Source organism: Prionailurus viverrinus, chromosome A1 (assembly GCF_022837055.1).
Source record: "Prionailurus viverrinus isolate Anna chromosome A1, UM_Priviv_1.0, whole genome shotgun sequence".
NCBI classification, from domain to species: Eukaryota; Metazoa; Chordata; class Mammalia; order Carnivora; family Felidae; genus Prionailurus; species Prionailurus viverrinus.
The window spans coordinates 2,276,457-2,564,814 of record NC_062561.1 but is presented as its reverse complement, the minus strand read 5'-3'; the positions used below and the strand labels follow the sequence as shown (position 1 = coordinate 2,564,814).

The following is a 288,358-nucleotide window of genomic DNA, read 5'->3' as shown; positions in this document are numbered from 1 at the left end:
GAATATTAATTATCAGGGGAGGGAGAGGAAGGGGATTTGTGTAACAGATACAGACTTTCAGTTCTGCAAGATGAAGTCCTGAGATCTGTCTGTTTCACAATAACAAAGTGAATATACTTAACACTGTCAACTGTATGCTCAAAAATAGCTAAGATGGTACATTTTCTATGAGGCAGAATGAGAGGCAGAATGAGAATAGTGCTATATGAGAAAGATCCTACCAGCCACTGCTGTTTTTGAAGATGGAAGGGGGCCGCAAGCCAAGGAATGCAGGCGGTTTAAAAGCTGGACAAGGTTAGGAAACATAGCACCCCCTAGGGTCTCCAGATGGAATTAGTGCTGCTGATACCTTGACCTCAGCCCAATGAGACTGGTTTTGGATTTCTAACACCCAGGGGTATATAATAAATTTGTGTTTTAAGCCCCTGGGAGTAGGGGGAGGAAATTAGGGTGTATTCTGAACTGAATGAAATAAAGACACAACTTATAAAAACATGGGAGGCAAATTTATACATCTAAATACGTAGCTTAGAATAGAAGAAGGTTTTGAAACCAAGGACTTCAATCTGCATTTTAAAAGATAAAAAAAGAAGAGCAAATTAGACCCAACATAGGAAGAAAAAGAAATTAAAAAGATAAGAGCAGACATCAATGAAATGAAAAACAGAAAACCATCATCGATGATCACAAGCTGGTTTTCAAGAACAACCAAATCAATAAACCATTAACCAGAGTGACCAGGAACAAAAAGGAGAAGACACAAATCACCAGTATCAGGACTGAAGGATATAACATCACTACAGATCGAGCAGATACTAAAATGATGTTAAGACAACGTTACAAACAACAGTATGCCCATAAATTCAACAACTTAAATTATATGGAGAAATTCCTTGAAAGACACAATGTGCCAAAGCTCACAAGAAGAAATGGGTAACCCTAATAGCCCAAGATCTATTTTTATCTCTTATACCTATTTCTTAATTTAAAATTTTAATTGTAAATTTTAAAAACCAATAACTAAGATACAAAGCCCAAGAAAAAAGATAATATTAGTATTCTTGAGATGTGAGGGGGTGATTTCAGCTGTAAACAGTAGGTACCCCAGTTGAGAAGAATTTATGAAGTGATATAAATGGATATAAATTATGGAGTGACATATGGACAGTATTATGGCAAACATTGTAAGAGACATAAAAAACAAAGAAACAAACAAACAAAAAAATAAGACCCACATGCTGTCCCCAAGGAACTCATAGATGAGCTAGGAAGACCTAATTAATGTACAAGATACCATCAGAGAGCAATTAGAGGTTAAACACTGGGTATAGGAATTCTGAAAAGAGAATGTGGTGAGCTAAAGTATCCAGAGAGGGCTTCCTTGAGGAGGTATATTTGACCTTGGCCTTAACAGGTAAATACTCTAGAAGATCCATAGGAACAAGAACAAAGAGAAGTAGTCTTTAAAATATGAAGCTTCAGAGAGTATGGAGGCCACCCAAATGAGACTCTCAGATCCCTGTGGACAGCATAATCGACCAAGAGCCCTAACTACAAAATCCACGACTGCGTTCACAACAAAGTCACACTTTCCATGGGCTGCTCCCATCCAATGACTGAGTTAGCAGGGATATTAAAGCAGGCTTGCTCCTGTGAGACATGGGACTCTTCTGATAGGCCAGTTCAGTTGACAGAATCCCAGATAGGCTCGCCAATCCCCCTCAGAACTGCACATCAGACTAAGATTGTTCCACTCAGCCTACCTTCTTTCCCTCTCTCCTTGACCTGAGAATCAGATCCCATTTCTATCCTAGACCCCTCCCATCCCTCACAAGTATTGTTCCTAACAAATTCTTGTAAAACTAATCTTAGCCTCTGCTTCTCAGAGGCCCCAGACAGACCAACACCAAAGGAAAACGCCAAATGAAAAAAAAAAAAAAATGCAGTCCCTGCATTCAAGAGACTTAACATAAAGAATATAAAAATGTATGTAAATAAATATGAATGGCTACAAGATAGATGCTAGAAGTGATTAGAAAAAAAAAATGTTTTAGGACACACAGAGAAGGAAATGATTAACTTTAACCAGTAAGATCAGTGAGGGTTTACCAAATAGATGATATTTGAAATGAATCTTGAAGACAGATATAGTTTTAGCATATGGAAACAACAGAGGGGAGAGTCTAGGCCAATGAAAGGGCATGACACTAAGGTACAGAGGGGCACCTGGGTGGTTCAGTTGGTTAAGCGTCCGACTTCGGCTCAGGTCATGATCTCATGGTCCGTGGGTTCGAGCCCCGTGTTGGGCTCTGTGCTGACAGCTCAGAGCCTGGACCCTGCTTCAGATTCTGTGTCTCCCTCTCTCTCTGCCCCTCCCCTATTCACACTCTGTCTCTCGCTGTCTCAAAAGTAAATAAACATTTATAAATAAATAAATAAATAAATAAATAAATAAATAAAGTACAGAGTATATGTTGGCAAAGTTAAGTGATTGCATAACGATCTCATAAGGAAGGTTTTTACACAGGGATATATATTTCAGTTTGCCTTCAGAAAATAACTATGATCCAATGTAAAGGATAGATTAGAGAAGAGAGAAAGGTCAAAAAATAAAGTAAGAAATTAATATAGTAATCATGAAGAATAGTTAAGGAAGCCCAAAGTCAAGAATAGATGGGAAGGACCGTGTGTGAGAATATCTTGGAAGCAGAATCCAAAACTTCTTAATTAATGGAATATGAGACATGAGAATCAAGGAATAACCATATTAACTAACTCTAAAGACACTAGCCTGGGTGCTTGAAGAAGCACTAGCAACAAAAGAGAAAGAACAGATTTGGGGTAGAGGAGAACACCAGTTCGGTTTTAGAAATACTGAGTCTATCCAGCTAGACAGAATTCAAAAGCTGTTGGAGGTACTGGACTAATTATGTGGGGAAATGCCAGTTAAAGATTTGTATTTGGAATTCTTCACACAGAGCTGATGACTGAATCTCCGACAATGTGTGCAAAGGCCCTAAAATGAAGTGTATGGCCATCACATAGAAAGGACCTTACGAACGTCTGCCTTCAGTGTGAAGGAAGGGCCCCAGAAATGAGGCAGAAATCATCAGAGGTAGGAGGCGGGGCTGGGTCTCATGACTCAGAAGAGGGAGTAGAATCAAGGATCTGAGCCTTTTTACCATTCCTCCATCCACAGAAGCCCTCTCTGACACCCCCAAGGTGGAATGGGAGCCTGGCTCCCTGAGGCTTCTGTTACAGAGTCCTACATGCCTTCACTGTGGCACTTACAATATTATTATAATTGCACATGTAGGTATCTACCCATTAGACTGTGAGCTCCTAGGCACTACAGATCCAAGACTTAAATAATACACAGAAGGATTTCAATAAATATTTGTTGAATGAGTGAATGCATGCATTCAACAAATATTCAGCATGTACTGCTCTGTGTGCTAGATACTTCACAGGTCCCAAAGATACGTTGGTGAGGAAGACAGACAAGGACCTCACTCTTACAAAGCTTATTTTCTAGTGATGAGGGTAGCATTGGGGGACAGACAAGCCGCATTCAAACAAATGACAAAGAAAATGTCGTATTATCCTTCTATAAATACTAGAAAAGAAAGAGATCCAGTTGGCTATTGAGAGTGCTGGGGTGAAGTCTGGGTGCTGATTTAGGTTGCATGGTCAAAGGAGGGCTCACTGAGGAAGTGGTGTTTGAGCCAGGGTCTGAATGAGAAGAAGAAAGCCATGCAGAGTCTGGGAGCAGTTCCCAAGCAAGTAGAAAAGTGTGTATTTCCTAAAGAGAAGATGTCAAAGGAACAGAACAAAGGCCAGTGTGAGTGCAGCTTGTGAGCAAAGGCACGCATGGAAAGAGATAAGGTCAGGGAAGTAAGCAAGAACCAGATGGTGCGATACCAACATCATCTTGCAAGGCCTGGGGAAAAAGGAATTTGGATTTTCTCGTAAGTGCCCTGGGAAGCTCCTGTATGATTTTAAGCAGTAGAGTGACCTGATCTTAATTTATGTATTTGAAATATCATGTTGGTTGATGGATAGAAAACTGGATGGATGGATGGATGGATGGATGGATGTTGAGGAAATCTGAGAAGAAAGCACTGTGTGAAATAAGTTTTAGGAGGGATCAGAGAGAAGCATGTTTTCAGTGGAGAGGGAGGAGTCTGTGGAAAGGAAAGGGTCAAAGTTAAAGAGATTATGGCTAAAGCCAGGTGACAGAAGGGACCACAGGGGACACAAGAAAGGGAATGGGAGAGGGGTCGGACGTGGAGGGGAGAGACAGCAAGAAGAGAGGAGAGCTGATGGAGGCCCCTGGGGCAGCCAGCCTCTCTGTGAGAGTGATGGGGATGGAATGGGGCGTAGAGCATGAGCACCGCTGAGTCAGGAAGGGCACCGATGCCCATGAGGGATGGATGAGACCAATTTGAGAAGCACAGAAGTTAGGATGTGGGGGCTGGTTGTGAATGCAGTCATCACGTGAGCTTGTGCGACTTTCTCGACATCGCTCAGAAGCCCACCCACAAGAGCAGAGGAAAAGCAGAAAATTGGCCTCGGGGAGCCAGGAGTGAGGACTCAGCGTACAACTGAGAATGTGTCGCTGCCATTAACTCAAAAAACACCCACTGAGCACCTCTCGTGTGTCAGGCAATGTCTCAGGCATTGGGGTAGGACATGTTCCCTATCCTCGCAGAAGCCATGGTGTCCGAGCTCGGGCTCCTGGAACAACCACCACAGATTGCATGGCTCGAACAAGACATTGTTTCTCACAGTTCTAGAGGATCGGACATCCAAGATCGGGTACCAGCGAGGTCAGGTTCTAGCCAGAGCCCTCTTCCAGGCTTGCAGAAAGTCACATGGCGGGGAAAGAAAGCTCTGGTCTCTCTCGCCTTATAAAGGCACCAGCACGGATGCGATCGTGAGGGCCCATCCTCACGACCTCATCTACACCTAACTGCCTCTTAAAGAAGCTCTTAACAGCGTCACATCCAGGGTTAGGGTTTGCCTCAATCTGCTCGGGCTGCTACGACAAAACACCAAAGGCTGCGCAGCTTTAAACAACTCACGGTTCTGGAAGCTGGAAGTCTGAGACCAGGATGCTGGCACGCTCACGTAAGGGCCCTCTTCCAGGCCGCAGACTTCTTGCTGTGTCCTCACGTGGCAGAGGGATCAATGGAGACCCATGGGAGCCCCTCATGACCTAGGCACCTTGAAAAGGCCCCACCCCCTAAGACCTTGGACATTAGGATTTCAGCCTAGAAATTTGGAAAGGACACCATCAGTCCATAACACACAGATTGGGGCGGCGGGGGGGTGGGGGGGCCAGAAGCAAGCCTGCAACGTCCAGCCAGTGTGACACATGCCACAAGGAGGCTGAACTGGGATTCTTTGGAGGCACCGAGGAGGGGCGCCCTACCCAGCCTTGGAGGTTCAGGAAGCTTTCCCATTGGAAGTGACTTCGGGGAACCCAGGAGGGTAAACCAGCAAGACGGCCAGTGGCGGAGGGAGGATAGACAAGAGTGTTCGAGCTACAGGGTAGATGGCCACATGGTGCAGCTGGGGATACAGGCTGGAGGCATGACTAGGGTTCCAGATGCAAAGAGCCCCATGTCATGGTAGAGCATTTGACCTTGATCCTGAAGAGGACGGTCTGTGGAACGGGGTTAAGCAGAGTCAGGCAACATCGATCTTGGATTGAGAGACCCTTCCGGCTGCGGAGTGGACCGAGGGCGTAGAAGCCCAGAAGGCAAGCTTGAAGTTATGTAAAGATATTTCTGTCTCTCCCAGTTCAAAACAACGCCCCCCCCCCCCCAGCGGGTCAACTCGAGAATGTTAAAGATAAAGAAGGTAATAAAGATAACGCAGGGTGTGAACCTGAATGCCGGCCTCAGAGCCCAGACAGGTGTGCAGATAGCAAGCCTTTATCTGTAACACTGTCTCACTTTCCTTTTACACCTCCTCTTATAAAACCGGTAGCATGGCTTTTTGTCTTTTTATTTATTTATCACTTACAGTGATAAGCATCTTTTTTGTTCTATTAAATAAACTTGCAAAACGCTCTGGAGTCTTGATGCCGAAAGGCTGGTCCGCTTTCTACGACCCCATAAGTCCACATCACCACATCAGCATCATCTGCATTTTTATTAAAAAAAAAACAAATAACAAAAAAGCCTTTCATGAGCCCCACCCGTGGCTCAAAATTGACACCCGTGGCGGGGGCGGGAGGGGGTCGCTCAGGAATCTGTATTTTAACAAGATTCGTAGGTTAGTCTTCTCAGCCTGCCTTGACAAAATGCCACAAACTGGGGGACTTAACACAGCAAAAAGTTACCGACTCACAGTTCGGCAGTCTAGAAACCTGAAATCAATGTGCTGGCAGGGCCATGCTCCCTCCGAAGGACGCTGCCTGGCCTCTCTCCCAGCATCTGGGAAGAAGCTCTTCCAATCTCTGCCTCCGTCTTCCCATGACCTCTTTCCTCCGTGCATCTGGGTCTTCAGAGGGCTTTCCCCCTGGATATCTGTGTCCAAATTTCTTGTAAGGACACCAGTCAGCACTCACACCCACCCTAATCCAGTTCGATCTCATTTTAACTTGATTACATCTGCAAGGACCCCATCTCCAATCAAGTCACATCCATAGGTACCAGAAGTTAGGAGTTAGGGACATAGCTTTCTGGGGAACACAATCCAACCCACAATTGTTCCCAGGTAAGTTTATGGCGCTGGGAATGTGGAGCATCTAGGAACTTGGATGACAGATCCCGTTAAGGCACAAGTCCACCATAGCTACCTAGCACCCTGAAATGCTGGGGTTTGATCTTGGGGGATGGGGAGGGGAGGGAGAGGGAGAGGTGGACAGGAGGTGAAACACAAGGCACTCTCTCTGGAACATACACAAGTGCCATGGGCTCCATATTTCAGATCAACCCACCAGTTCTCCACCCAGTTTACTGTCCCGGAGACAGGGTCAGAAAAAATCCGCAGAACAAATAAAAGACATCTTATTTTTACCTTAGAATTGAAACCAGAAGGAGAAGCCTTTTTCAGCACGTGAGTCACCTAGAATACGGACCTTGGTGTGTAAGTCTGCCTATTTTATAGACTAAAATGGACCCACATTCGTTTGTGTACATGGTGGCACTTTCAGGGAGTGACTGTTTTTGCAAGTTCTGGAGCCAAATCACCTAATTCAACTCCTGGCCCTGCCGCTTACTAAGTGACCATAGGCGAGGTACATGAGCCTCAGTTCCCTCGTCTGTAAAATGGGCACAAAAATAATAACTACCCGATAGGATTAAATGAGATAATACACGGAGAGCTCTTGTCATCTAATCAATGTCTAATACGTGTGACTTATTTTTCCTATAGCATTTCTACCGCGGTTGTTTTTGACAAAAGTGTACCTGACGGAACTTGGCTTTGCAGCTTTGGCTGTTAGCGCTATTCTTCCATGCGACTCTGTAACTGGAAACCTAAAAATTTATGAACCAACGCTTTCCCCTCGTATCAATGAATCAAGTCAAAACGATCTCGAGGCTACGAAGTGTGTTTTGGAAGACACTGCTCTTGACAAACCAAAGCACTAATGTACCTCCTTGAGGACTGCAGACGAACGGCTGAGTTTTAGAGTATGTGTTCATTTCACTCTCAGTAGTCTACTTAAAACTGCCGTTTACTGAAGAGTTGTATTAAATGTCCCACGAAACGGAGTATGATTTACTCACACACGTTAAGATGAAATAACTAACAATGTTGCTTTTGACTCCCTTCTCCCCAAACTCAGTAGAATCCAGTTAGCACATCACCGGGTTAAACAAACAGAAAGTGGCCAACTGTGATCAAGAAACTCGGAGTTAGTGGCAAAGGCTTCGGGTCGGTTTGTTTGTTATCGAAAATCACATGGGTCGGTCTGAGAAAAGTATATAGAATGGAGGTCGAACAGCCGCCCGGCACAGCGTCCACACGGGCTGCTGTGGGTGTTGCTGTTGTGTTGACTCACGGCATCATCAATCATAAAAATCAAAACCGACACATCAGACAAAGGGCCAAGGTCTTCCAGAAGGCTTGTGTCTCGTCCTTTTAACATTGCCATCCACGTCATGGTGCCATGGCCTCTGGTATCGGAACGACAGAGAGGACTTAAATCATGTCTTTTCCCAAGCAAAGGCATCACCTAGGCGGTTTTCTACCCACATTTCAATGACCCACTTTCTGCTGGGGGCCAGATGAGCCGGTTACACAACACCACAGATGTTTATTTCCCTGGTTGATGTTTGCGCAAAATAACGTCCCCGTATTGAAATCAGGTTGCCCATGGAGGCTGATGCATTATGGCCAGAGAAGTAGGCTCGGTGCCAGGGTTAAACCGGGCACACGCTAGCTTCCTGAGCTGTCAGGTGTTTTTCAAGCTCTTTTCTGTCCGTGGCACTGTGCGGGGCGGTATGTGAGGCAAATTAGGTGTGAGTGTTCTCTGTCCTCTAGGGCCCGTAACCCAATGCCGTGTATGCTCATATGTGCAGCACAATTATTCTTTGTGATTTTGTCACACTACGCTACCCGCTGCTTGCTTCGCGTGTCGTGTCTCTGCCCCTCACCTTCCCTCAGCCCAGCGATCCCTCGGGGGAGCTGTGGAGCCTGAATTCTGATTTGCCATAATTAAGGCGAGCATGCAAGAGGTGAATGATCCCTTTAAGTAAATCCACTCTGTTTTGCTTGGGTTTTTAATGTCTATTATTTATTTTTGAGAGAGGGAGAGTGTGAGCGGGGCAGGGGCAGAGAGGAGGGGGGCACACAGGATCCGAAGAGGGCTCCGCGCTGACAGCAGAGAGCCCCACGTGGGGCTCGAACTCACAAACCATGAGATCACGACCTGAGCCGAAGTCAGACGCTCAACCCACCGCACCACCCAGGTGCCCCAGAGCAAATCCACTTTCAAAGCATCTTTTGTGTGTGCCTGCCGCAGGTTGGGCGTTTTGATAAGTCACTGGCATCAGAGTGAACGGGGTACATGGGTCACAAGGAGCTGTCACCATTTCTCCCCGGGGTGCCGAAGCGGGCACGTGTGAGGGAGCGCAGAGGAACTCAGGGCAGGGGAGGCCCCAGAGGATGAGTTTAGGCAAAGAGATAAAGGGGAACTGAGACCAGGGGGCCAGGCAGCAGCCGGCCGAGCGAACGAGGAGGCCGGGGCAGCCGGGGCAAGACAAGCAGGGCAGGTGCGCAGAAGCCCAGGGCAGGCGGTGGGCCCGGAGCTCAGGATGTGTGGGAGAGGAAACCAGAGGCACGTTCCTGGGCCAGATCCCAGCGGGGCCCAGAGGCCTCGCAAAGAAATGAGGCCTCCTCCCTGAAGACAGCGGACAGTTTCCTCCAGGCGAGGGGCAGATTCTCCTTCTAGAAAGTGCCCCAGAGGATAAAGGGCGGATCCGAGGAGTGCAAGAACGGAGGCGGGAAGACCCCAGAGAGAGATGGTGGCCTGATCTGAGGAGGCCTCAGGGGGCCCGACTGAGAGGCGGCAGGGTGGAGGGACAGGCCTGAAGGCTCCAGATAGTTGGATGAGTCTCGGAGAGCAGTCGGACGTGGGGTGAACAGTGTGGTAAGCACTGGGGGGGGGGGGGGGGGGGTGGATATTACTAGACAGCAGTTAAGTACGAGACGACCACATCCACGTCGCTCTTTTCCTCTTCTAAGAGGCTTCTGGCCGTGGTGTGGGGGGGGGGGAGGAGGGCCTTAAAAATTCCAGCGTCCGGCTCCCAATGCCTTCCACGTGGTGCACAAGGAAAAGCTGCTCCCGGTGCACAGCTGCGGCTGCCCTCTCGGCACCTGGCCCCGTTTGTCAACCTGCCCCAGACTGGCTCCGCGCAGAAGGTCAGCGCCAAGAGCCACCCTCCACCTCTGCTCGCTTCTGGCCGCCCCGCGGCCCGGCGGCCTCCTCTGGGGCCGCGTCACAGGACCTGAGCTTCGGGGCGTCTGAGGACGGGCCCTCTGCCCGTCTGGCCCGTGCCCACCCGTCGTGCACTGGAACAGCTTCTGCGACCGGCGCCGGGACCCCGGACCCGCTGAAACGGTGACTTCGAGCCCAGAGGCTCGCGGGGTCCCTGCGGCCGGCTGAACCGTGTGGCGTGAGCTGTTCGTGCAGTGGGAGTTGGGCCCGGAGGGCCAGGTCCGTTCCCTCAAGTAACGTCTACTAAGCACCTACTGCGTGGGACACACCGAGGGGCATCAGAGCATCGGAGGCGTGGTGGAGGAGGCCACCCCAAAGGAGCGTGGGAAACGAGGCAGAGAGAGGCAACGACCAGGCAGGGACGCACCAGCCCGGCCCAGACATTGGTCACAGACACCAGGCGCACTCTTCATCGCTGACACGCAGTTTTCAGCGGCCGGGTGTTCGGGAGCTTTCTACGCCAGTTGTTAGGCCGGGAGAGGACGTACGCCACAGAAGTTGGCCAGTCCTACAAATCCGGCCTCTCCCATCCCACACCTCACCCATCTCCTTGAAGCCCTACAATCCCCGCCCCCTTCCCCCCTCCCCGGGTTCTGGGATCCGTCGGACAGCGTGTAGGACAGCAGGCCACGTCACTGGGGAGCCTGGCAAACTTTGTGTGGAACCTCGGGTTAGCTTTGGGGCTTGATGCTATGAGCAGCAGAGGACTGGGATGTGGGGGGGCCCTGGCTTCCCGCCCCCCCCAACGCTCAGCCGTAGAAGTAGGGGGGTTCAGTTCTGTGGCTGCAGATGGCGAAGGAAGCGTGGCTGCGTGGGGTCAGGTTGGTCTGTCACAGTCTGAGAGGAAACTGAGGCGGGGTGGGCAGCGGGGGCCAAGCCAATGTCTCCAACACCTTCTACTGCGAGGACTTATGACTCCATGCCTCCACCTCCCCGTCTGCAAAATGGGGACACTGCCATCTGCTCAACAATGGTTGGGACTAAGGGATATAAGGTGTGGAGCACTATCACGGCCGGGCACAGAGTAAGCCCCTTGCAGCAGAAGCTGACCTGGCTGCTGGACGTTCCCGATATCCTCACGAGAGGAGCGGGAGATGGTCCCGGTGGACTCATCTGAGTCTCCCCTTTCCTTCCTCTTGTTTTTACTTTTATCCCGTGACTAGACTGGACTTCCAAAACTCCCTGGCCGAGAGCTCCCTAAGGATCTCAATCATCAAAATCTTCTGGAAACCCCTTAAAACCCGGATCCAGACTCGCCGAAGAGTATGTTGGCCAATCCAGGAACGTGCTTGTTCCGAAAGCTCCCCGGGGATCCCACTGGTGACCTAGGCTGGGAGCCTCCCGCCCCCCACGTCGGGGCTCCGGAGGCCAGGCACCGTGACCACTCAAGGTGGCCAGTGTCTGAAGACAGGGACGATCCTTTTATTTAGAGGTGGTTTTAAATCTGGGAATCAGACCTTGCAATAAACAAGTGTGTGCCTTCTGACAAAGTAATGCAAACCAATAACAGCCTCCAATAATGCTATTTTTAAAAGGCTTTAAATAACTTTTTCAATGCAAAACAACCCACTCAGGCAGACTTAATTCGTTTTATGGGCCAGCTGAACCGCTAGGGCTCTGAGAGCCTCGCCGCATCGCCAATCAGAGCTATTTAGTCTGTCCCCACTTGGGTGACCGGTGCTGCGGGGTTCAACCAATAGGTTCCACATGGTCCCCACCAAAAGGACGTGATCTGTGTAGCCCCCTCTCCCTGGCTTTGGGACAGCGGCTGGCACGGTCTAACAGAACTCCCTGTGTTCTTAACTGCACTGTTTCATGCACCAGAAAGTTCTTCTTCTGAGCCTCTGCCTCCTGGCGAAGCTGGAGATAAATTCGGCCGATGCGTTGTCCCTGATAAGTTCACGTTACAGGCTCCGCAAGGGTGACCTCAAATGCACACTGCGATTACCAGCAGTTCAGCCAACGCCGTGAGCTTCATAGCCCACTCGCTGCCTTTTAATTAAAATTCCAAGTTGGTGTTTTTGTTTGCAAAGGAAGGATGGAGCCCATGAAGGTCACTCAGTCCAGGCGCTGCTGGGAGGAACGCCTGGCTGCACATTTCCCCTTCAGCAGTTCCTGGGAGGGCAGCGTGCTGCAGCAGGAAGGATTTCTAACAACTTCCAGAATGTTTTCCAGATATAAATAGCCTCTACGGCATGATATATTCTAGCAGGAAAGACGGGAACAAAAGTAGGTTATTGACTGGCAGATGCCTGCCTTCCAGCGGGCACTGGATCATCAGCACTGGGCTCCTCCCAGCTATATTTAGCATCCGCATTAATGTACTGCTGAACAATGCCCTTTAGAAAAGCCACATAAATCAGAGGAGGGAAGATTGCTAAAATTTATGAAGCAATCACCGTGAGCAACCCCTGGGCACAATCGCCGTGATAAATACCTTGTTAAGCCCCCTGCCCATCCCCACCTTATGTTTCTTGTTAGCACGAGGGGTCCCTGACGGAGCGCTGCCCCTTCCCAAAGGAGAAGCCATCTGCATTTCGGAGCCATACAGCAGCCTGTGCCCAACCCAACCTGACAAAACCACTCTCACAATTACAACGACGGGAGGGCCCTGGAAGCGAGCAGGCTCCCCCGGATTTTCCAGGGTGATCTCAATTTTGCGTCGGCACTCTGTTCTTTTGAACAGCAAACATCGTTCACTACAGAAGCAAATAGGTTTTCACGGTGGCTCCCTGGCAAAACGTTCCACGGAAGAAATGGCACAGTTCGGAGGACCATCCTTTGTTGGACTGTGCTCCCTGGTTCAGGGCCCAGAAATCAGGATCCATCCTTGGTTTGAACTCCCCTATTTTGAAAATGGAAGCGAAGAGTCATCTCCCCAAAAGAGGTCCAGCCAGGCCACAGGAGAAGCGACTCTTGGGTCTGACACGAGGCAGGCTCACCAGGACCCCGCGTTGCCTCAGAAGGAGAACCGACTGATAATTATGCTGGTTGGTTCTGGCCACTGATAGGACAGCCGACTCCGTAGCAGGCACGCAGGGACGTGGGTGAGGGTGAATCGGATACCAGCTCAGTCGCCTCCTGAGTGGTCTTGGGCAGAATCCCCCAGCCCCTCAGGCTGTCTGTTCCTCCTGTGTAAAACGGAGACACTAAGAATACAAACCAAAAGGCGTTTTCTCGAAAATAAAACGAGCGAGTGCAGATCAAGGCATTTATCACGGCCACCGGCGCAGAGTAAGTGCTAAAGAAATACTAGGTCTTATTCTGCCAGTCGTCGATCCCCCCGAAGGGAAAAGAGAGTGATAGAAATAGGGAGATTTTGCAAACGTGGACTCCTGAGCTCTGCCTTCATCACCTCAAAGCCAGCGGACGTAGGGTAGGTGGGAGAGGACAGAGTTATCTACCACTTTGCCACTGAGAATACTGCTCATCCACTCAAATACGAACTAAGTACCCACCGTGCGCTACATATTGTATGAGGAGGGTCATGCCTTTGCCTTCGTCTTCCCTCTCACAAGACAGGATTGGGTATTCTGACCTATGCTGCGAGATTATAATGAAATAAATCCAGTCCACTCATGGATTGGTCGCATTCACACAGATCGTTTTTATTTTTCATGGCGGTAATGTGGGTAGTATTCATGGCGCGTAATTTTCGGAAATAACTGAGATGTTAGTGTAACTGGGACAAAGCAAAGACCTTTTGTGTATTAAATAAGAAGAGACTCAAAACGAGTGATTTTTCACCTCAAAACTTTAATGTTTTTTTTTTTTTTTAACCATTTCGGCACACCCTTAGAGCAAGATGTCGCTGTTGAACCGAAGAGCGCTACCAAGTTATGAGGAAGGTCCTTTGCTGAACGTAGCCATGAGTGAAGGTGGGTAATATGCTAAGATCTAGGTAAAAGAGGATGAAAGGGTGCCTCGGCTCCCCCCTCAAGACAATGGAATTGGCTGGCGCGTGAAAAGAACAGGGATGACAGAGCCCACATTCAAATCCCAACTCTCCAGCTCTGTCACTGTGTGAGTCACTTGAAGCAGATCACCCAACCTCTGTAAGCTTTAGTTTCCCCATCCGTACAAATGCACATAATGAGACCTAAGTCCAGGGTTCTCGTGGGGATTAAATGAGGGAACGTATTGAAAGAACCCGGCATTTTAGAGATGTGGAATACAAGAAGCATCTTCCTCCCTCCCTGGAGAACAGGCCACTCCCCTCCTGTCTCGTCCCCACCTGGGGCTCTCACCAGGTGAGTGAGAAGTTTAGACCAAGGCCAATCACGGGTGTGCCCTCCTCTCCTCCATACACCACCATCTTTCTAGTGATGAACTCAGATTAAGAGGAACGTCAAAGCAGTGTCTCACTTTGGCTTCTGCCCTCACCACTCTCCTGAAACTCTGCAAGACCTTTGAATCTCCAAAGCCAGTGGCCTTTGGCTGAGATTCATTTTCCTCCCTTTTTCTGGTAACACTTGACACTGGCTGATTTCCATCTCTAAATCCTTTACTCTCTGGTTTCTATGATATGATACTGCTCTGGGTTTCCTCCTGCCTACGCAATACTTTCCCTCCTGTCTACATTACAGGCTCCACTCGTCTTCTGATTTGCAAATGCGGGATGCCCCAAAGTTTCTAGAGCTCTCCTCTTTCCAGTCTCTCCACCCTCCCCTATATCGGTCTCATTCGTTTCAATGGCTTCAACTTTCTCTTCCTAAAATCATGGCTCCTGGGCCTGCTTCTGTGGCTCTGACATGTTTTCTAAGCCCTACATAGGAGTTGAATACCCAAATACCTACAGAAGCCAGGCAGGAAATATAAATAATATATATACCAGGCTGGTGTGTAAATATAAATATAAATATAAATATAAATATAAATACAAATATACCCAGACTCGAGGGAATGGTGGAGACTGGTGCAAAGCAGAAAGCACATTCTTCACTCTCAACTCAAGCCAATTGTTGTCTTGCAAGAATGAGGGCCCAGTGATTCCAAATCTTAAGATTTTTCCAAAAGAAGTCAAAAATGCAGATTTTTTAATAAGCTGTTAATTAATGACTAATTCAGCTGTTTTTTTATATAAACTTATTTATTTATTTATTTATTTTGAGAGAGAGAGAGAGCACAAATGGGAGGAGCAGAGAAAGAGGGCGACAGAGTTTTCTAAGTGGCCTCGATGCTGACAGCTGAGAGCCCAATGCGGGGCTCAAACTCGTGAGCCAGGAGATCATGATCTGAACTGAAGTCAAACACGTAACTGACTAAGCCACCCAGGTGCCCCTCAGCTGTTTTTAAGTCATGCAGCTTACCCAGCGCGGGACAAACAAACTCCTTCTGAAAGCCAAGTGTGGCTCATGAGCAACCGATTTGCCATTGTATTCTAGACCCACAAGTTTAACTATTCACTTTAAACTTCATTTGGAAGCCTTGCTGGAACCTCAACTTTAACGTATTCAAAAGTCACCACAATCTTCCCTAACGCAGCCCCTCTTACTGGTCTACAGTTCAAATATTACCAGTTCCATTCTCCCAAGGACCCAGGTTTTGAAACCTCTGCATCACCTTCAACTTTTTCTTTGCTTTCCTCTCAACTGACCAGCTTGGCTGTATTACCTTTGCAAACAGTCTTGAACCTACATCCCCATTATAGTCCCATCATCACCATCAGTTCTTCACCAAAATATTGCAGTAGACAGTGTCCCCATCTCTGTCTCTCCCCATCTTAATCCGTCTAATCACTACTGGCAGATTGACTTTCCTAAAAGACACCTTTTCACGTAACTCCCCTCTTCAAAAGCTTCATGGCTTCCTAACACCTCTGAACTTTAGTATATCCTTCTCCACCTGACACTCAAGATCCCCCATAATCTAGGACAGATACGGCCAGTTGTCCTTGAATATCCATTCTCTCCTCCTTCCACGGCAAAAGAACCCCCAATGTGTTGCTGGAGATGTAGACACCTAAAATAAAGAGTGTATTTCACAGGACCCCTTGCGGCTAGGTGAGACCATGTGACTAAGTTCTCGCCAATGGAATGCATGTGAAGTTCTATGCAGTAGTTTCTGGGAGCCTCTCTAAGAGATAGGACGCCTATGCCTTTACCACCTGCTCCTTGGTCCCTTTCTTCACCCTGATGTCTACAATATGATGCTGCAGTCTTGGACCACCAACAAAAGGCCCACACAGTGGAGTAAGAAGAGAGACAGAACCAGGGCACCATACCAGCCCTGGGGACCGTTGGACTTCACAGATTTATATCCTGTTGAGCCATTGTTACCGTTGACTTTCTGCCACCCTCAGCCAAGCTTAATCCTCACTATTACGGATCTCACCTAACATGCCCCTTCTCGCTCCCCTGACCACAGCCTATCCACCGTTCAAGCCAAGCTATACGCATCAGCCCTCCTATCCTACCCCTCTGCTTTTTTCCGCACTATACCTGATTGCTTTTCTCTTACTGAAAGTCTATCCCCGTCTCAAGACCCATCTCACGTCCCAACTTTCACTTCCATCAAGTCATTCTTCGTCCCCCAAGAGCACATGACTTCTCTCTCTAAATCCTGTCAGCAGTGAACTTACTCCTCTCACATTATACTTGTTGCAACACACACACACACACACACTGCTTGCCCTGTGCAGACGAAACAGAGTGAGTCCCCGATACCACGTGTTTAGGTGAACTGAGGAAAGTCACCCACGGGAGAGCAACAAACAGCCGAGGGGTGTGCACAGAGGGCGTCTCCTCACATGTCTCAAGGTGACAGGGGACAGAGAGGTCTTGTGGGCAGGCTCTGTGTGCGGATGACCTGGTGTTCGGTGCACCAGCTGGAAACACCATCTCCACATCACTTCTTAGAGCCACATGGCTCCAAATCTCAGGACCAAGTGATTGCACACTTTCCCTGGCTCTCCCCCTGCCTTGCTTCTTCCCTACCGTCCCCTGGTCAAGGACGGCCCTGAGTTAAACGCCTGACGAATGGGCCGTTTGACTTCTTTATCGTTGATCAGAAGCACATTTGAAAACTTCTGCCTCGGACATCGTCTCGACCGCACCTCAATTCCACAAACGCTTCTAGATTTGTTCTTTTGGAACCTGCCTCTGAACGACAGTAAGAATAGCCCGGCTTGGCAGAGGGTCCGGGTTCGGATTACATGACATATGGCCCTGTTGGATGCCAGCCACGCTGTCAGATCACCCGGGGGGCTGGTCTCGGTGCCTGGGAGCCGCTTACCTGAGAACCCCCATCACCCCTCTCAGCACATACCTCTGGCAAAAGATGACATTTGAATGTAAACAGCAAAGACGAGAGTTGGGAAAGGAGACAGAAATATCGGCTCCCTCCAGGCCCCGGGCTACCCTAGACTGAGCCTGCCAGGGAGTCGGATGCTCGCTTCCGACCGAACCCGCCCTTGCTGCTCTCGGGGTGACATCTGTTCTCTCAGGAACGGCTCAGCTCTTCAGCAGGCCGCGCGGGAGGTTTGCGCCGCCTCCGACAGGAGAGGCCCCTTGCCCCGGCCTCTGTCCTCCCAAATGCCCGGCTTAGGCTTCCAAAGCACAATTCAGAGCCGAGGGGGACCGCGGGCGGGAAGAAAGGAGACAGTCGTCCACGTTGCGGGCCTGACGTGAGGCATCCCCAGCAGGGAAGAAGGAACAGGGCACGGGGAGGGGAGAATGGTGAGGAGCTGGTGTCCCTCAGTTAAAAACAAGCGTCCCCGTCAGGTACCGAAGGCCGGCCCGTCCATGGCTCTCTCACCCCTCAAAGCGAACCTCTGATCCTGGCTATCGATTCTACTGTCACTGCAGACACGCGGCATTTTTCCAGGCACTTTCAAAGGGATTCATGCAGACCTAGACCTTGGCTTGGACCTTGGGTTTGTTGTTTCTTCACCGGCCGGCCGCTTTTATTGTTTTTGCCGTTTTTCTTTTTGTGGGCTACTTGAAACTTACTCTTTATTTTCGTTAACTTATTTCATCTTCTGCTTGTTTCTTTTTCTAGGGGCAACGAGAAGTGTTCGAGCCTCCGGTGCCATGGGATGGTGCCCCCGAGATGTCTCAGCTCTGCAGTCAGCAGACGTGTTCGGTCAAGAGCCACACAGTAAGTGTGCCTAGATTCGGCAGGCCACGTCGTCTGTGTCAAAACTACTTTCTGTAGCTGTTGTAGCATAAAAGCAAGCTGCCCGAGACGGTACAGAAACAAACAGGCATGCTCGTTTGCCAGTGACACTTTGTTTGCAAAAAAAAAAAAAAAAACAGTCGGCAAGCAGATTTGACCTGTGGGCCATCGTTTGCCGATGCCTGCGCTAAATCCAGAGCTGATCCAGATGTGGAGACCCCAAGAAAAGAGCCAAGCGAGGAAACTAATCTCATCAGCCTTTCCACCAGGCACCCATCCCTATTCCCAACCTGCTAAGAGTTACACAACCTCTTTGCTCACATCTGAGTCTCTTAGGAACCCCACTTATGGTCCTCAAGAATCACCCAGAACTCTGCTAGTCAGACCACAGACAACGTTTTCATTCTCATCCGTTAGCACCGACCCTGCACGTGCCCTGGTTTTCATCTCCACCCAGTGCCAGGCCATGGGTTTTATTTCTGGACAAAGTGCTAGTGGGAGCGTAAAGGGACACGGCAACAAAAATTTACCCGCGGTGTCACAAACGAATTCACAAAGGCAACATAGGGACTGGGGCTCTGCCAGGCCAAGAAGGAAAAAACGTACATCCCAGGTAGAGGAAAGAAATCAGTAAATAGAAAACCCGTACAGTAAGATTTTGATTTTAGAAAGATGGTTTCAATATGGCGGAGTAGAAGAGGGTGGGACCAGAGCAAGGAGACAAAACGACGAGCTGTTACAAGAGCCCAGGCAAATTAGGACCAAGATCCCAACGAAGGGACATTTCTTTCATAGCAGTAGCAGCACATTAAGTAACGGTGGATCTTACAGTCAACAGCGTGTGTTGGAAACACAGTAGAAAATCAAATCACAGTCGAGCCGGTGCTGTGGACTGAATCAGTGCGTTTTCCCAAAGTTCCTACGTTGAAATCTTAACCCCCAGGGTGGCGATGGTATTAGGAGACAGGGTCTTTGGGCAGTTATCAGATCACCAGGGTGGAGCCCGCATGATGGGATCAGTGCCCTTACAGGAAGAGACGCTTCCTCTCTGGCCTCTCTATGTGAGGATCCAATATGAAGTCAAGAGGTCAGCAGTCCACAAACCAGGGAGGGGACACTTACCAGAGACCAATCTGCCAGCACCTCGATCTTGGACTTTCCAGCCTCCAAAAATGTGAGAAATGAGTGTTTGTTGCTTAAGTCACCCAGTCTAGGATATTTTGTTGTAGCACCCAAACTAACATAGCTGGCAAGTCATCAGATATGAACAGTTTCTGTCGTAATATTGAAAGAATGGAGTGATCAACGGAACAGGGGCAGTGGGAGAGGGGATGGGCATTGGTTAGGGTTAAGAATAGATTAACCATAGGGTTAGAGAACACTTAGGTTAGGATTAAAATTAACAGCTTGGCGTAGAATCGAGGCTATCACTGGTTCACTTCCCATTTGAAAACATGATTCGAAAGAATCTTGTAATCTCTCTTACTTCACCAATTCTAAGTCGCGCTGTTTTTCGCATTTTACGTATCTAGTTTTACACATTTATTTCTCGCACCACTGCACGTAGGAGCTCTCCAAATATTCATGTGTTTCCTCATTTAGTTGCAGGACATTTCTTTCATAGCAATAGCAGTACATTAAGTAGCGGTGTTCAAACACAATAGAAAATCAAATTATTCGTGTTAGTTCAGAGGGAGCAGAACCATCACTGGCGTGCATTGTTTGCTAATCGTATTTTTAAATCTTACATCTTCAGCTTTTAGAGACCGTGAAGTACTTTCTCGAAGAAAAGCTAATCAAGCTCACTTACGTATTCAGCGCACTGTGTTTTCTGGAGGGGCCACAGAGGGTTGGGTAGCCAACGTGGTGGTGTTCAGGCAGCGTGTGAGAACACATGCCAATTAAACAATCACCATTGAGGTGGCTTCTGCAAGAAGTGAACATGGCATTCTTAAAAAAGGAAGGTGAGGGGCGCCTGGGTGGCGCAGTCGGTTGAGCGTCCGACTTCAGCCAGGTCACGATCTCGCGGTCCATGAGTTCGAGCCCCGCGTCAGGCTCTGGGCTGATGGCTCAGAGCCTGGAGCCTGTTTCCGATTCTGTGTCTCCCTCTCTCTCTGCCCCTCCCCCGTTCATGCTCTGTCTCTCTCTGTCCCAAAAATAAATAAACGTTGAAAAAAAAAAAAAAAAGGAAGGTGAGAAACCAGAAAACATTACAGCAAGAGGTATGGAAGTTAAATGCAGGCATTTAGCAAACAGGTGAATTCAGTAAACAAAACAGCTATTTTTAAAACAGCTTGTGACTCATTACCAACCTACTCTATGATTTGAGTTCATTCAAATAGGTCTTTTGTTGTGGTTCAAACCGGACTGTGTGAGTTATGTAATAAACAGAGTGTCATGTGAACATGTTAATTGCCTGACTCTGCAAGAGGGCTAGAAATTTTAAAAGGTGCCTAAGCATAAGAAAGAAAACCTCTCTGAACAGGAATTCTGTTCTGTTTCCTGGCCACACATCTAGATGAATGGAACCACCTCCTGATGGGAGTCCCTGACCCTGATCCTGTCTGTTCCAAACTGCTTCATATCTGTGCCACTCGGGTTCTTCTGAAGTACCATATTCACATCTCTGTTGTACTCCAGAACCCCTAATGGCTCCCTAGTGCCTCTCGACTATTGTCCAAACGTGTGTGCCTGACTTGTAAGGCCCCTGATGGAGTCTAAATTCCCGCCCCCGGTTCCCACCGTTCCTCTCCTCGTGTCCTCTAACAAAAGCTGACTTCAGTCCACCCTCAAGGTCTTTTCTAAGATGATTTTCTCCCAAACTGGAATGCCCCTTCCGAAACTCCTACCCATCAAATTCCACTCCTTCATGGGGGCTTCCCCCGCTGCAGTCAACAGCCCTGCCATTCCCAGAGCTCCCCTGTGACAGAAACCTGCGATCCCAATCCTGGTGACACAGCCACCCCAGGGGGCTCTGCAGAGGCGGCCATTTTCTGTGTGACTAAGATCCATCGGCCAAAGCCGGCTGGATCAGGATGGGCTCCCAATCTCATCTGGACAGTCGACAGGCGTGCCGGTGGGCAGATGAGTTAGCCAGGTGCAAAAGCTCTGCGGCATTAAGGGTGGTGAGGTACAGGCAGACCAGTGAGATCCCCTCTCCTGGAAATGTGAACAGAAGATCGAGAGAGAGGGAGAGAGCTTAGAGGCCCAGGAGCGAAAACATCAAGTGGTCAAGTTACGTTAACAGTAGAGCCTTAGCGAGGGAGCCAGAGTACCTGCTGCTGCCAGGCCACAAGATTTTGCTCTGTTACAGGAGCAGCCTTGGACCCAGTACAGCCTCCCAAGTTTGCTTTCAACGGGGCTGGTCTAACTCAGTGTCTATTTTCCCCAAGAACACTGTCTGTAGACCTTATCCTGGATTCTTGTGAGGTCCAAACCACTGCCTGAGATTTCTGTTGCCCCCATGTATCCATACAGAATTTAAGGGGACCTGAATAAGTATTAAATCCAAAAACAAAAGGAGCTAACGCACACAGTGACCTTTCCCAGTCCCTGTGCCCCCACACATCGGCAGCATTTCCAACCTGAAGCATGTCATTTGGTACTCACTACGGAAGGTCTCTCAAGGTCACTAACTTTGCACATGCATTAATTTTGCTTCCCAACAGATCATACATTTCCTCAGGGCAGGCCTCGTGGCTCACGTTTCCTTTTTCTCTCTCTTGTCCCGTATGACCTTGAAAAAGTAATTTAATCTCCCCAAGAATCAGTATTCTCAGATGACAGTGGTACCTACTCTCAAGGTTAATTGTGAAGAATCAATGGAAGCATGTCTATAAAGTGTTTGGCACAGTGCCTGGCACACGCTGAGTGTCCTCTCAAGGGCTCCTGGAGGAAGTGATGGCAGCGGGGGTGTAACGCTGGTGATGGTCAGATAGTGGTATTGGTGGTAGTCGTAGCGGTGGTGATGGTGGTGGTGGCAGTGGTAGTAGTGACAGTGATGGTGGTGGTGACGGGGGTAGCAGTACCGGTGATGGGATGGTGGTGGTTGCGTGAGGTCATGAGAGTAGTCATAGATGGTGATGATGGTGGTGGTGATGATGGTGGTGGTGATGATGGTGGTGGTGGTCATGATGGTGGTGGTGGTGGTGATGGTGGTGGTGGTGATGGTGGTGGTGGTGGTGGCGGTGATGGTGGTGGAGATGATGGTGGTGGTGGTGGTGATGGTGTTGATGGTGGTGATGGTGGTGGTGGTGATGGTGGTGATGGAGGTGATGGTGGTGATGATGGTCGTGGTGGTGGTCGTGATGGTGGTGGTGATGGTGGTGATGGTGCTGGTAGTGGTTCTATTGCTGGTGATGTTGGTGATGGTGCTGGTAGTGGTTCTGGTGGTGGTTCTGGTAGTGGTGGTGATGGTGGTGATGGTGGTGGTGGTGGTGGTGATGGTAGAGGTGATGGTGGTGATGGTGGTGGTGATGTTGGTGATGGTGCTGGTAGTGGTTCTATTGCTGGTGATGTTGGTGATGGTGCTGGTAGTGGTTCTGGTGGTGGTTCTGGTAGTGGTGGTGATGGTGGTGATGGTGGTGGTGGTGGTGGTGATGGTAGAGGTGATGGTGGTGATGGTGGTGGTGATGGTGGTGATGGTGCTGGTAGTGGTTCTATTGCTGGTGATGGTGGTGATGGTGCTGGTAGTGGTTCTGGTGGTGGTTCTGGTAGTGGTGGTGATGGTGGTGATGGTGATGGTGGTGGTGGTGATGGTAGAGGTGATGGTGGTGATGGTGGTGGTGGTGGTAAAGGTGGTGGTGGCAGTGGTAGTAGGGACAGTGATGGTGGTGGTAGTGATGGTAACAGTGACGGTGGTAGCAGTACCGGTGATGGGATGGTGGTGGTTGCACGAGGTCATGAAAGTAGTCATAGATGGTGGTGATGGTGTTGTTGATGGTGGTAGTGGTGGTGATGGTGGTGATGCTGCTAGTAGTGGTTCTGGTGGTGGTGCTGGTGGTGGTGCTGGTGGTGGTGGTGGTTCTGGTGGTGGTGGTGGTGGTGGTGGTGATGGTGATGTTTGTTGTGGTGGTGGTGGTGATGTTGGTGATGGTGCTGGTAGTGGTTCTGTTGCTGGTGATGTCGGTGATGGTGCTCGTGGTGGTGCTGGTGGTGGTGGTGGTGGTGGTGGTGATGGTGATGATGGTGGTGACGGTGGTGATGACGGTGGTGGACAATACGCATCATACAGTTCTGACCATACGGTAGATAATTTGGGAGTGTTGACTAATATGTGGGTCATCTGGCAAAGCATATACCACATGAATTATAAAGGAGAATATGAGCCAGAGATAAGCAGAAGTGAAAAACAACATTTGTGAAGCACTTGCTTAGATATCAAGGCACTTGCTTAGATCGTGAAGGCTATGTTATCTCCTTTATACCTCACAGCCACTCACGGGCAGGAATTCTAACTTAAAGAGGAGAAAACTTAGGATGAAATGGATTTAATCCCTTGCCCAATTTTATAAAACTACGTGTGACGCTGCTTGGCTCAAGGTCTATGTAAGTCCAGAACCATGCCTTTTCCGCTATACCGTGTACTGCACAAAATAAGCCTTTCGGGAATTAACAGAAAAAGGGAATCCCAGCAATATCTCCCAGTGCAGTAATGGTTCCAAAATACAGATCTCATGTTTTCTCAAAAAAGGCCATACTTACGCACACCACCTATACAATTTGCACCCCAACATCCCCCATCAGGCTCCGTTCTCCATATATATCTGATCAAGGTTTGTGCAAGCATTTGGAGAAATAAAGTTAAATTACTCGATTCCAACTTTGATCTGAAAAGGAGGAGACACAAAAGTGAGGTGCCGAGAAGTGGTGCTGTTGCTGAGAGAGGGCAAGAGACCATTAGGATGTATTTCAAGTGCAGATCTTTCTAGAAATGTCCTCAGATGTTAGCCGATTCCATTCCAGAATGGAAATTTTGAAAGGTCTGCTCTGTCAGGGTCTGTCTTCCAGAGCTTTGCGTGTGATTCCTGTTCTGGGTAACTCCCAAAACTGGCCAGTGGAGTTCTGGTTCTCGTAACTCCCAAAGCTACCTTCTGGCCAGTGGAGTTAGGAAGGAGGCAAGTGATAACATGTAGGTTCTACTGCATCCGGGGACTTAACCATCACTCACTTATGTGAAGTTCTCGGTGGTCCTCTGCTAAGCCACATTTCACCAGGACAAGGACACGAGGCCCAGACGATGCCTGCTGTGATTCCTCGGTGAGTAAACGCTGAAGCTGTGCTCCCTTCCGGCACTCTCTGTCACATGCCTCAGATGCTCCCTGCAGCCCTGTTATCCCCTCTGTCTCTCCTCCCTCCCGCCCCCTGCAGAGGTGCCAATTCCCAAAAGCAAAGGCTTTGTGGTCAAGCTGGCTCGGGCTGACTCCAATTCAAATCCAGCTGTGCCCGCTCTAGCCAGGTGACTTCCTGACACTTACCTAATGTCTCTGAGCCTTAGTTTCCTCAGTCTATTTACAGATGATTCTGAGTCCTGAATAGAATATACAAGTAAGTCTCGCAGAGCACAGCCCCACACTCACACACAGTGAGTGTGTGATTTGCTTCGTGATTTTTCTCCCTCTGATTCTCGGTGTGGACTCCTGACTGAAAGCTACAAACCAGCAAAACCGTCGTAGAAAACCAAAGCCCATTCTCTCCCCTGAGCAACCACTAAGGCTGTGAGAAATTTCTGGCAGGAGACAGTGAAAAAGAAAATTAGATATGAGTTAGTAAAGCTGATACAGCAGCAAAAAGGCTAATGTAGTTTTGGGCTTTGTTCCCAATGGTTTCATCAGCAGAGAACTGAGGTGAGAGTCCCTCTCTAATAGCCTTTCTCAAACCCCACCTGGAAAATTACATTAAATTCCAGGCACTTCAATACCATAAAGACATAGAAAAGCTGAGGGGAGTTCAGAGAAGAGTAATAAAAATGATGGGGAGGTTGGGAGAATTGATTTACTGGGAAAGATTAAAATAACTAACTATGTACAGCACGTCTGGGTGGTGACTGGTGAGGAGCAAAGGAGAAAACATAGCAGCCTATAAATAATGGAAACATGTAAACACCCGCGGGAAGTTATTTCGCATGGTACAAGGAGGCACAATCCCTAAGTAATGAGGGGAAGATGAAGAAAAGGACAATTTATGAAGAATGCTGGAAAAGTTGTGTTGGGTTTTCGAAAGACAGAGAGAGAGGAGGGAGAGAGAAATTAAAGATACCAAGAAGTAATGTTCCGATTCAGCAAAAGGAAATCCCTTTTTTTTTTCTTTTGAGGGTGAGAGAGGGAGAGAGAGAGAGAGGGAGTGTGCAAGCAGGGGAGGGGGAAAGAGAGAGAGAGAGAGAGAGAATCGCAAGCAGCTTCCACTCTCAGCACAGAGCCTGATGCAGGGCTCGATCCCACCAACCGTGAGATCATGACCCGAGCCGACATCAAGAGTCCGATGCCGACTGAGCCCCCCAGGCGCCCCCGCCATTTTTCTCCATACGTTGGCTTCCAGTCGACCCTGGGCACGTACTACCCTGATGGAAACAACACGGATCATTGTCCTCCCTTCCTGTAGCCTGGAAGCTCAGTGAGAGTGGAAATCAGTTTTGCTCACTGGTGACTTCCCAGCCCTGGATGCAGTGCCTGCCTTACGGTCACTGCCCCATGAATATTGGCCGGACGCAAGGCTGAGTGAATGAGCAGACTGCAAAGAAACAGAATAAAATAAAGCATTTATTACCAAAAATGATATGTAGTAATGTAGTCATGGCACCAAAGATCTAGAAGGGTCATTGTTATTGATTGTAGGACACAGAATTTTAGCATTAGAAGAGCCTTTCTATTAAAAGTCTCATAGTTCACTGATTCTCAACTTTTTTTCCCAAGCCAGTTCATGTGTGCACTTCGGGCTTTTTTAATATATACATTCATTTGCTATTTTTTTATTTGCACCTAGAATTTTATGCACCATGTCCAGCCCACTCATACGTTTCCATCCCTTTCCTTCTACTGTAAAAAATGCTTATCAGAATGCAACTCATTGAGAGTGACGTTGTCACAGGGATAACATTGAAGCCACTCTAGTCCATTAAAAACAAAAAAGTGGGGCGCCTGGGTGGCTCAGTCCGTTGATCGTCTGACTTCAGCTCAGGTCATGATCTCACGGTTCGTCAGTTCGAGCCCCGCGACGGGCCCTGGGCTGACAGCTCGGAGCCCGGAGCCTGCTTCGAATTCTGTGTCTCCCTCTCTCTGTACCCCTCCCTAGCTTGCACTATGTCTCTCTCTCTCTTTCTCTCTCTCTCAAAAATAAATAAAACATCATAAAATTAAAAAAATAAAAACAAAAACAAAAAAGTAAATACTTGGCGGACTGTTTGTTAGCAACGCTTCCCTAATTACCCTTGGGGGTACTTCCTCACGGCCCACCTCCCCTAGAGGACTTCAGCCTCCGTGTGGGCAGCTGTGACATAAGTCTGCCCCGTCCCGGGTGCGTGGGAACATTTTCTGAGTTTCTGAATGTTGAATGGCAAGGTTACGCGCTCCACTACTCACACCTTGTTTGTGTGTCGACATATCACAGACCAGCCTGCTGTCCCAGCTCACCACCGTATTTGCAGCTTAGCTGGAGTGACCCAGTTCATGGCACAGCCCAAACCATTGGAATGGTTCCACTGTAGATTTACCGAGCTTATCAGCCTCCATTCTTAGTCTGCTACGGTCTTCAGAAAGGAGGAAACGGAGTCTTGAAGAAGTTAAGTCACTAAGTCGATCGAGCAACGGAGCTCAGACTGCGGCCACGAGGGCCACCTGCAGACCCCACTGTCCACCTGCTCCCCTTCGGCCTCCCGAGGACCCCTCCCCACACTCCAAATTTCTCCGCAGCAGCTCACCGAGTAAAACTACCAAGTACCAGTTGGTGAAGGTTTGCAGGGAATGCGGGGTTTTCTTTGTCAGTTGAACCAACACTCAAAAATTGAAGTTATGAACTTCGGAGGCCAAGTCCAGACAGCCCTTGAAGCGTAAATGGCTTTCTGAAAACGTCAACTTCAAAACCTAAAGTGCCATCTACGGAATCCCAATCCCCCCGGTAACACCTACAATAAAACAGTATAAATACCTTCCAGGGAGAAAGTGAGGAGAGGTAGAAGTGTTTTTCACGTGACTCAATAAACTTGCTAAATGCTTCCCAGTCCCCGGGCATTTTGTAGGTAGTGGGTATATAGAGGCACGCAAGACCCAGGCTTGCCCTGCCAGCCCAGGATGCAAAACCAAACCATGTCAACACAGTATGCTGTGTGGCCAGTGGAGGACAAGGTGCTGTCTTGTGGGCAAAGACGCTAAAAGAAGCGACGCCTGCAGTGAGTCTAAGAGTGTGCCCAGCAGGAGATCGTGGAACAAAGACGCAGAATCAAGAAAGAGCACGGTGCACTTGGGGCATCATGTCAGGGGCTCTGGGGCAGAGGGGAACAGAAAAGCAAATGTCGCCCCTGAGGAAGTGCAGGGAGCCCAGGTGGTGGGAAGCTGGGAAGTTGTAATAGGATCTGTCCTATAGGCCAAGGGGACCACAGATGTTCGGAAAGTGAAGAGAACAGTGCGGTGAAAGGTCCCTGGGCGTGCCCGCCGCGGAACCCAGAAAGTTCAGAACACAGCTCTAAGGTTTGACACTTTAGGTGACGAAGTCGAATCTGATCTGAGCTCGAGGCCGCCAAACCTGACCTGCACTAGTCTGAAGCTATGTATACGCTCTCTCCGCTGAATGTGATACCTGATTCTGAGCAGAAACATTCGTGCTTTGGAAGTGGAGCTGCTACCTCAGGTCCTGCTGGGGGTGTTAAGTAGCATATGGCGTGTATCGTGTATGGCCTTTCTAAAATCTACAGCATTCCAAAAGCCAGCCGGCCCCAGGTGGGCCTGTACCATTCGGCAGCCCCGGGAAGGATGGAGGGGAGGGGCCGTGATTTGAGGCGGGGAGTCCAGATGAGCTACGGGGGTATGTTCAAGCCATGGGGCTGGGGAGGGGGGGCGGAAGTGTGGAGGAAGGATGGAGGAAAAGAAATGATTCTGAAAAACGACTTGGAGGGAAATCAGCAGAATTTGGTGACTGTGAGAAATAGGACGGGGCTGGGGTGGGGACAAGGACTCCGAGTCTCTTGCTGGGTGCGCGTGTGGGTGGTGGTGTCGCCTTAGAGACGGCGTTCACAGGCAGCAGGACAGGATTACGAAGTCGCACAGTAAGGTTACACTTGAGCGTAGTAGTTTGAAGTACCGCGAGGCATCCAGCTGGAGCTGTCCGGAGAGCTGGGCATGTACATAGAAGCTCAGGGGAGCCGTTTGGCAACGCGTGGGGTAGATCAACGTCTGAGAGTGAGCGGCGCCTGGGTGGCTCAGTCGGTTAAGCGTCCAACTCTTGACTTCGGCTCAAGTCATGATCTCACGGTCATGGAATCTAGGCCCGTGTCAGCTCTGTGCTGAGCATGGGGCCTGCTTGGGATCCTCTCTGTCCCTCTCCCTCTGCCCCTCCCCTGCTCACACACACACACACACACACACACACACACACGCTTTCTCTCCCTCAAAAAATAAATAAGAAAATAAAATAAAATAAAACAAAATAAAATAAAATAAAATTTGACAGAGTGATCCCAAGCAGAGACCTTTCCGAGGTACTTTCTGCGTGACAAGCAGAGAAAGGCCGAGAGCATCTAGATGGCCAGGCTCTCCAAAAACTCCCTAAAGAAGGTCTGTTATATACGGTGGAGGCAGGTGCAGGAGAGCAGAGAAAAGGCTCTCGAGTTGCCCTAATCGTCTGTTCCCCCTGCCTTTCTTGTGCTGGCTCGGTCACCTACAAAGCTGCTTGCTCCCATTGGCCCCGTTAGCACCCAAACACCTTTCTTTATAGAGCCTCTCCTCCTCTCCAATGGTGGTCACTGTCCATGTACTGTTTTGTTAATTCCAGAGACAGGTTCTCAGCTGAACCACATGGTAGCAACTCGTACACCATCATACAGCGCGAAAACAGAAACACGTCGTGGGCTTTCTCTTCTGTTGTTACAGAGGTGGAAGAATGTGGGTTTGCCCATCTTCTGAATTGGCACAATAAATAGTTACAGAACTTCCTGAGCTGATTTTCATTAAGTAGAGGTAGATATAACAATACAACAATCATGTATTCTTCCACCACCACACTTTTCCTAGTGCTAGATTCCTTACATACATATTTCTAGTCTTCTCCAGATAATCTCGGAAATAGTTTCCAAAGTCATTTGTAAGACACAGATGTGTCCCCTAGTAATAAACTACTGAATTCCAAAGCAGAGAGAATGCATAACAATGTACCCAGCAAACAGTCACCAACAAGTGGCTGTATTCAAAAGTGCAGTTCTGGAACAGAAAATAAACAAGGGAACTGCCAAGGACTGCAAAGGCATTTTCTGTGAAACAAATTCTACCCATTCAATTAATGTCGAGGGTAGCATAGCCATTTTCTGTTTTTGTCATTGGGATTCATCGCTTCTTTCAAGTAGGCAAAACTGTGTTTCGAAAGACCCAGCATAAAGCTGCTGGAGATGACGAACCTAAGAACCAAGTCTCAGATAAGAAAAAAGGCAAAGGTGAAAAAAAGAGATTTAACAATACAGTATCGATATCTTTCTTTATTTCTCTTTTAACAGCCCGAGTAGGGGGGCTGGATGTTCGACTCCGTAAGAGCATTTGAGGAACTAAGGTTTCTTCCCTGGTCAATCTTCACCCTGGGATAGTGAGCTTGTCCGCCATGGTCAAAGTTGAGTCTCAAGGTCATATACATTTCAACTCATGGGAAGGAGAAAGATGGGAGGGGGAACGTGTGATACTTGAGGCCCAAGTCTATTATTGCCATAAGTCCCTTCTGCCTACATCCATGGCTAGAAATTGATCAGGTGGTCAAACCTAGCTGCAAAGGAGACTGGGAAATTGAGTCTCTAGCTGGGTGGTGATGAACTCAGCTAGCCACTAGTTGGGAGAAGGAAAGAATGAGCCAGAATCTACAGTGGTCCCCACCTATCTGTGCCCCACCCCGCATCAAGCCCAGGGATAAGGTTAGCCCAGTCAGGTACTATCTCAGGATTCCTGAACTACCCATAGGTCAGATCTCTGCATGGAGATGAAGTAAACACATTTAGAAGACTTAACATAAAGGAACCGACATGTGATTGAGATGCATAAAGTGAAAATTAGATCATTGTCTTTTAAGCTTACATTTGTTTCAAATTTAAAGAAGGAGGAGGAGGAGGAGGAGGAGAAGGATTAAAAAGGAGGAGAAAGAGGGGAAGAAGGGGAAGAAGGAGCTAATGCTGGGCCATCGCTTCAACTCTCTAGAATGCGGTGAAGGTAAATGAGGTTGTGCCTTCCCCCTGCTTTGCATTCTAAGAGCCACTGCAGCTTGTGCAAAGAACAGTGCAGACTCCAAGCTTGGACTGCCAAAGCAGAGTCAGGAAGAACACATGGAAATCCATGGTGATTTCAGAAAAATGCTAGGTGGGAGTTTCCAAAAAAATGGAAACCTTAGTGAACAGCACCCCTCTCACGTTGTAATACAATATAAAGGAGAAAAGCTTGGACCAAAGTCAGAAAGCCTAGGTACAAGCACAGATATGGCATGAACTAGCTAGTTTACTACCTATAAAACCGGGAAAATAAGTTCCTTTTATGTTATTGTAAGGATTCAAATGTAAGGTATATAAGGATAGCCAAGATCTACTGGGCACTTACTGTGTGCCAGGCACTACTGAAAATGCTTTACAAACCCTCAAGTCTTTGATCCTGACGAGAACCCCTACACAGGTAGGGATAGAGGGCCAAACAAACTAAGGCGGAAAGAGGAATGCAGTTTTGTCCCAGGCCACGAAATTGGAAAAAATGGTGGAGATGGGATTCAGATCCGGGCAACCTGATTACAAAGTCAGTGCTTTTAAGCACCAGGCTAACTGGCTTGGTGGAGAATAGGTGTTTAATGAATGTGGACAATGACACCAAAGGCAACTTTCATTACTCTTAAAGTGTCTGTCAGTCTCGTCGGTCTCCCATCCCCTGAGAAAACGCAAATAAATATTCTTTACAAACTAGTAATACCCAGATGTGAATCGACGCCAGTATGATTCATATTGGACTGGGTTCAATCTCCTTTTCAAATAATTAATTAAGCAGCACAGTTGGAACGTGCAATGTCTAAGTCCAGTAGATTCCCATTTAGTGTAGACACTACAGTATATACTGCAAGGCACAAATTGGCCCAGTTTCTATTGAGACAAACCATAGCTGATCTGTCTACTGCCCACCGAGTGAAAAGTTCTCATTCTACTTATAGAAAACAAAAATGAGGCTCTGAGTGGATCTCCTCGCCTTGACATGAAAACATGGCTTGTTTTCAAACCATTAATCCATAACCCAAAGGTCCTGGCCTTCATGTCATACATTAAATATAAAATAGTATACCTTAAATAGAAAGTGGAGACGATAATTCAGTCACTGGATTACACATTGTATCAATTCTTTAATCTCTCACAAACTTCACAGCATAGTCTAAATTCTGGCATTTGCCTCAAATGCTCAGCCCCTTCTAGACAGCAGTAGCTAATCGAATGGGTTTATAATTTGTTCATACATTTGTCACGTAGCCCTTAATATAGTTCCTTGAGTGTGCTCAGAACAATTGGGTGTGTTCCCAATTTAGCCTCGTGACAAGCTGTCACGTGTTTCGGAGATAAAAACAGCTAAACAGGAATTTTGAAACTTAACTCCTGTTCTGAACTAAAAATATAGAATTAATCATTACAAAGCATACCCAAAAGGCTACTCTATATGATATTACGTATATGTTTTGATTTTCTTGTTGGGTTTTTTGTTTGTTTCGTTTGCTTCCGCATCTCCTTTGTTGTACTTGTAAATAGAGTCACTCTCTCCTGATAACAGTGTGCTGTCCCCCCATGAAGGTTTCATTTAGAATCGGGGCGGGGGATGCTTTCAGCCATCATGCATCAGGAAATGTTCATCCCCGGAATCATCTGCCCCTCTCTGACCCTTCACTCCAGTCCAAAAAGGTCATAGGACAGATATCGTAAAACACTTTCCCTTCTTCTGATTCCCCCTTTGCCTGCTATTTGGCAAATTTTAGGAGCCCTTCCTTGATGGGAAAACATCAGGCTATATTGTAAGTAAAGGGAGCTGACTTCTATTTGGATTCCTCGATGTGCCAGGATCACACCAGCTTCCGTTATCTCCTTAAACCTGTGTAACAGCTCTGGAAGGTTGATATTGTTTGTAATCATTTCATATTGTTTGTATTTTTATAGATCTGTAGCTGGCATACAATAAACTGTACCAAAGTATATAACTTGATAAGTTTGACATATTTATACACCCAGTAAATCAAGATCACTAGCATAGCCACCATTCCAAAAGTCTCCCCATGTCCCTTTGTAGTTCTTCCTCCCACCCCTGTCTGTCCTACTCATCTCCAGGCAACCACTAATCTCTCTATAACTCTACGTGAGATTGAACTTCTAGAATTTCACCTAAGTGAAATCATCCTGTATCTACTTCTTTTTGTCTAGCTCCTTCCATTCAGCACAACTATTTTGAGATTCCTCAGTGCTGCAGCATATTTCAGTAGCTCATGTGTTTGTATTGTTGGGCAGTATCCCAATGTATAGATGTTCCATAGTTCATTCATCCAGCTGCGGGGTACATTTGGGTATGTTCCAAGTGTTTTGGCTATTATTTTAAAATCTGGGTTTGTCTTTTTATGAACATATGCTTCCATTTCTGTTGAGTACATACATAGGAGTGGGATATCTGGATCACATAGTAAGCATACATTTAACGCTTTAAGAAAGTAACAAAATGTTTTCCAAAGAAGTTGTAAAATTTTATGTTTCTACCAGCTGTGTGTGAGAGTTCCAGTTCCTCCAAATCCACACCGACACTTAGAATGGTCTTTTTTTTTTTTTTTTGTCATTTTAGCCATTCTAATAGGTATGCAATGGTATCTATCACGTTCCGGTTTTATTTTTCATTTTCCCTAATGAGCAATGATGTGGAATCTCTTTACGCGTACTGATTTATCATTCATAAATTTTTTCAATTTGTCTGTTCAAATTATGTCTATTCAAATATTTTGCCTATTTTCTTGAGTTTTGATAGCTACATTCTGGATATAAGTCCCTGGACATATAAGTCCAGTGATAATTTACAAATATGTTCTACCAGATTATGACTTTTCTTTCCATCCTCTTAATGCTATCTTTGAAAGAAATTGTGTCTTTCTGTGTTGTATCTGAAAAATCTTTACCTAATATCACAAATATACATTTCCTTGTTTAATTATAGAAGTTTTATAGTTTTTTGTTTGATGTTTTAGGTCTGTGATCCATTTTGAGTTAACCTCTATGTACAAGATGTGAATTAAATGTTTTGAATATGGATGGCCAATTGTCCCACACCATTTGTCGAAAGCTGTCTTTCTCCACTGAATTCCCTTTGCATCTTTGTCAAAACTTAGCTGCCCATGATGACAAAGGTGTGGGGCAACAGGGACTCTCAGAACTTATTGCTGGGGGGAATGCAAAATAGTATGCCCTTTGGAAGACAGTTTGATAGTTTCTTACAAAATTAAACATACTCTTACCATATGATCCAGCAATTGAGAACCTTGGTATTTTCCCAAAGGAGTTGAAAGCATGACTACACAAAAACCTGCACCCAGCTGTTTATAGCAGTTTTGTTCATAATTGCCAACACTTGGAAGCCACCAAGATGTCCTGCTGTAGGTGAAGGGATAAACTGTGGTACATTCAGGCCAGGAAATATTATTCGGTGCTAAAAAGAAATGAGCCATCCATCCATGGAAAGACATGGAGGGAACCTCAGTGCCTAGTATTGAGTGAAAGCAGCCAATCTGAAAGCACCACATGCTGTATGATTCCAGCTATATGACATTCAGGAAAAGCAAAGCCATGGAGACACTAAAAAGATCAATGGTTTCCAGGGGCTTGAGGGGTGGAGATATAAATAAACAAAGTGCAAACGGTTTAGGGGGTAGTGAAAATACTCCGTATGGTGCCATAACAATAAATACGTGTCCTTATACATTTGTCCAAACCCATTAAATGCACAACACTAAGAGTGAACTGTAATGTAAATTATGGACTTTGATTATGAAGTATCAGTGTAGGTTCATCAACTGTAACAAACGTACAACTCTCATGAGGGGTGCTGGTAATGGGGAAGGCTATGCATATGTGCAGACCAGAGGTATATATGAATTTTAGAATCAATTTCTTAATTTCTAAATTAAAAAAGAGATAGATTTTGATTGGGATGGACTTAAATCAAGATGTCAATATCCAGGGGCACCTGAGTGGCTCTGTCGGTTGAGCGCTCAGCTTTAGCTCAGGTCATGATCTCACGGTTTGTGAGTTTGAGCCCTGCATTGGGCTCTGTGCTGTCAGCTCAGAGCCTGGAGCCTGGTTCAGATTCTGTGTCTCCTTCTCTCTCTGCCCCTCCCCAACTTGTGCTCTGTCTCTCAAAAATAAATAACATGTAAAAAAAATTTTTTTAAAAGGTATCAATATCCAAAAAATTTCCATCTTAACAATACGTAAATATGGTATATCTTTCCATGTATTTAGACCTTTCATCTATCTCAGCCCTGGTTTATAGTTTGCAGTGAATTGATATTGAATATCTTTTGTCATATTTACCCTTAAGTATTTTTATCCTGTTAAATGTTGTTTCCATTTTAATATCTGATTATTCATTAAGGATTTGTAGAAATACAATTGATTTTTTGTATAGTGATATTTCATCCTACAGCCTTGCTCAACTAATGTTTTAAGTCCAGTAGCTTTTTGTGGGTATCATCAAATTTTCTACATAGATGATCATGTCATGTGCCAAACAAAGATAATTTTTCTTCTTACTTTCCAATCTGGATACTTTTATTTCTTTCTCTTGCCTTATTGCTCTGGCTAGAGTCTCTAGCACGATGTTGGATAGAAGTGGCAAGACTGGAAATCCTTCTTTTTCCTGAATTTTGAAGTAAAGCACTCAGTCTTTCATAAGTATGATGTTCAAGTGGTTTCTCTGTAGACCTTTTATCAGATTGAGGAAGTTTCTTTCTATTCCTAATTTGCTGAGGATTTTATCAGGAATTATTTTAATTTTGTCAAATGCTTTTTCTGGGTTTTATCAAGATGATAATGTTTTCTTTTTTAGCCTGGTAAGAAGATGAATTACATTGATTTTTTTTTTCTTTTTGAGAGAGAGAGAGAGAAAGAGAAGGCACAAGTGAGCAAAGGGCAGAGAGAGAGAATCCCAGGAGGGGCAGAGAAGAGACAGGGAGACAGAGAAGCGGGGCTCATCTGAAACAGGCTTGTGTTTTACCCAAAGCAGGGCTCCTGCTCACCCCAACCAGGGCTCAAGCTCACCCAATATGGGACTCAAATTCATGAGCCATAAGATCATGACCTGAGCCAAAGTCAGAAGCTTAAGGACTGACCCACCCAGATGCTCAAAATTGATTGATTTTTTTATTGGTAAATCAACCTTGCATTCCTGGGATAAATCCCACTTGGACACGATATATGATCCTTTTTATATATTGTTGGATTCAATTTGCTAAAATTGAGGTCTAAAAAGATGAGGGATATGGTCTTTCATTTTCTCCTCTTGTAATGTCTTCCTGTGGATTAATTCATAAAATAATTTTTTTAATGTTTATTTATTTCGACAGAGAGAGAGAGAGAGAGAGAGAGAGAGAGAGAGCATGAGTCGGGGAGGGGCAGAGAGAGAGGGAGACACAGAATTCAAAGCAGGCTCCAGGCCCTGAGCTGTCAGCACAGAGCCCAACGCGGGGCTCAAACTCACGAAGTACAAGATCATGACCTGAGTCGAAGTTGGACGCTCAACTGACTGAGCCACCCAGGCGCCCCAATTCATCAAATAAATTTTAAAATAATTCCTTTACTTTAATTTTCTGAGTTTATCTTAAAATTGTATTTCTTTTTCCTTAAGTGTTTGGTAGAATTTACCAGTGATGCCTCTAAGCCCAGAGTTTTGTTTGTGGGAAGGTTTTTAACTACAAAATTAATTATGAATTTAATAATTAATATTAATATATATGCTATATTTGTATAATATTAATACTAAATTATTAGTAGGGCTAATATTAATTATTAGGACTATTATCAATATAAAATTAGGGCCACTCATGTTATCTATTGCTTCTTGAGTCAGCTTTGTTATTTGGTAGTTTACGTTCTTCCAGAAATATGTCCATTTAATCTAACTTGTTTGATTTACTCAACATCAAACATTGGTATCAATTGTTCCTAATATTCTCTTATTTTGTTTTAACATCTGTAGAATCTGTGGCAATGTCACCTCACCCTTTTGATATCTATAAATTTGTGTCTTCTTTTCCTGATCACTTTGGCTAAAAATTTGATTTTAATAATCTTGTCAGAAAAAAAAGCAGCCATGGATTTCATGGATTTTTTCTACTGTTTTCATGTTTTCTATTTCATCATTTTCTGCCCCAATCTCTATTTTTCCTTTCTACTGCTTACGTTAGGTTTATTGACTCTTATTTTTCTAGTTTCTTAAGACGGAGGTTGAGATCATTGATTTAAGAACTTTCTTCTTTTCTACCGTAGGAAGGTGGCACTATGAATTTCCCCCTAAGTATTAACTTAGCAATGTTCCAGTTTTTGATACGTCGTATTTTCATTTGTATTCACTTTAAATCACTTGCATAATTTCAGTTCTAATTTCTTCTTCAAACGGGATTATTTAAAAGTGTGTTATTTAGTTTTCCGTATTTGGGGATCATCCAGAGACATTTCAGCTAGTTGAGTTCTATTATGATCAAAGAACATTTGTATGACTTAAATCCTTTTAAATTTAGTGAGATTAGTTTTTTTTTTTTTCGTTTTTTTAATGTTTATTGTTATTTTTGAGAGAGACAGGGTGAGAGTGCAAGCGGGTGGGGGGGGGGGCAGAGAGAGAGGGAGACCCAGAATTCGAAGCGGGCTCCGGGCTCGGAGCTGTCGGCACAGAGCCTGACACGGGGCTCAAACCCACAAACCGGGAGATCATGACCTGTGCTGGAAGTCAGACGCTCAGCCAGTGGAGCCACCCAGGCTCCCCTTTAGTGAGATTAGTTTCATAAATATTCCTTGTGCACTGAAACAGAATATATACTCTGTTGTGGGGGGTGGGGAGATTGTTCTATAAATGTCAATTAGGTCAAACTGGCTGTTAGTGTTGTCAAAATATTCTATAGTCTTAACGATTTTCTGTCTACTTGTTCTATCAGTTATTGACGAAGGTTATTGAAATCTCAAATTATAATTGCGAATGTGGCCATTTCTCCTTGCTGTCTTTCACATTTCATTTCATGTGTGTTGAAGTTTTGTTTATTAGGTACACAAACATTTTGGATTTTTATGTTCTCTTGGTGAACTGATTCCTTTATTAATATAAGATGACCTTTTTTATCCTTAATATCATTCTTTGCTGTGAAATCAAGCTTGTTTGATGTGAACAGAGCCCTCCTGCTCTGTTTTGTAGAACATTAGCATGGTATATATTTTTCCATCCTTTTACTTTTAATCCATCTATGTCTTTGAAGTTTGTTTCTTATAGGTAGTATATAGCTGAATCTCACTTTTTTAAATCCAGTATATCTCTGTTTGCAGATGTTCACACCATTTGCTTTTAATGTGATTATTAGAGTGGATAGTTTTTTTTTATGATTTTTTTTTAACATTTATTTATTTTTGAGGCAGAGAGAGACATAGCATGAACAGAGGAGGGGCAGAGAGAGAGGGAGACACAGAATCGGAAGCAGGCTCCAGGCTCTGAGCCATCAGCCCAGAGCCGGACGCGGGGCTGGAACCCGCGGACCGCGAGATCGTGACCTGAGCTGAAGTCAGACGCTTAACCGACTGAGCCACCCAGGCGCCCCTAGAGTGGATAGGTTTAAACTTATCATCTTGTTATACCTCTTCTTTGTTATTATTTTAGGAATTAACTTAGAGTTTTATGCCACACATCTTTAACTTATTGTGATATTATATACCATTCCATGTATATATAGTACAAGAACTTTACAGGGGCACCTGGGTAGCTCAGTCAGTTAAGCAGTCGACTCTTGATTTCAGCTCAGGTCATGATCTTGTGGTTCGTGGGTTCAAGCGCCACATCCGGCTCTGCGCTGACAGTGCAGAGCCTGCTTAGGGTTCTCTCTCTCTCCCTCTCTGTCTCTCTCTGACCCTCCCCTGCTTGCTTGCACATGCATGCACACACGCTTGCTCTCTCTCTCAAAAATAAAACAAATAAACATCCAAAGAACCTTACAATAATATACTTCAATTTCTCCCCTTCCCGGTCTGTGCTATTGCTGTCATGCATTTTACTTTTCCATATGTGATAAACCCCACGGTACATTGTTATCATTTCTGTTTAAACAGTCAATTATCTTTTAAAGAGATTTAAATAAGAAAAAAAAAAATATATATATATATATATTTGCCCATGTAGTTATTATTTCTGGCACACTTCATTCCTTTATATAGATCTGTATTTCCATGTGGTATCTTTTTCCTTCTGCCTGAAGGATTTTAAGATTTTAGAATTTTTAACATTAACAATTACTATTTACAATTTAAGGGTTCCTATCATATGGGTCAGCTGATGCTAACTTCTTTTAGCTTCTGTATGACGGAGAAAGTCTTCACTTCACCTTTGTTTTTGAACTATACTGTTGCTGGGTATATAATTTGAGTTTGACAAATTTGTTCTTTCAGTACGTTAAAGATGTTACCCCACTGTCTTACTGCTTACATTGTTTCTGAAAAGACATCTGCGATTATCTTTAACTTTGTTCCTCTGTATGTGATGTGTGGTTTTCTTAACTGGTTGCTTTTAAGATTTTTCTCTTAACACTAGTTGTTAGCAGTTTGGTTGTTGCGTGCCTTTGGTATACTGTTTTTTTGTTTGTTTGTTTTCACATTTCTTATGCTTCAGATTCACCAAGCATCTTGGATCCTTGTGTTTATAGTTTTTATCAAATTTAGAAACCTTCTGGCCATAATTTATTCAAATATTTTTTTGTTTCCTCCTCTCCCTCCTCTCTTTTAAGGACTCCAATTATTTGCATATTAAGCTGCTTAAAGTTGTCCCATAGCTAGTTGATGCTCTATTCAAGATTTTTAATGTCTTTTTTCTCTGTCTTCCATTTTAGATTCTGTTGCTATAGTTTTGAGGGCACACATCCTCTGTTTTGCAATGTCTAATCTGCGATTAATCCCATCCGATGTATTTTTCATCTCACACAATGTACTTTTTTTCTCAAGAAGTTGAGTTTTAATCTTTTCTTGCACCTTCCTTGTCTCAAAGTTTCTTAATACAGAACATAGTTATAATAGCTATTTCAATTTATTTTTCCATTCACTCTAAAATATTTATCAGTTCTACATCAGGTTGAATTGAATGCCTTTTTTTTTTTTTTTTTTTTTTTTTTTTTTTCCTTCTCATTAAGGGCTGCATTTTCCTGCTTCTTTTTCAGGTCTGGTGATTTTAATTGGATGACAAACATGATGTATTTTATCTTGCTGGGGGCCAGATACCTTTTATTCCCATAAATTTGATTGAGCCTTGTTCTGGGATGAAGTTGGCTTAAAATAGCTTGATCCTTTTTGGTGTTTCCTGCAAAATACATTAAGTGGAACTGAAATAGTATTTAGTCTGAGGATAATTATTCTTCACAACCTAGGCAAGACCCTTCTGTGTGCTCTGCCCAACGCTCTCTGAATCTTGAGGTTTTCTAGTCTGGTTGGTAAGGAGAGGCACTGTTCCTTGTAAGCTCCAAGTACTGTTATCTTGCAGCCTTTAAACCGGTCTTTCTCTATTCTCGGGTTATTTCCATATATTCATGTACTAATCAGCTCCTTTCTAGAGGGCAGTAACTAATCAAATGTATTTATAAATCGGTCATACATCTGTCACATGCTCCTTAATATAGTTCCTTGAGTGTGCTCAGAACCACTGGGTGTGGTTCCCAAATAAGATAGCCTCATGACAAGCCATCACATGTTTCTGAGATAAAAACAGTCACCCAGGAATTTTGAAACTTAACTGCTGTTCTAAATTAAAAATATAGACTAATCATTATAAAGCATGCCAAAAAGGTATGCTAAATTACATCGTATTGACTTTACGCAGGTTTTATTTTTCAGAGGCATTTTTTAATTCAAAGTCAAACCAAGAATGAATTCCTTCAGGAACAATTTTAAGCACCCCGTTGAATGAAAACCAAAAGAATATCTCCAAATGGCCTAAGTCCATTATTTAAAGATGGTACTGTACCTCAAACCACTTCTCCAAGAAGTCATAGTTTGTATAAGAGGGAAAACTTAGGACAATTAGTTTATCACACTTTCACAAGGGGTAGGTATTAGCCAAGTGAGTCAATATATAGTCACATTGCATGTGAAAACAAATTTTAACAATTTTGTTTATAGTTTCATAATTCCTGGAATACAATATATATCAATAATTGCTTGCTGAATAAATTGATGAGTTTCAATGAAAACTTCCCTTTGCTTAAATTTTGGTCAGGTTCTAAAATCATCCGTTGGGTATTATATGGACATATTGAAAAATCAGGGGTTTATCTAAGGATAAAACTCAATAGTTGAGCAATTTTTTAAAAGTTTGCTAAAAAATAAAAGCACCAAATGTGACCCATGACTACAAAAACAGTAAGTTGTATTTATCCAAACTACGGTAACAATTTTATTATTTCTATTTTATTTTTAGTATTCCTATAATCTGAGCCTCTGCTACTTGAAAAAAACATAGGACCCAAGTGTCTATAGTAACCAGCTAATGAGAACATAGAGCAACTAATTTGAGATGCAGTTCAGCCATTTCAAGGTACTGATGCATTTGAGAACATATTTAGGACCCCATGGAACACAGAATAGGGCCATGGCTCGTGGATATGAGCTAAATGTGACTAAGCTGTATTTTCAGGCAGGTTAATTCCCCTGCTTCAACAGGAAGCACTGTTAAAATAATACAACTCTTCCACATAATATCTATATGTTGAAAGGAATAAGAATTTTGCATCTAGAACCAAATGAAAGTTCTGAGATGACCATAGTAGCACTCAACCTTCTTGCGTGGAAATACGCCAGCAGGAAGAAACAGGAAGCATATATATAGGTATGTGAGAGTCACCACAAAATTTAAACTTGCTCCTCTGAAGCAGATCGTCAAAAGAAACAGTCCGATTTCTAATTTTTCACCCACTTACCAAAGAGTCACTTATAACTTGACTCTATCTCACTTTAGACATGGGGCGAATGGCAGCATCATGGAAACAGCCTGCCCTGGGGTTTTATCCAACCAGTCACGATGCATCTCCCGAAGGGTGGAGACCCTCTTTCCTTGCCAACGCGGCTTGCTTTGAGTACTGCCCTAATCCAATTAGCCCTCATTTCCTAAGCCAAATTTAAGATCACAAACCTCTTCTGGAAAAATTCCAGAGACCATCCATCACATTCTGTCAGTCCTACTTGTTCTGTAGCATGCACCTAAACAGGTGTCCTCTTTCAATGTGGAATAGGGACAAGGAGACCCAAGACAGTGGGAAGTCCAGGCATCCCTATAACAGAAGAGGAAATCAAAGCAAGCAACAAGGAAACCAGAAGTTGATTGGCCACAGATTTGTAATTCCGTTGAAGACAAACAACGAAAGTTTTATCCCTCTAGCCAAGATGCATAATACCATCTCTCCGGCATTAAAGCTATGGTCATCGGCCCATTTACATTTCAGCGAGGTGAATTCTATGGGAAATAAGGTATTTTTCCAAAGCTTCCTTAGTCCTTTTAGTGTCGTGGAGTTCTGGTACCCTTAAAAGACATCACAAATCTACAATTGACAAACTGTTACAATTCCATTGCCTTTTCCTTTGGATTTTCCTGAAGGGGGAAAAATGAAACAACATCTGTTCTGTTGTTTTTTTCTTCAAAAGAAATCCATTTACTGTCAAGAAGGAGTCATCTATTGAAAGAATCTGTATCATCAAATCTGAGGACACTCTTTTAAAATGCTATCCTCCTTGAAACAATAGGGATTTGAATGAGGCTGCCTCTGGGTTCTTACATAGTAGTATAAATTGACTATCCAGTTGAAGAAAATGAAGTTCATGGAAAATTGCCAGTGTTGTCCGAATTGCCTTAAAATGTGGACATCCCAGTCCTACAGTATTTTTTTTTAATTTTTTAACGTTTATTTATTTTTGAGACAGAGAGAGACAGAGCATGAACGGGGGAGGGGCAGAGAGAGAGGGAGACACGGAATCGGAAACAGGCTCCAGGCTCTGAGCCGTCAGCCCAGAGCCCGACGCGGGGCTCGAACTCACGGACCGCGAGATCGTGACCTGAGCCGAAGTCGGACGCTCAACTGACTGAGCCACCCAGGCGCCCCAGTCCTACAGTATTTTAAACAAGTACTGCATGTCTGTATAATCAGTGCTATGGAGCCTCGCCTGGCAGTTAGGATCTGAATGTTGTCTGGTATTTTCTCTATTATATCCTCAACACTGTTCCATGCACTAGAGCAGTTGCCCAATACGTATTTATTGAAAGAATGAAGTGCATATTTTAAAAGCTGTGTTATGTTTTTACCTCTTTTATCATCTTATATTTTAATGACGTTCACGTTGCGGATTTTGCCCAAGACGTGAGGCAAATGTGAGGTGGGGAAACCATAGTCACTGAAGCGACTAATGTTAACAAAATTGAACAGAGTCGCCTTCCTCTGGATAGAAACCAAGAGTCACCGGCAAAAGAGCATTCTGAGCGTGGCCTGGGTAAGTACAGGCCAACAGGCCCCAACTCAAAACCTGCTTCTGGTCATCTCCATGAACCAGTGATGCATCCACGACCAAGTCTGGCCCATCAGCCCACACTTCTTTCATCCTCAGGCTCAGTCACAGGCGTCCGGGAACCGTGAGCAAAAGACACGACGACCCCAAATGCTCCGAGCACAAGGCCCTTTCCTGACACATTTAGAATGCCAACAACTCCAGCTCTCTTTTCTGCATTTCCTCTCGTCTCTGGCGTGTCACCTCAGGCCTCACGAGCTGGGGCCCTCCTAAGTCCGCACTGGGCATGCTCCGTCCCGCAGCCCCGGTACCCTCCCCACCACGTGCTCCTCCAATACGCAGCATGCCTGTTTGTTTCAGCTGTGGGTGTGCCATCACGAGCCGCGTCCATGTGTCGCGAGGCCAGCTGCACCCACTAACACGAAGGAGGGAGGGGGAGGGACGGAACGAAAAACAGACTCTGGTCGACCGCCAGGAGATGTGCAGAGTAGGGCTTCCTTCTGCAAGAGCGCTTCCAATCCTGATCCCAGCACACCGGGAAAAGCACTCTTTCCATCAGTCGGAAACAGAAATCTCCCAGGGCTGTCGCGCACCCTGTATCACACAGACGCTAGGAGGCCAGAGGCAACAGCCAGGAGGCGCTCACACGATGCCTTGCAACATCCCACAAAATGGCTGGGAAGCAGCCGGCACGACTGCTTTTAAAAGTAAGTTTCTCCAAGGGCCACGCGCACCGTCCGTCCGTCCGTAACGTTTGTGCGAGGATAGCAGGACCAGTTGTTCAAGTCTGAACGTCCTCAGTACGCTTTTGCTTTTAATTCTTTCTTTCCCGGTATCGAATGTTCCTAGGTACACTAACGGCAGTGGGGATCATAACCCAAACCACATATGTCAGTAGAAGATCTTCAGAAGGAAACAGGAAAAAAACCAAAAACGAAAAACCAAAAAAGCAGCCAGTTACAGGCACAACTTGCCCAGGGCTATTGAGATATTGGTACGCCTACGATTTTCTTTTAATTAAAGGTAAGTTTTGGGGCTCCTGGGTGGCTCAGTCAGTGAAGCGTCCAACTTCGGCTCGGGTCATGATCTCACGGTTCATGGGTTCGAGCCCCTCGTCGGGCTCTGCGCTGACAGCTCGGAGCCTGGAGCCCGCTTCGGATTCTGTGTCTCCCTCTCTCTCTCTGCCCCTCCCCCGCTCACACTATGTCTCTCTCTGTCTCTCAGAAAATGAATAAATGTTAAATAGTTTGAATACATTGTTTTGAAAATGTTTTCTAAGCAATAAGATGGAATGTAATTGGTGAATCATGGCAACTCTAAGAATTTTCTTTTACCGTTAACCAGACCAGCAGAGACCTCCCTTTGGTGTTTCACGTGCATCCCTGGTGGCCGTCACAACAATCATCCGACCCGACAGCCAACTGTCTCCCCACCGGGTGCCTATGCTGGCTGGAAGCAAGAGGGAGAACACACATGGAGGATACTCGCTTGTGCTTCCTTTCCAAAGAAAATGATACAAGAGGCTACTTCTCCCGTCCACACGTTCCTCTCCGGTGAAGACAACGTTACACTGGGAAGTCTTCTAGAGGATGGATGGCAACGAACCCCGATGGTGGTGATCATTTCACGATAGACGTGGAAACAAAAACCCACCACGCTGGACCCCTCATACGTCTAGAGTGATGCGTATCCATTTTATCCTAATAAAACTGGAGCGGGGCGGGGGGGATTCTCCTAAAGACCTAAGAGAAAGCAGCCACCAAAGCACCCTGCAAGGAAAAGGTAGAAATCACACCCTCGGCCACCGTTCACGCGTTGGTAACCACACCTGCCGTGGCCGGGGCCACGCCGCGAACCTGAATCCCGGAATTCGGGGTTATACATCGAAGGAGGTAGGCACAGTGGACTCCCACGATCCCTCCCCGTTCCACTTTTAACAGTGTAATAGCAGTTTGCAAATGGGAAACTCTGTGGACACACGGGGCGTCACGTGGAGTTCATAACCCACGCACGCACACACCCGAGAGGGGCTTGGTGGTTGACGCGTCTTTGCAATCCATCTGGCGCGTTCTCCCACCCCCACGATTTCACTGCCCTTTCGTGCGAGTGACCACAAACGGTGGATCTCAATTCAGCACGTCTCAAGGTCAAATGATGCAGCAAACAGAATTTGACCTCGAACAATATGCCTTTGTCCGTTCAGCCATCCGCGAAAATGTGTGCACGCGCTGCGTTTCGCCCGCTGCAAGTTCATAAATCTTTCTCCCAGATTGCTCGCCTCTTCATCTCACGCCTACGGAAAAGAAAAGACATCTGGATGTGTTTGTTCCTCCCCCTCCACCCCCCACGCCCCCATCCCCTCAATACACACGCAACAGCTGGAAGAACAAGGAGAGCATGTTTTTAAAATTCCATCGGTTCGTGTAGGCACATAATCTGAAGCAGCTCCGAAATGGACATCGAGTAAAAAATACCAGTTTTCAAAAGTCTGTAATTATGTATTTACACAAATTACATAATCCTGTATGTATTTACATACAATTACAGATGATCAAGTAAATGACACAAGGTTGTAGTGTTAAGGAGATGAAATAGAAGGAAAACACCGTAAACTAAAGCCATTCGTTTCTCTACAAAACAGGACCTGGCAGGGACAGGTTCCCCAACACTGACCTGGCATGCCCTTCACACTGCCTGGGGACATTCACATGACAGATGGGAGGGTGGTTCAGCCCGCGCCCATTAAGTCTCTGACCAAGGTGCAAGCGTTGCCACCAGTAAGGTCGTGGTTTGGCCATCTGAGCATCTGTTTCTGAAAACTGGAACCACCCACTCCACAGTGGCTCAGAGCAGCCGTCCGATGGGCTTTGGGCCTCTTGCGACAAGAACCGGATGCAAACCCACTTGCTCTGAAGCCCCACAGGACGATGCCCACGCCCAAACCCTGAGCCATCTACTGTCCCAGAACACTTATTTACATAAATTGCGGAAGCCAATGTTTATTTATTTACAGACCATTACAGTTTATTGTATCCATTGCCAAAAGCATGTAACATTTTGTTTTTCTTAAAAAAAAAAAAAAAAAAGAAAAGAAAAGAAAAAGCTACCAAAACAAAGTGACTCCAAAAGTAGACGTTAAAGTAGCATTTTGTAGGAATGCATGGAGAGTTTAGTCTCTTTCCACAAATTGGTTGCTTTCTTTTAGGCCAAATACCTAGCATCTCAGGCTACTTTAAGACCACTTTTGGCTACCTCCTAAAATCAATCTCTTCGGTGCTAAGTATTGTACCTGTGACATCCTACAAACTTGATTCTTCCCTGTGGTCAGATGTTTGTTTAATGTTTTCAGCCAAAAATATTAAATGCCTTTTGGGAAAACTAAAGCCTGAATATGTGCACATTTCAGCAGCAGCCACGGGTTGAGTAATAAATAAGAATATTACATCTTGGAATTAAATGCAGTTTCCGTTTAGAGAGAAAAACAAAACAAGACATGAAGAGGACGTTCTGAGTTTATCATAAATCAACTATTTTACACTGCTTCTGTCCCCTCCCCCCCCCAAAATATTTGTTCATTCCAAATGTTAGACTTGGTTTTTCCTTAATGCACATCAGCAGGAGGGTTTTGCTACACGCTCAAACCTGGACCACAGAAGGGCCACGTGTGCTCGTGGCAACACGTCATGCACTTCTACTGGAAAACAGCTTTCACTCGACAGGGACATACTTTTATTTTCCATAAAGAATGTGCATCGGAGCAAAACAAAGTTGGAATACTCAATTTTAAAATTAGTTACATAAATCCCAACGCATTTTTTAACTGTCACTTTCCATGTCCCAACATAACGCTACAAAGTGTTATATGTGGTATGAGAATTTGTTATAAATTCCTTTTTCTTAAATATTGCTTTAAGAATTTGGCTCTTTTCTCCTTAGTATATAGTAAGAAATAGTCTTCCTTGCCCAAGGGCAAGTTCCAAAATTATTGCTACTAAAGAAATATGTATTCTTACGCTTTTCAGCATAAAATGTTATAAAAGCCTCGTAAAAGATATTCTATATAGTAACCTCCCCTCTAAAAAAATTGAGCGCTTGTGAAGACCATTTTTAAAAACAAAACAGAGTCAACAAGTAAAATATTTTCCCCCTCCTTGTCATTATGGATGAAGATTTTTTAGTTTCGTTTTGCAAGTTTTACTTGAAGGATTCTATTACCATGTATTAGGACGGTTCACACCGAAAGCAATTTTCTATAAAAGATCTTACAGTGACCCCCCTGGTACTCGTATCATTTCATGTTTGATAGCCAAGTGCACGAATAAAATTCTCCAAGGATTATCCTTGTTTAATCTGACTCTTGTCCCTTTAAAAAAAAAAAAAATCTGTTCTGTGTAGGCTTTCTTCCCCCCCACCCCCCACCGTTTTTGAGGATCTGAATCAGTACAATGTTTGATGTTAGACCTGTTGTCCTGGAGATCAACTAAAACAAAAGCAGAGTTATTGTTTAGCTTTGGTATATTCTGCAATAGATTTAAACACGTAGGATATATACCAACCCTTATATCTTCCAACCGTGAAGTTACAATGATGGAATAAGTCACTTAATGAGAGAGGAAATATTACAGACACAGAATAAAAGTTTGAGACCCAGTTTTTCTTTAATCCTCTGGGATAAGCTATGAAACAAGCAGTCTGAAGAGTGAATACTCAGTGTCATGAATGATGTGCATAAGTTTACAATAATACGGGCACAAAAGAGATTGTCGCCTTTAGTACATTAGGGTCATTAGAATTTCTCACATCCATGCACCGTTATTTACTTGCATGAATTTACCACAGGTTCGTAGCGGACTTTGCCATTTAATGCTTACAGAGCCTAAAGCTTCCAAAATGCCTATCTGGCCTGTACATATTTCATTAAAAATAAACTCTATATAATAAATAAATATATAAAATAAATAAAATGTTGCCTTTGGAATTTCTATAAATAAATTTAACTTTTTTTTTGTTTTGTTTTGTATTTGTTTTTTTTGTTTTTTTGTTTTTTGCCTAAGAGGTCTTTGCTTTCGATCCACTGGGATGGCACCAGCGAGCATTAACTGAAAAAGTCTCTGAAGTAAGACTGCACCCTCCACACCTCTGAAAACGCAGCGTGCCCTTGCGAAGGCCACCAGCCCCAATCCTGATGAGTCGAAGTATGGCTGTGCGGATACAGGATGAAGTACAACTGATCAAAAATGTAAAAGCGCGTCTAAATCCCAGCATGCATCAGGCCGTTGTCCTCTCTGCCTCTCTCTTCAATTCCCCCTGCTACTCATCCACGCACACACTCGCACCCCCGCTCAGTCTCCCTCTCCTCCTCGCACAAGAAATCGAGCAAGTGGGCAGCGGCCGGCCTCCGGGAGGACCAGCCTGTAAGTGCAGAACAGAATCAGCATGTTCCCGTCCAAGCCTCCATCGGACATCATGCATGCGGCAAAGTTTGGCAACAGTGGAGCTGGGGTGACCCCCCAGCTAATCGAGAAGAACCCACCGCGTGAAACCTTTATAGTGGTTACTTTTTTTAAGGGCTCAAGTGAAGAAATTGTCTTTGTCAACTTTGGCTTAGAATATCCTTATATAGTTCGGGTACTTTGTCGGGGTCCACTGGTCTGGGTAAAAAATGTGTGAATTTCTGGTGCCGTTTAGTCCTGGTTCCTTCTCTGGGGGTCCCGTCTTTGTTTAACGCAACGTAGTATCGCCTTCCAGTGTCCACGTGTTTATAGAGATTCGAAGAGTAGGTGTTATACCAGTTTTCTTCAAACTGTTCTCTGAATACACACTCTTGGGTTAGTTTTTCCTGTTCAAACAAACACACAAACAACAAATGAGTCTTTTTTGCAAAACAGCTACTTTCTGTATTTGAAGCAAAGTTCAACTGCTACGCGATATAACTCTGAAGAGAAACTACTGACTTTAGCCCATTTTGACCATCGGGACACAGGTAGTTAGAGTAGAACTCTACGTTCTAATTGTTCCTCACGGTGAGTAAAGTGCGAAAGATCGCAAATGTTTTCTCCTTAGATTTTTTCATATGCCAAATGATTTCAATGAGTCTAACAGACAAAGGACAACCAAGGCTGTGAGTTGTTCCCATTTTTATCACAGCAAGTAGGATGCGGACCGTCATGGCGGGGAGAGCCTCAGCTGAAGCCAAAAGTTCACATAACTGCTCCACCTTTACTGTGTTTTATAAAGCACTCGCCGTGTAGACCAACCTTCTCAACAACCGCAGTAGTGCTCGTTTATTACTCTATAAGAGTGCCTCTCAAACTTCAGGCTTACAGAGGAATCACCTGGGATGCTTCTTTAAAATGCAAATTTCCAATCCCCAATCCTTTAAAATTCGGATCCAGAAAGTCTGGAAATAGGCATTTTTAACAGGCCCTCGGGGCAGTTCTGATGCAGTTAATTCCCAGTCCGCCTTTTAAGACAGAAGGCTTGCGGTGAGACTTGAGTCTTCCTGAATACAAAGAAGTGGAAACAAATGTTGAAGCCCTCCCACCTCCTGGAACTCAGAAGACCCTCCCCGCGCACAGCCAGCTTAAAAAGCCACGTTCTCCGGCACACGGCTACCCGAGAAAAAGCTGACACTCCCACGGTCCCGAAGCCGAAAGCTTCCGCATTTTCACAAATGTGCTGTACCCCTCCCTTCACCTGAGATTTAGGAGACTCTAGGCCCCGTTTCACCCCACAACCCGGGGCTCCTGCAGGGTCCTCCACGTGTCTCGTGGGCAGCAGCCGTGACCCGAAACAAGGGACGCGTCACTCCCCCAAACCGTGAGCACACCCCAGGCATACAAGCTGTCCCCTGGAGAAACAAGGCGACAGGATCCGAGAGCCTCTCTGCCCTTGTCACCACCGGACTCGAGTTTTTCAAACCGATACCTTCCTAGATGGTACTTTTACAGAACAAACACAGAGCGATCTTTCAAACTGTCCCCCTTGCTCTTGCCCCCCCCCCCCGCCCCCGGCACCTCACATGAATAAGGAAACAACCCGACCAACCCGTGTCCGTGCAAAGGCTTAACGCAGCACAACCCAGGAAGGCGTCCGACGTCCTTCCATTTCTGACATTCGCATTCAGACCCAGAGGACAGCGAACCAGGCACAACCAAAGTACAGATGTCCTTTTCTGCATGCACACACCTGGGACGCCACTTGGTGCCCTGAGCTCACGGGCAGCAGCCCTGGGCTCCTCTCTGTGGAGGAAGTCAGGAGAGCAAAGGAAGGGACAGACGGAGAGAATGTGACAAGGTGAAGCGGCCAGTGGAAGGCCGGCTTCCCCACTTTTGAATGCACCGAAGGCTTAGAACCCACGGGAAACCACACGGGGCCTGCACTCCAGATAGGCGCTCTTCCGGGCACCGGAAGGGTCTGTGACACAGCGTCACCTCATTGGACATGTTTTTCGCGAAGTCCGACGGGGAAAAGCCAAAAGAAAAAAACGACGCCTCTGTCAAGGTGGGGAGCGATGGGGAAACTTGGGAAGGCTGACGCCGTGTTTATAGGGACAAAGTGAACTGTGGGGAGTGGGAAGTACTCTGTGGCTCCCCCCTGGCTGGGTTACCCCACCGGGGCGCCAGGAGAGGCTCCCTGCCCACAGGCAGCCCTTCGCTTCGGTCCACACGAAAACCAGAGGCACATTCTTCTGAGAAAACCCCAGCAACCCCTACCCTCTCTGTGCTTCTGCGCTGGGGGACAAGGCCGCGTGTGATTTCTTTCATCTCTGGTAAGACTGACGAAATAAAACTAGTGTGTTAAAGACATTACCAGCTATTTTAGGCTTTACTTCCATCCGTATGATAAATATTCTCCACACAGACAAGATTACTACTGGCTAAAAATGTCTGGTTTGGGTTTGCTGTGATTAAGTAGATTTTCTCAACAAATTATGGTGAGCTTTTTTTTTTTTTGGTTTTTTTCTTTTACTTAATAAAATGGACCAGAGTACAAAACCTGCATACTGAACTTCCAACTCTACAAAAAAAAAAGAGAGAAAGAAACCATGAAAACCAAATCCATTTTTTCAATTTATTATTTTTTTTACTATAATTTATCGTCAAATTGGCCCGATGCTCCTCCCAGGTGCCCTCCTCAAAGCCCATCACCCACTTTCCCCTCTCCCCCACCCCCCCTCCACCCTCACTGAAAAATGAATTCAAATTAAGCTTTCTTTTCCTCAGGAAATCCTATCACCTGACAGACATTTTATTCACAAACTAAAACACTTCTTTTTCCTTTTGGAAACATGACTTATGCACTACTCCATGCCTGCTTTATAGACCTATCGAACCTATAATACGATGGCTTTTGTTGGATTAGAAACACACACAGGGGCGCTGGGTGGCTCAGTCGGTTGAGCCTCCGACTTTGGCTCAGGTCATGATGTCATGGTTTGTGGGCTCGAGCCCCACGTCGGGTTCTGTGCCGACAGCTCGGAGCCTGGAGTCTGCTTCGGATTCGGTGTCTCCTCTCTCTCTCTCCCCGTCCCCCGCTCACGCTCTGTCTCTCTCAAAAATCATAAATATTAAAAAAAAAAAATTTTTTTTTAAAGGAACACATACACATCACCTCAGCAGAGTATACGGAGCTTGCATGGTGGTGAACAGAACAGCTGTGGAATCAAAGGCCCACGCAGACCCCAGCTTCGTCCTTCACTAGCTGCGGGACACTTACAACTACTCACTTAACCTCTCCGAGTCTCGCAACTTCATCTGTAAGGAGGGTTAGGAAACAGCATCTGGAGGCAGGGCTATCACAAATCCAGCCCCAGAACACGCCTGGCACAGAGGAGGCGCTCCAGGAACCATGGGGGTTGCTGACATAAAGTCCACATCATCACCTCTCACTCCTGGGATGCAGTCTAGGAAACGGCGAACACAACTTCTCCCATTAACTATGTGGGACAGGGAGGCCCAGATGTGAAACGACTCGCCCCGTGGTCTAGGCCACGGGATCTCCTTATGGTAACGGGGCCACCGCAGGAAGAAGTTTCCAGGAGCCCTGCTGGAGGTGCCGCACTCTGGAGCCCAGTCCCTTCCATGTGTTTTGCTTTTCACTAAGCAGTGTGATTCCTCCAGACCTCCTCCCGCAGGGAGGCTTCGGATGCTGTTTCCAAAGGGCCAGGCCTCAGGGCGGGCCACGCAGGGGAAAGGCCCGAGCTCACAGACGAGGCTCAGAAATTCCATGCGGCAACGTTACTCTAAGACTCGTAGAGGCTTCCTGAGCGTCCTTTCTTCTTTACCTCAACGAAAATATAACTTTTAGAAAACACAATTGGCTCTGCAAGAGGAATGCGTGGAGATGGAAAGAAAACCGAGATTATGAACAAAATTCTACAGTGACAGGGACATCACAATCTAGCAACGGGACACATTTGTTGTCAGTATTTATGAAAAGGTTCTTGCTCTACATGTTTCAAGAGGGTTTTGTAACATATGAAAAAAACAAAAAAAAAATTTTTAATGTTTATTTTTGAGAGAGAGAGAATCAGAGCATGAGCGGGGGGTGGGGGGGAGGGCAGAGAGAGAGAGGGAGACACAGGATCCAAAGCAGGCTCCAGGCTCTGAGCTGTCAGCACAGAGCCCGACGCGGGGCTCCAACTCACGAGCCGTGAGATCACGACCTGAGCTGAAGTTGGACGCTTAACCGACTGAGCCACCCAGCCACCCCTGAAAAAAACGTTTAAAAAACAATAAGAAACTGAACTAGCCTTTTCAGTACTCAGAAAACACTGCTCTATTTCCCCCAGCAGGCTATTATAGCATTGTTTATATACACGTAACTAACTTTCTAGGCAACCCAGGAAATAAAGTAAATTATTCCAGTTAAAACAGTATCATCTATAGCCAGCATTTTTTGTGATGGTTAAGAGTTCAATTGCCCCCTATACGGAAGGGCTGCATGACTTCAGTTAACAAGTTAAATGAGACTGTGCCGACATTACATCGCAAACCGCTGGTACCTTTCAGCTCCCATAATTGTTACACACTTAGTATAATGCCGCTCAGATAAACTGACATACCTTGAAAATTAAAATGATCTTGAAGAATTAAAGGCCTCATTACTTTTTTATACCACGTATGTGCTTTTAAATTTCTTCCTCTTATTTGGGATTACGTTAACATGTGACTTCTGTTTTGGACAGATAAACTAGCAAACTTTACAGAGTTGCTCTCTTTATGCTCACACTTTAGAACTCGGTGACAAAATATTTAGTGAGGTGACTATTCCTATGTATTTGTACTCCACAGTGATTTTTCTAAATTGAAAACAAGCAAATGAGTGCAAATCGGGACAGCACAAATATATTAACCTGTATTCTCGTATATGTGCAAAGGAGAAAAAAAAATTTCTGCCTTCAACTGTACACTTTAGAATTATAGAAGTCAGATGTTTTAAAACTCACATGTTTCCAATGCAGACGGTTTATAGAGTATTCCACTATAAAGTGATCAATTCTTGTTTTATTGTATTTCCATGTTTTAATTTTTTTTTTTTAGATTATTTAACGATAGCTGTTTATGGCATACCTATCTTTGAACTGTTGGATTATATCACTAGGCTTGAGTGGAGAATGCGGATTTAATTCAAAAGTCTACTGAAGCCCATGCTTTGGAACAAAATCTGGTGAATGTTAGCAACTATGGAAACCTCTTTTCATTTTATATCATCAAATTCTAAGCAGTGGGAAAAACTGAAATTAAAACTTCAAAACTTTTACGAATCCTATTAAAACCAAAGAATGAGATAATAATGTGAAAATTACAGCACACCCTGGAGAATGTTCAGGAACGCCATAAGACATAAACTCATAGAGACACCACTTTAAAATATTAGACAATTGGAAAATGTGTCATCCACATGGCTATGATTAGGCCCAATTCGTATCTATACCCATTTAAAAACTGAAATCAGAATTTTTCAAAACTCGCGGCTCAGCTCTTCTCATGGAAAACAAATAGGCTTTGTGCTGCCATTCTAGCCATCCGTATTTCTATATACACGTAAATATATGCGGTGTAGTTTTCCCACCTATCCAGATGGTTGCGTGTATTCAACTCAATGGGTCACTTAAACCGGTTGTGAAAGCTAGCCCGGCACGTTAATCCGAGGTCAGTGACTATACAGAAACTAACCTGAGTGTAGAGTTCCCAAACACTTTACAAGTTAATGATTTCATGTAATCGCTCATTCTTGTATCTCCCGTTTATTACAGTCATGGCATTTAAACCTCCCTCGACCACAATTACTCGCACAGATGTACGCTTCCTCATTAATAATCTAGCAGTAAAGTCTTAATGGGAGTTGTTGCAAGGATCGGGGTGATTAAATACGATGACTAAAGGACCATTAATAAGAAGCCAGGTCTTTTAACTCTTCTCTCCTGGGAGAAGTCCCCAAACAGACAGAAAGCAACAAACACAGAGGAGAATGGGCATGAGGGCCCTATTTCCTATTTTATTAGAAGCTCCAGTTCAGAGCCATATCTCCTTGTGCCCTCGATATGGCTCACCTTAAGCCCTATCTTCCAAAACTCTTTAAGATCCCCACTATTCCAGGTGGGCCTGCTTTCGTGCCCATGACTGGAATTGTGGGAACTGAAATAGCTGTATCTGGTCAATCTAAACAAAATGAGGCAAGCAGGCGGGCAATTTTTCATTCTGTCTCATCAAAACATATAGAAAATTAAGGATTCCCACATTCTCTCCTCTCCTTCCCCACCAGAGACTAAACCAAACCAAACAAACACAAGTGACCTTCCCTCCAGAAGCTGCTACTTGGGGATTTGGGGATTCAAAAGCCGGGTCCCAGTCTGAATCTAGGGGCACACAGATACCTTCTATGCTGTGCGCTCACCAGCCTTCTGGCACCAACGATGCCCGCCAGCAAGGACAGAACCTGCCGTGGACAGGCTAGACAATTTAGGGGCCTTCCTCAGAAGCTGCCTAGAGACACGGACATTTGTTTAGCAAATCATATCAGCTTGTAAACTTGTAATACATTTCCACAGATGTAATCCTAAGGGGAAAGAAGACCTTGCTCAAGGATTTAAATTTGAGAAGTCCAATATTCACTCTAAGAAATGTTATTGCTTGGGCGCCTGGGTGGCTCAGTCGGCTAAGCGTCCCACTTGGGCTCAGGTCATGATCTCGCGGTTTGTGAGTTCAAGCCCCACATCGGGCTCTGTGCTGACAGCTCGGAGCCTGGAGCCTGCCTCACATTCTGTGTCTCTTTTTCTCTCTCTGCCTCTACCTCGCTCATATTCTGTCTCTCTCAAAAACAAATAAACATTTAAAAAAATAAAAAAATAAAAAAAATAAATGTTATTGCCTGTATCCCCGAAGAGACGATGCACATTTAATGCTTCCACAAAGAACCTTACAGGAAAAATTCATGAAACTTGTTTTAGGATCTTGGAACACCAGAGGAAAAAGAAATCACAGGTAACATTTCTTACCATAGATAATTATCTGGTAAGAGGAGTATGTCCTCCAGTGACCACTGAAAAGACACAAAAACCTGCAAAAGCTGAAGCAACCTCGCACGAGGTAGCACTCGAGGCAAGAGCCAAGGGTAGGATGCCCTCGAAGACTTAGACTGACAGACAACGGCAGACACAAGTCCAGCCGAAGAGCTGGGAGGGGAAATGAAGGGAATAAGGGATCCTAAAAGACAAAGACAACTGAATCCAACTGCTGTGTTTCCATGATAACCATCTGATATACTGTCGGGAGTGGAATCGGAAAAGAAAAATGGGCCTCAGGTTTTTTACGCTAGACGAAAACGGGTTACATTAGGAACTTGGCTTGTGGGAAGAAAATCAGAGAAACTGAAAGGTGAACCAACAGAATGACAGTGTAAGCCCAAAGGCTATTTCGGAAGAACTGAAAGGTTCACAGAATTTCCGTACATAAAGGAATGCCAGACTTCCGCAAACACACGCGCACAACCTGGGAGCAGTGGGCGGGTTGATTAACAATCCTGGGCCTCATAAAACGGGGGAACCGGACTAAGATATTCCTGAGGTCTCTTTGGGTCTGAGATTCCGGTGGTTCAGTCTCGGAACATGGAAATGCAGAAAGCAGAGGTATCCACAAGAGCTCTGGAAGGACACGCCGAACAGGAAATGGAAAAAGAAACGGCAGTGGAGGAAAACAGGGAAAGAAACCAAATAAAATGTGCTGCATCAGTCGCCCACTGCAGAGACGGTGGGGGCAGCGGATCAGAAACGCAGACTGAATTAATGCTTCCAGAAGCAGCCAAGGGAATGAGGCTGCTATTTCAAGGAAGAGATGCGGCATGGCGGAAGACCTCACCTCGGCCCCAGGCGCCCCTGCTTTCCTCTCCCCGGGAGATCTTCGGGTGATCCCGTCCTGGAAGGTGTCTTGCCTGCCACTGCCTGGCATCGCGGGGCCCGCCGCTGTCCTCGCCCCCGCGCTGGCCGCAACAGGCATGGCTCATCAACGAATGTCTGCCTGACCAGCAAACCCTACATCATAAGCTCTCCCTCGGAGAACTCACTTGGGAGAAAAACCAAGTCTTGCAAGAAAACAAGAAGTCAGCAATGTCCTAGAGTGCTCACACCCGACGGGAAAGCCAGACGTTCGCATAAGGCAGACAACACGCAACGCTGAAGAGAAATGATACCGGAACTCTTGAATTTCTCACACGCGCCCCCAGGCAACGCTCGTGTGCCCCTACACCCCCACCCCACCCAACGCCCACCGAGGAACGCTGTGTAAAATCGCAAAGTAGATCAAGTTTGCCTGTAGCATCCCCCCTACTTCTTGGGTCTCCAGCTTCTAACTCCAACTGTAGTCCTGCCCAGATTTGTCTGGAAGCAAGCTTTTCCACCCAATACATAAATGGCCCTGCTCTCTTAGAAAGTGACCAGTGTTGCTGTCCCTTCCTCTCTGTAACACACAGATGACGGTGTCTAACTCTCTCAGGGCCCGCTCTCTCTGCCAGACTGTAACAACCCACTTCCATGCTAATCAGGCCTAATACCATCAACTAATAATTCCATTCCATACATATGCTGACACGGATGTTTTTTTAAACAGGGCTTGAATCCTGAAAACACGATTCTGATGGTAGACATTTTGGGGCTGGGACAGCCTGGTGCATTTGCTACTATGTGAACGTTAGAAAAATGAATAAGAGGGGCGCCTGGGTGGCGCAGTCGGTTAAGCGTCCGACTTCAGCCAGGTCACGATCTCGCGGTCCGTGAGTTCGAGCCCCGCGTCGGGCTCTGGGCTGGCAGCTCAGAGCCTGGAGCCTGTTTCTGATTCTGTGTCTCCCTCTCTCTCTGCCCCTCCCCCGTTCATGCTCTGTCTCTCTCTGTCCCAAAAATAAATAAACGTTGAAAAAAAAAATTTTTTTAAAGAAAAAAGAATAAGAATAATACAAAGTAAATGAAACCCCAAAGAAAGAAATTTCTTCAACGACGTGGATAAAACGATTATGAGCTACATATGAAAATAAAGTATCTAAACTTAATCTTGATAAGCACGGTTAACACTTTATTAAAAATTTTTTAATGTTTATTTATTATTGAGAGAGAGAGAGAGAGAGAGACAGAGCACGAGCAGGGGAGGGGCAGAGAGGGAGACACAGAATCTGAAACAGGCTCCAGGCTCTGAGCTGTCCGCACAGAGCCCGACGTGGGGCTCGAACTCACGAACTGTGATCATGACCTGAGCCGAAGTCGGATGCTCAACCAACTGAGCCACCCAGGCTCCCTGAGCATGGTTAACACTTTCAAGTATAATTGAAGGGATGCCACATTTTGATGTGGAGGAAATCTGTATTTTCATAGATTATGTCATAAATCATTCCAGAATCCAAACGTGCAAGAAACACACTTTCTGTGCATCTCCCACCCCGGAAGGAATATGAGAGGCTGCACCAAGGCGGCCTTCCAGAAGCACTGCCACACTCATCCGTGAAGAATGCTAAGGGAGCAAGCCTGTGCTAACGAGCCACAGCGAGCCAAGCAGTGTGCGGGCTGTTTCATAGGCTTCATCTCCTCTAATCCTCACAGCAATGCTGTGATGTGGCTGCCATTAGCCCCGTTTCACAGTTACAGCTCAGCAAGTTTGAGTAGACTGCCCGAGGTCACACAGCCGGGGAGCCACAGAGCTGGGATGCGAAGCCTCGTGTTTCCACTACTCTCTGTCTTACCTCCAAGTTCGAACTGTTCCAAATGCAAGCACAGGCTTAACTATTCCATCAAAACATTGCAAACAGAAGACCAACTTGAAAGATGCAGAAAGAAAAGGAACGCAAGCCAAGAGAAAACCACCCGGAACACAGCAATTCGTATGCAAGGAGGAGGGAGGGATGAGACCTCGAGCTGAGAGTGGACAGCATTTATGTGAGGACACAGAGTGCATCGTGGCCGCTAAACGGGCAAAGATCACGCCATGCTAGAGCAAAGCAATCACACCGTGCACCACGGGGAGAGGGATGTCTTTGGCATGACCTTGGCAAGTCTGTTCTTAGAATACTGCATTGAGCTTTGAGCATTTCATTACAAAGCAAAAGCAAATCACGACGGAGATTTCAATGAATTATCACACACACACACACACACACACACACACACACACACACACACGAATAGGGAAAGAGGAGATCAACTTAGGTCAGGATTTTAAGCATTTATACAGAGGATGAGGGAACACAGCTCGTAGGTCTCTCCCACTTAACGCCATAACCTGTCAATCCTTAGGGGAGCCCTCTGCTCCCCTTAGGGGTGTCAGGAACGCAGACATTTTTCTCGGCTACCTGTTGGGAGGCTGCTGGGGTGTACCAGGTCAACAGACTGAGAAGTGATGTCTGTGCACAAGGACAAGTCAGTCCCGGGCATGAGGGAGGCAGGAGGGACGAGGTGGACGGGCCCCTGCTGGACCTGCTGTCGGGCCAGCGGCTGCCACTTGGCTCCAGGGTGGCCAGCTTTCTTTGTGAGGCCGCCGGGCACCTGCCAGGCCCATGGCTGACGATGATGACAGGAGAAGACCCTCCAAATGCCAGCAGTGTAGCATTGGCAGCAGCTGTGAGAAACGGCAGAAACCGGCCGGACCACACCATGGGTGGGGGGGCGGTCAGGCGCAAAGATAACAGAATTAGCACACATCCACCAGCCACCACGTTTCCAAACCCTGCAGCAAAGCTGCCTTTGCACAAGCCTTCCTCCCCTCAGGACACCTGCCTATTGTCCTCTACGTCCTCCGTGAATAATCCTGACCTCCTCTCCTACCCTAGAACTGAGCTCTCTCCTCTAAGCTCTCCGAGCCCTTTTTGCACATAATTCTGTGATAACGTGTATCAGACCAAATTATGATTCTTGGTTGGTGTATCTGCCCCCCCTCCCCCATGAAGCTGCAAGTTCTCGAGCCAGTTCCAAGTTCACCCACAAGAGAAAGTAGCATTTGCATTTGTATGTACAGTTGGCTCTCATCATTCGTGGCAGCGCTGTTCTCTAAAGCTGCCGTGGACGCTGAAGGGGTGAATACTGAAGCATTGCTCCCAAGAGAAATCCAGGGTCAGGTTCCTGTAAGCCTCCAGTCATAACACTTCTGTCAGACCATCAATATGCGATCTTGGTTTTTTGTGGGTTTCTGTTTAAGTTAATGTTGTAGATTCGTTAACAATAAACTCACAGCACGAGAGTTCAGGCCCGAACAAAACTATCCAACTTATGTGGTTTGCTCCCTAACCTGTCACAGCCGTCTCACATTTAGAAATACCAGACGGGGTCGCCTGGGTGGCTCAGTCGGTTCAGCGTCCGACTTCGGCTCAGGTCATGATCTCACAGTTCGTGGGTTCAAGCCCCACATCGGGCTCTGTGCTGACGGCTCGGAGCCTGGAGCCTGCTTCACGTTCTCTGTCTCTCTCTCTGCCCCTCCCCCGCTCATGCTCTCTCTCTCTCTCTCTCTCTCTCTCTCTCAAAAAAAAACGTTAAAACATTTTAAATACTAGAAATACCACACAGCACTTCAGCACTAGCTTGGGGGGCATTTTAACCCGTAAAATCACCCACAAAAAACACAAAAAGGAAAAACGTGGCGCTCAACAGATGCCCAAAAGGACACCTGTTTTCAGGATGAGCTGACACAAGAAGGCGGAGCGTCACCTGGTGGGCCCCAGCTGGAAACGTGCCCATCGGGCAACTCCCTTTCGCTTCTCCGTGAATGTCTGCAAATGACCACGGAAGAGCCAGCGGGAATGATGTTAGGGTTCCAAGCAAATGCAGGAAGTAGGCGAACCGGCAAATGTACAATCTGCAGGTCACGAGGATCAACCGTGTTCCCGGCAGGTATCAGTGGGAGGCGGCGTCAGTGACGTTTGTTGGCTTTGTGAAAGCAGGCGGGGAAGACTGAGGGTGTGAGCCGGTGAAGGTGTGAGCAGGCGAGGGTGTGAGCGAGTGAGCGAACGAGGGAGTGGGAGCAGGAATGAGCAAGACTGACCCAACAGCCCTTCCTAACTCTGATCAGCTTGTCCAGCATCACTAATTCAAGGAACTGGGGGAGACTGACGCACTTCACTTACTTACTTACTAATTTATTTATTTATTTACTTATTTACTTATTTATTTATTTAATTTTTAACGTTTATTTATTTTTGAGAGACAGAGACAGAGCACCAGTGGGGGAAGAGCAGAGAGAGAAAGAGAGACATACAATCTGAACAGGCTCCAGGCTCTGAGCTGTCAGCACAGAGCCCGATGCGGGGCTCGAACTCACAGACTGTGACATCATGACCTGAGCCGAAGTCGGATGCTTCACCGACTGAGCCACCCAGGCGCCCAAGACTGATGCACTCTAAAGAGAAGCAGGGGGGCTGTGCAATTCAGATCCTGTCCACGACACAGGCTCCAGGCAGGAGCAGTTCAGGTTCTCTGTGACCAACAGTCTATTCTGAACCGAGAGCTGATGGTGGAGGGGTGAGACAGAGCACAGGGTGAGGGAGAGTTCCAGGCAGGTTAGGAGCAGAAGCAGCAGCGGGCGGGTGTGTCGGAGGCAGTCAGTTGGTACCTCTGCTGTCCCTGGTGTTGCCTTCTCTTGGTGGTCCTCACACTCCCCAGTTTACAAATTAACCAGATTTCCCAGGCACAGGGAGGCTCAGGACCTCAAAACCAGAGGTCAGCATTGTCAGTGTGCAAAATAGGTGAGCGAAATATCCATTGCACAGATATGCTGCTCTTTTCCAACGAATATATGAACTGCTCTGTAACAAATTCATTTTAAAATGTTCAGGAATTCGCAGAGGCTTTTGTCATAATGTATTTTTTCAATCCAAAGACACCAGTACAATTCCTATCCTGTGGGGCTCCCTAACACTTTTTATCCAAATGGGAGCCTTCTACACAAGATGGCCAGGAGCCACTCTGATCTGTACATCAGTCCTTCTAATCTTAAATACCTATTTATAATTTGGATGCTTAGGAGCCAGGGCCCATGGGTCTTTGTGAAAGAAAGAAAGAAAGAAAAGAAAGAAAGAAAGAAAGAAAGAAAGAAAGAAAGAGGGAGGGAGGGAGGGAGGAAGGAAGGAAGGAGAGAAGGAGGGAGGGAGGGAGAGAGGGAGGAAGGAAGGAAGGAAGGAAGGAGGGAGGGAGGGAGAGAGAGAGAGAGGGAGGGAGGAAGGAAGGAAGAAAGAAAGGAAGGAGGAAGGAGGGAGGGAGGGAGGAAGGAAGGAAGAAAGAAAGGAAGGAGGAAGGAGGGAGGGAGGGAGGGAGGAAGGAAGGAAGGAAGGAAGAAAGAAAGAAAGAAAGAAAGAAAGAAAGAAAGAAGGAAGGAGGAAGGAAGAAAGGAAGGATGGAAGGAAGGAAGGAAGGAAGAAGGAAAGGAAGGAAGGAAGGAAGGAGGAAGGAAGGAAGGAAGGAAGGAAGGAGGGAGGAAAGGAAGGAAGGAAGGAAGGAAGGAAGGAAGGAGGAAAGGAAGGAAGGGGGAGGGAGGGAGGGAGGGAGGGAGGAAGGAAGGAAGGAAGGAAGGAAGGAGGAAGGAGGGAGGAAGGAAGGAAAGAAGGAAGGAAGGAAGAAGGAAGGAAGGAAGGAAGGAAGAAAGAAAGGAAGGATGGAAGGAAGGAAGGAAGGAAGGAAGGGGGAGGGAGGGAGGGAGGGAGGGAGGGAGGGAGAGGGGAGGAAGGAAGGAAGGAAGGAAGGAAGGAAGGAAGGAGGGAGGGAGGAAAGGAAGGAAGGAAGGAAGGAAGGAAGGAAGGAAGGAAGGAAGAAGGAAGGAAGGAAGAAGGAAGGAAGGAAGGAAGGAAGGAAGGAAGGAAGGAAGGAAGGAAGGGGTGATTTGGGATCCCGCTGACAACACAGTCATACTTTCAACATGTATTAAGTGTCAACCACAAGCAAGACACTGTTTTAAGTGCTGGCAGTTCCACGGGAAACGAAAGTAACCGAGTCCCTGCCTTACCCTTTATGAAAGGACTTCGAAGAACGAGGAGCCAGTGGGGGCTCTACCCCAAGAAACAGCCACTCACTCTCTCAGGCTTTCTTCATCAGACTTTTCTGGCAGGCACTAGGCAGCGGGGCTTCAGAAAAGGGAGCAGTTTAGAGCAGGGAATGGGAGTAAAACCAAGGGCAGGACACAGAGGGGATCTTCTGTGAAGTCTGCACCTGTCATGAGGAGGATTCTACTCTGAGACTCCTGAGCCTGAACAAAGACCATTCCTGAACATGTTGCCTGGTACCCAGAGCCATCCTCCTCCAGAGAAGATGAGAGCAATCTACTAAGCTATTGGGACGCCTGGGTGGCTCAGTTGACTTTGGCTTGGGCCATGATCTCGTGGTTCGTGAGTTCAAGCCCCGCGTCAGGCTCTGGGCTGACAGCTCAGAGCCCAGAACCTGCTTCAGATTCTGTGTCTGCCTCTCTCTCCGCCCCTCCCCTGCTCATTCTCTCTCTCTCTCTCTCTCTCTCTCTCTCTCTCTCTCTCTCAAAAAATAAATGAACATTATAAAATTTTTTTTTAATCTACTGAGCTATTAATGACCAAAACCAAATCCTTTCCAAAACCTGTAACATCTCCAGACCTATGCTCTGTGACTTTGGTCATTACTGACATGGGACGTTTTAAACATGTCTCAGTAGATCAGCAAATCAGTACAGCTACTCCGCTGAACAACAAACGCTAAAGTAAAATTAAATAAATAGAGACACATTTTTAAAATGATCTTCCACTAACTACTGGCCATCAGTATAGATGCTAAAGGAACAAACCAACCACAAAATAAAAACTAGGCTGCTAGAGAGAAAACGAAATTGTTCCAAAATCATACCTGCAGAGGAAATACTAAAATCTTTCTCTTAATACATGGTTAATTCTGGTAAAATTATTTTTTATTCCCAAAAATGGATGGCCGCTCTTATGCATAGGTATCGAACAAAGTTTATTAATTCACCTACGTTCCAATCATAATTGTCTGTCACTCTCCATGTGACCTTGAGTAAACCACTAAGCCACTAAACTCTCACTCTCTCCACCCCTAATACGAGGACAGTGTATGAACTAAATCGAATAATGCAGGATACGATGCTCTTCTGAGGAGCCGCCCTCTTTGTCCTCAGAGAATTACTCCTTGATCCTTTGAAAACTGGCAGCGTGCACACACAGCGAAGGCAAGGCTCTATTACCCAAAACATCTGCTTAAAACCACCTACTTCCAGAGCATACCCGCTATCAGGGAGATTACGAAACAAATGACCCTTTTCATTTCCTTTATGTGAACTACATTCCTTGGAGACCTTCTACAGGACATGCCTGAACATCTACCATCAAAGTAAGCGGAACTGACAAACCACAGGGACAAATCGCGAAGTCTGGCGGGGCCTTGCCGTTTGGTATGGTTTCCCGTTCCATGCGCACGCGAGTGTATTCGGCCTGTTCACAAGTTGCTCACAAGTGCCAATGCAGCATGCCTACTGGAGACAAGAAGGCCTCCATGAAGTTGCCTCTCAGGCCTGCCGCCAACCCTCCTTGTAGGACCTCACACCTCCTGTGCTGTTTTCAAAGCTGGCGTGTGCAGACCCCTGGAGCACCAGGGCCTCATCTGCGGGACTGTGAGTTTTCTGCCAGAACGTCTTCACTTTGTCTTTTCATGTCGTGACGAAGCAAAGGGATCGTGGCGAGGCCATTCGAGACCCTCCGGAGGACCACCTGTAAGCACACGCTGCCACCCAAGGACGTACCTGTGCTAAACAGCACTACCGAGTGATACCCCCACCATCAGGGCCAACAGGAAAAGAAAGGACAGACTGGGCACATCAGCAAAGACCAGATGACATCATGTGGCGTCCCAGTAATTGGAACAGGAAGACTCGGGGGGTGGCGGGGGGGCAGCCGTCTTCCCAAGGTGCGCCAAGGTGTGCAGAGCTCCGAAGAGCACTAGGGCCACACTGACAGTGAAGCACCTCTTAGCCTACGGCAGGTGACATCTTCCATCACATCAACGCAACTGTGCCCACATGGATTTTACCGGTCTTAGAGTTTCGTGTGAACTTTCACATTAATATGCTTTGAATTGGAACTGCCAGAGAAGTATAACAAGTTCACGTTGGTATGTATTCAAACAACATAGTAACAATAATTGAAATCAGTACGGGGTTCTAAGGATCTGAGATACTTTATTTTTTTCCTCTTAAAGAAGCTGATATATTCCTTCCTTTGGGGACAGGTGGATCTACGGGGTCTCTCCTCCTCCACCCCACACCATGGAAACACCTGGATAATTTTTGACTCACGTACCTCTGGCCAGTAGAGACAACTGCTTCGACTAATGTGTTTTTTTCTTAAGTTTATGTGCGTAGGAAACATGGTCAAAAATCCATCACACCTTCTTACTACGTGGATTCATATAAACCAGGTCCCAACGTTGTCTCCGGAAACCTAACAACCAAAATCTTCTAGGAAACACATGTTTCATAAGCATCTCCATCAAGATGATGGTCGGGTTCCGACGCACGGGTCTGAAGGCTGCAAGAGTCCCTCTGCCATCTACAAGGCCTGGGTCTCTCAATAAGGAAACACAGAGCTCTGTAGGTTGTCTCTGTAGGCAACTACACACAAGGTAATGCCATCGACACACAGTGCTCAAGTACAGCAAGGCTCTGCATGTGTGCAGGTCGTGACAGGCTGAGTAGTTGAGTCAACAAACACTGACCATATGCCAACTGCACATAACATGTACTGCTGGGCCCTCAAGAAACAGAAAGATGAGAAAGAGAATCTGACTCCTAGGAACTGAATCTAGAGGAAAAGACCAACAGGAATTAAAGTTCTGGACGGAATAAAGTAAGTGTTACAGAAGGGATACAAACCTGAAATCTGCACATCATCCTTCTGCATCACGTTTACAGATTCTATGCTCTACTTTCCTCTATCATTGCGATTTTAGTGACTGTGCTACCTTTTTTTTTTTAATATTTATTTATTTTTGAGAGAGAGAGAGAGAGCATGAGCAGGGGAGAGAAAGAGAGGGGGCGGGGGGAGACACAGAATCCAAAACAGGCTCCAGACTCTGAGGTGTCAGCACAGAGCCCGATGCGGGGCTCGAACCCACAAATTGTGAGATTATGACCTGAGCCAAAGTCAGACGCTTAACTGACTGAGCCACCCGGACGCCCCTACTGTGCTACCTTTTTTAATGAAATGGTAAAGTTTCTTTCATTAAATGCAAGCTTTTTTTTTTTTAAGATTTTATTTTTAAGTAACTCTGCACCCAACATGGGGCTCAAACTCACAACCCCAAGATCAAGAGTCTTCACATGCTCCTCTGACTGAGCCAGCCAGGCACCCCTAAATGCAAACTTCTTGAAAGAGATTAATTTTTTCCATGGCATTCTTTTTTAAAGAGATACTTATTATAGTCAATTTTTCTTAATGATTAAAGAATCTTGATAATATTCAGATAAGTTAGATTAAGACTCTAAAAGCAACTATCTGAGCCTTACTTCTGGTCTCTTTGATAAGAACAAAAGTGACAAATGTAATACTCTAATACCATAATCCTCTGGCCAAGCAAGTGTGCGTGCACGTGTGTGCGTGCGTGTGCGTGTGTGTGTGTGTGTGTGTGTGTGAGATCTGACACCTTCTCTATGACTCAGGCAGATACCCTAATCTTTACATTTGAAAGCTCATGTGCCCTAACTTGTCTGCTCTTCCTTTTCTGAGACTCCTGTTCATGCCTTAAGATGCAGTTTCAATGTTATCACCCAGTTTCCCTGAGCAGTTATTATGCACTCTTTCGGACCCCCCACCAAGATATTTGTGTGTTTTTCTAATATGGTACATTTCACACGGCACTGAATGATTGTAAGTACCTTTCTCCTCCCAGAGTCTGAGCTCTTTGCTGCGCTGTTATGCATTTAGCATAGAATTAGCTGTACTGCGCATATAAGTGTTCGTAAATGAATGAGCAAACAAAGGGTTGACACATGGGTGAATTAGCCCATGAATGCCAGAGTCAGACCCCAACCCAGAGGCGGAATTATTCAGGTCAGGTTGTCCTTAAATCATATCGTGATACACACTACCAATATCCTTTCTCCTGCTGCCACGTTCTACGAGGATAGCAGAATCCTATGCATTTTTCTAAAGAAATACGACTCTGTTCATCTCTGGCCTTTGAGATACATTCCCAACATAAACTTGAAAACAAAAGAATTACATAGACGAAAAGAGACAAGTTACCCCAAAACGCATTGTAAATTAATTTTTGCTGCATCTACACATCCATGTACTTTTCGTGAGGGGACGTCTGCTATTTCCCCACATCTCCTCTTAGCCTTCTTTCATAGTAACACACAACCTCATTCGGGCAAAAAGTCTTTAAGCTACAATTTGTAGTGTACCCTTGACCCCGTCAACCGCCCCCCCGGCGCGGTGTAAAATCTGCGTGCCGCTGCACTACTGATCGCCAACTGTTGACTAGAAGCCTTACCTGCAACATAAGCAATTAACACACATTTTGGATACTAGATCCTTACAACAAAGTCAGCTAGCGAAAAGACAATGTGAAGAAAATGGTAAGGAGGAGAACGTACATTTACAGTGCTCTATTGTATTTATTAAATAAATAAATAAATAAATAAAACCTGCCTATCAGAGGACCCGCACACTTCAGACGTGTGTTGTTCAAGGGTCAACTGTACTTAACGACAGAGTCATTGCCAGTTTCCCTTCTTTCCTTCTCCCAGGCTCATCCCAATGAAATGGGATGTTTTGGTCACTCCCGATTTCCACTGCCACACCCAGATATGGTAACCACAACCCCGATGGAAAGCGTAATTCCCGGCCACGGAGGAGCCCTGATCTAACTTCCATTCCCGTCTCCTGCCTCAGGTACAGACCAAAGGGAAAACCATCTGGCTTCCCAGGAAGCTTTCTTCCCAGCTCTACACGTAAGGGACGAAAAGACCTCGCGGCACACACACTTTGTGTATGCAGAGAACATCACGCGTCAGGCAGACAAGACCCAAGAGTGAATCCCAACAAATCCAAACCACACGTCCTTGAGATCCAGAGTAGGAAAAGACACTCCAGATAGCCAAGTCAAGCTGTTCGCTTCACACACGAGGAGAGCAAGGGCCCTTGCGGGTGGCGGAGACAGAATGAGAGCCCAAGTCTTCTGACTGCCACTGCCATGCTCTCACCACCTTACCATCTTTTCCCAGCCTCAGCCATATCCGCCTCGGGCGGGACCCACCCGGGACGCCATATCACAGGCCAGCTTAGTGTGGCAGTCGGAAGATGGGGGTTCTCCCTTCCAGCAGGGTCCTAAGTACACCTGACCACAGGGGCAGAGACACAGCGAGGGCCACACCCCTGTGTTTAACGAAGCAGCAAAATAAATCACGGCGCTCAGTTCTTTTCAGCCCGACAAGTGTTTATCGAGCACCTACCCGCCACGTGCAGGTACAGGTCAAGTGGAACCCTGAATGCTGTGCCAAAGAACGCAGGCATTCACCTTCAAAGGTAAGCACCTGATCTACGTGGACAGCGGACATTCACTTGCGAGTTCTGAAGGGCAGTTCTCCCAGGGGCGTGGAGAATGGATTGGAGAGGGGAGAAGCTTGGTGTGCAGAAGCCTCTGGAGACCGCTCTCCAGAAAGGAAATCACAGTATGCAAAAGCGTTCCCTTCCATGCTTTCCCCTGAGCAGTTCCCAAGCCTGCAGGCACTCTGGACACGAGAAACTGGGCATTCCCCAAGCACGGGGCGGTGGGGGGAGAGGAGGCCTTTCCTCGGACCCTCCTCTTCTAGCTGGGGTTCCACGACTGGGGTTGTCGGCCAGCTGTGTGGCTTTGTGGCCACATGGCAGCGGAGGTGGGACGTCTACTCCCAGCCACACACTCGGCGGGCTTCCCAGAAAACATGCCAAGAGGGGGTTCTCCAACTTTCTGCCCCCTGGCCACCGTTTCGGAGAGTCCTGTCACTGATAATGACCGGGCCTACGTTCGGGGTACATTCTAGAGCCCGCATTCTGTCCGCAGCCTGTGTTGCTGACAGGGCCTACAGAGGCAGGCAGCTGGAGGAGGGGAGAGACGAGCAAGAAGCCACCGAAAGAATCCAGACGGGGAGATGAGGCTCGGCTGGTCCACACACACAGAGGCCACTGTGCTGGACATAAAGTTCCACTGCTCTCCTTGTCAACCACGAAACTGCAGGGGCGTGCACGGTGGTCCATGGACAGGGGAACAAACGTGGCCTCTATTTGAGTTTAGTCATTTGTCACAACCTTTACAAATGTTTACCTTAATACGGGTTTTATAAAATATAACAATCTATATGAACTATATTTTATATAGAGAATCCTTAAATAATTTAACATACACTGTTGAGACCCAGACTCGAAAAAAATTGCTTGGGTGGTGATATGTGATCAAAAAAGCCTAGAGACCATGGTGATAAACCTGTCCCTCCACCCACTAGATGTCAGACTGTGCCCTCCACACAAGAAGCGTTTTATTGAGTTCAACTGTGACCGACCTAATTAAATCCACACGATATACCTAAAAGTGGAAAAAAAAAAAAAATTTGAGGGGGTGACAAAGGAGAACATCATTTTATGTTTTAAAAGTTTAAAAGCTTCCTTATACCTTGTATCTTTGCACTTAAAAGTGCTGGCAAAGATAACTTAGGCAGTAAATAACTTGATCTAAACCACGAACGGTGTTTCAAAAGCTCAACCCAATCCTATGCTTAAAAAGAGACTTTAAAATCATCTATTTTCTCAAGGACACACTTCTTTTTAAAAGACTTAAACATCTAGGGGCGCCTGGGTGGCGCAGTCGGTTAAGCGTCCGACTTCAGCCAGGTCACGATCTCGCGGTCAGTGAGTTCGAGCCCCGCATCGGGCTCTGGGCTGATGGCTCAGAGCCTGGAGCCTGTTTCCGATTCTGTGTCTCCCTCTCTCTCTGCCCCTCCCCCGTCCATGCTCTGTCTCTCTCTGTCCCCAAAATAAATAAACGTTGAAAAAAAAATTTTTTTAAAGACTTAAACATCTAGCAAAATCAACCAATCTAGACTCAAATTTCACCAAGGCAGAAAAACCAATGTCACATCATTGAAAATGGTGTGTGCTATATTCAAATGACACAGGACACTTATTGTCATCTGGGGATCTTGCGTCTGAAAGCATTCCAACCCCTGCATGTGTATGTGTGAGTATACACATGTATTTTCTAATACGTGGACAAGAAAGGGGTATATCTAGACAACGTTTCTCTCCATTATGTATAAAGATGCCCTTCATTTCTGCCTCCCGTTCTCAGTTTCTTTTAATTTTCACCTTTTTGTGGATCTAATCAAACTTCTCCTATTGCCGATAACGTGGATTCAATTCTCATTTGGCCACCGATAATGGCAAGGAAAAACTAAAGGCTGGTTTCACTACAAGCGTTTTTTTGGCGAAAATTCAAGTTGGTATATAGTAACTAATAATCTATTATTCATACTCATACATTTAGCAAAAAAAAAAAATGCATTAAGTTCCTACTGTAAAGCATGCACTGTTTTAGAAACTGCTAGTACAAGTAAAGAGATAACAAAGATGTAAAGTCAGTCCCCTTCGCTCAAAGCAGAAGCAAGGACTTTGTCTCACTCACTGACATCCCACAGCGCCTAGAATACTACCTGGCACCTGCTAGGATACGATAAATACTTCTTCAGTGCCTCCTTCCGGGAGCTTACAACCCGGTAGAGATGGGAAGTGAGACCAGAAAAAAAAAAAAAGAAACTTATGATACTTGCAAATAATTATAATATTTTTATATTCTTATTCACGTACAAGAATATCTGGCAATAATTTCCATCCCTCTCTTCCCTCTACATAATGAGAGTCTTATGGAGCTCAGAGAAAGGGTTTATACTCACTGCATGGCTGTCTGTTTCTAGTTTTAATTACACTGCTTTGCAAAGCTTAGGAGAAGATAATTTCAATTCATTTCAAAAATAACTCCCATTCAATACAAGAAGATGGGATTTTTCACACTTGTGAATTTTTTATTTACTTGACAATGAAAATGGTTTGGCATATAAATAAAGCATTTTCTTAGAAACTTGGGTCTGGTGAAGGTCCAGGGCTGATATCTATAAATACAAACAGAATGGTTTTTCTCAAAAAGCAAGAACTTACGCTCTCCTTCCAAAGAGACTCAGCTTCATTTCTAGATACATATCATCTACAGAAAATGCAGTTCCAATCAAATAAAGCATGAAGATCGGCAAAGTCTCTCCCAGTACTTACTGATCCATACAGCTCCCCCTTCTCATTCATCCCGAGGTAGAGTCCACTGTCCACGCCTCGAATGCTGACCAGGCCCACTGCTATACTGATAAATTCCAGAATGCCTAAGAGACAAATGGCAGAAGGCAGAAGACAGGTCAGAGCACAGAGCAATTCCTTAGTCTCAGCATCCCTAAGACTTTTTGAGAGGACACTGAGCCCAACTCCCAACTTGGATAATCTCACACTTATTGATGAAGTGTCTTCTCCTGGGGCGCCTGGGTGGCTCGGTCAGTTAGGCGTCCGACTTCAGCTCAGGTTAGTGGGTTCGAGCCCCGCGTCGGGCTCTGTGCTGATGGCTCAGAGCCTGGAGTCTGCTTCGGATTCTGTGCCCCCTCTCTCTCTCTCCCTCCCCCGCTTGTAATTTCTCTCTCTCTCAAAATAAACATTTTTTTAAAAAAATTTAAGTGTCTTCTCTTAAAACCACTGCCTAAGAAAACTGATTTTTCAACTAAATTCCATCTTATAAAAATGATACAAAAATACTTACTAACATGACACATAACAAAAAAATTTTTTAAAGCTAGTGTTTACAGATACCCTAAGAAGTGATATGACAGATAAATCAAAATACATCTTCAAATTAACCTTAGAAGAGTCTACTTTAAGAGAAAAACAACTTACTTCTTACTTCATAAATACAAAATTAAGTATTTGTGTATGGGCAGGTATTGGAAAATATTCTATTCAGAGACTGATCTTATGTCCCTTAAAATAAGAGTATATGTGCTAACCAAAGACCTGATTGGTTTATATAGAATATTATTCACCTTTTGATTGTATAACTTTATTGAGCTCCACCTGGAAAATTAAAATAGCCTACATACATCCCAAATATTTCTGCTTAAACGAAGTATTGATTTTTGCTGTACTTATCCAAGCCTCAAAGAACTAGTTAAACAATTAAGATAACATAATATTCTGAAGGGAAAATGCTAACATCAAAAATGCTCTTGAATGAAAATGGGTATGAAGGACTATATCCCCAAATCAAACCAACATCATGATCTTTTTTCCCCCATCTTTCCCCGTGCTTACCTCACTAAGAGTAACAACACCTAAGCTGGGCATCAATCCAGAATTTTATGGCCATACAACAGCAACTTTAATTTCTCTAACTATATTGTCGTTTTAAGATGATTACCCAACTGTATATCTGGGACAATGCTAGTATTTCTTGTGCTTAGCCATTCACTCAATTTTGTTATAAAAGGATATCCTCTGTGTAGACCTTGAGTTAACACATACCAAATATTGAATTCTTGTTTTAAAAATATCTTCAAATATTGAAAAATTCACTTACAGTTGAGAGTTTAGCAAAACACTAAGGATAACAGTGTGCTATAGGCAGTCTCCTGTGACTAATAAAAAAGCACTTATGTGGATTTTGAAACAATTAATTTTGCAACTCTCACAAAATAGACTGTGCTGCAAAATCCAAAGAAGACGTGCGCTACATAAATCTCATAAAGCAAAGGGTTCCAAGGTGATACAACAAAGAAGAGAGATTTCTTGTAAAGGGGGATTCTTAATTCTTTTATAAGCACAAAATGTAACCAATATCGTGTGTCTGCATTTTATAGGATACCTATCTGAACATGCAAAACTATTTATTTTCATAAAATGTGAAGCAGTGCATGGAAAAAGATATAAAGAGAAATTACAAATTACACTTCGGATCTGATCATCTGAGACTCTACCTCGGAAGGTGCGTCCAAAGAAGCTGGTGTACGAGGAGCCTTTCCCACCTCACAGAGCAAACGGAAAGGTCAGTAAGGAGATACTTCCACGAGATTCCCTTCGCACGACATGCACTCCCTGATTGACGCAATTCTTTCCTTTCATTGTACTATTCCAATTCTTATGATTAAAAACTCATCTCAGTTATGGCATTTTACTACTATTGGGAGTCAAGTGCATAACCTCTTCTTAGCTACCTGAAAACAACCACAATATAGGTCACAGTGATCCCGAAATGAGTGTAAGGAATTTGCCAGTGTCCGATTTTCATCATAAAATGAAAGACAGGAAGCATTTTGCCCCCCGTTGGGGTCTGATCAATTTACTACGCCCTATCAATGGGGAAGGCTTTAATCCCAAGACTAAAAGACACTCGCATCTTCTCACAGGGTATGTGAGGATCCCTGTGTTTTCCCTAAACATGAGGCAGCTCTGGGAACGAGTCATGAATATTCATCATCGTTGCCCGTCAGGCCCAAAAGCAACAGGGTGGGTGGGTGTGATCTTACAAAACCGTTCCACTAGCTTGCCTGCAGAACATCGAGAACACTCTCGATACCGAAAACGACGACAATCAAGATAGCTTGGACACTGGAGCATTTAGTCAGTGCCAGTGGGGCCTTCCACTCAGTGCTCACAACAACCCTAGGCATTACGTTTTCATCTTCAGCTCACAAATGGGGACACTGAGGCGTTAGGATGTTAAATAATTTGCCCCCCGCAATCGGACACCGAAGCCCGTATGCTTGTTGATGATGCACATCTTACCACTGTTTTTACCTTTTTTTTTTTTTCCATGTATCCGTGATTTCTGTACCATATTGATAGTCATTCCCTTACTGGTGACTAGAAGTCGTTACCTAGATGAGACTCCACCACAGTGGGCATCTCCTGTGTATGTAGACTATTTACCCAAAGTGTTTACGTGCGCAAAGTTCAAGTCTGTTAAAGGCCTTACGGACTGAAGTTATTATATATTCTAGAAATGAAAGTATTAAGATATCTACCTTGTTTCTTTTTCTGGCATCAACAAGATAGCTGTAATTCATTTATACTGACTTATCCAATCAACAAACTATTATTGAGTGACTATCGTAAGCCAAGAACTGTGCCGTGTATTGAATATATAAAGATAAATAAGCCATGGCGTAGGCCTATATCCTCAAAGAGCTTACCATCTAGTGGAAGGAGAGACAAATGAGCAGATAAATACAACAACAATGTGGGAAAGGCAGTGAGAAGAAGACGTTTAGGGTGTGGTCGGTGTCCAACGAAGAGCAGCTCACTCAGGTTTGGGAAGGGAAGTCGGAGGGGGCCTCTGGAAAGAAATAATTCCTGAGACAAGTTTCCGAGGCGGCTCTCGAGGTGAGAAGAAACTACCTATGTAGTTACCCCAGGTGGAAAGGATTTGATCATCTCAAACCACCATCCTTGAAAAACAGAGACCTCAAAAGAAAGGCACGGCTTTTTATGAGGTCATCTCAATGATCCAAGGGCAAGCAGAACACCTGAATCCCTGAGTCACAGCATCCCCCCCCCCCCCACCAGAGCACCAACAGCATAAGGTCAGAAAGACCCGGCAACGGGGCAACAAGATCCCCTCCGCCCACACTGGAATCCTTATCATTTCTGGAACCATCTTGTCCACAGTGAACTCCATAACCTCCACCGAGTCAGCTAATGTCTCTCTGGGCCTGAGACAAGCAAGGGCTTCCAACAATTCTCACTTGAGGGCAGCCCCCACCCCTTTTTTTGCAGGAGCGTGCGGCATAGAGGGGTGCTGGATCAATACAACCCAGGAGAAGGCTTCCGTGTAGAAACCCTTAAATGTTTAATGAGCAACAGGAGAGGGAGGGCAAGAAGGGAAGAGCCAGGAAGAGGAGAAAGAAAATAGGAAGCGAGAGAGGGGGTGGGAACGGTGGGATTGTTGCCGAACATCTAAACGTACGCTCTCACACGTGGGCCACAGGGGGCCGTCCCTTCTCTTAGGCAGGCACAACCAAGGCATCCTCAGCTCAGAAGGGCCCCAGTAATGGGTGGCGGTGGAGTGACATGGGAAGCACAGGGTCAGCGGCTAGTGGCATCTGACTGTTATTCTCTTTCACAGCAGCCAACAGTTCCTTTGAGGATGTGCTCACTGGGCCCAAGGGGGTCTCATGGGGTCTGAGGTCATCTCTGGTCCACAGGAGGCTGGGACAGCTCCCGAGACCACTTTAGGAAAATGACCACACCAGACCTTTGCTCCAGACTTACTAGATATTAGTGGTCAGCCCAGAGCTCTGTTCAAATGGGCCACGAACCCGAAGCTGGCCCGGCTCCCAAAAGCCCCTCTGTATCGGGCCTCATGTCCAAGGCCATAATAAGGCCAGCCATGGCAAGTGGAAGGGCGGGCACATGCTCCACTGTGGCCCGTGTTAAACAACCCTCTGGGCTAAAAGCCCCCAACACTTAACAGAGCTGCATTCTTTAGAGGACAAGAATGTATGCGGACTGTGGAGAGAGGCAAGACAGGAGGCTTTCGAAAATAGATTAGCACCCCTCCCTCCGGAGCTCCCTCCTCACCCAGAGAATCCCACACCCGGGCTGCCAAATCAATCATCTCCAAGCCTGGGACGGAGTAAAGCGGAGTCTGTAGCAATCTGAGCAGATCTCAGAGTTTCCTTAGGAAATGACGAAGTGGGAGTTACAACTCCCAATTTTTTTCAAGAATCTGAACCAATCCGGAAAATAACACCTTAAACAGGCAGTCTTTCTTAGAGCAGCCCCAGGTCGGATGTGCATCTGGAGGGCTGATGAAGTCTGGCCTTTTCGGGCCAACACTCCAGCCCAAAGGGCACAGCAGCAGAGAAGCACGCCATCTTTCCACGAAGTCAGGGGGTCGGTCCACTCGGGCTTCCTTGTGCCAAATCAAATAGCGGAAAAGGACCAGCGCTCACTTTTTTATTATTCTGCATTACCTTTTCCTCAATCGATTTTCTGCTCACTTTTTTTCCCCCGTCTAGCAAGTGCTTTAAAGACAAAAACTATGCATGAAGTGAAACATCCCGCCCCCCCCCCCCAGCCTATTACCCAGAGAGATGCAATACCTTGTGCCAGTTCTCCTGGCTCAGCCTTATCTGCATACCACCCCCCCCCCCCAGGAAAACACAAAGGGCTTTCTCAAGGTCCCACCTAAGTTGTCACTGCCGCAGCTCCCGCTGGGACGACGGTAAGATGCCCCCGCCCCCACGTCCCCTGCACTGCTGCTGTGTCACCGCGAAGCCTGCCAGCAGCTGCAGTCACCTGCGGCTGCATGGGGGGTGGCAAAAATCATTCCTCCGGCCCGTCTCCTGCCGCCAGCTCATTGCACGCAGAAATGCACCTTATATTTTTCATCGAAGTGTCAACCACCCCCACCCCCTACCTACAGCTACTCCTTTCTAAAGAATCGGGACAGAAACCGAGGGTCTTGAGGACTGAGTCCCCTGCAGGGAGCTGGGCCGAGGAGAGGGAGGCAGCGGACCGGGAAGGGAGGAGGCCGGCCAGGGCGGCTGCGGCGGGGAGCGAGCGGGAGCGCCAGGTGTGGCGGGCCGCTGCAGCCCCTCCGCCCCCTCCCCCGGCCGCGCGCTCCCCCGCCCTGCCCGCAGGGTCCTAGCGCCGCGGAGCCCAGCCCTGCTTCCGGGCGGGGCTGGGAAGGCAAGGGTAGGAGGCTCCCGGCACTCGCTCGGCGCTGCAGAGGTTGCTAATATTGGGACCTGCCGCAGCGGTAGCGGCGGGAGACCGCGGCACTGCTGTCACCCCGGGGGCCGCTTCTCCCGGCAAGCGGATGAAAGACTTAAATAACCCTCCTGCCTCACCCTCCTTCCCCACCCCCACTGCGCACAGCCACCCACTCGGCTCCATCCAAACGGGGGTGAGTGGCACAGCGGAGCGCCGGGCGCGCCCTTCCCCCCGCGGCCGGCTCCCGGCCGACCCTCGAGCTCGCAGATCCGAGCCCCTTCTCCCCCCGCCCCCCAACGCGGGCCGGGGCTGACCTCCCCTCCTCTCCTCCTCATCCGCACTGCCCCTACCAACCCGGCCAACAGTGCCAAGCGAGTCTAAGGAGTAGAGATGTCACTTCCTTGGCGACACCTTTCTCCAACCTCCAGGATTGGGGGGTGGGGTGGGGGGGGACGACTTCCAGTTATTTTTTTTCTATGGTCTCTATTCAGCTGCTGTAGCAGCGGTCCTCGTCCGATGACCCCAGAACTCGCTTTTGGGGTTCTCTCCACCCTCGCGGTCCCCACGATTCAACCCTTGCATCCTCACTCTCCCCGGTGGCAGTTACTAGATTTCTAATGACTCACTCGACTGCGTTTAGCAAACGTCCTACCCAAAAGGTGACTGCATTAAAAAAAAAAAAAAAGAAAGAAAGAAAGAAAGAAAAAGAAAAAGGCTATGGGGGGGGGGGACATGGAGGAACCCCAAGTGGAACAGCCCATAATCTGTCCACTCCGGGGCCCAGTCGGGCTGCGCCGGGGTTCTGAGGCGCTCTCGCCAAGGCAGGACTCCGCTAATTCACACAATGAAGCTACCCTCGCTCCGCATTGGTGCCCCGCCGCGCTCCCCCGGGCCCGGAGGCCAGGGCCCAAGCCGGGGCGCCGAGACGCAGGCCCGCGGGCCGCGAGCTCCGCTCCCGGAACGCCGTTAACAATAGCTCACCGCCCCCTCCACCCGCCTCCGCGGCCCTTTGTCCCCCCCCACCCCTTCCCCTGCGGCTCCGGCCGGCAGGGCCGGGGTCCTCGACCCACCTCCCAGGCACCGCTGAGCCATCGATTCTCCGAGACCCGGCTGCGTGCTTCAGATGAGGGAGATGGGTCCGAGACGGCACGGGGGAGGCCAGGGGTACGACCTCCAGCCTGATCTCAGTCCCCGCCACCAGCTCTCCCGCCGCGGTGCGCGCCTCCGGCGGTTCCCACACCGCGAACACCCGCGCTGCCCGGGGCGGCGGCTGTCAGCCTCGCTGGACCCACACTCACACACAAAGAGAAAGCGAAGGCACTAAACTTGGGCCAAAAAAAATCTCATTCCCTAAACACTACCAGAAGCGTGTCGGCCCCTGCCCGTCGCCCCCGGACGCAAGGAGTCCCTGCAGCACCGAACGGCGCACTCCAGCCCGGTAGAAAGGGGGACGGAAACGGAGCGTGTTTAGGACCGCGCGGAGCTGGCCGGGCGGCCGCCGAGAGCGCCGGGGGGCCCGGGCTGCCGACTCGGCACCTGCCGGCCGGGAGCGCGGGAGGACTGGGGCTCCAGCCGCCCCGCGCACCTAGGCCGCCCGCCCACGCCGCCGGCCAACCGCCGGCGCGGTGCAGACGTCCAGCCGGGGGCCGCTGCGGCCGGGCGCACATTCGCTCCCCCACCCACGGTCGCCCACCGTGGCCTGTTGTTCGGGTACCGAGCGCTAGGCACGGTAGCAGCCCTTAAAGTGGCCAGACAGAACAGCACTTTTAGTAAAGTTTAGTCTACGCTTTGCAACAACCAGAGCTGCGTTCACTTCGGGGGGCGGGGGGGGGGAGGGGCAGTTATATTTCAACTGAATAATTGCAAAGCAAAGAGCTACAGCTTTGCCTTTTCCTTTCCTTTTTTTAAGCAGAGAGGGGAGACTGCCAGAAATATTTACACCAGTAGGTTCAGCTTGGGGCTTAGGCTTGGCGGTGAGCAAAAGGAGAAAATATTGGGCCTCGTGGATCTGGGACCATCCCCATCCCAGGCCTGAGTCGTCCTCACCTTCTGGCATCCTCTACAGCCCCACGAATCTAAACAGATAGTTTAGGCTGCGTTCAACATCTGGCATTAAAGCATGAGAAAGAAAAATCACCACAGGACTTTGTTTTTTACGACCTAGTTTAAGTGTTGTCAGGTGGGTTCACTGAGAAGTTAACTCCTTCCAACAGTCTGGTTGCCCAACTGGAGCTTGCTTGCTTTTTAGTGAGTAAGGAAAACACCCGAGAGTCTCCCCATCGGTATTGTGCTCGCTGACACTGTGCCGCTGGGCTCAGGGTGGCCCCGCAGGCACGTGCGTGCAGGCATTAAAGGGAGCAGAGTCACCAGCACCCGGGTCTGCAGCCCTCAGTGCTGAGTCACAAGTACCCTCCTTGGGAAATGAAATCCTCGGAATGTCCTTTAAAATTAGCTCGCAGCTTTTGCACGCGCGCGCGCACACACACACACACACACACACACACACACACACACCAGGGAACCACCCAGGAAAGCCACACAGGGCTGCACACTGTACAAATACAGAGCATAGGTAATAACTTGATAGCTGTAAAGACAAACGCCCCCGGTGAGCGTTCGACCCCTTCCCGAGTCATTTTCCCCCAGCGCTCTGCCTCTGCTGCTCTCGGAGTCTAAAATATGACTTTAGTCCTCCCAGCAGAACAATCAGTCAGCAACCTTCGCCTACGGGGTTTTCAGACCCTCGCGGTGGGAATAAACAATACGCTTAATTTACAATTCAAGCAGTGTACTTATTAGAAGAAAAAGAGGGGGAGCAAAAACTTCATTGGGGCACAAGATAATAACCACTGCCTTCGGCAAAATGCATTTTCAAGTTCTCAGTAGTTAATGATTAAAGCTTTAAACTCGCGGAATCAGTCCATTCAAAAGAAACTTCCTAAACCCGATCTTCCCGTGTATCTGATGCAAAAGAACTAGAGACTTGTGTTATATTTATAAATCATGCCCTCCTTTCAAAAAAAAAAAAGTGGGGGGGCCTTTCAATGTAGAGTTGCATCAGTGCCAGCAGCGGATCTGCAATTCCGGAGGCTTTTTCTTTTTTTTTTTTCTTTTCTTTCTCTTTTTTCTTTTCTTTTTTTTTTTTTTTTTAAGCTGGCAAGACAGAAACAGAGGCAGAGGGAGAGACCCCTTCCTGCATACCCCCGCCCGGCCACCACCTTCTTGGTAGTTATAACCCGAACATGGCATCGCACGGACATTAAAGGGTTAATGGTATACCTACCAAATCGGCTGTGGTCTTTCCTGGTTCCCTGGATAGTACCATTGGGGAAGATTTCTAAGTGAAATCCAGTCCTGCAGTATAGCTGCCTCCGCCTGAGAATCCCCTTTAAATGATCCAGGTCCGTGACTGCGGGTCCCCTGGGAAGCCCCCCTGCTTCGGACTGACCCAGGTGGTCACTTAACAAAACCGGACTGTCCACCGGCAACACGGGCACATTCCCAAATGGTACCGCATCCTGCACACCGAAATAGTTCCCAACTTCACCTAAGGGAGCCATCAGAGGACTCGGCTTTTGGAGCACAGCAATAAACAATAATGACGGTATGAACCCAGAAGATATTAGGCGAGGTATATCCAACTCCCCTCCCTTACTGCAGTTGCGGAGAGAGAAAAAAAAAAAAAGGTTCTTTTCTTCAATCCATTAAATGCATAAATAAAAGTAATCTGCTGTTTCACTGGCACAGGTTCAAGGTCAAACCACTGATAGTCTAAGAAACCACCACTTTATACTCACACACTGACATATTGATAAACATATCTATGTATCTCTATGGATAGATCCCCAGCTCTTAGCAGGCAGGAAGGTCTTCATCCCATCCGACCGTAATAAGGAAAAAAAATCCGTAGTTTCTCCATTTGGTTTGAGATCGGAATGACCATAGCAACTTAAATGCCTAGGCGTTATTATAAGGATTTTTAAGATGCACGGGCTACGTCAGAATTTACGGATCCCGACTCCAGGAAGGCATGCGCTGTTTTTACTCTAACCGACTCTGCAGACATCAGCATGAATCCTTCAAGGGGAAAAAAAAAAATCTCACGTTGGCGGCGGCGACAAAATCTCCCCTCCCGGTCCCCCCTCTAAAAAAAAAAAAAAATTATTGTTATTTAAAAAAACAAAAAGCAGAAAAAACTTTAGGCGTCCAAAGCTAGTATCCAGAATTCTCCAGAGGCTCGGCAGATGTCCATTGGCTTAGAACGGGTGGCGAGCGGCGAGCGAGCGGAGCCGCGACCGGGAGCTCGCGTGCCGCCCTGGCTGCCGCGAACAGGTGTTGCCGCGCCGGCTCGCGGAGCGTTGTAGCCGGGCGGAGCGCTCCTCCTGCGCAGCCCCCGCCGGCGCGCAGAGTGGCGCAGGCAGCGGCATTGGGCTGGGTTTAAGGTAGCGCCGCGGCCTCCCGGGCTCCCCGCGGTCCTAGCGCCCGCCCGCACGGCCCGCGCGGCTCTGCCGCAGGCCCGGCGCAGCGTGCCAGAGCGCGGGACTTCCCGGGAGACGGCCGAGGAGCCCTCGCCGTACAAAGGAGGATGCACCGAGGGAGGCGGGAGGCGGGAGGCGGGAACGCCGCGTCTCCTGCTGAATCGAGGCTGGCAACCTAAAATCTGGCTGGAGACACCGACGGAGGCTCAGACTGCCATCGGGAAACGGGTTTTCGCGTGGACTCTGCAGTGTTGCCTTGCATTATAAAATAAAACTTAGTTGAAAGAGTTGGAGGGAAGTGGGGGGGATTCGGTGAGCTCGAATGGAAAGGGCAGTTTCTCTTTCATTCTTAATGCCAGACACACAGAGGCGCAAACCGTGCTGCAGGTAAGCCGGATGGATGTGGACCCAGCTTCTCTCTCCCCCTGCCTTTTTCCTGTCTCTCGGTCTCTCTCTCCCTCTCCCTACCCCCCCCCCCCCCCCCCCACACACACACAGGCGAGGCAGATGTGCCCACCGTTCTGTTCGGGGCTTTCTGACGGCATCGGTTTCTACACACCCGGCTATGTTTAGGTCCAGCCTGGCAGCCCGGATCCGGGAGACCGCGGTGCAGCCGGCAGCGGGGGCGCCAGAGAACCGCCTCGGCCCCCGAGTTCCACTAGCGCGCGCATCTTCGGAGGGTCGGGGTGGAGGCGAGCGCGCCAGTGGACTCCCTCTTTGCCCCCAGCCACGCTGTTTAGGGCGAGTCGTGCCGCCCTGGCGGTTGCGGCCCGACCGAGGAGTTCCGGGGTCTCCCCCACGGTCGGAAGGCAGCCGCGGAGTCCGGGGAGCGCGCGGGAGGCGCGTGGGGGGCGCCCTGGGGCCCGCAGCCGCTCCTTCCTGCCCTGCCTCGGCTTCCCGCCCGCGGCCAGCGGCCTCCGCGCCCGGCCACGGGCTGGGACAAAGAGAAATCGCCACCCCGGGCCTCGGGGGGCCCCGCCGAGCCAGGCCGGCCCCGGAGCCCGGCGGCGGCGCGCTCGGAGCCCGGGACGGCCGGCGGGCGCCGGGACCCCCCGCGCCGCCCCCCGCCCCCCGCGCGCGCACACCTTCGCCCCGCAGTCCGCCCGCCGGCCCCTTGCCCCGCCGCTCCCCTTTGTTCACATTGTCTCAGAAACGGCCCGGCTCTCGGGTCAAGATGGTGAAAGTTGCCGGGACTTGAGCACGGCTCTAGTCCGCGGGACGTGCGAGTGAGGCGCGGGGTGGAAGCGGAGACTGGACCCCTGCGCCGGGAAAGGGAGGCAGCCTCTTTATGGGGGCGCGGGGTTGGGAGGGGGGGGGGATCCGCCCCAGGAGTCGGCGAGAGGCCGGAGGTGAGGCCCTGGGGCTGGCCCTGCTCGGGACGAGAGGGTTTCGCCGGAAGATGAGAGGGAGTCGTGAATTGGCAGATTTCTCGGGTGCGGGAGGTGCCGGCGACCCGGAGCGACCTTCCGCCGCCCCCGGGGCGGAAGGCGTGCTCCGGCCCGGCCCCGGCGGAGAGGAGTGCGAGGAGCGAGGGGGTCCTCCCTCCTGGCCATTCCCACACCCCTTTGCCGCAGTCCCAGGTCATTGGGTGTCCGCGGGCTGACTCCGTGCGTCGTGCTTACGTGTTTAGGAAGCACCAGAGCCCTGCCCCGCGGCATTGACGGCGGTCACGTCGACGGTGGGCTTTCACGGTAACTGCTCGAGAAGCCGGGGAGGAAGTGTCACTTCTCATAAACCACCCGAGTGGCCGGCATCCAGCACGGAGGCAGCCAGCAGCGCCGGCTCACGCGGGGCCGTCCCTGGGCCGCGCGGGCCCCGTATGCCGGGTGGGTTACTTTGCCAGCAGAAGCCGATGAAGGGAGACAGGCGGGCGGGGGCGGGGGGAGAGGGGGCCAGACGCTCGGTGAGGGAGGCCATGAGCAGCACGTGGACGCTTCCACTGAAGACCGGCCTGGGACAGTTTCCGCCAGCTGTCCCCAACCACATTCTTTCGGTCCGAGTTTAGATGGTGAGCCAATGAGCAAAGACCATTTCCGCTTCCGAATCCTGCAGCCTCGTGACTGTCACTTTAAAAAGGATGCGGCGGTGGGAGCCGGGGCTAAGTGGCTGACGGAGCGCTTCCCCGCCGAGGAGCAGCGTGCTCCCGGCGTCGCTCCGCTACTGCAGCGGACGAACCCACACTTCATCTGCACACCGAACTGGAGCCGCAGGAAGCCTCCGCCCCTTCCTTGCGCCGTCAACGTGCGGGTCAAGGTGCCTTCCCCTCGGTTTGGTCCTGCTTTCCTATCACAGTTAAGGCGATCATCTCTTTCCTTCCGTGGGTCGCGGCCCATTTTCGCCAGAACCCACTCCACCGGCCGTGTCTGGCCGACTTCCTCACGATTCCCCTCCAGCTGCGCCACGGTCATGAGCTCCTGGGTCCACGCCTGTGTGCGTAGGTTTTATAAGTATTTTTCAATTGGGACATAGATGCCAAACTCCAAGAGGAATGAGGCCTTGCTTTCCACACACGTGGTGTAATTGGCTTAATGACACCTGCCTTGGAAGACTGTTGTTAGGAATAAAAGGAAAAATGCATATAAAACAGGCAGCAAACAATACACTTAAGAGCTATCATTAGGCTAGTCCTAATGTCCTTCCCCCCACATTTCTGCCCATGAGATATGCAGCAAATACTATTATTGATTCCCATCGCAGTGCTCTCTCGGGCTGTCTCTTCTCAGAATATTTTAATCCCTCTGGTTTTCTCTTCATCAGTCTCTTCTGCTGATCATTTAGTGCTTAGACCCCGATGGGAATAAATGATGAGGTAAGCGAAGAGAGCCATGAAGAGAAATGAGCACTAAGATAGGGGGCAGCAGATCTGGAAACAGCTTCCCCAACCCTCCCTGCCCCACCGAGATCTGCTCCCCGTGATTGCTGATACGGGGTGAGTTTATGACACATGGATGTAAACAATGGCCTGTAAGGTATAATAAAGTCCCTCCAAATTTCAGGTGACCGCTGGAAAAAGCGCTCTGCCCACCTCTGCTGCTTTCTTCATTAACACATGTCCCCTCCTCTGACTTCCTTGGACCCCCAAACGCACATCACCATGGAATACTTTCATTCCTTTCCTATAATAAAGGTGTAACTGGGCCTCCACCCTCCCATCCCCATTTCCCCCACTCTCCCCACCTCCTCTACAGCCCTTTAGTCAAGGGCTCTGGTTTGGAAATTGTGAGGAGTGTGGAGTGGAGAGGAGTGTTTGGGAAGGTTGAAGTCAGTTCCTATTCTGACCCTGGTGGACTACAGGTAAGCTTCAATGGCAAGAGGACAGAACTACTGGAGCCAACATTTATTGGCTGCTTGCTGTGTTCCACACTACTAAGTGCTTTTGTGTTTTACCTTTTTAACTTTCAAAATCGCCGTATGAGATGGGTACTCTTATCCCGTTTTACACATGAAAAAACGGACTTCTAAAGATTAAGTAACATGCCTATTGCCACAGTGCTAACAAGTGATGGTGCCAAGTATATGACCCTCTAGCATAATAAGCATATACGAGCATATACTATATGCATGCTATACTGTGCATATAATAAGCATATACTAGCATAGCCATATATGCACGTATATACATATATTATAAATTTTTATAAATGGTATGTTTGCATTAAATAAATACAAATATAAAAAAATTTACACAGAAGTAAATTGCTTAGATGTATACAAGAACAACTAGTTAAAAGACATAATGAAGGAATAAAGGCCGTAGTTACAATACGGGGGGAACAAGAAAGATAAATTTCCAGGAATACAGTTAACAAAAATGTGCAAGGTCTGCATGAAGAAACACATTTAAAGCTCTCTAGGGACACAAAAGAAGAACTAAACAAATAGAAAGGCAGGTAGTGTTCTCAGATTGAAAAAACTCAATTTCATAAATACATAATCATTCCTAAATTAATCTAAAAACTTAACATGAACACAAAAACAACCAATATGTTTTTTAGTTAGAAACGCGGATGCTAAAGTTAATATAGAAAATTCATTTTAAATTGACCACAAAAATGTTTGAAATTGACAAGAAAAATAAGAAGGTAACTAGCCATACAATATTTTTAAATATTTTAAAGCTATAACACTCAAAACAGAGAGTAGTGTTGTCATATAGATAAAGCAATGACACCGAATAGAAATCACAGAAATAGACCTGAATACATTGTATAATTTAATACATGATAAGCAATCAGGGGAGGTGGGGAATGAACTATTGAGCAAATGGTTTTGAAACCACTGAATAGACAGCTGGGAAAAAATAAGTAATATCTATTCCTCACACTTTACGTGAGGATAAAACCTAAATGGAGCAAATATTTCAATATTAAAAAATAAAACCATAAAAGAAACAATGGAAGAATTCCTTCATAATCTCAGTAGTGAAGTTCTTACTAATTGTATCACAGAATCCAAATACCTGAAAGGGAATAATGACAAATTCTACCGCAGACAAAACATGGTTTAACTGCATGGAGGGAAAACACAAATTCAGAAGATAAATGACAAAATGGAAAAAATGTCCATCTCATATCAAGATAAAGAACTCATTTCCCTAATATATAAAGAGCTCCTATAAATCAATAAGAAAAATATGACTTCTGTTTTCTAGTCTGACATGTAAAGACGGGGAAGTCATCATTCCCTCCAGCCCCCTCTAGCCCTCACTGTGGGGAAAAGGAAATACCCAGTTCGGGATTCCTAAAAGACTGAGACCTAGTCATAGGACTAGAGAACACTTCCCCTGCCTCTACATCTTTCCACGACATCCAGAGGGCTCCAGCATAATACAGGGATCATTACAGCTACAAGAACGGCAAGACTCAGACCTTATTTAGGAAGCCTCCCAGATAAACCAAGGGAGATGAAAAAGACACCGGAAGAAATTTTAGTCCCTGACCCCACAGCAACTGCAAACAGTAAAAACAGCCTAACTCTTGGCCAGATAAATATAAAATCTCACACAAAAGGCTTGTCTACCTAAGTAATTTTTACCCAATACATCATATCCAGCTTTCCACAAAAAGGTTAAAAGGTTAAAAAAAAAAAAAAAAAAGCACAGTGTACAAAGTAAGAGAAGTTTTGGAATTATCACACCAGGAATTTGAAACAACCATCACTAGGGGCACCTGGTGGTTCAGTCAGTTAAGCATCCGTCTTTGGCTCAAGTCATGATCTTCACAGGTTCGTGGGTTTGAGCCCCACACTGGCCTCTGTGCTGACAGCTCAGAGCCTGGAGCCTGCTTTGGATTCTGTGTCTCCCTCTCCCTCTGCCCCTCCCTCGCTTGTGCTCTGTCTCTCACAAATAAACGTTACAAATTTTTTTGAAAAAAACATCATTAATAGGTTAAGGTCTCTAATGGAAAAAGTGGATAACATGCAAGAACCAATAGGTGATGAAAGCAGAAGGGAAGAATCTACGGGAGGTGCGAGAAACCCGAAACACTGCAACACAAATGAAGAAGGCCTTTGACGGGTTCAGCAGGGCACTGAACACAGTCGAGGAAGGAACCAGTGAGCTCGGAATATATGTCAATAGCAACTCCTCAAATTGAAACGCGGAGATAAAAGAAAGAAAACAATGGAACAGAATATCCAGGAACTGTGGGAAAACGACAAAGGAAGTATCACACATGTAATTGGAATACTAGAAGGAGAAAAAAGAGAGAAACACAGAAGAAATATTTGAAGAGATAACATTTAAGAAATTTCCAAACTTAATGACAGACTCTAAGCCACAGATCTAGGAAGGTCAGAGAACAGTAAGTAGGACAAACCCAAAAAAATGTACAGTGTACCTCATGCTCAACATATATCCATGTCTACAGTGTAGACAAAGACAAAGAGAAAATCTTGAAAAAGACTGGGGGGGGGGGTGGCAGGGAATCCTCCCTATAGAGGAACAAAGAAAAGAATCACATTGGACTTTTCTTCAGAAACCATGCAAGCAAGAGGAGAGTGGAATGACATATTTAAAGTGTTGGGGGGACAAAAGAAAAATACTAACGATAGAATAGTTTACAGAAAATACAAATGGTTCTTAAACATTAGTAAATAGTTTCAATTCCATTTATAATAAAAGAAATGTAAAATAAAACTGCAGATATACCATTTTTGCTATAATTTGACAACTATTTAAAAAATAATATAAAATACTGTGTTTTAAGAGTTTGGGGAATTCAGATGCTCTCATATATCACTGTGGAGATGAAGTTGTCACAGCCTTGAGGAAGGGCACTTTTGATAATATCTACTTATATATCACAACTGCACAGATCCTTTGACTCAACAATCTCTCTTCTGGAAATTTATCTTCAGTATCTATATACACATGTACAAAATCCTGTGTGCACAAGATTCCTCACCGTAGCACTCTTTGTAGTCGCAAAAGACTGGAAACAGTTCATGTGTCCATCAGGAACAGGTTATGGGGCATCTGGGTGTCTCAGTCAGTTGGGTGTCTGATTCTCGGTTTTGGCTCAGGTCATGATCTCAGGGTATGTGAGACTGAGCCCCACATGGGGCTCTGCGCCACTCTCTCCCCGACTCATAAGCATGCGTGCACACTCTCTCTCAAAATAAATAAAGTTTAAAAAATGAATGACTGGTTACATGAATTAAAATAATTCCATAGGGGCGCTTGGGTGGCTCAGTCGGTTGAGCGCCCGACGTCGGCTCAGGTCATGATCTCGCAGTTCGTGAGTTTAAGCCCCGCGTCGGGCTCTGTGCTGACAGCTCTGAGCCTGGAGCCTGTTTCAGATTCTGTGTCTCCCTCTCTTTCTGCCTTCCCCCGCTCATGCTCTGTCTCTGTCTCTGTCTCTGTCAAAAATAAATAAACATCAAAAAAAAATTTTTTTTAAATAATTCCATAAAATAGAATCTCAAGCAGCTTGGTAAAGGAAAAAAAAAATAGGGAAGGTTTTTGTATGCTACCATGGACTAAACTCCAAAGAATACTGTTGAAGAGAAAAATACAGTCCAGAACAGTATATGTGTTATGGCATCATTTATGTCCTAAAGGAAAACCTTTATATTAATACATATAAATACTATCTCTAGAAGTATATATAAGAAACAAAGACAATAGCTTTGCTTGTCTGCTGAAAATCATATACCTAGGGGACAATGAATAGGAGGGAGAATTTTCACTGCATACACTTTCTTACCATCTTGAACCACACGAATGTAGCGTTTCTTTACAAAAACATAAGCACGGCTTAACTTTTTTACGTAATTACATATTCCTCTTTGGAAGGAATGGAAGTACAGCACCTGGTCTTGGGAGGAGCTGCAGAAAATGTGATCAGGGAAGACTTTTCTGCACACGACCCAGGTTCGTGAAATAACACATCTCTGAAAATGTAATAGAGTCAATCTCCAGATGCTGCTCCTTTCCGTCTCTTTCAGGATAATTCTTGTGTGTCCTTAGCAGTGTTCAGCATTTTCCCGGTTCCTTTTACCTTTCTGCCTCTCCTGATTTCTCCTATCATAAAATGTGACCGGCAAAGTCCTAGGACTTTCTTCACTTGTAATTGTCCCAATATTAGATCACATTGCCGGTTCAAAACGTCCCACCTTCCACTCCGAGTTCATTCTCACGGCCTGCAAAGCTGCCCAACTTCCTACCATAACCTCCCTCCTTGTTTGCCTCTCCATTCCCATACCTCTCCACTTTCCTTTTGGTCACTCCAGCATAACTCATTTTAGCTCTTTTTCTTGCCTCTTTCTCTACTTCCCCCCACCCCCACTTTTAGAATATGGATGGGGTATAAGTAACAACAGCAACAATAATAGTTATCACTCAACACACGCCAAGAATTTCACTTGCCCTATTTCATTTAAAACTTCATTATACTACAAATTCGACATTATTAGCTCTGCTTGTTAGGGTTGAAGAAACTAAGGCTTAGAGGGGTTAAGACACTTGACTGAAGTCACACAGCTGAACAGCGAAGAAGCAGGATCCTAACACGGACCTTCCAACGCAAAAGTCTGCGTTCTCCACTCCTAATTCTTTGCAGTTTAAGATTAATTTGTAACCAGATTCCCACTGAGTTATCTGTCTATATTCTCTTCTCTATTTTTTTTTCCTAATTCTGCCTTTGGTTATCATTAATAAGAATGCTAAATTTAACGAAACATCTATCTACTTCGTTTCTTATAGTTTGATGCTTTTTAATTGCCAAGTTTCTAATATTTAATAAGTACCTAAAAACATAAGACATAGGAAGAACAGAAAAAGTATAAAATATAAGTTACATTAAGAAGCATAAAATAATATCAGAGGTGTGACTGACATTTCTGGAAGTCATATATCAAATGAGGTCAAGGATGAGTGAAAAAGAAGAGGCATCTCATTCCAATTATCTACCTACTAACATAAACGTCACACTTTTGTTCAAGAGTTGCTTTTCTGGGGCGCCTGGGTGGCTCAGTCAGTTAAGAAGCTGACTCTTGGTTTCAGCTCAGTTCGTGATCTCACAGTTTCATGAGTTTGAGCCCCAAGTCTGACTCTGTGCTCAGAGCCTGTTTGGGATTCTCTCTCTCTCTCTCTCTCTCTCTCTCTCTCCCTCTCTCTGCTCCTCCCTCACTTGCTGTCTCTCTCAAAATAAATAAACTTAAAAAAAACTGACTTAAAAATAAATAGTTGCTTTTCCACTTACATCAAAATCTCTTTAGAGTGGGAGAAAACATCTCAGAAAATGTTTATTTTTGTACAGCCTATATTAATTTATATCCATGCATGTCTAGATATTATTGATTGTATGGCAGATATTTAGAAATATGTAAGTTCCTGCTGATGCTATATTCCAATAGAGAGCATGTCCCTTTTCTTCTTGGATATGAGTGGCTGATCATGTGAATCCAATCAATAATTGAACTGGGCTGGGGCTGGGTTGCAGTTTTAGTAAGACTCTACAGATCTTTGGTTCACCCAGTTCCTTGAGTATAGCCCTCCCTACTTCTGATGGAGAGCCCAGGGGGTGTCTGTTTCCTCAACTCTAGAAGAGTCAGACATTTTCAAACCAACTTTCCAGGTTCCTCACCCTTACAAAGCTTCAAAATCTGGCAAAAGTCTTTTTTTTTAAATGTTTATTTGGGGGGGGGGGGTGGTGCAGAGAGAGAGGGAAACACCGAATCGGAAACAGGCTCCAGGCTCCGAGCTGTCAACACAGAGCCCGAAGTGGGGCCCTAACTCACGAACCGTGAGATCATGACCTGAGCTGAAGTCCGACGCTTAACCCAGGAATCCCAAAATCTGGCAAACGCCTTAAGGCCAGGAAGAAACAGACGTGTGCTTGAAGCGGGCCTGATCCCCCAGAGGCATCTTGCTTTTTAAGAACATAAGCCTGTGGGAGGTTTCATTTGCCCCTTAGAAACTTTCAGCTTCACTTGCCCGCATCCTACGAACCCTGAGAACTCAGCAAACGTCTTGTGGAGAAAACCAGCTTTGAGGGTGAAGCCCCTCAAGTTTGTAATATTTTCACACTAGGCCCCCAGTTGGTTAGAGCTTTGTTGGTTTCTCTTACCTTTACAAGGACCCTCTGCCCGAGCCACGCCTGATCCTCAACCTGTGCCCAGAATCAATAAATGTCACCAGGGCCAAAAACATCTGTGGGTCTGCAGCTTACCTGCAAACAATTTCTCTCTCTGTGTGATCTTAGTTCATCTACTATTCATTTCTTCCACAACCCAGGGGCACCTTTCCAGATTCATTTTTGTAATTTCTCTAGTTTTTCCTAGTTGTTACAGCAGAGTTACTGGCCAGCCTCAGCTAACTGCACATTATCCACAAGCAGAAGTTTCACATTTTATTTCTGAAGATGACAGGATTATTACGATAAGGATTCTACCTTATATGTCATGATGTTTTGTAGTTTTCGAGGGTGTGACACATCCACTATCCCAACGTTTACCAGGTCCGTGGCATAGGGTAAACTAGGGTACCCGACTCGGCGGAACATCTCTGAAGCCACACCCGTTGGGCACAACCACCCACGGGGAAGGGAAAAGGGTTCTCCTCCGTTCTTCTGAGACCTGGCTTGTCCGCAGTCCCTCTATATGAAGGACATGAAAACAAATGGGAGCTTATTTGCCAGGCTACACAGCATAGTCTCCAACAACGGACTCACGCTTGTTAGTGTCAGCTTACAAGAATGCTTGAATGCACGCAGATTCAGGCTGATTTCAGGTTATTGGTGAATCACCTGAGATCTTCATAAAGGCGGGTTTACAGCATTTATGAAACATTCACCTCAGACAGCATTTTTCCACCGGGTTACTGATTGGAAGAAATGCAAAATCAAAACAAAAAACAAAAAACAAAAAACACACAAACAAATAGAAAACAGAGAGGGGGACAAACCATAAGAGACTCTCAAATACAGAGAACAAACTGAGGGGTTGCTGGAGGGGAGGTGGGTGGGGGGCCGGGCTAAAAGGGTGGTGGGCACTAAGGAGGACACGTGTTGGGATGAGCACTGGGTGTCGTGTGTAAGAGATGAATCACTGGGTTCTCCTCCTGAAGCCAAGACTACACTGTATGTTAACTCACTTGAGTTTAAATAAATTAATTTAAAAAATAATAGTAACATCCCAAAATTTTCTAAGGAGACACACACACACACACACACACAGCAGTAAAACTGTACCCTTTATGAACCTCCCGGCACATTAATTTCATGAATTATGCTGGTATGTAAACTTACCTCTAGAGAACCATGCTGGCTTCTCGATATTACAGAGCTGGGAGGATATGTTTATCCTTACTATCTCTCTAGACAGGTTTCCCAAGCTGACCTTTCGAAGAAGTGGAATGTACACCATCTTTAAGTACCTTCTAGATAGTTTCTGCAATTCGACAAAGCCCCTGTCGCTGTGGCAGAGTAGCTGCTATTAAGCTGAACTGGTCTCTGGCGTGATAGCCGGCAACACTTACGTGGTATTCTCTGAAGGAGATTCAGAAGTCCCTATGGTCAGAAATCCTCTCCCAGCATCAGTGCAATTCTTTTAGAAATCGGAGAGGGGAGGAGAGCAAGTCTTAGTCATAAACTGGTCAAACCCAGAAGAAGCACAGTTAATATCAGCTTGTGTACGAGGCTCAAGAATAGTTACACAGCGTGGGTTCAAAGAAAAGTGAAAACTAGAGCCACGCTCAGCACATGACATCACCACAGACAGTTAATGCTGGGGGGGGAGGGGTGGGCATTATTATTTGCAGTACACGTGAGCTCCTTGAGGGCAAAGGAAGTCAAGTTATGTTTTCGTGCTCTAATGTGATCACATGCGATTTTACTCAGCCATATTTGGGAAATGTTTGTTTATTTTTTTTCATGTAATATATTTAATGTAAGGGAATTGTTTATTCTAATGTGGCACGATTTGCTTCAGGACACAGCAAAACAGCAGAAGTTCCTTAGTATTTCTGAGTATACCCCCAATGGAGAGAATGCTGTATTCGGAGTTACTTCTTCATGTGAAAAAGAGATTCAGCTCCCTGTGGTCATTCTTAATCTCTGAGCATTTCTTTAATCGTAGCTGAATTGTCCCTATTTATGCACTCAGCTATTCATTTTACTTTGCGCCCTTCCAATGGAGTTGGGTGATGATGTGGCACTTTTGTCTGTCCATCTTAAGTATGTATCCGATTACGTGGATTTCGAGTGGGATGGTTACCAGCGCCTAACCCAAAGCCTAAAACCGTGGCTCTCCAGAGTTCACTTTTCCTCGGTAAACATCATTGGGATGTGACCTAAATTTGAAAACAGAAATCGTCACGCCCCTAAAGAAAAAAGGCGCGCTTCACTATGTCAAGTTGCGGGAAGATACTGACACCACACGATACAGTATGGAACGAGCTACTGAGCCTTTGCACGTTCTTTCTCACAGAACAAGATGAACAGGAGTGCTCTCTCAACCCATCAATCCCGTTAGCCACGAAAGAGAAGATGGCGTAAAACAAGCAAAACAAGACTGCGTGGCACAGGAGAAAGAGCGTATTTTTCAGAAGGCCTGCCATCGGGCAGACTGGGCAGGCTCTTCAGGGACTCCCAGGCCAGTTTCCTCATCTGTAGCCCGGGGATGAAAAGACTTGCCGTATGCCTGTTTGCAGGATAAAAAGAGAGCCGTGGAAAAGGTCGCGCATCTGAAAGGGCCCCACAAAGTTACATCTTATTAATGAGCGCTAATCGATTTTGCTTTTTTCAACAGAAAACTAAATAAACAAAGAGAAAATGAGCTTTATGAAGATTAAGTCGTATCAAGAGAGGAAGCTGGGAGAAATTTTAAACACGGCGTGACTGCCTCCGCACAAAAACATTTGCACGGGGTGGGGGTTCAGGAGGAGAGGAGCCTCCAGGAAATGCACCGAAAGCTGACACGAGTCATGTTCTGATTGCGAACGCGAGTGTGTGCGCCTTCCGTTTCCCACATTTTCAACAGTGTGTTTAATGTGATTTATATGAGAATACTTTTTTTTTGAAAGCCAGACGATGCCTTTTTCATAGAAATTACCCACTTCCCAGCAAAGACATTTAAAATGTTGTTTTAGATGCCCCAGAGGTGTTTGTAGCAATTGCTAATATGACGTGCTTCATTCAACTCATCACTTAGTGAGCACCACGTGCCAGACTCCAGAAGGAGACAGAATAAATGAGATAGAGGCCTGTCTTCCTTCTGTCCCTTGATAATAAACGGTGGTTGTTCTTCTGTTGTAAGTCAGCTTGAGCATTAAGGCTTAAGGGGAAACAGAGGAGGGAGCGAGAGAGGGAGGGGGAGGGAGAGATACATATTCCAACAACTGTGAGGGCCGGCAAGGCGAGTTCAAAACCTGTGGGGCAGGCCTGCAAGCCAGAAACTCGGGAGCAAAAGCTGAAGCTGCTGTGGGCAGGCGAAAGGTTTCCCACCCCAGGGAAACCTCAGTTAATGTTGTTAAAGGCTTTCAACTGATTGGCGCAGGCCCAGCCATATTATTCGGGATAATCTTTACTTAGAGTCAGCTGATTATACGTGTTAGCCACGTGTATGAAATACCTCAGAGCAACACCTAGATAAGCGTTTGATTAAACAACTGGGAACGATAGCCTCGCCAACTGGACACATTAAACTGACCCTCAGAGCCTCTCAATATTCTCTCCCACCTCTGCCGATTTAGTTAACGCGACTACTTTCTCAGCTCATTTCAGACGTCACCAAACACAGAACTCTTAGGAAGTAGTGCCCTTGCTCCAACCCTGTCTTCCTTCCAAGGCCTGCTTAACGCAACGCTTGGTCGATTGGGAACTTTACACTTGACATATTCTTATTTCAGGTAGGTGGTTGTTTTAAATTTGGTGACGACCAAGGTAGCGAGGCACTGCAAAAATCGGTGAAAAGCAAAATCCGCTCCCTGTGAACCACAATGTCAAATGTGAGGAGGCCAAAGGTGGAGAAGAGCTATCACTCCCACACTGTAGGCTCCCAAGGTTTTCGACTGTTTTTCTTCATCAAACTTTATTTTTATTAGACGGTCTCTTATTTAAATTTATTTTAGCCTATGGTCCCTCATTTATGCGACTAGCCTTCCTCAGGCCATATGTGTCTACACCAGGGGTTCTCAACTGGGGTGATTTTGCACCCCCCACCCCCACCCAAGGGGCTTTCTGACATTCTCTGGACACATTTTTGGTGGCTACACTTGAGGTTACACGGGAGAGGCCGGGGTGCTACTGAACATTCCACAGTGCACAAGACAGGATCCCACAACGAAGAATGATCCATCCCCAAATGTCAATAGTGCGAAGGTTAAGAAAGCCTGGTCTAGACGATACTGGTATGAGTTCTGCCACAAATTCTGATCAAGTTCCTCAAACACTAGGTCTATGGAGAAAATAAGCTTGTTAAATTCCCTTAATCTTTAGTTTCCGAACTTGGCTGAAATTACTCTTTAAAATCATGTCTGAGTTTTTGGTGATTTTTGGAAGGGTAAAATGAATAAAATATGTTCACTTTTAAAATGGCTGAAAATATTAATGTTCTGAGTCAGTGAAAGTCACTGATTGTAGTTAAACTATTAAAACTTGAGAAGCGGCTGGCTGGCTCAGTCTGTAGAACACAAAACTCTTGATCTCAGGGTCATGGGTTTCAGCCACACGGTGAGTATAGAGATAACTTAAAAATAAAAATCTCTAGGGGCACCTGGGTGGCTCAGTCGGTTGAGCATCCGACTTTGGCTCAGGTCACGATCTTGCAGTTCATGAGTTCGAACCCTGCGTCGGGCTCTGTGCTGACAGCTTAGAGCCTGGAGCCTGCTTCAGATTCTGTGTCCCCTTCTCTCTCTGCCCCTCTCCTGCTCATGCTCTGTTTTTCTCTGTCTCAAAAATAAATAAAACATTAAAAAAAAAATTTTATAAAAAAAATTAAAATCTCTAAACCATTACAGCTTTAAATATAGTAGTATACATGGTTTAGTTTATCATGAAACATAATTTACATTATTTTTTTAAATAACATATTTAAATATTTAATTTAAATATTAAATATTTAAATAACATATTTCAAGTGATTTATTCAATTTTCATTCACTATTTTTTTATTTTTATTTATTTATTTATTTATCTATATAATTTATTGTCAAGTTAGCTAACATACAGTGTATACAGTGTGTTCTTGGTTTCGGGGGTAGATTCCCATGACTCATCGCTTACATACTCATCAGTGCTCATCCCAAGTGCCTTCCTCAATGCTGGTCACCCATTTTCCCCCCCCCCCCCCATCGTCTCCCCATCAACCCTCAATTGTTCTCTGTATTTCAATCTCATGGGTTTGCTTCCCTCTCTGTTTGAAACTATTTTTTTCCCCTTCCCTTTCCCCATGGTCTTCTGTCAAGTTCCTCGTATGAGTGAAAACATATGATACCTGTCTTTCTGACTGACTTATTTCACTCAGCATAATACCCTCCAGTTCCATCCATGTTGTTGCAAATGGCAGGATTTCATTCTTTCTCATTGCCAAGTATTATTTCATTGTATATATAAACCACATCTTCTGTATCCATTCACCAGTTGATGGACATTTGGGCTCTTTCCATATTTGGCTATTGTTGAAAGTGCTGCCATAAACATTGGGGTACATGTGCCCCTATGAATCAGCACTCCTGCATCCCTTGGGTAAATTTCTAGCTGGGTCATAGGGTAGTTCTATTTTGAACTTTTTGAGGACCCTCCACACTGTTTTCCAGAGCGGCTGCACCAGTTCGCATTCCCACCAACAGTGCAGGAGGGTTCCTGTTCCTCCACATCCTTGCCAGCATCTGTAGTCTCCTGAGTTGTTCATTTTAGCTACTCGGACCAGTGTGAGGTCGTATATCAGTGTGGCTTTGATTCGTATTTCCCTGATGAGGAGTGACATTGAGCATCGTTTCATGTGTCTGTTGGCCATCTGGATGTCTTCTTTGGAAAAGTGTCTTTTCATGTCTTCTGCCCACTTCTTCACTGGATTATTTGTTTTTTGGGTGTTGAGTTTGGTAAGTTCTTTATAGATCTTGGATACTAACCCTTTATCCAATATGTCATTTGCAAATAGTTTCTCCCATTCTGTCGGTTGCCTTTTAGTTTTGTTGATTGTTTACTTTGCAGTGCAGAAGTTTTTATCTTGATGAAGTCCCAATAGTTCATTTTTGCTTTTATTTCCCTTGCCTTCGGAGACGTGTTGAGTAAGAAGTTGCTGCAGCTGAGGTCAAAGAGTTTGTTGCCTGCTTTCTCCTCTAGGGTTTTGACGGTTTCCTGTCTCGCATTTAGGTCTTCCATCCATTTTGAGTTTATTTTTGCGTATGGTGTAAGAAAGTGGTCTAGTTTCATTCTTCTGCATGTTGCTGTTCAGTCCTCCCAGCACCATTTGCTGAAGAGACTGTCTTTTTTCCATTGGATACTCTTTGCTGCTTTGTTAAAGATTAGTTGGCCATACATTTCATACATCCAATTCTGGGCTCTGTATTCTATTCCATTGGTCTATATGTCTGTTCTTGTGCCAGTACCATACTGTCTTGAGGATTATAGCTTTGTAGCAGAGGCTGAATTCCAGGATGCTGATGCCTCTACTTTGGTTTTTTTTTTCAACATTACTTTGGCTATTCGGGGTCTTTTGTGGCTCCATATAAATTTTAGGAATAAACCTAATCAAATATGTAAAAGATCTGTATGCTGAAAACTATAGAAAACTTATGAAAGAAATTGCACTTGATCTTAGCCAAAAGGCTGAGAAGCAATTAAAATAAATTGAAGAAGACACAAAGAAATGGAAAAACATTCTATGCTCATGGATTGAAAGAACAAACATTGTTAAAATGGCAAGACTACCCAAAGCAATCTACACATTCAGTGCAATCCCAATCAAAATTGCACCAGCGTTCTTTTCATTTACCGTTTAATTGAACTTGTATTCAAAATCTATTCAAAATCTATTTCATCTCAAAAGTAAAATAAGAGGAAGTTTTTTAAGCCTATAACTGTAGCACCCTCATGCCCCATGAATGTAATTCATAAGTAACACAACATATGTTTTTCTGCTAACAATCCTATATATTTATCACTAAAAAAAAAAAAGAAAGGTTGAAAATACAATGAAAATTGTGTGGTTTTTATCATCCATTGTATTAGTCAGGGTTCTACATATGCATATACATAGAGAGATATTTACTACATAGAATATTATTAGACTTTATATATAAAGATTACATATGTATGAAGATTATTATATAGAGACAGATTACATGAAGAGACTTATTATAAGGAACTGACTTATGTGATTACAGATGCTGGTTAAGTCCGAAACCTGCAGAGCTGACATTGCAGTTCACGTCTAACGGCTGGAAGCTGCCAAGTGCAAGAGGCAGTGCCTAGTTCAAAGGCTGTCTGGCTGAAAGATTCTTTCTTACTCGGAGAAAGTCAGCCTTTTGTTCTACGCAGGCTATACACTGATTGGCTGAGGCCCACCCACGTTTATGGAGGGCAGTCTGCTTCAACTCAGTCTACTGATATAAATGTTAACCTCATCCAAAAACACCCTCACAGAAACACCTAGAATAATGTTTCACCAAATACCCGACATAAATTGACACATAAAATTAATCACTATGGCCATTCAGGAGAAAAAAAAAAAAGACACTTGGAAAAGGGGGAAAAATTATAAATAACTTACAATATCCAAGATATGGAAACAACCCAAGTGTCTTTCCAAAAATAAATGGACAAAGAAGATGTGGTGTGTATATATATATATACACAATGGAATATTACTCCACCATAAAAAAAGAGGAGATATTGCCATTTGCAACAACACAGATGGACGGATGGACCAAGAGAGTGTCATGCTAAGTGAAACAAGGCAGACAGAGAAAGACAAATACTGTATAATTTCACTCGTGTGTAGAATCTAAAAAACAAAACAAATGAATAAACAAAAAGCAGAAATCAGAGAGTAAACTGATGGTTGCCAGAGGGAAGGGGGTACAGGGTTGGGCAAAATGGGTGAAGGAGATTGGCGGGAGATACAAGAACAAAAGGCACAGCATAGGGAACATAGTGATGATATTGTGACAGTGCTGTGTGGTGACAGATGGCAGCTACACGTAAGTGAGCACAGTATACCACACAGAACTGTTGAATCACTATGTTGTACTCCTTAAACTAATGTCACATTGTATGTCAACTACACTCAAAAAAGTTTTTTTAATTAGTAGCAGCTTAACATCAATAATAAGAATTCTAGTTAAATAGAATAATTCAGCCCCATGGTAATAGATAAAACCGTTATTTTTCTAGTGTGGTAGAGACTGTTTAGAGTCACGGAAAAGTTTCATAAATACCATTGGTCAGGCTCGGCCATTATACACATGAATTATTACAGTACCTTGAGATATAACTCGTCCAGGCCTAAAGATTCAAACCTATTTAGTATACTCAAGTACCGACTTATCAGAGCCATACAGTGGAATCACATAATTGGAAGGAAACTTTGTGATTATCCCCAAGTCCCCCCAATAGTGACAAAGAAAAGCAAGACGTTGATTTAGATTTGTCTTGAGTGTTTGACAAAGCCTTGATTTGGGATACTTTAAAATCATAAGCCTATAAATATCAGACTGGGATTCGATGCTGACCACAAACAAATGGGAAACGTGCAAACTTATGTTGGCACAAATCATGTTTCACTACTCCTGTTTTTTGCTGATGTCAAGAGTACATTGGAGAGATTGCCTTGTAGTCTGTAGAGTATGGTTAGTATCAAAGAAACCCCAGGGGTAGGTCTCAGTCCTGGCTATGCCTCAGAATTATGTGTGGAGGAACATAAAAACGTAGCCGCTTGGGACTCATCTTAGACCCTCTGCCACAATTTCCCTCCTCTTCTGGCAACAATGCTAATCTAGAGTTTTATTTTAACTTTTGACTTGCTTTATGTAGACATGTCCAAAGCAAGAGAGCAAAAAAAAAAAAAAAAAGAAAGAAAAAAGTATTAGACATGAAATTATGATTTTTTTTTTTGCCTACAATTTGGGGACCTATGTTCTCAAGGGACAGTGCCCCTTACTCATCACTAAAAGAAATACAAGCCCAACCAAAAGATAGGACTTTCAGTCATGAAAAATAAGACCTTCTTACGAGTCAACGATGGTCTCTTTCCTTCATGAGAATTGTTCCACTTTATTTAGCCAAGAATCAATCACTCAATCAATAGTAAATTAAATAACAACAATTTAATATACATACTTATCTATATATTAATTCTAGGCTACTGCAACAAACCAATTCTCACAAAGGAGAGAAACTCTTCTTTTCCATATATATATATAGAGAGAAAATATATATCTACAATATCTGTATATATAAATATATATCTATAAAAATGTATAGAGAAATATAGAGAAATAACATATATATGTTATTGCATACGTAATACAAGTTTGCTGTAAAACATTCAGACAGTTCAGAAGTACATGGATTTTTAAATCTCTCCCATCCCTTCATAGGCACTCGCTAGTATTTGACGTACATCCTTCCAGAGCTTTCTGTAAGTACCCATACATATGCACATATGTATAGGGGTAGTTCTTTAAATGGGAACAAATTACACATAATGACATGCATACTGCTTTTCAAAAACCAGTACTCTGGGGGGTGGGGGCAGAGCGGGGGTGGTGGGGGGCGCCCTGGGTGCTCGGTCAGTTGAGCATCCAACTTCGGCTCAGGTCATGATCTCACGGTTCACGAGTTCGAGCCCTCTGTCAGGTTCTCTGCTGACAGCTCAGAGTCTGGAGCCTGCTTGGGATTCTGTGTCTCCCTCTCTGCCCCCCTGTCCCCGCTTGCGCTCTGTCTCTGTCTCTCTCTCTCTCAAGAATAACATTAAAAAAAATTAACATTAACATTAAAGAAAAAACACCAGTACTCTACCATTGATATCCTCCTCTGTCAGAACAGGCACGCCTCCCTAGTTCCTTTTCAATGGCCGCTTCACCTTCCATAGCATCGATATACCATAATCCAACAATTTTCTCCTATTGATGGATGTGCGGCTTGTCAACAGGTTTTCACTCACAGTGGCACAGTGAGCATCCTTTAAACCAGACACAGTCCACCCTGAAGCCGGCGCCCCTCCTTGCCCAACTGCAGGGAGTGGTGTCTGAGACACGGAGAGCTGTGCCCCGGGGTTGGGCAGAAAGACCTGCCCCAAGTTTCCTTGAACTTAGTTCTTGGTATTCCGGGCTCCCTGATGAGGCTTTCCTTGTATGTTTATACTAGTTCAATTCTAGCCAATAAACACGCATTGAGCCCCTACCAAGTGCATAGCCCTGTGCTGGACGCTAGGAATTCAATGCCACACGACACACGGTCCCAGCCCTCAAGGGTCTCACCACAGTGCGGTGGTGGGTACCAATCTAGTAGTAGCAAGAAACGGCAAAGGGAGAAGGAAAGTAGGTAGAATGGCCGCACTAGGCCCTGCTCTTACCTGCGCTAAAGCTTTACTAATTATGCCCCCCCCCCCCCGCCCCCGCCCCAGACAAACCTACCTGGTCTCTCAGTCACTACCTAACATTCAACAGATGAAATCACTCCAAGAACGCCTCAAATAGTTCTCCTCCGGGTGATATGTTGACTATATATCTTGGAACCTAAAAACAAAAACAAAAACAACCAAAAAGACCCAAACAACATAGAAATATACATTTCTATGCCACATACAGGGGCATCATGTGCGGTGGGGTGCACATACAAACGTGTCTAGAAGTGGTGAACCAGCCTCCTACATAGATGTTGCCTCAGATGGAGGAAAAATGTTCCCTGTGTGTAAGCCCACCCCTCTACCAACACGTTAGACACAATCCACATTTGTTCTCTAAATGTACAGGTCCATGTATGGTGCACTATTCTGTGTTTATCTCCCTTAGACGAGGTATTGCTTATTGACGTTAAATAAGTTTACAGCCATTTCGAGTTTTTAAAGGTAGAACAAAGAAAGCTGAAAGATAGTTCATGCCCAGCTCTGGGAAGACCACGCGTAATTTATCTCATTGCTTTTCCTTTCTTTGGCATCGCATTCCAGTCCTCATTGCCACTCTTCCACATCTTCGAGTCTAGATTTCTTTCCTGCAGCTGGCATGGCTCCTTCCGTACCACCCTCCTTGGAGATGGCCGCCGTCCCCTCCAAGATAACAATTCTTCCTATACTTGAATCACATCAGAAAGTCTAGTTTCAACTGTGTCTTCCCAAGCTCCATGACCCTGGTTCCCTCACTTGGCTTTCATTTTCCTCACCTTCCAAACTTAGGCGAGATGTTTGGATTTTCACTGCCACTTTCTTCTCAGTAGGACATGCTCTTCAACACCACCCGGTTGTTGAACCCTGCAAAGTCAGGGGTCTTTGTCCTGGTAACCAATGTATCCAAGTCCCAGGAAGAGGGGCTGCGCCATCTTGGGTGGTCCACAGAGATTTGTTGACTGTCCCCGTCTCATCTTTCCACGTTCCCAGGCCGATTATATCCGATACATAGGATGTTACGACATTAACTTTACCTTCATTTCTGCTTTCTAAAACGCAAGGTGATGTTTTTGTGCCAAGCCCCAACTTTGCCATTATTAATAAGGAAGCAGGGTGTCTAGCTTATAGGTCAATGAACATTGACACTTGGGTCAGAAACCAATTTTTGAAAAAAGGCTAATGCTAACATTTTTCTTTTCCTTTGTGAGTGATTATCTTCTGTTCAACTTTTGTCACAGAGCACAGTGATTTCTAGAAGCATGTCTTTGGCTTGGAAAAGCCAGGGTAGATTGACTCTGAGATAAAGTCAAAGCTACCTCCTTCACGTTCCCTTTACCCCAGGTAGGTTTGCTGTCGTCCCCTAGATTATGCAGAAAGGAGGGGAAAATCTGAAAGAGGAGTCTGCACAGCTATGAAGGCTCCATTAGACCTTGGCAGAGGCCCAAAGAGACCACCAAGCTCGCTCATAAATGCACAGTGTCTAATAAAAATGTGATGATGATTATTATTATGCATTTATTGAGCAGCAAAAATGCGCTAAATTTAAAAATGTATGTACTCTGTTATTCATATCTCCTGATGGGTATGTAGAAACTGCTGGCTGTTTGTTTTCCCCAGTAATTAGCACGTTGTTTTCACAGCCCGATGGCTGCCGATGGTCACCATTCTGCCCACATGCTTGAGGTTTCTGTGGCCCAGGGATGACACCTAACCCCCAGCACCTCACACCCGTAAGGCTTTGTTGTGGGCCAAGTTCCAGTCTATGATGGAGTCGATATGGCACAAGCATGTTTAACAAGTCCCTTGGATTTTTTTTTTTTCTATTTCTCCAAAGAAAAACATTTGAGGCTTCAAAGTGAGGAATTTGCTTCTTAACCCAGAGATCACACACAAAAGTGACTTCGAACCTTAAATCTACTTCTCGTTCAGAAATCACTGCAGGAAATCACCAACATCTTAGGCAAACTCCCATTCTAGTTAGAGAATAAAAACAACAACAAATTAGTTCCTGGGGGATTTTCGGACGCTTTCAACAACCATTACTTTGCAAGCACTTTATCCACTCTCAGGCAAAGTGTCTTAAAAATATAGCCAATGTTTAATAAGAGGGAAACCACAACCTGTATTGCAAACCAGAAATAGGTGCCTTGTGAACTGCTTGCTTTCTCTAAATTCTGCAGTGAAAAGAGTAAAATCAGTCGATAGGAAGCTCTTATTTTAAATTAGGTGACGTCTGCAATTTTTCCTTGTGCTCCCTCTTTAAAAAAAAAAAAAAAAAAAAGTTACAAGTCCCTGAAATGACTCAAGCCAAAGCAGAGAACGGATATTACAGGACCTGACTTGACCAGGCACACCTAAGGCCAACTGCTCAAAAGCTTCCTTCCCTGCTTGCACCTGCAATTATTTCCATGCAAATAGTGTTAAGTTAAATTGGCCACTTGTGAGCTGAATTCAGCACTGTCTCCTCATTCTGAGCGGATAAGGGATCATCTTCCAGTGAAATTATATTTTACGAGCAATTTTTGTGTCTGCGTGCTACGGCTGGAACAACACTTAACCCTGAAAATGACAGCAAGAGCTTTTTTTAAAAAACTCCCATACACCAAATGCATTTGCGACTTGCTCTCATCTCCACTCTTCCGTGATGATGAGTCAGCAGCTATAATATGCGAGCAAACTCCAAAAAGCTAAGAAAAATCTGAAGCTTCCCCTTCCCCACCCCCCAAACACAAACAAAAACGTCCAGATCTGGGTCAGTCGATTCTGCTCAGGATAAATTACTCTGACGAAAAAGACCCAGCGTATCTTGAAATCCACGCAGTAAACATACTGCCCTCTTCAATTTTTTCCTTACGTAGGTTTTATATTTAAAGACGTTTGCGGCTCACTCAACACCTATGTCTTTCTGTAGAGGAGACGTGGTGTGTGTGTGTGCGCGTATTAGGCCAAATTTACCAACGTACTAATTGCGCAAAAACGAAGGGATCCAATCATTCCGAGAAAGAGCGCTCATGCCTCAAAGGGGACTGGTTCTTCTCGGGATGGGGGTAGGGTGAGGCCAGAGAGGTGCCCGGGATGGACAGTTTAAGAGGCCCTCATGCTGAGGAGCTGACCCTGCCCGGGAGGGCCCCTAAAAGGCAATGCCTCCTCACTCACTGTCAGAGTCCAGGCCCTTCTGGGGTCAAGTCGGTGCTGCCCTGACGGCACAAGGCCGGTCTTTCCCACAGAGTGAGTAAAGCCACGTGACCTTAAACTACAGTGGCTTTCACGGCCAGGCCTGGAAGCCCCAGTTCTGTCACCGGAGGTGTTAAAACCTGCGACAGTAAACGAGTCCAGTGATTTGAAACGGCACCGACCGGCTCTCGTTCCCGGCTACAGGCATCCACCCGTGTTGACGGATTCTCATCGCGGGAACCCTCTCCTGCCTTCGGTGCCCCCATATTCCCTCCGAGACGTGGCAGGTAACTCTGAAGGCCGCGGCTGGCGGAGGGTCGGCGCCCGTCTGCCGGCCACGGCTCTGAACTTAAGTGGGATGCCGTGGGTAGAAAAGGGGGCTACCTCCCCGGCAGGAGACGGACCCGGGGAGAAGGCGCGCTTGCTCTCTCGCCTGCTGCTGCAATCTTGGTCTTGCAAAGGGGCACAGGTTGGTGTCACGTCGTGTCTATTTCGGCTTTCTCGGGAGACGCGAAAACCCCTTCTAGCCGGCGATGCTGAAGTACCAGTCACCGAATGGACATTGTCACAGGCCTGTTGCTGCTCAATGAGATTAGTCTCTAACTGATGCACACGGGTCTCATTGAAAAGGCTGTTCTGTAATTGTTGCCATTAGCGAGGCCACCATTAGGCAGTTGCCTAAACTTCCTGGAGGGACCCGCTGGCGGCTCTGGCCGCCACGGTTCACTCACGTAGAACAGCAGGAGCCGCACTAATTTCCAGTCCCCGTCCATTAGGGGAGAGCAGCCGCTCATTAGAGGTCCTACCCTCTCAACTCCAATTACCCCGAGATAATGACAAAACAGGGAGCACACTAGAAACTTTCAGCGCTTCCCAATCATTCCTCCCATTCATGCTCTCTGCTGATTACATCCACAGAAATCAAGCCCAGACCCCGAATCTTCTCCCAGGCGGGCATGTCTGCAGCATCGGCCATGTGAACGTTGGGTCACGTTAATTTAAAGGCTGAGAGCTTTCATCTACACTTAAGACTTTGAGAAAACGCTGCACATAATAAAGCAGTGCAGAAAGGGCCGTTTCGCCCTTTCTCCCCACCCTTCTTCACCTTCCGAGGAGAGCAAGTCTCAGAGCCACGTGAAGCAAGTCATCAGTCCCAGAAGGTTTAACATCTCTTATCTTTGCAGAAAGCTGCGTGAACATAAAGCCCAACCTGGACATCCCTTCTCCCCGTGTCATGTTAATTTGGGAGTATAAAGGTGGGGGCAGGCAAGAGAAGAGAGAGAGAGAATTACTTCCCAGGAAAGCAGGAAATCGCACAAATCTGCTTTAAAAACGGCACCGTCACCCATGTGCCAACGTATCGGCCTTCTAGGCAGAGCAGAACCCCTGAGCCACAGGGACCGCCCTTCACATACTTTTATCTAGTGTCACCAAAATTTCACTTCTATTCCCTCGCGCTCTGATACGCTTACTGCATTGTCTGTTTGCAATTTCACACTAAATTCAAAAGCCACAGATTTTTACTTTCAGATTCCTCCACTCACCCTTTTTGGCCACTGAGCGGAGTTTGCGTGTTTGTGTACATGTGTCCTCCTCGCTCGCGGCCCCCTCTGAGATGGCGGCCCCTTTCTGATTCTGGCATGCGATCTGCCAAAGTGTCATGTTACTCACGTCTGAACTTATTAATGGCAACGTCTCCATAGTGCTGTAACTGTCTGAATAAGAAGAAAATGTATCATCCAATTGTTTCGCCGTTTTAAACGGATCAACCACTTGTTTTCCGCGTTACGTAAATATTCTTTCAAATACGCAGAAGCATACTTTGGAGACTAGTGTGTTACTGACAGGCCTTGTTCGTAGGCGCTAATGAAGGAGATGTTTTTACAGATAAGCCAAAGAGCACAGAGCTCATGTAGTGTAAGAATACTGTTAGGAGATGCATTTCCCATGGTTTTCTGATGTCCTAATCTAATATCCCCAAGTCCCAGTGGAAAAAATTACAACCGTTTGGAATGTGGTACAACTGTCAAAATTACATGAAGTCAGTTCTGCAAACAGCAAAACACAAGTCAGTCTTCTGTTTATTCGGTGCCAGTATGAAAATATAAACGGTCGCTTCCAGATGGAAAATGGTAACAAAGAATACAGGCGCCCTCTTCTGGAGAGAGCTAGCCCTTCCACTTCGAAAACCTATTGGCCAAATCAGAGAGGGTCCCGAATCCTAAATACACTTTTAGACACGTTCACCTTCCTCATTCTTGCTCGAGCAAACACTTATTCTACCAGGCAGAAGCATCACCAGCTTGTCATTTTCTGGACAAGCAAAGGCCTTGCCTCCCAAATCCTTCTTGGCGGACTTACCTGGGCGTGCCCTTAGCCCGGTGAGCTCCAGGAGGGTCTGCCTTCTAGGCGCCTCCTCCGTGGGGATTTCAGACAAGGCCTGGGCCGCCCGGCTGACAGCCACTCCCGCGGGTCCCACCCTTTCGGGACATCCTGAAGCCACATCTAGTGAAACTGGTCCCTCCCTTTATCAGACACTACATTAATTCTATCTTCACTGTGTGAGAAAGAACCCCTGATGCAGATAACTCTTATGATCACTGTCGTCAGGGAAATAACGGTGCCATTCTTGCATGCGAGGGCGAGGGCCCTCGCGCAGCATTTCTCGCGACAGATGTGCATTGCTAGCTGCTTGGCAGCCTCTCCCCAGACGGCCGGTGCTCTGAGGATGGAGCCCATCCCCTCCTTTGACTGTGGCACTCTCAGGGCCTTGCACAGTTCCTGGCCCACAGCGTGTGCTTAATAACGAGGGCTTGAATAAATAAATTCCACGTCCGTGTCCAACGGTGGCTGGAATGAAGCCGCAGCCAAGAGAGCCACAGAAGCAGTAGACACACGGTCACAGGAAGCACAAGGAATCGTGGTTGGGACGGTAAGAAGTCCCCCTTCCCAGCCACAGGAGAGCAGAGGTGAAAAGAGAAAAGGCAGGGCAGCTAAACCTCTTTGACTGAAGCGCGGCACACCCACCCAATGCTGCTGTACCCAAACCTGAGTGGGCACCAGACTCATCTGGGGGGCTTCTTACAGGTAGCCGGAGGGCCCCATTCTAGAGTCTCTGACTCAGCAGGTCTAGGTGGGTCCCAAGAAGGTGCGGCTCTAACAGGTTTCCAGATGGTGCTGATGCTTTCGGTCCAAAGCCCACCCTTCAAGAACCACTGATAGAAAGCTGTGTTTCTCACCCCGACTGCACATGAGAACCACCTGGAGATTTTTGAAAACATAGGTTCCCAAGACACCTGAAATCAGAATCCATGTGGGTGGGACCCAAGCAGCAGTAATTTTAAAGCCCACCCCCACACCCCAGCCAGATAGAAGACTTTTCTAGACAGAAAGGCTTTGCCAAAGTCTGGGGCCCAATGCCTGTATAGGCTATCTGTTTCAGTGATGGAAACATATAATACTACATCTCTTTACTGCAAAGCCTTCCCCTACACTGTCTCATCTGAGCTTCAAACAATCCTGGGAGATAAAGAAGGCAAAAGTTTTAACTCAAGTTTAGAGAAAAGAAGGCAAAGTGACAGCTCTTGGACTTCGATCAGATTTTTTTCTAATGTCAACTTTAGAGTCAAATACACCTGGAATAGAGGTATAACAGAAGCCATGGAAGAGCTGAGCAAAGTGGTCTGGAGATTGGCAACAAGTCTGAACTTAAAGGGAAAAGTGAGCTATCACAACCCAGGGTCACTTGGTGGAAGCTGGACCCATGGTGGACCGGGTAGAGCCACGGCAACCGAAGAAATGCCTGGCTTCTCCCTTTCTGCCAGATTCCTCCTGGAGCCGTCTTTTAGCCCGGCCAACGTGGAGGCCGCCTGACATGGGAGCAGTGTGCGAGGTCAGCACAATGGTAAGGATCCGAGTGTAAACAGGCCCACAGCTGGCCACGGGAATGTAACGTGCCCATATAAGCTGGGCAACCATGGTCAAGTTACCTGACCTCCCAGGAGTGCAATGGGCCTCTCTAGAAAATGAAGATTACACATCTGGGTTGAATAACTGCACGAGGTCATGCAGGTAGCCTCTAGCACAAACCAGGCACTGAGTAGGCACCTCCTAAGCATAGTTTCCATCTCTTCGCCCGGTCCTCTGCTATCTAGGCTGCTGGTGTTCCTGTTAGCTGCTCCACAATCCCAACACTACTGGAAACGATGGGTCCACACATGAGCAATGTCTGAGCTGAGCATTTTCCCACAGTGCACTGCGATTAACTGCCTCCATGACTGTAGACCTCTTCGTCACAAGACGGCTATCGCTGTCACGGGTGAGTTAGATCAGTACTAGAGAAAGGTAGCTACCATGAGATACCGCAAAACAGTGTCCAATAGGTGCTGAAGGCAGGGCGCTGGTCAATGTAAGGACCTGCTTACCATACTGCTCGGAGAAGCGATGCCACTACTGATTAGACAGACATGGAGGTATGAGGTGTAGGCTGGCCCCCAAAATAACGTTGCCCCTGCCGCTCGGTTGGCGGCCACAAGCTGTGGAATTGATCTGCCCTCCCTTCCGATGGGATATCCACGAGAGGAAACATTTTCTGAAGATATTTTCATGAACACATAGAGCATTTATTTTTATTTCACGATTTTTAAATGATTTTTAATGTTTATTTATCTTATTTTTCAGAGAGAAAGAGAGAAAAAGCATGTGTGGGGGAGGGGCAGAGAGAGAGGGATAGAGAGATTCTGAAGCAGGGGCTAGAGATAGAGAATCTCCAAAGCAGAAATTTCCGACCAGGGGCTCGAAGTCACAGACCATGAGATCATGACCTGAGCCAAAGTCAGATGCTTAACCAACTGAGCCACCCAGGGGCCCCGAGCACTATTTTTTATCATCAGTCAAAAGCAGCAGATTCATCTTCTGGTCACCTTTCATCTACAGAAACTGGACGCACATTACATAAGAATCAATCAATAAAAAAGAGGTAAGAGAAAAGAAAGAGTTGAAGGCAGGAAATGTAGTTTCATGATTATTTGGTAAGAAGTAAACAAGACGGCCAACATTAAACCTAACATGGCAGGCTTTGGTTTTGCTAGTCATATCTAGAACGCTGAATTATTAAAGCCTAATAGCAAGATGGTGTTTAAAAAGAAAAAAAAAGAAAAAAAAGCAAAATTTTTATCTGGAAGAAAGTACTTATCTAGGAGTCAGTAGACCTAGGTTCTATCACTACATTCAGCACAAAAAAGTCAAGTCTCTGGATTCATTTTATTTCCTTTGTAAAATTAAAGAGTTAATAAATAATTTTAAAAGTTTCTTCCAAATCCAAAATTATATAACTCCTTTATTCGAAAAAGAGATTTCAAATTTCACCTTTCACTTTTAACAACTCTGGTTTTACTTAGCAATATATTGTCTTGTTTTTATCGTGTGTACACAAACCAACTATTATCCCACTGATAGTAGGAGGAGGGTTAGGTTTAAAAGAAGCAATTTGTTAGTAGTGTGGTTCCCTGACTTTCTCTCCGGGAGGGAGCACAGTACCAGAGTTAAGAAGGAAGACTGGAATAGGACTCTCTATGGGCAAATCTCGGAGCCTCCTTCTTCTGTGCAGTCAACGGAGTGACCACCCTCCTTGGGCTGCTGGGAAATTAAATGAGCCCATACATGTTAAGCGTGATGTCAGGGGCCAGGCATGTGGAATCAGTTATGTTGACCATTATCACACCACCCTTAAGTTCTAAGAAGAAACTTGTTCTCTTTGTTAGTATATAAGAAATTTGCAGAATCTCATACCAAAATTTATCATTAAAAAAGAGTATCTTAAAATTATAAGGTCAATTAAATCGCCATTCAAATATTACAGACTATAATGGGCAAATGAGTCTTTTTCCCTTGTTATTACTACAAATATTAGAATAATAATATATTTTTTTCCATTCAGATAGCACTTCTTTCCTAAAGACTTTGGTGTATTTTTCCTAAGTGTTTTCTTTAAATATCTTGACTATAGGAAATAATCCCAGTTAAAACGTAATGTGCTTTAGAGGAAATAATCATTATGATGTAGTTTTACAATCTTAAACTTTATTAGGGAAAATTTATATACCCTTTGTCATCTTCAATATTATTTTTAAAAGCATCACATTTTAAGGTAGATTTTACTATTAATTATTATTATTGTCAATAATAATAATAATTATAACCATTAGCCATTGGCAGCTGCTCAGAGAAGCTAGAGACTCAATAAGCTTCTTTGAGTTTAGCATTTTCATGCAACATATAATTTTAAACTACTGAAAATAGATTTAAACACTAGTAATTCTATATTTGTTTCCTTAATAGTGTTGTGACGTAATAGATTTCCTTCCTATTTAAGTTGTTTCTTCCAGCTGCACACACTGCAATTATTCAAAACTCTGGAATTCACATTAGACTTAGATACAGACATTCTGGTAAATCTTACTCAAGTTTGGAGTCAAATGTATCAATTAAAATCGTTAATCTTGACATGTTTTATTATGCTTCTTAATTCAGCTTATTTCCGAGCCTAGAGACAAAAGTATATATATTTTCACATTATAACAACATCTTAAAAAGAAAACTATCAATAAAAGAAGTAATAAAATTAATAACTCTAATAAGAATTTAAAAGATCTAATTCCACTAGTGTTACACATCCTAAACATTCTAGAATTGATCGTTTCATCTGAGTACGGAGTATCGATACTCACCAGAAAGGAATCCAAAAGTGCTCAACTGTTTCAAAGGATCACGGTGAAATGACAGTAATATGTGCCTTAGAAAGTTTTCCAAAAATCATTCACCTTCCTCAATCCTATTTAACTTACATTTTTTTCAAATACCTTCCTTTATATTTTTATATAGTACTCTGTGCTGCCTCTATCCAAACTCATATCCACCATATTCTATTTCATTACATTTAAAGAATACAAGTATTTGCTTTGGGGTAAATAAAACTAGGCAATTATCTCATTATTTCATTCACCTCATCAAAAGTAGTCAGAGTTTTTAAAAACTCACAGTAGTAGAACTTGTGACATCATCAGACGTCATCGGGCTCTCAGATCTTGGTGCATGTAAGAACGAGCTGGGAGCTTCCCATCCCGCAGAGTTGCAGTCTAGATAGTATGAAAGGCCCTCTCAACGTGCAACAAGTAAATTCTACATAAAAAGCCATTTTTGCCACATTGGTGGGCTCTCGGGAATTAAGCTGTGGCAGTCATTATCAGGGGTTACCAGTATCTGATTCTCCTTTCCTTCTTGGGCCTCTGGAAGATCGTATTTCCCAGGTCCCTTGCGGCTGGAGGAATCACATAACTCCCTCCAAAAATATGAGCTGGATGACAAATGTCGCTTTTGAGTTGACAGAATAAAAGTTTCATATAAAATTCTCTCTGCTCTCTTTTCCGTTTACGTCATGAAAGCAGGGGCCTCACGTTGACACAGTAGAACCATAAGAACAAAGTAACCTGGGCTGCCTGAGGACAGGTGCCCTGGTGATACATGTCCTGTGACCTGCATCAGTCCCTATGTGGGTGAGAGATCAACTTATGCTGTTTCAAAAGACTGAGATTTTGGGAATTATTTAACACAATGTAGCCTAGCCTATTCTAACTGATTCATAACATAAACTTACAAGGAAGAAAAATACACAGTGAGTTATAAACATGGGTAAAGTGCTGTGTTGCATGGCAGTAAATATTACATATCAACCTAGCCATGATGAAGGGAGGGGAGTTGAAATAAAGGCATGAAGATTTGGCCAGAGACTCGACAAAGGTCCAAAGAAACCCCTATCTTCCAAGAAGAAACAAATATCCTCAACTGAGGTCCCCAGGGTTTCCACACATTAACCGACTAAATATGAATTCTCAATCAAAAATCATAAATCAGGGGTGCCTGGGTGGCACAGTCAGTTAAGCGTTCGACTTCAGCTCAGGTCATGATCTCAGGGTTCATGAGTTCGAGCCCCACGTTGGGCTCTGTGCTGACAGCTCAGAGCCTGGAGCCTGCTTCGGATTCTGTGTCTCCCTCTCTCTCTGCCCCTCCCCCACTCATGCTCTGTCTCTCTCACTCTCTAAAATGAAAAAATGTTTAAAAAAAAATTTTTTTTAAAGAAACGAAGGGGTCAACCAGGCAATTAAATAAGAAATTAAAAAATATATGGAAACAAATGAAAATGAAAACAAAACAGTCCAAATGCTTTGGGATGTAGCAAAGGCAGTCCTGAGAGGAAAATACGTTGCAATCCAGGCGTATCTCAAGAAACATGAAAAATCCCAAGTACAAAATGTAACAGCACACCTAAAGGAACTAGAAGCAGAACAGCAAAGACAACCCAAACTCAGCAGAAGAAGAGAAATAATAAAGAACAGAGCAGAAATAAACAATATAGAATCCAAAAAAACAGTAGAACAGATCAATGAAACTAACAGGTGGTTTTTGAAAAAATAAACAAAATTGATAAGCCCCTAGCCAGAATTCTCAAAAAGAAAAGAGAAAGAACCCAAATAATAAAATCATGAATAAAAATGGATTTATCACAACCAGTCTCTCAGAAATACAAGGAATTATCAGAGAATACTATGAAAAATTAGATGCCAACAAACTGGACAACCTGGAAGAAATGGACAAATTCCTAGATACCCACACACCACCAAAACTTAAACCGAACGAAACAGAAAATTTGAACAGACCCATAACTAGTGAAGAAATTGAATCAGTTATCAAAAATCTCCCAACAAATAAGAGTCCTAGGTGAGATGGCTTCCCAGGGGAATTCTACCAGACATTTAAAGCAGAGATAATACCTATCCTTCTCAAGCTGTTCCAAAAAATAGAAAGGGAAGGAAAACTTCCAGACTCATTCTATGAAGTCAGCATTACTTTGGTTCCCAAAGCAGACAGAGACCCCACAAAAAAGGAGAATTACAGGCCAATATCCCTGATGAACGTGGATGCAAAAATTCTCAACAAAACACTAGCAAATCGAATTCAACAGCATATAAAAAGAATTACTCACCATGATCAAGTGGGATGCATTCCTGGGCAGCAGGGCTGGTTCAATATTCGCAAATCAATCAATGTGATACATCACTGTAATAAAAGGATAAGAACCATATGATCCCGTCAATAGATGCAGAAAAAGCATTTGACAAAATACAGCATCTTTCTTAATAAAAATCCTCAAGAAAGACAGGAAAGAAGGAACATACTTAAACATCATAAAAGCCATATATGAAAAGCCCACAGCTAATATCATCCTCAATTGGGAAAAAACTGAGAACTTTCCCCTTGAGATCAGCAACACGACAGGGATGTCCACTCTCACAGCTGTTGTTTAACATAGTGTTGGAAATGCTAGCATCAGCAATCAGACAACAAAATGAAATCAAAGGCATAAAAATTGGCAAAGAAGAAGTCAAACTTTCACTTTTTGCAGATGACATGATACTGTACATGGAAAACCCTAAAGACTCCACCAAAACGCTGTAGAACTGATGCATGAATTAGGCAACGTCGCAGGGTACAAAATCAATGTACAGAAATTGGTTGCATTTCTATACACCAATAATGAAGCAACAGAAAGAGAAATCAAGAAACTGATCCCATTTACAATTGCACCAAGTACCATAAAATACCTAGGAATAAACGTAACCAAAGATGTAAAAGATCTGTATGCTGAAAACGATAGAAAACTTATGAACAAAATTGAAGACACAAAGAAACGGAAAAACATTCTATACTACCCAAAGCAATCTACACATTCAATGCAATCCCAATCAAAATTACACCAGCATTCTTCTTAAAGCTAGAACAAACAATCCTATAATTTGTATGGAACCACAAAAGACCCCGAATAGCCAAAGTAATACTGAGGAAGAAAACCAAAGTGGGAGGCATCACAATCTCAGACTTTAGCCTCTACTACAAAGCTGTAATCATCAGGACAGTGTGGTATTGGCACAAAAACAGACACATAGACCAATGGAATAGAATAGAGAACCCAGAATTGAACCCACAAATGTATGGCCAACTAATCTTTGACAAAGCAGTAAGGAGTATCCAATGGAAAAAAGACAGTCTCTTTAGCAAATGGTGCTGGGAGAACTGGAGAGCGCATGAAGAAGAATGAAACTAGACCACTTTCTTACACCATTCACAAAAACAAACTCAAAATGGATTAAAGACCTAAATGTGGGACAGGAAACCATCAAAACCCTAGAGGAGAAAGCAGGCAACAACCTCTTTGACCTCAGCTGCAGCAACTTCTTACTCAACACGTCTCCGAAGGCAAGGGAAATAAAAGCAAAAATGAACTATGGGGACTCTATCAAGATAAAAACTTCTGTACTGCAAAAGAAACAAGCAACAAAACTAAAAGGCAACCGACGGAATGGGAAAAGATATTTGCAAATGACATATACAGATAAAGGGTTAGTATGCAAAATCCATAAAGAACTTAACAAACTCAATGCCCGAAAAACAAATAATCCAGTGAAGAAATGGGCAGAAGACATGAAAAGACACTTTTCCAAAGAAGACATCCAGATGGCCAACAGGTACATGAAACGATGCTCAACGTCACTCATCATCAGGAAAATACAAATCAAAACCACACTGAGATACCACCTTACGCCGATCAGAGTGGCTAAAATGAACAACTCAGGAGACTACAGATGCTGGCGAGGATGTGGAGAAACGGGAACCCTCCTGCACTGTTGGTGGGAATGTGAACTGGTACAGCCACTCTGGAAAACAGTGTGGAGGGTCCTCAAAAAGTTCAAAATAGAACTACCCTATGACCCAGCAATAGCACTGCTAGGAATTTACCCAAGGGATACAGGAGTGCTGATTCATAGGGGCACATGTACCCCAATGTTTATAGCAGCTCTTTCAACAATAACCAAATTATGGAAAGAGCCTAAATGTCCATCAACTGATGAATGGATAAAGAAGATGTGGTTTATATATACAACAGAATACTACTTGGCAACAAGAAAGAATGAAATCATGCCATTTACAGCAACGTGGATGCAATTGGAAGGTATTATGCTGAGTGAAATAAGTCAGTCAGAGAAAGACAGATATCATATGTTTTCACTCACTGTGGATCTTGAGAAACTTAATAGAAGACCATGGGGGAAGGGACGGGGAGAAAAATAGTTACAAACAGAGAGGGAGGGAGGCAAACCCTAAGAGACTCTTAAATACAGAGAACAAACTAAGGGTGGATGGGGGGTGGGTAAGAGGGGAAAATGGGTGATGGGCATTGAGGAGGGCACTTGAGATGAGCACTGGGTGTTGTATGTAAGTGATGAATCATGGGAATCTATCCCAAAAAACAAGAGCATACTTTATACGCCGTATGTTAGTCAATTCGAGAATGAATTATATTTTTAAAAATAGTAAGTAGGTAAGTAAGTAAGTAAATAAATAAATAAATAAATAATGAACCATGATCAAGTGGGATTTATTTAAGGAATTCAAGAATGGTTCAGTATATGAAAACTATCAATGTGATATGCCACAAAAATAGAATGAAATGGGAGGAACCATCCGATCATTTCAATTGCTATAGAAAAAGGATTTGGCAAAATTCAATGCCCCTTCACGATAAAAACATCAAACAAACTAGGAATAGAAGAAAGCTACCTCAACATAAGTAAGGCCACACATGAAAATTCCATGGGAAACATCACACTCAGTAGTAAAAGTTAGGAAGCTTTTCCTCTAAAATTAGGAACAAGGCGAACATGTCTACTTTCACCACTTCTATTACACAGTACTGGAAATTGTAGCCAGAGCAATTAGGCAAGAAAAAGAAATAAAAGGTGTCCAAATTGGAAAGGAAGGAGTAAAATTATATGTGTTTCCAGGTGATATCATTTTAATGTAAATCCTGATAAATTAAAAAACTGAGTATTTTTAAGTTCCCCTAGTGTAGTCCGTAAGACTACATTCAATCCCATGGCCCTGGGTTCATGATCTGAGCCAAAATCAAGAGTCAGACGCTCAATGGACTGAGCCACCCAGGTGGCCCTCTTTTCTAAAATAAGCATCTATGTAGACCATAAGACAACACTAGAGGAACTTATAAAAGATATATTCATGAGAAGGAAAATGATCTCAGAAAGGGGGACTGAAATGCAGGAAGAAGTGGGCAAATAACTTGCCTAAAATGCAGGAATATCTTCTGAATCAATAGTAATGTTTGATTTGGAAAGATAAGGCTAGAATAAAATGTTGAATAAAAACAAGATAAAAATTGGCACAAAGTGATCAGAGCTAAAGTGTTCCAAGGACCCAAGTTGTCCAAAAGAGGGCTAAAATATTAACTTTAAATGTTGATAAATAAGTATGCATAAGAGTTCGACTATGAAAATTGAAGGTATCATTTCCAACCAGTATTCTTTTTTTTTTAATTATCAGTATTTAAAAGGCAAGAAAGAAGTAAAAAAACATAGGAAAACATAGTCAAATAGCACCAAATAAGATTATTGAAACAAATTTAAATATGTCTATAATGACAAGAAAAGCTGGTGAACTAAACTTGCCAGATAAAAGACAGGCAAAACCTAGCCATATGCTATTCACAAAAACCAAAACATAGAGATATGGGAAATCTTAAACTAAATTTTACCTCATTTTTACATATGGAAAAAGACTTCCAGGAAACTAATAAGCAAAAGATAGCTAGAGTAGCTATATTTATTTCAGACAAAAGATATTCTCTGACCACAAGCACTATTAAGGATACATCATTACATGACGATAAAAAGAGTCAGTGCACCAACAAATTACTACAATTCTACAACTTATATGCCTCAAAACTAAAAAACAAACAACTACTGCTTGAACTACAGGAAGTAAGTGACAAATTATTGTCGTAAGATGTGTATATTGATTGGAAGAGTTCAACATATTTTTCCCAAACGTGAAATAAGACAAGTAAACAAAAAAGCAATAGCAACTACAGCTTTGAAAGAATTTGAAAACACAACAAATAAGCTTGACTTACTGGACATATCTAGAACAGATCCAATAATTACAGAATGCACATTTTTCTCAAGCACAAAGGGAATATTTACAAAAATTAATGCAAAGCAAGTCTCTACATTTAAAAGAAATAGCACACAAGTCTCACTCTCTAAACACAAGAGAAGGCATAAACAAAAAGATAAACAAAAGGCCCTATATTTGAAAATTAAAGCAAAACTTCACAAAATGTGTCAAAGAAGACATCATAGTGGAAAATTTTAAATATTTGTAAAAATGAATAATAGAAACACCATATTTGAGCGGTGCCTGGATGGCTCAGTTGGTAAAGCACACAACTTGAGCCCCACATTGGGGGTAGAGTTTACTTAAAATAAATAAATAAATAAGCCAAATATGGTGAAATTAAAAAAAAAAAAAGAGGGGCACCTGAGTGGCTCAGTTGGTTAAGCATCCGACTTGAGCTCAGGTCATGATCTCACAGTTCATGAGTTCGAGCCCTGCATCGGGCTCTGTGCTGACAGCTTGGAGCCTGGAGCCTGCTTCAGATTCTGTCTCTCTGTCTCTCTGTCTCTCTGTCTCTCTGTCTCTCTCTCTCTGCCCCTCCCCTGCTCATGCTGTTTCACTCTCTCTCTCTCAAAAATAAATAAGCATTAAAAAAAATAAAAATAAAAAATAAAATGAAATTAAAAATTAAAAGAAAAAGGAAACACCACGTTCGAAAACTTGTAGACGTATGGCAAAAGCAGTAATTCATGAATATTTAAGGACTTAGATGCCTAATTTAGAAAAGAGGGGCACCTAGGTGGTTCAGTCATGATCGCAGGGCCATGGGATCGAGCCCCATGTTGAGCTTTGTGCTGAGCGTATAGAATGTTTAAGATTTTCTCTCTCTCTCTCCCTCTGCCCCTCTCCCCCATGTGCTCTCTAAAATTAAAAAAGAGAGAGAGAGAGAGAGAGAGAAAATAAAGATGAAATCTAAGTATATACTTAAGAAGTTAGTAAAAAGAGGGGTGCCTGGGTGGCTCAGTCATTTAAGCATCTGACTCTTGATTTTGGCTCAGGTCATGATCTCATGGTTCATGAGATCGAGCCCTGCGTCAGGCTCTGCACTGGCAACACAGAGTCAGCTTGGGGTTCTCTCTGTCCCTCTCTCTGCCCGTCACATGGGCGCATGCATCCACTGTCTCTCGAAATGAAAATAAACATTTTTTAAAAAAAGAAAAAAAGAAGTTAGTAAAAAGAAAAAAAGATAAACAGAAAGTAAAGTAATAAAAAGGAGAGCCAAAATTAACTCAATAGAAAAACAAAGAGGCTAAGAAAGAAACGGTGCCCTAAGAAGTGTCAGATTCCCTTAATCAGTAGTCTCAAACTTTATCTTGCAACAGAATCATGCGGAGGGCTTGTCAAAACATGGGTTGTTCAGAATCATCCCTGAAGTTTCTGATTCAGTAGGTCTAGGATGGGCCCAAGATTTTGCATTCTAACCAACTCCCAGGTCATGCTGATGCTGCTGGTCCAAAGATTAAACTTTAAGAACCAGTGATCTAAGTTAATGTCTTTAAGTCCTAACCAAATTAACCATAAAAGTACTTTTAACTCTACTCATAGAAGACAGATAACACATACGTATTTACCTTCTCTCCACTCTGAGACTCTGCTAAAATGTAAACCTACATAATAATGAGACCAAGAGTCCATCAGCAGATAAGAAATCACAATAAAGTTCTGGAAGAAACCAAATGGAGTAATGGTAGCAAAATCCATGATGAAGAAAACCACAACTTTATTGGAATCAAAAGTCTACTGAATTACGCATGATAAACAGGATCAGAATCAGTCTAGCATATGTGACATCAGACAAATAGAAAATCAAGGAGAAAAAAAAGAGAGAGAAAATAGCAAAAGAAAATTATCAGTGAAATACACAAGAAAATAATTTGGTTTCAATTAATTACCTTAGGATCTACTCAGAGAGATACATATATGAAGATGACAATTACAGAACAACAGTCAAGCTGAGTAGCTAGGAATTTAAGGAAAGATTTTACAAACCAGTAGAACTTGACCTTGTTCTTAAAACCACCATATTTGTTATATGAGTGGCAAGAGTCTGGCTTTTTTTTTTAATAATTTTTTTAATGTTTATTTTTGAGAGAGAGAGACACACACACACACACACACACACACACACACACACACACACAGAGAGCATGAGTGGGGGAGGGGCAGAGAGAGAAAGGGAGACACAGAATCCAAAGCAAGCTCCAGGCTCTGAGCTGTCAACACAGAGCCCGACGCGGGGCTCGAACTCATGGACCATGAGATCACAACCTGAGCCAACGTCAGATGTTTAACCGAGTCACCAGGTGCTTTTGGCTTTTTTAATTTCCTTTTTAACGCTTCATCGTCCAAAGTAGCTTGCACCATTGAGGAGTGTCAAAGGTAGGTTATAAACTTATTGAATTACTAAAGAGAGTTGTTCATCTTAAGTATTTTTACAAGTTATAATTTTAAACATATTCATGACTTTAGTAGTAAAGCAGGAAAAGTAGATGAGAAAAGTTTTATTAGCAGAAGATATTGAATAATGCAAATATATTCAAAGCAATATAGTTTTACTCCAAAGACCACGGAAATCCAGGAAAACCTGGACTATACTACAGCCTGTAGATACTTGACATTAGGAAAGATTCAAAATAAATTTGTCAACTTATAAGGAAAAAATGTAAGGGATTAACTTTATTAAAGCATTAATAATAAATATTTAGTTTTAAGTTGGGTGTTTATATTTCTTTAAATCTTGCTCTAAGTCATATATCATTCTTATATGCAATATCATAGAACAGTAGAGGAATATTAAAAATAATCTAGCCCTTACATTTTACCAGTAAGGAAAAGGAGACCCAGAGGCAATATGTAAACCCATTGTTGTGCTCTTATATTCTCATAAAGAATTTAACTTAAAGAAAAGCCTTAATTGCAATTAATTTTTATGTGGTAGTATAAAATTAAGTTTAGCTTATTTAGCAAGAAGTGTTTGTTTGACCATTCTGGGAACAAACACTCAAACTGCAATGGTTTTTAAGTCGAATTCAATACAAGTAAAGTTTCATGTATGCCAGCTTTGCAAATGGAAAACTGTCATGTGATTACAGTTGAGTTTGAACTGCGCAGGTCCACTTATACATGGATTTTTCCCGATAAATACAGTACAGTACTGTAAATGTATTTTTTCTTCCTTATGCTTTTCTTAGTAACATTTTCTTTTCCCTAGTTTATTGTAATACAGTATATAATACATATACAAAATATGTGTTGACTGTTGATCAATAAGGCTTCTCGTCAAAAGTAGGCTATTAGTAGTTAAATTTGGGGGGAATCCAAAACGATACACGGATTTTTGACTGTGCAGGGGCTGGTGCCCCTAACCCCTGCACAGTTCAAAGGTCAACTGTACAAGTATTGCATCATAATCAGGGTCAGTTTATCACCTTTACTGGTATTTTTCTGCCCAGAGGACATTTTCTTAGACAGCTATGCCGTCATCATACTTTTTATACTTTTTAGGAACCAATAGGCAGAGAGTACATAGCACTTTTTTCTTTTTAATTTTCTTTACGTTTATTCATTTTTGAAAGACAGAGAGAGACAGAGCACAAGCAGGGGTGGGGCGGAGAGCGCGGGGGACACAGAATCCGAAGCAGGCTCCAGGCTCCGAGCTGTCAGCACAGAGCCCGACGCGGGGCTCGAACTCACAAATGCGAGATCATGACCTGAGCTGAAGTCGGACGCTCAACCGACTGAGCCACCCAGGTGCCCCCATAGCACTTTTTTCTGAAGTTCCAAATACCTATGGCATTCAGTCATCATCCCATTTCTAAAGTCTCCTTTTTCTTCTTCACATTCTTCTATACTTCTACTTTTGCTAGGGTTGCAGTGGGGTTTGCAAATGCAATCCTTGGTTTCCTTCATTCTTTAGAATTTATTTTGGGAAATTAGGTAGATTTTCTGGTTAGTCATTCTCCAAGAGAGCTGGTTTTTATTGTTCTCCTCAACAAGAGACCAGCCTACCCCAAATGTTTTGGCACTTATGTTCATGTTTGGAAGTGCTTTCCTGCTCAAGAACTGCTTGTATCTCACGTGGCTCCCCGATATATCTGTGTTCATCCGAACTGCATTCCTGGTCTTCAGGCATCCTGAGTATCTTTTATCTCTCTCCCACCTAGTAACATTTCTGTTGGGTTGAATACTCATGAGATACTTGTATGCTAGTGCCATCTATTGTTGAAAAAATATATGTGAATATGACTCTTGCTAATGGGACTAGAAATTGGATTAAGATTGGCTTTAAGACTACCAAATGATAGAACCACAATTTTGTTACAAAAACACTCATGGAGTAGGAGAGGATACTTAAGCGGTTGTATTTTATCTTTGTCTTTATGTAAGATTTACAAAGACTGTTTTCATTTTCCGCCATATTTAATGGGACTAATTTTGTAATCATAGTTAGCATAAGCACATATTCCAAGCATAGAAAAGAGAGTAAGATTCAAGTGAAAAAGCAAGTTAAATAATGAAATGTATCTCTTATGTAGATACAAAATTGTCAGTGTTACAGTCAACTGAAAACTTTAAGGTATTTTGTATTAATTGTAAACCTTTAACCATAACAACATAAACATACTTGGTAATTTTTCCATTTAAACTCCAAGAATTGACTTGAAATAAAATTTTTTAAAATTTTTTTTTTTTTCCAACGTTTTTATTTATTTTTGGGACAGAGAGAGACAGAGCATGAACAGGGGAGGGGGCAGAGAGAGAGGGAGACACAGAATCAGAAACAGGCTCCAGGCTCTGAGCCATCAGCCCAGAGCCCGAAGCGGGGCTCGAACTCACGGACCGCGAGATCGTGACCTGGCTGAAGTCGGACGCTTAACCGACTGCGCCACCCAGGCGCCCCTGAAATAAAATTTTTAAGACATTATTTTAAAATAAAGCTTCTCTTTGTGGCTGCCTTCAAAATTCAAACAGAACACCCCATAAGACACGTTTCCATTCCTACTCTCCCTACCTAGGAACTAAAAATGTTAAAAGCTTAGAAAATAAGAATCATAAAGGAAAGATAAAGGATACTAAGATTATTTACAATCTCCTGTGATCCTTTCTACTTTGGGTTCCAGAAGAATCAACAACAGGAATGTCGTTGGAACCAGAAGGTAATGACTAGCCTCTAACCCGGCGATGCCTAACCAGTCTTTAACTCCTAATCTTGAGCTCCTACGGTTTTGGGTGACAGTTAGGCCAACTTGCCTCCCAAAGAAAAAATGACTTTTGAAACATCTCAACAGATATCTGGTCAATCATACTTTCCTTGAGCACTTCCTGAGTGGGAAGTCTAAGGCCTCCTGAGGAAGCCTGTTCCATTGTGGTAGGGAAATAAAGTGAGGAAATTAAGTTAAATAAAACTAGAAATGCCTCCTAAGTGACTAGAAGGACTTAAGCATAGAGGACAAAATCATTTTCCCGTTAACTGACTACCCGCACAGCTCTCTATTCTGACTGCTGTATCCGAACATTAGGATGATAACACTTTTATGTAAGTATATTCCACAACCTTTCAATGATCCATTATAAAATATAAAACCCGTCAATAACAAGACTCCCTTCAATCAACAAACGATTCTTGAAATTAGGCCCTTTTCCCCCTTGAATCCCTGTCTTTTTTTTTATCACTTAGTGACAAGACACTTAGTGTTTTTCTCCTTTGTACATTTTTTTCCTCTTTAGACACAGTTATGTCTGATAAATGCTAATGCTTTTGTTTCTAAGTATTTCTCCAATATGATACATGTACTTTCAGTGTGGGTACATGGTATTTCTATGGTATTATAAGGGATTTTCTAGATTTCTCCCTAAAATCCATTCTCCAGTAAATAATAGTCATCCCTGAGCTCAAGAATATTCGCTCTGACTGCTCTCCAAAACTCCAAACATGCATTCTCACTACGTGCTGTACTTTCCAACATCAACGTTTCAAAATTACCACAAGACCAGAACAAAATGTTGACTCCCTTCCTCCCCCCTGTGTAAACCTGCCTCTTTCGTGGCACCACCAAGATTCCAACTGTTCCGTGTTCTTCCTCATCTTCAACATCCTCTTGACTCTGCTTCTAGCTCGGGCTTCTAATCCTCCTGTTCTCCATATCCTCTGCTCCTTCCCTTGGTCGCATCTTTTGTGCTCTGACTTCTACACTGTTTCCGTAACTTCCTCACTGATCTTTCAGTCTTCCAATGAGAAACTGTGATGATTCTCCATTAAAATTTTTTTTTATTAACGTTTATTTATTTTTGAGACAGAGAGAGATAGAGCATGAATGGGGGAGGGTCAGAGAGAGAGGGAGACACAGAATCCGAAACAGGCTCCAGGCTCTGAGCTGTCCGCACGGAGCCCGATGCGGGGCTCGAACTCACAGACTGAGATCATGACCTGAGCCGAAGTCGGACGCTCAACCAACTGAGCCACCCAGGCGCCCCGAGTGATGATTCTCCATTAAACACAGAATGAAGTCCAAACCCTTCCATCTAAAATTCAAAGGGAAGTCCTTCACTTTTGGATCTTTAAACTTCTTTTCAGCTTTTCTTTCTACTTCGCTTCCCTTTAACCATACCCTATAGTTGTTGGTGTCCTCTCAGAACATACCCTGCCCTGTCCTACCTCAACACCTTTGCTCAAGTATTCTTTCAGCAATAGGTGCTCGTTGACAACGCTCTCCATTCTTGAATTCCCACTGCAAACTCCACTACCCCTTCCGAGAACACTCCCGGTTATAATTAATCCCTCTTTCCCCAAATACTTGGAACCTGTCTGCAGCATTCATCAGAGTATTTTTACCCTCTATCAGAGTCACGTATACAGGAATCTTTCTCCCACCAAACTGGGAACTTCTTGAAAAAAGGGACTGTGTCCTATTTATTTCTGCACCATTTACAATTTGAGCAAAATTCTTTGTTCATGGTGGGTACTTTATATTTGCAATAAGAATGAACAAAAGTCTCATGAAAATCAGAGTAGACTAAACTATAACATGAGTCAGCTCTTTAAGAAATGTTAAGAGACATCCTTCCTGTTTCCTTAATTTGTTTTGACGTGTATATACTGATTAACAAGATGCTGTTAATGCTTCCACTGTGTGCCCTGGGAATTAATAAAATAGGACAAAGGATTTTAGAAAATGGATTCAACCAAAATTTGGTTGATATCAAGCAAAAGAAATTTACAAAACCTGCCCTATCATTTGTCCTCAGGATGCTAGGTTTAGGTTGTTTTGTTTGTAAAAGATAAAACTTCATAAAGCACCTACAACCTAACAGGGAATATGCAAGCGTCCTCTGGAAGTTCTTTGATCACATAATATATTTCTTCTTCACTTTGGCGCTCAAAGGAAAGGGATGGCAGAGAGATTGAGCGGAAAGTGGAAGGGTGGGGGGAGAGAGAAAAGAGGCAAGTGGAAGGAAGAGTGGTAGGAGAGAATAAAAGGCAGAAGGAACTTAAAAGGACTAGAAGTGATTTATAATCCGTTTGGTGTCCAGTGTGCTCATCACTCTGCCCTCTGGCCCCGGGCTGTCTTTGATCTTCCTCACGGCTCATCCCATCCGCTCCCTGAAGGAGCTGTAAGGACCAAGGGTCAGAGTAATATTATTTCTTCTCTTGTTGAACCCCGGGCTCTCCTTGTAGTCCTGCTTCCTTGCTACTTTTCTTGGGACTAAAACCAATGACCTGCATATATATGCATGTGCATATGTACTCAAAGCGGCTGTTGTGGGTTGAACTGTATCCTCCAAAAAAATGTTCCAGTCATAATGCCCAATTCAGGTGACCATGACCTTACTTGGACACAGAGTCTTTGTGGACATAATCAAGTTACGACGAGGTCATAGGGGGCTAAAGTGGACCCTGGTCTAGAGAGTAGTGTCTTTAGAGCAGAAAGGAGAAGGAGATGGGGACACAGAGGCACTGACACACACAGAAGAAAGAGCCACATGGTGATGGAGGCGGCTGCATGCTGAGGAACACCAGGGATTACCAGCAAGCACCAGAAGGTGGGAAGAGGCCAAAACGAATGCTTCCCTAGAGGGAGCACGGCCCTGCTGACACCTTGATTTCAGCCTTCTCGCCTCCAGATCTGTAACAGAATACATTTCTGTTGTTGTGAGTCACTCCGTCAGTGATAATTTGTTATGGCAGCCCCAAGAAGCAAATACAGGGACTAAGGCTATTGAGTAATCAGAGAGGATCTTAAGACCAGAGAAGAAAAACTATTAAAAGTTCTCTCCTCCTAAGACAGAAGTTCATCCATTTGGCCCAGATTGCTAAACAATGTGTTTTGCTCTACTTAGAAAATATTTTGTAATATGAAGTTCAGCCTGGTTAGTTTCATTTTATGATGCTTAAATTCTCAACCAGAAGAAAGAAGTGTCACTGAAAAAGAGAAAGAAGCCTAAGAATCACAAATGCCTGGCACCTAGTAGATGTTTAATAAATACTTGTTGAGGGGCGCCTGGGTGGCTCAGTTGGTTAGGCGTCCGACCCTTGATTTCGGCTCAGGTCATGATCTCACGGTTGGTGAGTCTGAGCTCCATGTTGGGCTCTGCGCTGACGGTGTGGAGCCTGCCTGGGATTCTCCATCTGCCCCCTCTCTTTCCTCCCGCCCCTCTCAGAAATAGACATTTAAAAACATACTTGTTGAATGAATGAATGAATGAATGAAAACAGAATAACTAGACAAGGCTGTTAAGACATAAAAGCAGGGCATCTGAGCCTGATGTCTGAGCACTTTCACAAACTGAGCTAACACAAGAATGCCCACGTACCACTGGGGAGACACAAAATCAAGAGTAGTTCGCGTATTGTAAAATATATATAAAGCAGTGCAGAAACCACCATGCGCTGTAGCAAATAAGTGTTTTCCTAGGTGGATGGGTTCTGGGATGACACTGTAAAGTAATGTGGTTTGCACACGCTACTTATTAAAAAAAAAAAAAAAGTAATGAGTCAAAGGAATTGGTTATGATGTGAGCACCTAATTTTATTTATCTTTCTTTTCCCTGCCCCCCCCCAATTAAACCTGCCCCAGCCCATTCTTCTTCTCCTTCAGTCTGAATGCTTGTATCAAGCAATCACTGTCTAATTATATATTTCTTCAATAACTTCTAGCCTTCACTCAAAAATCAAGTTTTCCTTCCTTTTTTGCCCCTTATAGCCAATAGAACTTTCCGCAAACATGAAAACGTTCTGTGTCTGCACTGCTATCCAATGCACGCTTCAAATGTATCTAGTGCAACTACAGAACTGCGTTTCAGTGTTTTATTTAATTTTAGTTCGTTTCAATAGCCACAAGGGGCTAGCATCTACTGTATGGGCTAGCAGAGCTCTAGACTATTTTTGAGGAAACCCCAGTCTTTTTCATTGCTTCCATCACCCTCTGCCTCACCCTCAAACTCTGGTCTGAGGGGGAAAGATTTAATAGCCAGCCATCTACATACACTCTGTCCATCAGCCTTGAAACCTGCAGCATGTTCCCAGGCATTGAAGAGACTGCCTGCCCCTGCTTTGCCTATGAAGTGGCAAGTATTGGGGGAATTGATGAAGTTGCAAAGAAAGCCATCATCCAGCCATTCTGATAATCCATCGTCGAAAAGAATTTTATCACAAGACTGAATGATCCAGTTCCACCTGGAATTTTCATCTGATATTTCCAGCCAGCTATGATAATGACCGTCACTTGGCATGTCTTAACACCCACTATGTACTGAGTGTGGTTTTCTACGTGGTATAAAAAAGCAAAAAAGGGACTGAAAGGGGGGGGGGGCTTTCCTCTAATTGGAAAAATCTAACATTCACAAAAACTAATACACATATTTAAAAACCAGATATTCAAGACGTATTTATTTGTTGTCTTCTGTTCCTTATTTTTTTCACCTGGGGTCTTAAGCGCAAGCTCTCTAAGGACAGAAACCATGCCCTTCTTAGGACACTAAGGGTCTCCCATTCCTAGTCTGAATCTCAGCTGCCACATCAGGATCTCTTGGGAGCTTGTTAGAAATGCAAGCCCACCTCATTACTATGGAACCCAACCTGCATGGTAATGAGACGCCTGGCTCATTTGTTCACACATTACAGCCTCCAAAACGACTGATCTAAACTATTCAGCATAGGCCACACCGATTCCAATTAATTTTCGCGCTTGTTAGGAAAGATGGTAACAGACTGGTCTTCAGCTGGTATTATATTTTATGGGATATTTAAATTATTTGGGAAAAACTTGTCAATTGACTATCACAATTTACACTTGAGAGTAGTATACTGTTGTTATAGAAAGAGCGTTCAATTAAGACCAGAAAAATCTGAATTTTCTCTTCTTGACTTTGTCATCATCTTGTGATGTAACTTTGGGCAAGCCATTAATTTTGTTGGGTTTCAGTTATTTTGTTTTTGTTTTATTCATTACTTATTCATTTAAATATATAAAATGAAGGTTTTCTACTAGTGGCTCCCAAACTGAAATCGTTAGAATTTCACAAATGAGTAATGATCAGACCTCAAATAAGTCTTTGTATATATAAAAAAGACTAGGGGCACCTGGGTGGCTCAGCCGGTTGAGCGGCCGACTTCAGCTCAGGTCACGATCTCACGGTCCGTGAGTTCGAGCCCCGAGTCGGGCTCTGGGCTGATGGCTGAGAGCCTGGAGCCTTCTTCCGATTCTGTGTCTCCCTCTCTCTCTGCCCCTCCCCCATTCATGCTCTGTCTCTCTCTGTCTCAAAAATAAAACGTTAAAAAAAAAAAAAAAAAGACTAATACTGGAATCACACATTCAACCATGATACGGTTACCCAGAATTTGCTCTTGAGCTAATTCAGTGCCTCCCAGATTAACATCAAGATTTAAGCTGTCTCAGACACGCAAGGAATTCTCTTATTTTAAAAGACTTCCGGAATTGCCATGGAACTGACAGTTACCAGTCTTCACTGTAAACGAACCTAAACCCTTCCATCCTTAAAGCTGTAGTTTGAGCCTGATTCCTCAAAGTCAGCGGAGATGAGGGACAGCTAGTCCCTCTGTTCTGAAAGAAGCCTTTCACATATATGTTACCAGGGATTAGCTGGCAGTTAGCTTGGGACAAGGCCCTCCAGGAAGGACACTCTTGCTACTTGCAAGGGCTGTAATGGAAGGAGGAAGTTGAATGAGACAAAAACAAAAGTCATCCACCTAGGGCCAAAGGCCTTTCAAGTCAAATACAAAAAGGAGGATGGACACATTTCTTCCTTTGCTCACGCTTTTGTCTGGGTTATTTCTTTCGTGGGCTTTACTATGAGTTTGAGGGCTTTTTTTTTCCTGTTCAGCTCCAGTGACTTCTTACAGTCACTACTTTGTAAAATCGAAAGCAGATATGTCCCCAGTAGGGATACCTGAAAAATTTCCAGCGCCTCAATCAATGTTCTAGAGACTTAGGGCTATATTTAGATACCATACCACATTTCAGAGAAAATGTGATTTTCCTTGAAGGGTTTGCTCCCACATCCCCTACTTAAACCAAACATACTTTCAAGTTAATAAAAGCTCTACCTGCCGAGGCAGCAAATCTGGCTATAATTAAAAGGGAGGAAACATTTTACACAAGAAAATGTGCTATTTGGTCAAAGCGTAAATATGAAAAACTGCGAAACGTGACAGCAAGATATAATTTGTATTCCTGCTTTTTATTTACTGAACAAGATGTTGGAAGAAAATTGTCTTAACTATAACTTACTATATTCTAATGCCTTTAAATGTTTCACATAGTGACTGCAATGGAGCCCGTAAAAATAACTTTAAATTCCAATGTCAAGTGGAGCATGGAGATTTGGTTTCATTTTCCAAACTGCTCTGTTGAGAAATACGCCCTAAAAGGCAATTCTCATTTTACTCCGTTATAGCTCCAACAGCTGCAGGACAAAATATAAAATGTATCTAACCCAATCTGAAATTTAGAATTTTGATCTCTGAGGAAAGTATTTTTGAAGAGTCTCACACATGCTGGAAAAAGGATTTAGAACTTTGATAAGGCTTCACAAAGAGAGAAGCACTATAAAATTTTAACAAAGGACTACCTTCTTTTTTTTCTTTTTCCAAGAATGCTTCAGATCTACACTATATAATTTAATACTTTATATACTGTATTACATATGGATTAGCAACACTTTATTCCTAAATTTTACACCCTCTAGACATATCATAGTATCATATTCTGAAAGATACTTTATACAAATTCAAACATTTGTTCACGAAGAAGCAAATTTTTATACACACACACACACACACACACACACACACACACACAGCATGTATATTTGTTTTCTGATAATTCACCCATAAAAAAACATGCTTTCAAACACAGCATATCTTTCTGAAGCTGCAGAGAGTTCTTTGAGGAGTTCCCAGTTAATAAGGACCCGGAGCCACAGTCATTTTTCAAAGTCTATCCCAGGGGAACATCACAGACATCACAGGCATCTAGGCAAGTGTGGAACCGTGGAAGTGTGCAGCCTTCTGTCTGCACTGCCGGGCCCTTGCTTTTAGCACAGCACAGCCGCCGTCCCACCTGACACTGGCCGATACCGCTGCGGCCGGCACCTTATCTTCACTCACAAGGACACCTAATTCATCATTGCTGTCATCTTTGAAAAAAATCACGTATTGCAGTATCTGTTGTACTGCAGCCGTGACAGTTTGGATGTCTGCACTAGGGGAAATATACTTAAAAAATTCTCATGTTAACAAAAAATGTCCCGTGTGCTACCCTCGCTACCTTTCTCCTTTGACTTCACTGAAAGACTTTTAATGAAATTTGCAAACACTATATTTCTGCCTAAATCATAAGTTATTTGACATCTACATTTGAGTGAGGAGTGAAACGGTTCTTGCAAAAACAGTGCAATGCACACTGAGATCACTTGAACTGAAATGTACAAGGGCATAAATGTAACTAAAGTCATGTGTACCATACAGATATACCTACAGTTTATGTCTTGATCTCCATTTAGTATAATGTCCCTTTTCCTAACTTCTGTGCCACTGTCACATCTAATTCATTTTAAACTTATAACACTTTTAAATCAACACATATACTGATAACTTAATTAATTAATCAACCAAGAAATATTTATTAAATGTTACTGGAGAACTACCAAAAATCTAGAAGACGTGTTACAAACTCTTAAGGAATTTATATTCAAGTAAAAAATAGAATCAGATAACAGTAAAAGTCTACATATTTTAAAATGTATTCATAGCAGTTTCTCTACCAAAAAAATATTTGAGGCGTGTAACGAAACATTAAAACAGGGATTTATTTCTACGTTATACCAAGAAAGTATGGTGACACGGGAAAATAAAGGTAGAAAACCAGGATAATGTACGTCACAAAACTGAATGACATATAGCAGAATAATATATACAGTCACCACACCAAGTCACAAAGTTGGTGCTGAAGAACACAGCACTGGTTACCAGACACAGAGTGTCTGTGAGATAAAAAAAAAAAAAAAAGACCAGGCGCACTGGTGAGAGGTCTTTTCTTACTGCTGGAACTAAGAGAAACTTCCCCTCTGGACTGTCTTCAAGAGAGACAATGTGACTTAGTGGGTGAGAATTTCCATACTCTTTAAAATTTTTTCAACGTTTATTTATTTTTGGGACAGAGAGAGACAGAGCATGAACGGGGGAGGGGCAGAGAGAGAGGGAGTCACAGAATCGGAAACAGGCTCCAGGCTCCGAGCCATCAGCCCAGAGCCCGACGCGGGGCTCGAACTCCCGGACCGCGAGATCGTGACCTGGCTGAAGTCGGACGCTTAACCGACTGCGCCACCCAGGCGCCCCTCCATACTCTTTAAACAATATAAGCGTGAGATTCATTTTGCTGTATTCTTCGCAGTGACGTCAACAAAAGACAAGAAGTAACTGAGAGGTGCCCTGGAGATTTTAGATAGGGAACATTAACAGAGAATCTGTGTGTCACGCAGGGCAATTCATGCCAGCTATCCTAACATCCAAGCACAAAGTCTAGGTCGCTTCACACAAAACAAGTCAAAGCCACACGTAGGTTGTGGGTTTCTCCCGGCCCGCTCTCCTCCAACAGGGGATGTCTCTCTTAGCTGTACCACCTGGAACGCGTGGCCTCCATGACCACTGCAGAGGGTGGTCCACGCAGGGCATGGAAGAAGGTACACTGACTCTCAACTCCCTTAGCTCAGAATGAACTCTCCTTACTTACACACCATTGGCCAGACATGACGACATGACCACACCTTGCTGCAAGGGAAGCTGGGAAATGCAACTTCCTGTGTACCTGGGCAGAGGAAAATAAAATGAGATGTGGCTGCTGATTTATAACACTGTCTGTGTCACAACTGAGAATGCGAGGCCGGGAGACTGGATTGGATCCAAAATGTACTACACCTGTGATTGTCAAATGTGAATGTACGTAAAATGAAGGACACACAAACAAAATATTACAACTTCTATGTGTTGTGCTATTTTAATCCAACAAAAAGAAAAAACACATACATAAGCAACACATATATGCAGTAATACCCACATGTAAATAACATACTCACTACATAAAATGGCTTCATATCACAATACATGAAGTACCCTGACAAAAGAGTAGGAGCTCTGTGACCTGAAAGAGTGGGCCAGATGCCAACAGCTGCTCACCAGGTTTTGCTACATTGTCAGGTAGTGTAGTTTCTGTGCATCTGGGTGGGGTAGATTACATTACCTAGCATTAATAAAAATAAGCCTGGGGTACCTGGGTAGCTCAGTCGCATGAGCCTGAGACTCTTGATTTCAGCTCAGGTCATGATCCTGGTGTCATGGGATCGAGCCCTGCATCGGGCTCTGCACTGAGCATGAAGCCTGCCTATGATTCTCTCTCTCTCTCCCTGTGCTCCTCTCCCCCACTCACACGTACTCTCTCTCTAAATAAATTAAATAAACAAACAAACAAATAATAAAATAAGCCTGACGGAAATGGATAACTGGCTTTAAAAGACTCCTGCAAAAGCCAAAAATAGAACATAATAACTAAAACACTAAAATGAACAAAGTAAAAACAGCAGGGCTCATGCTTCTCCTTCCCAACTGTATTATGAAATGAAAACAACTGTCTAATCAAAGTCCATAAAAACAAAGCAGTTAGCAATTATTTGAAAAACGGATTTATATTCACTAGCGTTAATGATGAACCTAATCCTGAATGTATATTGTGTCTGGAGATCATTAGTTATCAATGGTATGGGACCGAGATCATTAGTTATCGATGGTATGGAGCCAATATGAGATTTCAAAACAAACTATCTAGAGCATGAAGACAAGCCTCTATAGACAATTTTTCTCAGTAATACTCAATCCAGTAGTTAAACAAAATTTTAGTAAATTTAAAGATAAATGCTCAGGGGCGCCTGGGTGGCTCAGTCAGTTAAGCATCCGACTTCAGCCAGGTCACGATCTTGCGGTCCGTGAGTTCGAGCCCTGCGTTGGGCTCTGGGCTGACGGCTCAGAGCCTGGAGCCCGCTTCCGATTCTGTGTCTCCCTCTCTCTCTGCCCCTCCCCCGTTCATGCTCTGTCTCTGTCTCAAAAATAAATAAACGTTAAAAAAAATTAAAAAAAAAAAAGATAAATGCTCAAGAGGTCCTCGTGAGATTTGTTAATCACAAGACGGAAACCCCAAAACCCACTGAGAAAATCCTTGTTTTTCTTATTATAATAAAAATGACTAAAGTACTATTCGTTCATTCATCTATCCATTGAATTAATAAGTAGTGATTGAAGTCTGCTAGGTGGTAGGTACGGCTCTGGGCACCAAGAATAGAAAGGTTACACAAATCAGGAAAAATGCACTGCTCTCCTGGAGCTGACATTTTAGAGCACTGGTTCTCAACGGGGGCAGAGATCCTGCCCTCTGAAGGCAGTTCGGCAACGTCGTTTTTGCTTTCACAACTAGGAGGGGGGTGCTGTTGGCATCGAGCGGCTGGGGGCCAGGGCTGCTGCTAAAGATGCTGCAGTGCACAGGACAGACGCCCACCACAGAGCGTTATCCTGCCCAGAGCGTCGGCAGCGCCGAGGCTGAGAAACCGCCAAGGCCCAATTTCATAAGGCGTGTAACATACCGTAGAATCTTCGCAGTGCTCTAAAAATGAGACGGAAAAGTGATCCTGAAACTGGCGGATCACACCACAGTTTGCCGGACGACTGGCAAGCAAGTAATTTGAGCATCTGTCACATGGAAAGATGAGCTGCACATCTTTCTTTTACAAAACGATGTGTTCCAGACTTTGTGCCCACTTCTACAAGTGGCCGTCAGTAATGCACACTTACTTAAAAAAACATTTTGTCTTTTAAAGGCAAAAGTGATGTTTTTCACATTGGCCAAGAAAGTGATTGCTTTTTGAAAGAAACGTGTGCTTTGAAAGTTCATTTTGGAAACCACTACTCGGAGATGTCTGCATCACTATGTGATTTGTTCCCCCCAGTGATTTAAGTGTGACCTAGGAAAACTCTTTTATTTACACGCTTACAAAGCCTGAACACAAAATGTTCTAACCCATTTGAAAATCTTCTTCTAAATATTAAAGTATAGTTGAAACGTAATGTTATATTAGCTTCAGGTGCACAACATAGCGACCTGGCCGGTCTGTTATGCTGGGGTCACCACAACGCCATTAGGATACCATCAACTATACTCCCGGGGCTGAACCTTTCATCCCCTTGACTTACTCGTTCCATAACTGGAAGCCTGTACCCCCCACTCCCCTTCACTCATTTTGCCCATCCCCTCACCCCATCAAACATTTTTGGCAAGTTTCGAACTCAATTAGTTTAAAAGCACAAGTGAATGACACCAAGGCAGTCAGAGGTTCCAGGGGTCAAACTAACACCTTCTTCCCCTAACTGGTGGCTGGAACTGACATAAATAAATATCAGGGTGGTATCGTGGGCTTGCAGTCAGAGGTGCCAGACACGCAACTGCCTAGGGTCCTGGCCACTGGCCATGCCCACATAGCTCGTCCTCGCAGGACAGCTGCATGTGAGCAGTGGAGAGCGGCCGACAGCCAGCAGCCCTGCTACGAAGAAGCTACGAAGCAGTGCCTGTCCCGGGCAGAAGGCTCCCACCCTCACGATTACTCCAACAATCAGCAACAGGCACAGCGGCCTCGGAAACTTCCATGCCCAGGCTCCGTGCTCACACCCTCCTGATTCCAGACAGGGCTTCCACTCAGACCCTCCTACTGATGGGGAACAGTCCCCCCAGCCCACTCAGCCAGCCCAGCCCTGCAAAACATCTCAAGCTCCTAAAAAGGCCAAGAGGACCTCCAAATCACCACTACGGCCTAGTGTCCGAGTTCAGGGCTTCGGTGGCGCAGGCCACATCTGCCATGTGGCTGCTCCTTAAAGACAGACCTCCAGTGGTCAGGCAGTCCAGAAGCAGCCCTTTAATGCCCCCTGGACTATCTACACACCCAAATCCCCATACTGAAGCCCACCCCCAAAGAAGATGCTCTTGACTTCACAGATTCAGCTCTACTGGCTCTAATTCACAACAAGTTCCCCGTCAATGGCAAGAACTACTACTGGCTCTCAAAAGCCACCCAGCTTCTGCACAGCTCATCTTTGTCACCAACCACTTCTTGGCTCGTAGGCTTGTCTCTTCATCTGGAGGCCCACTCTCAACTCCCAACCCCCAAAGGTCGCAGCTAAAGGCTTCACAACTGGGAGAGGTCACTGAGGTCATGCCAGGAAGCAAGCCCGACTGAATACCTCATCCCTCAAGGCCATCTGCGTCACCTCGCAGCAAACCAAGCAGGCAGCAGATCACCGACATCCAAGCCATCATTCTGCGTGTGTTCAAGGGGCAGCTCTATCCACCCTGTGAGTGACTGGAGGGTCACCTGTCACACCCTGCCCTTGCCCTCCTTGCCACAGCCCCAACATTTCTCGACGCCTAATGCTCATCACTGACCCCGGGAGAGCCTCCGAACAGTGACCATATCAAAGTATTTGTTCTGAATCCCTGAAGCACGAAACAAACTCAGGACAACCCAGTCAGTTGGAGAAAGACGCTTCCGAAAGGAACTTAGATTCTGCTGCCGGATGACCAGCCTCCAGCCCGGCCAATGCCCAGGGCACGAATCGCCTTGGGCTGGTGCTGCTGCTAACCGCATAGTCACCCAGCTTCGTGGCCTGAAGACAGAACCAACAGATCTGCTCTTGGGGGAAAGAAAAGCATAATGAAGTTGCAATTTTTAATTTTGTTTTTTTTTTTTAAGAAAGAATGAAAATAGTGACGCTTTTGCACTAACTCAATGCCCTCATATTTTGCACAGTCGAAGACAGGCTAAGATATTCTGGATGTCCTGATGCACGTGAATCCATACCATGGACTTGAAATTTTCTATGAAACCTTGGGATCAAGGAACATTTTGCTAGATTTTTTTTAGTTCCCGTCCCAGTCTTGCCCTTGCTCACCTGGATATGACATGGCTCTTCTAACTCCTCCAGTCATCTTTTTTTTTTTTAATTTTTCTTTCTTTTAGAGAGAGAGAGAATGTGAGAGCATAAACGGGGAAGAGGGACAGAGAGAGACAGAGAGAGAATCTTAAGCAGTGTCTACACTCAGACACGGAGCTCAATCCCATGACCCTGGGATCATGACCTGAGATGAAAACAACAGCTGTACATTCAAACAACTAAGCCACCCAGGTGCCCCCTCCAATCATCTTTGATTTGCTGGAAACACGTGGTTTACAGTTGAAAGGCAGCAAAGGAGGAAAAAGTATTATTTTCCTTTCTTGGTGACATATGCAGAACTTTCGAGATATTATGACTGACTTGAAAATAATCAGGTTTTGGGGTGCCTGGTGGCTCAGTCGGTTAAGCGTCTAGCTTCAGCTCAGGTCATGATCTCACAGTTCATGGGTTTGAGTCCCATGTCAGGCTCTGTGCTATGGAGCCTGCTTTGGATTCTGTGTCTCTCTCTCTGCGCCTCCCTTGCTCATGCTCTGTCTTTCTCTCTCCTCCCTCTCTTTGTCTCTCTCTCTCTGAAAAATAAATTGACATTAAAAAAAATTTTATAAAAAAAAAATAAATAAATAATCGAGTTTCCCGAGCATACACAGTCTGTCCCATAAATGTGTTTTCAGATAACATCTTCTTTGCAACTTCAAACATTGTGCCACCACTCACCCTTAAGTGCACTTCACTATAGCACAGGTCACTCTCCCCATGACGTGGAAATGTTACGCAACCCTTGCAGAACAGTCTTCTTCTCGTTGCCTCGTGTCTAACTTCCCGGCATTTCACACGACCTTTGCGACTTTTTTCCTCAGTGCATTTTTGTGTGTCCATTGGATTACAAACACTATTAAGAAATACAAAACCGAGAAATTGGTATGTAGAGTTTCTTTTAAAGTCATCTTGTAAAAGGCATACTAAAATATTTAGAATAAATTTGTACGAGCTTGAGAATTACTTCACCACAATCTAGTCGGGGGAAATGGCGCAGGTACAGATGAAACAAGATGGGTAACGGGTTGGTAACTGTTCAAGTCAGGGTAGGCATACATGGAGGTTTATCATGTTATGCTCTCCAGTGTTGTGTATATTTTAAGCTTGTCACGATAAAAAGCTTAAAAAGACACAAGTATCATGATTTCAGTACTTCGGTTAATAACATACTCCTTCCCTCCCTTTGAAAATTTTTTTATGAGACAGCTTTTTGAGTTTTTACAGTTATTAAAAACTAGCATCTAAATTAACCGAACAGAATGCCAGAACTTTGCATTTCTTTTGTTTGTTTGTTTTTGGGTGTTTTTTTTTTTGTTGTTGTTTTTTTTTTTGCATTTCTATCTCACAAAACTTAAACCAAAATTATCCAACTTAATGAAGCCAATTTAATCACATTGATCCCACTAGATATTAACATTTTTAGACAGTGCAAAACATTTATTGCACCTTTAAAAACAAAATTAAATTTTATTTTATAAATACTATTTAAGTTTTATCTCATAATTAAAATTTTACTATGAGCTTGTTATTGTTTAATTGTAAATGTGTTGGTTTAAGAAACAAATAAATGTACATAAAGCTTCAAAAAGTTTTAAGCATAAGGGCCACAATCCAATGTGTGAAGACCCCTGCCGGTGACAAAACCCCACAGGGGGAGCTGTTACTTATTTGTCTGTGCATCTCTGAGGTATGGCACTAAGCTTGGCACATATTTCACACTCAATCCAGTTTGCTTAACTTAAAAAAAAAAAAAAAAAGGCCACTCTGGAGTGGCACAGAATGAGAATTTCAGAACTGGAAAAACAAACTGAAACCAAACGCCTCATTCTCCAACAAAGAGAGGTTTGGGAAGGTTAAATCACACAGCTAATGGAAGCACGGTGAAAGAAATGTTTAGGAAGATTGATCTGACATAGATCTATGGGATGCTTCAGAGGAGAAAAAGACTGGAAGCAACCGTGTGTGTTAAGAGGCGACTGCCATCATCAAAGCGTGCGGTAATGAGGGTGTAAACTGGGGTGATGGGCAGGGAATGAGAAGCAGAGGAGGATCTGAAAGACACTGAAAATGTTCCCTTCACACTGCTTTTTCACTGTCGGTAAGATTTAATCTTGACCTATTTCTGCACAAGCTGGTATCAATCATGATACCCAGATATTTTTACCCATAGCCCCAAACTGAACAAAAAAAGACATAATTAGCAATTCTTTTGACTCATCTAGGGCCTCTGAGAGTGATTCATACCCTTCACTACACAATTATCCACCATAAATATAGTTTAACCTCTGCTTATTCCAAGCAATGGTTCTTTATAATGTCCATCTGTACGTCACTTACTCTTTTGCTGTAGGATTAAGTCCAACCTCTTTATCTTTTGAGATCCTCAGTATTTTTTTTCTCCTCCACCCAAGATAATCAATCTTGACACACGTTATTCTGTAATACGACAGTAAGGAATCTTTCAGAATCAGGATAGCAAGTTTTGGGGTTTTTTTAAATTTTTTTAAAGTTTATTTACAGACAGAGACAGCATGGGCGGGGAAGGGGCAGAGAAAGAGAGGGAGAGAGAGAGAAATCCAAAGCAGGCTCCCCACTGCCAGCACAGAGCCCAACACTGAGCCCGACACTGAGCTCGAACTCACAAAACCGTGAGATCATGACCCGAGCCAAAACCAAGAGTCGGATGCTTAACCAACTGAGCCACCCAGCAGAGCAAGTTTTATTTATCTTCCCTAAACACGCTAAGATCAAAGATTCATTTCAGTTAACCTTGTCTTTTAAAATGGACATACAATAGACTAAATGTCTTCAATAAGAAAAGCTGGTTGATCTCTTTTGTTCAAGACCAACAACCCAGAGAAAATCAAACTTTTGATTGTAGATGGGAAGGAAAATAATTTAGAGAAGCAGATGGGATAATGGGTGAGAAAGGCCAGGATAAAATCTGGGCAGGCAGAAGGCAATCACTTGGGTAGCGTCTGACATGCAAAGTCTGATCAGGCACTAAGGGGAGTGGGGGCAGATACTGGAAAAGAGGTATAAGCACCCCAAAGACAAACCTGTAGAGGGTCAAGAAAGCTGACAACTGTCCCACATATTGCTGGAAATACTGCAGAACCCCTTGTGGCCCTCAAGCCACTCAGGGTCACCCCTAAACCAGTTCTGCTCCAAACCATGCAAACACACACTGTACCTTTCTCCCATGCTCACAACCCTACTCCGATCTCTGAGGATCCTATCTATGCAAACGTTTCTCACTTTCCGAGTTCCAGATTAGGCTTCCTCTCTTTCCTAGTTGACCACTGTAGCCAACCACACTCCTCCTCCTTGATGTTAACAGTCAAATGCCATCTTGCATTGTTTTCAATTCAGGCCTGGCCTCCAGTAAAAGCAAAGTTCCTTGAGAATAGTTTCTCTGTCCTATAACTTATGTCCCTCCTTCAGAAAAAAAGCACAAAGGGGCGCCTGGGTGGCGCAGTCGGTTAAGCGTCCGACTTCAGCCAGGTCACGATCTCGCGGTCCGGGAGTTCGAGCCCCGCGTCAGGCTCTGGGCTGATGGCTCAGAGCCTGGAGCCTGTTTCCGATTCTGTGTTTCCCTCTCTCTCTGCCCCTCCCCCGTTCATGCTCTGTCTCTCTCTGTCCCAAAAATAAATAAACGTTGAGAAAAAAAAAAATTAAAAAAAAAAAAAAGAAGTATCCAGAAAAAAAGCACAAAGTGAATGAAAAGTGTTCTTTTGGGGGGTCCCTGGGGGGCTCAGCGGGTTAAGCCACCCAACTCTTGATTTCAGCTCAGGTCACGATCCCGTCATGATCTCATAATGATCATGAGTTTGAGCCCCACGTCTCTCGCTCCCTCCTTTTCTGCCCCTCTCCTGCATGTGCACACGCACGCGCTCTCTCTCAAAATAAATAAATAATTTTAAAAAATAATTTTGGAGCTACCAGTGTTTCTATTCTGTTTTTCTCCAATTATCATTTAAAGCAGCATAGATCTTATAGTTTTAGAAGCAGTTCCTTATTTGGGGATCAGTTTATAAACTACGTGGTTGAAAATACATCCCAGCCAAGGATGTATATTTTTCTCTACAGCTGGTGATGAAGAAACGAACAAAGCTGGAGCCTAAAAAGACCAATATAGTCAATGCACTTAGACAAATGTCAACAGCTGCCAGGGAAGATTTCATACTTAGAATGGTTAGTCGGCTAGAAATTGGTTCTATTATAAGAATTTGTTTCCTCTGCAAAAGAAAAGTTTGAATACATTAAATCTTAATGAGAATTCTACAGGCCTGGGCACACAGTACAAAAAAAAAAAAAAAAAAAGGAAATAAAACCTAATTACAAAGCACAATTTTCCAAGTACATTCAAAGATTTTCAGCAAAAATAATTTAAATGAATTTTTTATCTTGGAAAATAAATTATATAGATTTCTGATGTTTGATACTCAAAGAATGGAAATAGGCACACCAGAGTTTCATTTGTGCCATCTATTTTTTTCACTTATTCATATATTCATTCACTGAATGTCTAGGTATTGTGCTGGTGCTGGGCATTGTGCTAGGTGCTGAGGAATTGTGCATTGTGCTAGGTGCTGAGGAAACAGAAAAATAAGATAGCCTTGCCCTGGAGGATGTCAAACTGTGGGTCAAATAGAATGTCTTTAAATATGCCCAATGTTCCAATGGGAATACACAATGGGAATATTTGGGCCTCGGAGCCATGACTAAGTAATAGATGTGGGGTTTCATTACATAGGTGGAGGAGGGGTGCCTGGGTGGCCCAATCGGTTAAGTGTCCGATTTCGGCTCGGGTCATGATCTCGCGGTCCGTGAGTTCGAGCCCCGCGTCGGGCTCTGTGCTGACAGCTCAGAGCCTGGAGCCTGTTTCAGATTCTGTGTCTCCCTCTTTCTCTGACCCTCCCCTGTTCATGCTCTCTCTCTCTCTCTCTCTCTCTCTCTCTCTCTCTCTCTCTGTCTCAAAAATAAATAAATGTTAAAAAAGAAATTTTTTTAAATAAAAAAAAATAAATAGAGGAACAGTGGGAATTAGACAGTATGTATATACCTAACACTACCATTTTAACCATGGTTTCTGGAAACCAAGAGTATAGCGCAAGGTAAGCAGAAGGTAAGGTCTCCTTCAAGCTCATTTATGATCAGAGGGCAGGAATCACCCAGAAGTTGAAGAAGATAAACTGACAGTGTGGTGAGTCTACAACGTGCCGGGCATTTGTGGACTTTCTACAGAATGTCTCATTTCATCCCCCAATGCCAAACCATGGCAGAGTTGTTTACAGTGGAGAAAACCGAGACTCAGAGAAATTAAGTTAATTTGCCCCAAGTCACAGTGATCATCCTGGCACAGCCAGGATTCTGACCGTGTGGTCTGGCTCACAAATCTCGGTGTGATGAGTCTCATCTACCGCCTGCTTGCCTGGGAAGGCACAGGGAAAGTGGTTTCAGCAGCCGGGGGAGAGTGAGGAAGCTCTGACTGCAGATTTGGACAAGCTGGCGAAGGAAAAGGGAGCAGGAACTGAGGGCAGATCGCGGCAAAACGACCTGAGAATTCAGTGGTCAAATCAGACTCGCTGTGGCACTTGTTTTTTTGTTGGTTTCACAAACTTCAAGGTGACAGTGACTATGTGGTCAGGACCTTGGCACCATTTTGGCTGCAAGTTACTGCATATCCAAGTAAAGCTTCTACTTGGGACGCTTCAGAGGCTGAAGCAAGCTTATTAAGGAAACGTGCTCTGCAAAGCAAAGACCAAAGAACGGAGGGTCGGAGGCTACGAAACAAAGGCCTCTGCTAAAGGCACGAGCCTCGGCTAAATGGTCTCTTCTGACCGTCGCAACAACCAGGACCGAGGCTTTTTGTCCCAAGCCTGCACAGGGGAAGAAAACATCGCTGACGACAGTGACGTCGGGCAGGTGTCCTGATGCATCTGACTTGGTCCCAGGTGGGACGACAGGTATCAAACACTTCACTGGGACAGAATTTAAATTCCACATTCAGCAAACGCTGATTGCCTGAAATAGAGCGGCTCTGTTTGCGAGTTCATTAGAAAATACCCCATCAGGGTGAGCAGGCTGGGACAGGGTATGATGTGGCAAAAACGAAAGAGCAGTCAAGAATACAAGAATAGGGAGGATGAACAAGACAGATGGGGAAGATGCTATTTTTTAGGTTTGCCAGTTTTGCAAGATGAAAGCAGTTCCGGAGACGGACGGTAGCGATGGTTGCCCAACAACGTGAATGTCCCAACACCAATGAAGTGTGTATTTAAAAACGGTTAAGACGGTAGCGCTGTGCGCATTTTGCCACAACTGAAAAAGTAAGTTTAGAGTTTGCTTAAGCTATTAAAGTGAGCTAAGAGAACACGGTCACATTTAAAAAAAAAAAAAAAAAAATTGCTTTAAACACTTTTGTTTACTAGAAGCTGAGCGAGCTAATTGATGTTATTTGAAATGGCCCGTGGGAAAGTAACTGCAGCGTCTGTGGATTTCAGAATAATGATACAAGTAGTTTGAAGAAATTCTTAACACGCGTAGGCTCGTGGAATTTAAAACAGATGTAGCGTTAAGGGCTATGCAAGGTTTTTCAGTTACACGCCCCAACTTCTTCGGGGAATGGGCTTCCACTGCTAAGCGCAGGCCCATCAGAAAGGCAAACCACACACTCGATCACAGGTATTGTCCGCAGTGCCCGGCTCACCCGTCCGTGCTTTCCCCTCAAGCCCGCAGCGCCCACCAAACAGCGGCTTCTCCCTAGTGAAAGACACGTTTTCCTTCCGAAAACCGTAGGACCTCCCTACACAATAGGGGAGCTATCTCGTCCTCGACGGCGGAGGCCACTTGGGGTTCTGTTCGGACCCCTTTCCAGTTACCCGGCTCCCTCGCACACGCTCCCCTGCCGCCGCTCCGAGCTGCGCGGCCGCAGCCGCCCGCGGAAGGCAGGCTCCGGAGGCTGGACGGAGGCCGGACGGAGGCCGTGCAGCTCTCGCGAGACCCGTGGCCGCGCGGGAGTTCTCGAGTCGTGCGACGAGGCGGCGGCGGCGGCCCGGGACTCGGTGATGGATGGGGCGCTTCCGCAAAGATGGCGGCGGCTGCGGTAAGAAGCGCTCGGCTGACGGCCTGGGGCGGCCGCCTGCGGCGTGGGCTCTCCGCCGGCCGGCGGGCTTTGCCGGGCCCCAGCCCCTTGGCGGCGGCAGTGGCCGGCGTGGCCCTGGCAGGCACAGGAGTGGCATGGTACCACGGCCGCGTGAACGTCGCGGCGCCCGAAGGCAGGCTCACCGTCTTAGCGCAGGTACGGGACCGGTCCTTTTCGCCAACCCCACCAAGCTCCTCCCTCCTCGGACTCCCGGCGGTGGAGAGTGGGGGCTGCCGCGGGCGGCCCCGGCTCCTCTTCCGGAGTCAGCGTTAGGGGCGCCGCCGCGGAAGGCCCCGGACGGGTGGGAGGCGCTCCTTTCCAGCCGCGGCCCCCGCCGCGCGCGCCCGAGGGCATCGAGGCCGACGACGGGCGGCCCAGCCCCTCCGGGGGGAATCCCGCGAAAGCCGCACGGACACCGAAAGCCCGAGACGCGAATGGAGACGATGGGTGTGGGCGTGTCTTGGTTTGGGATTTCTCACTACACCTTGCCCGCGCTCCCTCCCTTCTTGCTGGTGTTGCTCAGAGGTTCAGGGGGTGTGTTTCCAGGGACTCACCCCACACGTACCTTTGTTAACCTTTGTAACTAAATCCTTTGCGACTGGTTCTCTGCGTAGCGTGGTGAAGTTGTCCTAATAGATGACTTTTTTTTTTTAACCGTAAAAGTGCCAACCATAAAAATTAGCAGGTTGATGATTTCCAGATTTTATCATCACCTCTGGGGAACAGTATTACATGATTATGAACCTTAATCTTCGGTAGACTCTAAGTACTAAGCAAAAGACGTTTCTTCTGAAACCTCCACGTTCAAGGGACAAAGTTCCCTACTTCAGTGTAAAACTGCCCGGTAAAATATTTGAAAAAGTACTACTTCTTAGATATTTTATGTATTTTTAATAAGTTTTAGTGTATGCGTTGCTTTGAAAATTAGAAATCGTATTCTTTGTTAGGTTTACCTGGTATCTTTTTTTTAAGGGTCTCTTCTGTTTAAAAAAAATTTTTTTTAATGTTTATTTATTTTTGAGAGAGAGACAGAGGGGGGCAGTTTGGGGGTGGGCAGAGAGAGAGGGAGACACAGAATCGTAAGCAGGCTCCAGGCTCTGAGCTGTCAGCACAGAGCCCGACGCGGGGCTCAAACTCAGGAACCGTGAGATCACGACTGAGCCACCCACGCACCCATACATTTTACCTTTCTAATGAAAAACCCAAGGAACGGTTAGATACTAAGAAAGAGAGGAAGACAGGCCTTGTGAATTAAAATTAAGCATTGATAAATGATATTTTGACTTGTATTAAATTAAGATGCCATATGGATAACAGGTTCAATAACTTTCCTATCCTCTTACCATTGCTGATCATAGGTGGGAGGATCTGTCTTGTGGTATTTTATGGCATTTTTGTTAGTTCTTCTGGTGCCAAGGATTCAATTTATTATTCATCATTGGTTTCTCTCTGTTCTCAGCTCTTTTTTTTAAATTTTTTTTTAATGTTTATTTTTGACACAGAGACAAAGCTTGAGAGGAAAAGGGGCAGAGAGAAACAGAGGGAGACAGAATCCTTAACAGGCTGCAGGCTCTGAGCTGTCAGCACAGAGCCCAACGCAGGGCTCGAACTCATGAACTGGGAGATCGTGACCTGAGCTGAAGTCAGATGCTTAACCGACTGAGCCACCCAGGCACCCCTCTCTCTGTTCTCAGTCTCTTATTTCATTCTGTTTGCAACCTTTAGGTTAATCTTGCAAAGAATGACTTATTAACCACATAGCGTACCCTTCTTCAGTAACCATTGGTGCCTCATTCTGCCTAGGATAAAATCCACATTAGAAAATTTTGATACTCAGAGCCCGTTGTGGTAATACTCTAACCCATCACTACTCAGATACACCTTCCAGTAAAAGTGATTCACTTCCTTTTTTTTTTTTTTTTTTTTAAACATTTATTTATTTTTGAGAGAGACAGAGCATGAGCCCAAGAGGGGCAGAGAGAGAGAGGGAGACACAGAATCCGGAGCAAGTCTCCAGTCTCTTGAGCTGTCAGCACAGAGCCTGACACGGGGTTCGAACCCATGAGCCACAAGATCATGATCTGAGCCGAAGTCGAGGCTTAACCAATGAAGCCACCCAGGCACCCCTAAGGTGTACAACTTGATGGTTTTTTTTATACATTGTGAAATGGTCACCGTAACGAGTTAATTAACATACCCATCACCTCACCTAGTTACCATAGAGTATGTGTGTGATGAGAACACTTAAGATTTATCCTAAAACAAATTTCTATATATAGAGAGAATATATATATATATTCAGTATATAATGACAGCATTGTTAATTGCAGTCACCATAGTGTATGTTAGATCTCTAGGACTTACTCATCTTGTTTAACCGAAACTATTATCCTGTGACCAACATCTTCCCACTTCCCCCAACCTCGGGCAACCACCATTCTGCTCTGTTCTTCTATTCAACTATTTTAGATTTCACATAGAAGTGAGACCATGTAGCATTCGTCTTTCTGTACCTGGCTTATTTCACTTAGCATATCTTCCATTCTCATCTTTATTGTTGGGTAGCAAGATTTCCTTTTTCAAGGCTGAGTAATATTCCTGTGTGTGTGTGTACATGCACATCACATCTTTTCCTTTCAGCCATTGATGGACAGTTGGTTACTGTAAATAATGCTGCAATGAATGTGGGAGTGCAGATATGTCTTCACAATACTGATTTCATTTCCTTCAGGTACGTACCCAGAAGTGGTACTGCGGGACCATATGGTAGTTCTATTTTTAATGTCCTGAGGACCCTCTGTATTGTTTTGCATAATGCCTGTCCCAATTTACTTTCCTAGCCAACAGTGTAGAAGGGTTTTCTTTTCTTCACCTCCTTTTCATGACTTGTTATCTTTTGTCTTTTTGGTAATAGCTATTCTGACAGATGTGAGGTGATACCTTGTAGAAGTTTTGATTTGCATTTTCCTGATGATTCATGATGTTGAGCACCTTTTCATATATATGTTTGTCTTTTGTATGTCTCCAAAAATGTCTGTTCACGTCCTTTGCCCATTTTTTTTTTAATTTTTTTTTTCAACGTTTATTTATTTTTGGGACAGAGAGAGACAGAGCACGAACGGGGGAGGGGCAGAGAGAGAGGGAGACACAGAATCGGAAACAAGCTCCAGGCTCCAAGCCATCAGCCCAGAGCCCGACGCAGGGCTCGAACCCACGGACCGCGAGATCGTGACCTGGCTGAAGTCGGACGCTTAACCGACTGCGCCACCCAGGCGCCCCATTTGCCCATTTTTTAATCTGGTTATTTTATTTATTTCTACGGTCATTTAGTTTGAGTTCCATTTATATTTTGGTTATTAACGTCTTATCAGATGTATGGTTTGCAAAAATTTTCTCCCATTCTGTAAGTTGTCTTTCAGTCCGTGGTTTCTCTTTGCTCTTTATAAGCTTTTTTTTTTTTTTTTTTTTGAGACAGAGCAAGCACTTGCATAAGCAGGGGTGGGGGGGGGGGGAGCAGAGGGAGAGGGAGAATCCCAAGCAAACTCTTCACTGTTAGTGCAGAGCCCCAATGCAGGTCTCAACCTCACGACCATTATTGAGATCATAACCTGAGCCAAAATCAAGAGTCAGATGCTTAACCAACTAAGCCACCCAGGTGCCTCACTCTGCATAAGCTTTTTTGTTTTTGTTTTTTCACGTTTGATGCAATCCCACATGATAATTTTTGCTTTTGTTGCCTGTGCTTTTGGTCACATATCCAGAAAATCATCATCCAGACCACTGTCAAGAAGCGTTTTTCCCTATGTTTTCCTCTAGTAGTTCTACTGTTTGGGATCTTACATTTAAGTCTTTAATCCCCTGTGGTTAATTTTCATATATGATGTGAGATAAGCATCCAGTTTCATTTTTCTGCATACAAATATCCAATTTTCCTAATACCATTTGTTGAAGAGACTGTCCTTTCCCGTCGTGTATCTTATTTTGGGGCTCTATTCTGTTCCATATGTCTATTTTTATGGGACTATCACATTTTTTTTGATTACTATGCATTGTAGTATATCTTGAAATCAGTAAGTGTGATGCCTCCAGGTTTGTTCTTCTTGGTCAAGATAGTTTTGACTTTTCAGAATCTTTTGTAGTTCTATATGAACTTCAGCATTTTTTTTCCATTTCTGTAAAGAATGCCATTGGGATTTTGATAGGGATTACATTGAATCTGTAAATCACTTGGGTACTATGGACGTTTTTTTTTAAGTAGGCTTTACTCCCAGCTCAAAGCCCAACCCAGGGCTTGAACGCATGACCCTGAAATCAAGACCTGAGCTGAAATCAAGAGTCGCATGCTTAACTGAGCTACCCAGGTGCCCTGGTAGTATGAACATTTTAATATTAATATATTAATTGCTGGAATGGTTTTGAACAGTTAATGATTAAAATTAAAGGTAGGATTTATCTCTGTCAGGGTCCAGTTAGGAGACAGAAACTTAAACCAGTTATTTGAAAGGCGACATTTAATATATAGAATGACCTGGTAAAAGAAGGTTGACTGCTAAAAGAGGAAAGAAGGACTTTAAGAGGTCCGGAAGTAGCAGGTGTCAAAAAGGAGCTACTACCTGTAAGTGAAAGGAGACTAGACCGTGAAGAAGGAACTAAGGATTTGGGAAAACTCCCCTCCAACCCTGAGGGGTTGAGCTGAGATTTAGCCTCTTTGAAGAGGACTTGGCTACCACAAAAATATAAAGACCACTATTGGTAGCTCTGGCCGGATGGCACAGGCCAGAGCCAGTCTTTGGAAGAAGCTTGTCGTTGCTGGAAGGTGTATGGGGGCTGGAACTGGTCTCTAGATTCAACCCACTGAATGAGGGATGTGGCCTGAGGGCGTGGCCAGAGCTCCCGCAGAAGTAGCACCTGGAGCTACTCTTTTTTTTTTTTTAATATCAACTTTATTGTCAAATTGGTTTCCGTACAACACGCAGAGCTCATCCCAACAGGTGCCCTCTTCAGTGCCCATCAGAGGTGGCCTGGTGGGTTGTGTGTTGGCCTGATGCCACCCCCCACAAGAGCGGCCACGGAGTCCGCCTGTAGAGCTGTTGGGAAGCTGCCCACCTGCCGGGAAGCGTCTGGCCTGAGTACGGCGTAGCCAGAGCTACTGCACCTGCCTACTGGAGTTGATTGGAAATGGCCCTGGCTGGTCTATGAGGGCTGCTGGGCTCCAGCTCAGAATAAAAGAGGCAGAAGGCTTCCGGCCTCCGCTTTCTTGCAATGTCACTCCAGTGCTCTCTGTTGACTGAGATTAAAACTGTTCTAGCCAACCAAGGGGAAAAGTTCTGCAGGGGGTTCTGTTCCAGCATCACAAAGCAGGACGGAGGAGGGTAGATTAGGCGCTGGGACAATCGATGACTCCTGTGGAGTTCAAGAGTGTTTGACCCAGGTTTCAAGGGACAGGAAAACCTCCATTTGACCACTCGTTACGAATGATACCAGGTGGATTGCATATTGGCGTTCTATGCGTTGGAGAGGATACGTGGGCACTCGGTACGGTCCAGCGTGTCCTTTGTGTTTCTTCAGTTAGTTGTTATCAAGGAGTAGAAGAACTGAGCAAAGTGAGCTTTTCTCACATGTTGTCTCTCTAGTGCTGAACTTAGGGCCTGGTGCTTAAAAGGTGTTCAGTAAATGTTTGTTCAGTGTACATTTCCAAGGTTGCAAGGTACACCCTTCTCCACCAGAGATTTCTCATGGAATTAATTATTTCTCTTTGTAACATTCCTGGTATTATGGAAACCAGTAATTAAGGTTTAGAATATTTTCATTGTAGGGGTGCTTGGGTGGCTCAGTCAGTTAAGCATCTGACTCTTGGTTCGGGCTCAGGTCATGATCTCACGGTTCTGTGGGATCAAGCCCCGTGTCAGGCTCCATGCTGACAGTGCTGAGCCTGCTTGGGATTCTCTTTCCCTCTCTTTGCCCCTCCCCCTAACAGGCTCTCTCTCAAAATAAATAAACTAAAAAAGGAATATTTTCATTGTAGTCAAAAAAATAAAGAAGTTACGAACATTGTTGAAATTGTCGTGTTTATATTATTGAGACTGATAACAATAATGATGGCAAGAAAATTAGTGAGGTCAGAGTGATCATTAATTTTATGTGTCAGCTTGGCAAGGCTATGGTGCTCAGTTGTTTGGTTAAACATTAGTCTAGATATTACTGTGGAGGGGTTTTTTTAGATGTGATTCACATTTAAATCGGTAGACTGTTCAGTAAAGCAGATTACTCTCCATAGTGTGGAATGTAATCCAATCAGTGGACGCCTTAAGAACAAAGCTGAGGTTTCCTCAGAAAGAATTTGATCTCCCCCAGGCAACATAGAAACCTTGCCTGAATTTCCAGTCTCTTACCAGAAATTCTAGCCTGCCCCACAGGTTTTTGATTTGCTGTTGCCCACAATCTCATGAACTAATTCCTTAAAATAAACCCCTCACTCCCTCTTTTTCCCTTTATACATATAGGATATAGGAATATCTTACTGGTCCCATTCTCTGGAGAACCCACAGATTTGGGGACTGGTGATTAGGATGCTGCTGTAACAAGTATCTGGAAGCGTGGAAGTGGCTTCGGAATTGGTTACTGGGTAGAGGCAGGAAGAGTTTTGGGGCACGTGACGGCAGTGGCCTAGATTGCCTCGCAGAGACTGTTGCTACAAATGTGAATGTCATGGGTGCTTCTGGTGAGGTCTCAGATGGAGAGAGGAACACGGTAATGGAAACTGGAGCAGAGGCAGTTCCTGTGATAAAGTGGCACTTGGCCAAATCGTGTTCTACTATTTTGGGACAAGTAGAAATTGTGAGCGATAAAATTGGATATTCAGTTGAGCAGATTTCTAGCAGAGAGTTGAAGTCATGGTCCAGTTTCTCCTTGCTGTACGCAGTAAAATTTGAGAAGAGAGAGAGAGAAATTAAGGAAGAAATTATTACACAAAAGGACCGGAACTTGAAGATTGGGAAAGCTGTGGGCAGGTCTAGATTGTAAACAAATGAGAAGGACGCTCTGCAGAGAAAACTAAGGATGTGGCTCGACAACCATTTGCTGACGAGATTACGTGTGTTACTCTCGAATCCAGTCAACCAGCTTAGCAAAAAGGCTGCCAGGGTTAGCCTGAAGGGAGCAGAGAGCGATGAAGTGAAAAGAAGGACTTCTCCAGTTCTTCAGGCACAGGCAAGAAACAGGTGGATGGAGCTGTCCAGCTGCAGACGTGTTATCTTTCCAGAAAAGACCAGAACAATTTCGGAAGCACAAAGCACCCAGCCACAGAGGATTATTCTCAAACCGTAAAATCCGGTTTGCTCTAAATTTCGGACACGCCTGGGACCCATGTCTTGGATCTCTCTTTTCAAATGGTGAAGTCTGTCCTGTGTGTGTCCCCTCGTTGTATTTTGAAAACATAACTTGACTAGTTTCATAGGTTTACAGAACAAGTAGACTTTCACCCCAAGAAAGTCATACCCTGAGTCTCACCCAGAAGTGATTGGGAGAATTTACATGATGAGATTTAGGACTTAGTTGATGGTATTTAGATAAGACGTTGGACTTAAGGTGGCTCCTGGGCTGATTAGAACTTTGGAGGAGGTCAAGGATGAGGAGAGTGCATTTTGCATGTGAAAGCACGTGAATTTTGGAGGACCAGAGGGTGGACTCTTGAGTTGAACTGTGTCCCCGCAAAATGCACATGTTGAAGTCCTGACCTCCATTGCCTCAGACCTTATTTGGAAACAGGATTGTTGTAGATTTAATTAGTTAAAATCAAGAAGAGATCGTATTGGAGTAGGTTGGGCCCCTGATACAGTATGTCCTTATGAAAAGGGGGAAATTTAGGTGCACACAGAGGGAGAAGGTCATGTGAAGACCGGAAGTATGCTGCCACAAGCTGGAGAAATGCCTTCAGAGGGAGCGTGGCCTGTGGACCCCTCCATCTCAGGCTTCTGGCTTCCAGACCTGTGACACAATAAATTTCTGGTATTTAAACCACGCAGTTTGTGGCATTTTGTTTCAGGAGCCCTAGGACACAATGCAGTTGGTATTTGGTCTGACTCTAGGAGCTATGGCTTCTAGCCGTTTTCTGTCAGAGAGACTTCTCAAGACCCAGAAGAGAATCAAATGGGCAGCGTTTCAGAGATCCCTTTTATATCTGCCTTCTATGTAGAAGGTAGTACTCTGCTACTAAAACTTGAAAACAATCTTAGATTCTTAAACTAGTCATCTTTTTAGAGTTCAGCATACATCAGGTATTACAATGCCCTTGAGTTTTCCAATAAAGCTTATATTTTTAATGAGAAAATTACCAATATGAAAACCAGTCTTGTGGACCAGAAATTGGTGTTGCAGTTCAGAAAAGACACATTTTAAAACCATACTATAAGAAACTTATAGTTTCAAGGTTTATGAAAAATGTGGCTTGTTGTGTGGGAGAATCACCTTGATCTTCTCAGGGGAGAAGTTATTGTGTACATTGAGGTCATGTGTTGTTTTCTTGCGTAATTGCGATTATGATTTAGTTGTCAGGTCTGATTTTAATGATTTCTCATTAATTTATTTCTCAATAATTCTCATTTCTCTTTATTGACGTTTTTTTTAATACATTTTCCTCTCTTGATGTTTTAATTTGCTTGCTTTTATTTAAGTAAAAAGAAATTAGAAGAAAGAAACGTTTTGTTTTGAGAAGAGAGTGCACATGAGCAGGGGAGGGGCAGAGAGAGGGGGGAACAGAGGATCTGAAGTCGGTTCTGTGCTGACAGCAGAGACCCTGACGCGGGGCTCGAAGTCATGAACTGTGAGATCATGACCTGAGCTGAAGTTGGATGCTTGACTGACTAAGCCACCCAGGCACCCCAAAAAAACACTTTGAAGATGGATTCATATGAATATCTTTCAGGCATGATGAAATAAATGCCTTACACATGAACATATCTTAGAAGTGATGTGTGTGGATGTGATTTTTTGTTTAGATCCCATTTAGTAATCTTGACCTATATTTCTGGAATGATATTAAAAGTGCCTTTTAATCCTACCTCACCTTAAATTTGTGATAGAGCATTTTCAATGGTGTAAGGTAGACTGCAGCAATATTAATCTTTTAGCAATTTGCAGTGCAAAACAGCATTAGCTCTTAGAAACTTTTAACTTTCTCAACAGTCTGGTTTTTCATGCCTTTAATTTTCAAATTTTGACATCCATGATAATTAGTAGTTTCTGTTTTATCAGTTCCTGTTAATCATTAGGAATCCCTCCTTCTGGCTATCCTAATTATATCCATGGAGATGATGATCTTGAAGCCTACTTTAATACCTCCTTTCTTTAACTTTTCATAATGTTTTGTTTGTGCCTTCAATTAGCATTTGCATTTTCTTATGAGAAAATCTAGTGTCTAGTCTAACAACATTAGCCTTTAAGCTCAGAAACTATTTTTTATATTCTGACTCATAGCATTTAATTTGTTAAAATATCTGATAACTTTAAAAATCCTTATTAAAGTGGAATTAATTAGAGTGTCAGCACTCTGGTACTTATATTGTATTTCATTCTGTCTAGGACACTTTTTTTTTTTTTTTTTTTTTTTTACATTTTAACGTATCTGAAATTGGGATACATTTTAGAGTCAGTGGTGTTTTATAATCCCTTTTGTCCAGGTGGCAGTCATGGCCTAGATGTCATTGCCTGTTATTGTGAGAATTTTTTTTATTATACTTTTAAAGTTTTATTTATTTATTTTGAGAGAGAGAGAGAAAGAGAATGTCCGAAGCAGGCTCTGTGCAAACTCATGCGCTGTGAGTCCCCGACCTGAGCTAAAACCAAGAGTCGGTTGGGCTCAACCGACCGAGCCAACCAGCTCCCCCCTCCTGTGAGAATTTGTCCACATTTTTATCACTTAAATTGAGATACATTCATTGTTTGACAAAACCTTAGTCTTTAGAAGAGAAATCATGGGCATAGAAATACCTCTCAAAGAAACATGAAAGCACAGTTTCCCTCAGATCAGAAAGTGATGCTTAGGGCAGGAAAAAAAGGCAGAACAGACCAAGAGGGGTCAGAAGAAGATGCTGATTTGTCACTGGGGTCAAATCATGGTAGACTAACATAATTTGAAGATTAGCAAATATTATTACAGGATCTTCCTAAATAGGTGTCAAGATTGCCTTAAAAGTCTTTGGTCTTTTTATAGTTCACTTACTTTTTTTTAATTTTTTTATGTTTATTCATTTTTGAAAGACAGAGACAGAGCACAAGCAAGGGAGGGGCAGAGAGAGAAGGAGACACAGAATCTGAAGCAGGTGCCAGGCTCCAAGCTGTCAGCCCAGAGCCCGTTGCAGGGCTCGAACCCACGAGCTGTGAGATCATGACCTGAGCCGAAGTCGGACGCTCAACCGACTGAGCCACCCGGGTGCCCCTATATTTCACTTATTTTTATAACCTACCTAGAATGTGGGTTTGGAGGTGTTGTCGAGGAAAAAAGAATACGTCAGAATATCATATTCCACTCACTGTCTCACATTATAAAACTTTGTTGATGTGTTACATTAATTTTCACATAATTATTTCTATAGTTAATTCTGTTGTATAAATTTATTATAAATGCCAGATTTGATATTACTTAATAAATTTGATTTAGGTGACTTCATGTTGGGAGAAAGCAGAATGCTTCCCAGAGTGCAATTCTAAGTTTGGCTTCTTTGAATCTAAAAAAAAAAACCAAACAAACAAATCAAGATGCAAGACTCGCCGAAATTCCATTCACCTTAATAATTAAACGTCGGTTTAATTATTAGTCTCTTACATGGTCAAAGGTGGCCAGAAGGGGTAGACCTCCAGTTATAAAAAGATGTCCTGGGGAGGTACATCATGGTGACTGTAGTTGATAATACCGTATCCTACGTTTGAAGGTTGCTAAGGGAGTAGTTCTTAAAAGTTCTCATCAGAAGAGAAAAACATTGTTCCTGTGTGGTGATGGTTGCTAACGAGACTCATGGTGGTGATCATATCAGCGTGTGTACAGACAACAAAGCATTATCTTACACACCTGAAACCATATGTTACATGTCAATTATGTCTCAATTTTTTTAAAAAAATCTTTCTTTAACATTTATTTATTTTCAAGAGACAGTGAGAGAGCATGAGCAGGGGAAGGGCAGAGGGAAACACAGACTCTGAAGCAGGCTCCAGGCTCAGCTGTCAGCACGGAGCCCGACGCGGGGCTCGAACTCACAGACCGCAAGATCGTGACCTGAGCCGAAGTCAAACGCTTAACGGACTGAGCCACCCAGGTGCTCATTTTTGACTTAGGATATTTTCAGCTTACAGTGGGATTTTTTGGGACCTCACTGCATCATAAGTGGAGGAAGATCTGTATTTGAGTAATGGATCTGCCTGTATATAACCGATCTCCTGGAAGACAGGCCTTGGGCCTGCCACGCCTGCTCCCCTCACACCTGACCAAGGGGAAGGAGGAAGGGAGGCCCTGCAGCCAATTCTTGATTAACGGATCTAAAAGGAGAGGGCTTGTAGCATAAGTAACACAAAACAACACCTTGCCTAGGATGCAGTAAGGGATAGTTTCTGAAATGTCAGAAGGAAAGAGGGAAGAAGATGCCTGGAAAAAAGCAACTTCCAGGAAAACAAAAGTGGGTGTATTCCCCCACTGACTTCAATGCTGTCATTGTTGGTTTTTTGTTTTCACCTATATTTGTATGTTTATGCTGAGCTTGATACTGAAATAATTTTAAATGGCTTAGAAAAATGCTGTTGTGGGTAATAATTTTTAAATGGAGAGAAAAATAGATACAAGATGAAACTATAGAAAAGACTAAAGTAATGCTATAAGATCTTGTGTTATACTTGTGGTTAATCACAAATTTGATTTTAAATTTAGCGACAAGCTCAAAGAGGGGAACAGGCCAGTTACATGCTTCATAGTAGTCGTTTAGAAACAACTAAATCTGGGAACAGGACAGTTATCTTCTCCTGTTTCACAAAGAGAACACTGTAGCATCATTATAGTAATAAGTATAGCAAGAAGTTTCATATGGCAGTTTTTTATAATTCAAAGAGGAATATTTGCATAGCCAGAAAATATTAGATGGGTTTACCTTTACAGTTTAGTCTTTTTTAATGTTTATTTATTTTTGAGAGAGTGCAAGCAGGGGAGGAGCAGAGAGGAGGAGACAGAATCCAAAGCAGGCTCCAGGCTCTGAGCTGTCAACACAGAGCCCAGTGCGCGGGGCTCGAACTCCCAAACCGTGAGATCATGACCTGAGCCGAAGTCGGATGCTTAACCGACTGAGCCACCCAGGCACCCCTATGGTTTAGTCTTGAGAAAACCTTTCAAGGAGGGAGTGCCCACTTAAGTCTGCTGCTGCTGAGATGATGAGAACACATAGTTGGGCTTTGGATGTGGCAGTTGGGAAGGTGTTGGTGACTTTGACAAGAGGAATTTCAGTGAAATACTGGGGGGAGAAATTTAATTGGAATGTATTAAGAAGAGATGGTTAAGGAAGGAAACAAAGGATATGAATAGAGATACTTCTTTGTAGAAGTGCTGCTCTAAAGGATATTCAAGAAGATACTCTGACAGGTGTGAGGTGGTACCTCATTGTGGTTTTGATTTGTGTTTTCCTGATGATGACTGATGTTGAGCATTTTTTCATGTGTCTGTTAGCCATTTGTATGTCTTCTTTGGAGAAGTGTACAGTCATGTCTTCTGCCTGTTTCTTACCTGGATTATTTATTTTTGGGATGTTGAATTTGATAAGTTCTTTAAAGATTTTGGATACTAGCCCTTTATCCAATACGTCATTTGCAGAGATCTTCTCCCATGATGTAGGCTGCCTTTTAGTTTTGTTGATTGTTTCCTTCGCTGTTCAGAAGCTTTTTATCTTGAAGAAGTCCGCAATAGTTCGTTTTTGCTTTTGTTTTCCTTGCCTCTGGAGATGTGTCTGGTAAGAAGTTGCTACAGCCAAGGTCAAAGAGGTTACCGCCTGTGTTCTCTCCTCTAGGGTTTTGATGGTTTCTTGTCTCCCATTTAGGTCTTTCATCCATCTTGAATTTATTTTTGTGTATGATGCGAAGGGGCACATGCACCCCAATGTTTATAGCAGCACTATTAACAACAGCCAAATCATGGAAAGAGCCCAAATGCCCATCAACAGATGAATGGGTAAAGAAGGTGTGGCATGTATATAAATGGAATATTAACCTTCATGAAGAATGAAATCTTGCCATTTGCATCAACTTGGTTGGAACTAGAGTGTATTATGCTAAGCAAAATAAGTCAGAGAAAGACAAATACCGTATGATTTCACTCACATGTGGAATTTAAGAACTAAGACAGATGAACATAGGAAAAGAGAAGGAAAAATAAAATAAAGGCAGAGGGAGTCAAACCATAAGAGACTCTTAACTATGGAGAACAAACTGAAGGTTGCTGGAGGGGAGGGGAGTGGGGGGAAGGGCTAAACGGGTGACAGGCATGAAGGAGGGCACTCTTTGTGAGGAGCACTGGGTGTTAAGCGGAATTGATGAATCACTGAATTCTCCTGAAACCAACACTACACTATATATTAACTAACTTGAATTTAAATAAAATCTTGGAAAGGAAAAAAAAAGACACAAGATATGAGACCAAGGTCAGGTTTTGTTTTTGTTTTCAGATGTGAGACAGTAGATGAGATTCGAATGCTGATAGGATGACATAATAGGGAGGCAAAAATTGTTTACAGATCTGTGAGGGATAATTATAGGTTGAAGTCTTTTGAGAAGGGAAGTTGTGTGGAGTCAAGACCACGAGTAGAAAGGTTGGACTTTGACAGCAAAAAAAGATTCTTCTGTTGTAACAGGAGTGAAAGCAAAGGGTTTGGTTGGACCTAGAAGCTGGCTATAGACCGAGTTCCCACTTTCCTTCTATGAAAAAACAGACAGGCAAAAAGAGCTTGATTGTGAACGGCTCTGGAAAGATGGGCCATGTCAGAGGGATCTATACTGACTGCTACGGGAGAGAAAAACCCCTAGAGACAATGGGGAGGGCATAACCGAGTTCATGAAGAAGGAGAGCTTAGCAACCACAGTCATGGTGAATACAGGACTAATTTGCCACAAAATTCTAATGGCTTTCTCTTAGTGGGTTTTTCCAGTGTGGCTAAAAGGAATACCTGATAAGTTATTTTGAAGAAAACTCGGTATTATGATTTTAGTGTAAGTAGTATACTGCATCATGGCATTAAATTTTAAAATATTAAAGTCTAAAATAGTAAGAGAACACCAAAGATGTTTTGTTTTCCTTTGATAATATTTTAATTCACATTTGAACTCGTATTTTACATTTTGTGTGTACAACCCGACTAAAACAAATGGTCACAAATTTTAAATAAAAGCAAGGAACATAGATCATGTTTAAACAGTCAAAAATACATATTAATTGAGAAGTGAATTTGCAAGTTTCATTAAATGTAATGCATTTCTATCATATATCAGTGAATAATTTACAAACCCCAATAATGTAATTAATACAGTGGTGCTGTTTTAACTTGCTGTGACAACCCTACTCAATTCATAAAAAAATTGATGTTGCTTTCTTTTATTCTAGGTGGTCTGACTACATTTGTGGTGATTATTTTTGTGAAAAGAGAGTAAAAGACATTAATAATACCATTAGCAGTGGGTAAAACTTGAACTTACTGGGGTGTACTTGGATTGGAGTATATTTGTGTGCAGTGCCTTGGGTTTAGTGATAGTACATTTAAAACTGGTATGCCAAGGGCAGTAAACTTTACAGCAACATACAGGAGTTTAATAACTGTGAAACGTTGAAAGCCCAATGAAAACTAAAGCTTTCTTTAGTCAACAGTAAAGCAAGAATGCAGACATTTTTATTCTTTATCGCCTCAGGTAAAAATGTCTCTAGAAACAGATAAGTGATGACAAAGCTTTGATGTTAATAAACCCAAATGGAAGTAAAAAATCAAAGTGTGTAAATAGCTAGATTATGAAAAGAAAGATGACAAAGTTATACCCTGCAATTAGATGTAATTTGTGCTTTTGGCATAGCTATTTGTCCTACATGAATGAGAGGTTGTCTTACTCTCCTTCCTTGAATAATGGGAGGACAGTACTTACATATCCTGTAAATCTTTTGTGGTACTTGTCTGGGGGGGGGGGGCAAGAAAGAAAGAAAAACAAATTGTATATCAAAGCAGAAGTGTATTTTAATCTTTCTTTTGCAGTTATGTTTAGCTGAACCCAAGTGAAAAATCCCTAATGCTCTTATTCAATCAAACATATGGTCTAGTAGATAATGTATACAAATTAATGTTCTTGTTATTGTGCCTTTGGAGTTTTATGAGTTACAGCAGTGCATAAACGCCTCTCAAGCCACCAATAGTAGCAATATATGAATTAAAAGTTGAATAGGATTGAATGAGATAAGATGGTTAAATGTTTCAGATTACAAACAATTTCATTCTAGAAATAATACTTAACCACATATTTAAGTACAGCCTGGTTCATGTGGAAAATTTTTGTTGGCATGAAAAAATTTTTGTGGAAAATTTTTGTTGGTATGAATGTGTGATGTGTAGAATAAAAGTTGTGATTACTATTAAGAAATACAGCCTTGTAGGGGCGCCTGGGTGGCGCAGTCGGTGAAGCGTCCGACTTCAGCCAGGTCATGATCTCGCGGTCCGTGGGTTCGAGCCCCGCGTCGGGCTCTGGGCTGATGGCTCGGAGCCTGGAGCCTGTTTCCGATTCTGTGTCTCCCTCTCTCTCTGCCCCTCCCCCGTTCATGCTCTGTCTCTCTCTGTCCCAAAAATAAAAATAAAAAAATAAAAAAAAAAAAACCTTTGGGGCGCCTGGGTGGCGCAGTCGGTTAAGCGTCCGACTTCAGCCAGGTCACGATCTCGCGGTCCGTGAGTTCGAGCCCCGCGTCGGGCTCTTGGCTGATGGCTCAGAGCCTGGAGCCTGTTTCCGATACTGTGTCTCCCTCTCTCTCTGCCCCTCCCCCGTTCATGCTCTGTCTCTCTCTGTCCCAAAAATAAATAAACGTTGAAAAAAAAAAAATTTAAAAAAAAAAAAAACCTTTAAAAAAAAAAAAAAGAAATACAGCCTTGTAAAATCTTTTTTTTTCTTTTTTTTAATATGAAATTTATTGTCACATTGGTTTCCATACAACACCCAGTGCTCATCCCAGCAGGTGCCCTCCTCAGTACCCATCACCCACCTCTCCTCCCTCCCACCCCCCCATCAACCCTCAGTTCTCAGTTTTTAAGAGTCTCTTATGTTTTGGCTCCTTCCCTCTCTAACCTTTTTCTTTCCTTCCCCTCCCCCATGGTCTTGTTAAGTTTCTCAGGATCCACATAGGAGTGAAAACATATGGAATCTGTCCTCTGTATGACTTATTTCACTTAGCATAACACTCTCCAGTTCCGTCCACATTGCTACAAAAGGCCATAATTTCATTCTTTCTCATGGCCAAGTAGTATTCCATTGTGTATATAAACCACAGTTTCTTTATCCATTCATCAGTTGACGGCCATTTAGACAGCCTTGTAAAATCTTAAATTTATCCACATGTATATGGTATGATTTATGTATTCTGTACTAGAAACTTTATACCTGTGTTTCCTATTGGCACATGAGTTCCAAGCATCTCCCTCTTCTGGTCCTCATGACTTGGCTGGTGTCTACCCTGGTAATGCAAACCGTTTTTTGAATTAGACATGATAGGGGCTCCTGGGTGGCTCAGTCAGCTAAGCATCCGACTTCGGCTCAGGTCATGATCTCGCGGTTTGTGAGTTTGAGCCCCATGTTGGGCTCTGTGCTGACAGCTCGGAGCCTGGAGCCTGCTTCGGTTTCTGTCTCCCTCTCTCTCTGCCCCTCCCCCCCCCCAAATAAACATTAGACATGATAAAAACCTAAAACAGGAAAGTACAATATTTTTTCATAAATTGTTTTAGATATTTCAAAGCAAAATATGAGTGACTTTTAAATCTGTTTGGGAATATGCTGTCCTTTTTCTCATTTGCTAGTGTATTCAATTAGAAGATAATACATAAGAAATTATTTGCGGGTTGGTTTCTATGTGTACAGTGTAAATACCAAGAGATCAAATCACACTATTAACGATGTTTTAAAGACAAATTTTTCCAGTTAATTTGGTCAGAGCCCTACTGTGGCTTCTTCCCCGATCAGACCCACAGTCCTGGGGAGTTGTGGAATGCTTGGAATTGCTCCGATGTTAAAGTCCGTGTTAGGAGACTGCTGTTGTGGTATAGTACTGCCTTTTTTTTTTTTTTTAATGTTTAGGTTTATTTATTTTTGAGAGGGCACAAGTGGGGGAGGGGCAGAGAGAAGGGACAGAGGATCTGAAGTGGCTCTTGGCTGACAGGCTGACAGCAGTGAGCCTGATGTGGGGCTCGAATTCAGGAACCACGAGACTGTGACCTGGGCCGAAGTCTGGACGCTCAACCAACTGCCACCCAGGTGCCCCTTAGTACTGCTTTGATGTGTTGCTTCAGTGTGTGTCCCGTGGCTGTGACTGCAGATACTGCAGAGGAAAAAGAGTGGACAGGTGAGCACCATCTGATCAGCAGTGCTACATCTCTCGAGGTGTAATACGAAAGCCTGTTTCTTCCAGTAGACATGCCAAGTGTAAGATACTTTAATGGCGAGCCAGGAAAGTGATTATAAGCAGACATCGGGATTTAACCAGGAAACCACTGCAATAGAAAGTGGACAGTCAGTGGTATAATATGAGCCAAAGGCACACTTTTTTAAAAGCCTAACTATAAGTAAACATGTTTTATTTGTAATTGATTTTACTTATTTATGCAATACTGCAACTGTTTTGTTTTTAAATTAGGACTTGGAGTTTCAAGAGTAGACTTGGCCACCGGGCAGTGACTAAATCCATTGTAAACTACCATCGTGAAAAGATTGCTTCTTGAAACACCGTCAAAATACTATTTTATTGTGGTTACTGAAATTCCTTCAAATATATTAGGAAGGGAGTTGGAGCTGTTAGCTCTATCTTGATTCTTAAAGATTACTCATGTTGGGTGTTTTCTTGAAATATATGTATGTTACAGAAAATTGAGGAGAAAAGGCAAAAAGGAAAGTGTAAAAACTGTCTTCCCTTTACCATGACTTAAAAAAACTTGCCATTATTAAAGTTCTGAGTTTTATATCTTGAGTAGGAAGGTTTTTCTTAGAACTTTGCAAAACAATATTAGTCACAAAATATTTTTTCATATTATAGAAATAAAGTTAATGGCTCTCTAGAGTAAAAGTGAGCTGTCCTTGACTTTTGGGGGACTGTCTCTTGCCCCTGTATCTTTGCTCTCCAATCTCTTCTTATCCATATTTCTATATAGTGGTTTCTCTGCTAAAAGCTGTTAAGTTTTTATTGTGCTAAGTGCCTAGATAGTGCCTTATTTAGAGTAGTGCCTAGTTTGGGGAAAGCACCCTACAGTGGCTTTTGCACCGCATCGGTGAAAACGTACGATGATGTTATACAGCGAAGATGTCCTTTAGGACACTGCTTTGTCCTGGCCAGACAGCAGTTGTGTATTCTTTATTTAAATCTAGTTTAGCTGATGGGAAATGTAAGACATTTTTGAAGGACCTGGAATTAGAAAATAGGTTTCTCATTTTATATTTAGTCCTGTTTGGGAAGCTTTTTTTTTTTTCCTTTGAAATTTTAAGAGATCCCTACAGCCAAATGTTGAAAACAGATTGAGTCTGATATTCATCTCAGTTATTTAAAGTTAATTAATTGTATACACTATTCTAATATGGGCAGTACTCAAAATTGGAGCATTTTAAGATTTTATTAATCATTGTATTTTATCATATTATCACTTTATATTTGCTGATGCATCATTGTCACTTATTTCTTACCTTTGAATAGGTTGTGAATCTGTTTAAGAACGTGATGAAAGGTGTATACTTTCTTCCCCAAAGTGCATATACACGTTTTCACGTATAATTTCAGGGAGTTATGGACACCAGGAAGTGTGACCATCTAGTGTGGGGACTTAGAGCCTGTGTGAGATCTAATGTGTTAGAATACGCCCCTTGTCCCTTCTTTCTTCATATTATGAAATGTTTGCAATGTTATATCTAAAATTATTTCTAGTTCACTGCTTTTATCATGTCTCAGTGCGTTACTCCTAGCTTTTCAGTGATGTTACCCTCAAGTCAGATAATTTATGGTATTACTCTTCCCTTTCACCAATTCTTTGCTTCTGTTTGACTCTCTGCATTCTCTTTTCCAGCCCAGTGTATGGTCCATTAGCCCTATTACACTCGCTTACCCTGTGTATAGCTTTATAAAGAGAACACACACCTTTGTCTGTCCCTCTCCTTTAAGTCTTAAAAGCCCATTGTCTGAGCGTCTTCAAGTTTCCTCTCTTCACCCTGTGGCCTGGAAGTAGGTTGGATTATTCAGGTTCTCAGAGCTTAGGATTCTACTTACAAATCCACAGGAATGTTATTAATACTGGTAATCTGTAGTACATGTGTAAAGTTTTTAATTTCGTCAATTAAGTAAACAATAGCAATAAATATTGAGAAATTAATTTTATACTGAACAAAGTGACAAAATCCATCCAAGTATGTAAATATTAAGAGTTAGTTACTCTTTGGGACTTCCCTGGCAATTCATGTTTGGAGATTTGGGTTACCTGAATCATTTCAGCACTTCAGGCTCTGCTCTTCTTCTGTCCCCTACTCTTCCCGAGATTCAAGTAGAGTTATTCTCTTGTTGTAAAAAATACGGGAGTAAATTATCACCAGATACATTTTAACAAGATTACCCCAGTGCTAGTTCTGCCCATGCCTACCCTTAAAGTACATATGTAACAACTTACCATCAACCACAGGTTTTTACTGGTTTTGTTTCTCATATAAGATTCTAAAATTCTCAGGGACGTCTGGGTGACTCGGTCGGTTAAGCATCCAACTCTTGGTTTTGGCTCAGGTCATGATCTCACAGTTGGTGGGATCGAGCCCCATGTTGGGCTCTACACTGACAGCATGGAACCTGCTTGAGATTCTCCCTGTCCCTCTCTGCTCCTCCCCTGTTCACTCTCTCCCTCTCAAAAATAAAAAACTCTAACTTAAAAAAAAGATTCTAAAATTCTCAGGGGTCAAGATAAAATTTTTCTTAACATGTACCCAGAGAACTTCATTTAGTACACACCTCACTGTTTCCTAGGCAGATGCTAACAGTTCTGCTAACTTCGTGTATGATTCACTGGCACGGTTTTATACGGCTTCTTTCCTGTATTTGCATGTTAAGTTATAGAAACTCATGATTCCTCATTTGACCCAAGTGTTGTAAATGACAGAAAGCGTGGTAGAGAAGTTGAAGGAGAAAAGTGACTGAGTACTTAAAGTAATGGCATTTGAAATAGTAAAATGGGAAATTCTCTTCCATTTATTTATTTAGCAGTTGTCTACTTTACTTATGCTTAAAGCAAAACACAAACAGTCTGTTTGGTTTTCCAGTCAATATACAACAGATTCTATTATGGAATCGTTTTAAATCTGCACTGTTACAGTATCCTCAGAAATTACTAAATAAAAGCATGGATATCTTCTCATGAAATTTGTCCAAAGAATAAAGTAAAAGCCAAAAGAGAGATTTTGGCAAATCTTTGCCAGGTCTTAAGTGATTTGCTTGAATAATAAATTAATTTGCCAAAATATATAGCCATATCTGTGTATGACTTGTTTTTCTGTATTGTGTATTTTTATTGTGTAATCTATGCATCACTTTTTTTAACTGGCGATTTAATTTGTAAACATCAACAGAAATACAAGTGGCATGCGTCCCAGTACCTTTGCTCATAAACTCTACCTGCTTTGCCAATGCTTGGTAAAATGTCTGGCTCATCCCCTGCTCGTTTCCTACCAGTACATTCTGATAGCAAAATTTTATCATAAATACACTGTAAAGTTATGTCAGTGATCTCCAAGCCAAAGCTGAAACAGTCCGTTAAAACCTAAACCAAACATGATGTAAGGCCTGAAATCCATTAGGTCATTCATTCAGATTTACAGGAGAGTGTGAAGCAGCTGGTGTAATCCAGTTGAGAGCATTCTGTTTCTGAGATTCTATGATTTCTACAATCGGCAAAAAATAAGGCAATATTCTCTGGGACGGTTAACACTACCCCACCCGTCAATGGCTTTACCTCTTTCCTCTTCCCAAGAAGGCATTTTTTAAAACCGAAGAACTTAACAGGATACAGTAATTTGTGGTTATAATAACAGGAACCAAGGGGCCTTTATTTCCTTTTGCGTGAGAACTTCTTTAGTGCAGTTGCACATGACAAAGTGCACACCCACCTAAAGATATTTTAATAAGTTAATGGGGTTTTAAATGTGTAAACACACAAAACAAACTTTTGTGTATTCACACACCAAAATCTGTTTAAATTATTATTTTTTTACCGTCACACTCTGGGTTTGGAATTGGTTCCCATTCGTAAAGACCCATGCGTTCTGGCACACTTTCTTTTTTTTACCCATTTAGCAATATTAACCATGTAGTAGGCACTGGTGATACAGAGGGGCAAAAATACATTTTCCTTTCTTAAAGAATTCATTGTATTGGACAACAGACGATTCCAGCACAGAGCTTGATGAAAGTTTACTCTGGGTTCGCTATGCTCCTACCTGAGAGGCTACCCAACCCAAAGTGGCTACTTGAGGAAGGATTCCTAGAGCAATAACCACCAAGTTAGCCAAATGAAAAAAGGGACCAGAAACAAGCAACTATGTTACATCTTAGCTTTGTGAAGTGTTTTAATTACAGTCAGAAGCAGTAAGTGGTTGTTTAACCTGTCTTCTGGAAAGGTATGCAGTAAGGTTTATCGACACTCATCACAGGTAGCCGGGTAAATGCGGAAGCTAAAGAACACAGGAGCAAACATCAGTTTCAGGAAAATCATATTAGCAGTGAACAAAACTAAGGTTGACATTTTATTTTTTTAAATAATTTTTTAAAGTTTACTTATTTATTATTGAAAGAGAGAGAGCACACAAGCTGGGGACAGGCAGAGAGAGACAGAGACAGACAGAATCTGAAGCAGGCTCCAGGCTCTGAGCTGCCAGCACAGAGCCCAACACAGGGCTGGAACCTAAAGACCCATAGACCATGAAATCATGACCTGAGCCAAAGTCAGACACTTAACCGACTAAGCCACCCAGGCGCCCCGACATTTTAAATTAGTGCCATATTTATTTTGCACAAAGACCTAGTTCATAATAATAATAATAGTAGTACCAATGGAATATTTATTTATTTATTTTACCAATGGAAGTTTTAAATAGAAATATAGTTTTGTTTTTAATAAATTGCAAATCTGCCCCTTCTTTCAGGCTTTTGTTATCTTTCCATTTATTTATATGAAGGTTTTTTTAAAAATTTGTTTTTGTTTTGGATGCAATTTCTGTTTATATGCAAGCAACAAATTGCTGTTTTCAAAAAATAATTCCACTCTTTGACCAAGTTTTGTGTAGGGTTAGGGTATGGGGCTAAAGGAACTTTGTGCCAGGCAAACTGCTATCAGTATTCAGCCACAAGCTTTACGTGGCCATCCACACAGTGAGTGTTCTTTTAACTAAGGGGACAGACAGTCTTTTCCTGGGACTTGGGGATGGAAGTCTGAGTAGATCACAGAGAATGTGGCAGTCTGGGGAGAAAGCAGTGCAAAGTACTATAGGAATGAGTTACTTTCCTTCTGCAGTCCCAAACTATAAAATACTTTACAGCTACAGACTGCAGCTGTTCCCCACAAAGGGGTGGGAGGGAGGAGAGAAGGGCCCATCCCTTCTTTACTCCAGACTGGGTCATTTATTGTAGGATGCGGCGTCCTACATGTTGTTGTCTTTAGCAGCAGCCTCTGTGACTCAGCCCTCTGATAGCAGCACTTTCTCCGGGCTTGCCTGAAATGCTCAGTTTTGAGAACTTTTTGCATGGATGAGTTCGTTGCAGAAATTGGACCACAGCTTCCACCACAAAAGGTTCTTTGTTACTGCTCTGCTGCCCAAAGGAGAGGGACCACAATCCAAATAAATGTACTAATACCAGACCTGTTTCTGACTTCCTACTTAAACTTCATTGTATCATGTTGAAAAATATTAGTCTGATGCATGTCTCATTTTGAAAAGTAAGAAGTCACAATGTCATGGGTGATAAATAACGGGAAAAATAATGACCGTAGTTTGAAATTGATCATCAGTGAGACATACACAGGTACAAACCGCTAGGTGCTCATCAGTGAGACATACACACTTGCAAACCGCTAGGTGCTCATCAGTGAGACATACACAGGTACAAACCGCTAGGTGCTCATCAGTGAGACATACACACTTGCAAACCGCTAGGTGCTCATCAGTGAGACAGACACACTTGCAAACCGCTAGGTGATCATCAGTGAGACAGACACACTTGCAAACCGCTAGGTGATCATCAGTGAGACAGACACACTTGCAAACCGCTAGGTGCTCATCAGTGAGACAGACACACTTGCAAACCGCTAGGTGCTCATCAGTGAGACAGACACACTTGCAAACCGCTAGGTGCTCATCAGTGAGACAGACACACTTGCAAACCGCTAGGTGCTCATCAGTGAGACAGACACACTTGCAAACCGCTAGGTGCTCATCAGTGAGACAGACACACTTGCAAACCGCTAGGTGCTCATCAGTGAGACAGACACACTTGCAAACCGCTAGGTGATCATCAGTGAGACAGACACACTTGCAAACCGCTAGGTGATCATCAGTGAGACAGACACACTTGCAAACCGCTAGGTGCTCATCAGTGAGACAGACACACTTGCAAACCGCTAGGTGCTCATCAGTGAGACAGACACACTTGCAAACCGCTAAGCGATCATCAGTGAGACAGACACACTTGCAAACCGCTAGGTGATCATCAGTGAGACAGACACACTTGCAAACCGCTAGGTGCTCATCAGTGAGACAGACACACTTGCAAACCGCTAGGTGCTCATCAGTGAGACAGACACACTTGCAAACCGCTAGGTGATCATCAGTGAGACAGACACACTTGCAAACCGCTAGGTGATCATCAGTGAGACAGACACACTTGCAAACCGCTAGGTGATCATCAGTGAGACAGACACACTTGCAAACCGCTAGGTGATCATCAGTGAGACAGACACACTTGCAAACCGCTAGGCGCTCATCAGTGAGACAGACACACTTGCAAACCGCTAGGCGCTCATCAGTGAGACAGACACACTTGCAAACCGCTAGGCGATCATCAGTGAGACAGACACACTTGCAAACCGCTAGGTGATCATCAGTGAGACAGACACACTTGCAAACCGCTAGGTGATCATCAGTGAGACAGACACACTTGCAAACCGCTAGGTGATCATCAGTGAGACAGACACACTTGCAAACCGCTAGGTGCTCCTTTCCTACTTCTGTCTAGCACTTTCCACCTTCCATTCCATTACGCCTCCCCCGCTAGAAAGTGAGCGCCTCTGTATTTTATCTCCATACAATGCTAGGCCAGAGGAGATGCCTGGTATTTGTTAAATAAGTTGGTGTTGAATAGTTTTAGCAAGAGTTCACAAAGTAGTTTACCTTCTCCTGTGGGAGCAGGGGGAAATAAACTGAAGTAACTCAATCATTCCCTTGGAAAATGTTAGTTATGGTTGCAATGAGTGATATTGATGAAACTTGGGATTGTAGTTTTAAGTCGAGACTCTAGTCTTTTTTTTTTTTTAATCATATGAAGCCTAATTTAAACTTTTTGTTAAGAGCATAAACAGAAGTTTATGTAGTTGTTATGTACTTCCTGCAAGGTAATTACGGAAGAAGAGAAAGTGAGTATTCTGTTCACTGATCTCATCAGGAGAGAGAAAGCAGTTACTCGAAGAGAAGGCGCTTATGTTTTTACTCATCAGCGTCCCCTGCCAGTGGCCACTCCTCTCTACACGGAACTCCACGCTTTTTTTTAAGTTAATATAAGCATATGCCATTTCATTACTGCACTTATCCAAGGAAAGTCACACTAGCGTTCTTCTAGTCTCTGGAAAGAAGTCTAGGCTAGGCCCTCACTAGACCAGACAACGATCAGAAGCCAGCCAGAGTCATTCCCGGAACTTCAGGGTCTTCTAAGAGTGACTTTTGTCTCCTTGGCTAATATTCTCTCATTTCGTAGAGTTTATTGTGAAGTATAGCTTATGCAGTTAATATTTCTAATTTAGTCTGGCAGGACTTTTTTTTCATATACGATGAATTCTCCCCCAATTCAGAACAAAATCGGAAAGTTCTAATGACTGAAATTTTTCCACTTGTAAAAGTTTTCTTGGAGAAGAAAAGATAGTCTTTCAGATGGGCCACAGAAAGTTCAAAGACAGCAAAGCAATAATATGGTATCCAGATTGTTACAAATTCCAAAATAAAGGTCCCAAATGAATACGGTTTTACTACGTTTGGTCTAATGCATTGTGGGTATATTGGATATATTGAAAGCATTGTAAGGAAGGCTCTTTCTTTTCTCACTTTCTTCCTGGGAATGCAGAAAGCAAAGAATGTTCAACAAAGAACAGAGAGCTAACTTTTTCGAATTTGTCACTTCATGGATAAAAACTAGAGACAGAATGGTGAAGCACCTGTTGCTTTAAAGGCAATAAACTAGGGAAATGTTTTAACAGAAGTCATCAGCTTTCAAAGATCTCTTTTATCCACTTCACATCACTCATTGCTCTTAATTCCTTTGTCACATTTTTTCCTGCATTACAAGTAATCCTCGAAATCCATGGAGCATTTTATATATAACCAGAACCATGTGGATGGTTCTCACGTGCTCAGCATAGCCCCAAATCCCAGCATTTCTGCTGCCCCTCCTTCCCCACGTATTTAGCTTTAGATGCAGGTTTGAGAAGCAAATAGTTGTGGTGATGGGAATTCATCCCCACTGCCATCACTTTCCACCTACCACGACTCTAAATTCAGTCTCTGGTGGGTTTCGGATGACAAGAGAGCCACCAACAGGCCCCCGGCGTTTCTTTGATCTCCACCACTACATTCTATACTCTTCGTTCTGAGGGGCTAGTTTCTCCGGCAGCTGCTGCCCTCATGCCAGTCCGCTGGTTATTTATGTGTAACAGTATACCTTGGCCAACAGAGCAGATCTGTGGAAGTATCTTACGAAATCTCATTATTCAGATAAAAGTCACGATTAATGCCGTTTAGTCCGTTCCTAGCAGAAAAGTTCTCTTGAACTGCGGTGAATGAGATGAGGACGGGCAAAAAAGCTCTCTCCAGCCCTCTGGGTCGAGTGGTGTGAATGTGCTCTCCCCTTTGGACTGCTTTCATTTCCCTACATAACACGTAAGACTGAGACGTGTCTTTTAAGAATAGCCTTAGAATAGGGGCATCTGGGTGGCTTAGTTGGTTAAGCGTCCGACTCTTGATCTCAGCTCAGGTCTTGATCTCGGGGTAGTGAATTCCAGCTCTGCATTGGGCTCCGCACAGGGCGCGAAGTCTACTAAAAAGATAAAATAAATAAAAAATTTAAAACAAATCATCTTAGAAATAAATTATGACTTATCCTTTACTGTGCCCTTTCTTGGGTATTAGCCCTTTAGAAAACAGCTTTTGAGATACCAACAATAAAGGCGTCGTGGTTTCAACCTTACTTCGATTTTCTAACATCTGCCTTACTTAGGTTTTCTGAAAGAGACTAAAACTGATCAGTTTCCTCTGAGGCCTTCCAGGATTATTCAAACCCGAAGTACATACACATACATAAGACGGTGGCAGAGGAGCAAATTCAAAGCTTCATTTCAGTAAAGTTTGTTTTGTTTTGTTTTGTTTGTTTTACACTATTATTTTGGAAATTGATGTCTGATTTTGCCCTTTCTCTTTCCGGAGCACAGCAGTTAATCAGATGTTGAGTTTTTGTGTCTGTCATGCATGTGGATGTTCTTTTCCCTGATTGCTTTTCTTCGTGCTTTTCTTCTGCCTTCTGTGTGATTTTTCCCCCCTATCATGTAGTCCGTAGATTACTGCAAGGTTGATTCTAATCTTTTCTGTTTCTTAAAGTATTTTAAGTTTTATAATGGCGTTTTCTCTTATTTAGTGAGACCAACTCCCTTCTCAAGTGTTTCTGTTGTCCGTCTGGCATCTTATCTTGCTTTCTGATGTTGTAAGGTTGCCACTTTTGTTTCCTATGATTTTTTCTTATTTTCTTTCAGAATGGGATTTTCATTGTTCATTGTTTCTTGTTGTTCTTCATTTTTTCCCACAGAACTTGCATAGTCCCAACACTAGGTTTTAAACAGACTTTCCAGCCAAACACCGTGTGTGCCAAAAACCATGTGAATGTTTATCCTTGACTTCTTTCCATCTTGATCTAAGCACTCTTTATCTTTTCATTAGAATATTAACTAAAGAGCAGGATGTTAATAGCAACATCAACTGTTCCATCATTTAGCTGCCTGAGGGCTCCATGGTCATGAATAAGTATTTCCCTCTGCCCGACCAAGTCATAACTTCTGATGCTGGCCCCCTTTGGTAGAACACAGGAGGGGGAAAAGGACAACTGTTGGGCCTGCAGTGAATGCAGAGAGTGACAGGAGCTTCCCGTGGGACGTCCTGTACTTTTCTCTGGCCTTCACGGCCCCTGCAAACCAGGAGATGTCAGTGACAGCAATGCACCTGTCCCGTATGATAACTTTGTACAGATTGGGAACACACACCCTTTCCTCAGTGCACTTTGCTCCCATTTGCTGGACGATTGCATGGTGATTCCAGCGAATGGTGCCCCATGGACTTGTGCAATGCACACAGCTGTCCAGGGTGGCCCTCATCAGTGAGGGATTTCAGGATGTCACCCACTCACTCCCCCAAATGACACTCTCCTCCCTGGAAGAAGAAACTACTTTTCGGTCCTAGTGTTTTCTTACAGTTGGATCCAAATGATCAGAAGGTCCTTCTAGGACAAGTTTAAAGTAGGAGGTTAGGAGCTAGCCTCGGCATGGCTGTACTTAACTGCTTTTTTTATTTTTTTGTCGTGATGTGGGAGGGAGGTTTTAAGAACTTTCACATCAGTTTTTAGAATTTTGTTTCTGTTTTGTTTTGTTTTTTAGTGACCCTTTGATTTTATTAAGAGTTAACTCTCTTAAGAAGGTACCTCATACCCTCTTTTTTTTTTTTTTTTTTTTTTTTTTTGGAGGAACCTTAGTATAGTAGAAAGGACCTTTCCAGATTTTATTTTCAAGTGAATTATTATGTTGATTGAGATTAAAAACCAAAAATCCAAAGGAAAAAGAAAACTTGTTTATGCAGTAGATCCTTTATTTAATACCTGGAGAGTCCAACTTCCTCTGGTGCTGATATTCTCTCCAGAGCCTTGGAACAGTCCTCTGTACTTAGAGATTTCAGACATGAACATCTACATTTATGCTGAAATGTATATCCTAAATAAATTGCTTGTAATTATGGTTTGCCTTATGCTACTTTTTGTCTTTGAAAGGAATTGATTTAGCCCCAGGAAAAAGCAGTCGCATTTCTCTACACATCCCGAAATCCCCCACACCTGTGTTTCAGCATACTGATACGCTTTTCGTAGATGCTTTTCCTGTAAGTGATACTGCGTTATGACTAGGAATACACTGGTGGTAAGTTCTTTTAAAGGTGTACGTTAACAGTTTTGGAAAGATGAAAAGATTCACATCCTGTGGTCTAATTTTATTTGACATATAATAGTATTTATGACAAGCCCAAACCATGTCTGCTTAGTTTTTCTGAAAGACATTCTATTTTCACTGAAGATTCTACTCATTTTCAGTTTATGTAAACATAGGCCTGGTATTTTTATCTAACACACATTCTACAAAGTACTTTGGATATATTGTAGATCAGACCGTAATGCTGAATTTACATAGCATCATCCGGGGTGTGCATGTGAGTGAATCTTCCAGATGACTAAAATTACCCTTGCAAGCAGTAAAACATCCTTTTTATGCAAGATGTGCGTTAACATTTAAACCGTGTTACATATTTTCATACACTTTTAACAGAATATTCCCTACATAAATTAGCAGTTTCTCAATGCCTGAAGATCATCCCCATAAATAGCCCCAGAGGCTACTGACTGGTTGTCGTAACGGTGATTGGTTCAGACTCTCGAGGCTACTGACTGGTTGTCGTAACGGTGATTGGTTCTGACTCTTGCAGCCAGGTCTGTTGTACATTTGTCTTCTTTCCTATCTCGCTGTCAGGCTCTTTGGATCTCACTTCTGCCATCAGTGTATGTGCATCTAGCATTTATAACTTAATGTTTTTAATGTGCTGGGATGCTGAAACTTAATAGCCCAAGCTTATTAGATCTATTTGTAGGTGAAGAGTAAGTGTTGAATCGTGGTATGAGTTTCCTGTAGAATCGGCTAGGTAGGTTCCAGCGTCCCACATATATGGTGGCTGTTGTATAAATTAACGGAAGAAAATGTCAGTAGCCAAGATGACCTTTCCAGTGTAGTGTGTGTGCCATTCTCCTGTTTGGTCCATTTATGTTTTCATGTACCCCAGCAACCCTCTACACCATGGATGTGCCCCCCCGCCCAAGCTCAGAACTGACTTTAGTATAGTTTGCTGTACTGCAGCTCCTTGTACCCCCTCTTGTGTGATGTGGTTCAACCGTCTTCTGCTCTGCGATGCCTTTCTGAAGTCTTCCAAGTAACAAGACAGTTCATTGGTCCTCTCTCTGCCTTCTCATAGAATTTTTTCTATAATTCTATTAGAGCATTTGTTAAAATTGTATCATAGTAGTAATAGCTAACCTTCTAGAGCACTTAGTGTGTGCCGGGCATTATGATAAGGGCTTTGTGTGTATTATTTCACTGAACACTCATTCTTTAAAAGAGCCTTTGAATGATACAGGGAGATGAAAAGATACAGCATAAGGAGTATAGTCAACAGTTTTGTATGGTGACGGGTGGTGACTACATTTATTGTGCTGAGCATGGAGTAACCTATAGAACTGTTGAATCAAAGTGATGTAACGTTGCATGTTAATTACACTTAACTTTGTTCAATGACTAAAAAATAAATAAAAGACCTTTTGAAGTAGTGACTTCTGTTTCGTCCATTTTATGCATTAGTTAAGTGAAGAAGGATAGTACGACTTGACCAACTGATAGAGCTGGCATTTAAATCCAAGTAGTTTGATTCCAGTTTCCACATTTTTCATATGAATCAGATGAGGCACAGAGAGGTCACTGGTCCAAATTTCACATGTCTGGTAAGGGACAGAACAGGAATTTGAATCCCAGGCAGTTTGGCCTGAGAGACAGTGCTCTTATTAATTATTTATTTGCTATCCAGCACTCCCCCCTGTAAACTCCTTGAAGGAAGACCTCATAGTACCCATCTATATATCTACAGAACAGTGACACATAACAGGTTCTTCAACGTTTGAGAATGAATTAATGAGCTTTTCATTGCCTGATATGCAAGAATACTAAGCTACGATTTGCTCGTATATTGTTACTCTCAGATATAACTTTAATATTTTGACCTTTATTGTTCCTTCTCATCCTTTCCATCTAAACTGATATTCTGATGACACTTACAAAGTCTGTAAGCCAATGTCTTTGCCTTAGTTCAGTTTACCAAGCCCAACCTACCATAGATAGGCCACATATATGCCAAAGTGAGAAAGAGACTAAAGGAAATGAATGGAGGTTAAGCAAATGAGTACCCAAAACAATATCAATAACAATAATAACAACAACAGTAATCGTTCAAGGAATATGAAAGCAGCAGCCAACAATTTTTACAAAGCCACCTGAAAACTCCTGTTTTGGGGATGCTTGGCTGCCTCAGTCAGTAGAGCATGAGACTCTTGATCTTGGGGTTGTAAGTTCAAGCCCCACACTGGGTGCAGACATTGCTTAAAAATAAAATCTTTAAGAGGCCCCTCGGTGGCTCAGTCAGTTAAGCATCTGACTTTTTGATTTTCAGCTCAGTCATGCATGATTTCAAGAGATCAAGCCCTGCATCAGGCTCTGTGCTACCAGTGCAAAGCCTGCTTGGAATTCTCTCTCCCTCTCTCCCTGTCCCTGCCCTGCTCGCTCGCTCTCTCTCTCTCTCTCTCCCTCTCTCTCAAAATAAATAAATAAACATTTGTAAAAACCTTTAAAAATAAATAAATAAATCCACCTGAAACATGTAAGAGAAGGAAAGAAGGGAAGGTGGGAAAAGAACACGCAAGCATGTGTGTAGGAAAAGAACTCAGATGAAAGAAAGAGTTGGGGAGGAAGGAAAAATTGTTCATTCTTGACAATTAAATCCATCCAGTAAGTCTGAAATATGATCAGAATTGGTTACACAAATGAAGTAAGGCAGGAATAAACCTGACAGGTAAATAAAAGATTAAAAATGGCAAATTAAATGTAACATTATGTGTCATATGTTTATACTTCAGTGATCTAGATTTATCATCTAAATTCTGTGAAGTAAGCATATATATAGCACATCAATTATACTAGTGGTTTTTAAAATTCAATACTGGGGTGCCTGGCTGGTTCAGTCAGAGGAGTGTGCAACTCTTGATCTTGGGGCCATGAGTTTGAGCCCCATGTTGGGTGTAGAGATTATTAACTAACTAACTAACTGAACTTAAAATTCAGCTACTGTATGGTAAAGGTGACCTAAATAAAACTAATTTGTTGGTTCATCAACCTGGAATTATAAAGGTTCTAGTGATTTTAAAACAGTACTTTCCCCCCCCTCCCCCTCCCAGGTAAAGTTCATTGTAGCAAAGAAACATTAGAAATCCTACGTTGATTGAAGGAGAGAAGCCATAGTTAACATTTAGGAAATGGACAACAGTTAGCCCAGGCCTAAATATGGCTAATTCTTGTTGTAGTCATTTTTATTCTCTAGAGCCTAGCTTAAATCCCACTGTTTTCACGAGCTTCCTCAGCCATCGTTACCCACACTGCTTTCTCTGTTTTGCTAACTTCTGTAAGTCTTAGAGGAGCGAGCATAGGGTAGTGGTTGAGACTGGGGTTATTGTCACACTGCCTGTGCTGTGGACTTACTTGCTGTGTTAATCTGAGCAAGCCGCTAACACTTGACAAGCCACGGTTTCTTCTTTTGTAAAATGAAGATGGTAACGATGTCTGCTGTTGGGGCTATCGCGAAGGTTGTAAAGACGTTAGCACGCTGCCCTGCATATACTCCATATTAACACAAGCTATTATTGTTAGGCTTTACTGCTATCCTGTTGCCGCCTTGACTCATACGTGTCCTGTCTCTTCCTAGAGAGACCTCAAGTTAGTAGATGCTCCAGTAAGTTTTTACTTGAAGGGTGGATTAGGATGCGGGGAAGACTAATAGGAAGAGACTGACTTGGAGCTTCCACTTTGTGTTCCATAAGAGAAGTGGTAGGATTAGAATCGACGATGGTGGCGACCTCCAAGTGATAGCTGTGTACTCAGTAAGCAGAGTGGGAGAGGTAGTAGAAAGGATGAGGGAAAAAAAGAGACCTTATGCCATGGGAGTAATGCCATGGGAGTTGAAAGGTTTGTAGGTAGTTGAAAGAATTGGTTTGTTTATACCACGAAGTAGCAGGAATTAAAGGCCACAATACCAGAGTGAATTGTGAGGGTGTTAGTAGCGGTTGTTAGACGGTTGTATTTCATACCATCTGCTGATAAAGTCATGGTGGTAGGACAAATTTGGAGGTCATGTGCTTCTAAGTGACCTTCTAAATTCATGGCCTGTGATTCATATGACAACTTTAAGCTCAGAGATCCGCCCGTGAAAGGGAGTTTTAGTTTCACCTCCTCTACTTTTTCTTGTTCACTGGAGAGGATATTTAATCAAAACTGGAAGGGATGACAACCCAGTCGACCATTATTTAAAATGGCACTTCCCAGAATAATTGATTCTTCTCAAGACTCTTCGGAAATGTTATGCTTATGCAAGTTCCAGACATACAGGCATATGGAAAATATGGAATGGTAACCGTGAGATAGGGGATTTTTAGGGTCTAAATCTCCTAGAAGAAAAAAATAGGATTTCTTTGCAAGTAGTTTTCATGTCTTGCTGTAAAATAGTGGAAGGTTTGTTTTTACTTCTTGGTCATTTTTGACGCACCAGGAAAGAATAGGATTGCTACAAGGGGGAGGACATCATGAAAACCAAGAGACGCAGAGGTAATGGTCCATCCTGTTACGAAACCATTTGAGGAGGAGCATAAATCAGTAATTGACTCCTTTTAGTTGGTTGAAATTTAAGAGTTTGTTTACACAAAAAGGATTAAGTTGGGCAAAAAGCTGTTCTTTTAATTAGTCAGGAGCAATTTAGATATTAGGAAGCATTAAAAAAAGACGTTTGTTTAAGAATTTGGAAATATAGGGGCACCTGGGTGGCTCAGTCGGTTGAGCGTCCGACTTTGGCTGAGGTCATGATCTCGTGGTTCGTGAGTTCGAGCCCCGCGTCGGGCTCTGTGCTGACGGCTCAGAGCCTGGAGCCTGCTTCGGATTCTGTGTCCCCCTGTCTCTCTGCCCCACCCCTGCTTGTGCTCTGTCTCTGTCGTGTCTTTCAAAAATGAATAAACATAAAAATTTTAAAAAGAATTTGGAACTACACTATATTTTTGTATGGATCACTCACTTTTGTTAATTTCTTAATAAACTATACAATAATATTAGTATAGTAAATAGAACTATTCTCTAAACTAATAATATATATGCCCTTAACTTCTTTCCATTCTTCTACTGTACTGTATTCTCTGTCATATCTAGGACTTTGGCAGTGCTGTGACATTTACTGAGAAGACCCTTACCCGCTCTCCCCTATCTCATTTGTATCCTTTTTTTCACTGCCAAAGCACTTAGTACATGCTGGTAGGAATTAACGTTTGTCTTGTTTACCACTGTTTTCCTACACATACTCGGTATCAGTTTCTTAAATAAAATAATAATGTTATCTGTTACTATATCTGCCTCATATATAAAATGTTTGGAGTGTTAATAAAATCCAGTTTCCTTCCTTTTTTTCTTTTTAGAGAGAGCATGAGTGGGGTAGGGGAGAGGCAGAGAGAGAGAGAGAGAGAGAGAGAGAGAATCCTAAGCAGGCTCTATGCTCATCGTGGACCCCAACACGGGGCACGATCCCATGACCTTGGGATCATGATCTGAGCTGAATTCAGGAGTTGATCGCTTAACCAGCTGAGCCATCCAGATGCCCCAAAATTCACTTTTCTGATGATTAGGATAAGAGTATGGAGTAATATAATTAAAACATGACTCGGGTTATTTTTGTGGTAGTAATTTAAGGAGAAATAAAAGGAAAGACACAAATAGACAAGTTCTGGGAAAGATAGGGGTTCAGATCATTGCAGTATTACTGAGTATGTATGTTTAGTATTCTGGAATGCACTACATAGACCATCACAGAGGTATGAAACTAGCTGGTCGAAGAAAGCAACAGTCAAACCGAGGAGAGAGCATTAATACTAGGCAAAGGACTGAGATCAGCCCAAAAGGAGCTGTTGACTTAGAATTTTGTTGGCTTTGAATTTGGAGAGGTTGAAGCAACTAGAATTCACATTTTTCCCCCCTTTCGATTCTAGTCAGTGAACATCACTCTGTGTCAGGGCAAATAATAGGTTCAGTGGTAGTAACTGAGAAAGGAAAGTGATGTGGCCAGGGAGGATGCTGTGGTTCAGATCAGAGCAGTGTTGTAAGGAAAACAATCCAAGGTGAGAGGATGCTTTCGGATTTCCGCATCTACTGCTATCTTGACATTGGTGTCTGCGTTAACCCCTGTGTTGTCTTCCATATGTCCAGGATATGATGCCCGGCCTCGGATGGGAGGTGAGTGTGGTAGGTAAGGGTCCAAACACTGTGAGTTGGACACTTCTGGTTTTTCATACTGGCTGTGCCATTGACTTTAGTCTCCATGCCTCCTGCAGTACCTGTTGTTCAGTTATGGTGAGGACTGAGTAATCGTGTGGAAGGCTTTATTAGTATAGTCCCTAGCACATAACAAGCGCTCAACGAAGGGTTAGCAACAAAGATTTCGATATTGTCTCTATCCACGTTTGAGTCGAGATCTAGGTGCCGTTGCCTGAGATATACAGGCTCTTGTACTAACAGTATTTTACCAGTTCCCATTTCTTATCCTTTTAGCACTTTCCACCTGTGACGTAAGTCGATTTCTGAAAGCAGGGCTGTTTATCAGACATGATATGTTTTATCTTCGTGAAAAAGCACAACTGTACTTGAACTCTTGCCTACCCATCTCTCTGATTTCATTGACTGCCACACTGTTCCTTGAACAGTTTCTAGCTTACCTAGAAACACACACACACACACACACACACACACACACACACACACACACGGGAATCTCATGGGTTTGGATCTTACTCTACCCCCTGCTTAGAATTCTCTTCCTCCAGAGAGCCCCATGGCTCAATGACTGCTCTCATTTAGTCTCTGTAAGTGTCAGCTCTTTAGAAAGGCCTCCCCTCACCGTCCTCTCTAAAATGCTACCCCTTATGACTTTTATCCGGCTTGCTCTTGCTTCCTGGCGCTTCTCATTATCCTCCATGATTGTCTGTGTGTATTCATTAGTTGTCGTCTTCCCACTCTGTCTTGTCATTCACCATTGTCTCCTCGAGCCTGAGAGAGGGGCGGGTAGACACTCAAGTAAATAGTTGTTAAACGAACGATGTGAACATTCGGAGATTGGTAGACCTAGACACTGAAACTACTCTTTCAAGATCGTGTTAAAAGTAGCTAAGTTGAGGACTCATCCTAAAAAAAAGTCTTAAATTGCAATCTCTTTTTCTTTTAGAAAATGGCCGACTCTGGAGAGATGGGAGAAAAACTGTCCCTGCGTAAACAGCGCTTCATGCAGTTTTCTTCACTGGAACATGAGGGCGAATATTACATGACACCGCGAGACTTCCTCTTCTCAGTAATGTTTGAGCAAATGGAACGTGAGTTGTTTTTTGGATTTTTTAAGTTTTTTTAAAAAAATCAACCATTAAGGCTGAAAAAATTCTATTTTTCAGAATTGGTAACAGCTTTTCTTCATTTTCTTAAAATTTTTTCTAATGTTTATGTATTTTTGAGAGAGAGAGACACAGAGCACGAGCAGGGGAGGGGCAGAAAGAGAGGGAGACATAGAATCCAAAGCAGGCTCCAGGCTCTGAGCTGTCAGCACAGAGCCCGATGCGGGGCTCGAACCTACGAACTGCGAGACCATGACCTGAGCTGAAGTCAGATGCTTAACCAACTGAACCGCCCCAGCGCCCCTTCGTTTTAATTACAATTCTTTGTGCCACGCATTTGCTTATTGTTTAGACTTTATCTTCTTTGTGACACAAATTTAGTTCAACTTTTTATGTATTTATCTAAGAAATAGTTGTTTTGTATATGGGTTTTTCTAAAGAGCCAGAGGAAAAATAGGTACGTTTTTAAATGTCACTAACTAGGTTCTTAATAGAATAAATTTATTCGGGATATTAGTTTTTGGTGCTATTGGTGTTTTAAATTGGGCAAAAAAAAGGAAACTAGATTAGAGCAATGGGGGGGAACCCACAAATACAATAAGAAGCAAAAATCCACTGTACTTTTCTGCCCTAAACCGTCAACTTTTAGTTACTCCAAATGATGTTAGAAATTCTTAGTTTTATTACCTAAACTAGTCCCTTTTACTTTGCAGAGAGTAAACTGGGGCCTGTCCTCTGTGCCCTCTATTATAGAGGTGTTCTCTGAAAACTCCTTGCCTCGTTGACCCCTGTCAGAGTATGCTAGAAGTACTGTGCGGTAGGTAGCTGTGTGGGCGAGGCCGCAGGGAGCAGTAACAGAGTGCGGGTTGAGTTGAAAAGACCACGAAGACTTGGGAGAGCACTGTCGAGATTGAGACGTGACTTGACCAAAAACAAAATGAATCATCGTGGCATGCTGTAGACACTAAAACTGAAGAACTGGGTTCGGTGTAGTGACAGGTCAAACCGGAAAACAGATAAGGGCCATATTGTACAGTAACCCTATGCAACCGTCAGAGACTCGTGTGTTTGGTAGAGTTGGGTGGACATCGTTTGTGACCAGTGAGGGACCAGTGAAGGTTTGTGAGCAGAAAAATCAATGTAGGTTCTTTTGGTTACCTCTTCTTTGGAGGAGAGTTTGGCAGTATGTATCAAAACCCTTAAAACATGTACTCACTTTGTTGCAGTAAATTCCCGCTAGAAAACTAATTAGTCTAAGTAAATGACTGGAGAGATACAAAAGAATTTTTTTTTTTTTAATGTAGTTTAGCCCCTCCCAACGTGTAGAGTTTGAACACGGTGATTCCTATCCTCACAGAAAGAAAAAAGCTGAAACATTAAAAATCAGCAACTCTTTTTAGATCCATCAGAGAATTGAGACCACAGGGCGCAGGGACCTGAAAACTGGGGAGGGGCAGATACAGAGAAGCAGAGCTTACCCAGGGCAGAAACTGCCCAGAAACCACCACTGCAGCCAGCATCTGGTAGGCATATTTAGAGAGTGGTTTGGCTAATTGCTAGAGTCTGAGCATGGGCTAGCTTGAGAGAGAAGAACTTGTGAAGACCCAGCCACGAGGGTCCCAGGTACTTCTGTGAGTTTTAGAGGAGCCCCACCATGTGTCACAGTGGAGATCTGAGAAAAATCTTCCCTCCTTCCCTCAAGGGGAAGGGAAAAGTAATCATCCGAAATACTCCCAGAGCATTCAGTTCTCCTTAGCAAAGGCCTGCACAGACAGGACACTGTTTTACCAGATTCCGACCCACTGGTGTTTTACCACAGCCTAACCAACCTTGAGGAAAGTAGTACCCACCTCTGGCCCCCTCTAGCCTTTCTGTCTCACTTAAGAAGGAAAACAAAAACCTGAAGCACTTGTGAGGATCACAGCCCGGGGACACAGGCTCACTAGCCCACCGAGACCTAACCACAGGCTTTGGAAGAGCTTCTCCCCCCCACCTCCCGACACGTCAGCAGGGCTCCCGTCTGACAGAGGGTTCCGACTGACAGAACTGTGCCTCTCGGGCCGTGTGTACGAAGGAGTCTCTAGGGAAATGAAAGCAGCAGAGGGGACAAAACAAGGACACCAGAGGAAATTGTAGCCTCTGACACCGGCAGCCAGAGCAGACAGTGAACCCATCCTGACGTCGTCCAGATAAACAGAACCTCCCACTTAAGACCTATTTCCTTCAGTAACGTTCGCCTGCTGGATCGTAGCGGGCTCTCAGAAAGGTCAGTTGGCATGCCAAAAGGCAAAAGGCAGTGTGAAGAGACCAAGCAAACACCAGAACCAAATCCAAAGATGGCAAAGGTTTTGGAACTAGCAGACCAGAATGTAAAATAACCATGATTAATATAGCTAAGGACTCCAGTAGAAAAAGTACACAACATATGACAGAGAGGTAATGTAAGCAGAGGTGGAGAAACTCTTAGAATCAAAAGGAAACGCAGAAGTAAAACCACTAGGATAGAAATGAAGAGTGCTTTTAATGGTCTCATGAGAATCGTGCCCTGGGCCGGGGAAATAATCAGTGAGCTTGAAGACGTGTTAATTGAGACTGAAACTGAAAAAGAAGAAAGACTGGAAAAAACAGAGTGTCCAAAAAATGTGGGGCAATTCAAAAAAGTGTAACATGCACATAATGGCTATACCAGAAGAAGAAAGAAGAAATATTCAGAGTTACTAACAACTGATAAATTTCCAAAATTATTTGTAAACACCAAACCACAAATTCGGGAAGCTCACAGAATTCCCAGCAGGATAAATATTTTTAAAAACCCTATACCTAGGCATATCATTCACACTGCAGGAAATCTCAAAGAGAAAATTAAATCAAAGACGAAGAGAGACAAAAATCAAAGACGGGGAGGAAATAGAAGTCAGAGGGGGGGAAAAACCCCTCACCTAAAGGGAAACAAGGATAAGAACTATATCATACTTCTCTTCAGAAGGTATGCAAGCAGGAAGAGAGTGAAGTAAAATACTGAAAATTTTGAAAGAAAAATCCACCAACCTAGAATTCTGTATCCAATGAAATTATCCTTCACCAGTGAAGGAGAAATAAAGAATTTCTCAAACAAAAACTGAGGGAATTTGTCATCAGTAGACAGATCTGCCCTAAAGAAATGTTAAGTTCGTCTGAAAGAAGGAAAAATGACAGAGGTCAAAAATTCAGGTCTACATGAAGAAAGTAACAGAGTTAGAAATGGAATAAATGAAGACACAAGAAAATCATTTTTCTTAACGGATCTGACAGTTTTCTCGAAATAACAATAGCAGCAATGATGATAGCTTATGGAAGAGTGAAATGCATGCCAGCAGCGTTCTGAGGAATGGGGTTGAGGAACTGGGGATGCTCGGCTGCTGATTGGCAGCAGCAGGCAGAAAATGAGTAAGGATGTAGCCACGCAGCCCAGTCAGCCAACCGGATCTACCCGACACTTACAGAATACTGTATCCAGCGACAGAGGGTTACACTCTCACTCCAACCTGGAGCCTTCACCAAGACTGACCACATCTGCGGCCATCAAACACACCCAAACAAACTTAGAAAAATAAAAATCATATGAACATGCGCTCAGGCCACAATAGAATTAAACTAGAAATCGATAACAAAGGTAACTGGAAGTTTTCACAATATTTAAAGATCAGCCACTTCTTTTTTTTTTTTTAAGTTTGTTTATTAATTTTGAAAGAGTGCACAAGTGGGAGAGCGGCAAAGGGAGAGGGAGAGAGAATCTCAAGCAGGCTTCGCCCTGTCAGTGCAGAGCCCGACGCAGGGTTTGAACTCACAAACCGCGAGATCATGACCTGAGCCCAAATCAAGAGTCAGACACTTAACCAGCTGAGCCACCCAGGAGCCCCTAAAAAACACACTTCTAAATAAAACATGAGTCCAAAAAAAAAGTTTTAAATATTTTGAACTAAATGAAAATGGAGATACAACCGATGAAAATTTATGGGATACAGCAAAGGCCATGCCTAGGGGGAAATTGTTAGCACTGAATGCAGGTTAGAAAAGAAGAAATACCTAAAATCCAGAATCTAAGTTCCAATTTAGCAAATTCAAAAAAGAAGAGCAAGTTAAATCCAAAACAAGCAGAAGATAAAATATTGGAGCAGATACCATTGAAATTTGAAACAGGAAATTAATAGAGAAAATCAATGAAACCAAAAGCTGGACTTTTGGAAAGATCATAAAATTGATAAACCTCTAGCCAGGTTAACCAAGTGGGGCAAAGTAGTATCATATGATTCTCATTTTGTACAAAACCCATAAAAGAAAAGATTATTTTTAAAGTTGGCTATATTCTGAGTAAGTAACATTAAGATTTCAGAATTCCTTTTAGGAAAAGTTGTTCTTTTATCTGGAAGAAATACCTTAAGGAATCTATCTAGTTATAAAAAGTAATATCCTTTGGGTATGGCCAACGTTGCAGAATTAGACAAAGATGGGCTAAGTATTTCTGCGTAATAAGGAAGTGGGAAATTTGGAGCCTTCAGCTGGTATCTTCAGAAGGAAGTTGGGACCCTCAAGAGAATCCTTGGAAGGAATGGTATGTAAGACTGAGTGGCAAATTCAGTAACATGTAGGACCAGGCAGAAAAGTATTATGTAGATTGAATCAACGTACAGTATGATGGTGGTGGGGGAGAAGGGGTCAGCTGTAAGAAGCATTCAAATTTCAAAATTGTGTAAAACACCCTGCTACGCAACTAAACATTTCTGCAAGCATAATTGGGTCCACAGACCCCAATTTGTAACCCCTAACCTATAGATTCGGTGTAATTCCAGTAATAATCCCAATAGCGTGGGACGCCTCGGTGGCTCAGTCTGTTAAATGTCTGACTTTGGCTCAGGTCATGATCTCACAGTTCGTGAGTTCGAGCCCCACATCGGCCTCACTGCTGACAGTGCAGAGCCTGCTGGGGATTCTCTTTCTCTCTCCCTGTCTCTCTCTGCCCCTCTCCTGCTCACACTCTCTCAAAAATAAGTAAACATTAAAAAAAAATTTTTTTTTAAGTCCCAGTAGGGTGTGTGTGTGTATGTATTATGACAGGCTGATTTGAAAATTTGAGTGGAGGGGCGCCTGGGTGGCGCAGTCGGTTAAGCGTTCTACTTCAGCCAGGTCACGATCTCGCGGTCCGTGGGTTCGAGCCCCGCGTCGGGCTCTGGGCTGATGGCTCAAGAGCCTGGAGCCTGTTTCCGATTCTGTGTCTCCCTCTCTCTCTGCCCCTCCCCCGTTCATGCTCTGTCTCTCTCTGTCCCAAAAATAAATAAACGTTGAAAAAAAAAAATTTAAAAAAAAAAAAATTTTTGAGTGGAAAAACAACAGGCCTGAACTATCTAAGACACTCCTACCAGCTTACGACTTATTATAAAGTTATAGTAATTAATATCAAGTGGCATTGGTACAGGAATAGACAGATTGGCCATTGGAGCAGGATAGAGCCCAGAAACACATGGGCATAAGTGGAGCTCATGTAGGATAGAAGGGGCATTGTAAATCAGCGTGGAAAGGAGGACCTATTCAATAAATCTACTCTCTATGGAAGGAGATAATTTTAAAATTGTTAAATTATAAAAATAATTTTAAAACTCTGTCTCCTTGGGCTAGAGAAACATTTCTTAAAACACAAAAAGGGCTAACATAAGAGATTGACAAATTCAACTATATTAAAATTAGAACTTCTGTTTATCCAAAGTCACATTAGAAAAATTGAAGACAAGCCACCAACTGGCAACATTTATGTACGGTGCTGACAAAGAATATTTAAAATATGTACAAATCTACAAATCAATAAGAAAAAGACAACCTGATCAAAAAATGGGCAGAAGAAACAAGTAGCATTCACAGAAGAGGAAACAAACAAGAACAATAAACTTAAACATGTATTTACCTTTGTTAGTGACTACAAGATGCAAGTTTATACCTTTTAGATTTTCAACAGTCAAGTCTCTTAATAACAAAGGCTATAGAGGATATAGATCAATAAGGCCTTACTTTTGTATCCTGTTGGTTATAAGCATCGACTGGAACAGGTGCTTTAGAAAACAATTTGTCATTGCCTCGTAAAGTTGGCATAACTTTTGATCTAAAAAGCCCCTTCCTCTGTGCATACATACTGCACAACCAACAGGAACACTTGCCCATGTATAGAATATATGTATAAGAATACTCATAGCAGCAGTAGTAGCAAAAAAAGCTGGAAACAACCCAAATGTCCATCATTTAGAGAATGGATAAATACACTGTTCGTGTGTTTATACGATGGAATTTTATTTAGTAGTAAATGAACAAACTGAAGAGATCAGCTCCCATCGTGTCAGCCTGAGGAGCTCCATGGACCTGCTTCCCACTGAAACTGATTAAATATTTTAGAATATCATTTAAAGTCTCTAGAAATGTTCTTAAGGCCATACAGCACATGGAGAAGCATATATTCAAAAAGCAGCTAAAATTGGATAAGAAATGAAGGTCTGTAGTGTTTGAACTAAGACTGATCCCTCCCTCCTTTCAGTTCATTGAGGCCGAAACTCCATTCCAGACTGGCGCAGCCAAGAACACAGGGTTCCCTCTACCCGCAGCTCCTAGTCAGAAGACTCACTTCCCAGGGTTGAGCAGGACACCGGCATTTCTCATCCTGCCTGCCCTCAGTTACTTGCCAAGGCCAAATTCTGTGCAAGTGCAGTTCAGAGGTCGGAGCTCCCTTCTTGCCCCCCCAGACCTCACTCACAGAATTGAGAGTCTGCCTTGGGCTCTGTGCCACTGAGAATATTGAAACCTTGATTTCTCTTTTCCCAGCTCATAAGGCATTGCTTCCACACTGAGACTCCTGCCACCCACCTTTTGGAGTAGAGGTGTCAGAGCCCTACTCCCAGCTCTAGAGGCCTGGGTCAAAGATATTGCCTGGGGGAAGAAGCAGGTGGTAAAAAATAATAATAATAATAATAATAATAATAATAATAATAATAATAATAGTTCCTAATCTCTTTGCAAAGAAACTGACTTTATTTTAAACAGCAGAGAGAAGCTTAAGCCTGAGGATGCTCTAAAAAAAACAGGTGGAAGAGTGTGGTGAAAGGTAATTGAGAGGATTTTGATAGGTTCAGTGAAGATAACAAGCTTAACTGTAGGCTGGCTAGTTTGCAGAAAAGAATGAGAGAAAGGCAGCTAGAAGGAGCCCTCCTGGGTTCATAACAAATATTAAATACTGACCATGGCAACCATGCCTTCAAGGAGCCCAGTTTTGATTGTATTACTGTCCAAAGCAATCTGTGTCCCAGGCATTCTCAGAAACAATAGTTAGCTGACAGTTAGTGGAGCTTAACACCGTGATACGGTCAGGGAAAGGGACCAGGAGAACTGCCAAAAACTATTGTCATCCCAGCGATTGTGGGCACACCCAAAGTTGTGCCTCCCCGAGAAGCAACGTCCGAGGCTTAACACAACATAGAAAACACAAAGTAAAATGGTAGATATAAATCAGCTATGTCAGGACTACCATCAGATGGGAATGGATCGAGCAATCCAGTCAAAAGGCAGAATTCGTCAGACTAGATTTTTTTAATTCCAATTAACATACAGTGTTATATTAGTTTCAGGTGCACAATATAGTGATTCAGCAATTCTGTGCTCAGTACAAGTGCCCTCCTTAATCCCCATCACCTGTTTAACCCATCCCTCAACTCCTCTCCCCTTCGGTAACCGTCAGTTTATTCCATATAATTAAAAGTCTGTTTCTTGATTTGTCTCTTTTTTTTCCCCCTTTGCTCATTCTGTTTCTTAAATTCCACATAGGAGTGAAATCATAGGATATTTGTCTTTCTCTAACTGACTTATTTCACTTAGCACGTATACTCTCTAGCTCCATCCGTATCAGTGCAAATGGCAAGATTTCATACTTATCATGGCCAAATAATAATCTAGTATGTATATATACAGGACACATCTTCTTTATCCATTTATCAGTCCATGGGCACTTAGGCTTCTTCATATCTTAGTTGTCAATAATGCTGCAGTAAACACAGGGCAGGGTGCATATATCCCTTTGAATTAGTGTTTTTGTATTCTTTGGGTAAATGCTCAATAGTGCAACTGCTGGGTCGTAAGATGGTTCTATTTTTAGCTTTTTGAGGAACCTCCATACTGTTTTCCGCGGCGGCCGCACCAGTTTGCATTCCCGTCAGCAGCGCAAGAGGGTTCCTTTTTCGCCACATCCTTGCCGACACCTGTTGTTTCTTGTGTTGCTGATTTTAGCCACCTCCGACAGGTGGGAGGCGATAGCTCATCGTAGTTTTCATTTGCATTTCCCTGATGGTAAGTGATGATGAACATCTTTTCATGTGGTCAGACTAGGTTTAAAAACAACATCCAACTAATTGCTGTTAACGGCAGACGCAGTCTAGATGCAAAAAAGAAAAAGGAGTGAAAGTGAAAAGATGGGAAAAGATATACAAACGACCACAAGTATGCTGGAGTGGCTCTACTATATCAAATAAAATAGACTTTAAAAGATGTTACCAGAAATAAATAGGGACATTTTATAATGAGAAAAGGGCCATCCACCAGCAAGATGTAACTGTGCACCTAGTAAGAAGAGCATATCAAGATACATGAAGGGAAAACTGTAGGCATTAAGACAGAAATAGATAATTCAACAATAATAGAGGCTTCAGTACCCACTTTTTTTATTGAAAAGAAATTTTTTTAACGTTTATTTATTTTTGAGAGAAAGAGACAGAGCACGAGCAGCAGAGGGGCGGAGAGAGAGGGAGACGCAGAATGGGAAGCAGGCTCCAGGCTCTGAGCTGTGAGCACAGAACCCGACTCGGGGCTCGAACCCATAAACCGTGAGATCATGACCTGAGCTGAAGTCGGACGCTTAACCGACTGAGCCACCCGGGTGCTCCCCAGTACCCACTTAAGTTTCTGTAGCAAAAGCAACACCGTAGGCAGTGTTTTTAATGTGTCCTATAAGTTTCAGTATGTGGTGATTTTCATTTCCATTCTTCTCAAGGTATTTTCTAATTTCCCTTGTCATTGCTCCCTTGACCCATTGGTTATTTGAATGGTGTGTTGCTTAATGTCCACAATATTTGAATTTTTTAGTTCTCCTTCTGCTACTCATTTCTGGTTTCATCATAAAGCATAAAATACAGCCTGCAAGGGTATCACCAGCTGCTAATAGTACACGCTGAGTTTCTGGCCCTGTCAGTTTTTTATATTTTCTTCTTGTTCTTACAATTTTCTAATTCATCTGCAAAATATATTGTGGGTATAAAAGAGAAAAAGTTTAAAATGCTTCTTAAATCGACATTTAAAAGGTAAGTGAAACAAGAAGAGGCAATTACAGAGAATTTTAAAATACGACTGTTAACCAGCAGTGAGAATGTAGTATCAAAGAAGTCAGAAAATAGTTGGTCAAGAGGGTGGGTGGATGTTCCAGAAAGGTCCAGTAGAATGATAACTGGAAAGAGGCTATTGCATTTGGTCACTAGCATGAGCCATTAGGACCTTTGGTAGATCAGTTTCAAGAGACTGGTGGGCAGGTGAACAGAATCAGAAGGAAGGGAAACAGCAGATACAGGTTGCTTTTTCTGAAAATTTTGGTTCTAAAAGACACAGAACAGCGGGATGATAGACAGTAGGGGAAAAAACCAAAAGATAACGGAAGAATTAACCTAGAAATATTTTGTAGCCAGACAGCTCTTGGTTATCAGAAATGTCTATGCTGTCTCCTAGACTATAATTTTTGCTCATTTTTTCATATAAGTGTTCCAAGTAGAGGTTGTAAGGAACAGATCATCATCCTCAAAGTATTAATGTATCATATACTTGTAAATAATAGGCAGTAGTATTCGTTTTCTCTTCCCCTCAGTGATTCACTCCTTTGATTTTCCTTAAACATTTGTATTTTATTCCTCATCAACTATTATTCTATGCTTAATGTTATCAAAGAATTTCTTCCCTTTTATCTTCTTTCAGTTGAATCCAGTTTTTGCTTTTACCTTATTTTAGCCACAGACCCATGCTATTCTTCTAATCAAGTTCAAAGTTTACATGGATTTTTTCTTTGTTTCATCGTTTTTATGCAGTGCTTGATTTAACCAATTTAGGTTCTTAAGAGTGTTTGCACTTTTATTATTCATTGGAATGCAGTTAAACTCATCAGAAGGCATTTAGCTAAATCAAGAATTCAGTAATTTGCAGGCCAAATAATACGTCCTTTATGCATATGATGTACTTCATCTTCATTTTTCATCATGGATAAGAAGATCGTAATCTTGGTTGCATTCCTTCGGATCATGGTGAACAGAAAAACAAGGAAAAGCAGAGCCAACCCAGTGACCCATGATCTTCATCGTATAAACAGAAAGAAACAAAACAATCTGAGATTTATTAGATCCGAAACTCACTTCTGCCCGGGACGTGGTTTTTGGGACTTGGTGCAAATAATACACTTTGCTGATAGTAATTGATGGGGCTTGTGTAAATCACCTCCCTGCTCTTCTTTCAAGGGGACGTTCGATGCTGCCTCTACGTTCTTTGCTCGGTTTGGGGCAGGTCCGTGCCATCGTTGATTCCCCTTTGCAGACTCTAAATGCCATAAAAGCATGCTCCCTTGAGAACTAGTTTATGTGGTTGAAACACCATTTTCCCTTATTTAGGTTCCTTTACATTGAATTCCAGCTTGCTATTTTCTACTTAATTTCTTTAGCCTTACAACTGTAAGGTTCTCAGTTCCAGGGACCTGGCCTCTTTTTGCTCACATCCTATGCCCATTGCCTGGGATTGCTCCGGTTTAGAAATTTCAGATCAGAGTCCCAGTCTCTGGCGACCCTCCACCTGCCCCACTTTCTAATACCCAAAACACCTCAGCACTTCTGGATCTTCTTCCTTTTCTGTAGCTGCATGGTTTGTCATCTTGTCACTCACTGATGCTTGCTTTCAGACATCTTTCTCCTGTGTCTTTCTTGTTAAGCCTAAGACCTCTTGGGAGAAAAGTCACATGACCGTGCGGATTGGCGCCTCTAAATTTACGTGCTGCGGCTTCACCTGGACCCTCTAAGGCATTTACACACCCTCAGGCTGGTGTGCTCCTCACGCTGCTGAGACTAATTCCCCCACCATCTCCTAGTTTTGGCATTCTTTGAATCTCTGCTGCCGCCTCTGAAATTTGCAAGTCGTCCTGTGTGTTTACTCTCGGAAAAATCCCCAACGTGGACGTGATCTCCGCTTCTCTTTGGCTCTTGTCTTCGCGGCCAGATTTCAGCCATCCTTACCCCTTGCTTCACAGCTCACGTGCACTCCGGCGCCCCGCAGCCTGGCTTCCTCTCTAACCTGTCCACTGAATGTTATCTTTTAAACATTAGCACCGACCTCCAGATTGCCAAGACCAAAGGCTGCTTCTTCTGAGTCGTCTTAATCTTTGAGCAGCATTTACTCCCTCCTCGAAACTTTGTTCTCCCTGTAGCACATATTTCCTGTTTGTTTGTTTTTTTCTAACAGATGTATTCGTTACCTCTCAGCTGGTTTTGTGGCTACTCTTCTACCTATCGATTCTTAAATGCCCATATGCTCCCTTAGCTCTAGTCACTCTATGCATAATCCCTGAGTGATTTTATTGTCACTCATGACTTCAGCTGTTTAAGTGGCTGTTCCTTTAGATATTTTTCGCTTTAGCCTCAAACTCTGGTGGCCACCAGAAGCGCATATCTTGGCTGTCCGTTAGACACTTGGGTGTTATCCCCACAGGCATTAGGAACTCAGCACGTCTGGGGCACCTGGGTGGCTCATCCAACTCTTGATTTCGGCTCGGGTCATGATCGCGTGGCGCGTGAGATCGAGCCCCACGTTGGGCCCTGCACTGAGTGCGGAGCTTGCTCAGGATTCTCTCTCTCTCTCTTGCTGTCCTCTCTCCTCTCTCTCCCCCCACCCCCTGCCTCCCCACTCCCTCTGCCCTGCCCCCCGCAGATCGCGTGTGCAGGCACAGGTCCTCTCTCTCTCTCTCACAGATAAAAATAATTTTTTAAAAAAGAAAATCAACGTGTCTGAGCCTGAATCCCATCAAATCTTTTCTTCCCCCGTATCTTCTTTGTGATGGCACAGCCCTCATCACCTCCCTGAGCCACTCAGTCTTTTGGGAGTTTTCACAGACATCTCTATCTCTCTCATTTTTATATACAGCCCATCACCAAGACCTGCTCGTTCTGCCTCCTTGATGTCTCTTGCGTCTGCCTTTTTCTTACTTCCTTTGCTTTAGTTGAGGCTGTCAGCACTTCTCCCTGGATTATTGCAATGGCTGCCTCTCCTTCAGTTTAGGCTTCTTTTTTCCCCCTACTAACAACTCATCCTTTACACTCCCACTTAAAATCATTCAGCGTTTCCCACAACTTTTAGCTTAACACTCAGAGCCCTGGTTGCTCTGGCTGGTGCCTATGTCTCTCCTCTGTGTTGTGCTCTTTGCTTAGTCATGCAAAGCAACTTAACAACCAACCGTTTCATAATAAAGCTGTGTTCATGACAAAGCAGCAATGCTGCCATGAGAAATTCACTTAAGCTTTATTTGGAGAAAATAGCCAAATTTCATATGACTTTTTCTCATGGTAGTTTGATGAGGCTGCTTGTTTTAGTAGAATATGATACTTGGTGTATTCCTCATACATTATAATTTTAGTGAATTAATTTTGGCATCTCCATAATTAAAAACGTTGCTGAAAATGTGTTTATGATTACCATAATATGTCTTTATACTGTTAGGACGTTGTGTTATGTTAGAAAATGAAAATTTTGTGGTCAAGCGTACTTTTCTTTTTGCCTTAATGGCCAGCATGCTTAATCGAATGTATTGTTCTGTTATCATATAATGTATATCTTATACCTATTATATGATTCTTTTTTAATGTTTGTTTTTGAGAGAGAGAGAGAGAGAGAGAGAGAGAGACTGACTGAGTGTGAGTGGGAGAGGGGCAGAGAGCAGAGGAGACACAAAGCAGGCTCCAGGCTCTGAGCTGTCTGCACAGAGCACAACACAGGGTTCAAACTCGGGTGCCGTGAGATCACGACCTGAGCCGAAGTTGGACACTTAACCAACTGAGCCATCCAGGCACCCCTACATATTATATGATTCTTTAACATATTTATATAATGCCTTAGAACAAATGCTGTTATAATAGCACATATGGAATGTTGCACAGTATCTGTCTACCTTATAAATTTTGTTTAGGACACTTTGTTTCAATTCATTTAGTCAGACAGAGCTGCATTTTTATTTAGCTGACCGAACTAAGGCAGGAGGCACAGAAGTGGATGAAGGATGTGCTAAGATTGGCAATTTCTTTTTTAACCTTATTTGCGGGCTTTGCAATGGAAATATAGGAAAGTTTGCTAAAAAGCCAGCCCAGACAGCAGTGAAGGAGGGGGCTGTCCAAATCCTCAAGACCTACAACATAAATTTTTAGCCCTTTCTCCAAAGACTAGACATAATAAGCATGCTATCTACTGCCCTTCTGTTTCTCATAAATCCAAGTTAGACAGATACACAGAGCTGAATTAAATATGACATTAAAGTATTTTATAAAGTTATCTGCCCACCACCATCACCTCTCTGACCTTAAACTCCTGTTATTCTCTTCTTAGCTCTCCTTTCCAGCCACACGGCCACCTTGCTTCCCATCAGACACAACAAACCTGTCCCATCTAGGGCCTTTACACTGGATGTTCCCTTTGCCTGCAACACGTTGTCCAGATATCTCTTTGTTAATCCCTTCCCTTTTTGCTAAAATTACCTTCTCAATGAAGAACTGTAGTCTCACACACACACACACGCACACACCCATTCATTTTGCTGCACTTTTAATCCCTCTTACCTTGTTCAGGTTTTTCTCATAACACTTATCATGATCTAATGTATACTATATCTAATTTACTTATTTTCTAGGTTTACTGTCTGTCTTCCACCCCTAGAATGCCTGTTCCCTGTGAGCAGGGATTTTTGTCTCTTGTGCTCAGTGACACAGACCAAATGCCCAGAAAAGTACTTGACATATAGCAGGTGTTCATTAACAAGAGAAGAGATTAGGTAAGCAGTTAGATACACAAGAAAGAGAATTGAACCAAAAGTGTAAATTTAAGACTTTTCAGTAAATTAGTGTTATTTAAAGCTAAGAGATTAACTAACATGGATTAAAGACCTAAATGTGAGACCCGAAGCCATAAAACTCCTAAAAGAAAACATAGGTGATAAACTTTTGGACATCGGTCTTAACAATATTGTTTTGGATCTGTCTCCTCAGGCAAAGACAACAAAAATAATAATGAACAGTTGGAACCACAGCAAACTAAAAAGCTTTTGCGTGGCAGGGAAACTATCAACAAAATGAAAAGACAACCTACTGAGTGGGGAAGATATTTGCAAATGATGTATCTGATAACAGGTTAATATCCAAAATATATAAATATCTCATACAACTCAACACCAAAAAGCCCAATCTGATTTAAAAATGGGTCGAGGGTCAGAATAGACATTTAAAAAAAAGAAAACCGTATGGCCAACAGACACATGTGATGCTCAACATCACTAATCACCAGAGAAATGCAAATCAAAACCACAGTGACATAGCACGTTACACCTGTCAGAATGGTTAGTGTCAAAAAGGTAAGAAATGTAAGTGTTCACGGGAAGGATGTGGAGAAGAGGGATCCCTTGTGCACTATCGGTAGGAATGCAAATTGGTACAGCCACTATGGAAAACAGTATGGTGTTACTCAAAACATTAAAAGTAGAAATACCATATGATCCAGTAATTTCGCTTCTGGATATTTACCTGAAGAAAATGAAAACACCAATTTGAAAAAGTATATGCACCCCTGTGTTCATAGCAGCATCATTTACAACTGCCAAGATACGGAAGCAACCCACATGTCCATCAGTGGATGAATGGATAGTGATGCAGTCTATCTTGGGAACATAGCATAATGTGTAAACCTGTCAAATCGCTATGTGGTACACTTGAAACTAATGTAACATTGTGTGTCAACTATACTCAAATAAAAAAGGCGGGAGGAGCCTATGATATATCTTTATACCGCAGTGGAATATTACTTAGCCATAAAAAATGAAATCCTGCAATTTGCAATCTTACAACATTGATGGACCTAGAAGGTGTTAGGCTAAGTGACATAAGCCAGAGAAAGACAAGTACCAAATGATTTCACTTATATGTGGAATCTAAAAACCAAAACAAGTGAGGGGTGCCTGGGTGGCTCAGTCAGTTTAGCATCTGACTTTGGCTCAGGTCATGATCTCACAGTTCATGAATTCAAGCCCCGCGTCGGGCTCTGTGCTGACAGCTCGGAGCCTGGAGCCTGCTTCGGATTCTGTGTCTCCCTCTCTCTCTGCTCCTCGCCCACTCATGCTCTGTCTCTCTCTCAAAAATAAATAAACATTGAAAAAATTATAAAAATAAAATATTGTAATAACTTTGTATGGTGAAGAATGGTAGCTACCTTTGTGGTCAGAATTTCGTCATGTGTTAAATGTGGAGTCACTGTGTTGTACATGTGACACTAATATAGTATTGATTGCCAGCTATACTTCAGTTAAAAAACAAGTAAATGAATGGATTGAACATTGGATTTGGCAACATGAGGGTTTATTGGTGGCTTTTCATAGGTGCAGTTTTGTGCAGTGGTGTGAAAAAAAGCCTAGCTAGAGTTGCTTTTAATGGGAATGGGAAAAGAGAAAGTGGAAAAAAACGAAAATAGACGGTGAGGGGTTTCGCATAAAAGGAAAGAGAAGTTTGAAGCAGTAGATGGCAGTGGAAGTGAGATCAAGAGAGGATTTTTTTTAAGACAGGAAAAACAAAAGTTTATACATTGACAGATGAGAGAGGAAAACTTGACGGTGCAGCAAAGAGAGAGTTTCCAGGACAAAGTCTTTGAGAAAGTAGGAGGGGAAAGAGACTAACAACACCGCGGAAGCTTGGCCTTGGAAAAGGCACGCTGCATGGTGGGAGCTCGTGCAAGTTCCGTTTCTCTTTCTCGGTGAATCAAGAATCCAGGTCATCGGCTGAGAGTGAAGAACGGGGGGGGGGGGTGTTGGAGATTTGCCAGAGTTGTCTTCTAAAACAGTCAGGTTTGATCGTAAGGACTGAGAAATGTAACATGATCGCCAATAGCCTTATTGTAATCCCAGTGGAGGTCTCTACTTATGAATTTTAAGTGAGTCTAATCAACGTGATTGTAGTTACTTTTCTCCATGTTCACTGGACAAGTGTTGGGACGGAAAACGCAGGGAGTTGGCTCTGACCAGGGTTGGGGTCGGCCAAGAGCATGTGGCAACGTGAAATAGAAGCAAGGAAATGATTGCACTGGTCGGACGTGGAAACTGAGCCAGGTGGGAAATTACAACACCAGCAGGCAAAAGGAACAATGCAACGGTGGCGGCATCAAACAGATCGTAGGGCCCAGGGGCTCCAGGCATGGATGGAGTCGGCATACGGAGACGGAAAGAGAGCAGCACACTTGAGAGCACGCGCGCTGAGTTGGGACGCTGCCGCTGCCCCCTGGACGTAGTGGGTCTCCCAGCCTCGATTGCCTCGTCACTGAAACGGGAATGCCGGCAGCACCTCCCTTCAGGGGTGAAGATTCGGTAACGTGATACAAGTAGAGCACTGAGTTCTGGCACGTGGGGGGCTCTGAAATTTTAGCCACTTCCTGTAATTGTTACTCTTATTAGGGAAGATGCAAAGCATCGGGGCAGTTGTTGTGTCTGCGTTCTCGGAGTGTGAAGGATTTTAATTCTTTCATTCTTTTCCATATCTTTTAAAGATTTTACAACAAGCATTATTCCCAAAATTGGGGCGGCGGGGGGCACAATAAGTATTTTTAGTTGTAACTCTGCTTAAGTTTAAGTGGTTAAAAACTGAAAACCAAACATTAATGAATTTATGTAGCTTTGGAAAACCAAAAGTGTCTGGGCTAAGGTAATAGAGTGCATTTTACCGTGAGAACTCTTTCCCAAGAGAAGGCAGGTATTTGTATCTCTTGTTTATGCAGCTACAGTTTATAATAATTATTGGTAATAATATTGGAGGGAAATCAGTGCTGCTGCTACCCCATAAAAAATATCTGTTCCACCACTTGTTGGACTGATTTTATCTTAATTCTTAAAAAAGTTTTTCCCACAACCAGAAGCCTTTTTATAATATAAATCCCCTTAAGAATAAAGTCACAGCTTAATCCTCTATTACTAAAAGCCAAGTGTAAACAAAAAGGAGTCACAGAAGAGATGTCAGGGAGTGTCTGGGAAGAGAGGAGTAAGGCCAGTAGTAGAAAGATACCACAGGAAGCTTGCCCCATACTGGTCCTGACTGTTCCTTACCTCCATATATTGAGGGCCTTTGTATATACTTACAACATAGACTATTTGCAAATAAATAAGTAAACCAAATTCAGCTTAACCTGTTGGCAGTTTATTGTGGTGCATGTGCCAGGGTTGCTTGTGTGAGCCCATGTCTTTGTGTATTCATCTTAGACTTTTGAAATTCCACAAATGGATCTTAAATTTTAAAATGGCTATAGTTAAAATATATAGTTCTTGGGGCACCTGGATGGCTCAGTCGGTTGAGCGTCTGACTTCGGCTCAGGTCATGATCTCACGGTCTGTGAGTTTGAACCCCGCCTAGGGGCCTGCTTCGGATTTTGGGTCTCCCTCTCTCTCTGCCCTTCCCCCACTCATGCTCTGTCAAAGAGATCTCTCTCTCTCTCTCTCTAACATAAATAAACATTTAAAAAAATTAAAATATATATATATAGTTTTTATTTTTGCCACTATCATAGGTATTGATTTGGGGCTAGTCTCTGAGATCGTTTTCAACTCTATCAAATTAGGTATAATTTCATTCTTTCTAACCAAATGCGATAACAGGATTTTCCAAACTTGCTTCATAATACATTCACGTGGAGCACTTGTTAAAAATCTTAAGCTCTTTCCGGCCTCCCCTGATGATGTTGATTCTGAAGGTCTGGGATAGGGCTGTGGGAACAATCAGTAATACTTTCTCCCTCTCTCTACTTACCTTTGTTATATTCCTGATCTACTTCCTGTCTCTATGAATTTGCCTGTTCTGGATGCCTCTTATGAGTGGAATCATATGGTATTTGTCCTTTTGTGTCTGACTCCTTTCAGTTAGCATAATGTTCTCAAGACTCGTTATGTTATAGCATATATTACTTCGTTTCTTAAACGGCTGAACATATTCTAGTTTATGGACATACTGTTCCTGTTTTGTCATCTGTCCCTTGGTGGTGGTTTCAACTTTTTGGTCACCGCAGATAAGCAAACACTTCCCTGACATTCGCGTGCAGGCTTTTGCATGAACGTGTTCCCACTTCTCGTGGGTGTACACTTAGGAGCGGAATGCTGGGTCGTGTGGTGATTCTGTCGAGCTTTTTGAGGAACGGCCAAACTCTTCCCCCGAGTCCGCACCGTTTCTACATTCCCGCTAGCAGCGTGTGAGGGTTCCATCTCTCTACACCCTCCCCCAAACTTGTTATTTTCCAATGTTTGTTTTTTTATGATCGCCATCCTAGTGCGCGTGAAGTGTTATCTTGTGGTACCCACTGGCATTTTCCTGATGAACGGTCATATTGAGCATCTATTTGTGTACGTACGTGTTGGCCACTGGAACATCTTCTTTGGAAAAATATCCTCATATTTTTTACCCATTTTTACCGGGCTTATTTAGGTTTTTATTATGGAGTTGTAAGAGTTCTTTATGTATTCTGAATACTAGACCGTTACCAGATAAATTATTTCCAGTAACATTCTCCCGTCCTGGAGGCTGTCTTTTCCCTTTTTTGATAGTCTCCTTTGACACACAAGGTCTTAATCTTGATGAAGTCCAGTTGATCCATTTTCTTTCATTTAGTTGCTTGTTTGGTTTTTTAAATTATTTTTAAATATTTGTTTTTGAGAGAGAGGGAGAGAGAGCGCGCGCATGAGCAGGGGAAGGACAGAGAGAGAGGGAGACACAGAATGAGAAGCAGGCTCCAGGCTCCGAGCTGTCAGCACAGAGTCCGACGCAGGGCTCGAACCCACGAACCGCGAGATCATGACCTGGGCCGAAGTCGACACAACCGCCTGAGCCACCCAGGCTCCCCTTGGTTGCTTGTGCTGTAGGTGTCCGTTAAAGAATCTGTGAGCTAATCTGGGTTCATGAAGAATTTCACCTCTTGTAAAAGTTCGTATAGTTTTAGTTCTTCTGTTTAGATCTATGATCCATTGAGTTAACTTTTGTATATGGTAAGAGGTAGGGGCCATATGCATCCTTTTGCATTTGAGTATCCATCCAGTTGTCCCAGCACCATTTGTTGAAAAGGTCGTTTCCCTAAAGAAGTCTTTGCACCAGCTTCTTTCATTTTCAGTGAAAAAAGTAGGGATGTTCTTCCGGAAATGTTTCATCATTGCTTTTTGAAATGCTCTTGGGTGACTAAAAAGAATTCTATATAGTTGTTTCTACAGGTTTTCTTAAGAGACAATAAGGTTTAGGCTCAGTCACGTCTCCCCACTAATAGAACCTACATTTTATTTTCTGAAGTATTTTTTAACATACTTATTCGTTTTTAAGTAATCTCTACACCCAGCATGGGGCTCGAACTCATGACCCCAAGACCAAGAATCACTTGCTCTTCTCACTGAGCCAGCTAGTTTAGAAGACAAAACTTCTTAGTCTATCTTATGCTTTTCAAATTGACTACAGCTTACCCTTAGTTTCAGTTTATTAGTTGTATTTGAAGTAGGTCTTCGCTAGTACAATTGATCCTTGAACAATATAGGGATTGGGGTGCGTACCCCCATGCAGTCAGAAATCCACATAGAGCTTGCGACTCCCCAGTAACTCAACTACTAATAGCCTTACTGATAATGTAAACAGTTTAATAACATATATTTTGTATGTTACACATATTATACACTGTATTCTTATAATAAAGTAAGGTAGAGAAAAGAAAATGTTAAGAAAATCATAAGGAAGAGAACATACATTCACAGTTCAAACCCATGTACGTTCATTGTTGATATAGTCCATTATGATTTCAAGATATTCCAAATTTCCCTTAGTTTCAAGTTTATGCTTCAAATTTCTTGTGTTTAAATACCAGTCTTTGACAGACAATAAAAAGCGTTGACAAGGATGTGGTGAAATTAGAACCCTAACATACTGCTTATGGGAATGTGAACCGGTAAAACTTTGGAAAACAATTCAGCGGTTCCTCAAAACGTTAAACATAGAGTTACTATATGACCCAGCAGTTCCACTCCTAGGTGTACCATCCAAGAAGTAAAAATGTGCCTCTACACAAAAACTTGTCCATGAATGTTCATAGCAACATTATTCACAGTAGCCAAAAACCAGAAACAAACTAAATGCCTACCAACAGATGAATGGATCCGCAAAATATAGCATATTCATACAGTGGAGTATTATCCAGCTCTTTGAAAAAAGTGAAGTACTGATGCAAGCTGCTACAACATGCATGAACTTAGGGAACGTTATGCTAAATTGAAGAAGACAGCCACAAAAGGCCACGTTTCATATGATCCATTTTTATGAGATGTCCAGAATAGGCAGATCTGTAGGGACAGAAAGTAGATTGGTGGTTGCCTAGGAATGGGGGCGGAGCAGTGACTGCCAGTGGTTTTACATTGTTTTCGGGTGATGTCATGTTCTGAAATTAGATTGTGGTGATTGATGACTATACAACTCTGCGTACACGAAACTATCGAACTGTGCAGCCTAAATGGATGGATTTTGTGGTATATGAAATATATCATAATCAAGGTTTACAAAATGCATGTATAAAATGCAATCCTTGTACCCAATTGAAAGTATTAATATTGGGACACCTGGGTGGTTCAGTCGGTTAAGCGTCCGACTTCAGCTCAGGTCATGATCTCATGGTTCGTGGGTTTGAGCCCCGCTTAGGGCTCTGTGCTGACAGCTCAGAGCCTGGAGTGTGCTTTGGATTCTGTGTCTCCCCCTCTCTCTGCCCCTCCCATCTCATGTTCTGTCTCTCTCTCTCTCTCTCTCTCTCTCTCTCTCTCTCTCTCTCAGTGATAAATAAATGTTGAAAAAAAATTTTTTAAGTATTAATATTAAAATTATTAAAGTTTAGAAAACGTAAATGGAGGGGCACTTGGGTGGCTCATTTGGTTAAACCAGCTCTTGCTTTCAGCTCAAGTCATAATCTTCATGGGATCAAGACCCACGTCAGGCTCTGTGCTGACAGCACGGACCCTGCTTGGGATTCTCTCTCTCTGCCCCTCCCCTGAGCGTGTGCACACACATGCTGTCTCTCAAATAAATATTTTTTAAAATAAAACATAAATGGAGACACTAAAATAATAAAAACAAGACCCTAAGTGCTTTTTTAATACCAGAGAACTCCTTGTGGGTCTAACAGATATGTAAATCAAAACATCCATCTAGTGCAATTCTGGTAGAAAAGTGAATTGATTCATAGGAAGTAGCTTGGTTTTTATATGATCAAACATTTTAAAAGCACAGATTGATGATAAATTCATTTTCCAAAAAATAACTGCTGTGTTAGGCTTCTAAGACTCACTAAGAAAAGAAGTCTTATTCTCATTCTTCCAGTTAAACATGAGGTCAGTACCTGTGTAGACCAGGGCTCTAAGTGTAATCTACTCTAACAGCATTTGAACACTATACAAAAGTATCAAATTTTTTCCCATTGGTTGCTCTACACACATAAACATTTCTACCCTGCGCTTTCTTATAAACACATGCACACCTAAAATGGAGCCCAATAAGGATTCCCTTCGTTGTCAGACTGCATGATGGCAAGTAACTTGAGACCTCCATGCCCCCTGGCTCATCACCAACTCACCCCCAACCAGTGAGTATGCATTTCCCCGTGTGAGAAGAACAGGTTTAAAGCCCACAAGCACTGTGTTGGATGTTGGGATATAGTGGTGAATAAAACAGATAGTGTTATTGTGTTCGTGGAATTTACAGCCTAAGAGTCTGGGTAATAGACTGTCTTCAGTGTTAAAGTTTCAGTGGAGAGGTCAGTGGGGCTAAGAGTGCTCAGGACTTACCAGAGGGTATGAGAAGACTGGAAAGAATTTCCTTTAGTGAAGAACACAGCTCAGATTGCACATAGGTGATAAATTGGTCAAGATGCTGTGGCAGATTGTATTTCCAAAAATGGCTGCAACAGTATTTCTGTTCCCATATGGTCTTCCACAGCTTTGCCATCAAGAGGTGGAGCCTGTGTCCCCTCCCCTTGCCTCAATTCACAGAACATGTGTGGAAGTGACAGTATGGCACTTTTGAGGCTAGATCCCAAAATGCCATATGGACATGAAGCCAGTTGCTACGATCACTTTTAATGGTGAAGGGTTGACCGCTTTGCCCCAAAGGCCAAGAACGAGGCAAGGCTGTCCACTCTGCCACTCGTATTCAACACTGTACCGGAAGTCCTAGCTGGTGCCGAAAGGCCAGAAAAAGAAAGGAGACCTACAGGTTTAAAAGGAAGAGCTAACGCTGTCTTTGTTCAGAGACATGATTATCTATGTAGACAATTACAAAAGCATTTACAAATAAAACTACTAAAATAAGTGACTTATCAGGGTCCCAGGATATAACCTCCCTATACAAAAGTCTGTTGCTTTTCTTTCTTCTAGCAATCTCTGATGCATACATGCTGTTTCTTACACTTTTTCCTACGTGTTCTAGCAAACTACCTGGTCACTTACTCAAAGAGAAGATCAAAGTCTTTAGATAGCAGTTGCCGTGGCTTCCTGCCACCAAAACTACTTGCATGACGCTGCCCCTCTCCTCCCTCCTCATCACAATAGAAGTGACTGGTAGGCTCTTCCTCCCTGTTCCTAGAGCTCCCAACTCTCCAGGCCTCAGTACTGAGCTGATTCATGCTAATCCTTCAGATGTTAATGTCAGCATTTCTCATTTGGAGAAGCTTTCCATATCTTCCCCTCTCCCCTTTAGTTTCTTAGCTGCTGTATTTCCCCCTTTACATCAATTTTTTTTAAGTTTTTTTTTTATGTTTATTTATTTTTGAGAGGAAGAGAGACAGAGCACAAGAGGGGGAGGGGCAGAGAGACTGAGACAGAATCTGAAGCAGGCTCCAGGCTCCGAGCTGTCAGCACAGAGCCCGAAGCGGGGCTTGAACCCACGAACGGTGAGATCATGACCTGAGCCGACGTGGGACGCTCAACCGACTGAGCCACCCAGGTGCCCCTACATCAGCTTTTAAACTGGAATTAAATAATAATTTAATTTAATTTAATTTAATAATTAAATTTAAATAATTTAATTTAATTTAATTAAAAATTAAATAATTTGCTGTTTATAATGTAGTTCTTATTATTTCACACTACTTGAGGTTGCAAAAAAAGAGTCACCTTTTTTTCCCTTCAAAACCAATTTAAATGTATTTGAAGAGCAGTTTGGCAAAGTTGACAAGTAGGCCAGTTTTAGACCTCTCAGGAGATCACCAATTGTCTCCCTCTAGAAGAAATACCAACCAGAGGGTATCTATTCCTGTATTTATTCCAGCAGAAGTAAGCAAGCCACGTGCTCTGTTGAAGGAAGATGACGCCATTTAATTGGCCCTCCTTTTTTTCCTCCAGTTTTCACTTTTATTACCGATATTAGGAAGTTTAATTGTTTTGCTGATGTGTCATTTTCTGCCTCGGTTTCCATATTAGCCGTGACTGGATTCAAGCAAGTACTGGAGTAACTAATCCCGCCATGTGCTAGTTCTAACATCGATGCCAAGACGTTCCATGTATTCATGCAAAAGATAACGATGGCAGTGTCTCTGTTGTCTAATTTCTATGTGTCGAAAGCCCACTTACTTCCAGCAAAATGAAGTGGAATTAGATACCATGAATACTGTTTTTACAGTTACAATCATCAAATAACGCCATTTTGGCCAGCATTTGACCGGTAACGGTACTTAGTGTGTATGAATGCAGTTTTACTTATTTTAAGCATTAAAATGGCTGTTTGCCTGTAACAAGATGTGCTTGTTCCCTATTTTTACTTCAGAAATCCTCTGTAAACGGTGAAGGCCACATGGTGGAATCTCTAGGAGAAGTGGAGACCTTTAAAAACATTCTACTTCCTGAGCCAGAATTCCATCACGGTGCTTCATAGATCTCCAAGATCTATGCTTTCCCCTGCCAAGAAAAGCCACAATGTATTTTCCATTCTTCATGCTCATATAATAAAACATTACAGTCTCAACTCTAGATCTACCTTTGTTGCTGTTTTCCCCCATTCTGTTATTTCCATATATGACTACATGAGTGTATATGGAATAGCGATGATATAGTAAGACTGGGTTTTTTATGTGTGTGAAGGTAGAAATAATTAAAGAAAGAAAAGCAGGAATTTTCCCCTCCCTCCAAAAAACAGATCCAAAAAAAAAAAAAATCAGAAAAACCTGAAGGAAAATTAGATTATTTACAGATGGGTTTTATTCCTTATTCTTAAATAGAAAAATGTGTCCAAATATATTTGGGTTTATTTAATAAATATGTCCTGATGTTATAATTGCTGTCAGAAGAATAAAGGCCATGGCTCATCATACTACAGATCAGACCACGGACCTCTTATTTTGATCTCCGGTCTCCTCGTTGGTACAGCATATGAACAGGTGATATACAAGGGGGCGTACCTGGGCGAGACATCCCCCTGCTGGAGAGACCTGCCAGAGCGTTCTGGGTTTGAAGCACCACAACCCCTTCTCTTACTCAAGGAAAAGTTTATTAAGTTGGAGAAAGAGGAAACAAAAGAGATTAGGCATTCACCCCTGGTAGCTCTGACTTTTTTTTTTTTTTTTTAATCTAAAAATGAGTTTGATGTAAGAGAGTGATCCCTTTTTGGCAGCTAACATGTCATTTTCTAATTATTGATTCCATTAAAAAATGTTTTTTTACAAGAGATGTTCATTAGGTACATGGTTTCTCCATTTTGTATAATCAAATGCCTATTCAAATACCAAGCAGAACTTGTAATCCACACAAAATAGCCGGTGTTGCTCCTCTAGCCACCTGGTGCTTAATCATTCAGTTCTGTGAAATTTCCTGACATGTTGAGAGTGGTCCATAGGTTCCCAATTACCACTTTAATAGCGCTCAAGGCATCTAACACCAGTTTTTGAAAATCTTGGGTGAGAAACCCTTCACTGCCCATATTGCGACCTATTTCCTTTTGCACATCAGTGGGCCTTATTTGCCTTATTTGCCTTATTTGTAAAATGAAGATTATAATTTTTTAACCACTGAAAGGCAAGGATCTGAATAAGAAGACATTCTGGAATCTTTTCTAATTCTTACTCAGAATTCTTATTCATTGAATAAATATTTAAATGCTAATCACTGGGCTACACTAAGGAAAGGACAGAGATGGAATCTGCCTTGATAGGGGTTTAGAATTTAGTTCTTACCTGTGATTCTGGTGTTATATTACCAATATATGATCAATTGGTTCATGACTTTATTGTTGTATTTTTCCATCTAATACTGAATTTTACTAACTTAGCTGTTGACATCAAGACTTCTAGATGCAGGGAAGCAAATGCTACCTTCTTTCCTCACTTGGTTTCAAGTAGAGCATTTTTTTTAACAACAAAGATTTTAAAAGACCAAAAAATCTAGCTATGAGACAAATATAAGACCCTTTAGACGTAGTCTTATTGCTTAGAAACCATCCATATTGTCATCTTCAAGATGTCATTTATTACTTCCTAGAATACATTTTCAGTTGGGTACAAGGATTAGTCTTTTTGGGGACTAACCTTAATTGTCTAAAAATAAAACTGCCCATAGTAATGAATAAATGTGAATATGACTTTAAAAGCAATATAAAGTAAGTGAATCATGATCAATTTCTTTTTTTAATAGAATATAGCAGAGGCAGATAAAATACACGTATTACATAGTTTTCTGGGGTTTGTTATCAGCATTGTATTACCACACATTCACACAAACCCTTAGGTTTGTAAATTAAATGATAAGTTTTGTCTATTTGATAATCTAATGGTATATTAGCACCTAATATTAGAATCTAGGGTTCTTTGTCATTGGGTAACACATAATAGTTTAAAATTATCCCAGAATAGTAACATCTACGTTTCTAAACATGGTCATAGATGTTTCTAAAAATGAGACCGTCATATTCACAGCTACTGTCTTTATTAATAGTGCAAAGCTAAAATCTTGATGGTTTATTAATGCCAAATGATAGAATTCATCCCCAGTTGAGTTATAGTCCAAATTAAGCATCCCACACTACAGAAAAGGCACGTGTAAAAATATTTATTTTTTTAACCCGTCACCTAAACTTTCATAGACCGTTTCATTGTACTGAGGGAACCTCATAGATAAGATAATCTTGAGAGCAGAAGGGGGAGTTTGTGATGCACACGGCTTATGCAGGAAACAAAGTACTGGAGAACATTTTTCAGTATTCCAGATGTATAAATGACTTGAAGCTGTCATCAGAGTAAGTCTCAACAAAAGAAGCAACTGATTGCTTTAGAATTCTAGTGGGTCAGAGGAAAATGCTGTGAGCAGTAAAAAAGATGGCTAAACACCTGAAAGAATTTTGGGGTGTTTTTTTTGTTTGTTTAATTTTAGAGAGAGAGAGCAGAGGAGAGGGGCAGAAGAAGAGAGGGAAAGAGAGAGAATCTTAAGCAGGCTCCACGCTTGGAGCATGGAGCCCCCAACTCAGAGCTCAGTCCCACGTCCCTGGGATTACGACTTGAGCTGAAATCAAGAGCCAGATGCTCAACCAACTGAGCCACATAGGGACCCCAAGAATTTTAATTCTCTGTGATCCAATTGGAAACTGTTAAAAATAACATTACTTTAGAATGGATAGTCATGTTGGCTAGACTTTTAAATTGACTGAAGAGCTGTAAACTTTAGAGAACTTTTCAGGGTTCAAAAAGGTAGCTTTCTAAAACATAAATGCGTATGTTTTTAATCAGTGAAAGCAAAAAGAATTTTTAAATCATCTCTGGCAAGAATTTATTTATGATACAGACAACTAAGAGAAGTAAAAAAATGGTGATAAGATTTTACATGTCTGAAGTAGGGTGAGTGAAATTGAAAACTAGGTCTTACAAGAACCCACGTATCTTTGTGTTTAGAGTTAGAATTCCTCGGCTCACAACTTTGATATAAGGATATTAGCAAAATTGACAAGTTTTTTTTTTTTTTAACAAATATTTAGTTGTTTATTTTGTCTTTTAAATGATTTTCTTTGTTAGTGGAAGTTGAGTTTTACCAAGTAATATGGATACTAAATAATGTTTCTTTTTTGCTATAGGTAAAACTTCAGTGAAGAAGCTGACCAAAAAGGTGAGTAGTATGTGTGGGAGAAAGTTCTTTCTTTATTTCTTTTCATTTGTTTTTTGGTGACATAGAAAATGTACTTTTATAAGTTAAACTTAAAGATTTCAATGTGTATTCAAAGGATATCGAGGATATACTGGCAGGAACCCAACCAGCTTGTCGTGGATCAACCTTTTTTAGAGACCTTGGCGATAAAGGTAATTTTGATTTGTTGTTAAATTTCTGTTTATGTGTTTGGGGTGCCTGGGTGGCTCAGTTGATTGAGTGCCTGACTTTGGCTCAAGTCATGATCTCACGGTTCATGAGTTCAAGCCCCACGTCAGGCTCTGTGGTGACAGCTTGGAGCCTGGAGCCTGCTTCAGATTCTGTGTCTTCCTCTCTCTCTCTGCCCCTTCCCTACTCATGCTCGCTCGCTCTCGCTCTCTCTCTCTCTCTCTCTCTCTCTCAAAAACAAATAAACATTAAAAAAGAAAAAGAATTATTAAAAAATTTTTCTATTTATGTGTTTTATTTAACTGGGGTATTATTAAGGAATTAAGTTGTGAGGTCTGCATACAGTAGAGAATCTACATAGAAAATGTTTTAATACCATGTTCTTTAATAGATGTTTTTTAAATAATAAAATACTCATCAAGTAAGAAATAATTTTCTCAAACTCTCTGAGCGATTACAATTTTAATTAAAGTCTGGGGAGGAGGAACGGGGCCGGGTGTCTGAAGTGAGAAGAGAAGGCCTCAGAGAGATCCAGCGGAATACCAACATTTAAGGCAGTGGAAGAGGAAGCAGTGCCCAAGGAAGAGACTAGGGCAGAGCGATCAAAGACGTGAAAGAGAATCAAGCTGATGTTAACACAGAAGCCAAGAGGAGAAAGTGTTAGGAGGAGAGAAAATTAAGTTCAGACCACTTGAGAGACCTGGGTGTGAACAAAAGGAATTAGAGGGCAGTAGCTGGGGACGGAGACAGACCCAGGGAATGTTGGTTCATGGTAGGCCAAGAGACTTGAGCACGTTTCCTGTTGATGAGAGGGAGAGGTAGGAAATGAGAGAAAGGAAGTATGAGTGGGACAGACTCCTGGAAAATGGGAGAGAAGGGGTTGTCTTCAGAGCACCAATGGGAGGATCAGCGTTCCACAGGGTGCACGGCTTTTCCATCGCACCAGTAAGAAAGGATGTATACAGGTGGGTGTTTCATGCAGATTTTGCAAATTCAGTGGCAAGAACCTGAAGCAGGTTGTTTTGGGTGCCTTTGATTGTTTTTATAAAGTAGGATGTGTGGAGAAAGGAGGTTCAAGGTAGCTTCTGTGATTAGGAAAGAGACCCAACCAGAGAGTCCTAGGAAACCTCAAGGGATCGAAGAAGGGACCTCAGGGGACCGACGGAAGATCGCGTCGGTCGTGAAAGAATAGTCACCAGTCAGTGCAGTGATGGGACGATTCTCCTGCCGGCTACAGGTGGGAGTCGAAATGTTGGACAGCTGTATTAGAGTTAGGGTTTTGCTGAGCGGATGGGTAGGAGAAGGGTCACAGGCTAGGGAATTCAGGCTGTTGAGGGGAAAGAGGTTTTAAGTAATGAGCCATGGAATCTGAGCAAGATAATAGAGAAGAAAGTCGAATTGCAAAAGAAAGGAAAGGGGAGATGAGAAGAAGAAAGCGGAACAGGGAAGTGAGATCTGCCAGGGAGGTTGAAAGCCAGCTCTAGTAGGAGTCCCCGAGCAGAACAGAGCTGGCAGTCAACGAGTAAAGCGCTGAGGTTTACGATTTCAGAGGTGAAACGGTTCTGGGTGATTTCGGGGTTCTAGGTGTAGTCCTGGAATTCGAATCTCAAGAATTAGTTCTCAAGGATGTGAGAGAGCGTGATCAGAGAGATGGACCATGAACCAGCTACTAAAGCCTTGGGTGACTGAGAGATGGGGAGAGGGCACTTGGGTAGATGACCGCTGAAAGGAAGAACAGACCGTGGCCTAGCCGGATGACATTTGCCTCAAAGGAACAGAAATTTTTGTTAAGAGGTTAGAAGAAAAAAGGTCTGGAATTAGCGGTGAGGCGGGAAAAAATGAGTAACCTCCCTTTCAGAAGTCCTTAGCGGAGATCCAGGTTTCAGATAAGGCAAGACCACGCATACAGTGAATGAATAGGTGAAAGATGTTTACCGTGGAGAGAATTTCAGGGCGCAGTAAGAAAATTTGGGTAGGAGTAGAGGAGTGGGAGACTGGTTGAGTCAGGAGAGATGAAGCATAGACCAGCATGCAGATGTGTAAACACAGAGGACAGGCGCCATTTCGGAGGGGTGTGAAACTGCCGAGGGCAGTTGGAGGTCAGCCGAGAGGTAGGCGGAACCTTAATCTTAGGTGCCTGTAGAGGGTGTGTTAAAGAGTTTAGACCTTATCCTAAGAACCGTGGGCTGCCCTTGAGTTTAAAGTAAGCAAGTGACAGATGAGAGCAATCACTCTGGCAGCTGGCTAGCGAATGGAGTGAGGAGGTTTTGCAATAAGGGTAAGAGGTTGTATGCTGGAGAGGAGGTAATGGAAATGGAGAGAAGAGTGTAGATTTGATAGATATTTTGGTGATATTTGGTGATAGAGTGATGGGCCTTAATGACTGGCTGGATATGAGAGGGAGGAAGAAAAAGGAAACATGTCCGATGCCCAGATTTCTGGTTTAGGTGAATGATTGCGCCATTTGCCAGGATACGTGGATCGTAGGGGAAAGAACGAAGCGGGGGGGGTGCAGAGAATGAGTCCGGTTTAGGACATAAGGCGTGCAGATTTTCTTATCATCATCGAAAATGGCACTGGAAGCCACGGTGGCAGATGTGACCACGTAGGAAGCACTGAGGGGAGAAGAGGCCCCGAGATAGATCAGGTCAGTTTAATGAACGGGCAGAAGAGGAGGGGCCCTTTAAGCGGCCTGAGAAGGGGTGGACGGCCGGGGGCTCACCCAGGGGAGCGGCCTGGCCGTGCGGTGCCAGAAGTGCTTCCAAACAAATGCACATGCTCAGTAACAACATGAATACCGGAAATATTTACTGAAGGCTTCCTACGTATCACATCGTATGCGTAGCCCTCTACACGTATTACCGTGTTCAGTCCTCAACGTTCCTTTGAGGAAGGTACCTTCGTTTCATACTCCCGTGTTCTAGATGAGCTAATTGAGGCGCAAAGAGGTTACGTACCCTGCCCAAAGTCATAGATGGGGAGTAAAAGCACTTCCTAAATAGCGTTTAGCTTTACTCTCCTATGCATTCAAGTCGAATTTCAGTTCAGTAAGTGTCGGTGGAATATATTTAAACACACCCGTACAAGTAGGCAGAGGACCTGCGTGGTCCTTTTCACGTAAGGACCAGTCTGTGGCAGGTAGAAAAAGGGTTCACCTGAAGGTGGCGATGAATGAATAACAGATAACGTTCTCTCCTGTTATCTGAGGGAGGAGTTGGAGAACTAAGCTGTGCGTGTAATTTCCAAGTCAGTCGTTCATGACCCTTTTATTGAGTGAAGACTTGCGACCATTTAGCTCGAGCGATTTACGACATTCCCAAATCAACATTTGTTTTCACTTTGTTTTTGTGTGTCAGCGTTGGTTTTAAAGTAAGTGTAGAATAAGTGTATCACATAACGCTCCATAAGAAGGAAAACAAAATGTGACAAACAGGGGGGCACATTGGCACCCTGACTGCAAGAAGGCAGCAGCAATCAAACTGCTGATTATTAGCGAGTATCGATCCTGCTCGCACGTCAGGGGGCCGGCATCTGGTGAACCGGATAGGCTTTACGTACATTTGACGAGTGCTCCTCGTACGAAACGTGACACCACCCCACCCCAGCCCTCACCTGATTCCTTCCAGCCGGCACCACAACATCCCTATGTACTTCTGTCAAGTGGGAATTTCCTGGGAGGTAGTAGTCTCTGGGTAGTGAATAAGGGTGTATTCTGGACTCGCAGGCTTATTTTCAAATTTTTCCTGGTTTTGGGACCTCGGGTAGTTACTTAATCTCTTTCATTCTCATTTTCATCACCTTTAAAACAAGATAGTGATGCCCGCCTTCATGGGTTTGTTGAAAGGGTGTAATTAAGAGGTTTGTAACATTTATAGTATCTGCTACATGGCCGTAAAAACTGACGAAGATCATGGGCTGTGTTTATAACTGATAATACTGGCAGTGTTGTGATTGCTGTATGTTTTCATAAGATTTTAATGTTAACCAGACCTTGGCCTCTTATTAGTGAATTTATAAATTAAAATAAGTAAAACCTTTAAAGTCATAGTTAATAAAGATTTTAGGAGACTGTCGTTAATCTGGCACTTTAGAGTGGTTTCAGGTATAATATTTAAACCCCAAATACTGATATTTAGATCAAAGCTACAGCTTTGAGGTATCCTTTCATGACAGATACTTTCTGAATGCATTTTGAGGCTTGAAGAAAAATATCATATTTACCAGTTGTGAAAACTTGAGTGATGTCTATAGATATAAACTCATTTACTTTAAATTTTTTTTAATGTTTATTTATTTTTGAGAGGCAGAGACAGAGCATGAACGAGGGGAGGACAGACAGGGAGAGGGAGACACAGAATCTGAAACGGGCTCCACGCTCTGAGCTGTCGGCACACCTTGAATCCACAAACTGTGAGATCATGACCTGAGCTGAAGCCGTACGCTCAACCGACTGAGCCACCCAGGTGCCCCCAAACTAGTTACTTTATATCTGGTTGTATTTTTGCCCTGAAGAAAGGAAGCCAGGGCAGGGGGAAGGCAAATTCCAGAAAAATTCTGACCTTGTGGCAGAATATTAGTCTAAGTAGGAGGTTAATTCAGCATTCGTATAAAGCATTAATACAAATATGTAATTTTAGGAATTAAAAGTTATTCTTAAGGCGAATTCATAAAATAAAAACCGAAGACAGAAAATTTAAGTTATTTTAAGAGAGGGGTGCCTGCGTGGCTCATTCAGTTAAGTGTCCAGTTCTTGATTTCGTCTCAGGTCATTATCTCAGAGTTTGTGAGTTCGATCCCAGCGTTCGGATTCTCTCTCTCTCCCTGTTTCTCTGCCCTGTGCACATGCACGCTCTCCTCTCTCTCTCAGAATAAATAAATACACTTTAAAAAATTTACCTTAAGAGAAAAGTATCTGAGAGATAAAAGATTAATCTGTAGTACTCACAGGAGAGACTCATTTTCAAGGGCCTCAGAAGACACTTCACTCCCACAGAGAAGTAACCTCCACAGGCCTCATTCCCTGCCATTAACCTGCCCCACTTTGGGGAGTGCCTTAAATGCTGCCTGCTGTTCTGGCCAGACTTCCCTCGCCCGTCGGCTTCCTGCCCATTGGCCATCCTCCTCTGTTAAAGTCATCTCTGGAACCACCGGAGGTCTTGTTCTTTCTCATGTTTTCATTTTGTTACACTGTGCCGTCTCTCATATCTGTAATTAAACCACAACTTCTCTAAGAGGAAGACTCCGTGTAGTCGTTGGCCTAGCATGTTGCCTAAATGTTCTCTGGCACGTAACAGATACTCCTCCAAGATTGCATTCCAGGGGCGCCTGGGTGGCTCAGTCGGTGAAGCATCTGACTTCGGCTCAGGTCACGATCTCTCGGTTTGTGGGTTCGAGCCCCGCGTCGGGCTCAGAGCCTGGCGTCCTCTTCGGATTCTGTGTCTCCTTCCTCTCTGCCCCTCGCCCACTCACAGTGTATCTCTCTCTCCTTCAAAAATAAACAAACATTAAAAGAAATCAAAATTGCATTCCATGCTGATTATATTTCATGCTGATTAATGTTAACATTGACATTGCTGATGACAAATTATTCTGACCTATTTGAGTGAGTCTCTGGAATATTTTTGTTACAAACCTGAGTTAGCCTTTCTGTGAATTGAAAGTGCGAAGACTACATGTTTTTAAAACTATTTTCCGGGGCGCCTGGGTGGCGCAGTCGGTTAAGCGTCCGACTTCAGCCAGGTCACGATCTCGCGGTCCGTGAGTTCGAGCCCCGCGTCAGGCTCTGGGCTGATGGCTCAGAGCCTGGAGCCTGTTTCCGATTCTGTGTCTCCCTCTCTCTCTGCCCCTCCCCCGTTCATGCTCTGTCTCTCTCTGTCCCAAAAATAAATAAATGTTGAAAAAAAAAAAATTTAAAACTATTTTCCAGTTAAAACTGTTTGGCACTTTATATGGATCTTTTTCCAGTTATAATTGGTATCACTTATTAGCAAAATTAAATCCACTTAGCAGTAACACTGTCATAAATTTTAGAAAGAATACATTGACTTTATCAACACCCGAATAAAAGCATGAAATTATCACCAAGTAATTTTATTTTCTTTTTCATTTAGACACTTTTTTGATGTAAAGTATTTCTAAAATATCCTAGGTGAAATGTTTGCCCCCTGGTAACCAACATTTTATCGGTTTAATGACTCACAGCTATTTTATAGAATGTTTTTCCTTTTCCTGACCTAGATCTTCTCTAAATTGAAGTTATTCACTGTATTACCATATTTTATGTGGTCTATAGTCATTTCAGAGTTCATTACCTATAAAATGAAATCGCTTAAAGTAAAGAAACCTGATCTTGGCAGCCTTGTGCACAAAACAGGTCTTTTAAGTTGCACTACCTGACTGTAGATTATAAGAACATATGCCTAATATCATATTCTGTGTTCACAATCATGAAGGTAATTATTAAAACTAGTAGAATTCACAATGAAGTATATCCTGTCCTGTGCCCGGAAGAATTCTGTGAATTTTAAACCTTTTGTTCCTTTACATAAAGTAAAGGGGCCGTGCCTCCAAAGCTACCGCCTCTGTCTCGGGCAGCCGACAGGACAGCCGCGTCCTCTCCCCGTCACCGTCACCGTGTGACAGGAGCACTGTTCCCTGTGACGGGAAGGGCCGCCTGCCTCCCGCATTGGTGCCGGGCCTCTTCTGTTGCCTTCCCGAGACCTCTCACCCTGCTGTTACGCCCTCCCCTGCCCCATTCTCTGTCCCGCACTCTGTCGTGCTTTCTTACATAGCGACTTCCGGACATCTCCCATCTTTGAGGAAAAGCCTCCCTCCGGTGACCCTACATCTGCCTCCTGCTCTCTCCATACTTCTCGGCCCTTTTCATAGCCAAGCCCTTTGGGCTGCGTTGTGCTCACTTCCTCACGTGCCAGGCCAGGCATCCTCCTGCCCACTTGGGCCAGCACCCACCCTCCGGCGACACCACTCTCATCGGGACCATCAGTGACCTCCCTGTTACCGGACCCGGGGAAGATATTCTGCATTCTCGACGCCCAGGACCCCGGCAGTACCGATGCTGTTACCTACTCTCACCCCAGGGCTCCTAGGACCCCGTACTTTGTCGTGTTGTTTTCTTACCATCCTACGGGTTCCCTCCTAGGAAACCTTCCGTGAAATTCAGCCGTGAGCCACCTAAACTGGGGAAATCAAACAGGCCCTTCTGATGGGGGGAGTCTGAATGAAGGGGCTGACCTCTGAGTCCTGAGCCAGCAGTGAGAAAGCCCATCTCACAGGAGGGGGTGGAGTTTGAAGGCGAAATGTAAGGATGTCGGAAGGAAGTAGGAGGCTGTTGGGCAGACAAAGGGCAATGTCTTTGAGACCTGAAGTGTGACGCGGGGTTGAGACTTCAAAGAGCAGTAGGCAGACACCCCTTTTCTTGGTAGAGAGGAGGTCGCGAGTGGTGGCAGTGCTCCCGTAACACGGATTATGATGCAGGCCTGGAAGCAGCGGTGAGGTTTGAAGGGAAGATAGTTATGACGGTTTCCAAAACTGTGTTTACTTACGGTCTTAGTTCTTCAGGCAGGGAAAAAAAAATCTGTAGGTTTTCTTTATTCTCTTCTTCTTTTGGGGGGAGGGTTTTTTTTTTTTAAGTTTTATTCTCTTCTTGAAATTGAGAGCACTGTTCTCCTCATTCAGCCTCTGCTCGCAGCATAAGATGCATGAAGCATTTTCGCATATTGGCAGATGAGGAATTGGAAAAGCATCGTCATGAGAAGTATTCTGTCAGGATTCTCTTAGAGTGTGGCCATTTCCAGAAACCGTGGTTCTGGTCTCCAGGAGAAGGACTGTTAGAGGACACTGAGGGAGGTGATCGGGAACTTCTTTATTTTCTTTACTTTCAGGCACCTATATGTCTGTATGTCTCTCTCTCCCCCTATATATACATATATATATATATATATATATATATATATATATATATATAAACTGTCACTCTCTCTCTCCCCAAATATATATATATATATATATATATATATATATATATATATATATATATATAAAACTGTCAAGGGAGATAAATTCATCAGCCTACTCACACATTTTCCTGTTGGGTAGTTCTCTCTCCCTGTTCCTTACATAGCTGGAGAACTATTTATATTCCCAGAAAGAATAGGGGCATCGTACATTTCCAAGATTTCTAAAAGCATTAAAAGCCAGTATTTCTAGATGGCTGGGGAGAAGGCCCTTCGTGATGGACTGTCAGAAAAGCAAAACGGAAGTCCGTAGCAGAAAGGTTGATATTTTTTCCTTTAGGTAAAGTGCACAAGGATAATAGTGTGAGAAATAGGGGAAAGGAGACAGACAGAGAGAGAGAGAGAGAGAGAGAGAAAGAGCTTAGGAGGAACCAGAGGAATAAGTGACTGCAAGGATAGACAATATCGATGGCATTCATTTCAAAGTCAGCAAGAAGGAATAAATAATCTGCACTGGGCAGCCGCAGGAGGGGAATGAAACCTAACTTCCTGCCATTGACCCCGGAGCGTATGAAAGCACAGCCTTCGTTAATGAAGGACCAGTAGGGAGATCGGGACTCAGAGTATGACTGAATGATGGCAAGAAGGGTAAGCGGCCGACAGGGAGATGCGCGGCAGGGTTGCGTGCGAAAGGGCAGAGTGAGAGCCGCGAGCTCCCCGTTCCTCCAAACGCTGGCCTCCCTTAGCGTGGGCTTTCCTGTGCCGGCCCGCGTTCCACTCTGACCGCGAGGTCAGGCCCGACCCTTCGCGTTCTCCGTCCCTCCAGCAGCACGTCTGCTGCACGACTCTGGAGCCGGCAAGAGGGCGCCCAGCCCTGGGGACGGAAGGGGTCCGGAGCCTCACCACTCCTGTGTGCCCTTGGAGCTGGTACGTTTCTTTAGCGTCTACTGCATCTGTAAGATGAAGGCAACGGTCTCTGCTTCCACAGTTACGGTGGGAATAACGGCCGTACGGCTTCTCCACCGTGCCTTGAGGTCAAGGCCGGAAAGATCTCTTTTTTATTAGGCAAATCCAAGTGCCACAAGTTCTCTTGGATTCTTTGAAACTCCGTGATCCCAGTTCTCTTGGGACCTCTCTTTCTGTCGTCGGTTTCTCCGCCTCCCCCTGGCCACGCAACACTGGTGCTCCCTAGGATCTGTCCGCTTACGGTTCTCCTGCTCCCCTTGGTTTGGCATCCGTGTGTGCCGCTGGGACTCTCAGATCCCAGATCCCCGGCCGTGTCCCCGTCTCCGGCCCAGGCCCCTCTCCTGAGCGCCAGACTTCGGTATCCGAGCCTGCCGCCCGATGCCTGCTCGCGCGTCTCTCAGTTCCCTGGAGCTTCCCGTATTCCAGACCCAACTCATCATCTTCCCCTAAACCCGCACCCTTATTTCTAGTGTCGTTTGGTAGGACTGCTTTTCACCCACCCGGTCGAAACCCAGCAAATCTCTTGGAACCCTTTCTCCCGTTGCCGCTCCCACCCTGCAGACGGAGTCAAACACAGTCTTCCTGATGTCGCCTGCTGGGTATTTATCTACTTCCTCCCTTCTGCGGCTAGAGAAGAAGTTACAGGAAACAGACCAAGAAAAAAATCTTGGAGAGGGTCTTAATAGCAGTTTTTTGTTTTTCTCTCAAATACACGAATCGAAATGTGCATTTTCAACTTAAAGAAAAAACACTGATACGGGGCGCCTGGGTGGCTCCGTCGGTTGAGCGTCCGACTTCGGCTCAGGTCACAATCTCACGGTTAGCGGGTTCGAGCCCCGCGTCCGGCTCTGTGCCGACAGCTCGGAGCCTGGAGCCTCCCTTGGATTCTGTGTCTCCCTCTCTTTCTCTGCCCCTCCCCCGCTCATGCTTTGTCTCACTGTTTCTCAAAAATAAATAAATGTAAAAAAAATTTTTAAAAAAACACTAATATGAATATTATAATAGAGGAGAGATTCAACAGGTACACTTTTTTCACATATGCTTTGTTGATTTTTTTTATTTCTTTATTGATATTAATGAAGTCACTTGAAAAGAATGTAAAATTTACATTGAGAACAATTTTAAATATTCCATTTTACCACATAAAATAAATATCAAAAATTACACCATATGATAACTAGCAAAAAATAGTATACCTTTGAAATAAGAAAATAACTTATCCACCATTCATTACTATAAAGAAAAGTACAAGTTACCGTGCTTTTTTTTGCAAGTTCCAAAAAGGTTTTATTACCTCCAGAGAGGAGACGTTCAGTCCTTGGCTGCCGCTTCCCTCATGTCTCCTCTCGGCACAGACGTGTGTCCCCACCCTGTTCGTGGTGAACTTGAGGACGCACTTGTCCTCGGAGACCTTGAGCAGCCCCATGGCACACCGCTCGATGGACAAAGCTGCACACCTCTCACATCACGTCCTGCGCGAGCTTGGTGTGCTTGCTGAGGCACCCGTGGCCGCGGCTGTGCCTCAACTTGCTCCCGTCCTTAGTCACCTTGTGGCCCTCGTTGAGGCCCAAGGCCAAAGGGCAGTGCACAGCCACGGCTGCTACTCCGCTACTCCTCAGGGACTCCCGCAGCGTGCGGCTCGTATGCGTTCTTGTAAACTGAGCAGAATTCTGGGGGCGCCTGGGTGGCTCAGTCGGTAAGCATCCGACTTCAGCTCGGTCATGATCTCGCAGCTTGTGGGTTCAAGCCCTGTGTCGGCCTCTGTGCTGACATCTCAAAGCCTGGAGCCTGGTTTGGATTCTGACTCCCTCTCTCTGCGCCTCCCCTGCTCGCACTTTGTGTCTCTCTCTCTCTCTCTCTCTCTCTCTCTCTCTCTCTCCTTCAAAAATAAATATAGGGGCACCTGGGTGGCTCAGTTGGATAAGCGTCCGACTTCGGCTCGGGTCATGATCTCGCAGCTTGTGGGTTCGAGCCCTGCGTCGGGCTCTGTGCTGACAGCTCAGAGCCTGGAGCCTGCTTCAGATTCTGGGTCTCCCTCTCTCTCTCTCAAGGGTAAATAAACATTTAAATAAATAAGTAAATATTAATTTTTTTTTATTTTAAACTGAGCAGAATTCTCGATATAATACAGTCCTTAAAGATGTACTGAATATAAATTAAATACATTGTAAGGTATATAAACATGTTCTTATGATAGATGTATTAATCTCGCTTTGGGAAACAGAGTTCTCAAAATTGCATTCAGTAGCAAGTCATTTTTTAGAATGGTTCCAAATTTAAAATATTTTTAGAGAAGCATAGTCATTAACAGAATTTAATCCTCTCTTCTTGTGGCCCTTCCTTAAGGATTCATTAACAAATTTTTAAATATAGTTATTTAAAATACTTTCCTATTTGGCATGTACTTTTAAAACATTGCCATTTACTTTACAGTTAAATGTAAGAGATATGTATTGTTTTTCCTGTATTCCAAAGTGTCAGTTTCCTTTAAAAGCGTTTTCAGAGGGCAGATACTGAGAATGCTATTGTAGAATTATATTTTTTTTAATTTTAATGGTAGAACTATATTGTTTATGATGTACTTGAGAGTGTAGGTGCTGTTTTATACTGTCTCAACTCTGTTTATTCAAGCTTTTTATTCAAGTCAGCATGTCAAAGAAAGACACTGGAATTTTCTTTCTCACAAAGTCCCCATTTAGAGGACGTGTACCTGTGTGGAAAGAAGAGAAGAGTGAGGCCTCCTCTTGGCACTAAGCCCACGTCAGTCTAGCATTTGGGCCATTTTTTCACATTACCATAGTCCTTTGAAAATTGGAGGGGGGAAAAAAGCCACTCTCCACTTTACTGAGGCTGCCAAGGGATGAAATACTTTGATCCTTCAACTGACACCAGAGCACTTCTCTCGGGTACAAGATATGACAAAACACATTGCTTTCTCTCTCCATATAAACGCTGAACGTTTTTAAGGAAAAATATCTGAAAACTCACTGTGGGCTTTTTTATTAAAAAGAAGTACACTGGCTCCAAAATAAAAACAACCAAAAAGTTGGTAATGCACAAAAATATAAGTCATTAAAAATATTATTTTAATATTATCATTTAAATTTAAAATATATGCCTGAAGTTATTTGTAGCTAAACCATTGAATTACCTGGATAGAAAGTCCTTACCTGCCTTGCTCTGAACTTGGGCCCCAAGTCTGTGCGCCATCTGATTGGGAGCCGTTAGGATCACTGCCATCACCCTCTGCGGGAGTTCATTCCTGTGTCTAGGCTACCATAGGCCTTAGTTCCCATTGCTTCTTCCACACGGATGTTATTTCGGACCATCAGTGACTTTTTAATTTTCATATTTAGTTTTCATATTCAGCCTTATCTGTCATCCCACCCCACTTAATTAAATTTTCATCCATCCTTTGAAGACCATTTTTAGAATTACTTCCTCTGTGACATCTCTGATCACCTCTGACATCTCTGCAAATGATTTCACATACTTCCAAAGTCAGTAACTTTTACTATCACGGTCTCTTAGTAGTATATAGCATTTTTATAAACATTTTTATTCCGGCCTCCTTGATGGAAGTATACAGTACCATCTATTACGAATTCTTGCCAAAAATCCAACTTGAATCTCAGCACACTTCCGGATCCAAGGACTAGTGTGTAGAAAATACAGAAGTTAGAGGAACATTTGAAATGACACCAAGAAGATGCAGTCAGCAAAATTCTAGACGCTAAGAAACTTTACAGGACTGACGACCAGGCATCTTCAACAACTAAGTTGAAAGAGAGGGGGGAAAGACACGGGAGAATCTATAGATTTTTTTTAAAGAGATTTACAGCACAGGGAACAAAAGAAAAATGTTAAGCTTTTGTGAATCAAAGTACACAGGAAAGAGAGTGAAAAGACAACCCACAGAATGGGAGAAAATATTTGCAAATCATATATAGGGGTTAAAATCCAGTATACATAAAGAACTCCTGTAACTCAACGACAACAAAAAACCAAACAACCCAATTGAAAGGGAAAGACTGGAATAGACATTTCTTTGAAGAAGATACGTGATTGACTAATTCCCACATGAAAAGATGCTCCACATCACCAACCATTAGGGAAATGCACATCAAAACCGTAATGAGACAGCACATCATAAATACCATTATTATCAAGAAAAAAATTAACAAGTGCTGGCAAGGATGTGGAGAAATGATAACCTCTCTGCACTGTTGGTGGGAATGGAAAATGGTGCCACCACTTTTGAAAAAAGCATGGGTGTTCCTCAAATTAAACATAGAGAATGACCATATGATCCAACAGTTCTCCTCTGGGTACATACCCAAAAGAATTAAAAGCAGAGATTCAAACAGATATTTTTACACCAATGTTTGTAGCAGCATTAATCACAATAGCCAAAGAGTGGAAACAACCCAGATGTCCATCAACGGATGGATAAACAAAATGTGGCCTATGCATATACTGGAGTATTATTCAACCTTAAACAGGAGTGGAATTCTGACACGTGCTACCATGTGGATGAACCTTGAAGACATGATGCTAAGTGAAGTGAGCCAGGCACAAAAGGACAAATATTGTATGGTTCCATCTGTATGAGGTCCCTAGAGTAGGCGAATTCATAGAGACGGCAAATAGGGTAGAGATTATAGGGGCTGGAAGCAGAATGAATGGAGTTAGTGTTTCATGGGTATGGGGTTTCAGTTTGTGGTGATAAAGTTTTGATAATCATTGCAAAACAGTGTGAATTTACTTAATGCCACTACCCTGTACATTTATTTTTTTTTTAATTTTTTTTTTTTTTAACGTTTATTTATTTTTGGGACAGAGAGAGACAGAGCATGAACGGGGGAGGGGCAGAGAGAGGGAGACACAGAATCGGAAACAGGCTCCAGGCTTTGAGCCATCAGCCCAGAGCCCGACACGGGGCTCGAACTCACGGACTGCGAGATCGTGACCTGGCTGAAATCGGACGCTTAACCGACTGCGCCACCCAGGCGCCCCTACCCTGTACATTTAAAAATGGCTAAAATGGCAAATTCTGTTATGGGTATTTTGCCACAAGAACAACAAAAAAAAAGTGACCTGAGTCCTGTTGACCAAGTACAATGCAAGGACCTTCCTTGAATCCTGATTTGAGAACACTTGAAAAATTATTTTCCTGATACAGGGACATTTGTAAAAGTGGTATGAATCTGATGATATTGAGGGATTATTGGTAATTATTTGGAGGGAGGGAGCCGTGCTTCTAGAGATACAGCTTGGATTTTCTACTATGAGATAATATATGAGATTTGTTTCAAAATAACCCAGTGGGAAGTGGGAGAAAGGAATGGAAAGAGGTATAGATAAACCAAGATCTGTCATTAATTACTAATGATTACATTATTACATAATGATTAATTATTATTACATAATAATTAAATTATTAATGTCTGATAATTACTGAAGCTGATATATGTGTAATACAGTTATTCATTATATTCTCTCTACTTTTGTGTGTGATTGAAGTTTTCCATGATAAAGTTTTTTTTAATTGTGTATCTCGCTATTGTATCAAACTTATGATCCGGAAGGAAAATTTTTTTGGCTTATCAGGAGGCCATGATTTACGAGATACCTTTTCTGTATCTATTGCTCTTCTTTTCATTGCAGGCACATAAAACCAGACACTATCTATTTGAGCAAGAAAGGACAGACGTGGAGCTAGTGGCCAGACACAGAGCTGGCTTCAAGTTCAACTTAATCCAGGGCTCAGACATCACCAGTATCCATCTTTCATAGCTGCCAGTTAGGATTGGCTGCATTCTCAGGCCCTAAACACCGGCTGTCTGGCAGTTCCAGGCCCTCTTGCCACTGCCTCACATTCCTAAGTGAAACATTCTCACATCATCAAAGCCCAGGAGGGCTGGCGGAGGGAAAAAAAATGAAGTGAAGGATTCAGCATTCTCATCAGAAATGCCACTCTGAATGACCCAGCCTGGGTCAAGGCCCATCGCGAGTCCCTGCAGCCAGACATGTGCAGCCTGCTCCTTAGCTTGGCTCAGCTTCTTGCCCATCTCTGCGCCGATTCTGTGAGAGGACAGTGATTGGCTGAGCCAGTCAGCATCCACCTTGAGGGGTGAGAATGCGTAGTCCTACGCCTGGCCTGCATGTTGAGAATGGAGAAGGAACGGTTTCCCGAAGGAAGATCAAGTTACTGCTGCAAAGATTTAACTTTCTCATTTTAAATAATATAGTTTGGCCTTTGGTATACCAAGATCTCCGTTACTCTCCTGAATTTTCAAATTTGCTTCACTTGAGATACTGTGAATGGTGAAATTTGAGTGCGAATCGCATGAAGTGCCATGCAAATCAAACCTGTAGTGGATGCCTATTATTTGCTAGCCAACATCCATCCCTCCTTTAACTGGTAATCGTAACCTGTGAAAACACACAGTATCTTTTTTTAAGTATTAGTACTGTACTTAACTCTCTACTGTAGAAGTTTTCCACCGTATCAAAGAGACGTAAATTAAAGTAAAAATGTGTGTGTTTTTAATTCAGTGAAGTTTCCATATAGTACCTATATGTGATTACTTCTAAACCATCTAAAACTTATTTCCTGATGTTTTTATTTTCTCTCTTTCAGGACTGATATCATATACCGAGTATCTTTTCTTGCTTACCATCCTCACTAGTAAGTATCCCACAGTTTCTCTCTGTGATCACGTGGAATTCTCTGTTCTTGCCAAACAGTGTTTTGGAAGTTTGGCATTTATGTCTTTTTTCATTGCTATCTTAGTTTCCGTGTCAACAAAATGATACTGTTGGATTAGATTATCCCTTCTACCTCCCTTGTACTATGGCTCCCCATAACTTTGTCTCCTTAAAAGACTTGTTGAACAGAAGAATGAGACTTAACCTTCGCATATTTAAAACCCCTCATTAGATACTCTTCAAACTTCCTGATCAGTACTCTTCAGACTGGTCATGAAAATCGAGGAATGAGTGAGAAACTTTCACAACTTGGAGCAGAGTAAGGAGGCATAACAACTAAATGCAACATGATTTCTTTCAATTTTTTTTTAATGTTTATTTATTTTTGAGAGAGAGAGAGAGAACAGGGGAGGGGCAGAGAGAGAGAGAGGAAGAAACAGAATCTGAAGCAGGCTCCAAGCTCCTAGCTGTCAGCACAGAGCCTGATGCGGGGCTCAAACTCACAAGCCGTGAGATCATGACCTGAGCCGAAGTCAGACGCTTAACCAACTGAGCCACCCAAGTGCCCCCAACGTGACTTCTTATATATGATCCTAAAATAGAAAAATAGCATTGATGGAAAAACATGAAATCCAAATAAAGTCTGTAGTTCAGTTGAAAATACTACTACCAGTGTTAATTTCTTAGTTTTGACAACGATACTGTGGTTATATAAGATGTTAAAAATAGAGGAAGCTGGGTGAAGAGTATGAGAACTCACTATGCTATCTTTACAACATTTCTTAGGGCTAAAATCATTTAAAAATAAAGTTTGTTTTTTTCCTATTTATTTATTTTTGAGAGAGAGAGAGAGAGCAAGCAGGGGAGGGGCAGAGAGAGAGGCAGACACAGAATCCGAAGCCAGTTCCAGGCCCTGAGCTGTCAGCACAGAGCCTGACGGGGGGCTCGAACCCACCAACAGTGAGATCATCACTTGAGCTGAAGTCAGAGACTTAGCCAGCTGAGCCACCCAGGCGCCCCTCAAAATAAAAAGCTTTTTAAAAACCCTACTCTGAGAGGGGCGACGGTTGGTTAAGCGTCTGAGTCTTGATACTGGCTCCGGTCGAGGTCTGGCAGTCATGAGATCGAGCCTCGCGTCGGGCTCCACACGGAGCATGGAGCCTGCTTGGGATTCTTTCTGTCACTCTGTCTCTGCCCCTCCCCTGCTCACTCGCTCTCGCCCTCTCGCTCTCAAAATAAATAAATAAACCTAAAAAACAAAAACCCTACTCCAAGGAAAGGAAATCAAGAGTAATAATCTGTACGAAAATAGCCGAGCTATCATGAGAATAGAGGAAACCCCTGGTAGGGTTAAAGAAATAAATTAAGTTCTCAAATGGATTTTGCCTTGAGAAGCAGAGCATTTAGCAGCAGAACAATACGTCTTCGGAAATAGATCAGCCTCTGAAAATTGTTATAAGAAGAGGTCGTTTTTTCTCTGTTGAGGCACTTGCATAATAGTTTCTGGAAGCTTTTTTTTTTTTTCAAATTCGAAGACCTAGGGATCAGCAAATATAATTTGCATTTCACCAACATTTAAATAACTGTTCGCTTTTCACTTAATTACAGAACCCCATACTGGGTTTCATGTTGCTTTTAAAATGCTGGATGCAGATGGTAATGAGATGGTTGAGAAAAAGGAATTTTTTAAGGTAAGTAGATGCTACTTATTTTTGGCTTATCATAAAACACTTGGGTGTTTGTGTGATTTTACATTTCCATAAAAATAGAAATTATATCCACTGCTTACCTATGAAATGTCAAGAAATCCTTTGTACACTTGGAAGTGTTACATTTCCGTAGTGCAGCCTTGAGGGAAACTGTTGAGGAACAGAGTATAGGGTGCCTGTGGGAGAAATGGACTTAAGCATCTACGTTTTTCAGGGTTTTGTTTTATGATAATGATAGCGATAATATATATAATGTATATAACGAGAATAGAAATGATAGAAAAATGAAAAAGCTACAGTAGGTATAAATGGGTGCAGGTTTTCCAGGAATTTGCTAAGACTAATATTTGAAAAGCTGGAAATATGTTTAAGTGAAAGTATGTTTCCAAGACAACTCTAGGACATGTGACCAGTAAATTTTACTTCATTCCAAGAATGTTGATGGTAGTATTAAAAAATACCTCACTGTGCATAAACTGTTGAGTATGTGACAGAGTTAAATGTTATTTTTTTTAAACTTTTTTAACGTTTATTTATTATTGAGAGAAGGAGAGAGACAGAGCATGAACATGGGAGGGGCAGAGAGAGGGGGAGACACAGAGTCAGAAGCAGGCTCCAGGCTCTGAGCTGTCAGCACAGAGCCCGACACGGGCCTCAAACCCACGAACCGTGAGATCGTGACCTGAGCCGAAGTCGGAACCTTTACCTACTGAGCCACCCAGGCGCCCCGAGTTAAATGTTTTTTACCTATTAGAGTGTTTTGTGGAGAAAAAAACACAACATAGTAAATAGATAACACAGTGCTTTGTACATACTGACTTCTTTGAACTATGATTGGTAATGCATACATACATAAATGACCATGACTTTTTTTTTAAAAAAGCCCTTAAGACCTGAAGCAAATGGACTCTTTTACATGTAGGAATGTAAAAGAAACACACATTTTGGAAAACAAAATTGGCAGTTTCTTAAGTCTACTTGGCAATTCTACTCCCATGTATTTAGTCAAAGGAAGAAAACATGTTCACCCAAAGACCTGTGTATGAATGTTCGTAACAGCTTTATTCATAATAGCCCCAAACTGGAAACAGAACCTACGTGTTCGTCAAGTGACTAGATAAACAAATTGTATTCATACAATAAAATACTACTCAGCGGTATAAAGGAAAAGTTACTGATAAACACAACAACATGGATGAATCAAGGTGAAACAGACAGTATACAGAGCGGGTGATTCCTCGGATACGAAACTCTAGAAAAGGAGCATATCTACACTAACAGAAAGCGGATCACTGGCAGCCTGGGGCTGAGAGGGAGTGAGGAGTTGACTGCAGTTTCCATGAGGGAGCCTCCTGAAGTGCTAGAAATATTTCAGATCTTGGAGAGGGTGGTAGTGACATGGGCATGTAAATGTGTCAAAACCCATCGAACTGTATGTGTTTTATTATCATACAAACTATACGTCAGTAACCCCTTTGACAAGGTTCCGTACCACAGGCTTTGCAAATTTAATTACTAAGATATTTGGTTCTCTGTATAAGAAACTGTCTCAAAGACTAGAAGCGAAGGACATAGCAAAAGTTCTAATCAGAGAATAAACATAAAACAGAAAATAGGCTCATAAGTATTTAACATATGTGGAAATCTGGAAGAGGATATAAAGAGTGCATGAATGTTAGCATACGGGGGAGACTAAGGTCAGCGACATGAACATCTGTGTGAGTAAACAGGTGAAGTTCTCAGTGTTGGAAAGTGTAGCACAACCCATCTTACCCAGTGTGGCCGCCATCGGTAATTGTTCCACTGCCTTAAAAAGTCTGTCCGAGTGGGGAATCATTTTGAAAGATAAAGATACTTACATAACAGACTTTTCAGTTAACTTAAGTAAATACACATCCTTTTTTTTTTTTTTTTTTTTAACATTTTTCTTTATTTCTTTTTGTATCCATTTTGGAACCAAGGCCTTTTCTTTAGAGTGGAGCCACTGAGTGGATTCTTGCTACACGGTCTCATCATTTATCATCTGCAGTTTCCACTTTGTTTTCTTTAAAGGGCAGAAAAAATGTGAAGCACTTCAAGATGTAGAATCCTTCAAGATTTGGTGATTTTCCCCACTCTTTACAGACATACCCTAGCTAATCAGAAGCAACTTTTTTTTAGTAGTGTCCCTTTATAGCACAGCTCTGAAGTATTCCTCCCACTTTTTTATTGCAGCAACTCTTTTCAGACTCCTTTTTCATTGATGCAGGCATTTGCATTATTGCGAGTGACTTCACGCACACCCCTTGGTGTATGTAGTCAAGGCCCATGAACTCAATGAAACAAGCTAGCCACCAGGACAGGAATCGATGCAGCCTATCCCCTCGCGGCTTCCTTGACATGGCGTTTTCTGAGGGGCCTGGCAGCTCCCGGTGACAGTGGCCCACTCATTTCAGGGTGTTGCCAAACATAAGACACTCAATGTTACGCTTTTATATTTGGAGTTTATATCGCTTTCAAAAACAAAAAGAAAACTCACATAAACTGTCTTCTGTGCTTGGGGCATCCATTTCAGGCTCTTCTGGTTTCTTTCACCAAATTCAGTTGTCTTTGAAGCTACATTCTCACCTCAGGCAAAAAAAGGAGACCAATGTCCTAGTGTCCCCAGGTAGTTAGCTTCTACCTTCAGCTTTCTGGTGTTTCCAGAAAACCGCGTTACTTCACAGAAATACTGAATTAAATAATCACGGTAACAAGTGCAATGAGCGTAATTGGTTTGGAAACACACAAAATTGGAGCAGACACTGAGCTCAGCTGCTGAGAGCAGGAATATGCAAGCAAGCTTGAGACTGGCCAGGAGCTCACTGGGAATATCTATCCCGGAGTTCTGCGGGGGCAGTAGGGAGCCTTGATTAATCTGCATTGGTTAAGTGTTTGGTTTTTTGGTTGGTTGGTTGGTTGGTTGGTTGGGTTTTTTTTTTTTGCTACATTTTATTTGAGGAAACAGAACCCAGTATACAACTATAGGAATTAAATTCTGGAATATCTAGAAAGGAATGGGCTCAGCATAACTACCCTCAATACCCTCAATATTTCAGACCAGTATGTTGGTATATAGTTCTTGAAGGTGTGCTAAAACACACAGAAAATACACCCTCACACTAGAACAGATACCTTTGGATTGTTGTGTGGTTAGGTGTACTTTACAAAACACACAGAAAAGTTTCAAAACAGGAACGACTGAAATAATGGGAGGTAAGACGCTTCTTTATGAGGACCTATCTTAAAAGTAGGTGTGCGTCATGGAAAGACGAAATGTATGATCTTCTATGTAGAATCCAACAAAAAATCAGACTCCTAGAAAGAGATCAGATTTGTGGTTACCAGAGGCGAGGTTGGGAATTGAAGGAAGGTGTTCAAAAGGTACAAACTTGGAGCTAGAAGATGAGTCAGTGCTGGGGGCGTAACGTGCATCACGACAGCCATAGGGTTTACATAGGAAAGTGGTTAAGAGAGTGAATCCTAGGAGCTACCATAACAAGGAGAAGAGATTTTTTTTTTTTTTTTGCATGTGTATGAGATGATGGATGTTAACTTACTGCATAATCATTTCAGAACTTCTCTAAGTCAAATCATTGTACACAGGGAGGTATGTCGATTATATCTCAGTACAACTGGAAAAAGATAAGACTCATGGAGGTCTCCTTCTCTGTCTGCAACCCCCCTCCCCTGCTGGTGCTCTGTCTCTCTCTCTCTCTCTCTCTCTCAAAAATAAATAATAAAAAAAAACTTTTTTTAATTAAAAAAGGCATTGCTAGTTTCCTATCACTGGTGTCAGTGAGATAGATCTTTATGTCAGTTCTAGTCATCTAGTTTTTCTTCCAATCTCCATGTACCGGGAAGACAGGCAACAAAGCTTGTTAAAATTAGATACAAAATAGAGACTCTATTACTTGCACTCTCCAGTAAAGTAGCCCGCAGCCATAAGTAGCTTTTGGGCCCTTGAAATTTGGCTTGTGGCCAAAAAAAAAACTTAAGTTTTTAAATTTTAATTAATGTAAAATCTGAATTTAAAACCTGATATTCCCTTTAGGTATTCAGAAATTTTTACATGTGTTTGAAGCTACCTGGGTATAGGCAACCCCTTTTAAATTGTAAATCTTATGAAATCTGAACGCGGATCAAGTATTTCCAATGAAATGTAAATCTGAATTGATTGTTCTGTAAATGTAAAATCCACAGTGGATTTTGAAGAAAAGAGAAAGGAACGTAAAACATCTGAATTTTTGTATTAAATACCTGATGAAGTGTGATGGGATATTAATTCATTTTCATGTGTCTTTTTCTGTTGTTTTTATTTTTTTGAATGTGGCTACTCAAAAATTTTAAATTACTTATGTAACTCCTTTATATTTCGATTGGACAGCACTGCTTTCGAATATACAAGACTATAAATTCTGAGAAAGTTTCGTACATATTTTATCATATGCCCTTAAAACAATTGTTTCAAATGCTGAAAAAGATTTTTCTTACGCGTGGGTTTGCATCTTACATAAGAAAGCTGGAGGATTCCAGAGGATTGAAGTTGCCTAAGTATACTTCCAGATAAGTGAAGTTTCACTTACTGTTCAGAAAAACAGGTAGTAATCTTCCAGAATTCAACTTCTTAAAGTGGCAGAAGTGAAAAGTAACAGAAAGTTATGGAGAAAACTATACTATGTAACTGCTTAAAGAACATTGGGAATGTTTCACATATTCAAAACATGTGGTTTGAAAAAGATAGAAATTGTGTCATTCTAACATCATTGTAAGCAAGTGTTAGCAAATTTGCTTGTTACCCACGAATCAGTATGGATAAAGTTTATCATTATAGAGCAACTGGATTATGAAGGCAGCATGGAATTCTACAGAGAAGTTGAGGGTAGTTTAAATGGACAAAATGGGGGAAAAATAATAAAATAAAATAAAATAAAATAAATAAAATAAAATAAAATAAAATAAGGATTTCTAGGTATCATGGCTCCTACTCAGGACCTCAGATGAAAAATTACTCACAAAGCAAGCAGGAAAGGAAATACTAGATAGTCATCATAAATTTATCTTTAAATTCAATTTCATTCAGCATAGGAAAACAGAAATAACCATATTGCTCTATTTAGCACCAACAGTCATTAAATGACCGTCATTACCGGTCCCTTGGGGAAAGAAACTTTATAAAGTACAGACCGCTGTAAAAGCATTGTTGCTGTCCCTGTGTGGCCGACATGTGAAGAGACACCTCAGAGGCAGAGTGCCCAATGTGAACTGTACTTCACCACCGGGAGAAAGCAGTGGACAGCTGTCAGAGATAATTGTGCTTCAGTTTTCAAAAATTATCTCTGTCCACAGTGTGAAAGCTGAACTAGAAGAGAAGAGATTGGAGATAGGTGGCTTGTTACACTATTACAGTAGTCCAGTTTACAACTGCGAATGCAAAGTGGGAAATACGGTCAAGACGTGCTGTGGAATAGGCTCTGAGGAACCTGGTTTCCAGCTGGATTGAAGAGGCGAGGGGAGAGGAGACATGAGTGGTCACTCCTTTTTCCAGCCCGCCTAACTAGGAATTATGGTGGCACTAACTGATCTAAGAGGACAGAAGACTAGCTCTTACTGAGGATTGGTTATGTTCAACATACATGTTGCATTGTTGCATCTTTGCAGCAACCTACAAGGTAAGTAGTAGTATCCCCATTTTAAATATAAAATCGATATACAGTCAATATAGCAGCCATGATTTGATTCCAAGTCAGTCCATCCAGTTCTACAGCCCTGCTCTTTCCTTAATGTTAGCCGGCCTCATTTGAAGGAGAATGCAGAGGAGGACTGGGTTGAAAAAGATCTTAACTCTGAGCTTGGAAATGTTGACCTTTATAAACTATTGGGACATCTCTGTAGAGATAGATATGAGTAGCAAGCAACTGTCTGGAGATAAGAATGTAGCCGGGATTAGGAAGCATCCTGATACAGGTGATAATTAAGTCATGAGAGTATGTGACCTAAAGGGGAGAATGTAGAGTGAAGAAGGATAAGATCAGAGTTTTGGAAAACAGTTGCATTTAAGAGGTTAAGCTGAAACTGAGAGGCCAAGAAGAAATTGAGAAGGAGCAGAGTACAAGAGAAGTAAGAAACAGCCCAGAAAGTGCAGGATAATGGAATCCAGGGAAGAAACGAGCAACAATGAAGTAATGTTTAACATCAAACTTTTTAAAAGTGGTCAAGTTGGATAGCGACAGAGTAGAGGACTCCTTAAATTTTGTAGGCCTTTGGGAGCCACTACAGAAGCAGTTTGAAAATAGTGGTAGGGACCAATGCCATAGAGCAAAAGACTAACGAGGAGTGGATAGGAAATGCAAAATCGATTGGAGGAGTTAAGATGGCACAGTAGCACGGGGACCCTGGGCTTCCTTCAAACACTGCTAAATCAACATCAAGTCATTTTGAGCACAGGAAATCAGTGTGAGAATTAAGAGAACAATCTGCATAATTTGAGGGAGAGAACCTGGCAGGCTTATTTTAACAAAGAAATCAAAGCACACCTAGTTGAAAGTCCAAACGCTGCCCACTGCAAGCAAGGAGGAGCTCTGCAGAGGACTGACCTCGGGGAAGGAGCAGCCAAATCACAGTAGCAAAGTGTAGACCACGTACACCATGAATACTTTCTGAAGCACCAGGCCCTGGACAGTGTATGACCCCTTCTTAAGATAGCAAGACTCTCAGGAGCAGGAAGCATAACAAGCTTTCGTAACACACAAAGACAGAAACCTAGAGAAAATGACAAGGTGGAGGAACCCCCCACCCCACAAAGAAAGATCAAGAAGAAACCACAGCCAGGGATTGGCTCAAAACAGATATAAGCAATACATCTGAACAAGAATTCAGAACAGTAGGCTTGAAAAAAGCCTAGAAGACACCAGAGAAACCCTTGCTGCAGAGATAAAAGACCTAAAAACTAGTCAGGCCAAAATAAAAAATGCTATAACTGAGTTCCAAAACCAACAGGATGGAATCACAATGAAGGTGGAAGAAGCAAAGGAACAACTGGGTGACATAGAAGATAAAAGTATGGAAAATAATGAAGCTGAAAAGAAGAGGGGAAGAAAAGTATTAGATCGTGAATATATACCTAGGGAACTCAGCAGTTCCACGAAGTGCAATAATATTCATACCTTAGCAGTCCCAGAAGAAGAGCAGGGAGAAAGGGGGAGAGGGTTTATTTGCACAAATTATAACTGAGAACTTCCCTAGTCTGGGGAAGGAAGAGGCATTCAAATCCAAGAGGCACACAGAACTCCCCTGAGAATCAACAAAACAGGTCAATACCAACACCTATCATACTGAAACTTGCAAAATACAAAGATAAAGGCACAAAGATCCTTAATCTACAAGGGTAGACACATTAAGTTTAGCAGACACATAGAAACGTGGCAGGCCAGAAGGGGGTGGAATGATATATACAGCGTGCTGCAGGGAAAAATATGCAGGCAAGAATACTGAATCTAACAAGGCTGTCATTCAGGATAGAAGGAGAGGTAAAGAGTTTCCAGGATAAACAAAAACTAAAAGAGTTTGTGAACACTAAACCAGCTCTATAAGAATTATTAAAGGGGACCCTTTGAGCAGGAAAGAGAGACCAAAAGCAACCACGACCAGAAAGGAACAGAGATGATCTACAGGAACACAACTTTACGGGTAATACAATGGCACTAACTTGATATCTATCAGTAATTACTCTGAATATAAATTGACTAAATACTCCAATCAAAAGACGTAGGGTATCGGAATGGATTTAAGAAACAAGACCCATCAATATGCTGCTTACGATAGATTCATTTTAGACCCAAAGACAGCTTCAGATTGAAAGTGAGGGGATGGAGAACCATTTTTCATGCTAATAGGCATCAAAAGAAAGCTGGAATAGCCATACTTCTATCAGACGAACTAGATTTTAAATGAAAGACTGTAATAAGAGATGAAGAAGGGCATTGTATCCTAATAAAGAGATCTACTCAACAGGAATATCTAACAGTTGTAAATATGTATGCCCCAAACTTGGAAGCAGCCAAATATATGAATCAATTAATAACAAACTTAAGCTCACTGATAATCATATAGTAATAGTAGGGGACTTACAACACCCCACTTATAGCAATGGACAGATCATCTAAGCAGATCATCAAGGAAACAATGGCTTTGAACGACACACTGGACCAGATGGACTTAACAGATACTTTCAGAGCATTTTGTCCTAAAGCAGCAGAATACATATTCTTTTCAACTGCACATGGAACATTCTCCAGACTAGATCACATACTGGGTCACGAATCAGGCCTTAACCAATACAGAAAGATAGAGATCATACCATGCATATTTTCAGACCACAATGCTATGGAACTTGAAGTCAGCCACAAGAAAAAATTTGGAAAGACCACAAATACTTGGAGGTTAGAGAACATCCTACGAAGGAATGAATAGGTTAACCAGGAAATTAAAGAAGAAATAAAAAATACATGGAAGCAAATGAAAATGAAAACACAACATTCCAAAATCTTTGGGATGCAGCAAAGACAGTTATAAGAGGGAGTATGTAGGCCATAGCTCAAGATGCAAGAAAAGTCTCTAACTCACAACCTAACGTTCCATCTAAAGGAGTTGGAAACAGAACACCAAATAAGCCTAAAACCAGCAGAATAATAAAGATTAGAACTAAAATAAATGATGAGCAATTCTATGCCAACAAATTGGGCAATCTGGAAGAAATGGATACATTCCTAGAAACATAAACTACCAAAACTGAAACAAGAAGAAATAGAAAATTTGAACAGACTCATCATGGCCAGCAAAGAAATTGAATCAATAATCAAAAATCTCCCAACAAACAAGAGTCCAGTGCTGGATTGCTTCCCAGAGGAATTCTACCAAATATTTAAAGAAGAAATCCTACCTATACTTCTGAAACTGTTCCAAAAAATAGAAAAGGAAGGAAAACTTCCAGACTCATTCTGCGAGGCCAGTATTACCTTAATTCCAAAACCAGACCAAGTCCCCACTAAAAAGAAAGACTACAGACCAATATCCTTGATGAACATCGATGCACAACTCTTCAACAATATACTAGAAAATCAAATCCAACAGTATATTAAAAGAATAATTCACCACAATCAAGTGGGATTTACTTTTGGGGTGCAGGGCTGGGGGTTCAAGATCTGCAAATCAGTCGACGTGATATGCCATATTAATAAAAGAAAGGATAAGAACCGTGTGATGTTTTCAATAGACACAGAAAAAACATTTGACAAAATACAGCATCTTTTCTTGATAAAAACCCTCAAGGAAGCAGGGATAGAAGGAAAATACCTCAACATCATAAAGGCCATATATGAAAGGCCCACAGCTAATATCATCCTCAATGGGGAAAAACTAAGAGCTTTCCCCCTGAGATCAGGAACATGACAGGGATGTCCACTCTCCCCACTGTTATTCAACATTGTATTGGAAGTCTTAGCCTCAGCAGTCAGACCACACAAAGGAATAAAAAGCATCCAAATCAGCAAGGAAGAAGTCAAACTTTCAGGCTTTGCAGATGGCATGATACTTTATGTGGAAAACCCAAAATACTCCACCAGAGAAATTGCTAGAACTGATACCTGAATTCAGCAAAGTCACAGGATACAAAATGAACGTACAGAAAACTGTGGCATTTCAATACACCAATAATGAAGCAACAGAAAGATAAATCAAGGAATCAATCCCATTTACAGTTGCACCAAAAACCATTAAGATACCTAGGAATAAACCTAACCAAAGAGGTGAAAGGTCTGTACCCTGAAAACCGTAAAACACCGATGAAAGAAATTGAAGAAGACACAAAGAAGTGGAAAAACATCCCATGCTCATGGATCAGAAGAAAAAATGTTAAACTGTCTATACTACCCAAGGCAATCTGCACATTTAGTGCAATCCCTATCAAAATAACACAGCATTTTTCACAGAACTAGAACAAACAGTTCTGAAGTTTGTATGGAACCAGAAAAGACCCCGAGTAGCCAAAGTAATGTTGAAAAAGAAAAGAAAATCAGGAGGCATCAAAATTCCAGACCTCAAGCTGTATTATAAAGCTGTAATCATCAAGACAGTATGGTACTTGCACAAAAACAGACAGAGATCAGTGGAACAGGATAAAAAACCCAGAAGTGGACCCGCAACTGTATGCAATTAATCTTTGACAAAGAAGGAAAGAATATCCAATGCAAAAAAGACAGTTTCCAATGAGTAGTGTGGGGAAAACTGAACAGCGACATGCAGAAGGAACCTGGACCACTTTCTTACACCATACACAAAAATAAACTCAAAATGGATGAAAGACCTAAATGTGAGACAGGAAACCATCAGAATCCTAGAGGAGAACACAGGCAGCAACCTCTTTACCTCAGCTGTAGCAACTTCTTACTAAACATGTTGCTGGAAGCAAGGGAAACAAAAGCAAAAATGAACTGTTAGGACTTCTTCAAGATAAAAAGCTTCTGCACAGTGAAGGAAACAGTCAACAAAGCAAAGGCAACCTGTGTCATGGGAGAAGATATTTGCAAATGACATACCAGATAAAGGGCTAGTATCCACAATCTGTAAAGAGCTTACCAAACTCAACACCCAAAAAATAAATAATCCAGCTAAGAAGGAAATAGGCAGAAGACATGAATAGACATTTCTCCAAAGGAGACACACAAATGGCTAGAAGACACATGAAAAAATGCTTCCACATCACTCATCATCAGGAAAATACAAATCAGAACCACAATGAGATATCACCTCACACCTGTCAAAATGGCTAAAATGAACAAGTCAGGAAACCACAAATGTTGGTGAGGATGCAGAGAAAGGGGAACCTTCTTACACCATTGGTGAGAATGCAAACTGGTACAGCCACTCTGGAAAACAGTATGGAAATCCCTCAAAAGTTAAAAATAACTACCCTACAACACAGCAGTTGCACTACAATACAGGAATTGTATTTATACAAAGTATACAATAATACTGATTCGAAGGGGCAAATGTACCCCATTGTTTATAGCAGCACTATCAACAATAGCCAAATTATGGAAACAGCCTGTGTCCATCAACTGATGAATGGAAAAAGAAAACTTGATGTGCATGTGTATATATGTATATGTGTGTATACATGTGAGTAATGTATGTATACACACATATACATACATGCACATACATCAGAATATTACTCAGCCATCAAAAAGAATGAAATGTTGCCATTTGCAATGACGTTGATGGAGCTAGAGTGTATTATACGCTAAGCTAAGTAAGTCAGTCAGAGAAAGACAAACACCATATGATTTCAGCCATATGTGGAATTTAAGAAACTAAACAGATGAATATAGGGGAGGGAAGGAAAAATAAATAAGATAAAAACAGAGAGGTAGGCAAGCTGTAAGAGACTCTTTCAACGTTTATTTATTTTTGGGCCAGAGAGAGACAGAGCATGAACGGGGGAGGGGCAGAGAGAGAGGGAGACACAGATCGGAAACAGGCTCCAGGCTCTGAGCCGTCAGCCCAGAGCCCGACGCGGGGCTCGAACTCCCGGACCGCGAGATCGTGACCTGGCTGAAGTCGGATGCTTAACCGACTGCGCCACCCAGGCGCCCCTGTAAGAGACTCTTAAATAGAGAACGGAGGGTTGCTGGAGGAGAGGTAGGTGGGGGGATGGGCATTAAGGAGGGTACTGGTTAGGATGAGCACTGGGTGTTATATGGACGTGATGAATCACTAAATTCTACTCCTGCGGCCAATACTACATTATATGTTAACCAACTTGAATTTAAATAAAATCTGGGAAAAAATAATAACTTGTTAAATAAAGATATAGCCACAAAAAAATAAAATCAAATAAACGCTTTATCACTCTTCCTGTCACTAGAATAAATATACAGCCCAGTTTGTTCAAATGTAGACAGTCCAGTGGTTACCCGTACTAACTGCAATTATTTGTAGTGCCCTCCTTCACTCTTACAAGTACCTGGTTTAAATAATAAATTACACGGTTAATATTCAAAAAAAAAAAAGGAAATACAGAATCGATGTCCGTAGATAAAAATTATTCTTCTGAGATGCTTGGCATTTAAAGAAGGAAATTAATCTGATACCAGTTTAAGGTAGGAAACCTATCTGTCTGCACAAGTGACACCTGAAATAGTGTCATACAGGGTACCATCACGCTCCGCCTGCCTCAGTCTACCTCAGGTACAAGCAGAGGACATATTTAAGATTATTGCTCAGGTAGAGCCTAATAGTTATGAAAAGGCTGTTCTATATGAAGGTAAAATTCCGTTATGTTAATTAAACTGTCAGCACGTTCACAAACCATAAATCCCTCAGACGCGGATGAACTTTCTGCTTTGATTTTGGGCAGTGGCAAAGCATGGGGAGCCAGACCTCAGAGGTACTGCCTCCACCATCGTACATCCCTAGATGTGTGATGTCGGAACTAATTTTACACAGTGGGCACAACAGAGCCTCTGGTAATATCACTGTCATACTTACAAAGACCAGAGTTCCGATTCATTACAGTAATGTTTGATGAAACCCAAGTCTGAATGACAAAGCCTGCAGATAAAGAAGACACTGAACATGAAACTGAAAAAAGACGATAGAAGGCACGTTGGTTTTCTTCTTTGTCCTCTTCAGGTCTCTTCTCGCAGTGAAACACAGTTTCCTACTCCAAGAGACTAGGCAAGTCTCTTTTACTGCATATACAGCCTTCACTGCTAAGATTGTTGAGCATACCTACTTCAAAAGTTTTGGGGGGCACCTGGGTGGCTCGGTCTGTTAAGCATCCAACTCTTGATTTCGGCTCCGGTCATGATCTCGCAGTTCATGAGTCCGAGCCCTGCATCGGGCTCCGTGCTGACGGTACAGGGCCTGCTCGGGATTCTCTCGTGAGCTCTCCCTCCGCCCCTCCCCGACTTGTGCACACTCGTCCTCTCTCTCTCTCTCTCTCTCTCTCAAAGTAAATAAACAAACATTTTAAAAATAATAAAATTGGGACGCCTGGGTGACTCAGTTAAGCATCTAACTTCGGCTCACATCATGATCTCATGGTTCATGGGTTCAAGCCCCGCGTTGGGCTCTGTGCTGACAGCTCAGAGCCTAGAGTCTGCTTCAGATTCTGTGTCCTCCTCTCTGTCTCTCTGCCGCTTCCCCGCTCTCTCTCAAAACTAAACATTAAAAAAATTTTTTTAAATAAAAAATTTTGGATACTTTTAAATTTTAAATTTTGGATACTTTTTCTTAACATAACCTAACATGCTGAATTTATGCAACACTTTCTAAATACTACAATTTTTGCCTTAAATATTTGGAAAATTCTTAGATGATTAACTTATGAATTAAGAAAAGAGCATGTTACAATATGTCACTGATTTTTTTTTTAAGTGTAAGGTTATAAAGGTCAAACTTCTAAGCCTATACAAGGTTCTTTATGCTTATCCCAGAAATAAAGCAGTAAACTTGATAACTCATGGAGCATAATATAGTCATTTAAGATAACTGCATAAAGGGGTGCCTGGCTCAGTTGGTTGAGCATCTGACTTCAGCTCAGGTCATGACCTTGTAGTTTGTGAGTTCAAGCCCCACATTGGGCTCTGTGCTGACAGCTCAAGCCTGGAGCCTGCTTCGGATTCTGTGTCTCCCTTTCCCTCTGCCCCTCCTCTGCTCACACTCTGTCTTTCTCTCTCTCTCTCTCAAAAATAAATAAACATTTCAGGGTGCCTTGGTGGCTTAGTCGGTTAAGCCTCAGACTTTTGCTCAGGTCATCGCCTCGCAGTTCATGGGTTTGAGCCCTGCATTGGGCTCTGTGCTGACAGCTCGGAGCCTGAAGCCTGCTTTGGATTCTGTGTCTCCTCCTCTGTCTGACCCTCCCCTGCTCATGCTCTATCTCTCTGTCTCTCAAAAATAAATAAACATTACAAAAAAATTTTTTTGATAAATAAATTAAATACCTGCATAAAGAAAATTGGGGGTATAGGAAAACCCAAACTTACTTCCTCCCGTGGACACCCCAAGTCTGTGGCTGCATATGGATCACTTCCCTCTGAAAAAGACCTGAAACGAGTTGAACAGCTTCCCCACACTGAAAGATAACAAGGCCACATGAAAACGGATAGGAGAGGAGGAGTGTGTCCCTGAGGGGGTTCGAGCCCCACATCAGGCACCCCAACGCTTGGAAGCTACACTGAAGAGGTGAGCTCCCAAAACATTGAAAACCAAGGGGACGTGCATTCAAGAGATCCACAGGGCTGTAGAAAACTGAGACGCCACTCTTAAAGAACTCGTGCACAGACTCACTCACCCCAGGATTCAGCACAAAAGCAATAGGTTGCAAAGTGCTGAGGCCGTCGATGGAGGACACTCACTGGCCAGTCTTCAAAGCACCTGCTGGAGGAGCAGATGTAGGTGGAGGGGCTCACAAGCACGAGACTTCGGTCTCATTTTAACTCGCTTCTGCTGTTTGCCCCACTCGTGCACTCTCCCGTGGCCCAGCCCTTCTAAACGTGGCAGTGGGCTTGTCCTGTTATGCCAAATTGACAGGTGTGTGCAGTCCACATAAGGGATGCCCCTTAAATGCCTGGCTCTGGTGGCCACAGAGGATTGAATTTTGGGGGCCCACATGACTAAAACAATTGAAGAGACAGTTCTTGACAGGCCACCACTCCCAGGGCACTGTGCAAACAGCTGACTGAAACACATCCCCTGTCTTCCTGTGACCACTCCATCAAGATGAGATACAGCTGTTTTGCCTCATACATAGAAACAAATACAGAGTCAAACAAAATGGGGAAAAAACAAAAACAGAGGAATGTGTTCCAGATAAAAGAGCAAGATAACTCCAGAAGAACACCTTAACAAAATGGAGATAAGTAATTCACCTGATAAAATGTTCTAAGTAATGGTCATAAATATGCTTGCCTATCTTGTGAGAAGAATGGATGAGTGCAGCGTGAACTTCAACAAAGAGACAGAAGATACAAGAAAGTACCAGACAGAAGTCACAGAGCTAAAGAACACAATAACTGAACTGAAAAATACCCTAACGGGGCTCAAAGCAGACAAGATGAAGAAAGGATAGGTGACCTAGAAGACAGGAGAGTGGAACTCACCCACACAAAGCAACAAAAAGGAAAAAATAAAATAAAATAATGTTAAAAAGGGAAAATAGTTTAAGGGACCTATAGGACAACAAGCAGAAAAACATTCACATTTAGGAGTCCCAAAAACAAGAGAGAAAGGGATGTAAAATTTTATTTGAAAAAAATGACTGAAAACTTCCCTAACCTGGGGGAGGAAACAAACTTCCAGTTCCGGGAAGCACAGAGAATTCCAAATGAGATGAACCCAGTGGTATCCATAAGACCGATTATCTCTGAAATGTCAAAATTTGAAGATACAGGGAGACTCTTAAACGCAGCAGGAGAAAAACAACTTGTATGTACAAGGGAGACTCCATGGGACTGTCACCAGATTTTTAAGCAGAAACTTTGCAGGCCAGAAGGGAGTGGCATGATATTCAAAGTGCTGAAAGCAACAAACTTTAACCAAGCATACTTTCCTCAGCAAGGTTATCATTCAGAATTGAAGGAGAGATAAAGAAGTGTTCAAACACTAAAGGAATTCGCCACCATGAACTGGCCTTATAAGGAATTTTAAGGGACTTCTTCAATCTGAAAAGGGGAGCTAATTGGTAACAAGGAAACATCTCAAAAGAAAAATCTCAATAGTCAATGCAAATGTAGTGGACAGATCACAAATCTGGCATGAAGCTTAAAAGAAAAAAGTTAAAATAACTATAACTACAACAATTAGTTAATGGGTATACAAAATAAAAACATGTTTAATGTGACATCCAAAACCTAAACTGTGCAGGGGGAGGGGAGTAAAAATGTAGGTTTTTAGAGTGCAGTCTTAACTTGGTATCAATGTAAAATAGACTGATATATATATGTTTTACACACACACACACACACACACACACACACACACACATATATATACATACATACACACATGCATACAGGCTGATATATGTAAGCTTCCTGGTGACCACAAAGCAAAAATCATAGTAGATACACAAAAGACAATGGGAATGGAATCTAAACACTAAAAGATGGCATGTAACCATGAGGAAGAGAGAGAAGAAGGAAGAAACAAAGAAGAACTACAAAACAACCAGAAAACAATCAACAAAATGACAGTAATAAATACCTATCTATAATTACTTTAAATGCAAATGGCCTAAGTTATTAAGAAAAGATATAGAGTGCCTGAATGGATTTAAAAAAAAAGAGAGACCCATCTATATATCGCCTACAAGAGACACATTTCCGATCTAAGACACACAGACTGAAAAGTGAAGAGACGGAAAAAGATAGTTCATGCAAATGGAAACCAGAAGAAAGATAATAAGTAGCTTTACTTACATCAGACAAAATAGACTTTAAAAGAAACTTTAATAAAAGACAAAGATGGGCATTACATAATGATAAAGTATTCAATCCAGCAAGAAGATATAACATTTGTGCACTGAACATAGGAGCAACTAAATATGTGGATATAAATCTATAAAGCAATATTAACAGACATGAAGGGAGGAATCAACAGCAATACAATCATAGTAGAGGACTTTAATACCCCCTTTACATCAGTGCAAAGCCCATCCAAAGTCATTAAATAAACATCAGCCTTAAACAACACATTAGACCAGATGAACTTGATATACACAGATATTCCATCCAATAGCAGCAGAATACACATTCTTCTTAAGTGCATATGGAATATTCTCCAGGATCGGTCACAAAATGAGCCTCAAATTTAAGAGCATTGAAATCATTATCAGGCATCTTTTCAGGCCACTCTAATATGAAACAAGAAATAGTCACAAAAACAAAACTAGAAGAATCACAGATGTTTGGAAATCGAACAGTGTGCTGCTGAACAACCAATGGGTCGATGAAGAAATTAAAGGAAAAATAAAAAAATACCTTGAGACAAATGAAAATGAAAACGCAAACAAAGCAAAATCTAACTTTATGGTAATACGGGCCTGTCTTAAGAAACAAGAAAAATCTTAATCTAACTTTACACCTAAAGGATCTAGAAAAAGAGGAACAAAGGAAGCCCAAAATTAGTAGAAGGAAGAAGGAAGAAAATAATTAAGAATCAGAGAAGAAATGAATGAAATGAAGACTAGAAAGACAATAGACGAAATCAATAAAACTAAGAGTTGGTTCTTTAAAGAGAACTACATGGGGTGCCCGGGTGGCTCGGTCGTTTAAGCGTCCCAGCTTCGGCACAGGTCATGATCTCGCAGTTCGTGCGTTTGAGCCCCACATTGGGCTCTCTGCTGTCAGCTCGGAGCCTGGAGCCTGCTTCGGAATCTGTGTCTCCGTCTTTCTCTGCCCCTTCCCCAGTCTTGCTTTGTCTCTTCCTCTCTCAAAAATAAATAAACACTAAAAAAAATTGTAATAAAAATAAAGAGAACTAAAAAATTGACAAACCTTTGAATAGCCTCATCCAGAAAGAAGTGCTCAAATAAGTAAAATCAGAAGTGAAAGAAGGGAGGTTACATCTGATACCACAGAAATAGAAGGAATCGTAAGAGACATCTATGAAGAATTATGCTCCCAGCAGACTGAACAACTAGAAGAAATGGATAAATTCCTAGAAACATACAATCATCTAAGTCTGAGTCATGAAGAAATAGAAAATCCGAATTAAACTGATTACCAGAACAGAGACTGAATCAGTAATCAGAAACTTTTCAACAAACAAAAGTTCAGGACCAGATGGCTTTACTGGTGAATTCTCCCAAACATTCAAAGAACATTTAATACTTGTACTTCTGAAATTCTTCTTTTAAAAAATTGAAGAGGAGAATGCTTCCAAACTCATTTTACAAGACGACCAACATTATCCTGGCACTAAAACCAAACAAGGATATGGGGCGCCTGGGTGGCTTAGTCGGTTGAGCGTCCGACTTCGGCTCAGGTCATGATCCCGCAGTCTGTGGGTTCGAGCCCCACGTCGGGCTCTGGGCTGACAGCTCAGAGCCTAGAGCCTGCTTTGGAATCTCTGTCTCCCCCTCTCTCTCTGCCCCTCCCCTGCTCATGCTCTATCTCTCTCTCTCTCTGTCTCAAAAATAAACATGAAAAAAAATTTTTTTAAACCACACAAGGACACCACAAAGAAAGGAAGGAGAAAAGGAAAAACAGAAGGGAGGGAAGGTAAGAGGAAAGAAAAAGAAAAGAGAAAAGGATCGAAAAGAAAAGAAACGAAAAGGAGAAAATCATAGGCCAATATCCTCGATGAACATAGATGCAAAAATCCTCAACAAAATACTATCAAACTGAGTCCAGTAATACACTAAAAAATATCATAATCATGTTCAAGTGAGATTGATTTCAGGGGTGCAAGGATGTTTCAGCATCTGCAAACCAATTTACATGGTACACCACATCAACAAAATGAAGGATAAAAATCATGGAATCCTCTCAACAGATACAGAAAAAGCATTTGACAAAATCCGACATCGACTTAGGATAAAAAGTCTCTACAAAGTGGGTATAGAGGGAACCTACCTCAACATAATAAGGCCAGATATTACAAACCCACAGCCAACATCATGCTTAATGGTAAGAAGCTGAAAGCTTCTCCTCTAAGATCAGGAATAAAACAAGGGTGCCCACGCTCACTACTTTTATTCAGCATAGTATTGGAAGTCCCAGCTGGAGCCATCACTGCCGCTGTACGTGGACAGCACTATTTTATGTATAGAAAAATACTAAAGGCTTTGTTGGTCAGAAACAAATTCAGTAAGGGTGAGGATAGAAAATCAGCGTACAGGAACCTGTTGATGTTTTTGTACACTAACAATGAACTCTCAGAAAAATTGGGAAAAAGTTCCATTTAAAATTGTATGAAAAAGAATAAAATACCTGGTAATAAGTTTAACCAAGGAGGTGAAAGACCTGTAATCTGAAAAGCACAGTACATTAGTGAAAGAGATCAAAGAAGACACAAATAAATGGAAAGATATCCCATGCTCATGAATTGGAAGAATTAATATTGCTAAAATGTCCCTATTACCCAAAGCAGTCTATAAATTGAATGCAATCCCTACCAAAATTCCAATGACATTTTTCATAAAAACAGAACAGTCCTAAAATTTATTTGGGACCACGTAAGATTTCTAGTAGCCAAAGCAACCTTGCATAAGAAAATCAAAGCTGGAATTCCCGTGCTGCCTGATTTCAAACCATTGCAAATCTACACTATAATATTGGCGTAGATCAGTGAGACAGAAGAAGGAGCCCAGGTATAAAGCCATGCATATGTGGTCAGTTAAATCATGACAAAGGAGGCAAGAATATATAATCAGGAGAAGACACTCTCTTCAGTAAATGGTACTGGTAAAACCGGACAGCTACATGCAAAAGAATGAAAGTAACTATACCACTGTCTTCCACCATACACAGAACTGACTCAAAATGCATTAAAGATTTGAATATAAGACCAGAAAGTATAAAACTTCTAGAAGAAAACATAGGCATTTAGCTCCTTGACATTTCTCTTAGCAATATACGTATGTATGTATGTGTATATATATATATATATATATTTTTTTTTTTTTAATCAGACTGCAAAGGGAATGGCAACAAGGTATAAATAAACAAATGAACTACAGCAAACTAAAAGGCTTCTTGCACAACACAGGAAACCATCAACACAACAAAAAGGCAGTCTGTTGAGGAGAAAATATTTGCAAATCATATTCTGATAAGAGGTTAATATGCAAAACGTGTAAAGAACTCATTTGGTTCAACACACACACAAAAGCAAAAGCAAACAATCTGTTTTAGAAAATGAGCGGAGAATCTGAATAAGCATTTTTCCAAATAAGACATGCAGATGGCCCACAGACACATGATAAGATGCTCAACATCACTAATCATCAGGGAAGCACAAATCAAAACCACAAGGAGATACCACCTCACACCTGTCAGGATGGCTGTCGTCAGAAAGGCAAGTGGAAGTCCTGGCAAGGATATAGAGAAAGGGAACACTTGTGCGTCGTCGGTGCAGATGTAAATCGGTGCAGCCGCTGAGGAAAACAGTATGGAAGATTCTCCAAAAACTAAACTCAGAACTATTACATGATTTCGGCAGTTCTACTTGTAGGTATTTACCCCAAGAAAATGAAAACACTAGTTCAGACATCTGTTTGTCTCAGCGTTGTTCACTATAGTCAAGCTATGGAAAGAACCAACATGTTCATCAGTGGATGAATGGCTGAAGAAGTACTACGTGTGTGTAATGCAGTATTACCCAGCCGTGAAAAAGAAGGCCGTCTTGCCTTTTGTGCCAACATGGATGGACCTTTAGGATATGTTCATGCTTCGCGAACTAAGAGAAAAACAAACACCATGTGGTTTTACTTATACGTGGAATCTAGAAAACAAAACAAATGAACAAACAAAACAAGACTCCTAGACAGAGAGAACAGATTGGTGGTTGCCAGAGGAGAGTGGTTGGAGAGGTGAGTGAAACGGGAGAAGGGGATCAAGACGTACAAATTTTCAGTCATAAAATAAGTAAGTCATGGGGATATGGTATACAGCATTGTGGCTGTAGTCAGTAACATTGTATTGCATATTATGTAACTCTGTATGATAACAGAGGAAAACAAGATTTATCGTGGTGATCATTTCACAGTATATACAAATATCAGGTCATTATGTTGTGTACCTGAAACTAATAGGTGCTATGTCAGTTATACCTCAATTTATTTTATTTTTTTTCTATCATAAGTGCACTCCTTGATCCCCATCACCCATTTCACCCATCCTCCCATCCATCCCTCTCTGGTAACCATCAGTTTGTTCTTTATAGTTAAGAGACTGTTTCTTGGTTTGTCTCTCTCCTTTGTTTTTTTTTTTTCTTTGTTCATTTGTTTTGCTTCTTAAATTCCACATATGAATAAGATCGTAATTATACCTCAATTTAAAAAATTACAGCATAGAGTAAAAGGACATTTACGCTAATTATTTGAATAATTATTTCATTTCCATGGTCATTCTATTAAGAAGCTTAAGCATGTAACATTTTATATTTGAAATTTTATTCAACAAACCTGACAGTTCTCAGATCAGAACATATTTAAAGGGTATGGGATATTTGTTTTGTTTTATAAATTATCTGAATGTTTCTCCAGTAAATTTTACTTATTGCTGTTCCTACCATAAGTTCTAATGCATAATGAGAGCAAGTGATGAAAATTACTTTAATCCCCAAAACATAGATGTAACAAAGCAATATGGACAGCAAATACAAAAATAGCAGGAAATATGTTAATATAAAGCCTCTTAAAAATGTCCTAAAACATGCATCTCCTCCATTTGTGCCTTTTGGGTTATGCAGTCTGTTCACGTTTCATTAATATCCAGACCTAGAAACTGTGAAGTTGTTGCTTAATTCTCTATCCCAAAAACAAGTAAAATGCAACTCTCTGAATAAGCTGTTTCTGTCAGATAATAATAAACAATACCAGCAATGATCAAAGCTGGCAGCGGATAATCCACTTCATCTTTACCTTGATAGATAGCACATCTGCTTATTTGGGCCGAGTGCCAGGGCTTTAGAGCGATTTCTTTAAACAATAGCCTAATGACAAGTCTGTTTACTAGTGTGAATTTCTCCGTAGGTGGTCCTTTCATTTCACATCGATTCCATACTGGCAGGAAGGCTTTTGCTCTTCGTATAGTAGTGTTATAACTTTATCACGCTAAATACACCTGCTAGAGTTACTAGTAAGTACGTGTAAAAGCCTTCAGTAGAATTTATTCTTCTTGATTTTCAGTTCATGTTCTTGTTTCAGAATTTGAACTCTCATGATTGTGAAAGCAAAAATAAGTTAAATCAACCCTATATACATTTCTTCATTTTCGGCCTGTAATTGAGAATCCGGATCAATATAAATTTAAATAGCTTGGCAGTACTGTAGTAATCCTAGAATTTGTATTTGGTGAATGTGCTTGTGTATTCTGACCACTTTACTTTCTTTCTGTTTCTCTCAAAGCACCCTGATTTCTGCCACAAACTGTCTTTTTCCTTCTGCCTAGAACGTCCTATCCCCATTCCTTTGCTAGCTTTTAGCAGGCAGATCTCAGCCCAAATGTCAGGTGCTCGCAAAGAACCACCCAGAATCAACCTAGCAGTGACCCAGCAGTCTCAGAGTCCTGTTACCCCACTTTTGTTTTATCTCACTCTAGTCCTACACTTGACATTATCTGAAATTCTCTTACTGATTTGTTCACTGTTATCTCTAGTCCGTTAGAATGGAAGTTTCGTGACAGCACGGATATTATCTGTCCTTAACTGCTATATTCTCAACACTTAGAACAGCACTTTCACTGCATGCTAGGCATTTAGCATATTGTAGCATGAATCTGTGTCATGTACAGCCATTTCAGAAAGTGTCTCAGGAAACCAGAGAGTCCTTCTGGCAGAAGAGAATACCGCCGACCTTTGAACAGCGTGGGTCTGAGCTACACAGGTCCAGCTACACACAGCACTGTAAATGTACTTTCTCTTCCTTATGATTTTCTTAATATTTAAGAAATACTTAAGAATATCTTTAGCTTACTTTATTGTAAGAATACAGTGTATAATGCACACAACATACAAAATACGTTTATGTTATCAGTAACGCTTTCAGTCAACAACAGGCTATTAGTAAGTTTTGGGGGACTCAAAAGTTATGCGCAGATTTTCGACTACACAGGTTTGGCACCCCAGCCTCTGTGTTTCTGCTCTTTCAAATGGAGCTTTTACTGTAGAACGAAATATATAGCAGTATAGTCTTCAGACTACAGTGAGACCTGGCGTAAGCCTCCCCGAGTACAGACTGAAATACGGCAGATGCGACACTAGCATGACCAGGGGTTCTTTTTTTATTATTTTAGTTTACATTTTTTTGACCGTCGCTGACACACAGTGCTACATCAGTTCCAGGTGGACAGCACAGTGCTTCAGCAACGCTGTGTTACGTTGTGGCCGCTCGCCCTGAGTGGAGTTAACCACCTGTCATCATGCCGTGCTATCACAGTGCCATTAAGTGTATTCCCTTTGCTTTTATTTTCATGACTCACTCTTTCCGTAACTAGCAGCCTGTATCTCCTGCTCCCTTTCGCCCAGGTGCCGTCCCCCCATTGCCCTCCCCTCTGGCAACCATCAATTTGTTCTGTGTATTTATAGATCTGATTCTGCTTGTTCGTCTATTCATTTGTTTTGTTTTTTAAGTTCCAGTATAAGTGAGATCATACGGTGTGTCTTCCTCTGACTTACTTCACTTAGCTTAATACCCTCTGGGTCCATCCATGTTGTCACAGATAGCAAGATCTTGTCCTTTTTAATGCCTAAGTAATATTCCATTGTATGTTTATCCCACATCTTTATCAGTTCATCTGTGGATGGACACTTGGGTTGCTTCTGTATCTTGGCTATTATAAAGAATGCTGCACTAAACATAGGGGTGTACATATCTTTTCAAAGTAGTGTTTTTGTTTTCTTTGAATGAATACCCAGTGGTGGAATTATTGGATTAGGTGTTGTTTCTGTTTTTAATTATTTGAGGCACCTCCATACTGTTTTACCAATTTACCAACAGTGCACGAGGGTTCCTCTTCCCTGCGTCCTCGCCAATACTCACTGTCTCTTCATATGGCAAGCTTTAGCTTTATGCTTTATGCTTTAGGACAGACCCTTATTCTAAATTCCCCACCATATTGGAACAAGCCAATATTGTAATACGCCTCCTAAAAAATTCTCATTTCAGTGAACTAATCCTATTTGCTTTGTTTTGTTTGTAACTATGTAATGACTGTGTGAAGATGATAACAGCTATATTAAATGTCATAATAAAAGAAATGTTTTAAGTTTTGTACAAAAAAGTATAATCCTTATGGGTAACATCTGTTTTTACTTTTAAATTGTTACCTGTATGATAAACTTTGAATAATTTTCAGTACTGGATCTAATTTTAGAACTTGAAGAGGGTCCAAATTACCAATGTTAGAAATGAAAAGAAGATAACACCACAGATTCTGCAAATATCAGAGGACTAAAATGGAATATCGTGAACAGCTTATTCACATGTGACTGTAAATTTGATAACTCAGATGAACTGGACAAATGCCTTAGAAAAAAAAAAAATACTTACCAAAACTAAGAGATAGAAATCCGAATAGCCCTTTACAAATGAATTTAATTTATCAAAAACTTTCCCACAAAGAAATGTTCAGGCCCAGATGGTTTTACTGGTGAAATCTGTCAAGCATTTAAGGAGGAAGAAGTGTCAGATTTTCACAAAGTCTTGCAGAAAATACAAGAAAATGGAACAATTCCCTCTCATCACTGGCATATCCCTGATAACTAAAATTTGGCAAAGATCTAACAAGAAAAGTAAATTATAGACCAAATTTCATCATAAACAAAGATACAAAATACTTAGATAGAGCAAGACACATTGTATATTATATAAAAAACGCACCAAAATCAAGTGATATTTATGCAGAGAATAGAAATTTGTTTAATGATTAAAAATCAACTCAGTTCAATCCATCAGATCGACAGTAACGTAGAGATCAACATGACCCTATCACTATATGCATATAAAGCGTTCAATAGAATAAGCACGTTCATGACAAAACTCAGCAAAGGAGAAACAGAAGAAAACTTTTTCAGTCTGATAGAGGGCATTTACAAAAGGCTTAAAGGTGACATCATGATACAAGATTAAATACAGGGGCGCCTGGGGGGCTCAGTCAGTTAAGCGTCCGACTTCAGCTCAGGTCATGATCTCGCAGTCTGTGAGTTCAAACCCCGCGTCGGGCTCTGTGCTGACAGCTCGGAGCCTGGAGCCTGCTTCACATTCTGTGTCTCCCTCTCTCTCTCTGCTCCTGCCCCGCTCATGCTCTCTCTTTCTTCTCTCAAAAATAAATAAAGATTTTTTAAAAAAGATTAAATATGGAATGTTGTCCCTTTATGATCAGAAAGAAGGCAAGGATGTATTTTCATATCTCTTCTATTCAACATTTTACTGGTGATTCTAATGATAATAGCAATACAGGTTGGGGGAAAAGGGATAGAAGATTGGAAAGGAAGAAGTAAATTTGACTTTATTCACAGATAACATGATTGTGCGTAGATAACTCTAAGTGATCAACAAGAAAAGGAAAGCCTATTATAACTAAAAGCAAATTTAGGAAGATCAATATGGAGAAATCAATTGTATTTCCATATACTAGTAGCATAGTTGGAAAATGAAATGAAAATCAGTTCTTTGCATGATATCAAATAACATAAAGTAAGTAGAAACAAATTTAACAAAAACCATTCACCAAAAACCTCAGACATTGCCAACAGAAATTCAAAGAGACTTAAATAAATGGAGGAATATACCATGGAAATGGTTAGAAGATTCAGTAGTGTTAAGATGTCAGTTCTTCCCAAATTGGTCTAAAGATTTAACTTTCCCAAGCGAAATCCCAGCAGGCTTTTTTTTTTTTTTTTTGGTAGAAAGTACAAGCTGATGTTAAAGCGGATATGTAAAGGCAGAGAACCTAAAACACTGCAATCAATTTTGAAAAATAAGAACAAATCTGGATAACTCACCCTGACTTAAGACTTATTGCAAAGCTACAGTAATGGTAACAGTGTGATATTGACTTAAGGATGGGCAAGTAGATCAATGGAGGATAATAAAGAACCGACACTTAGATGGTCCTTAATTCTCAATAAAGTCTCCAACCCAGTTCATAGAAAAGAAAAGGTCTTTTCAATAAATGACCCTAGAACAATTGGATATGTATATGAAAAAAATAGTTACGACCCCTGCTCACACCATATGTAGGCATAGCTTGGAGACACCTCCCCCCTCTCTCTGTCTCTTCCCACCTCACACTCTGTCTCTGTCTCTCTCAAAAATAAATAAATGTTAAAAATTTTTTTTTTAAAAAAAAGGAAGAAAATGAATAGGCGAACTGTAGGATGGGAGAAAATATTTTCCAAACATATATCTGACAAAGGACTCATTCAGAATATATAAAGAACTCTTACCACTTAATAACTTAGAGTTCAGAAGGAATTAACTCTTCCCCTCCTAGGAATTCATCCAAGAGAAATACTAAAACATACATTCGCATACATAAAATAAGAATTATGCAAGAAAGTGTATGGCAGAGATCTGCTGTACAAACATAGTGCATATAGTTAAGACTATGGTGTTGTACATTTAAAAACTGAAGAAGGGCACCTGGGTGGCTCAGTCGGTTAAGCATCAACTTCCGCTTATGTCATGATCTCACGGTTTGTGGGTTCCAGCCCCGCATCAGGCTCTGTGCAGATAGCTCAGAGCCTGGAGCCTGCTTCAGATTCTGTCTGTCTCTCTCTCTCTCAAAAATAAACATGAAGGGGCACCTGGGTGGCTCAGTCGGTTGAGCGTCCGACTTCAGCTCAGGTCATGATCTCAGTTTGTGAGTTCGAGCCCCGCGTCAGGCTCTGTGCTAACAGCTCGGAGCCTGGAGCCTGCTTCCGATTCTGTGTCTCCCTCTCTCTCTGCCCCTCCCCTGCTCATGCTCTGTCTCTCAATAATAAATAAACGTTAAAAAAATTTTTTTACAAAAAAAAATAAACATGAAAAAAAGTTTAAAAAAAAGAAGGTACATCACATGCTAAGTGTTGTTAGACCAAGGGAAAAGGAAACAGGGACACGAATCTTTTGGAAGTGATGGGTATGTTTATTACCTTGATTGTGGTGATGTATCTCAGATGCATGCATGTGTCCAAACTCATCAAGAGGTTTATACATCAATGCGTGCAATTTTTTGTATATTAAGTATACTTCAGTAAAGCCGGGGGTGGTGGGGAAAGAAAATTTATGGGAGCTTGATTCACGGTAGTCAAACACTAGAGACAATGCAAACATCTGCCAACAAGTGAATGGACAAGTAGTGATCTATTCAGACAATGGGACACAACTCAACAATAAAAACAGACTACTTCTATTCAAACGTAAATGAATCTCAAAACCGTTATGCAGAGAGAGGGTTGATAGCACAAAAGAATACATACTGTCATTTATTCGATATCATTTATTTGAATTTCTAAAATAAGTGAAACTCATTTAGATGGAGGAAAACAATCAGAACTCTAATATTCCTCTGTGGGGATGAAGAGAGAAAGGATCGACTGAGAAAAGACACAAAGAACTTTCTGAGAAAATAGAAATGTTCTGTACCAGGGTAGGAGGATGGGTTACTCAGGTATCTCCACTTGTCAAAATTGTATGGCCATAATTTGTACATTCAATGTATATAAATTTTTCCTCAAGAGCTATAAATAACAATTGAAAAGGAATTGGGAATGGGCAGAATCCTGATGATTGTTGAAGGTGAATAATGTGCGGTTTATGACAGAGTTCTCTTTGCTGTGTTTGAAATTTTCCATCATAAAAATTGTTTAAGGTAGTGCAGTAAGCAAAGGGAGAAAGACATTGAAGTTGGCATTGTACTATTTGATTGTCAACTTAAAAAATAAGGGTAAAACAAATGAAGACTTTTCAACACTTTTTCTCTAAGGTAAGTATGAGGGAGGAGATGTGGAAAAGTTTGAGGGACTTAGAGAGAAACTGTTTACCTAAAATAAACATCATAGAGGCAGCCGAACTTGAGATGATTAATTTGGAATTTACCAATTCTCAGATTATTAACAAAGAAGTAGCCTAGGAAAAAAAGTGAGTGAAGGTTTGTCTCCTAATCCGTTCAAATCCATAGTTTCAGATTTTGTCTGCATTTAATTTTTGTTTTAAACCTTTTTTTTTTAATTTGCTTTCCTTTTGAGGATTGGTACAAATGACTCTGAAAGGTAGGTTTCTAAATGTACTCAGTCTCAAGGTACTATTGACAATTTTATTAATGACAGAAATGTAGGTTTTTAAATTATTTTCATGTTTTATGAGTGCATATGGGGAAGAAGACCATTTGTATGATATAAGTGGCTTTTTAAGAGCTACATACTTGAAAATGTGGCCATAAATTATCAATGATACAAAAATTAATTATGAATGAAAATTCTGTTGAAGAATGAGGATAATTATGAAATTCTTATAGAGCGATATCTTTAGAATATGTATGTATTAAGTAAACTAGCTTTCTTAGGAGGAAAAAATGATTCAAATTATAAAAATGGTAACATTAATACTTGCATATCAGCTTTTCCTTCGATTCCTACCTGATTTAAGAAAAAATAAATAACACTATTAGCTATAATGCAGAAGGAGTTTAAGTTAATATTTAACGACTCGTATATGTTTTAAAAGGAAAACTCAGTATCTTTTTCTTAGACTATTTTGGAAAGTCCAGTAGATACACATATGAATTCATGTTTGCCATCTTTCCAGCTGCAGAAGATCATAAGTAAACAAGATGATTTGAAGACAACAGCCAATGAAACGGAGTGCCAGGTATGTGCAGATAAACTCATATTTCCAGACAGATGATATTTACAGTAGCTTCTCTATTTGTTACATAAACATCCCGACAGAGTTGGGAAACTTATCAGTAACTTTATTTGGCCAAACACCTTGAAGCAATGGGCTGCTATCCTGTAGGAAGTCAGAAGGCAGTTACAGTGTTTTAAGTGGCCAGTAGATTTACACTGGCTTTTAATAAACATGGTTAGTAAGTTCCAAAAGCAAATATTGTAGGTAAATCAACACAGTTAATATGGTATAAAATGTTACCCTTTATTTATTTTTTTAAGTTTATTTATTACTTTTAGGAGAGAGAGTGAGAGCAGGGGAGGGGCAGAGAGAGAGAAGGAGACACAGAATCGGAAGCAGGCCCCAGGCTCTGAGCTGTCGGCACAGAGCCCGACGGCGGGGCTCGAACCCACGAACCATGACATCATGACCTGAGCCGAAGTCGGACCCTTACCCGACTTAGCCACTCAGGCGCCCCTAAAATGTTACCCTTTAAAATAAATACCATACTCTATACCAGAAGCATGAAGTAGAATGTGTTTTGATGTGGCTTATATTAATGGCACTGAATGTTTAATAACTGACTAGTTGTTAAGGTATATGAAAAGTAAAGGTTAAGAATTTAAAGGTCTAGGGAATAAAACATATAGTATGGGGAATATAGTCGTTTCTTGATAGGGTCATACGGCGACAAGTGGCAGCCATGCTTGTGGGCGTGGCATAATGTACAGAGACGTTGAAGCCCTGTGGTTCCCCGAGACTAATGCAACATTGGGGGTCAACTAGGCACAGATAGACAAATTCAAAACCAAAAACGAAAATACTTGAAAGAACATACATGAAAGAAACTATAACCACGAATTTTAACTGAGGAACATAAGAGAAGATTGGAATACATAAAAAGAGACGCTTTATTCTTAGCTAGGAATAGTGAGCACTGTAAAGTGGCCAGGTCCCACGAAATCAATCTGTGAATTCCATACAGTCTGGGTCAGAACTCAGCGGCTGAGAAATTGGTTTGGGTTTGGTGTGTTTGGGTTTTGGGTGGATTTTGGGCGATAGTGGTTAGAGAGGAAGTGGATGCAGGTAAGAGGTGTTCAAAAACTTTGCAAAATGGTCCTTAACTTCATCTAGAAGAATAAACATGAGAGGGAATAAGAACATTCTGGAAAATGCAGGTAATGAGAGGGATAATGAAGTGGTGTAGTGAGAAATAGAATGGTCAGAATACAAACCCAAAGACATATGCCTGTACAATGTAGATATACAATGTAGATATTTTAAATCAGTAGGAAAAAAACGAATTACCAAATTACTTTTCAGCGACCCAGAAGCCTGGAGGTCTTCCCGATATCTCCTTACCCCTCCCATCCAGTTAGTCACTAGTTGCTGCCTCCTCCATCCCTTTGGCTTCTGTTTCCACCACTGTCATTATCAGACCAGCTTCATTTCCCACTCGAGTTACTGCAGGGGCCTCCTGACTGACCTCTCTGCATCCACCTGGGTCATTTTTTTTCAATTACTCAATTTATTTTTTAATTTACATCCAAGTTAGCATGTAGTGCACTACTGATTTCAGGAGTAGATCCCAGTGATTCATCCCCTTTGTATCACACCCAGTGCTCATCCCAACAAGTGTCGTCCTTAATGCCCCTCCCCCACTTAGCCCATCCCCCCTCCCACCACCCCTCCAGCAACCCTCAGTTTGTTCTCTGTATTTAAGAGTCTCTTCTGTTTTGTCCCCCTCCCTGTTTTTATATTATTTTTGCTTCCCTTCCCTATGTTCATCTGTTTTGTATCTTAAATTCCACATGAGTGAAGTCATATGATATTTGTCTTTCTCTGACTAATTTCAGATAGCCTAGCATAATACTCTGTAATTCCATCCACGTTGTCGCAAATGGCAAGATTTCATTCTTTTTGATCACTGAACAATACTCCATTGTGTGTGTGTGTGTGTGTGTGTGTGTGTGTGTGTGTGTGTGTTTGTATATATATATATATGTGCATACCACATCTGTATCCATTCATCCGTCGATGGGCATTTGGGCTCTTTCCATACTTTGGCTGTTGTTGAAAGCACTGCTATAAACATTGGGGTGCATGTGCCTCCTTGAAACAGCACACCTGTGTCATTTCTAGTTCATTTTTCACATTATAGACAGGTGACCTAAAAGCACAAGGAAAATGTGACTGCCCTCAGGCCAGCCATTCTTCCAGCCTCCAGCTGTCCCATTTTCTCTGTAGTATATACCACAGTGGTTAAGAACTCAGGCCCAGGAACACTGTTCAAATGCTGCTTCATCTGTTAATAGCTGTGTGGCTCTGGGCAAATTAGTTTACTTCTCTTTGCATAAAATTGAGTTTCTTCATTGTAAAGTGAGAATAATAGTAATCTACCTCAGGTGTTTTTGAGGACTAAATTAGTTAATATATTTAAATCTCTTAGAACTATGCTTAACACATAGCGATATATATGCATTTGCTATTATATTTATTATTACTGCTTTCTACACCCCAGCCATACAGCACCATGCTCTGTTGTTCCTGTTTGCAAAGTTTATTCCCACTTCTCTTTATTTGTAACTTTTTTATTTATTTCGAGAGAGGGTGCCAATGAACGAGGGGCAGAGAGGACAAGAGAGAGAATCCTGTGCGGACTCTGCTCTGTCAGTGCAAAGCCCAAAGCGGGGCTCGAGCTCACCCGCCGCGGGGCTTGAACTCATGAGCTGAGATCGTGACCTGAGCAGAAGTCGGATGCTTAACCGACCGAGCCACCCAGGTGCCCCCCCACCACCACTTCGTATTTTCTTAACTTCAGTTCAAACCTTAGATCTCCATTTAAATGGTATTTTTCTTAGGAAAGCCTCCCCTGAGCTGCCCTCATAGCTCCTTGAATTTCTTCCCAATACTTCTATGGTTGGATTACTATTTTTAATAACTTGTTTAATGCCCAGTTACCCAAGAGGAACAGGAAACCATGGAGCCCCAAGGCCTGGCATCGTGTCTGACACATGATGGGCATTCACTACATCCTTGTATGTGACTGACTCCTGGGGTGACTGGCTAAACAGTTCTGAGTGTGTATATCAGTTCTCATAGCAAAATAAATTCCAAAGAGATCAAAAATAATGTCACAATCAAACTGTGGAAATACTTTAGAACGGGTGGGGCTCTTCTCTCAAGATAGCAGCGTAGGAAAATGCAAAACTCAGCCCATCCCACACAGACACGCAACCCATAAGTGCACATGGGTCATTTCCCTCTGAGGAAGATCTGAAACTGGAAGAACTGCTTCTCCACAACAAAAGACAGACAGACCGCATTGAGATGGGTGGGAGAGGCAGAGACAGGGTCTCACCCCAAACCCCACCCCGACACTGCAGCATAACAGTGAGGGTTCTCACCAGTCCAGCGCTTCTCCCAGAAAAGTGATGGGCTGGTGTCCCACTTAAGACACCCCTGTCCCTGGGACCTGACCCAGAGAGACGAGCCCCCAAAACATCTGGCTTAAAAAATGCAAAGGGCCGACATCCAAGGGGCCCGAAGTGCTATAGGAAACCGAGATTCCCCTTTTAAGGAACTCACATGCAGTCTCGCTCTACCCACGACCCAGCAGAAAAATAGCAGTTTGGAAAGCACCACGGCTATAAAAGAAACCAGTTGATAATCTAAGAACATCTGTTGGGAGAGCAAGGGACCATTGAAACTCTCCCCGGGGACAGAGGTGCTGGCAGAAGCCAACTTTGCACTCTCCACCGACCCTGCTAGCACCAGTGGGTGGGCTCAGAGGCGGCACCCTCCTCCTGCATTGCTAAGAGGGGTGGGGGCAAGCGGTCACCATACCATCCCACTGCCTCGAGGAAGCTGGGGAGCACACAAGGGTTCGCTGCCCCCCTCCCTAGCTGGGGCAGGCAAGCACAACATCCATGGCATCCTCTCACTCCCTAGATAAAGCTGGGGAGTGGAGACAGTTGCAGCACTCCCCCACTGGCCGGGCTGTCATTTTCCCGGCTTAAAGCCAGCATGCGTGCACAGACAAGAAGGTCTCCCACGACATTCCTGAAGTCCACAGGTGTATAGTCAAGACATTTTCCCCTGCTTGTCTGAAGCCAGCAAGCATGCCGTACCCCGTACACCTTGCCTAGCTAACGCCAGCAGGTCCGCACAGGGGCCACCACTCAATCACCTGGCCCTGGTGGCCGAAGTGGCCAACAATCCTGAGCTCCACAGGAACGCTAACACGGTTCTTGGCAGACCACCACCATCAGGGCACTGCATAGACAGCAGACTGAAACACAGCCCGCCTTCTGGAAAAAAGGCCTGTGTACTTAGCTCGGAGCTTCAGTCTAAGGGACAGGCTTCGGGTTTCCCATGCATATATAGATTAAGGAGGTGCTCCCAGAGAACCTAAGCAGGGGCACACCGTCCTTGCACACCCCCTCGGCCTTCCAGGTCTCAACTCTGAGAAAGGAGCTTTTACACTTATCTGGAACCCCAATTTTTTACAGCTGCCACCCAGGGGGCACCTCTAAATCTCCTGGTCTGGAGGCAGCAGGGACTATGATTGTAGCCCCACAGGACTATATATACTTTTATATTTTAAAACTTTTTTTTTTAAATGTTCAATTATTTTTGAGAGAGAGAGAGACAGAGCACAAGTCAGGGAGGGGCAGAGAGAGAGGGAGACGCAGAATCCGAAGCAGGCTCCAGGCTCTGAGCTGTCAGCATAGAGCCTGACGGGGGGCTTAAACTCACGAACCGTGAGATCATGACCTGAGCCGAAGTCGGACGCTTAACCGACGGAGCCACCGAGGCACCCCTATACTTTTATACGTTAAAAGCTGCTGCCTAAGAGTGTGCTTCCAGTCAACCTGAAACTCGGTGTAAATGAGATTCCTCTCTTGGAACAGACAGGTCTTGGCACACCCTAACACCAGGGACATATCAAGAATGAATCAGGTGGTTTAGACAATTACAAAGGTTCAAGAGACGGCAAAGAGCAAGGTTGGAAGAGAAATTTCATCACCTACACAGGGCACTACTTGAAGACTGAGAGCTGTTTCACCTAATACATAGAAACACACCAAGAGTCAAGCAAAATGAAGAAACAGAGAAATACGTTCCAAACAGAAGAGTATGACGAGACCTCAGAAAAAGACCTTAATGAGATGGAGAAAAGTAATCTAAAAAGAATTTAAGGTAATGGACATAAAAATGCTCATAGAACAGGTCCTGGGTGGCTCAGTCAGTTAAGTGGCCAACTTCAGCTCAGGTCATGATCTCACGTTTCACGAGTTCAAGCCCCACGTCAGGCTCTCTGTGCTGACAGCTCAGAGCCTGGAGCCTGCTTCACATTCTGTGTCTCCCTCTCTCTCTGCCCTTCCCCCACTCACACTCTGTCTCTCTCTCAAAAAGTGAGTAAACATTTGGAGGGGAAAAAAATGCTCAAAGAACTTGGGGGGAGAATGGATGAACACAGTGAGAGCTTCAGCAAAGAGATAGTGTAAGAAAGGACCAAGAGGGGTTCAGTGGCAGATTAGATGAAACAGAACAGATCAGTGACCTAGAAGACTGCAGTAGAACTCACCAAAGCAGAGTAATGAAAAGGAAAGAAGTTTTAAAAAATGGAGGTAACTTGAGGAACCTCTCAGACGACATCAAATAGAGTAACACTTACGTTATAAGGTCCCAGGAGAAGAGAGAGGAGAGACCAGGAAAGTATTTGAAGAAATAATGGCTAAAAACTGCCCTCACCAGGAGAAGGAAATAGACATGTAGGTCCAGAAGGCTCAGAGGGTTCCAAATAAGAGGAGTCCAAAGAGATCCACACCAAGACACATTATAATTAAAATGTCAAAAGTTAAAGAGAGAATCTTAAGAGCAGAAAGAGAAAAACAAATTGTTACATACAAGGGAAATCCCATAAGGTTATCAGGAGATTTCGTAGCAGAAACTTTTTGCAGACCAAAAGAGAGTGGCATGGCATATTCAAAGTGGTGAAAGGAAAACATCTTTGAACTAGGAGTGCAGGCACATGTCAAATATTGCAAAAGATTGAATCAGTAAGCAGAAACCTCCTAAGAAAAGTCCAGGACCAGATGGCTTCATTGGTGAATTCTACCAAACATTCAAAGAACATTTAATGCCTATACTTCTCAAACTCTTCAAAAACATTGAAAAGGAGGGAAGCTCCCAAGCTTATTTTTCAAGGCCAGCATCACCCTGATACCAAAACTGAAGAAGGACACAGGGAAGGAAGGAAGGAAGGAAGGAAGGAAGGAAGGAAGGAAGGAAGGAAGGAAGGAAGGAAAATGAAAGAAAATGAAAGTAAATAAAATTACAGGCCAATATGCCTAATGAACATACATGCAGAAATCAACAAAATATTAACAGACCAAAATAACAATACATCAAAAACATCTTACATCGCGATCAAGTGGGATTTGTTCCAGGGATGCAAGTATGGTCAGCATCCGCAAATCGATCAAGACGGTATACACATCAGCAAAATGAAGGATAAAAATCATATTATTTTTGTGAATGCACAAAAAAGCATTTGAGAAAATTTAACATCCATTTATGAGAAAAACTCAACAAAATGGATATAAAGGGAATGTACTCCAACATCACAAAGGCCGTAAATGACAGACCCACAACTATCATCATCCTCAATGGTGAAAAGCTAAAAGCTTCTCGTCTAAGATCAGGAACGAGATAAGGATGCCCACTCATGCCACTTTGATTCAACATAGTATTGGAAGTCCTAGCCAGAACAACTATGAAAGAAAAAAATCAGTGACATCCAAATTGGAAAGGAAAAAGTAAAACTTTCACTATTTGCAGACAACATGATATTGTGTATGGAAAAAGACTCTACAAAAAAAAAAAACTGTCAGAACTAATAAGTGAATTCAATAAAGTTACAAGATACAAAATTAATATACAAAGATCTGTTGCATTTCTATACACTAACAAAATACCATGAAAATCAAGAAAATAATCCCACTTACAATTGCATTAATAAGAATGAAAAACTTAGGAATAAATTGAACTAAGGAGGTGAAAGACCTATACACTGAAAACCACAAGATACTGATGAAAGAAATTGAAGATGACACAAATAAATGGGAAGATATTTTGTGTCAGGGGTTAGAAAAATCAATGTTGTTAAATGTCCATAAACCCAAAGCAATCTACAAATGCATTGCAATCCCTGTCAAAGTTCAAATGACATTTTTTGCCGGATTGGAATAATTCCATAACTTACGTGGAAGTAACCACAAAAGACCCCAAATAGCCAAAGCACAGTGTTAAGAAAGAACAACAAAGTCAGAGGTTACTGTGCCTGGTTTCAAATGGGATTATAAAGCTGTAATAATCAAAACCGTGTAGTGTTGCCACAAAAATGGACACAGAGAACAATGGAACTATACATGTAGATAACCCACATGTATGTGGTCAGGTAATTTTCAACAAAGGAGGCAAGAAAATACAGTGGGGAAGAGGCAGTCAGTCTATTTAGTAAACAGTGTTGGGAAAATTGGAAAGCTACCACACACAAAATAATGAAACTGGACCACATACAAAAAATTAACTCAAAATGGATTCAAGACTTGCATGTAAGACCTAAAGCCATAAAATGCCCAAGAAGAAAACATAAGCAATAAGCTCCTTGACATCAGTCCTAGTAATTTTTTTTATCTGACTCCAAAGGCAAAGGAAACAAAAGCAAAAATAAACAAACGGGACTACATCGAACCAAAAAGCTTCTGTACAGCAAAGGAAACCCTCAACCAAACAGAAAAGCAACCTATGAATATCAGAAGATATTTGAGGGGCGCCTGGGTGGCGCAATCGGTTAAGTGTCCGACTTCAGCCAGGTCACGATCTCGCGGTCCGTGAGTTTGAGCCCCGCGTCGGGCTCTGGGCTGATGGCTCGGAGCCTGGAGCCTGTTTCCGATTCTGTGTCTCCCTCTCTCTCTACCCCTCCCCCGTTCATGCTCTGTCTCTCTCTGTCCCAAAAATAAATAAACGTTGAAAAAAAAATTTAAAAAAAAAAGAATATATTTGAGAATCATATGTCTGAATGAGGGTTAATGTCCGGAATATATATATAGAAAGAACTCACATAACTCAATAGGAAAAATAATCCAGTTAAAACATAGAGGATTTGCATAGACATTTTTGTACAGAAGACACACAGATATCCAACAGGCACATGAAAAGATGCTCAACATCCCTTATCACCAAGGAAATGCAAATCAGAGCCATAATGAGATAGCACCTACACCTGTCAGAATGGCTAGTATCAAAATGACAAGAAACAACAAAATGTTGGCAAGGATTTGGAGAAGAGAGAACCTCGTGCATTGTTGGGATTGTAAATTGGTGCGGCCACTATGGAAAACCACTTGGAGGCTCCTCAAAATTGAAAGTAGAACTACAGTATGATCCAGCAACTCCGCTACTGAGTATCTGTCCACAGAAAACAAACACTAATTCAGAAAGGTGTGTGTACCCCTTTTGTTTCATTGCAGCACTATTTTCAAAGCCAAAGTGTGGAAACAACTTAAGTGTCCATTGAGAGATGAGTGGATAAAGAAAATGCGGTTTATATACCCAGTACTGTTCAGCCATAAGAAAATATTGCCATTTGCCACAACATGGATGGACCTTGAGGGTATCATTCTAAGTATAAGTCGGAGCAAGACAAATACTACAGGATTGCACTTATATATGTAATCTAAAAAACAGGACAGAGCCCCAAGATTCATAGATACAGAGAACAAGTTGGTGGTTGCGGGAGGGGACGGTGTGTTTTGGGGGGAGTGACACGGGATCAAGAAGTACATACTTTGAGACTCTTTATTTTGGCTCGGGTCATGATGTCACGGTTGTGAGACTGAGCCCCACATCAGGCTCCACGCGGAGGGTGCATTCTGTCTCTCGCTCTCTCTCTCTGCCCCTCCCCTGCTCGTGGGCATGTGTGTGTACTCTCTCTCTCAAAATAAACATTAAAACAAATAAGATAAAAATGGAGAGGGAGGCAAACCATAAGAGGCTCTTAAGTACATCCAAGTGAGTAAAATAAAATGACAATTCCACTGACCACCAGATGCGGGGAAGCCGGATCACTCATCCACGGCTGGTGGGAACATAAAATGATGCTGCTGCTCCGATAAAATGGTAACTGCACTCCTGGCCATCCGTCCCAAAGAAATAAAAACCGTGTTCACACTAACACCTGTCCACAGAGGTTTCGAGCAGCTTTATTTGTCATAGCCCCAAACTGGAAACAACCCAGATGTCCTTCAACAGGTGAATGGTTCAACTGGTAATCCATACAGCGGAACACTGTTCTACAAGAAACAAGAGCAGACGATTGATACGGCAACAGCCTGAGTGAATATCCAGAGAATTGTGCTGCACAAAAATGCCAATACCAGAAGGCTTCATACTGAGTCTACGCATGGGGCATTTTGAAATGACAAAATTATAGAAAAGGAAGTTGATTAGTGGTTGCCAGAGGTCAAAGAGAGGGTCGGGGCTGGAGAGAAGTCAGTGTGGCCACAAGAGCAGATGAAGGGTCATCGCAGTGAAGAAAATGTTCTTCTGTGTGTTGACTGTATCGAGTTATCTGATGATGTTTTGCAAGATGTCATCAGTCACCCCTGGAGGAAACTGAGTAAAGGGTACAAGAGATCGTTCTGCATTATTTTGTACCATTGCATGTGAATCTACCATTATCTCAAAATACAAGAAACTTTTCATGTAAATAAGGGGCTTATGGGGACACGCATTTGTTCCTTGTGTTATGTGTTACGGACCGCAAGACCGGATGTTCTGTGTCTTTTGCTGATCTGTTCTGTTTCCCGCTGTGGTGCCTGTGCTTAGTTGTCTTCCTGTTTCTTTCGTTCCTGCCCGTGCCCTGCCCAGACCTCATGGCTGCGGTGGAGCACAAATGGAACTCTCTCTGCTACTCTTCCCACCTGATCTGGAACTAATTTATCTTTGTCCTTCTCCGCTGCTGGCATTGCATTTCGGTGCGCTGTTCCATGCACAAAAGGGGTGGAGGCAAGGGGGAGGAGACTCCCCTGGGCAAATCAGCCCTTGCTGAAGAGCCTGTGTTCTGTGGATCTTCCTGACCTCCTTAAGGCTCTGAGGCACAGCTCACTCCTCCCCGCCGAAGTACATTCAACTCTGTGGGCTTAGGGTTGGTCCCTCTGTAACATGGTCCCCTGAAAGAGTCTGTGCCCTCGAGACCTCCTTCCCTCTGCATAAGTCTCCCCAAGCTCTAGAGGAGCTTCTTTTGGAGTTGGCCTTACTTGTCCCCACTACTCTGCTGTCACTAAATTAACGTTTTTAATGAATTTCTAATGTAATGGTCTCAGTGCCACTGCTATTTCTGAGAAGTAGGATTAGAAGGTAGGATTAGGGGACATGGGGACCATACAGCACCTGAATCTGGGGTTTCTTTCTCCAACTGCCCCTTTTCAAAATATTTGGTTTAAATTTGTAACCCTTTTTGTTTTGTTGCAGCCGATCATCTTTTTAGCAGTTTTGTTGTGTTATTGTTGTTTATTTTGTTAGAGATTTGAAGGAGGAAGAATCCATGAATCTGCTTTACTCATTAATCGAATTCTTACCTGTTAGTTTTGTAATTATGAAAAGCAGATGCTTTTCAAGTATTTCTAATATTCAGCAAAAACTCAAAGACCTTCTGGCTTTAGTTCTCAGTCCTGCTTCATTAAAAAATGCCTAGAGATCCCATTTTGAAATAATTTTTTTTCACTATTCTAAGCTTTCTTTTTGGACTGATCTAAGGTTTTGCTTACTGCTGAAGTCCATCTTGAGTATTTGGAGAATTTTAGCCCTTGTTGTTTTTCTCCTGCTTGAGCAAAGACAGTTACAGAATAGTATGAGGCGAAGTAACAGATAGGATGGCCACATCTCATTCTTCCACCCCTATTACGAGAACCTTTTACGGATATTGTCCTAAGAGTTCCAGGCTACGGGGTCCATTTTTGTTCTTGGTTATAATTACTTGGAATTATCGTCTCATTTTTTATAGGAACCAACAGTGAAAGAACCTGAAATTACCACAACCCTTCAGATACATTTCTTTGGAAAAAGAGGAGAAAGAAAACTTCATTATAGAGAATTTCGAAGGTAAATGTAAATATTTATATTCATTTAGGGAAATTTATAGCTAAGAAGTTACAAAACAACTGAATATACTCCTCTCACAGATCTGCAGACAGTAACACTGAACATCATATGCAGAACTATGTAGTATTTATCTCTGAGAACAAAACCTATGAAATATAAACTAAAGTACTCTGCTCAAAAACATCTAACCTATATGAAAAGTAATATCTGTTTTATAGCATACCATAATTTTTTTTAAGTCAATGCTGTCATAGATGTATAGAGTTGTCTGGTAACACAGGTCACTAATGTACTGGTTTGGAGTTGGGGAGTGGGTGATCAGGGAAGGCTTTCTGAAGGAAATGGTGCATAAACTGAACCTTGACAGATGAGCAGGAAATACCCAGGCAAAAATGGTTTGGCAGGAAAGCATCTGAGGGAGCGAGAACAGCGTTAGAAAAGACGTAGAGGCATGAAAACGTACGGTTTGTAAAGGGAATTATAAGCAGTCGCATCTAGAGTAGTAAATGGAAGGTGGCGTGGTGAAAGGTGAGAAGAGAAGCTGGAGAAGGGTGTGCTTGCCTGTGGAAGATTTTGTACTCCACGGGATCAAGCTTGAATTGACTCGGCGATGGAAGATCCTGAAGGGTGATGCCCGAAGGATACCTGGTCACATGTGCCCATCGCTGTGTGTGGTAGCAGAATAAAGGATAGATCTTATGCGAGAGAAGACCATTCAAATATTCCAGACAAGAAATGATGAGAGCCTTGAACCAATGTAGTAACAAGGATTTTGAAGTGGGAGAGTTTTTAAGACATAGTTAGGACATAAGATTGTAAGACCCAGAGGCGCCTGGGTGGCTCAGTTGGTTAAGCATCTGACTCTCGGATTCGGCTCAGGTCACGGTCTCACAGTTCATGAGTTCAAACCCCACGTCGGGCTCTGAGCCAACAGCCCGGAGCCTGCTTGGGGTTCTCTCTCTCCCTCTCTCCCTCTCTCTCTGCCCCTCCCCTGCACACGCTCTCTCTGTCTCTCAAAATAAATAAATAAACTTAAAAAGAAATTTTGTAGGGCCCAGTGATTGAGGAATGAGGAATGCCCAAGTTTCTGAATTCTGTCCAATCATAATGTACCCCATAGCTGAACTCCAGTAAGTCATTTAACCTCTCTACAATAGTTTTTCTCGACAAACATTTTTTAAAATGTCTTTTCTTATACTTGAAAAATATTACTGTCTCAACACTTCTTAAAATTTCAAAATAAATACCATGATTTAAAGCCAAGCCAGGCTATTGTATCAGCTGTACTTATTCAGACTAATACACCACTCCCCCTTCACTTTAGGATTCCCTAAACTAGTTAATTTTAAAGGTGTTCTGGGAAGCAAATGAAATAGAAGTATTTATAAATAAATTAACTAAGAAATGTAAAAACAGTTAAGAGTATCTATTAAGACAATTAAATATTTAGTTTATGTGGATTCCCAAATTGTAATGAGTGGGGAAAGGCGTAACATTAGGTAGGAAGAAGTAAGGGACCTCCAGGAAGGCAGGCTGCAGCTGCAAGGGGGAACCTGGCTGAGGAATTGGCAAAGGCGGCAGAGTTTGGGGGAAAAGAGGTTAAGATAAAAGTATTCTGGACCTGCCCAGTCTAGGTGCCACGCATGAAATCTCACAAACTTTCTGGTAAGGTCCCAATAAAAAGTCAGGGACAAAAATCCTCGGCGGCCACCCAGTTGCGACCCCTCTCACTCTTGAGAGCTTTATACTTTCTCTCAATAAACTCTATTGCTTTACTCAAAAAAAAAAAAAAAAAAAGGTGTTCTAACTTTAAAAAATTGTTTGTTTATTTTTGGAGACAGAGACAGAGCATGAGTAGGGCAGGGGCAGGGAGAGAGGGAGACACAGAATCGGAAGCAGGCTCCGGGCTCTGAGCCATCAGCCCAAAGCCTGACGCGGGGCTCGAACTCACGGACCGCGAGATCGTGACCTGGCTGAAGTCGGACGCTTAACCGACTGAGCCACCCAGGCGCCCCCAAAAAAATTGTTTCAAAGAGATGTTTGTCCTTGGTGTCAGCCACCTTCTTCCAGCTTCTCTCATAGAGGGATATTGTTTTAGAAGGTACAGCTTATTAGTTTCAAGGAAAGGCAAGGAAGGTGCCACCAAGTTATAGCTTTGGGGCTACTTAAAACATTTGCCTATAGACGTTAGCTTCTCATTTAGAGAAACAGTATCGATTGTGAAAAAAACATATTTGTGATTTAGACAGACCTGGGTTTAGATGTGGAACTTCATCATTTACTAAGTGGGACTTGATGAACAAGCATTTTAACCAGAGGCTCCATTCTCCGTTCCTTCATTTGTGAAGTGATGATGATAAATATCTACTTAATAAGGTTATATATGTATATGTGAATTTGTTGTGTGATTATCCATTATTCATTATCATATATTATTGTATCCTATATTGCATCATATCATATAATTATTATATTATTCATGTAATGAATGTGTTGATTAATATATGATGATTAATATGTCGACTTACTCTATACAAGGGTCGGGCTCTAAGTAGGCACTCATAATAGAATGTAAACACCGATATCAGAAGTGGGTAAGAAAAACGAACAAAAGAAGAACAGTGGCGGTGTCATAAAATGGAGCCACTAATTAGGCTAGTACACTAAGCGCAAACCGTGAGATTCTGTGCGCTTGCTAAGAACACACCGCAGATTTGACCGCGCTTTCTGGCAGGCACCATGAAGGGGGATACACGTCAGTTGCCCAACTCACCGTGTCCCTGAGTTGGAAGCTCACTGGTTCGGCGTAAGGGGCTGGGGGGGCGGAGACATTCGGTCCTCATCATAAGGTCAGAAAGAAATCTTCCGAAGGAGCTTTATAAAAAGGACACTGCGTAACATGAAGAATTCTATTCTTAACAATTATAGTAAGACCAGCGATAAATTTCACGGGCTTTTTTTTTTTTTTTTTTTACAGCATCCTGTCAGTAGAGAACAACTAAAATCACAGTTTTAAGCAAGGAGGCATACTTCACTTCAGCTTCTAAAATTCAGCTGCTTTTTCTCTAAAACCACTTTAAGCTTTACTAAGCAAGTAGAAGTGCTAACAATTAAATGCCACAGTCTGAGAAGTTGGTAGCAATATAGAAGGGAGAGAACACTGGACATGAGGTCCAAATGGCTGTAAATGCTAGGTGTGCGATTTATTTAGCTGTATGGTCTTGGGAAAATCATGTACCTTTTTCTAGTCTTTGTAAAAATATACATGGCAATATTTGTCCTGCCCACTTTAAAGAGTTGTGAGTAAATTTAGGGGCACCCACGTGGCTCCGTCGCTTAAGTGTCCGACCCTTGATTTTGGCTCAGGCCGTGATCTCACGGTTCGTGAATTCAAGCCCCACGTTGGGCTCTGCACTGTGAGCACGTAGCCTGCTTGGGACTCCTTCTCTCCCCTCTCTCTGCCCCTCCCCTGCTCACTTGCTCCTCTCAAAAATAAATAAACTTTAAAATAATATATTTTTAAAAAGTAAATTTAAAAATTCCAGATTATAATTTTAAAATATAATAAAGGAAAAGAGCAAATCTCTAATTCATGCAAATATCCTCCTTCCTAATCATTTTTATTTCTACTCTCATTTACATTAATATACTATCCCCCAACATGAAAAGTCTGAGGTTGATCTGACAATTAAATGAGATACTATAGGTTAAAGTATACACAACATAACACACGGTAAGCATTCAGAATACGTGCCAAACTCACGTCACCTTAGTTTTAGAGTTTCTAGTGAGTTTGTTTCCCAACTCCCACATCTGTCTCCTTACGGAATTCTTTTCTTCTGGCTTCTTCCTCTGTTTGCATTTCCCCAGCTCTCTTGGCCAAGAGACTTCTTCCACTAAGAGTTTCCTCAGTCTCTTTTCCCAAAGGCTCCTTAATCCAACATCTAAAGAAAAAAATCAAAACTAAAAGTATATTCTCATCTTTTCCCCCAAGGACTGACTGCTTTAAAATTCAGAGAGAAGGATTTTTCAAGTTAGAACAGAAAGCTAGATACTACTTGTATTTTTCATCACAGATGACAAAGCTATTTCCAATTTTATTATCAATTTTTATATTTGAAAATTCAGTAGTGTCACTTTAAGACAAAATATTGAGAACTTGTATCAGTTTTATGAAGGATCCCTAGTCCTTATACAATCTGCTGAAAATGCTCTAGTAATATAATTAAACTTATGAACAAATACAAAATTAAAAAGCAAGAATTAATATATCTAAAGTGTCAAGAAAAGGCAAGGCTAAAAACACATTTGTTTTGCGATCTTAGGAACTGCATCAGGAGACAGACATTAAGGCAACAACCCAGATCATGGTTCAAAGAGACAAAGGAGCTCAGATTTTTAAAGGCAAAGGAGGAATTTTAGGCACATTACATAAGTTGGGGGGTTCTTTGTTTGTTTCTTAGGTCGGTTGTGGCAGGCTTAGGGTAACACTGTCCCGTACGCAATTCGTTGCCCAGATCAGCGCTGGGCAGAAAGTCCGTTTTAGTCCATTCTTGCATGTGACACACACTGGTCTCGAATGCTTGCAGTTTGGCAACGAGCCAAGGTTAGCATTCTTCCAAGAACTGAGCCGGGAAATATGCATAGGCCCTACCTCTTCAGTGTCCTCCCCGCTCCATTTGAAGTGACTTTCTTCCTCAGTGCTTACTCCGTTCTATTGTTCTTCTATCAATAGGAAAAGATAGGTCAGATTGAACCAGTCAATATTCCAGATTTTGTTTCATGCATTATTAATTTAAATTCTAGAATTTGTTATAAGTTTAAATACTTCACACAAAAGAATTTACAAGTTTCTGGAACAAAAACACTTCTTAGTAAATGTAGACTTGACACTAAGGAAAAAGCAATTATTTAAAAATCTGTTTTACATCCTGTAAAACAGTAATTTGTTTAAATCTCCAGGTCAGGGGCACCTGGGTGGCTCAGTCGGTTGAGCAGCCAACTTCGGCTCAGGTCACGATCTCGCGGTCCATGAGTTCGAGCCCCGTGTTGGGCTCTGGGCTGACAGCTCAGAGCCTGGAGCCTGCTTCATATTCTGTGTCTCCCTCTCTCTGACCCTCCCCTGTTCATGCTCTGTCTCTCTCTGTCTCAAAAATAAATAAACGTTAAAAAAAATTTTTTTAATAAATAAATAAATCTCCAGGTCAATTTTTACTTTACAAAATATTGATGTTTCTATCTAACTCTTGGCCCTAAATTCTTATTATACCTGATAATATGCAGAAATCCTGTACTAGACAGGTTCATTGTGTGATACAGCCAAAACACAGTGAATTTAAGTTAGAAAAACATCATCAGAAATATGTTGAGTTACTGTCATTCCGCAGAAGAATTTAACTGATGTACTGTAGACAGACTACTGCTGTGTTCAGACACTTCGTTTTTAATTTCTCAGGAAGAGTCCAAATTTGCATAATGTTGGTAGGAATTGTCAACCAGTGTTATCTGAACCCAGCGATTACTAAATAGATAAAGTCTTGTGTCTGAATGCAGAAGACATGGCAAATTCAGAAACGAGAAGTTCACGTGGCCGAAGCAGAAGTAAGAGCGGAAGGTGGGAAGATCAGCATAGGCACAGCTGTGAAGGCGTTTGTGCCTCCTGGAGAAGGGCGGAGAGTCACCAAAGACCTTGAAGCAGGGGGGAGGGAGGCGGTCACCGGAGCCGGCAGCTTGGCCGGGGAAATCCAGCAGAGGGCAAGGAGATCCGTTGGAAGCCGTTGCGTCAACAGAGAAGAAAGGACGGTGATCAGACCGAGGTGGCGGCGGCGGGAACAGAAATGAGTGCAGCATCCAGGGGATTATTTAGGAGAAGGGAGTCAGTAACAGTGGTGACGGACGGGATGAAGCGTGAGGGGCAAGTCCAGGCCGCCGCCTGGTGTGCGTGTGGAGCCGGTGAACAACGTGATACCTGTTCACTGAGACAGAACACGAGTAGGAACAAGCTCAACAAGGAAGGTGATGCATGCAGGGGAGACATGCTCAGGGGAAGCAGAAGGCAGATTGCCGTGGGGCGAGGAGGGGGGGAGGGGTAAGAGTGACCACAGCACAGGAAGTGGGGGGCAGGAGGCGAGGAGGGGGGAGGGGTAAGAGTGACCACAGCACAGGAAGTGAGGGGCAGGAGGCAAGGAGGGGGGAGGGGTAAGAGTGACCACAGCACAGGAAGTGGGGGGCAGGAGGCGAGGAGGGGGGAGGGGTAAGAGTGACCACAGCACAGGAAGTGGGGGGCAGGAGGCGAGGAGGGGAGGAGGGGTAAGAGTGACCACAGCACAGGAAGTGGGGGGCAGGAGGCGAGGAGGGGAGGAGGGGTAAGAGTGACCACAGCACAGGAAGTGGGGGGCAGGAGGCGAGGAGGGGGGGAGGGGTAAGAGTGACCACAGCAAAGGAAGGGGGGGCAGGAGCAGGAGGGGAACGTAAGAGGTTTCCACACGTGTTTGAACGATGATGTAAAGAGGGAAGGACTGAATGCAGGAGTGAACGGGAGTCAGCAGAGCAGCAAGGCCCCTGAGGAGGAAGAAAATAGAGGAAACTAGAGGTGGAATTCAGAGCGCAGGTAGATAAATCGGCCGTCAGCGGGAAAGGGACTCCTGTCACTGGGACAGAAAGGAGACGGGGATGAGTGTTGTTACATCCCTGGAGTGACAGCCAGAAAATGAGAGGGTGTCCTACGCAGTGACCGCTGGTTGCTCTGGGAACTGGAGGCAAGCCATGTGCTGAAGACAAGTAGCCATGGGATAGATTTGTCGAGAACGAACGCAAGTTGAGATGGCCACCGTGTGAAAGAACGAAAGAGAGCCCTCTGGCCTAGCAGAAGGCTGTTGGCAGCGTTGAGGACCTGGGTACGGCTGCAGACCATCCGTTTATGCCGGTAGCACTAGGCGCAGTTTCTGAGGGATTTTCTTCAAGGTGCCCCCGAAGAAGGCCTTCGACAGCCCGAGGAAGCCGAGGGCTTGGAGTCTGGGCTTGAGTGAGGATCAAAAGGGAGGTGGTTACCTGCAGCCTCAGTGCCGTCCCACGGCTGACTGCTGAGTGCTTCCACGCTCCTGGACTTGTCTGGGTATTTCGCGTATATTATTCCAGCGGTCCTTGGAAAGCGAGGCAGGAGTTGGATGAGATTCATAAGGGACTCCGTCCAGGGTTATATATCTTAGAAATTGAAGACATGAGGTCCAGACCCAGGTTTCTCTTTAGAGGCTTCAGTAGCCACAAAGTTTCTGAAAGGAGTAGTCCCACAGTTCCCTGGCAGGTGGTTGGGTGCGTTGAATGGGATTTCAAGGAGCTGGGGCTAGACCAGGTGACCGAAGGGACAGACCCATGTTAAGCAGACACTACCACATGTCGAGAGAAACGTATCAGTTAACGAGGGAGCATGTGGATAAATCTGTGATTTGTTGGGGCGCCTGGGTGGCTCAGTCGGTTGGGCGTCCGACTTCGGCTCAGGTCGTCATCTCACAGCTTGTGGGTTTGAGCCCCGCGTCGGGCTCCGAGCTGACAGCTCGGAGCCTGGAGCCTGCTTCAGATTCTGTGTCTCTTTCTCTCCCTCTGCCTCTACCTCGCTCATATTCTGTTTCTCTCAAAAACAAATAAACATTTAAAATTAAAAAAAAAAAAATGTTATTGCCTGTATCCCCGAATAGAGCTTTCATACATTCAAAGATGTCTATAAGCAGTGTTGTGCTAATAAATACGCGTGACAGTCTGCTCTCAGGAAGAACAGCCTGATTTGTAGCATTTGGTCATAAGAAATGTAAGTACTCTACCAGGCCAATTTCAAGCTGCCATACATGAAATACAGGCGGGAAAACGTGTGTAGACAATTCTCAAAGCTGGCGTGAGCCAGCTCCAGCGCCCCATGACCTAAAGAATTTTTAAAAATTTTTTAATGTTTTATTTTTGAGAGAGAGACAATGCACAAGGGAGAGAGACAGACAGTGGGGGAGGGGCAGAGAGGGAGGGAGATGCAGAATCCAAAGCAGGCTCCAGGCTCCGAGCTGTCAGCACAGAGCCCCACGCGGGGCTCTAACTCACGGACCGCGAGATCATGACCTGAGCCGAAGTCGGACTCTCAACCGACTGAGCCACCCACCCATGACCCAAAAAATTTTTTAAAAAATCAGGTAAGAAAAAGATTTTTTTCCCAATGTTCCCACTTAATCCACTAATTTATAAACTGTTTAACTTGTTCAGAATTTATCTGGAGACTATATAGTATGAATTCTTCAATTCATGCATTTATGTCCAGTATCACGTTCCATATTTTCAAGTCATAACAAGATCTATAATTTTAGAGTTAGGAAAGATGGCTATCCTAAAATTTACTTTTGTTCTTCAAAAGTGACGTAATGAGCGAGGTGCCCGGCTGGCTCAGTCAGTGGAGAACACAACTCTTGATCTCAGGGTTGTTCGAGCCCCACGCTGAGTGTAGGGATGACTTAAAAATAAAATCTTCAAAAAACAAAACAAAACAAGTGTAATTAGTAAGATGAAAGTAGCTGAAGCCAAACAATGTGTAGTTTAACAGCAGTTAATTTTTTTAACGACCCTAATAAGTTGAATGTCATCACAATATACAGTATAATAAAACTCAGTAAAACAGAGAACAAGGTATATCAGCAAAAGGTTTTGTTGATGTGTTAGCCCCCACTGGAAATGCTTCAAGTGGTAGATAAAATTCTGCCTTGACCCGGAAAAACATGGCATTGATAAATCTGTGTCTCCAGTACATTCAGAAACTGTTGCAGGCAACAGACTCTTACCTATCACACAGATAGAAGCCTAAAATCAAACTCCCCCATGCTTTTAAGGTTTATGGGATAAGCGTAGAACCGAAAGCAAGTCGTTGTTTAACAGTGACTCTTTTTCTCCCATTGAGCTGGAATAGACCTGTTTTTTACCCCATGTATAATTCCATTAAATTGTGGCATGACATGTAAAAAGGTGAATAAAGCAATCTTCAACGTATTAAAACACATGGAGATTATACTTTTCACATGACTTAGTTTATAAATAAATCAAGTGCAGTGGTTTTGAGTTCTTGTTCAAAGACAATATTTTTTTAATCTGATATCCTTTCAACTTGTACTTTTCTAGGGAGCTGTTGATGAGAGTTTGCTCAAAGTGCCATGTTTTTATTTTAAAAAGAATGTTGAGTCATATATTCACATGTTATTGTCCAAATGATTATAAATATTTTTAAGTAAATCTAAGCTTTTGATGTAAAGCCATTGATTACTTGATCAACTTTGGTATCCAAAAATATTAGGAACCATTAATTATGATTAACATTCTTTTTTTTTATTTTTTTAACATTTATTTATTATTGAGAGACAGAGACAGAGCATGAGCAGGAGAGGGGCAGAGAGGGAGAGACACAGAATCCAAAGCAGGCTCCAGGCTCTGCGCTGTCAGGATAGAGCCCGACACGGGGCTTGAACTCATGAACTGCGAGATCGTGACCTGAGCCGAAGTCGGACGCCCAACTGACTGAGCCACCCAGGCGCCCCTAATTATGATTGACATTCTAAAGGCAGTAACCCAAGTGAATTTTAAGTTTCTCTGATCTTGATAATTTTTCTACATTGGAAAAAAAACTGTTACAGATGCATCAGAGCAACATTTTACATAATTTTTATAAATCTCTATCAGAAGTAGGTTACCAAGTATAAGTTGCACAAATTGAGTATAGAGTGTGACAAATTGGAGCAAGTATGGACTTAAGCAGCTTCTCTGGGGGCACCTGGGTGGCTCAGTCGGTTAAGCGTCCAACTTCCGCTCAGGTCATGATCTCATAGTACATGAGTTTGAGCCCCGCGTCCGGCTGTCCGCTGTCCGTGCAGATCCTGCTTCGGATCCTTCTGTCTCCCTGTCTCCCTGCCTCTTCTCCACTCATGCTCTCTCTCTTTCAAAAATAAACATTTAAAAAAAAAAAAAAAAGAGTTCCTGGAAATGAAGAGGAAAGCTCTTGAGAAAGACAGTGGTGCGTGCCAAAAGTTAGAACAAATAATTTTTTTTTAAATCAGCTTCTCTTCATCTTCTGCTCCCCACACCCCTTTCACCACACTAATGCTTTGTTTGATTCAGCATGTCAAGAGGCCAGCCGCTCCGTGGGTACCGCCGGAGGTGCCTCGCGGGCCTACTGACAATATTAAAATGGAATGCCACTGGTTCCTGACATCAAGTTTATATTTTAACACTTAGATTTATGGAGAATTTACAAACAGAGGTCCAAGAAATGGAATTCCTTCAGTTTTCTAAAGGTTTGAGTTTCATGAGAAAAGAAGACTTTGCAGAATGGCTACTTTTTTTCACTAACACTGAAAATAAAGACATCTATTGGAAAAACGTAAGAGAGAAGTTGTCAGCAGGAGAGGTTCGTATGCCTTTTTATTATGCTTTTGGTAAAGATGAAATCATGTTAAAAACATTTATATAATTAAATAAAGTAACTTTCAGAGTAACCCAAACCATGTTACTCTCTTATTTGAGTGTAAAATCAAGGTGAGAAATGGTGTTTACATTTTCTTATGAATGAATTCCTGCCCAGATGGAATCAGTATTCCAAACAGGAGTTTTGCATTTCCGGTAAAGTCAGTAAACAATGTCCACTGTCACCACTGTTGTTCTGGAAGTCTCAGCCAGTACAAATTAACAGAATAAAAGAGTATGAACCTTTGGAAGGAGGGACAGTTGCCTTTGTGTGCATAGATGTGATTCTATGCCTAGAGAACCCAAGAGAATCAAACTGAAAAGCTATTAGAAACAGCAAAAATTCAGTGAAGTGCCTGTTACAATGCTAGTATGTTAGCAGTAGCTGCCCTATGTGCAAATTACAGGTTAGAAAAGGTAATGGCAGGGGCACCTGGTGGCTCAGTCAATTAATCCTGATGTCAGCTCAGGTCATGATCTCACTTGTTCGTGAAATTGAGCCCCACATTGGGCTCTGCACTGACAGCGTGGAGGCTGCTTGGGATTCTCTCCCTCTCTCTCTCTGCCCCTCCCACATTCTCCCTCTCTCACTCTCAAAATAAATAAGTAAACATTAAAAAAAAAAAGAAAGAAAGAAAATATAATGGCGTGTGTATATATACACTTTCTTTTTTTAATGTTTATGTGTATGTTTATATATATGTATATTAAGTAATGATTGCCAAACTATTAATAATGATTAATATACTGTTGTAAGCTTTGAAGTGATTTTTTACTTTATATATTGCTTTTACTTTATTGTTCCATAACATAGTATTGGAGTGGGCATATGTTTTTATATAATTTTTTCTTTTTTTTTTTAATGTTTATGTATTTTTGAGAGAGACAGAGAGTAAGCAGGGGAGGGGCAGAGAAGAGAGGGAGACACAGAATCCAAAGCAGGCTCTGGGCTCTGAGCTGTCAGCACAGAGCCCGACACGGGGCTCGAACTCACGAACCGTGAGATCATGAGCTGTGCTAAAGTGGGAGGCTTAACCGACTGAGCCACCCAGGCGCCCCTATATAATTTTTTAAAGCTATTTCTATAGTGAGGGAAAAGATAATAAAATATAATTAAGATCTCATTTGTAATTGAAATAGAAACACATAAAATTAAAAATGAATTTAACAAGAAATACATGAAAATGAAGCTTTAAACTCTTGATAGATATAAGAGAAAACTTGCCTAATTATAGCGCTGTCTCCTATTATTGAACGGGAAGTCTTAGTATTATAGATGTAGCACTTGTCCCTTGGAGTCATCTGTAAATGTAACGCTTATACTGGAAGAGCCTGGGTCTGCTGCAGTTCTAAAACTGCCGTGCTGTCCCCGTGGCCAACGTAAGGAAGATCTCTTTCTCAGTCGTGCTACATTTCCACTGTGGGCTGCCAGGCGCCTCTGCCCACTCAGTTGCTCAGGGACCCAGACTCTTCAAGCTCTGCCACCTTGGAGCTTTACCGGCTGGAAAAAACATCATCTTCAGAGGCCGTGGCAGGGAAAGAAAGGAGTGAGTACATTCCAGCAATTAAGTGTGTTGGCCTAGAAACATCACACTTGGCTACCGGCCAGACTAATCACATGACCCCACATAGCTGCAAAGAAGCAGAAAGGTGTAATCTTTCCTATGTGCAGGAACCAAAAAGTATTGGTGGACAGTGATGGGTTTCAATAAAAATGTCATCAGATTGTCATGAGTGAACTAGACAGGCCGTAAAAGTTTCTATGAAAAGAATGCTACAGGGACAAGAGATATCCAGGAAATCTCTGTAACTTCTCCTGTTTTGCTGTGAACCTGAAATGGCTTTTAAAAAACTAAGTCTTTGGGGTGCCCGGGTGGCTCAGTATGTCAAGTGTCCGACTTCAGCTCAGGTCACGATCTTGCGGTTCTGAGTTCAAGCCCCGCCTCGGGCTCTGTGCTGACAGCTCAACCTACTTAGAATTCTGTGTCTCTCGCTCTCTCTGCCCTTCTCCCACTCACACCCTGCCTCTCTTTCTCTCAAAAATGAATAAATGTTTTAAAACGTTTAAATAATAAAAATTTTAAAAATAAAATAAAAAATTAAGTCTTTAAAAAAAGAATATTGAGATATTAAAATATATTACCAAATATTGATAACTAGAACAGCCTGTTACAATGAATTTGACAGACCTATCAATTGAACAGAATATAAAGTCCAAAACTAGACCCAAATACACATGGAAATCTAGTATATGTGAATTCATATTGTAAATTAGCTGGGTAAAAGAGGAATTATTAATAAATGGCACTAGGTTAATTGACTGGCCATCTGAGGGAGAAATGAACGTAAATCTCTGCCTCCCTCCTTACTCTAAAATTCCAGATAGATCTAAGAATTAAATGTTACAGGGGAAAATGAAACTGAGTATGTAGAGAAGGAAACTTGGAAACAATCATCTCAGAGTAGGGTATGCATATTTCTCTAGGCAAAACTCAGAAGCTTTCAAGGAAAAGTTGATGAAATTGCTATCTAAAAGTTAAAAATTCTGTTGCTTTCCCCTCATCCCCCTCAAAACTAGGATCAAGGTCAAAAGAAAAAAATTAACAAATTGGGGGGAGGGAAGAAATATTGGCATCATATGTAATGGGCCCATTTCTTTAATTTATCATGAGATCTTTAAAAATCAAGAACTTTGAAAGGTCTTAAATTTTGTCCTATTTAATGTATAAAGGGGTCCTAAAAACCAGTGTGTTAATAAATGTAAAGTATCTGAGATTTTATCTATTTGGAAGTTAGCCTGTACCATTTCGTGGATGCTGACCGAAGATACAAGACTATTGGGTCAGAGACAAAGAACATTATTATTCATAGCATAGCAACAGCATGAGCATCATGTTTGTGTCAGTCCTCCCTCGCCTCCCAAGTCCCATGGGGACCATGCTGAGTACCCTGTGGATGCTGCCCACACACATAGCCAAGAAAGCTCATCTTCAGGAGTCTGAATCTTTTATAATGGGCAGTAAGCAAAACTGTGCTCTACTTCCAAAGCAGACATCGTCAATATTCTAGGCTGTTAGCTATACAAATGCCCTTAGAAAGATAGTCTGGAATAATAAAGTGGTTGGAGCTTCTCTTTGAAAGATGTGCAGAAACGTGAGAGACGTTCTTCATGGAGACTTGTCTCTCAGCAGTAAGCCACATAACAGCTCATTAAAAATCTAGGCAGAGGACATAAAAAAGACACAAGAATAGAAATCCACAAATCACCAATAAGAACAGAAGAGAAAAGTGTTTAAACTTCATTCACAGTTAAAGACCTACAGATTCAAACATTGATGGCATGCTATTTTTCACCTATCAGTAAAGGAAAAATCAGAAGGTTGCACCGAGCGGCGGCTTTGAGATTACGATACAGAGGAACGGCCACTCTTCTGCTAATAAGATGTATTCTTAAGAGTACAAAGCAAAGTGTAGAAATGTGTGAAGAGGACACTCCCACTGTGTAAAACAGGGGTGTGTGTATGCTCTTTTATATGAGTAGAATATTTCTGGAAGCATACACAAAGAATTGGTAACAGTGCTTTACGTCTGGGAAAGGGAACTGGAGGTCAAAGGAGGGAAAAAGACTTTTTGTTTTTTATCCATTCTAGAATTTGTTTTTTTACCATGTGTATATGTTACCTCTTCAAAGACTTAACTTAATTTTAAAAGTAAAACTTCCATGAATTTACCAAGGCTGCGGGCAGTGAAACTTGAATAAGACCACCACCTATATGCAGAGGACATGATCCTGAAGGTGCCTACAAAAGAAACCATATATATATATATATATATATATATATATATATATATACACATACACACACACAGAGAGAGCGAGTGTGAGCAGGGGAGCGGGCAGAGGGAGAGAGAGAGGGAATCTCAAGCAGGCTCCCTGCTCAGCATGGAGCCTCACAGAGGGCTCCATTCCATGACCCTGGGATCATGACCTCAGCTGAAATCAAGAGTTGGATGTTCAACCGACTGAGCCACACAGGTGCCCCGAGAAACTTTTTTTTTTTTAGGCAGGGAAGAATTTACTTTCAAATTAACAGTTTTCATACTTTGTTTACTTTTTCAGTGGAAAAACTAGTTTTTCTAACTTATTTCTGTTTTGTTTTTATGGGCAGAGGTTTTGAAGTTAGGAACCAAGGTTCAAATCCTGATTGTTCCACTTGGTAGATCTTGAGCAAATTCCTTCCTTCCTGAAAGGTTACTTCGCTGAGGCTTGGAGAGGCTAAGACCATGTACACAGTAAATGGCAGAACTGGAATTAAAGCACAGCTTTTCTGTCTCCAAAACCCAGTGCTCTTACTCCGTGCTGTGTCCACGGATAAAGCAGAAAAGCAAGGAGGCAGAGCACTTAACGGGGTATTAGTTTCCTCAGCCTGCCGTAACGAAATGCCGCAGGCCGGATGGCTCAAACAACTCATTCATTTGCTCACAACTCTGGAGCCCGAAGTCCAAGATCAAGGTGCCGGCAGGTTGGTTTTTGGTGAGGCCTCTCCTCCCAGCTTGCAGACCACCACCGCCTTCTCACCCTGTCCTCATGAGGCCTGCCGTCTGTGCTTTCGTGCGGAGTGAGCGTGCGCTGCTGTCCCCTTCTCTTATCGGGACATCGGTGCTATCAGAGTGGGGTCCTACCCTTGTGACCTCATGTAGCCTTAATTGCTTCCCTAAAGGTCCTGTCTCCAAGTACAGTTACGTTGGGTGTTTGGGTTTCAGCCTGTGGATCTTGCGGAGACAATTCGGTCTGTGACACAGGGCCACCCCAGTTCTCGCCCTGCGCGATCCAGGAGACGCCGTGCACACAGTGTGCAGTCTGCACAACCATGCACGGTGGCCCTGCCCGTCTTTTTAATAGACTTTCTTGGAAGGCCATAAAAGTTCACAAGCTTTATGGTAGAAACAGGACTTACGCTTCTGCTTATATTCTAAGATCAGTTTTACAAAATCGTAATTAACACTCACTTTTGTTATTTTATTAGAGTATTAGTTTGGATGAGTTCAAGTCCTTTTGTCATTTTGCCACCCACCTAGAAGATTTTGCTATTGCCATGCAAATGTTTAGTTTAGCTCACCGTCCTGTCAGACTGGGTAAGTTACGTGACTTCGTTTAATTTTTATCATCTACAAATAACATCACTCTGTTCTTCAACTAGAACATACCAGTCAAGGAGCCAATTACCAGTGAAACAGTTGATTAGCCTTTTAATTAATTCAGTGTGGTTACTCTAGACTTACAAGGACTCTCACATTTAACAATTACGTTATTTGCTTTTACTTTCTTATTTCCTAAAAAGGAAAAGGGAATATTTAAATATGTTCTTTAGAACATTGATTAAATTAAAATAGGCTGCCCCTCTTTCCGTTACTTTCAAGACATTTCTCAGCCAAATGTATTATTTCAACATATCCTTAATGAGTATTTTTTGTTTTGTTTTACTTCCATGATAATGAACATTTAGACTTAATTTTGCTTCTCAAATAATAAAATTTAGGTTAATTCCACTTAGACTATTTCACACAGTTGATGAGTTGTTTTATGTTTTCTTTTTTCAGCGGAGTTTAAGAGGGCCGTGAAAGTAGCAACAGGGCAGGAACTCTCAAACAATATTTTGGACACCGTGTTCAAGATCTTTGATGTGGATGGTGATGAATGTCTTAGTCATGGAGAGTTTCTTGGGGTGTTAAAAAACAGGATGCATCGAGGTTTATGGGTAAAGATTTTGAGTTTTTAATAACTACATGTTTACATGTAATTAAGTGAATGGCATGACACCTAGAATTTGGGCGATGTGTGTGTGGTCGTAAGTGGAGGTTTTATCATTTGTGAAGAGATTATAAGCCATGATCACAAACGGAGATGTCTCCTTCAGATGGGATCCAGTATTTTCCTTTGCTTTTTTTTTTTTTTAAATCTGAATCTAATCAGAAACTGCTATTCAGAAATCATTTTACTTTGGGCTCTGTAGTTAGACACACCTAAATTCAAATCCCAGCTCTGTCACCAGCTGCCTAATCTTGCAAAGCCACTTAACTTTTCAGAGCCTCCCATTCCTCATCTGTACAATGAGGAAGCTAATAGAATCTACCAGAAAACAATGTTGTAAGAATTAAGCGTAAAATACTTAGGATAGTGCCTGAGACAGTTGAAGTAAATGTTAGCCATTGTTATTGTATTCAGATTCTTCACATATTAGTCTATACCTGTGGGACAAATAAAACTCAAAATTTTGTTTAAATTGAAATCTGCTTAGAAGCACCATCATAAGGGTATTATGCTAAGCGAAATTAGAGAAAGACAAATATCATATGACTTCACTCATATGAGGACTTTAAGAGATAAAACAGATGAACATAAGGGAAGGGGAAGAAAGATAATATAAAAACAGGGAGGGGGCAAAACATAAGAGACTCATACATATGGAGAACAAACAGGGTAACTAGAGGGGGTGTGGGAGGGGGGATGGGCTAAATGGGGGAGGGGCACTAAGGAATCTACTCCTGAAATCATTGTTGCACTCTGTGCTAATTTGGATGTAAATCAAAAAGTAAATAAACTATTAATTTAAAAAAAAAAAAAAGCACCCTCATAAAAGCAGTCTGCAGGTTGAAAACAAGGGTGGAAAGAAAACTGGGTGGAAAGAGGCAGTTCGGCCAGAAGAAAGGAGAGAATGAGGGAGAGAATGTGGTGGATTCATGAACAGCCCCCTTCATTTACTCCTCAGAAAAGCCCATCATTTTCCTGCTACCCACATTATTAATGGAAAATGAGTAAATATGATTTCTGTTAGCAAATGTGTCTCACAAGCTTTGTGGGCATCCATCATCTCATCGTGAATAATCCTGTCCCTGAAAATGAAACCAGCCTTTGCAGTAACGATTTAATATACCCACGAGCCTCCGCCATTTCTCAAAGACATTAAATAGAGCTGGAAATCGATCAGGAAAAGAATATATGTAAAATCTAAAAGAGGGACACCTGGGTGGCTCAGTCTGTTAAGCGTTTGACTCTTGATTTCGGCTCAGGTCATGACCTCACCAGTTTGTGAATTCGAGCCCCGAGTCAGGCTGCACCCTGATAGCTGATAGCGCAGAGCCTGCTCGGGATTCTCTCTCTCCCTCCCTCTCTGGCCCTCCCCCACTTGTGCACGCATGCTCTCTCCCTCTCTCTCAAATAAATCAACTTTTTAAATAAATCTAAAACTTTAGCAGGGCACTGGTGTGGCTTAGATGGTTTAGTTTCCAACTCTTGATTTCGGCCCAAGTTGTGATCTCACCGTCATGAGATAGAGCCCCATGTCGGGCTCTGTGCTGGGCATGAAGCCGGCTTAAGAGTCTCTCTCCCTCCCTCTCTCTCCCTCTCTCTCTCTCTCTGCCCCTCTCCTGCTCACACACGCTAGCTTGCTCACTCGTTCACTCTCTCTAAAAAAAATTTTCAACTGGCAGATTTGCTTCCATTTGGGAGATATCCAGCAACGCTGTCCTCCTGTGCTCACCAAGGACACAAATGTTTTTTAGCCTTTACTTTCCTCTTTAACAGACGAATAATACTCCTAGAACTTTTTAATTCACAGAGCACTTAGGTGAATTACAGTCTTTTTTCTTAAAGCCTCTTATAAAATATGTTGTTTCTTTTTAACTTAGGTAGGTTTAAATCAGAGTTTTAGGCTTATAATTTATATTCCACATAGCTAAATTAAGTTCACCGTAAAAAGGAAAACATTATAAAATATTATAAAGCGTCATGAAATAATTACATTTTTTAAAACCAATATATGAAAGAAATCGCCCACGATCTTCATTATCTTCTTAGGGAAGAGGCTCCAATCACGTGCACTTAGCCTCCACTCTTGAGTCACCCAAGGCTGTTCTTACACCTCGTTCACGTTTTATCCTTTACCCCGTCCTACGTACAGTTTTGTTGGAATCCTCCTTCACAACATAATCCGTCTCAGGGACTCTCTGGAGGCACGTGGGAAATAAATGGTAACAGAGCTCGCGTGAAATCGTGTTTAACCTTGAAGAGAATGATCTCTTTACTTTCACTTTGTGTTAACAGGTACCACAGCAGCAAAGTATACAAGAATACTGGAAATGTGTGAAAAGAGAAAGCATTAAGGGAGTAAAAGAAGTCTGGAAACAAGCCGGAAGAGGTCTCGTTTAGAAAAAGATAATACGGGAATTACGTTGCTCCGAATGTCAGAATTTGGAATTGTTTTTTAAGTACTAGCTGTTTGTCTTCTGGAGTCTTCATTGATTTTCCTTGTAATATCAAGACGCCTTGTATTTACTTCCTGATTCAGTAATTTCTTGATAAAATTTCATTAAAGAACTTAGTAAATACAGGTACCAGATCCTGTCAGAGGGCCTAGAATTGAAGTCATGCTTTGTACTTTGATAAGATTGAAAACCTCGTTATTCACTGATTTCTTAGACAAGTAGTAAAACATCTCTTTGGAAGGGTGTCAGTTAGTAATTACAGAAAAAAACAATTGACACACAAGGCTAAGATCAAGGCCAGGAGTCCTGGTGTTCCCAGTAGCACAAATTCGGTTAAGAACATTTCACATTTTCTTGTCTGCATCTCATATCTCATAAGCTTCTTGTACATTTTATTTCAGTTAGCTGTATGTTAATTGTCCTAAAAATAATGTGTAAATTTCAATATCGTATGTGGAAACCAAATAAAGTATTTACACAGATACAAAAATTACATTTTTAATGTTTTTTTTTTAAACTTTTTTATAAATATAAATACTCTCATCCTTGCCAACCACATTAGTTCAGATTCTTAAAAACTAGTAATTGGGGGATCCCCTGGCTGGCTCGGTCGGTGGAGCAAGCGAGACTCTTGATCCTGGGTCTGTGGGTTCAAGCCCCACACTGGACGTAGATGTCATTTAAAATAAAATTAAAAAAAAAAACAAACTATAGTGTTTTGGGGAGAATCTTGAACACAAGATCGGGGTCTCATGGCATATATTGGGTTGTGGGTAAATGTTTAAATGGCACTAAAAATTAATTGGCATTAAATACAAAATGCTGTTGTAAGTAAAATGGCATTTTTAAACACAATAAGTGAAAATTACTTAAAAATTTTTAATGTGTATTTGTTTTTGAGAGACAGCGTGAGCAGGGGAGGGGGAGGGAGAGAGGGAGACACAGAATGTGAAGCAGGCTCCAGGCTCCGAGCTGTCAGCACAGAGCCGAACGCAGGAAAATTGTATTTTAAAAATAAGCCACTTAAATAAGAATATTGCAAATCTTTGAAACATGTTTCGGGGTGCCTGGGTGGCTCAGTCAGTTAAGTGTTCCACTCGATTTCAGCTTGGGTCCTAATCTCACTCATGAAATTGAGCTGGGCGTCGGGCTCCAAGCCGAGCGCAGAGCCTGCTGAAGAGTCTCTCTCCCCCTCTCTCTGCCTCACCCCTCCATTTCTCCTTCTGTCTGTCTCTCTCTAAAATTAAACAAAAAAAAAAAGGTTTAAAAATAGTAATAATAATAAATAACTAAAACATGTTCCATTCCCTGGTTAAATGGCTGATTCTGAGACCAGAGCAGGGAAAGTACAAGATGAGCCCGGAAGTAAGAGGTAACGATGAGGATGTCCCAAATGTAGCAAAAAGGCAAGAGCGACTTGAAGGGGCTCCCCCTGGCCGAATCCGGTACAATCTGAGTATCAAAGTAATTAATGTCAGCAATGGATCGTAACCTACTGACTAAGAATCCATGAGGCCAACAGGCGGAGAAGCAGGGGGATCCATACGTCCGGCGTCTCTCAAACAAAGAAGTGCGGAAGCCAAAGGACTTTGAGCACCAGAGCCTGGGAGGAAACGAGTCTGAATCTACCAGGAGGAAAATGGGAAAGCAGGAAAAGAGAGAGGTGCGTAACTGCGAGCCGGGGGAGACAAACGGCCGCGCGGGCGCGGAGGGGAGGGACCCCCTTCTGCGGAGGGACGAAGGGAAGAGAAAGAGTGGCCAGGACAGTGCAGGACCTTATCCGGACAGGACACAGGCCTCGGACTGAGACAGAGGGATCCGATCTCTGCCTGGGGGGCTTTCTTTGGACTGGGGCCTGGGGCCCGCTCCCTGTTCGTGCACCTGGGGAGGAGGGGAGCCAGGGGCCTGGGTGCGGGGGTAGGTCAGGGGCTCAGTCCGCAGCTGGAGAAAGCGGTTCCCTGCCTGGAGGGCTGCGCGATAGCACAGAACCCGCCTGCGTCCACCCACCCCCACCCCCACCCCACCCCTCCACTCCACCCCAGCCCCGTGCAGTGGCTGGGCCAAGGGTGCAGTATGCAGGAGGAAAAGGCCGCCGTGTCCCTGGAGTCCGCCACCCTGGGGCTCGCAGGGGCAAGGGCAGCGGCTCTCCGTCTGCAGAAGGCAGTCGTCCCTGAAGTCCGGCGGCAGAGACGAAGCCACCAGGACCACACGTGGCCACGAGGAGAGGCGCTTCCCCAGCGCCAGAGCTCACGGAGCGGGACTTGGAATCCTAGCCAAGCGCAGGGTCAGGGGTGTTGGCGGAAAGAGAAGGACCCCACCCCACCCCACCCCACCCCCCGCCACGTCTGCGCCCCTGGCACAGTGAGGACGACTCAAACAGAGGCCACCAGATGGGCTCCGTGGAGAAGAGACTGGGGGCTCACCATTTCCCCCCTCCCCCCAAGGAGGGGACTCAGGGATCACCACCCCTGGGCCCATACTGGAGGTGGGGCCAGATTACGCCAAGCCACGCCCCTTTGCCCTGGGCAACTGCGTATCCACCGGAGCAGCACCGACCCTGCGGACAGCTCCTCCCCACGAGCGCTGCGGCGTTGCCTGGATTGACTCTAGGTCAACTCTGGATGAGTAGATATATTCTCCCCCCACCCCCACCCCCGCCCCATTTCTCCTCCTTATCTCCTCCCTCCCCTAGGCTGGTCACTCTGGTCATTGGTCTCTCTAAACAGGCATAGTTAATCCATTGTCTTGCACATGTTCTACACCTCCTTCTTTACACTCCTTTCTCTCTCTCTGGAATTATCAAGCCATATAGTTGCTCTGAGTAACTTTCTCTTTGTTTCATTTTCCCTGCCTCCTTTATTTTCCTTTCTCTCTCTCATGATTAAGCCTTTTAGTCTCTCAGCCTGGTCAATGTTTATTTTTTCTCCCCCCTGTCATTTCTCTCTTTGTACTCTTCCATCAGCACCGCCCCCACCCTCTTCTCTACTTGTAGTCGGTGTTTTTTGGGTTTTTGGTTTCAGTCTTTAGGTTTTTGTTTTTCTTTGTGTCGTTTATGTGTTTGCATGTTTTTGTCTCCTGTTTGTCTATCTGTTTTCCTTTCCAGGGCTACTCCAAGGAACAAATCAAAGCACACCTGGTGGAGCGTCCAAACTGTCACTAGAGTAGGGTAATAAAATAAACTCACAACAGAGAGCAAGTAACAATCGCCAAAAAAACACCTGCTGAAGGGCCAGGCCCTGGACAGTGCATGACCCTCCTTTAATACAGCAGTGCTCGCAGGTGCAGAGCACACAACAAGCGTTTAAAACACATGAGGGACAGAAAACTAGCCAAAAGGACGAAACGGAAGAATTCTCCTCAAAAGAAACTCCAGGAAGTAGAAGTAGATCAAAACCAATTTAAGCAATATAATGGAACAAGAATTTAGAATAATAGTCATAAAATTAATTGCTGGGCTTGAAAAAAAAAACATAGAGGACAGCAGAGAATCTATTCCTGCAGAGATCAAGGGACTGAAAAATAATCATGATGAATTAAAAAATTCTATAAATGAGGTGCAAAATAAAATGGAGGCGGCCACAGCACAGACTGAAGACGCAGAGGGGAGAATATGTGAGGTAGAAGATAAAATTATGGAAAAAGAGGGGGCGCCTGGGTGGCGCAGTCGGTTAAGCGTCCGACTTCAGCCAGGTCACGATCTCGCGGTCCGTGAGTTTGAGCCCCGCGTCGGGCTCTGGGCTGATGGCTCAGAGCCTGGAGCCTGTTTCCGATTCTGTGTCTCCCTCTCTCTCTGCCCCTCCCCGTTCATGCTCTGTCTCTCTCTGTCCCAAAAATAAATAAACGTTGAAAAAAAAAATTTTTTTTAATTATGGAAAAAGAGGAAGCTGAGAAAAAGAGAAAAAAAATCCAGGAGTATGAGGGGAGAATCGGAGAACTAAGTGATGCAATCAAACACAACAATATCCGTATAATAGGAATTCCAGAAGAGTAAGAGAGAGAAAGGGGCTGAAGGTGTACTTGAACAAATCATAGCTGAGAACTTCTCTGATCTGGGGAAGGAAATAGGCATTGATATCCAAGAGGCACAGAGAACTCCCTTCAGATGTAACTTGAATCGATCCTGCATGACATATCATAGTGAAACTGGCAAAATACAAGGATAAAGAGAAAATTCTGAAAGCAGGTAGGGATAAACAGGCTCTAACCTACAAAGGGAGACCCGTAAGACTAGTGGCAGACCTATCTACTGAAACTTGGCAGGCCAGAAAGGAATGGCAGCAAATCTTCCATGTGATGAACAGAAAAAATGTGCAGCCGAGAATCCTTTATCCAGCAAGTCTGTCATTCAGAATAGAAGGAGAGAGAAAGGTTTTCCCAAACAAAAACTGAAGGGATTCATCACCACTAAACCAGTCCTACAAGAGATCCTAAGGGGGACTTTGTGAGTGAAATGTTGCAAGGACCACAAAGTACCAGAGACATCACTACAAGCATGACACCTACAGACATCACAATGACTCTAAACCCGTATCTTTCAATAATAACACTGAATGTAAACGGACTAAATGCTCCAACCAAAAGACATAGGGTATCAGAATGGATAAAAAAACAAGACCCATCTATTTGCTGTCCAAAAGAGACTCATTTTAGACCTGAGGACACCTTCAGATTGAAAGTGAGGGGATGGAGAACTATCTATCATGCTACTGGAAGTCAAAAGAAAGCTGGAGTAGCCATACTTATATCAGACAAACTAGACTTTAAATTAAAGGCTATAACAAGAGATGAAGAAGGGCAATATATAATAATTACAGGGTCTACCCATCAGGAAGAGCTAACAATTATAAATGCCTATGTATCGAATATGGGAGCCCCCAAATATATAAAACAATCACAAACATAAGCAACCTTATTGATAAGAATGTGGTAATTGCAGGGGACCTTAATACTCCACTTACAACAATGGATAGATCATCTAGACACAGGACCAATAAAGAAAAAAGGGCCCTGAATGATACATTGGATCAGATGGACTTGACAGATATATTTACAACTCTGTATCCCAAAGCAACAGAATATACTTTCTTCTCGAGTGCACATGGAACATTCTCCAAGATAGATCACATACTGGGTCACAAAACAGCCCTTCATAAGTATAAAAGAATTGAGATCATACCATGCACACTTTCAGATCACAATGCTATGAAACTTGAAATCAACCACAGGAAAAAGTCTGGAAAACCTCCAAAAGCATGGAGGTTAAAGAACACCCTACTAAAGAATGAATGGGTCAACCAGGAAATTAGAGAAGAAATTAAAAGATATATGGAAACAAATGAAAATGAAAATACAACAATCCGAATGCTTTGGGATGCAGCAAAGGCAGTCCTGAGAGGAAAATACATTGCAATCCAGGCCTACCTCAAGAAACAAGAAAAATCCCAATACAAAATCTAACAGCACACCTAAAGGAACTAGAAGCAGAACAGCAAAGACAACCCAAGCCCAGCAGAAGAAGAGAAATAATAAAGATCAGAGCAGAAATAAACAATATAGAATTTAAAAAAAAAAAAACAGTAGAACAGATCAATGAAACCAAGAGTTGGTTTTTTGAAAAAATAAACAACATTGATAAACCTCTAGCCAGGCTTCTCAAAAAGAAAAGGGAGAGGACCCAAATAGATAAAATCAGGAATGAAAAGGGAATTATTACAACCAATGCCTCAGAAATATGAGCAATTATCAAGGAATACTACGAAAAATTTTATGCCAACAAACTGGACAACCTGGAAGAAATGGACACATTCCTAAGCACCTACACACTTCCAAAACTCAAACAGGAAGAAACAGAAAATTTGAACACACTCATAACTAGTGAAGAAATTGAATCAGTTATCAAAAATCTCCCAACAAATAAGAGTCCAGGACCAGATGGCTTCCCAGGGGAGTTCTACCAGACGTTTA

At 42.9% G+C, this 288,358-nt stretch overlaps 2 protein-coding genes across 3 annotated transcripts; one reads left to right on the top strand and one right to left on the bottom strand.

The window, feature by feature from the left end:
- Window positions 1-47,661: 47,661 nt before the first annotated feature.
- Window positions 47,662-142,661, bottom strand: FGF9 (fibroblast growth factor 9). Of its 2 annotated transcripts, XR_007155581.1 has the most exons (6): window positions 142,342-142,661; window positions 137,967-138,065; window positions 136,308-136,482; window positions 113,046-113,119; window positions 82,405-83,330; window positions 70,826-70,930 (listed from the first exon to the last, which is right to left on the bottom strand). XR_007155581.1 is itself a non-coding variant. In XM_047874690.1 (3 exons), exons 1-3 carry the CDS (start codon window positions 79,862-79,864, stop codon window positions 48,622-48,624), a joined length of 627 nt encoding a protein of 208 aa, XP_047730646.1. In that variant the 5' UTR covers window positions 79,865-81,228; the 3' UTR covers window positions 47,662-48,621. The 2 variants fall into 2 exon arrangements, 1 of the variants encoding a protein (XP_047730646.1); XM_047874690.1 differs by lacking the exons at window positions 82,405-83,330; window positions 113,046-113,119; window positions 136,308-136,482; window positions 137,967-138,065; window positions 142,342-142,661 and adding exons at window positions 47,662-48,867; window positions 79,588-81,228 and having other exon boundaries at window positions 70,827-70,930.
- Window positions 142,662-142,722: 61 nt separating this feature from the next.
- MICU2 (mitochondrial calcium uptake 2) lies at window positions 142,723-282,887 on the top strand. The gene is made up of 12 exons (XM_047874677.1): window positions 142,723-142,932; window positions 178,678-178,822; window positions 206,263-206,294; window positions 206,410-206,485; window positions 222,084-222,131; window positions 223,760-223,842; window positions 252,395-252,457; window positions 263,550-263,647; window positions 273,902-274,073; window positions 279,157-279,265; window positions 279,731-279,888; window positions 282,234-282,887. Exons 1-12 carry the CDS (start codon window positions 142,723-142,725, stop codon window positions 282,336-282,338), a joined length of 1,299 nt encoding a protein of 432 aa, XP_047730633.1. The 3' UTR covers window positions 282,339-282,887.
- Window positions 282,888-288,358: the final 5,471 nt, after the last annotated feature.

Coding starts and splice junctions, on each gene's coding strand:
- FGF9 (XM_047874690.1), bottom strand. CDS start 79,864: ATGGCTCCCTTAGGTGAAGTTGGGAACTATTTCGGTGTGCAGGATGCG. Junction 70,931..79,587: donor GAAAGACCACAGCCGATTTG/GTAGGTATACCA, acceptor TTTGTCTCTTAG/GCATTCTGGAATTTATCAGT. Junction 48,868..70,826: donor AGGGGGAGCTGTATGGATCA/GTAAGTACTGGG, acceptor TTGTTTGAACAG/GAAAAACTAACCCAAGAGTG.
- MICU2 (XM_047874677.1), top strand. CDS start 142,723: ATGGCGGCGGCTGCGGTAAGAAGCGCTCGGCTGACGGCCTGGGGCGGC. Junction 206,295..206,409: donor TGAAGAAGCTGACCAAAAAG/GTGAGTAGTATG, acceptor GTGTATTCAAAG/GATATCGAGGATATACTGGC. Junction 222,132..223,759: donor CTTGCTTACCATCCTCACTA/GTAAGTATCCCA, acceptor ACTTAATTACAG/AACCCCATACTGGGTTTCAT.